At 43.5% G+C, this 207,114-nt stretch overlaps 3 protein-coding genes across 4 annotated transcripts; 1 reads left to right on the forward strand and 2 right to left on the reverse strand.

Annotated features, from left to right (window-relative positions):
• Positions 1-980: 980 nt before the first annotated feature.
• Positions 981-62,333, reverse strand: RNF214 (ring finger protein 214). 2 transcript variants are annotated; one of them, XM_068240899.1, is made up of 15 exons: positions 62,227-62,333; positions 52,973-53,115; positions 50,884-50,940; positions 50,665-50,805; positions 41,726-41,865; positions 36,815-36,883; positions 36,585-36,681; positions 35,720-35,808; positions 32,731-32,821; positions 31,592-31,690; positions 19,082-19,380; positions 14,567-14,717; positions 3,626-3,715; positions 3,469-3,546; positions 981-1,181 (listed from the first exon to the last, which is right to left on the reverse strand). In XM_068240899.1, exons 2-15 carry the CDS (start codon positions 53,084-53,086, stop codon positions 1,116-1,118), a joined length of 1,581 nt encoding a protein of 526 aa, XP_068097000.1. In that variant the 5' UTR covers positions 53,087-53,115; positions 62,227-62,333; the 3' UTR covers positions 981-1,115. The 2 variants fall into 2 exon arrangements, with proteins under 2 accessions (XP_068097000.1, XP_068097001.1); XM_068240900.1 differs by having other exon boundaries at positions 62,241-62,314.
• On the forward strand, positions 62,158-128,788 carry PCSK7 (proprotein convertase subtilisin/kexin type 7). The gene is made up of 16 exons (XM_068240898.1): positions 62,158-62,399; positions 64,218-64,696; positions 75,273-75,407; positions 75,525-75,690; positions 81,003-81,093; positions 83,686-83,740; positions 83,866-84,004; positions 86,563-86,663; positions 92,527-92,694; positions 94,337-94,444; positions 102,845-102,947; positions 118,097-118,253; positions 118,382-118,476; positions 120,062-120,155; positions 123,365-123,482; positions 124,945-128,788. Exons 2-16 carry the CDS (start codon positions 64,265-64,267, stop codon positions 125,335-125,337), a joined length of 2,355 nt encoding a protein of 784 aa, XP_068096999.1. The 5' UTR covers positions 62,158-62,399; positions 64,218-64,264; the 3' UTR covers positions 125,338-128,788.
• A 6,655-nt stretch (positions 128,789-135,443) lies between these two features.
• Positions 135,444-183,677, reverse strand: TAGLN (transgelin). Its single transcript, XM_068240901.1, has 5 exons — positions 183,570-183,677; positions 175,867-176,061; positions 147,536-147,713; positions 136,415-136,517; positions 135,444-136,297 (listed from the first exon to the last, which is right to left on the reverse strand). The coding sequence occupies exons 2-5, from the start codon at positions 176,047-176,049 to the stop codon at positions 136,153-136,155; spliced, it is 609 nt and encodes a 202-aa protein (XP_068097002.1). The 5' UTR covers positions 176,050-176,061; positions 183,570-183,677; the 3' UTR covers positions 135,444-136,152.
• Between the last annotated feature and the right edge of the window lie 23,437 nt (positions 183,678-207,114).

Genomic DNA, 207,114 nt, shown 5'->3' on the forward strand with positions numbered 1-207,114 from the left:
GACAAACACCTGCTCTGCATATGCTTGTTCAGGGTCTATGGCTAAAAGTATTAGAGGATGAGGGTCAGCAGGATAGCTAGGCAACTGGTATTGCTTAAAACAGAAATAAATATAGCCGCCTCCACATCACTCTTGCTTCAGTTGTCCTTTAAGGCAAATAAGGATACACTACTTATTGAAAATGACTGTCTTTCACAGACTACACTTTTTCATAGACTTCAGAGCTTTCCATAAATCCTACTTCCTCAGCTGCTGTAAGGGTTCATTTTAGTTTTCCCTCACATTTTGCACATAGTCAAATATATGTGCATATTTATATTTGTAAGATAATTTATGATGCCTATATTGTGTCTATGATTACTGACTAGTTCGCCAGCCACACTTCTTTTATGGAAAAAATAAAATCTATACACCATGTACAATTTGGGACTGTGCCTCCAGTAGTTCCTGTCCCGTGACTACTACACTACCTTGCAAAAAAGGTCACAGCTTAAATTTAAACAACTAAATATTTAAAGGGAACCTGAAGTGAGAGAGATGTCAGCAGACATATTGATTTGATTTTAAACAGTGTATGTTGCCTGGTTGTCCTGCTGATCCTCTGCCTCTAATACTTTCAGCCACAGATCCTGAACAAGCATGCAGCAGATCAGGTGTTTCTGACATTATTGTCAGATCTGACAAGATTAGCTGCATGATTGTTTCTGGTGTGTTATTCAGACACTACTCCTGCCAAATAGATCAGCAGGGCTGCCAGGCAACTGGTATTGTTTAAAAGGAAATAAATATGGCAGCCTCCATATTCCTCTTGGTTCAAGTTCTAATTAAGAGATTGGATCATATTTGCAGTAACAAATGTTTTATAGAGATCAGATTAAGTTAATAGTCAGTTTTTTTTCCAACCAAACTAGGACAGTCCTAGCAGACATAACATAAGCTGACCCTTTGAAATTAGACACAAAAGGAAAAAAAGGGCAAGATTTTGGAATCACTGTTTATAACATATAAGCCTTTAAACAATCTAATTCAAAACATGTCTATTGTAAAACAAAGGCATTTGTCGTACGGTGTCCTGTGTGGCACCATCAGCAAACCTTCCTTCTTATTGGGCTCCATCATCTTTGGTTTGGGCAGAACGGGCAGGAATTGTTTTTGTTGGTTAAAGCCCAGACTTTAATGCACTGCAGAGCAAAGAGTAAGAATCAGAGACAGAAATCTTACTTTTTTAACAAAACTTCAGGCAACTGTTTTTAATATGCTCTAGATTCTAGAACATATTTCACAACAAATATTATGCAGTGAGTGCTTAAACGATTGTTTGGTAAACAAAACATCAATTAGAAATTGACATGAGAAAGCAGCACTCTACATCATATACAAGCAGTCGCCACCACCAAACTTCATGTATTTGCTGGACTAAAGTCCTTGTCAAAAGAGCCATATCCTATAGACACACCAGGCTGTGATCCACCACCTGATCCTACGCCCCCTGACCTTCACTTGAGGCCACTACATGTAGGACTGACAGGTAAAAAGGCCTAGACATCCTTGTGTGCCCAAAAGCCAATACACAGGCTGCACCATGGTTACATTTGACTGGAGGGTGTGTCAAGACTGTTCTCCTGGTCAGATCATGCAATTCTCAGATACCTGTTAGCATTTGCTGGAATGTGTTAGATGTAAATCTTACCACAAGATTTGAACAGCATAATTAGAGAGACATTTCTTTATGGGAAACTACAACACAGAGGTGTGCAAAACATGAGGGGTTCCAGGCGCAGTTAGCTTCCAAGGCACAAATTAGAAGGTAGGACCCCTTTCGGAGTTAGAGGGACCTCAGCATTGGTGAAATGGTCTAGTGCAGAATGCCTTTGCATGCAAACCATTTTGGAAGCGAACATTCTTCATTAGTGCAACTGAATGCTTATTTTATGCAAATTAGTGCATTTGAATGCAAATTTCTTGCATGCCTGCCATAATCTATGGCAGAGGCTTTAATTGCTGTTATTCCCAAACTAGGGAAATACCCCGCCAAAGGCACCTCTTATTCCCCTCTTTTTCTGATAAATGTGGGTACCAAGAAATTAGCTCAGATTGGTGAATAAGATGATGACCTGCTTGATACATTTAGATCACACCAGGTTTATGATTGTCTAAGGCAGGGTTTCTCAAACCTGTCCTCGTGACTCCCCAGCAGTGCATGTTTTGCAGGCAGCCTCACCTATGCACAGGTGGGGTAATTAGGGTCACAGCTAGGTGGATTCCATGTAACTGGGACAACAATTACCCCACCTGTGCATAGGTGTGGCTGCCTGCAAAACATCCACCTTTGGTTAGTCATGAGGACAGGTTTGAGAAACACTGATCTAAGGCCATTAATATCAAATACCTATATATATGAATCCTTTTCACTTGCCATGATAATTTAGGAATCAGGATGAGGGCTTCACTAGATTAAGAAAAACATTTAACTCTACAAAAAAAAAGCGTAATAATTATGAGACGTCCTACAAACATTTTGAATAGAGGAAAAATAATTCCTCTGAATTAGGTTATTATATGAAAAATGTAAAGTTGGGGTTAAAACAGGCACGGTCATTTCTCCACCCTATACTTTGGGGTGTGGGCTGAGACAGGTGCGCTCTCTCTAGCCTGAGCTGGCAAACAGATCTAGATGGTCTACATGAAAATGTATGCCTATATACGGACTTGTGTTTGTACTTGAATGGCCCTGTGCCTTGATTTAAGGAATTGTTCTTAAAGCATACTTCTATTGAAAAAGTTTGAGCCTGCTATGTAAGGCTCTTGCTTAACGCTGCCAGGATTGGTGGGCTTCAGTGTTAATACCTCACCCACTGGCGTGCAATTCATTAGACAAGTGAAGTCCCTCCCCGTACATCGATAAAACAGTTGTGGACAATTTTTTCTTAAGTATTCAAAAGCTCTGGCCACTCCCACTTGCATTGCTGCAACCTGCCCCCAGCTCAGCAGCCACCAATTCGGCTGCCGAGCTGGGGGCAGGCCACGGCTAGGTGGGGTGGCCAGAGCTTCAGTAGAAAGGAAAACCACCACGGTGGCTTTGCCGAGGGTGCGTGCAGAATTTCTGGCATAAATGAATTACGTGTCTGTTAATAACCCTGAGACCCACCAATTCTGGCAGGATTACCCTAGGACAGAGCCTTACATAACTCGTTCTGTCTTTTCCACTGGAAGTACTCTTAATTGAGGTCTTTGTCCGCTTCACTGGTTTGCTCATAACCCGGGATAAATCTATGCTGCACACAGGCAACCTCAATATTAAAAAATGCAGGAGCAGGCATGCAAACAAGTAAACATATGAAGACAAGTAAACATATGAAGCTCAAACTGTGATGGTGGCCCTAATATAACTAAAACCTCATTTATCACACTGGCAGTGCTCATTCAAAGCAGGTCCAGTAAACTCCCCTTCACCTCTGCTGTACTTACATCTTGGTGCATAATGTGAGAGCATGGCATAGACTGCAGTTCATGAGGCTGCACAATCTTCTGACACATGAGGCAAGGCTGGAAAAAGAGGAACAAAATTCAATTGTTCTATCCAACAAATAAATATCTGTATCAGAGTGCATGGCACGGTACTTACCTGTGGTCTTCCAGTATGCAACACTTTAGCCGAGGGCAAAAATGGTGAAATTCGAGTGGACTGATATTGGTGTCTTCCATGTCCAATGGGCTGCACAAGAAAATAAAAAACCTTTTATGGCACCTATGCTTTTAAACTGCATTGACTACATTTTACCTTTCAAAAATGTATTTTACAATAGAGACTTTAAAGCGGAGTTGTCACCATAAAAATCAAATTTCAACAGCAACTAGTCTTAGTGTATTAAGTGATAAAGATGCTAATCCTGCATTTAAAACTTTCAAAAAAAATTTCTGCTGTTATGGTTTGGAGTTATCACATACTTTAGGAGCACTGGCCCTAGTGCCAAACAGTGCCAAAGAGTTGAATGCTGGGAGTTCTTTTTATCTATAATATATTCCTCCTCTTCCATTTATTTCCCTATTTAGCTGCTCAGCAGAGACACCCTCTGATTACTTGTGTTTACAAGCAAGGCTGAGGTGACTCAGTGATTGGATGTGTAAATAAAAATAAAAAATAAAAAAAAGGACTGCAGTTGTTAGTATATACCTCAGTGGGAGTGTCTGAAGACTCTGGGAGGAGGGCAGCTAATGAATACACAATGAGCAAGAGAAAGGGGGGGGGACAAGAGTCAGGGAGGATATGATGTCAGCATTAGCTTGGCAAGATGGCCACTGCCTAGAATAGGATTTTCTGCTTTTCCTTTATAAAATTCACAGGAATCAGTACATGGATAGCATTATACATCTATTATGTAAGTAGAGGTAGTGTATATCTACTTAAATATATGTTTTTTATTTCTAGGTTAGCATGGGGGTCGCTTGTTCTTTAAAGGACTTTTCTTCTGATATAAAAATGAAGTATTATATAAAATCATACAAATTGAAATAAAACCAGTGTTGCAAAACCTTATGCTGGATACACACGGTGTGTTCCCGCACTCGATTTCCGGCTCAATTCTCATCGACTCGATTATTTCCGACATGTCCGATTTGCATTTCGATGGATCGTTAGGTAGATTTGCATGTAAAGTATGCCAAATCGACCTAACGATCCATCGAAACGCCAATCAGACATGTTGGAAATAATCGAGTCAATGGGAATCGAGCGGGAAAACGAGTGCGGGAATGCATCGTGTGTATCCAGCTTTAGTCAGATATAAATGAACAATGGCACAATTCACTTAACTAATCTCTTGTCTTTAATAATGATTCTGTGCTGTTTTTACTGTTATCACCATGGTGATAAAGCATGCAATATTCACTAAGAAATTAATCCCAGGCAAACACTAAGATAAGGATTCTGTCTTTAAGTTAAAGAGTGATTTTTAAAGTGAAGGTTTCAATCCTTAAAATAATGACAGAATTCTAAAGTGCCTGGCTCTTCTACTGACCTCATATGCTATTGCTCCGTTGTTATTGCCTGATGAGGCGGGATCAAACCTGCGAAACGCGTTGCATATTTGGAGTTCATAAATAAAATATATTGACTGTGTTTACTACAGTCGTTGTGTGTCTACTTGGAGGAGGTAAGTCCACCACTACCTCCTCTATTTACCAAGAATTTGGTTTTAAGCTCATTTAGCTTCCTTTTATTCTCTTGGCGCCTCTGTTCTCCTGCATAATATTGAGTCCACCCTGGGTGGAGGGTTGAACCCCCTTTTTCTCATCTACAGAGAGCGACTTCTTATTCCTGAGTGGGGTCAGGAAAATCTCCCCAACTGCCTTTACAGTGGTTGCCTAATGGTAACCCTGGTTTGTGAGTATTAATATTTACTCTATCTAGTAACCATTTACCAGTACATATTACACTATTGGGGCTCTTGGTGTTCCTTGTTTTTAAAGTTAAAGAAAGGATGATATACACTGGCGGACCTACCGCCCCTGCAATGGTTGCAGGGGGGCTCGGAGAGAAAGAAGCCTTAGAGGGGGCCCGCAGCTGTGGGACCCACTGCCCACCTGTATGCATGGAGCGGGCGGATGCGACAAAAAGTTTTTGTTTTGTGCAGCAGCTTAGTTTAGAGTGCGTCAGCGGGCACTAGGACCTGTGGGCATATGTATTTACTGTCTCCTGCCTGGATGATTACTCGGCCCTGGTCCCCGCCCCCTCAAGCAGCCGGAGACACGCAGGGGAACATAATCCCTTTCAAAACCAGAACCTTGATGCAGGCCAGGAGGCATGAGAGAGGATGTCACACTGCCGCAGCTGCTTGTGGTAAGAAAGTGTGTGTGTGTGTGTGTGTGTGTGTGTGTGTGTCTCAGAGTGCTGTGTGTGTGTGTGTGTGTCTCAGAGTGCTGTGTGTGCGTGTGTGTGTCTCAGAGTGCTGTGTGTGTGTGTGTCTCAGGGTGCTGTGTGTGTGTGTGTCTCAGGGTGCTGTGTGTGTGTGTGTCTCAGGGTGCTGTGTGTGTGTGTGTCTCAGAGTGCTGTGTGTGTGTGTGTCTCAGGGTGCTGTGTGTGTGTGTGTCTCAGGGTGCTGTGTGTGTGTGTGTGTGTGTGTCTCAGGGTGCTGTGTGTGTGTGTGTGTGTGTGTCTCAGGGTGCTGTGTGTGTGTGTGTGTGTGTGTGTGTGTGTGTGTGTGTGTGTGTGTGTGTGTCTCAGGGTGCTGTGTGTGTGTGTGTGTCTCAGGGTGCTGTGTGTGTCTCAGGGTGCTGTGTGTGTGTGTGTGTGTGTGTGTCTCAGGGTGCTGTGTGTGTGTGTGTGTCTCAGGGTGCTGTGTGTGTGTGTGTGTGTCTCAGGGTGCTGTGTGTGTGTGTGTGTCTCAGGGTGCTGTGTGTGTCTCAGGGTGCTGTGTGTGTCTCAGGGTGCTGTGTGTGTGTGTGTGTGTCTCAGGGTGCTGTGTGTGTGTGTGTCTCAGGGTGCTGTGTGTGTGTCTATTGTGTGTGTGTGTGTGTGTGTGTGTGTCAGGGTTCTGGGATTGTGTGTGTGTGTATGAGTGTGTCTCAGTGTGCTGTATGTGCACAGTGTGTGTGTGTAGGCTAGTTGTTGTGTGTCTGGACTGGGACTGAGCCTGAAGCTGTGCTGTTTACCCACTTGGTGATTTTCGCAACGATTTTTCGAATGACCGGCGATTTTTTTTGAGAAGTCATTTTATGCAGCGTGGGTACAGGCACACGATTATGCAACCGTTGCTTAGCGTCGCACTGTGATAAAAGACCGTCACGGCAGATCAGATGTTTAAGATCCCCGATGACACTGCGCAAAGTATTGCGAACGCTGGAAGTCTCGTTCATGCCGTCATGTAACGTCACTTGACCCACCAGGAAGATGAATCGCCGGGCGCTCGTCGGGAGGAGGGGGTTTTGGATTTGTCCCATCCAAAGTTTAGCAGGGGGCCCAGTGGTTTCAAGTTACGCCCCTGATGATTGATAGATTGAGATATATATATATATATATACAGTATATATAGATAGATAGATATATCCTATACAATAAAACCTAACTGTCCCTGCGTCATCCACTTTCCGTCTGTCCGCCCGTGTTTTTTTTGTACTGCGCATGTGCAGTACAGTCAACCACTGGGGCGGGAGGACAGGCCAGGGCGGCCGTGTGCGCGAGCGCGCACTGATTGGCGGCGGTGGTGTGGTATAACTACCTAGAGCCCGTTTTTAAACGGGCTTAGGTTGACATGTTGAGATATAGATATACAGTGGGTTGCAAAAGTATTCGGCCCCCTTGAAGTTTTCCACATTTTGTCATATTACTGCCACAAACATGAATCAATTTTATTGGAATTCCACATGAAAGACCAACACAAAGTGGTGTACACATGAGAAGTGGAACGAAAATCATACATGATTCCAAACATTTTTTACAAATAAATAACTGCAAAGTGGTGTGTGCATAATTATTCGTCCCCCTTTGATCTGAGTGCAGTCAGTTGCCTACAGACATTGCCTGATGAGTGTTAATGACTAAATAGAGTGCACCTGTGCGTAATCTAATGTCAGTACAAATACAGTTGCTCTGTGAGGGCCTCAGATGTTGTCTAAGAGAATATTGGGAGCAACAACACCGTGAAGTCCAAAGAACACACAAGACAGGTCAGGGATAAAGTTATTCAGAAATTTAAAGCAGGCTTAGGCTACAAAAAGATTTACAAAGCCTTGAACATCCCACGGAGCACTGTTCAAGCGATCATTCAAAAATGGAAGGAATATGGCACAACTGTAAACCTACCAAGACAAGGCCATCCACCTAAACTCACAGGCCGAACAAGGAGAGCGCTGATCAGAAATGCAGTCAAGAGGCCCATGGTGACTCTGGACGAGCTGCAGAGATCTACAGCTCAGGTGGGAGACTCTATCCATAGGACAACTATTAGTCATGCACTGTACAAAGTTGGCCTTTAAGAAAGAGTGGCAAGAAGAAAGGCATTGTTAACAGAAAGCATAAGAAGTCCCGTTTGCAGTTTGCCACAAGCCATGTGGGGGACATAGCAACCATTTGGAAGAAGGTGCTCTGGTCAGATGAGACCAAAATGGAACTTTTTAGCCAAAATGCAAAACGCTATGTGTGGCGGAAAACTAACACTGTACATCACTCTGAACACACCATCCCCACTGTCAAATATGGTGGTGGCAGCATCATGCTCGGGCGGTGCATCTCTTCAGTGGGGACAGGGAAGCTGGTCAGAGTTGATGGGAAGATGGATGGAGCCAAATACAGGGCAAACTTGGAAGAAAACCTCTTGGAGACTGCAAAAGACTTGAGACTGGGGCGGAGGTTCACCTTCTAGCAGGACAATGACCCTAAACATAAAGCCAGGGCAACAATGGAATGGTTTAAAACAAAACATATCTATGTGTTAGAATGGCCCAGCCAAAGTCCAGATCTAAATCCAATCGAGAATCTGTGGCATGATCTGAAAACTGCTGTTCACAAACGCTGTCCACCTAATCTGACTGAGCTGGGGCTGTTTTGCAAAGAATAATGGGCAAGGATTTCAGTCTCTAGATGTGAAAAGCTGGTAGAGACATACCCTAAAAGTCTGACAGCTGTAATTGCAGCAAAAGGTGGTTCTACAAAGTATTGACTCAGGGGGCCGAATAATTACGCACGCCCCACTTTGCAGGTATTTATTTGTAAAAAATGTTTGGAATGATGTATGATTTTCGATCCACTTCTCACATGTACACCACTTTGTATTGGTCTTTCAGGTGGAATTCCAATAAAATTGATGCATGTTTGTGGCAGTAATGTGACAAAATGTGGAAAACTTCAAGGGGGCCGAATACTTTTGCAACCCAGTGTGTGTGTGTGTGTGTGTGTGTGTGTGTGTGTGTGTGTGTGTGTGTGTGTATATATATTATATATTTTCGATCAACATAACATATATATATATATATATATATATATATATATATATATATATATATATATATATATATATATATATATAGTATATTCTGGCATATAAGATTGGCATATACTTTTTAACCCTTGAAAATCTTCTAAAAAGTCGGGTCGCCCTATACGCCGGGTGATACACGATGCTGATACTTGATGCGCATACACGACACGCTGATGATTAATTACCAGGTGCTGGAGATTCGGCGGTCACCGCATATGCTGGGGGAGGGAGCTCATCGCTCACACTGCAAGGTCTGGGCGCTCAGGGTATGGAAGAAAGATTGTGCTGTGCCCATAAAACACGCCTCTTCCACCCGTCTGGCCCGCCCTATCCTGTTACCGCCTCTCAGATCTCACTGCTGAGGACTGTAGTGAAGCGGTACAGGCGAGCATGTGCGAGAGCCGGAGAAGGAGGTAAATAGGATACAAGGGCGGGCCAGACGGGTGAAAGAGGCGTGTTCTATGGGCACCGTGTAATCTATTCTTCCATACCGCTCTGATAAAAAGGTAAAGTCAATCACCTGAATACTGTTATATACTGGGTACCACATACAGTACAGCACCAGTATCTATTCATCCATAGCACCAGTATGACGCCTTTTAAATTTTTATTTGGTGTGCATTGGAAGAGGGGTAGTGTTATACGGCGAGTATATCTCAAACCATATTTTAACAGGAAAAGCTGGGGGTCGTGTTATATATATATATATATATATATATATATATATATATATATATATATATATACAGGATCTTCTCAAACAATTAGCATATTATGATAAAGTTCATTATTTTCTGTAATGTACTGATAAACATTAGACTTTCATATATTTTAGATTCAAATACACACAACTGAAGTAGTTCAAGCCTTTTATTGTTTTAATATTGATGATTTTGGCATACAGCTCATGAAAACCCAAATTTCCTATCTCAAAAAATTAGCATATTTTATCCGACCAATAAAAGAAAAGTGTTTTTAAAACAAAAAAAGTCAACCTTCAAATAATTATGTTCAGTTATGCACTCAATACTTGGTCGGGAATCCTTTTGCAGAAATGACTGCTTCAATGCGGCGTGGCATGGAGGCAATCAGCCTGTGGCACTGCTCAGGTGTTATGGAGGCCCAGGATGCTTCGATAACGGCCTTAAGCTCATCCAGAGTGTTGGGTCTTGCGTCTCTCAACTTTCTCTTCACAATATCCCACAGATTCTCTATGGGGTTCAGGTCAGGAGAGTTGGCAGGCCAATTGAGCACAGTAATACCATGGTCAGTAAACCATTTACCAGTTGTTGTGGCACTGTGAGCAGGTGCCAGGTCGTGCTGAAAAATGAAATCTTCATCTCCATAAAGCTTTTCAGCAGATGGAAGCATGAAGTGCTCCAAAATCTCCTGATAGCTAGCTGCATTGACCTTTCCCTTGATAAAACACAGTGGACCAACACCAGCAGCTGACATGGCACCCCAGACCATCACTGACTGTAGGTATTTGACACTGGACTTTAGGCATTTTAGCATTTCCCTCTCCCTAGTCTTCCTCCAGACTCTGGCACCTTGATTTACGAATGACATGCAAAAGTTGCTTTCATCCGAAAAAAAAAGTACTTTGGACCACTGAGCAACAGTCCAGTGCTGCTTCTCTGTAGCCCAGGTCAGGCGCTTCTGCCGCTGTTTCTGGTTCAAAAGTGGGTTCATGCTTTCATCTGCTGAAAAGCTTTATGGAGATGAAGATTTCATTTTTCAGCACGACCTGGCACCTGCTCACAGTGCCAAAACCACTGGTAAATGGTTTACTGCCCATGGTATTACTCTGCTCAATTGGCCTGCCAACTCTCCTGACCTGAACCCCATAGAGAATCTGTGGGATATTGTGGGTTTTTATGAGCTGTATGCCAAAATCATCAATATTAAAACAATAAAAGGCTTGAACTACTTCAGTTGTGTGTATTTTAATCTAAAATATATGAAAGTCTAATGTGTATCAGTACATTACAGAAAATAATGAACTCTATCACAATATGCTAATTTTTTGAGAAGATCCTGTATATATATATATATATATATAGATAGATATATATATATAGAGATATATATATATATATATATATATATATATATATATATATATATATATATATATATATATATATATATATATATATATATATATATATATAGTGTGTGTGTGTGTGTATATATATTTACACACACACACACACACACACACACACACGTCCATAAATATTGGGACATCGACACAATTCTAACATTTTTGCCTCTATACACAACCACTATGGATTTGACATGAAACAAACATGATGTGCTACTGCAGACTGTCAGCTTTATTTGAGGGTATTTACATGTATATCAGGTGAACGGTGTAGGAATAACAACAGTTTGCGTATGTGCCTCCCACCTGTTAGGGGAGCACACACACACACACGTACACACACAGGCCACACAGGGTGGAGCTACATCCTGCCTGCATGTGCTCCTCACCTCCCTACTGCATGTGTGAATGAGTACAAAGGTGGTAACTTAAAGAGAGACTGAAATCTCATCAAATTCAAGTTTTTATTTGAAAAATGTGTTAACATCATAGCCCTACCTAAAACGCTGCATCCCCGCAGCTGTAATCTAGCTAAATCCACCCAAACTCCCCGGGGGGCAAACCGGGCAGCACTTCCGTGAGAGGCAGAGCTATGAGCCGCAGCTCTGCCTCTCCACGCGTCTATCAGCGCCGGATCACCTCCTCCGCCCGCCCCTCAGAGATACGCTGCTGATTGACGTGTAAGGAGGCAGAGCTGCGGCTGAAAGCTCTGCCTCCTCCAGTAGCAAAATCCACGACCAAGAAAGTTGTGGATTTTGCGGGGGAGAGGGAGGGGGGAGTTTGGGGGGATTTAGTTAGATTACAGCCGCTGGGATGCAGCGTTTTAGGTAGGGCTATGATGTTAAACACATTTTTAAAATAAAAACGTGAATTTTATGAGACTTCAGAGTCTCTTTAAGGACTGGAGTGATATTAGTGAATTGTGGCCAATAATCGTAGGGCCTGTTTCCACTACACGCAGATTAAAGTTGAAGAGAAATCGAGAGCCCAATATGGTGTAGTATGTCAAAATTGATTGGATAAATGAAACAGTGAGATGGTAATACTCACAAACACGGGTTACCACCTAGGTAACCACTCATTAGGCAGGTGAGAAGATTAGACCTGTCCTCACTCAGGATTAAGAAGTCGCTCTCTGTAGATAGGAAGAAAGGGGGTAGATCACCCCTCCACCTGGGGGATAAACAACAGCAATTCAGTTGTAGCAAGCAGAGCACCTCTGTCACTCTCACAGAGGTGCTCTGCTTGCTACAACTGAATTGCTGTTGTTTATCCCCTGCTTATTGCCTGAGGAAGTGGGCTGTGCCCGCAAAACGCGTTGCATCTTTGGGGTATTTTCAATAAATGTGTATATCTATATATTTACAGTCCTTGGTGTCTGCTTTAACGGAGGCGAGTCCAGTACTTCCTCCCAGCAATTTTTTAAAAATTTTATGTACTTTTATCCTTCTGGCGCCTCTGTTCACCTACCACTACACGCAGATTGGATGCAGAATGGATGCAGAAAAACTGGCTCCAATTAATGTCTATGGGCCTGTTAACACTAAACACGATTTTTCTGATGCAGATTTTCCCATAGGTATTCATTGGAGTCAGTTTCTGCATCCAATCTGCGTGTAGTGGAAACAGGCCCCAAAAATTACACTGCATTTTTTAAGGGTGTTGTGTGACTGAAGCACTTGCAAGAAACATTGCCTTCATTCATCACTCTCACAGAAACGCACAAACTGAACACTTTATCAGGAAAATTAGCTTAATATTGGGTATGACCTCCTTATACCCTTAAAGCGGTATTGTCACCATAAAAATCAAATTTCAACAGCAACTGGTCTGAGTGTATTAAGTGATAAAGATGCTAATCCTGCATCCAAAACTTGCAAAACTTTTTCTGCTGTTATGGTTTGGAGTTATCACATACTTTAGGAGCACTGGCCCTAGTGCCAAACAGTGCCAAACAGTTGAATGCTGGGAGTTCTTTTTATCTATAATATATTTCTCATCTTCCACTTATTTCGCTGCCTAGCTGATTACTTGTGTTTACAAGCAAGGCTGAGGTGACTCAGTGATTGGATGTGTAAATAAAAAAAAAGACAGTGCAGTTGTTAGTATACACCTCAGGGGGAGTGTCTGAAGACTCTGGGGGGAGGGCAGCTAATGAATACACAATGAGCAAGAGAAGGGAGGGGGGAAAACAAGAGTCAAGGAGGATATGATGTCAGCATTAGCTTGGCAAGATGGCCACTGCCTAGAATAGGATTTTCTGCTTTTCCTTTATAAAATTCACAGGAATCATTATGTGGATAGCACAATACATCTGTTATGTAAGTAGAAGTAGTATTTATCTACTTATATATGTTTTTTTATTTTTAGGATAGCATGGGTGTCACTTGTTCTTTAAAACAGCCTCAGATCTTCCCATCATAAAACCCTCAAGACATTGGACATATTCCTTTGGGATGCTGGTCTGATGCTGGGCATACACGTACCGTTTTTGCGGCTCGATTAGCCGCCGGATCGACTCCCGCTGCATCCCCTCGCGCGCCTGGATCGATTCCCGCTCATCCCTGTGGGTGCTTCCTTATCTTCCACTAGTTTTCTGCTATTGTCCGCCCGCGGGGATCGAGCGCGGAATCGATCCGCCGGGTCATCGGACACGTCGGATATTATCAATCGAGCCATCAGCGGCTCGATTGATAACAAAAAAACGACCCGTGTATGCCCAGCATTAGGCCTCAGAACCCCTGGTGGCACATTGCGACGAATCACATTTCTGGCAATTTCCAAAATATTTTACAGCAACCCCGGGAGCGATGGAGATTTGACCATGCATCCCTTCAATGGGGTTGCTCCAAAAATGCTGCAGCCCAATTGCTGCAGTGGAACCACCCTCGTAGGGTTCCACTGCCTTAGCACTTTGCTGATCTGCATAAAAATGCAAAGTGCTGCTAGTGGGTTCCAGGCTTCACACAATTCAAGCTACTACAGCCTTTCTGTTATCTCAAACCAGTCTGGCCATTCTGCTGGAGTCTCCCTCACTAACAAGGTGTATACATCTGCAAAAAATACAATGTGTTGGGAAAAATATAATGTATTTTTGCAAAAAATGTCTCCAAATCGAAAATGCCATTTTCGATGCGAAAATGACTTTGGCAGAAATTTGTGAGCAACACTTGTTGCTAGCGATTTGGGTGCAGGGAGAGCTGAGGGACGGCTCTCTCCACCCAAGCTAATCTCGGGTGATTATGTGAAATACATTCCTCTACTGATTATCCAGTTTCACCCTCAGATGCACAATTCCAGGTCCGGCTATTGCCGTCACCTGAATTGGCGCAACACTGGCGCAACACGTACGTGGCTCCATATCCGGCACTGCACGGCAGCCAGCGAGCGCCAAATTTACCTGCTACAGTACAAGTGTTCCTAATAAAGTGTTCAGTAAGCCGAGTAAAAATGTGCAGAATTTCCAGTCTCACATAAAGCTCACCTGTGTCAGTTTTAAAGCTGCATTAGGAGGTTCTTTTAAGAACTGTTCTTGCAGCTGTGTGGCTACCAGATGACATAACTCGTCCACTGTCAGGCCAGAAAGTGTTCCACGTTTCCCCTTAATCTGATGCAGGATACCAGTCAACTGCTCTCTAAAAACACACAAAGAAAGAAAAAAAAATACACATCAGATGCTTCGGTGTCAAGGTTCATTTCACCTGTTGAGCAGCACAGCTGTTATATCTGCACTGTTTATAATACTGCACAATACAGGAATGCCACATCTGATCTATTTCTATTCTACATAATCAACCAGACAGCTGTTACAGCAAAGAGAATAAGGGTTCAAACCCAATAACAGCCTTTTCTAAGTACTAGTGATTTGAAAAGCTATGGGCGATTTTTACAAAATCACATTGCTCAAGTGGGATCGCACCCATAGCATTACATTAGCAAGAGCTTTTCAAATCACGAAGCGCTCAGAAAGCTCCTTAGCAAAGCGTACACCAAATAACCATGTCGCAATTATTATGATGTGTAGCATGCAATAACTCAATGACCTGACAACAAAACTAGATACAAAATATGTAGATGATTCTATTTTTTCATGCAGTTGTTCCATGTATAAAGCGTAATCTGCAGATACATGATGAATGTCTGTAACTGTAAAACCTATTTGGCTACATTGGTTGTAATGGCGATAGCCCTTTCCAAGAAACACCCCAGCTCACATGTGCATGTCAGTAACAAGTGGTGGCTCCTCCCACTTACAAGTTTCATTGGCTCATTGAAAACTTACTTTGATGATGAGTTTGATGCTAGAGTAGGTAGCTACTAGGGATGATCAATAAGATGCAAATATTTGCAAGTTTATGCAAATATTTGCAGTTTGAACATGGTCCAGTCAATTTAAACCCAGCTTTAAACGTGATTGGTCCATTTTTAAACTGCTTATAGTTGCATAAATTTGCATACACTTGGAAAGATTTGCATCTCATTGATTATCCTTAGTAGCTACAAACATTCACTCTTATGTGTATGAAAACTAACAGTACCAGCTATAGAACAGGGTACACATTATAGAAGCGTACACATGTATGTGGAATATCGCCTGCAGGAATCAGGACTTCATCCCTTGCAGCACATGACTGAGCAGTTTCCAGTGGGAGGGGTAAGAAGGGGAAAAATGAGCTCGGCTGAGACAATCTGGCACTCCAGATCTCTCATGCCTAACTTGCAGCTTCAGGTGAGAACCCTCTAGCGTGTGCATGAGACTTAACCACTTAGCAACTTCTGCTATGTTTTTCTACATCCCTGTTTATAAACACATGTAAACACTTGGTTCTGTTTTCTATTTTAAAAAAACAGAGTTAGTATAGCACCATCCTGTGGCCAAAAAGTAAAACGACTTCCAAATACACCATTATACATTTACCATAGAAAAAATTAAATACATTTTCATTATTTTTTTTTTAAACTCCACCCATAACCAAAAATAAAATTTTATCGCCATACATTGTACTAGGGACACAATTTAAACATTTTAATGACCGGGACAAATGGGCAAATAAAATGTGTCTGTTTTATCTACAATAGCACATTTTATTTTTAAACTACAATGGCTGAAAGCCGAGAAATTGTGTTTTTCTTCTTCCCTGTCAAATGCATATAAAATAAATATACTTCTTAGCATGAAGTACTGCACAAAGAAAGCCTAGTTTGTAATGCAAAAAATAATATACAGATCATTTCAGTGTGATAATTAGCAATAAAGTTATTAACGAATGAATGGGAAGAGCTTTTGAAGGAAAAAAAAACGGTACTTATCCGTTAGCCGGGCGCATCCGGCAGGTGGCGCTGTTGATGTTAATTCCAATCATAATTACTTCACGTCAACCTGTGAATGTAAACGCCGGATGCGCCCGGCTTAAACAGATCAAGCCGCCGGCTTGCTTCGTGAGTGTCTCGCTCTCCTCCCCCTCTTGCCCTCTCTCGTATGAGCCTTGGGAAGGGGACATGCGTGTCCCCCCAGAGTCGTTCGTCGCGGCATTGCAACGAACGACTCTGGGGGGACACGCATGTCCCCTCCCCAGTGTTCTATAGGAGAGAGGGCAAGAGGGGGAGAAGAGCGAGACACGAAGCAAGCCGGCGGCTTGATCTGTTTAAGCTGGGCGCATCCGGCGTTTACATTCACAGGTTGACGTGAAGTAATTATGATTGGTATTAAGATCAACAGCGCCACCTGGCGGATGCGCCCGGCTAACGGATAAGTACCAAAAAAAACTGTGGTAGAGAAGTGGCTGAGGGCTGGTGCACACCGAGCGTCTTTTTCAGCGTTTCTGCAGCCGCTTGCGGCTGCGGATTCGCTTGGTCAATGTATCTCAATGGGGTGGTGCACACCAGAGCGGGAGGCGTTTTGCAGAAACGAAAAATGCCGGGGTGAGGCATTTTTTGGATTTCGGATGAGTTTCTGCCTCAATGTTAAGTATAGGAAAAACGCAAACCGCTCTGAAAAACGCCTGTTCAGAGCGGTTTTGCCGGCGTTTTTGTTACAGAAGCTGTTCAGTAACAGCTTTACTGTAACAATATATGAAATGTACTATACTGAAATCCGCTGCAGCAATCCGCAAAACGCTAGCAAAGCGCCATAGAAAAATAAGGAAAAGCGTTTCAAAATCTGCTAGCATTTTGCGGATCTGCTAGCGGTTTTTGGTGTGCACCAGGCCTAAGTCTCAATTTTACAAAGAATAGAGGGAACCATATCAAATATTAAAGACACCAACAATTTACAGGTACATATTTGTAATTAGAAACAAGGGTGCAAATGTGCTATGTTTATTGATTAGAATTAGCTTATGTATTTCTTTATCACATGATGACTTTGAATTGTCTAGGTTTGTGACAGGAATACATGAAAATACACTTGAAATGAGAGGCATATGGAGGCTGCCAAATTTGTGTGTTTTAAACAATACCAGTTGCCTGGCAGTCCTGCTGATCTTCCTGGCTCCAGTAGTGTCTGGATCGCACACCTGAAACAAGCATGCGGCTAATCAAGTCAGACTTCAGTCAGAAACACCCGATCTGTAAATCCTTGTTCAGGGTATAGCTAAAAAAAAAAAAAAAAAAAATCAGAGGCAGCGTATCAGCAGGGCAGCCAGGCAATTTGCATTGCTTTAAGGAAAATATGTCAGCCTTCATATCCCTCTAACTTCAGGTGTGCATTAAGAATTAGATTGTATATTCTGCTGTCTGTCTCTAGTTGGTGGGGCTTGTGGGATGCATTTAGACTAACCACTGGTAGAAACGCCTTAAAGGATATTTGAACTAAGAGGGATATTGAGACTTGACATATTTATTTCCTTTTAAACAATACAAATTACGTGTCCTGCTGATCATCTGCCTCTAATGCTTTTGGCCATAGGCCATGAACAAGCATGCAGATCAGGTGCTCTGACTGAAATCAGACTAGATGACCTGCATGCTTATCTCAGGTGTGTGATTCAGACTGCCAAGCAACTGATATCTCTCTCACTTCAGATATGCTTGAATACCTCCCATCTAATGCTAAATACACACGGTTCGTTCCCGCATCGAATGCGCCGCTCGGTTCCCGACTAATGGATTATTCCCGAACATTTCCGAGCACATTTTGATGATGTTTAGGTCGATTGGCATGTAAAGTATGGCAAATCGACCTAACGATCCATCGAACCGCGAATCGGACATGTTGGAAATAAACGAATTGACGGGAATCGAGCGGCGCAACGACGGGAATCGAGCGTGGGAACGAACCGTGTGTATCCAGCATAAGGCCCAGAAGCTATGTTAGGTTTACAGTTGCTGTACCCTGTGTGGGATAGTGTGTGTGCACATCTGCAGTCAGTTTACCTCATGAAGTGTTTCAGGCACATTTTCTGTTTATGGACTGTACGGTGCACAACTACTGACTGGGGACAATGAGGGATAACCTCCTGCTATCAAATGACTTTGTGAGTGTGCAGTCAATGGATAGTTTAGTGCCATTATATTGTAAAGCACAACTATTTTATTTCTATCCTAAGTGTGTACAAAGTAATGTGCTATACGCTGGGCAATATTTTACAATCTTGGCATGCATGGCGCTCATTTGGGAATATAGCAGGAGGGTTCCCAAGTCTGTTAAACTCAAGTCTAGATAGGCTTCAAGAGAACCGGATGCAAGAAGGATATGGAGGCTACCATATTTATTTCCTTTTAAACAATACCAGTTGCCTGGTAGTCCTGCTGATCTCTTTGGCTGCAGTAGTGTCTGAATCACACACCTGACACAAGCATGCATCTAATCCAGTCTGATTTTTGTCGGAAACATTTGATCTGCATGCTCGTTCTGGGTCTATGGCTAAAAGTATCATAGGCAGAGGATCAGCAGGACTGCCAGGCAACTGGTATTGTTGCTAAGGAAATACTGTAAATATGGCAGCCTCCATATCCCTCTCACTTCAGGTTCTCTTTCAGCAGCACAGCAATGACTCACTTGTTGCATTGTGGGAATCTGGCTTGCAGTTTCTCCAGTATTTTGTTTAGCTTGTCTGTATTTGGCGGCGCTGGCGCACTGGGCAGAGCCTGAGGCTGGGCAGCACTGGGTAGTCTTGAAACTGCTTGTCCGGTGCTGGCGAGGTTTCCTGGAAGAAGAGCAGCAGGAGGCGGACGCTGATGAGGGAAAGATGTGGAATTCATCAGCTGTTGCGGTACAGAATCTCTGGGCTGAACACATGATGCTAAGGATCCGCCTTGAAGAGGTCCTAAGGCAATTCTTTGCAGCATGAGAGTGGGCTGGAGGCAGAAATACAGAAAATAAACTTAATATCCACAAACAACATTGATCATATAACGCAAACATAATTTTCCTACAGCATTTATGAAAAATGATGATCAGGCTGAAAGTAACTGAGACCTTCCCTTGTTACCACAGAAGCCATACCCTATCCTAAATTAGAGATAACTTACTGTATGGAGCCTGTTTATTTGTAGTAACTAGAGATGAATTTTGCCCGGCAGGAAACTAATGCAGGGAACACACGTTACGTTTTTTCACACGATTTCCTGTGCGATCGATAATACAAATCAAATCTTAACCAAAACTCTACAGTAAGTTTATCGTCCACCTGCTACACACGTGTACGTTTTCTGTTCCATTTTTACTATGATCTTGACTAATTACGCCTACTATTGATGATACTGCACTCTGATACGGTCCCCTGAACGCCTCTATATAGTACATATAATCGAGCCGCTTCATCAATTGCACCAACACACGATAAGAACGTAGCCATTTTGACCGTTTATTTTCAACATGTCCATTACTATTTCGATTGAGAACACACTCGATTCTGCCCATTCAATTCGTACCATTGATCGCACAGAAAATCGAGTTAAAAAACATAACGTGTGTTCCCAGCATTACATTCATTGCGGCTGTCCACTGCTATCAAGACAACTATGCCCAATAATCACTTTTTTCGGCACGGTTATTTAATTTTCAAAGTTACCAGAGCGTAATTCCCCCAGTAGTAAACTGGCACTAACTGGGCTTTTGCTGTCATAGTAACAATAGTTAATCTCAATTACACATAACTCAATGAGGTCTCATTAAAAGCGGACCTAAACATTGCACAGCAGACAAGGAAAAAACATATAGTTGCTGAGAAACACACTCCGTGTGACTTTAGAGAGATGAGCCTGTTTAATTACATGTGTAAATCAGGGCTGTTAGCTGTGACTGAACTGTGCCAAGGTGTTCTGTGCTAATATGTAAACACCAGGGCTGTGGAGTCGGTACAAAAATCCACCGACTCAGACTTCTCAGGTTAGGATGCCACTGATTTAGACTCCTCGACTCCGACTCCTCTAATTTGCATATTACAATCTTGTGGATTGAAAGTATGTAACATGAAATGCATCTCTAAACTGCCAATGCTTAGGAATTTTAAAAAGACAACTTAAAGAGGAACTCCAGTGAAAATAATGTAATAAAAAAGTGCTTCATTTTTACAATAATTATGTATAAATGATTTAGTCAGCGTTTGCCCATTGTAAAATCTTTTAACTCCCTGATTTACATTCTGACATTACATGGTGACATTTTTACTGTTGGCAGGTGATATAGCTGCTGCAGTTGGGAACAGGAGTAAACAGCCATTTCCCACAATGCAACAAGGTTCACAGACAGGAAACTTCCAGGAGTACCACGGTCCTCAGAGTTTCTTGTGGGAGGGGTTTCACCACAATATCAGCCATACAGCGCCCCCTGATGGTCTGTTTGTGAAAAGTTACACAGTAGTACTAAAAGTATTAGAGGTGCTGATACCCCCTTTTACATGAGATTTCTCATGTAAAAGGGGGTATCAGCTACTGATTGGGATAAAGTTCAATTCTTGGTCGGAGTTTCTCTTTAAGTGAGAGGGATATGGAGGCTGCCATATTTATTCCCCTTTAAACAGTACCAGTTACCTGGATATTCGGCGGATCTTCTGCCTCTAATACTTTTAGTCATAGACTAAAACTAGTCCTTGGTAAGAGTACTTGTAGAAGGTACAGACAGGAACAAATCTATCAGGCCCTAGGCAATGTAACTGTGGGTACATGTAAGAGCGATGTGCAGGTACTCTGCAAGAGAATGAGGGGTTTTTCCTCTATTACACATTCTTCATGCACTATCTGAACATGGATCAGGCCTTAGGCAATGTAACTGTGGGTACATGTAAGTGGGTACATGTAAGAGCGATGTGCAGGTACTCTGCAGGAGAATGAGGGGCTTCTTCCTCTATTACACATTCTTCATATACAATCTGAACCAGGTTTATGGGTGATCGACAACACCTCTGTGTTCAATGTGCACAACATTCTCATTGGATTCCCTGCAGCTCTGTGGGGAGTGCATATGTAGAGTATAGTACTACTGTGTAACAAAGCAAACCTGAGACAAATGAAATTAAAGTTTTATACATACCTAGGGCTTCCTCCAGCCCCCTTCAGGCTAATCAGTCCCTCGCTGTCCTCCTCCACCACCTGGATCTTCTGCTATGGGTCCAGGTACTTAAACCAGTCGGGCGTAGTGCGCATACACACACTCCACAGCTGGGAGCGTACTACAACTGCGCAGCACTTTAGCGCAGGTGCAGAATACTCCTGGCTGTGGGAGCGGCACGCGGCCGGACTGCGCTGACTGGCTGAATTACCGGGACTCATAGCAGAAGATCCAGGTGGAGGAGGAGGACAGCGAGGGACTGATTGACCTGAAGGGGCTGGAGGAAGCTCCAGGTATGTATAAAACTTTTATTTTCATCCTTCTCAGGTACCCTTTAATCCGTAGTCGCCAAATAAAATTTTAACAACATATGAAATTATTTGATTTAATGAGCAAAGGGAATGCATACATTTGCATAAACCAGCATCAGCGCAGAATTATTTCCATCTCATTGACCATCTCTATTAGTGACACAGCTACACATCAGGCTTTATTCTTACAGCATAGGTGTTATTTAGTATATATAGGAGACTCCTGTGTACACATCATATATATATATATACTGTACAGTCACAATCAGTTATGTATATCTGACCTTAAAGAGAACCCGAGGTGTGTTTAAAGAATGTTATCTGCATACAGAGGCTGGATCTGCCTATACAGCCCAGCCTCTGTTGCTATCTCAAACCCCACTAAGGTCCCCCTGCACTCTGCAATCCCTCATAAATCACAGCCGTGCTGTGAGGCTGTGTTTACATCTGTAGTGTTAGTCTCAGCTGCTCCCCCGCCTCCTGCATAGCTCCGGTCCCTGCCCCTGTCCCTTCCCTCCAATCAGCAGGGAGGGAAGGGATGCAGGCGGGGACTGGAGTTCTGCAGGAGGCGGGGAGAGCAGCAGACTGACACTATAGAGATAAACACAGCCAGCTCTGACAAGCTGTTTGTCAGCAGCGTGGCTGTGATTTATGAGGGATTGCAGAGTGCAGGGGGACCTTAGGGGGGTTTGGGATAGCAACATAGGCTGGGATGTACAGGCAGATCCATCCTCTGTATGCAGATAATATTCTTCAAACCCACCTCGGGTTATCTTTAAAAATACAGGGACTGCTTTATTGAAGCAGCACAAGTAACAATTTTTTTGATTGGTTTATTTCATTTTTGTGGACTAAGCACAGCTATTACTGTATATGTAAATTATTTATGATGACTATTATCTGAGAAATAGAACATTTTATCATATTCTCTATTTTAATTACAGTTTAAATTCATTAGGAGTCAGTGCATTTTTTTTCGTAACAAAGAAATATTTTTCTTTAAACTTTATTATGCTGTTTTTTTTCCCCGTTTTTTTTAGAAGAGAAGGGAATTTTTGAGTTTAGGTCCACTTTAATGGTAAAGGCAGTGGACACCAGTTTGCACACAAGCATGCAAGGTATTTATGTATCATTTTACCCTGGTGCCTACACCACTTCCTGCGACCGGTGATGAGCACAGGCCCGTGCTTGCACAGACTAGTATTCACATTGCACATACAGTTCTGGAGTGGCACACCTTTGGTGTATATCGGGTGCTGAACCTGGGTGTTGGACCAAATAACCCCGAAGATAATAGTATCAAACTAAGTCTGGTTCGCACACCTTCAATCCAAAGCAGTTACACGTTTATTGCTTAAGTCAGCACACGCATGACAATTGTTTTGGGGCCAAGGGGTCCCCTTCTTCAGAAAAGTGTCCCCTTTGGGACCCCTGGGCCCCGAAACAATTGTCATGCGTATGCTGACTTAAGCAATAAATGTGTAACTGCTTTGGATTGACGTCTGCACAGGATGTCTGCAGGGGTCCGGTAGAAGCCCCAGGTAAGTTAAAGTACCCCTGACCTGGTCTTAAATACTTTTAAAATTGTTTTATTACTGGTGCTGTGACTTTGTTACAGCACACAGCCCAATCTTCCCCCCTCCAGTGCCCCCTGTGGCCCTGTTCTGGCAACAATTATGAGCGGTGAGGAAGTGACCGTTCTTCCTCCTCTCTGCGCGCCCTTAACTCCGCCCCTCCACTCCTGGCTATAGGTCTGTATATGTTTCACTGCACACAGTGCACAGGGTAGCTGTGCTGTGTGTGCGGGCTTGTGTTAATTGAGGTCGGAAGGATATCCCTGTGTGCTGTGTAACATAAAGCAGAATTAAAGCGGTAGGTGGAGGGGGCGGAATTATGGACGCGCAGAGGGGAGGAAGAACTGCCACTTCCTTCCCACTCATATTCGACGTTCTGCTCAGTCAAAGACTACGACTCTCAGTTTTACCAATTCCAGTTTGAAAATAAAAAGTGCTACTGTAGATAAAAAACACAAATTTTGTTTGGCTATTCTTACCGCTTATCACAAAACTTAGATTATGTTCCTGTCACAATTTATGGTGAAGATATTTGATTCGACTTCCGGCTCGGAGGGAACTAAAAGATTCTCCATTCAGGCCCCGTCTACCAAAGCAGCAAGCAGCCGTACAAACACCGGGAGGCAATCCCCTGGTGGATCACAAGCCCCAGCAGCATAGGAAGCGCCCATGGAGAAGTACCTCACTAGATCGTCCAAAAAAAACATGCGGCAAAGAAGCCGGAAAGATAAGCGGGCTCCCAAGATGGCGCCGGAGCATATGCAAGAAAGCCCAGAGTGGCACTCCCCTACTAGAACATGGGACACAGACAGCGTTGAAGACGAGGGCTCCCAGAGGGCACTTCACAGCAAGGACTACAGGGCGATAGCCAAAGAAGTAGCAATGCTTATTTCCCCGGATCTCCAGGCAATAGTAGAAGGGGCAGTGAAGAAGTCCCTAGGCCACGTGTCCCGCCAGCTACAAGGACATGCTGGAAGACTGGGAGAAGCGGAGAAACGCATTGTGTCTCTGGAGGCTTTACGTAGTTTTCCACGATCACCTTCTCCCTCTCAGTATCCTACACCAGAAGATGATGAAAATGAAAGTTAAGTGGCAGAACCGTAAGTTTGGGTGCTTCTTACTGTGATTGAGTGACATATACTGCAAAATAAGCAGGCTGCGTAGTTACTATAGCACATCAGAACTTTGATGGCAGTCAAGGAACGTAGGAGCAAATGGCTGCATGGGGGACTCCTGGCCTGATGAACATTGCAGGGAAGAAGTGGAGTCTGATAGAGGGTTTTGTGAGGGATCAAGTTCAGGCCGCATGGTAGGAATAGCAGTTTGGCTCCTACTAGTACTTTTGGGAGGAATGAGGGGGGGGTGGGGGGTAAGGCTTTTGGGGGTCACTCCTTGCTGTGGGTTGCTATGTAATGCCTTTGAAGTATATGTGCACAGTGTGAGCTTGGTGTTTTGTATGATAAAGTGCCAAAAGTTGGGTAACCGAAATGTTATGCTGACCAGTATAGAGAGATTCGCAACGACTTATATACCGTCAAAATCTGAATGACCATTAAAATTATTACATGGAACGTAAAGGGCCTGCAGTCTCCGATAAAGAGAGCGCAGGTCCTACGCCATCTAAAAAAGTTGCGGGCGGATGTGGCCCTGCTTCAAGAGACACATCTTAAAGCAGGAGAAGCAAAGTTTCTGCATAAGGGCTGGGTCTCATAGAGTTACGAATCACCGGCTATGGATCGAAAAGCAGGGGTAATTACATTGGTCAGCAAAACATTGAGGGCTAAATCAGAGTTACTCTGGTCTGATACTGCTGGAAGAGTACTGTGAATCTGACTCCATCTACCAGGGGACTCATTTACAATCTATAATGTTTATGGTCCTAATACAAATACAGGCCAATTTCTACTAGACCTAAAATGGAGAATTGCAAAGGAGCCGATTGAAAGCCTGGTAATGGGAGGGGATTGGAATGACGTAATGCATTCTTTAGAAGATAAATCGGGGAAACAGGCACCGATTCAGAGAAAGAGTGTGAGAAACACGTGTCTGTCCCAGTTCCAATCAGAGTTACAGCTCATGGACTCCTGGCGTTATATATGCACCCTTATGACAGGGAATATTCTTTTTATTCCTCGTCACGATACTTTTCCTCGCTTGGACTATATATTCACAGGTGAGTGCCTTGCAGGGAGAATACAGGGTGCAGAGATCGAAGAGTTAGTCATTTCTGACCATTCCCCGGTAACGCTAGAACTCCATGAGAAGACTCAGAGGGTCAGATATTTTATGTAGATACCCCCCACACCTTTATGGGGATGAGGGCTTTCACTTGCTCCTAAAAAACTGGTGGATGGAATATAAAGGGGATAATATCGGGCATGAATCAATTCCTCATCTATTTTGGGATACAGCTAAGGCTGTATTACGCAGAAGGATTATAGCATACGTAGCCACGAAAAAAAAAAGGAAACTGAAAAAAATATATAATGAAGTGGTCTTGCTTGTAAGACTGGCTTTTAGAAAATATAAGCAATCCCCTGACCCTTCCACAAAGAGTGAATGGCTGAAAGCTAAGGCATGTTCGGATAGATGGTTCAAGGATAGAGAAATGTTACTTAGGTCTTATATGGAATTGAAGTATTATAAATACGGGCAGTAAGGCAGGCCGTCTTTTGGCCCTGATGGCACGCGGACATTATGCTCCCATGGAAATTCATTCCCTAAAAAATGATCAGGGAAATGTAGTTTTGCCAATATTATGAATCCCTGTATTCTGACCCAGAATTGGAAGACGAGAAGGCCATGGAAAATATATTACAACGATTACGATTGCTGCGTTTATCCCAGGAGGAACTAGACAGGCTGAACTCTTATGTTACAGAGCAGGAGGTCAAGGCCACAATCAAAGTTTTACACAATCACAAAGCCCCAGGACCAGACGGCATGCCAGGGGAATTTTTACAAAATCCTAAGAGGACATAGCCCCCACGCTCAGTAAGATGTACAACAAAACTCTAAATGGGGATGGATTACTCGGTACAGGAAATTAAGCCTATATTAAGTTGATTTTGAGCCAAGGAAAGACCCACAGAATCCAGGCTCATACCGCCCGGTATCACGGTTAAACCAGGACACGAAGCTATTCTCGAAAATCATAGCAGACAGATTAGCGGAATACCTGCCCAAATTAATTTGTGAGGAGCAGGTGGGATTTGTCAGAGGCAGGGCGGCGGTAACCAATATTAGGAAAGTTTTATTGGTACTCGAACAGGTAAAAGCTTATCCGAAGACATATAAGAACAGTGCCCTGATTACGTTTGACGCAGAGAAAGCGTTTGACGCAGTAAGGTGGTGCTGGATAGAGGGAGTACTCTTTAAGATGGGGTTTCAAGGGCCATTTATCAATATATTCAAGCTAATCTATAGATCCCCACAAGTTAGAATATTTACACTAGGATATCTATCAAAACCGATACAATTGAAGAGGGGAACGCGCCAGGGTTGTCCCCTGTCGCCTCTCTTATTCAATCTAGCCTTAGAGCCACTGGCAAGACTCCTGCATCAGGAACTAGAGGGAATAAAGATAGGGGAGGATAAACTGGTACAAGCCTTATTTGCAGATGATTTAATGCTATTCTTATCAAACCCCAGACAGCAATTGCCAAGAGCCTTAGAAATAATTCGGGAAGTGGGTCGGCACTCCGGCTTCAGGATCAACGCAGGTAAAACTGAAATGCTGCCACTTTCTAGGTACGCTGACACAATGGATGCATGAACTATCGGAGTACAAATAGCCAAAGATAAAATTAGGTATCTAGGATTGGACATTGGTAAGGACCCTAGCTCTCTGTACTCGAGAAACTTCTCACCACTTATAAAATCTATAATAACCCAACTCCAGGGGTGGCAGGGGATTCCTCTAGGGGTAGCGGGGCGGGCAGCATTAGCCAAGATGGTCAGATTTGGGAGACTACAGTACCCGATGCAGGTTATTCCTCTGCTTTTAAAACATGCTGATGTGAAAACCTTGAATGCAGCCTTTACCAGGGAAAGCGAGCACAAATCAAATTAACGAGACTCCAATAACCCAAAGAGATGGGAGGGTTAGGATTTCCCAACATTAGGGAATATAATTTGGCCTGCATGTTCAGACATGTACGCGACTGGTTGGCTAACACAGCGTAATTCTCCAATACCTCCTTGGAAATAAAAAGGTGGCGGAACCCTGGCAGTTGACAGGATTGCTACATGCGGGCTGGGCCTTTCTACCTATCTGACTAAAACAGAACGTAATTTATAGAGATACTTTAATAACGTGGCGAGAAATACGCAAGATATTTCGCCTCCCGTGGAAAATTTCAAAATATATGCCTTTGGAAGGCAACCCAGGTGTCCACTGGGGAATTGCACACCACCTCAGAGGTGCTGGATTAGCATATTCGTACAAAGAAGATCCAGAGAATCCGCACACTCTTGATGAACCTAGTTCAATGTTTTAATTCCAAAAAAGTGACACATGCCATTCCATAAACCAACGATTCGTTTCGGGGCCCCGTGGGGTCCCCTTTGTCAAGGTAACAAAACACAGAATGGTGTCACCATTCTGTGTTTTGTTACCTTGACAAAGGGGACCCCACGGGGCCCCAAAACGAATCGTTGGTTTATGGAATGGCATGTGTCACTTTTTTGGAATTAAAACATTGAACTAGGTTCATCAAGAGTGTGCGGATTCTCTGGATCTTCTTTGCAGGTTTTAAACCTGGCTTGTGGCACAGAGAATATCCTAAATGGGCAGAGAGGGGTATTGAAAAGTTGGGGAATCTATTGGACCTGGGGGGGCCACAGATTTCTAACTTTCCAGGAAATTAGGCAAAAATGTGGGGTCCCAAGGGCTGACTTTGATTCATGGTCAAATTCAATCATTTGTTAGAGAGGGAGAGAGAATGTCTCTGTCGGATATTCAGAGAGGCCTGTCTGCTATAGGAATGGAGTATATGGCAACACAAAACATGAAGAGCTGGAACAAATATTTTCAGATTCCCCAACTAGAAAAAAATATATTGGATGGCAACAATGTAGTTCGACAAACAATAGTTAACGAAACATGGAGAGAATCTCACCTATTAATGATATACCAGGCCAAATATTCATTTAATGTAAGTACAAAACACGAAGACAAGGGGATTTGGATGACGGTCCAAAGTGTCACTTAATGCACGCAAATATGATACATTGCCTGTGGGAATGCTCTGTGACTCAGAAATTTTGGGATGAGGTATTAATTTTTGCAGGTAAATATGGGAAAGCCACGCTACTAAAAGACTTAGTGCTACTTTTATTCAATACTGCCCAAAAGGGCTCATCAGATAAACCACAAATAATTAAGGACATTGTTCATGTAACGCTAATTGCGGCAAGGAAGAACATATACCATAAGTGGATAGGGGGAGGGGAAACTGGGGGGTGGGTAGGGGTTGTTCTTGCTGAAAAATGTAAAACAGTTCAGTTATTTGCCTGAATGTATGATTGTTATGTATGGTTTAAAGAACAAAATTAACCACCCTGGCGTTCTGATTAAATCGCCAGGGTGGCTGCGGGAGGGTTTTTTTTAAATAAAAAAAAAACTATTTCATGCAGCCAACTGAAAGTTGGCTGCATGAAAGCCCACTAGAGGGCGCTCCGGAGGCGTTCTTCCGATCGCCTCCGGCGGCCAGAAGTAACACGGAAGGCAGCAATAAGCGGCCTTCCGTGTTTCGCTTACCTTGTCGCCATGGCGACGAGCGGAGTGACGTCATGGACGTCAGCCGACGTCCTGACGTCAGCCGCCTCCGATCCAGCCCTTAGCGCTGGCCGGAACTGTTTGTTCCGGCTACGCTGGGCTCGGGCGGCTGGGGGGACCCTCTTTCGCCGCTGCACGCGGCGGATCGCCGCGCTGCAGCGGCGATCAGGCAGCACACGCGGCTGGCAAAGTGCCGGCTGCGTGTGCTGCTTTTTATTTCATTAAAATCGGCCCAGCAGGGCCTGAGCGGCAGCCTCTGGCAGTGTTGGACGAGCTGAGCTCGTCCAGACCGCTCAGCAGGTTAATAAAACATAAAAAAAAAAAAAAAAAAAAGATATTTGATTCTGAAATAATGCCACAGAGTGTATTTTTTCACTATGAATTGAGAAAATAAAAGTATTTTTAATGATAAAAAATAATCTCATTAGCTCAGGAAACACACATTCCTGTTCACCAATTAGTGCTGCATCAGATAGTGCCAGAAATGTGCACAGGAGCAAGCCCAATCCTGCACAGCACTGCTTCTGCTACAAGATGTACAGGATCTTCTCAAAAAATTAGCATATTGTGATAAAGTTCATTATTTTCTGTAATGTACTGATAAACATTAGGCTTTCATATATTTTAGATTCATTACACACAACTGAAGTAGTTCAAGCCTTTTATTGTTTTAATATGAATGATTTTGGCATACAGCTCATGAAAACCCAACATTCCGATCTCAAAAAATTAGCAAATTTCATCCGACCAATAAAAGAAAAAAAGTGTTTTTAAAACAAAAAAAGTCAACCTTCAAATAATTATGTTCAGTTATGCACTCAATACTTCGTCGGGAATCCTTTTGCAGAAATGACTGCTTCAATGCGGCGTGGCATGGAGGCAGTCAGCCTGTGGCACTGCTCAGGGGTTATGGAGGCCCAGGATGCTTCGATAGCGGCCTTAAAGGAGTTATCCGGGCTAAATACAGAAAATAAACGCTACTTACCGAGAGCTTCCTCCAGCCCCAAGCTCCCAGGACCTCCCTCGCCGCACCTCTGCGCACAGCCGTTCGCCGGAGCTCCGTCCCGGTCCCTGGCGATGATGTCAGAGCGACTTCCAGGTCGCTCTGTACTGCGCCTGCATGAGCGGCGCTGTCAATCACCGCCACGTGGGCCGGAGCGGACTGTGCAGGTGCAGTAGTTCTGCGCAGGCGCAGTAGTTCTGCGCCTGCGCAGTCCGCTCCGGCCCACGTGGCGGTGATTGACAGCGCCGCTCACGCAGGCGCAGTACAGAGCGACCTGGAAGTTGCTCTGACATCATCGCCAGGGACCGGGACGGAGCTCCGGCGAACGGCTGCGCGCAGAGGTGCGGCGTGGGAGGTCCTGGGAGCTTGGGGCTGGAGGGAGCCCCCGGTAAGTAGCGTTTATTTTCTGTATTTAGCCCAGATAACTCCTTTAAGGCCGCTATCGAAGCATCCTGGGCCTCCATAACCCCTGAGCAGTGCCACATGCTGATTGCCTCCATGCCACACCGCATTGAAGCAGTCATTTCTGCAAAAGGATTCCCGATCAAGTATTGAGTGCATAATTGAACATATTTGAAGGTTGACTTTTTTTGTTTGTTTTAAAAACACTTTTCTTTTATTGGTCGGATGAAATATGCTAATTTTTTTGAGATAGGAAATTTGGGTTTTCATGAGCTGTATGCCAAAATCATCAATATTAAAACAATAAAAGGCTTGAACTACTTCAGTTGTGTGTATTTGAATCTAAAATATATGAAAGTCTAATGTTTATCAGTACATTACAGAAAATAATGAACTCTATCACAATATGCTAATTTTTTGAGAAGTTCCTGTATATCTACTGACTTGTGGCTTAGATGTAACAGAGGATGTACAGTAGATATACTGTAGTGGTGGATAAAGTGGTTAAACTTTTTTTTTCCTCTTTACAGGTTTCCTTTAAAAAGAAATAAGTATGGCAGCCTCCATATCCACTCTCATTTTAGGTGTTCTTTAAAGCAAACAGATACTCACCTATGGAGAGGGAAGGCTCTGGATGCTATAGAGACTTTCCTCTCCTAGTCCTCTCCTTTCAGTGCTGTGCCCCCCCTCCCCCCCCCCCCCCTTAGTCTCAGACCCATGTGCTGCCACAGGAGGTTTCAAAAGTCTTCGGAAGCCTGGTTGGCACCATACTGTGCCCGTGGAGCACTCGGACTCAGGAATGCTCTAAAGGATCCAGAGCCTTCCCACTCTTTAGGTGAGTATCTGGTTTTCTGTTTGTTTGTTTTTTGTAATTTTGCTTCAGGTTTGCTTTAAAAGGGACACAATCTGTGAATAGTGCACTAAATAAAAAGAAGTAGTAATACTTACATCAGAAGGAGGAGGGGGCAGATCTGGAGCCAGTATTGAAGGAAGGCTACTCAACTTAGTCCCACTTTTGACCTTCTTAATCTGCTCATCAAACTGTTCCTGAAAAGACACAGACTGTTTTCTTTAATGTTTGTTTCTGACTGCACACTTTGGTGACTGCTGAAAATCACATATATAAAGGATAAACAGGAACATAACCAGAGATGGTACTACATGTTGTTACTACACCTCTAAAAAGGAATTATCCAAACTACATCCAATCTATAGTGACAAGAATGTGTGTGTGTGTGTGTGCGTGTATACACACACACACACACACATATTATTTTTATATATATATATATATATATATATATATATACATATATGTATACATATACGCACACACAAGCCTGCCCCTTCTGGCTCTGTTATAATGACTCAGCTATAATGATTCCTGAGCAAAGCCAGACTGAAAGTGGTCTAACACCCAGCATTTCAACTTTGCTTTAAAAGATTGCTTACAGCTTATAAACTATTATGCCAGATTTATTTTTTAGCAGAAATTCACTGAATGGATTAAACATGACATTTTAGTGCTGCATTTAGCTAGAAATCCTCCACTGTGCTTAGGTTTAGTTACAAATGTATCTATTTACAATGTAATAAACAAACACTGCTCTGAGAGAACAAAGAGGGCTTCCCCAGCAGGCTTTTCAAAGGTCTATTTGTATTCCAAATAAAGATACATTTGTAACTAAAGATAAGAACGGATTCGGATTCCTAGTTAAATCCAACACTAAAATGTCATGTTTAACCCATTCAGTGAATTTCTGCTTAAAAAAAAAAATCTGGCATAATAGTTTGTAAGCTGTAAGCAATCTTTTAAAGCAAAGTTGTAATGCTGGGTGTTAAACCGCTTGAATGCTCAGTCTGGGATTTTATCAGGGCTGCTAACAGGCAAGCTGAGCAGTGTAGGATGAAACCGAGAGCAGGGTAGGTGTTTTCGCTAATGTTCCCACTGATACATATGGTAAAATACATGAGGGTGCTTCATCTCTGGTTCACTTTAAGCTACATTTAAATTATTGGGTAATACAGTAATAAATGCAAGTGAAAAGAAAACTAACATCTACTAGATCATCAAAACCAAAACTTACCTGAATATTTGTTTTCATTCGCTGGATTCCTGCTAGCCTTGACTCCCATCTCTGTTTTAACTGCATCCATTCAGTATGAGATGGAGCAACTCTGAAGTACAACACATTGCAAATAGTATAAATACACGTAAAAGCAGCAAGAAGAACCATATTAAAGAGGATCCAGGTGAGGATACAAAGTCTTCAAAAAAGTACCAAATTAATCAATAGCTAAATAAATGCATACTGTATATAAACTTATTACTGCATTTGTAGACGATATCTCAATGAAAACCTTTGCCTGTGAAGAGGAAAGGTGTAAATGTAGCCAAACATGGGTCAGGTATAGCCCGATTATACAATTGATTCCACCCAATCAAAAAAAGTGATTTGCTAAAAAAGGCTTCAAAGCAATTAATAATTAAATGGCAAACTGCAGCATTCAATTTTAAGGGAATCTGGAGTATATGGAGGCCGCCATATTAATTTCCTTTTAAACAATTCTGTTGTCTGGCAGTCATGCTGATCATCCTGGCTTCAGTAGTGTCTGGGTCACACACCTGGAACAAGCATGCAGGTAATCTTGTCAGGTTTTCAGAAATTCCTGATCTGTATTCTTGATCAGGGTCTATAGCTAAAAGCATTAGAGGCAGAGGATCAGCAGGACAGCCAGGCAACTGGTATTGTATAAAAGAAAAATGGTAGCCTCCATATCCCTCTCACTTTAGGTTCCCTTTAAGGATATCTCTGTGTAATTCTGATAAAACTCAATTGAAGCTTCCTACTGCTCAATGCAGTACAGACTTGGCAACTGTTCATTAATTTGCTGCTTGAGCGAGACATTAACGACTGCTCCCCAACCTTAACCTATCTACAACTGATCAGATAGTAAAGGACACCTGAAGTGAGAGGGATATGGAGGCTGCCATATTTATTTCCTTTTAAATAAGGCAAATTGCCTGGCTGTCCTGCTGATACTCTGCCTCTAATACTTTGAGTCATAGACCGTGAACAAGCAAGGAGATCAGGCGTTTCTGGTTGAAGTTTGACTGGATTAGCCGCAATGCTAGTTCCAGGTGTGTGATTGAAACAATACTGAAGCATCAAAGATCAGCAGGCAACTGACATTGTTTAACAGTTAAAAAAAAAATGACAGCAGCCTCCATAGGGTCAGTGAAAAGTTTACTTGCAGATTTGATCTAAGTGATCAGATCTGTAGGAACAACTGATCCTTATTTGGCGACCACAAGTTTCTCAGCCCATGCCCAGCAGTGCCTTTACTACGCACATATGAGACAGTCTTGACTACCACAAGATGGTGATGCTAAAAGTTAAACTGCTCAATCAGCACTATATACATCTTACCCCATCTTCCAGCAGTGACCTCTTCTGGTAGCCATGATCACAATAAGACCATTGTGTAAACAAGCGTTATAAAGCTGAAGGGAATGAAGCTTTTGCTCTTTACAGGGTATTCTATTGACAATTTTCATCCAGAGCAGAAAAATGCAATTGAGGGTACAATAAATCGAAACACTGTGCCATCTTTGTCCCCTGTACCTCTTCTGTTCCCCCTGTGCTTTCAGCATCCCCCTCTGTTCCCCTGTGCATTCAGTGCCCCACCCCAACTGTGTCAACCCCGTTCCCTAGTGCCCTCAGTTTACCACAGCAAAATGTAATTTTTGCAGGTTAAAAAACATTTTTACTTTAACCAGTTCACCCCCAAGGGTTTTTACCCTAACGGACCAGAGCAATTTTCACCTGTCAGTGCTCCTCCTTTTTATTCCCTAATAACTTTATTACTACTTATCACAAGAAATGATCTATACCTCGTTTTTTTTTCGCCACCAATTAGGCTTTCTGTGTGTAGTACATTTTGCTAAGAATTTTTTTATTCTAAATGCATTTTATGGGAAAAATACAGAAATAATGGGAAAAAAAATTATTTCTCAGTTTTTAGCCATTATAGTTTTAAAATTAAACATTCTCCTGTGGATAAAACCAACACTTTTTATTTGCCCAGTTGTCCCGATTATTAAACCGTTTAAATTTTGTCCCTATCACAATGTATGGCGACAATATATTTTAAAATATAGGTGTTACTTTTCTGTTTGTTTTTTTTTTTGTTTGTTTTAGCCATAATTTAATTCCTATGTAATAAAATTAATTTTCCCTCAGTCAACTATTTATTAATTGATTTTAAGCTGATTTTTTTTGTACAAGTGTTTTTTTAAAGGGGTGGGGGGGGGGGGGGGTGGAAGTGTAATTTATTTATTTTATTAATATTGTGTATTTTACATAGTATGTTTGTGCTTGTGTGTAATATACTTTTTGGCCACAAGATGGCGCTAGTGAACACTTTCCCGTTAAGGAAGTGATCACTTTTTTTTTTTTTTTTTTTGTACACTTTAACTTAAACAGTTTCCTATTTTATGAATGGAGGTGGCCGCTGTTCGCGGTCACGTCCATTCACTTCAGGCATTGCGATTGGGTAGAGGACCGCTCGGTCCTCTTCCCCAATCACTTAACGAGGGATCCCAACGTAAACAGCGGCGGTAGCGGCGCGGACACGTGCGGAGCGGCGGCGGGAATGCGCGACGTATTAAAACGTCATGTTGCCGTTAATAGGCTAAAGCATGACGTTTTAATACGTTACATTGTCATTAAATGGTTAATGTTTTTTAAATAGATTTTCTCAAAAACTACAAGATCTTTTTGGATTTTTTTGACTTGTTACGAAAAATTTTACATTTTCAGGCTGCTGATATCAGCGGGTCATTCGTAAGTTAAGGACTACCTGTATATAGGAAAGTGCCAAATAATTTTGCAGGAAGCCTAGACGTTCTTCCAAGGTGTTCTATGGTTAAATGGTTCCTCCTAATGTCTATATGGAATTAATCTTTTACTTCCATGCAGTTGCAGTGTATCGTCTCTCTCGCACATCTTCCATGCTAGTAAACTGACTGAGCTGCTCACCACTAATATTTTCGATAGGATAGAGATTATTTACCTAAGGTAGGAAAGGGTCACCTCTGCTTCCTTCTCTGCTTCTTCCAATGAAATAAGCAAAAAGTCTCTCCGGCTCTCAAGTGCCAGGACCTATAGAAGAGGGATTTAAGGTCAAACAGAGCAAAGAACCATAACAAGCACTGTTGTAGCTATCCTTTTGGGATATCCATGGACAATATAGTATAAACTTGGGTATAGTAAACATTCGGGTATAGTAAACTACCTCTCGAGGTCCTGGACATTCTCCATTATAAGTCAATAGGAGCTACACCTGGTATAGTAAACCCGCAAATAATAGACCTTCTTATTATAGTAAACAGGTTTTTGGACCCCTACGTGATGTTGACTCTGGATATAGTAACTAGTGGGCGGTGCATACGCCATATTGTCAGTGTGAAATCCATGGTCTGCTGCGCTCTTCAGGCTGGTTGCAGTGAGTTAATTCCTGATAACATTTGTAAGACAAAAAGAATGGCACGGGCGCTGGATATACAGTACTGTACAAATAAGCAGCCTGGGGAAAATGAGGAATAATGTAAACATAAACAAGAGGATGCACCGTTACCACTTCCACTTTGCAATCACAAAGATTTGGATGCGAGATCTAGCTAGGAGAATGGAGAACTCTTCAGATCAGGATTCCCACTTCATGAGGTGCCAAGAGAACCTACCTCCACCACAAGCACTAGCTTGCTAAAGGGAGACATTTGAAAAGATCAGGAATGTTTCCTTGGCCTTTCTTAACAAATATTTAACTCACATACATATTAACTTTTTATTATGATGCACATGAACACAATAGTTTTTTTTCCTGGGAACATTCATAATAGTGTCACAGAAAACAACAAGATCACCTAAGTTCATACCTCCGCATTCTTTGCTTGGTCAAGTTCCTTCAAAGCATTTTGCATCACCTCACTGTCCTTCCTCTTCAGTGTAGTCAGCTCAGCATCCCATTCCGCCCTAAAAATGGTAGAGAAAAAGAAAAAAGGAACACAGCCTGGTTCTGAGTTGGCTTGGGACTCTCGTGTGTCTCAACATGTCACGTGTCAGTTCAGGTCATAGAAAAAGACAAACCGTAATAACATTAACTTACCTCTCTATGGCTTGTTCAGCAAGCAGCTCTTCAATCTTATTTTCAAGTTCCTCATGCTCCTTGTGAATACTGAAAAAATGTCATATGAATACAGATCTCAAATTACTGTTATAATTAGCAGTATTCATGTATTTATTATAACATTTTAATTTATAAGGCCTCAGCATATAACACATTTCTTACATTTACACAGTCTATTCTGCACCTAAACACACGCAAACTATATTCTACATACTGCAGGAAAGCTGTACAGGTATATTTTCTTATAGAATTGGAAAAAATAAACTAAACATAATCTGCCTTGAAAATCTGTCTTGTTAGTTGTTAGTCACCTGACTGGCTAAAAGGTTATAATAGATTCTCTGAGCAATAAAGAAAAACAACATTTGCATTACCAATTTTAGCTCTGTTTAACCCTTAAGGCTCATACACACATCAGACTATAGTCTTTTGAAAATGAAAGATCACAGACCAATCTTACCACCCTTCATGTAGTATGAGAGCCATACTCTACAAGGTCTTTTCTATGGAGCTGAACTCCACATCAGAAAAAAATATTTGCAAGATGCTGCACACACAGATGCTGTACAGACACAAAAGATCAGTATCTGCAAAAGATCTGTTCCTGCCAAAAATCCATTCCTGCAAATTGCAATGATAGTCTATGAGATCTGCAGATCATCATACACACATGATTTAACTGACATTCATCTGCAGATCAAGCAATCATCTGCAGATCTGAAATTCCATCCTGGTGGATCTGATCTGCAGATGAATGTCAGTTAAATCATGTGTGTATGATGATCTGCAAGTCTCATAGACTATCATTGCAATTTGCAGGAATGGATTTTTGGTAGGAACAGATCTTTTCTGTCTGTACAGCATCTGTGTGTGCAGCATCTTGCAAAGATTTTTTTCTGATGTGGAGTTCAGCTCCATAGAAAAGACTGTGTAGAGTATGGCTCTCATACTACATGAAGGGTGGTAAGATTGGTCTGTGATCTTTCATTTTCAAAAGACTATAGTCTGATGTGTGTATGTGGCCTTTGACTGCCAGCTTTTTTTTTTTTTTCAAGCCACATGCCAGTGCCAGCTATGCTTGTATTGTGCTTATTAAATGTGCTGCCCAGATATACATGTACCACATCAGTCTGTAGGGATTGTCACTGAGGTGCAAATAAATTTGAGATGTTGAGAATTATGCTAATTATTATGATACAGAATTATGCTAATTCATATTTAAAATCTATTGTAAAACAGACTAATCAAATCTTGCAGTGAAAGCGTTTAATTGCTGCATTTTCAAGCTTTGTACTAAACAGCACGGTGGCATAGTGGTTAGCTCTCTTGCCTTGCAGCACTGGGTCCCTGGTTCGAATCCCAGCCAGGGCACTATCTGCAAAGAGTTAGTATGTTCTCTCCGTGACTGCGTGGGTTTCCTCCGGGCACTCCGGTTTCCTCACACATTCCAAAAACATACGGATAAGTTAATTGGCTCCCCCTAAAAAAAAAAAATTGGCCCTAGACTACAGTACTTACACTACATAATATAGACATATGGTAATGGTAGGGATTAGATTGTGAGCTCCTCTGAGGGACAGTTAGTGACAAGATATATATATATATATATATATATATATATATATATATATATATATATAGATATATATAGATATATATATATATATATATATATACACTGTACAGCGCTGCGTAATATGTCGGTGCTATATAAATACTAAATAATAATAATAAACACCTTTTAGACATGTGTGGCAAAGGAATATGGGGACACAAAAATGCCTATAAATGTCCACTGCAGGCAGTAGCAGTTTTGTATTAAAATGCCCTTAGATGTCCATGGCATATAGATGGAAAAACACAGAACACCTATGGATATTTATCAAAGGTGGCCATACACTCAGATTTGCAGCAGCTTCGACCATCAGATAGATTTCTGTCAGATGCCAGTCAGGTGGAATCTGATGAGTGCCACATCATAGGAACAGATTTCCAATAGATTTCAGAATAAATCTATTGAAAAATCGATCAAAATGCAGTGCTGCACCATTCTATCCAATGCAACTCAATGGGCCATCGATGTGCTGCCAGCAGCCGATCGACCCAGATTTTCCGTCCGGACCGAAATCGGCCAGCAATCGATCAATTTGGCAATTGATCATGCCTTCTGCTGTATCAATCAGAACGGTCGAATCGGCCGTCGATCGATGGCTAAAATCGACCAGTGTATGGGCCCCTTAAGAGCTAAAATACTGTCAAAGTACTAGCATGTGTCTCGTAGGTGGTCACACACTAAGGGCTTGTTCACACTAAGCGCACTTTTGGTTTTTTTTTTTTTTTAAGCGCCTGCGATTTTCAAAATCGCCCTAAAAGCGATTGTGCAATGATTCCTTATGAGAGAGTGTTGATATCAGCGCGTTCCGACTACTTTCCACTCACCAAAGTGCTGCCTGTACCATTTTCTGAGCTTTTTGTCTCAATGGAAGGTATAGGGAAATCACTAAGTACTTGAAAAAGCGCTTTTTATAGCGATTTCGCTTTACATTGTATTTATTCTATTCTGGGTCAAAGAGTTCTCTGACTGATGTCAGGAAGTGGAAAAACGAATCGCTCAGCAAAAGCACCAAGAAAAGCTCCCGCCTAAAATCCCTAATGCGCAGGTAAGTGCCGAGAGTTGCTTAAAAAAATAGTGTACAAAAACGCAAAATGCAAGCGCTTGCGATTTATGTGAACAAGGCCTATCTGAATGCTTTTAACAGATTAGATTTGATAAAGGCATAACCCTGGCATCTCATAAGAGCTGCAGCTTAACACAAAGCACAGTGTATGGTGGAGGATTTTTAATTCAGGGCTCGTTTCCACTATAGCGAATCCGCATGCAGGCACCGCATGCGGATTCGCATAGGCAATACAAGTGGATGGGATTGTTTCCACTTGTGCGTTGTGCAGGTGCGTTTTGGCGTGCGGGGGAAATCTGCACGGCAGAGCCGTCAGATTTCGCGTGCGGCAGGAATGCGGGTGAATCGCCCGCAATGCTTTTAATAGGGAAATCGCATGCGGCTTTGTCATGCGGATTTCCCCGCGATTTCGCGTGCGATTTTGCATGTAAAGCTATGGAGCTTTACACAGGCAGTGACATGGTTAAATTCGCCTGGTTCCTTGCCATGCGAAATCGCGGGGAAATCTGCATGCGGAAACGCATCCGCATGCGATTTTGCCCGCGGTGGAATCCAGGCGATTCCGCACCGCAATAGTGGAAACGAGCCCTAAAAAGGACCTGTTCCATTACAGTGCACAAGACACTGCTAAATCCAATTTGCCAGTATTTCACCATGTGTTGCTCTGCGCCAGCATACCATTTGTGTCCTGAAAGCGCTATCTTGGGAACAATACAGTATTTATAACCATTTCAATGAAGTTTGGATCTTAAATAACGCTTGTCTGCCATCAAGACATTTACTCTATCCAGTGTCCTCCGAAAGGGACCAGGCACATTCCGACAAGGGCAGCACGGTGTATCAGGGGTTAGCACTCTCGCCTTACAGCACTGGGTCCCCGCTTCAAGTCCCAGCCAGGGCACTATCTGCATGAAGTTTGTATGTTCTCCCTGTGTCTGCATGGGTTTTCTCCCACATCCCAAAAACATACAGATAAGTGAATTGGCTTCCCCCTAAAATTGGCCCTAAACGACGATACATACTCTAAACAATTCATACATAGACATATGACTATGGTAGGTATTAGATTGTGAGCTCCTCTGAGGGACAGTTAGTGACAAGACAATATACTCTGTACAGTGCTGCGGAAGATGTTGGTGCTATATCAATACTAAATACTGTAATAATAAATAATAATATTATTATTAGTGTGGTCTCTTGAAGAAGAAAAAAAAAACAAAAAAGCAACCATTTTTGTAGACAATGAATATGCGACCATTCATCACAATGACCCGTCCACATGTCCACTGCAAAATGAAATGCAATGCCATGTCTAATGCACACAGACTACATAGACTGTTGCCTACAGTAAGGATCTGAATGCCAGCAGAAACAGCCACAACTTCGCAGGGCTATTCTATGAAGGTGGCAGCCATAAAATAGAGAAAGAGTGGATTGTATGAAACAGGCATTCTGATTGGTTGGTCTAGGCAGCTGCTCCAATTTTGCACCTGGATTGACAAATGAGCTTATGTGTGAAGATTTTGGCAAGTTACAGATAGATACATATAGATCATACGCCTTTGGCAGGGTCCTCCCTTCCCTAGTGTATTCTACATGATCGTGTGCTCCTTTCCTATAACTGCTTCAGACTTGTTTGACTGGCCCTACCTAACCAGTCCATGATCATGGGCTCGATTCACAAAGCGGTGCTAACCCAGTTAGAGACTTTAGGCATGATAACCATTGCACCACACTGGTGAAAAGCCAGTTTAGGCGTGATAAGTTTAGGTGTGATAAGTTTAGGCATGCTAAGTTTAGATAAGTTTAGATCGCGTGCAAAGTCCCGCACGCAAAGCAGCGCCATTAAACTCTATGCGAAGTGCATCAGACTTTGCTAGCGCAAAACTTTTGATCAGCTCTGCACTGCGGTGCTAACCCAGTTGGTGCCTAAACTTATCACACCTAAACTAATCATGCCTAAACTAAGTTTAGGCGTGATGAAGGGCTTTTCACCAGCGTGCTAACTGTTAGCACCGCTTTGTGAATCAGGCCCCATGTATCTTGTACCGTTTGCCTTATATAGCATTACACTATGTTGTATAACCTTGTTACGTTGCGTCTGTTATCCTTTGAATCATTGTATGCATTTATTGTCCAGCGCTGCGTAATATGTTGGCGCTTTATAAATACAATAAATAATAGTAATACATGCTGACATATAACCAAATACCTTTCACTCTTGCTTTGCAACTTTGCAAGTTCAGTGCACAGATCTTGTTCTTTATGAGCCAGCTCTTTTCTTTCCTTCTCCACCTTCTTCCTAGTTTCTTCCTTCTTAGACGTCAGATCTTGAATGGACTTCAGATTTTCCTACAACAGATTTAGGATATGATGTAACACATGCTTATACAGTATTTTGCATACTTAAAGCCCTAGCTCAGTTAACCCTCCTACATATCAAAAGCACATGATAGTAAATTTGCATTGAGTAACATATCTGTCTTGTAGCTTACATTTCCTGTTCAGATACGAAGTACAATTTTACTGCACAAAAACTGTCTAAACTACACATCCGAGCCCATCATTACACATCCAGAGCTTCAAATGTGCATCATTGTAAGCAGTAAAGCAACGACAGCACACTGCCTTCCCATCCAGAGGAGCATGCCAGTGACAGTTTCTGGTTGAAACACTGTCAGTTTGAGGTGGGGTGCAGCAACAACCCATGGGACCCTCAGCAGACAAACCAGCAAACCCCTGAAGCTATCTAATGTCCCATACCCCCGAAGGCCCACATCATTTACAAACCTCGTTTGGAATATGTGCTCAGATCCCATTAAATGGGGCCATACACCTAACAATTTTCACGCCGATATACAGCAGATTCTTTCACCGTGATCGAATCTGCTGTGAAATCGTTGCGCAAACGCTGACCAAACGATCAATTTCTGTCCAAAATCGATCGTTACCATCGATCCGTCCGTGCGGAAGATTTCGCTCGATCGCTGGCGGGGCAGGAGTGCGTCCATAGCGGCGTTCGAATGTCCGATGACCGACGCTAGCGGCAATACATTACCTGATCCGGCCGACGCGTATTCCCCGCTGTCACCGCTGCTCTTTCTCCGCTGGGCTCCGGCAGGCTTTACTTCTTCCTGTCCAGACAGGAAGTTTAAACAGTAGAGCGCCCTCTATTGTTTAAACTTCCCCGGACAAGAAGTACAGTGAAGCTGCAGCCCTGGAGCCCAGAGCGGAGAAGAAGACAGCGGAGTCCGGGGGACTCGCGCCGGTCGGATCAGGTAATGTATGGGGCGGCAGCTTCACAGATGGTGAATCGATTTCATGCTGAAATCGATTCACAATCTGTTTGCAGTAAAGGCAGCCATATGATACTTTCTGATCAGATTTGATCAGAGAGGGATCTATCTGTTGCTCGATCTAATGGCAAATCGACCAGTGTATGGCCACCTTAAGCAAAATTTTGTGCAGTCTCTCTTTTACTCATTGCATAATTGTGTTTCTTTCATATAGTTTATACGGCATTCCTCAAGCCAAATACTTTTGTGTTTATACTCTAACAAGCCTCGCCCACAGCTTTTCAAAGTGCCTTGGCATTTTCAGACAGTAGCAAGGGCATATGGGAGCTCAGTCTGGGCAGGAAGAGAAGGAGGTGTTACTAGCCAGAGATTTCAGAGGCAGGGGGGAGGAGGGGGAATTAGGTTTTCACAGGCTGAGGGCTGGAGATGCAGATCAGCTTACCTGTGTGTAATTTTTACAAACAGAACATGGCTGCTGTCGTATCACAGGAAGAAATAATCATATTCTATTGAAGCTGTTTGCAGCTAGATTTGCTGTGTAAATTATCTAAACTTTAGATAAGATATATAGACAAGTTACTTGTTATAGTTAGTTTTTCATATCGGATCTCGGCTTTAAACAATACCAGTTGCCTGGCAGCCCTGCTGATTCTCTGCCTCTAATACAATTAACCATATATCCTGTAAAAGCATGCAGCAGATGAGGTGTTTCTAATATTATTGTCAGATCTGATAAGATTAGCTGCATGCTTGTTTCTGGTGTGATTCAGACACTACTGAAGGCAGATAGATCATCAGGGCTGCCAGGCAACTGGTATTGTTTAACAGGAAATAAATATATCAGCCTCCCTGTCACTCTCACTTCAGTTGTCCTTTAGGGATCAATGCTTTTACCTAAATACCCTACAGCTACAATTCACTTTAAACAGAGTAATGGATCGCTAACCGCACAGATTACTTCTTTCATGAAAAGTAGGCATACAAAGCTGCGGCTGCATATAGCTACTCATAAAGTAGTGATCTGAGGCAAACTGGTGAACAGGGTGTTTGAAACCAACATGAATTGGTGATATACAAACTGTCGATTGGGCTGACAGCCACTTTAGAAATAGGACGTCTGGCTACAGTATTTTTAATTAGTACTTGTCAATTTCACAGAGTGTGTCAATAGCCATAAAAATGGTGATCATAGCCAAACAAGCTGATGAACAAAAACAATAAATCCCCATATACAGTGGCTTGCAAAAGTATTCGGCCCCCTTGAAGTTTTCCACATTTTGTCACATTACTGCCACAAACATGAATCAATTTTATTGGAATTCCACGTGAAAGACCAATACAAAGTGGTGTACATGTGAGAAGTGGACCGAAAATCATACATGATTCCAAACATTTTTTTACAAATCAATAACTGCAAAGTGGGGTGTGCGTAATTATTCAGCCCCGAGTCAACACTTTGTAGAACCACCTTTTGCTGCAATTACAGCTGCCAGTCTTTTAGGGTATGTCTCTACCAGCTTTGCACATCTAGAGACTGAAATCTTTGCCCATTCTTCTTTGCAAAAGATCCCCAGCTCAGTCAGATTAGATGGACAGAGTTTGTGAACAGCAGTTTTCAGATCTTGCCACAGATTCTCGATTGGATTTAGATCTGGACTTTGACTGGGCCATTCTAACACATGAATGTTTTGTTTTAAACCATTCCATTGTTGCCCTGGCTTTATGTTTAGGGCCGTTGTCCTGCTGGAAGGTGAACCTCCGCCCCAGTCTCAAGTCTTTTGCAGACTCCAAGAGGTTTTCTTCCAAGATTGCCCTGTATTTGGCTCCATCCACCTTCCCATCAACTCTGACCAGCTTCCCTGTCCCTGCTGAAGAGAAGCACCCCCAGAGCGTGATGCTGCCACCACCATATTTGACAGTGGAGATGGTGCATTCTGAGTGATGTGCAGTGTTAGGTTTCAGCCACACATTGGGCCAGATTCACAAAGCTCTGATAACTCAGTTATCACACCTAAAAGACTTTAGGCGTGATAAACTTTGCACCGCTGGTTAGCACCGCTTTGTGCTGGTTATCGCGCGCAAAGTCCCGCGCGAAGAGTTTTGCGCGCACAATCCCGCACGCAGCAGCCATAGGGTTTAATGCGCGCTTTCGCGCGCACCGCGCTGTGCGCCTGCAAAACTGTGCGCGCCGGAATTTCACGCGAGTTTCTTCTCATCACTCCTAAACTGAGTTTAGGCGTGATAAAGGGCTTTTCACTGGCGTGCAAAGTGTTTACACCGCTTTGTGAATCAGGCCCATAGTGTTTTGCATTTTGGCCAAAAAGTTCCATTCTGGTCTCATCAGACCAGAGCACCTTCTTCCACATGTTTGCTGTGTCCCCCACATGGCTTGTGGCAAACTGCAAACGGGACTTCTTATGCCTTTCTGTTAACAATGGATTTCTTCTTGCCACTCTTCCATAAAGGCCAACTTTGTGCAGTGCATGACTAATAGTTGTCCTATGGACAGATTCCCCCACCTGAGCTGTAGATCTCTGCAGCTCATCCAGAGTCACCATGGGCCTCTTGACTGCATTTCTGATCAGCGCTCTCCTTGTTCGGCCTATGAGTTTAGGTGGACGGCCTTGTCTTGGTAGGTTTACAGTTGTGCCATACTCCTTCCATTTCTGAATGATCGCTTGAACAGTACTCCGTGGGATGTTCAAGGCTTTGGAAATCTTTTTGTAGCCTATCCCTGACCTGTCTGGTGGGTTCTTTGGACTTCATGGTGTTGTTGCTCCCAATATTCTCTTAGACAACCTTGGAGGCCGTCAGAGACCAGCTGTATTTGTACTGACATTAGATTACACACAGGTGCACTCTATTTAGTCATTAGCACTCATCAGGCAATGTCTGTGGGCAACTGACTGCACTCAGACCAAAGGGGGCTGAATAATTACGCACCCCCCCCCCCCCCCTTTGCAGTTATTGATTTGTAAAAATGTTTAGAATCATGTATGATTTTCGTTCCACTTCTCACGTGTACACCACTTTGTATTGGTCTTTCATGTGGAATTCCAATAAAATTGATTCACGTTTGTAGCAGTAGTATGACAAAATGTGGAAAACTTCAAGGGGGTCGAATACTTTTGCAAGCCACTGCATCTGGGATTCTGAAAAATGCTGTTACTTTAAAGCAGATCCGAGATGAAAAACCAACTATAAATAATCAATCTCTCTCTCTCTCTCTGTGTATGTGTATGTGTATGTGTATGTGTATGTGTATGTGTATGTGTATGTGTATGTGTATGTGTATGTGTATGTGTATGTGTATGTGTATGTGTATGTGTATGTGTATGTGTATGTGTATGTGTATGTGTATGTATATATATATATATATATATATATATATATATATATATATATATATATATATATATATATATATATATATATATATATATATATATATATATATATATATATACACACATACACACACACACACACAGGATCTTCTCAAAAAATTAGCATATTGTGATAAAGTTCATTATTTTCTGTAATGTACTGATAAACATTAGACTTTCATATATTTTAGATTCAAATACACACAACTGAAGGAGTTCAAGCCTTTTATTGTTTTAATATTGATGATTTTGGCATACAGCTCATGAAAACCCAAATTTCCTATCTCAAAAAATTAGCATATTTCATCCGACCAATAAAAGAAAAGTGTTTTTAAAACAAAAAAAGTTAACCTTCAAATAATTATGTTCAGTTATGCACTCAATACTTGGTCGGGAATCCTTTTGCAGAAATGACTGCTTCAATGCGTCGTGGCATGGAGGCAATCAGCCTGTGGCACTGCTCAGGTGTTATGGAGGCCCAGGATGCTTCGATGGCGGCCTTAAGCTTATCCAGAGTGTTGGGTCTTGCATTTCTCAACTTTCTCTTCACAATATCCCACAGATTCTCTATGGGGTTCAGGTCAGGAGAGTTGGCAGGCCAATTGAGCACAGTAATACCATGGTCAATAAACCATTTACCAGTGGTTTTGGCAATGTGAGCAGGTGCCAGGTCGTGCTGAAAAATGAAATCTTCATATCCATAAAGCTTTTCAGCAGATGGAAGCATGAAGTGCTCCAAAATCTCCTGATAGCTAGCTGCATTGACCCTGCCCTTGATAAAACACAGTGGACCAACACCAGCAGCTGAAATGGCACTCCAGACCATCACTGACTGTGAGTACTTGACACTGGACTTCAGGCATTTTGGCATTTCCCTCTCCCCAGTCTTCTTCCAGACTCTGGCACCTTGATTTTTCCGAATGACATGTAAAAGTTGCTTTCATCCGAAAAAAGTACTTTGGACCACTGAGCAACAGTCCATTGCTGCTTCTCTGCAGCCCAGGTCAGGCGCTTCTGCCGCTGTTTCTGGTTCAAAAGTGGGTTCATGCTTCCATCTGCTAAAAAGCTTTATGGGGATGAAGATTTCATTTTTCAGCACGACCTGGCACCTGCTCACAGTGCCAAAACCACTGGTAAATGGTTTACTGACCATGGTATTACTGTGCTCGAGTGGCCTGCCAACTCTCCTGACCTTAACTCCATAGAGAATCTGTGGGATATTGTGAAGAGAAAGTTGAGAAATGCAAGACCCAACACTCTGGATGAGCTTAAGGCCGCTATCGAAGCATCCTGGGCCTCCATAACACCTGAGCAGTGCCACAGGCTGATTGCCTCCATGCCAAGCCGCATTGAAGCAGTCATTTCTGCAAAAGGATTCCCGACCAAGTATTGAGTGCATCACTGAACATAATTATTTGAAGGTTGACTTTTTTTGTTTTAAAAACACTTTTCTTTTATTGGTCGGATGAAATATGCTAATTTTTTGAGATAGGAAATTTGGGTTTTCATGAGCTGTATGCCAAAATCATCAATATTAAAACAATAAAAGGCTTGAACTCCTTCAGTTGTGTGTATTTGAATCTAAAATATATGAAAGTCTAATGTTTATCAGTACATTACAGAAAATAATGAACTTTATCACAATATGCTAATTTTTTGAGAAGATCCTGTATATATATATATATATATATATATATATATATATATATATATATATATATATATATATTTTAGTTATATAGCGCCAACATATTCCGCAGCGCTTTACAAAGCACAATAAGATGACAAGGGGAACATAGATATACTAACAAATTGTACAACAGAGTTCCAAGCAGCACAAATATTGTGACAAAAACAGTAAACATTAGGAGGAGGACCCTGCCCTTGCGAGCTTACAATCTAGTGGGTAGTGGGGGACACATTAGGTAAGGGGGTGGAGGATGGATGAGGCAGTGACCCTTTGCCTCTGATTACATTGTGTCAAATAAGTAAATAAGGGCTATAGAATGTTATAAGCTTGTCTGAAAAGGTGTGTTTTAAGAGTGCGTTTGAAGATGTCCAGGTTTGGAGCATGACGTACAGGCTGTGGAAGAAAGTTCCAGATAAGAGATGATGCTCGTGTAAAGTCCTGGATGCGAGCATGAGAGGAGGTGATCAGCTTAGAGGCCAGGAGAATTTCTTGGGAGGAGCGGAGGTTGCGGGAGGGACAATATCTTGAGATTAGTGATGAGATGTATGGAGGGCACAACTCATGGAGGGCTTTGTACGTTAGAGTCAGAAGTTTAAACTGGATCCTCTGGGTAATAGTTAACCAGTGGAGAGAACGGCACAGTGGGGCTGCATCAGAAGAGCGTGTGGAGAGGTGAATGAGGCGGGCCGCTGAATTTAGAAGGGATTGGAGAGGCGCTAGCCTTTTTTGTGGTAGCCCACAGAGCAGGGTGTTGCAGTAGTCTAGGCGGGAAATGATTAAGGCATGTACAAGCATCTAGGTGGCCTCTTGTGTGAGGAAGGGACGGATACGGAATATATTTTTGAGCTGGAAATAGCAGGTGGTGGTTAATGAGGCAATGTGAGGTTTAAAGAAGAGCTCTGAGTCAAATATAACCCCCAACCAGCGGGCCTTAGTGGTTGAGGTTATTGGGGTGTTGTCTACCATTATGGTTGCAATTGGTGGGGGTGTAGATAGCGATGGTGGAAAAACCACAATTTCCGTTTTACTCATGTTGAGTTTGAGGAAGTGGGAGGACATAAATACAGAAACGGCACGTTGACAGTCGGGGACTTTAGATAGTAGTGATGACAGATCAGGAGCTGAGAGATAGATTTGGGTGTCATCCGCATAGAGGTGATACTGGAAGCCAAAAGAGTTAATTATTTGTCCCAGGCCATGAGTGTAGACTGAGAAAAGAAGTGGCCCAAGAACAGAGCCTTGAGGAACACCAACAGACAGTGGGCGTGGGGAGGAATTGGTGTTAGAGAAGGACACAGTGTAAGAGCGTCCAGAGAGATCAGAGGAGATCCAGGAATGTGCTTGTCCCTTGATTCCTAAAGATGACAGTGTCTGCAGAAGCAGAGCATGATCAACCGTGTCAAAGGCAGAGGAAAGGTCAAGGAGTGTTAGAATGGAGAACTGGCCTTTGGATTTAGCTACCAGTAGGTGACGTCATTAGCAACTTTCGTGAGGACAGTTTCGGTGGAATGGCGTGTGCGGAATCCAGATTGAAAGGGGTCAAGTAAGGAGTTGGTAAAGAGAAAGGCAGACAATTCTGAATGGATGTGACGTTCCAGCAGTTTAGAAGCAAAGGGGAGGAGCGAGACAGGCCGGTAATTGGATAGAGAAGCTGGATCAAGAGAGGGTTTTTTGATAAGTGGTGTGTGTATATATATATATATATATATATATATATATATATATATATATATATATATATATATATATATATATATATATATATATATATATATATATATATATATATATATATATATATATATATATATATATATCTTATCTAAAGTTTAGATGGTTTACACAGCAAATCTAGCTGCAAACAGCTTTTTGCTTACCCAGGGCTTCCCCCAGCCCCATAAGCATGGATGCGTCCCTTGCCGTCCTCCTTAGCGCCTCTGTTCAGCCACAATCTTCCCCAGTAAGCAGCCCAGTGACGTCAGCTGCGGACCTTGTGTGCAATCGCAGAAGGCCCCGGCTGACATCACTCAGTCAGACTGAGCGTACAGCGGCTGAACGGAGGACTGCGGTAGGATGGCAAAGGACAAATCCATGCTTATGTGGCTGGAAGGTAAGTAAAAAACAGCAGGATGACTGATCTCTGAGTTTCTTTAAAGAAAACCTGAACTGAAAATAAAAAGTAAAAATAACCATACACAGGTCATACTTACCTCCTGTGTAGTCTACTCCTTAATCGCTTTCTCCTCTCCTGCGTCCAATTTGTCCACTGTGATCAATGGAATTCTCTGTCCTCCATTTCAAAAATGGCCATTACCCCATAACAGCTTCCTGGTCAGCACACTGTTAAACTGTAATATCACCCACTTGAGCCATAGGGAAACATGGACATTACCTTGCACATTCAGTTGTAACTGACAGCTGCTGATATATAACTGACAGCAACTGGTATATTTCAGTTCTGACAAAATATTGTCAGAACTGGAAGGCATCACTGTAAGAAGAAAATGGTGAGCTTCTGAGAGGAACTGACGGTGAGGTAAGTATGTAATATTCATTTGCAGCTACGTCATGTGTTTATTTTAAACCATTTTACTCGCTTTAGGTTCCCTTTAAGGAGAGAATCCTTATTTTAAGGTTTGCCTGAGGTAAATTGCTTAGTGAATACTAAATGCTTTATCATCATGTTGATAACAGACCACTGTTCTGTGAAATAGTGTGAGAACATCATAACCTCGGGTGAGCTACTATGCTTATGTAAAACTGTGACATAAGTCCACACCTTGTGCTTGTGCAGTTCCTCGTCTCTCTTCTGCTTTAGCTGCTTGATCTGGACTTGGAGTTGTTTCTCTGCTTGGGTCTGTCTGTCCAGCACCTCCTGATAACTATCCTTGAGTTGCTCTCTGCGACTGATAAGCTGCTTCTGTAAAGACATTAACACTGAGCAACAACGCTGCACAGCAACATAAAACAAATGTACACAGGAATGCTGCGCACTTACCAGGGCTACCTCTGTGTCATCTGTGATGGTTTGCGCATCCTGTTTTCTGTATTCTGTCTGAGAATAGATTAAAAATACAGGAAATACAAAATGTAACTAACCGTATCTTCAAAAGCAAGACTTTGCATATGTACAGAAATGTTTTGTTTTTTTTATCTGAAATATTTCTTAAAATGTATTTGGTCAGTACACTCAAGGGAAGATTTAACAATACCAATGGCAGGAGACCTGGATTTGCTGGTTAAAGAGTATCTGAAAGTAACAAAAAAAAAAAAAGTTAGATGTTTACCTCAGTGTAGGGAAGCCTCTAGATATCCCAGGGGCTCACTCCATCCACCGTAACCCCACTCATCCACCGCTGAGACCCACTGAACATATTTGAAAATAGCTTGTCGAATATGTTCTTGTGGTCGTGAGCCAGTCCACAGACATAGGGCTGATTCACACTACGAGAGCTACGAGAGCTTTTTAAATGCCAGAAATTTTAAAAGCTCTTGCTCATGCAATGCTATGGGGGATTTTTATAAAATCACATCACTCAAGTGGGATCACACCCAAAGCATTACATTAGCAAGAGCTTTTTAAAACCACAAGCGCTTAGAAAAGCTCTTGTAACGTGAACAAGCCCATACTGCGTATGCACAAGAACTGTCCCCGCCTGTACAGCAACACAAAGTCACTTGTGTACGGCCTTCTCCTCTGTGCACGAGCAGCTATGTGCTACTGTGCAGGTGTGGACCATACTGGCACATGCATAGTACAGTCCTGCATGGACAGGAGCATGGTCAGCCAGCAGTGGTGTTTAGGGGGACCTGGGAAGCCTCTAGATCAGTGTTTCTCATTTTATTAATATGTACCCCTTCTAAAACCCAGTACTCACCAAGTACCCCCTAGCATAGTAAACATTATCACAAGTACCCCTTGACTAATATATATTTAAACAATTGTCAAGCATTTACTATTGCCTTTAACTAGCTAAAGCACTCATTTGGTGTTGTATAAGATTTATTATTTTCTAAATTTCTAAATTTGTTATTCTTGGTTAAATATATCAAGCTCGAATACCCCCTGGGACCATCAGAAGTACCCCCTGGGGTACGCGTACCACACGTTGAGAACCTATGCTCTAGATCATCCAGAGGCTTCCCACTACAGAGGTAAGTATCTAACTTTTATTTATTTTTTTATCGCAGGTTTTCTTTAAAGAGAGGGATATGGAGGCTATTATATTTTTTCCTTTTAAACAATGCAAGTTCCCTGGCTGTCCCCCGAGCCAGTGTCTCTATACTTTTAGCCATAGACCCTGAATAGGTGGGCAGATCAGGTGCTCTGGTCCAAGTCTGTCTGGATCAGCTACATGCTTGTTTCAGGGTTGTGACTCAGACACTACTAAATCCAGAAGATCAACAGGACAGCCAGGCAACTGGTATTGTTAAGAAAAGACCTATGTTAACGGGCTCACTTTAAAGTGGAACTGAAAGGAAAGGGTGGTCTTGGGACTCAGCAGTTCACTTTACCTAGACTTTGATTTCAGAATTTCAGACACCTCATATCTTTGTAACTAAAGGTAGTAGAAGGGACGGGAACATTTTATCATGTACTTTTTTTTAGTTTCTACAATTATTTGACACGCTGTGACTCGGTCCTTCATGAGGCAGTGCTAAATAACTAAAAAAAAAAAAAACCACAAACAGAAAACCCCACACAAACTAGACATGGAAACAGAAGACGCAGACTATAATATGAATTGTGTAAAATCAGAGCAACTAATGCAGCAACACGAAACACAGCTCGTCGCTAGACTACTTTAGGGGACCCGTGAGGAAAACCCGTAGGGAAAAATCAGCTAACGTGATTGGGCATCTCAGACTGCTAGGTGTCAGATAGGCTACCCCCACACATTTTGCCCAATCACAACGCTTTGTGCTGTAGGATGGTGCTGTGATTGGAGGACTGCTCCCTTTGAGGTTTCCTGCTGGGTGCCCTAAACTAGACTAGCGCCCACAGCTTTTTATACATTGTTAATGCATTAATCAATGATCCTAAGGTTAATTTACCTTTAACCCAGTGTTGATGTGCTGCTGCTCACCTGCACAGAGACACACTTATGCTCCGCATGACTTTCACCATTCTGCGTTGCCATTCCCTCAGTATCCTGCTGGGCTCCAGCTTCTCCTTCTGCTGGGCTGCGGCTTTCTATCATTTCAATGCCTCTGGAGAGATCCTCTATTTCTGCAGTCACAAATAAACATATTTATAGATCTAAAGTTCACATGCTTTATGTCCTCTCCCCAAACATACTTATGCTTGTTAAAGGAATGCTTAAGGAAGAGGAATATGCCATTGTTATCCCCTTTCACTAAATGCCAGTACTGCCAAATACTGATCTATTAGCTTCAGGGAATTCTAAGTTAAATCAGGAACAAGCATTTTAAAATATAAAACTGGATTGCTGCTCTGAACCCACTGTCGTATACATGGCCTTGGGCAGACAAAAATATGATATAGGGAAACAATAGATCTTAACCAATTAGGGACCGACGCGGTACAATTCTACGTCAGACAGGGGGCACTGCAGTTCTGACTGGACATAAACTCTATTCACCGTGTGCCCCCGCCCTTTCCCCCCCCCCCCCTGCTCTGTCCCCGCCGTCTCTATGACGGCAGAGCACTGCGAGCCAGACAGGAGCCGTTTTTCATTGGCTCCTGGCCCTGTCATTACTGTAAGCCAATCCCATTGGCTTACATTGAGTGACAGGGTCAGGAGCCAATGAAAGCGGCTCCTGACCGGCGCACAGCGCTCTGTCGTCATAGAGACGGCAGAGAGAGCAGCCTGCGGCGGGGACAGAGTGGCGTGACCGGCGGGAGTAACGATTATTGCGGCGATTCGTTGGTATGCGGCGTTTTAGCGTACTAGCAGCCTCTGGTCCTTAAGGGGGCAGAGGCTGCTGGTACCGAAGTGGTTAAAGTCACATCAAAAAAATGTAATCAAAGCAGGCTTATGTTGGGAATACACGGCTCGATTCTGAGCTGATAAGATGGTTAGATAGATCATTTCCGACATGTCTGATCACCGTTCGATCGTTTTGCCGCTCGATTTCTCATTGAAGTGAATTGAAAAAAAAAAGATAAGAAAAGCGAGCGGAAGACAAGAGAATCGAGAGGGCAAAGCAAACGGGCGCAGAATCGAGCGCCAGAATCGACCCGTGTATTCCCAACATTACATACAGATCTGAGGCTCCATTTATGAAAACTCTTGTAAACTCCAGTGGACCTCAACTCCCCCATTGTATATTACTGTACAGGCGGTGATGTAGAAAGAGTGAAGAGGGGCATGGTTGCAAAATGTATAATACCTGAAGGACCAACTCCTGCGACTGAATGTGATCCACTGAGATGTCTCCCACAGATATATGTGGATATATGCAGTCACATATGATGTAAAATGAATAAAACCTTTTTAGCCATAAATGTATACTGTAGTTGCCACCCATAGATACACAGATGCAGAGCCTGCAGTAAACTTGTGCTGAACTGCTTGGCTCTCAAATATGAGATATTCCAATAACTCTTCTACAGGGACTCGTTACAAAAGGTTGTCATTTCCTGCAGGGCTGTAACTACACCATATTCAGTAAGAGTATTCAGGTGACGTGCTGCAACATAACACAACTTCCCTGCAAGCTCTGTGTCTGTGCATGCCAACTGATTTCTAAAACCCTCACAAACCCTGTGCTGCCTCCCTGAGCTATGCTGCTCAATTTAACTCCTAGTTTCCACATGCTTCCATGGCAGCATACATATGGGTTAAAGCCCCACCGCTACCAATTAACAGGACCTTAGCTATAAAAGAAAGTGACCCCAAGCGAGCAGCTTTCTCATTTTTGTCCTCACCTCCGAACAGGTTCCTTAGTGTTTCATCGCTATTTATTTTTATTTTACTCTTACCTCGCCGACATTCCTGCGGCGTTCCGGCCAGGTTCAGCCTCTCCTGGTCGCAGCCCTGTTGTCATGACTAAATGTCAAATTATTCAGGAACCTTATATCTGGGGTGATGGTGGGAGCTTGATCTAAATGATCTTTTCCCCCCTTTATGGCTGCTCTGCATGACTTAAATACGATTGCAGAGCACAGTGTGATCCTTCTCACCTTTTTTTCTTCCTGTCTGCTGTCTGCAGTTGCACAGGTTAGTGGTGCATAGTTCAGCCTCTCCTGGTGTGTTCAGTGTAATCCCTCTCACCTGTTTCTCTTCCTCTGTCTGCTGACTGCTCAGGCTCCATTAAGTGAGGCATACTTCAGCCTCTCCAGGTCCTGCAGCGTCTCCCTGCTTCCCCTGTCTCACACTGAAAGGCTCTGAAGCACATGGCTTAGCGTGCACTCCAGCTTGGAACGCACAGCCATCAGACCAGGAAGTGCTTGCAGTGACTGCTCTCCAATCCCTGCTCTGGACACAGCAGAGATCACAGCTGAGCTCTCCTACCCTCCTCACAAGCAGGCTGGATACACACAGGACTCTGCTGGCTGCAACACTACCTCCTCTCTGCCTTAAAGGTAAAGGCACTGTTATTTGCTGATGTAATGATGTAATGCTTCTCAAGCTGCAGGAGGAGGTAAGTTATTCCAAGTATCTTGGTAGCACTATGTACTATATTTTATCATCTGCCATTCTAATTATAAACAGTTATATGAACAGTATTGTGTACTATGTGCAATATAAATGACATAGCATTCCTTGCATGAAAGTATTATCTGATTTCTTATTCTTCTACTGCGTTTCATGTACCTCTTATCTTACTTATTTCATCTCTTGCGGTCCGTTGGACTGCATTCTGGATCACACTGTGCCAGAAACAGATAATTCTAAGGTCAATAGGTAAGAGTCATACAGGTAAGTGACCCCGCTTTTCTACAAAAAAGAGCGCACACCTTCCATAAGTGGGCTGTACTTTTTTTATATACAGTACAAGCCCAGGAAGAAGAGAACAAAGGAGGGCAAGTTCCCACCACAGTTCTAGGACATTAGTTTTTTATGTCATCATTTGAGATCCTGCTTTAGATCTTTATGTCATCAGTCAGGATCCTGCTCAAGGAGCAGGTAAATAATCTGCCTGGGAACTGGAGGATAAGGTCCCAGTTAAAGGCACCAAAGCCCCCCAGATTGCTGGGCTTGTGGCGACAGAACCATGCCAGGGAAATCAGTAAAGTAGATCTGTTTCCACCAGATTGGAAAAGAGCCAGAGTTCCATCAGATGCACACATCCAAGATGATAGAGCAGGTTGTCCAGGAATCAATAGACTCCTATGTAGGCTCTTTGGTCCCCAAGCATCATCCCAGCAAATCAATGAAGATGCTGAATATCCTCAATCATCTATGGTTTAGCATGAATCCAGTGAGAGTGAGCATACAGATATTTGGTTTCTATTTCTCCTTTATCCAAACCATCTGTGAAGCCATTCACTGGGAAGAGGAAACCCTTCTCCAGGCTAAAAGAAAAATCTGAAATAATTATCATTCTCCTTTCCTGTCTTGAAAGAGATCAAACAAATAACGATGAATGGGAAAAGGTAATGAGAAAGTCCTTCCTGGAAAAACAGACTTTCCAAACATCATCCTTTTTCTTCAAGAAAATTCTCCAGTCCTAGGATTCGCTTCCATGGTGGACATGTCAGTCATGTGACTTGCATGCCATGTAAGGTTTAAAGTCTTGATTACTTTTTAAGATGTCCTAGACCTAGACCATAAACTTGATATAGATTTAAAGCTGGTGTATACCACTACTGGAGGGCATGTAAACCAGCCCTGGCTCTATCTTCAGTTGCCACGGAAGTGGACAAGGATTCTGATTCTATCCTGGCAGCTTAGAGAACTTTCATAATGTCTCTAAGTTTATTAGGGAAGCGTCTATAGATTTTGTCCAGTCCACTTAACATGCCAGGCTTTTTGCCATGACAGTAAATTGAGCCTGTTAAAAAAGAAAAAATCTAGTCTGCTGATCCCAGCTTCCAACAAAATGCGTTTAAAATTCTGTGTGATGGAAGAAATCTTTTTAGTAACAAGTTGGATTTGGCAACCAACAGTCACCAGGGCAAGGCTGGTATTATACCAAAGGAGAGAAGACATTGCGGAAGGAAAGACCAGACCATAGGAATTGGCAAACTTCACATGCTAATCTCCTTAAGCTCACAAAGCAGTCAGCGCAGAGTCCTATTGACAATTCTGAAGTCCAGATAGTAGCTGCAAGACTTCAGCAGTTCCATATTATCTGGACAAAACCAATAATGGTCGAGTGGGTCACAGATACAGAGTGGTTTGGTTTTTCTTGGATGTGCAAGTTCACTCCACCACTCAGTCACTTTGTCTTTACAGAGACCTGCTCTTTTACATTCATGACTCATTGCAGAAAATGGCTGTTATGTTGGTTCCAGAAGAGTAGCGCTTTCAGGAAGTCTACTCTCCTCTCTTCATTGTAAAGAAGTCAGGTGATCTGCGTTCAGTACTGGATCTGAAATTCCTAAATCTTCATCTTTCTGAAAACATTCAAGATGGAGTTACAACAAATGAATGGACTAGCCATTCCCTTATAGAACTGGATATATTCAATAGACTTGGCAGATACATTCATTATTTCAAACTTCTTTCCACCATGCAGTTGGTAACATTCTTCTCCAGTAACCATCCTCCTTCTTGACATCATCACAGCCATGACAACCTTTTTTGGTACTAGTGTGTCCGGTGGCTCAGTTGAGAAAGCAAAGTTAGGACTTTATCACTATTTAGACAATCTTTTGTTGCTAGCCTCGGATCCCAAGGCTCTACTGTGTTAGCAACAGATTCTTCTTCAAACACTGTCTGTCTTTGGCTGGTTAACAAACAAGGAGGAAAGCCACCTCACTCCTGAGGACCTAATCTTTCCGGGAGCAAGATTCAAATCTATATCCAATGCAGTAACCAGAGGAGAAAATTGCTGTCATAAGGTCGCGAGTGCTGATTATCATACTACATTCATTAATCAAGGTGTTGAATACACCTCCTGGGCACTTCGTCATCTACAATCCAGATGGTAAAATGGGTTCACTGGTACATCTGCCCATTGCAACTAGGGTTTCTCCATCAATGAAACCACCAGAGTTACTCTCAGACCATCCTTCTCACTCCCACAATGAGAGACTGTCTGCGGTGGTGGTTAAACACAAGCTGAACAACTATTAACCAATCATTCACCCATAACTCGTAAAGATGAACCATGGTTTGACATGTCTACAGGTCATATTAGCCTAGGTAAAATAGTCACAACAAAGCTGCTCGGTCCCTGCAAATATACTCAAACACAGGGTGGCTTATATGGTGCTTCAGACCTTTAGCCATCACTGGGATGAGACGTCAGTCTTTGATATCAGGTAGCAGAGGGACACAAGGAGTCTGTTCCTCATGTTAGAGGTCAGCAATATTATCTCCATTCCAGAGAGCAATCTCTGCAGCATCATGGCAGTTTATCTCATAGGGCCTCAGAACTCTGTGGCAGATTTTCTCAATCAAGGGGACGGAGGCAATAGCTTGTGGCCACTCAATAAAAGATATCCAGAGTGATCTGTGACCATTGGGTAGGTGGACCTGATGGCAACCTACATCAACTAAATGCCAGCTCAAGGAGATTTGCCCCCACATTGAAGAGCTCAGGGTGCTCTGGCAACACCTGAAATTTCTGAACGGTCTCTGATTTTTTCCTCCAACTCCACTTATCTTCAAAATTCTGAGGAGACTCCTCCTAGAACAAGTGGTACTCCTGGAAGTGGGTCCATTTTGGCCATGGCAGCCATCAGTCCCTCTAATTTGGAGCCTGAAGTTGGAACCATCCTATTCCTCTTCCAGTCAAAACCAAACCCCTTGTCCCAGGACTCAATTTATCATCCGTCTCCTCAATCCCTTAATGTAATGGCTTAAGGATTGTGGGAGGAAGCACGGTGGCGTAGTGGTTACCGCTCTCGCCTCGGTGGCGTAGTGGTTAGCGCTCTCGCCTTGCAGCGCTGGGTCCCCGGTTCGAATCCCAGCCAGGGCACTATCTGCAAAGAGTTTGTATGTTCTCTCCGTATCTGTGTGGGTTTCCTCCGGGCACTCCGGTTTCCTCCCACATTCCAAAAACATACGGATAAGTTAATTGGCTCCCCCTAAAAATTGGCCCTAGACTACAGTACTTACACTACATAATATAGACATATGGCAATGGTAGGGACTAGATTGTGAGCTCCTTTGAGGGACAGTTAGTGACAAGACAATAAATATATATATATATATATATATATATATATATATATATATATATATATATATATATATATATATATATATATACATACACACTAAATAATAATAATAATAATAATAATAAAGGAAGCTTAGAGAACTGGGAAACTCAGAATCATTGATAAACACTGCTAAAAGCAGGGAAAACTACCACAAACTGGAAAATATTTTTTCTCAATTGCTCTGGTAAATAATTTTGATCCAATGGCTCCATCAACACAACATATTCTTAGCTTCCTCCAGATTGGCCTAGAAAAACAATTGGCTCGCACTCTCAAAGTGCAGGTTTCTGTTATCTCTGCTTTGACGGATCACTGCTGGGTCTCTCACCCTCTAATAGTGCAATTTATGAAGGCTGCCACCAAAAACAAGCATCCAAATTGCAACCTTTTTCCAAAGTGGGAACTGCGCAGGTTCTCAATTACCTAGCAAAACCTCTTTTTGACCCAGTGGAAGACTGCAGGAGATTAAACCTTAAGAACCATGCCTCTAGTCGCCATCTCTTCAGACAGAAGAGTTTCTGAGCTCCAGGATCTAGGGGCTCATTCTTGACATTCTACTCAGTAGTTTGAAACCACTACAGCACTTCACTTCCGGGCTTCCCTTTAATCCGGATCGGACAGTGCCATCTTTTATGGATACAAATTCCTCTGATCTGCATGTTCTAGATGTTGCAAGGACACTAGGAGCCTATGTGAATGTAACAAGGGAGCTTCAGGAAATCAGAACAGCTCTTCATAATTCCATCAGGTCTGAGAAAGAGCCAGCTAACATCAAACTCACAAGATCTCTTCATAGCTCAAATGAATCAACAAAGCCTCTTATTAAGGCTAGCCTATTATCAGAATTTTTTGACCTTGTCCCTCTGGGTGGCATCACAGTGCGCTCTTCTCAGAGCACAGCTGTCCCTGTGCCACCTTCGCTATCCGGGCAAAGATTCAGCATGCTGCCAACTGGTCCTCTGTCCATACTTTCAATGCCCATTTCAGAGTCAATCCAGCTGCCTCCGCTTCAGTTTAATTTAGAAAGAAAGTTATTTCTGAATCTGTTAAAGCCTTAATTGAAATGATTTTTGGTCAGCAAGTCTTGTCCCACCCTTACCTTTTTCTGCTAGTTAAATCCCATATGTATGCTGCCATGGAGGCATATGGAAAACGGAAAATGGTATACTCAACTAACGGTAATTTTCCTTTCCATGTGCAACCATGGAAGCATAGGGATTTCCCTCCCTTTCCTTTTGTTGACTTTTTGCTGTTCTCCGGTTTGGCTAGTCAATGAGAATGCTGCTCGCTAGGGGTCACTTTCTTTTATAGCTAAGGTCCTGTTAATTGGTAGGGGTGGGGCTTAACCCATATGTATGCTGCTATGGATGCACATGGAAAGGAAAATTATCGTTAGGTGAGTATACAATTTTCCGTTATTTTGTAGTCACAGGGTATGCTATGGGGGATAAAAAAAAAAAATCACATCACTCAAGTGAGAACACACACATTGCATTACATTAAAAAGAAATTACTGGTGCCTAGAAAGGTGCCGGTACTGTGAACCAGCCCTTAGGGCCTGTTCACACTGGGGCGCTTTTCTGCAGCATTACAATGTTTTGCTGATTGCTGGAGATCACCAAAGTGCTGTGTACAACATATCTATGTATGGGATCATTCACACTGCAGCACTTGAGATGTGCGGAAACTGCACACACGCTGCATGCAGCACAATCGCCACAAAGTCACAATCACTAGGCAGTTTGCAATGGCAAGTGTTAATGGGCCCTCGGGTTTGGTCACATTTCATTTCATACCTGCCATGTATGTTGACAACGCAAGCACTGTCAAACCCCACGACACAGAACCCTTGTTCCCAGCGTCTGTGTTGTATTGGACATAGCACGCTACATATGACGTGTCCAGGAATGATCGTGTCCTGCACAATGGTGTTGTCTGCTGACCGCAATAGAGACATTGGAAGCGTTCAGACGTAAATGGTTGCATGCCTCACATCCAATCGGACATGCCTTTAAAGGGAAGGTTCGAGGTAAAAAAACAAAACAAAAACAGATCTACTTATCTGGGGCTTCCTCCAGCCTCTAGAAGGCTACGTGTGCCTTGCCGCAGCTCCGGTGTCTCAGGATACCCTCTGTTACAGATGTCTGCTGCGCCTGCACGAACGCGTGACCGCACCTCTCGAGGTCACATGGCTTGGAGTGTCCTGCGCAGCCACGAGCTGGCGCAGAAGATGTGGACCTGGTGATATTTGGAGACACCAGAGCTGCGGCAAGAGACACATAGCTTTCCAAGGGTTGGAGTAAGCCCCAGGTAAGTAGATTTTTTTTTCCCTCGAAAATTTCCTATAAGAATTCATGAGCAAAGACATGTAAGTTTCCAAAGCCAGTGGTCTGCTATTCCTTCTTCAATCCACCTTTACATACCTCCCAACTTTTTTGAGATGAGAAAGAGGGACACTTAAGCCCCACCCCTGCCACACCCCTAATCACACCCCAGTCACGCATACGATAAAGATTTCATAAGAAAAATGTGTTTTATCAATCAAAACAAACTGGTCCTTTTGATCCTGCTTCATTTTCTTTTATTTTAACATTTTAAAATTAAATAATATATCAATTTAAAGGAAGGGAATAAAGTTTAGAGTAAAACACATTTTTAGTAGATAAATACATATATTTACATAGAAAGAGGGACAAATAATGAGGAAACAGGTACAGAGGGACAGGTGTCCCAAAAAGGGACTGTCTGAAAGAGGGAGCAGTTGGAACTGTTGGAACAGTTGGGAGCAATGCCTTTATACTAAACTTGAATTGACTAAACTTGGATTGGGGATGAGCAAAACAATTATTCAATTACCAGACAAAATACAGTAATTACTTTTCTATGCCCCTATCGTACAAATGCGGATGCTCTGCGATACACCCTCATACATTGCTGTCCAAATACATTTTATCCTAACAGTGACAATAAACACCCCTTTCTGCACCACAATCAAATATCCAACAGATAATGACAAATTATGACTTATTCATTACGTACAAACTTATCTACACCTCGCCAGTCGCCTCCTGATGATACAGCCACTTTGTGCCCTGCAGCTTATTTCCGCTCTGTGCGTTCCACTCGGCCGCTCCCCGGAAGTTGCGCATAGTTAGCATAAGCGATGACGTCAATGCGGAAGTGTTAGGCAAGGAAGCAGCAGGGGGTTTCAGGTAAGTGCTTACAGGTGAGACTTTGTCCGGAGCTGGAGCCCAGACAGAGTGATCAGCTGATCACATACAGATATTATATATTATATGTGCGTCAATTCTGTATGAGGGTTGTTAGATCAGAGAGTTCTAGTGATCATTTCCTTATTCCACTTAGCTGCTGTCACTGATCAGAGCTGGGGCAGACTGGGTGTTTTTATGTCTCCAGTGTCCTCTTTGTATTTCAGTGCTACAAGCAGTACCTAGCTGCTTTTACTACTCTCTACGTACAGCTTTTCAGATGCATCCTAGGTTTTAAAAACTTCACCTTGTATTTACCAGTGTACCTGCATTTATTGGAAGGAACTGAATATAAACACTTCTCTCCTAAAGTAGCCTAATGCCAGTGTTTGACCAATGTCAACCAATAGGTTATATTGATTAGAATACAACAAGAAGTCTATCACAATGTAGCAACTCAGTCGAGGAATTTCACTGATAGTTGATTGGTAAAAAATAAGTTACAGTGCTTTTTCCCATGGCATAGCTTTAGAAATGGGTTTCACTGAAGATAACCTTTGATTATTTATGTTGCCATATGCTCACTTCTTATTGCTCCAGCATACTTTAGAGTCCTTTTTTAGGTGAAATTAAAAAAAGCAAGATTTTAATTATGTTGTGTATGTCCCTGAAGATTACATGAATTGCAATGTTATAAAAAAAATGGGTATCTGTGGAATGTATACATATACAGTTTTCTGTTCAATGTCTGTGATGTTCAGAAGGTGTAAGTGGCACTTATAATTAAACTAGACCTGAACTCTTGCACAGGACAAAGGGAAAACATAGAGAAATGCACATTGTATTTATTTAGAGAGTTTAGCCTGTTTGATTCCCCCTCAACTGTGTCTAATCACAAGTTGTAATTTGATCCCTCATTTGTGTCAGCTGACTGCCACGGCAGATAAGCTAATTTGAAAGCACAGGATGCTAACAATATGTCTGCTTCCGTAAAAGCAGGAAGTAGACAAACTGCAGATTTATTGCAGGAGCTGTAACAAAGAAATGTTTTTCTTTAATGGTTATTATTCTGTTGCGTATAATTTAGAGCAGAGAAGTAGTTCTGAGTTCAGGTCTGCATTAAGCAAAAATTATGGAGAAATCCTTAGCAGTTGTGCAATGAGCATTCTTCTGTGCTTTTTTCTCATGTAAATATCTGTCTGTTTTCCTCTCTGTCAGTTTTGGTCTGTGAGATATGTTCTGGCACTGTAGCTTTAGTCTTTAAAGGGAACCTGAGGTAACATGTGACATGAGACAGACGTGTGTGTATGTATGTATAGTGCCAAACACACAAATAACTATGCTGTGTTCCTTTTTTTCTTTGTCTGTTTGAAATAGTTAAAAATTAGGTATGAAAGTGGCAGTTTCTGATGGGTTGGGATCAGGTCCAGACTGGGTCAGACTATAGCATAACCCTCAATGATTAGTAATTACAGTCATAAAACACTTAACTGTCAGTAAATGGCTTCTGAGAGCAGGAAATTGAAAAAAAAGCGTCAATAATTCATTGATTTGAGCTCTGACATACTTCAGCGAAGGTGCCATTGAGCAGAAACAATTTAAAAACTAGATTTAAATATAAAATAAAACTGTGGGATATCTAAAAAAAAAGGTCATTTTTAGAAGGAGGAGGATGGATACAATTGTTTTTCTCAATAGTCTATTTTCACCTCGGATGGCCTATAATATAGGGTTTACTCCACGAAGTTGTATATTACCATGCTTTTTTTGTTATATTATTTTTATATTTCACTATTAATGTTGGTGTACTGTTCTCCACAGGTCCCGATGCCCTCATTGGGTTGCTTTTCTTGGAATGGGCCATCGCGATGTTCCAGTTTTCCATTAGCTATATGTGCCTTTGTCGTCTTTTTGCCTGGTCTCTCTTCCTCACAACTGCCACACATGCTGCCTGCCCTCCTTTCAGTGATGATGCCTCACAGCCACGGGAAGAGCTGACCTGGGCTGTCCGTCTGGACCCCTCTCATGGCTCTGGACGGAGAGAGGAGTTGGATGCACTTGCTGATGAACTTTCAGATGCTGCTGGCCTGCAGAATCGCGGGGTTATTGGAGAACTAAAAGACCATTACCTGTTTGCTTATGTGGGTGGCGGACAGTGTCAGGAGGACGTTCGTAGGAATGCCCAGGACTTTTTCACACAGCATGACAGTGTCACGTGGTTCTCAGAACAAAAGCTACTGAAAAGATCCAAAAGAAGTTTGCACTTTAATGATCCTAAATACCCCCTGCAGTGGCATTTGGTAAGACATTCTCTGTAGTTTTAGTTTTCCATGTGATTTATTCTTCATTACTTGCCATTTACTGCTTCATGTGATATCATGATTTGTTTAGTATTTATTTTATTGTATTCATAAAGCGCCAATATATTACGCAGCACTGTACATTAGTTAGGATTACAGACAATATTTAGGGTTGATATACAGCAATTAGACAATACAGGAATACATGCAAACCAGATCACGCAGCACAGTATGAGTACAAGGTAATGCTTAGTCAGTCACTGGATGGGAGCATAGAGATTTGGTAAGTTGAGTTCACTCAAAGCCATAGCATGGGTGCACAGTAATGGAGGTGCATGATCAGGTAGGACACAAAAGGAGGACCCTGCCCGAAGGCTTACAATCTAGAAGGAGAGGTAGGGACACGAAAGGTAAGGGGACCAGAGTTCAGCTGTGTGTTTAGAGCACTTGTGAGGGGTGGTAGGCCAGAGTGAAAAGGTGAGTTTTGAGGGCCTTCTTGAAGATGTTGTAGGAGGGTGGAGGTAGGAAGTTCCCTAGTGTTGGAGCAGCTCTTGAGAAGTCCTGGAGGCGTGCATGGGACTGGGTGATGCGTGGGGTGGTCAGGCGGAGTTCATTGGAGGAGCGGAGTGAGCGGCTAGGTGTGTACCTCCTGAGTAAGATCGGAAATGTAGCTTGGACAGGTTTTCTGGACAGATATGTAGGTCAGACACAGTATCTTGAATCTCAGAGGGATTCACGGAGGGGAGCCGCCATGGTGGAGCGATGGGAGGAGTGGATAATTCTGGCTGTCGCATTCATGATGGACTGCAGCGGGGCTATTCGGGTCATAGGGAGACCAGACAGAAGCGCATTGCATTAGTCAAGGCGGGAAATTGAGAGAATGAATGAGGAGTTTGGTGGTGGCAGAGCTCAGGAAAGGGCAGATCTTGCAGATGTTATGAAGGTGGAAGTTGCAGGACTTTGTGAGGTTTTGGATGTAGAGAGTGAAGGAGAGTGCTGAGTCCAGGGTGACACCCAGACAGCCGGCTTGAGAGGTAGGGCGAATGGTATTGTGGTTAACAGTGACATGCACATCTGTGAGGTTCAGAGATGGTCGGGTGGGAAGGTCATAAATTCCGTTTTGTCTAGATTTAGTTTCAGGAACCTAGTGGACATCCAGGAGGAGACCTTGTCCATGGTAGTGGTGGATATGTCAGGGATGCGAAGGTAGATCTGGGTGTCATCTGCATACAGATGATAGTTAAAACCCATGGAGGAGATAACCTTGCCAATGGAGGATGTATATAGGGAGAACAGTAGGAGGCCAAGGACCGAGCTTTAAGTTACCTCTTTAATCCTTAAAATAACTCCAGCGTTAAAGGGATACTGTAGGGGGGTCGGGGGAAAATGAGCTGAACTTACCCGGGGCTTCTAATGGTCCCCCACAGACATTCTGTGTTGGTGCAGCCACTCCCCAATGCTCCGACCCCGCCTCCGGTTCACTTCTGGAATTTCTGACTTTAAAGTCAGAAAACCACTGCGCCTGCGTTGCCGTGTCCTCGCTCCCGCTGATGTCACCAGGAGTGTACTGCGCAGACACAGACCATACTGGGCCTGCGCTGTGCGCTCTTGATGACATCTGCGGGATCGAGGACACGGCAACGCAGGCGCAGTGGTTTTCTGACTTTAAAGTCAGAAATTCCAGAAGTGAACCGGAGGCGGGGCCGGAGCATCGGCGAGCGGCTGCGTGGGCACAGGATGTCTGCGGGGGACCATTAGAAGCCCCGGGTAAGTTCAGCTCATTTTCCCCCGACCCCCTACAGTATCCCCTTAAAGACAGGCTATTCATTAACTGCATGTGAAAATAACTACAGAGGAGGTAAATTAACTACAGAAGAGGTAACGTAAGGAATGAAGAGATAAGATAACTCTCTTACTAGTGGAGGTAAGTTTTCTCTTGCCTTATTATCTCCAGCATGATCTTAGTGAATTGAGGCCATTGTCATTTACAGAGATATTTCTCCCACTCAGCATGGGTATGTGTAAAAATACACCCCAAAACACATTATACTACTTCTCCTGAGTACGGAAATACCACATGTGTGGCACTTTTTTGCAGCCTAACTGCGCTAAGGGGCCCAAAGTCCAATGAGCACCTTTAGGCTTTACAGGGGTGCTTACAATTTAGCACCCCCCAAAATGTCAGGACAGTAAACACACCCCACAAATGACCCCATTTTGGAAAGAAGACACTTCAAGGTATTCAGAGGAGCATAGTGAGTCCGTGGCAGATTTCATTATTTTTTTTATTATTATTTTTTTGTCGCAAGTTAGAAGAAATGGAAACTTTTTTTTTTCTTTTTGTCACAAAGTGTCATTTTCCGCTAACTAACCCGTGTATGCCCAGCATAATAGTTTTAGCCATAGACCCTGAACAAGCATATCCAAATCAGGCGTTTCCAACAATATTGTCAGATCTGATAAGATTAGTTACATGCTAGTTTCTGGAGTTATTCAGATACTACTGCAGCCAAATGGATCAGCAGGGCTGCCAGGCAACTGGTATTGTTTAAATGGAAATATGCATCCACCATATTCTTCTCCTTTAAGATCATGCCACCTTTTTTGTTATATTTACATTTATGAGATAGTGACTGTTCAGTCTAAACTGTTAGGCTGGATTCACAGTGCTGCGTTGCATAGTGCACACATTATGAGTGTGAACTGCAGTGTGAAGTGCAATGGTGCAAAGCCTGCATGCAGTGAGTTAGAATAATGTGATCAGTTACAATGCAGTACTGTGAACAGGCCCATTCAGCTGACAGGCAGAATTGTTCTGCAGCAACTGATCACTGTGAATGAGGCCTGAAAGTTTAGCATGTACTCTGGGTAGCTGCTGTGTTTTGTTGAGCATGACATTGCATGTGCTGATAACAAGGATATTTGTACTATGGCCGGTAGTTTAGTTTACATAGATCTGCTTGTGCACATGAGAAATATTTACAGAGCTCAGTCCTGCTTTCTGTAGTCTGTAGGGCCTGTTTATAGGAGACCAGACAATCCTCCCAGATCCACATTTAAAGGCATCCTTTATTTATTTGAGATAAAGACTAAAGTTGCTTTGTGCAAATTGCAGTACTTGTGAATGACCCTATGCTATGAGTTCTTTCTTTACATTAATGTTGCAGACATACAGTATGTCTGGTGACTGTTTTGACAGTAATGGCGTTCTGCTTCACAACTTTACAAAATTTAGATGAGTGCTTTCAAGATGTCTGGCAGCTCTGTTTGGAAGTCGTGAATTTAATTGTGCAAAGGCTTTAGAAATAGGAAAAATGTTCCAGTTAAGAGCGATATAAATAATTAGTAAATAGTGAGCAATTTTCACCGTTTATGCAAAAACACTTCTGTGTGTAATCAGTCCAGTACATGGATATGTATTATTACTAATATATATAGAGAGCTCTGTTGGTGGGGGGAAAAGGGGGGGGGTCACTTGTGTGCTGTGTTGTGCGGCCCTGCAGCTATGCCTTAAAGCTGCAGTGGCCCAATCTGAATCTAAAAATGGCCTGGTCACTGGGGGGGTTTAACACTGCGGTCTTCAAGTGGTTAAAGTGTATGTGAGACAAGTTCTTGGCAGAAAGGATTAGGGCAGTGTTGAGTTGATGTAGGCCTCCTTGAAGAAGTGAGTTTTGAGTGCTTTTTTGAAGGTGGGAGCGAGCCTGATGGGCAGTGGGAGAGAGTTCCACAGGATGGGGGCAGCTCTAGTGAAGTCCTGCAGTCGTGCATGGGAGTGCGAGATGCGTGGGGTGGTTAAGAGGAGGTTGTTGGAGGAGCGAAGTGGGCAGCCAGGTATATATCTGCTGACCAGGTCAGAGATGTAGGTTGGGCAGGACTTGTGTAGGGATTTGTATGCCAAAAATAGGATCTTGAAGCCGATTCTAAAGCGAATTGGAAGCCAATGAAGGGATTTGCGTAGGGGAGTCGTGGAGACAGAGCGGTGGGAGGAGTAGATGAGTCTGGCTGCTGCGTTCATGATGGATTGTAGGGGAGCGGTGCGGTTTTGAGGAAGGCCTGACAGGAGGGAGTTGCAGTAGTCCAGGCGGGAGATGAGGGCATGGGCAAGGAGTTTAGCAGTGTCTGAGGTCAGGAAAGGCCGGATATTGGAAATGTTGCGTAAATGGAAATAGCAGGCCCTAGCTACGGTTTGGATGTGGGGGGTGAAGGAGAGGGCTGAGTCCAGGGTGACACCCAGGCAGGGGGCTTGTGTGGTTGGACGAATGATTGTGCCATTGACAGTGGCGTAGAGGTCTGTGGGGGGTGAAACAGCACGGGCGGGAAGATTAGGAGTTCAGTCTTATCCAGGTTTAATTTTAGGAACCTGGCAGACATCCAGGATAAAATAACCGAGAGGCCAGAGGACACCTGCTCTATGGTGGTGGTGGAGAGGTCAGTGGTATGGAGGTAAATCTGGGTGTCATCTGCATATAGGTGATAGTTGAATCCCAGAGCAGTGATGAGTTTTCCGATGAAGGTGGTGTAAATGGAGAACAGCAGGGGGCCAAGAACAGAGCCTTGGGGGACCCCAACTGAAAGTGGGATGGAGGTTGAGGAGGAACCATTAAAGGAGGTCTTGAAGGAGCGATTTGAGAGGTAGGAGGAGAACTAAGCTAGGGCAAGGTCTTGGATACCCACAGATTGCAGGGACTGGAGAAGCAGGGAGTAATCAACAGTGTTGAATGCTGATGAAAGGTCTAGGAGGAGAAGGATAGTGTATTTTCCTTCTGCTTTGGCAAGCGTGAGGTAATTAACGACCTTGATGAGGGCAGTCTCAGTGGAGTGGGCTGGCCGGAATCATGATTGTAGGGGGTCAAACAGGGAGTTTGAGTCAAGGTAATGGGTCATGAGTTGGTGGACTAGACACTCCAGGAGTTTAGATGCAAAAGGGAGTAAGGAGATGGATGGATGGAAGTAAGGGGTCTAGTGAGGGTTTTTTAAAGTAAGGGAAGTACAGTGGCCTGTTTGAAGTCAGAAGGGAAGGTGTCCATGGAGAGGGAGAGGTTAAACAGAGAGGTGAGGACGGAGGCAGTTGGATGGCACAGGGTCTAGGGGGCTGGAGGTGGCAGGAGAAGTGGCTAGGAGACGGCTGACTTCATCCTCTGTGATAGGAGTAAAGGTAGTGAGTGGTGGGTGGGGTGGGGGAGAGGTATTGGTGGGAGAGGAAGTGATGGTGGAGTGGAGGCATGAGATTTCCCGTCGGATGCTGGCTATTTTGTCGGTAAAGTGGGTGAACAGATCAGTGGTTTAGAGGGCGGAGGTGGGGGGAGGAGTGGTGGGGTTAAGGAGGGAATTGAAGGTGGCGAAGAGGCGCCGAGGGTTGGAGGCTTGGGATCCAATCAGGGCAGCAAAGTATTTTTGTTTAGCATCAGTTAATGCAGAATAGAACAGCTGCAGGTTGGCCTTGTACTCCAAGAAGTCGGAGTTGAGGCAGGATTTCCTCCATTTGTATTCATAGGCGCGTGTCTGTTTTTGGAGGTTGTGAGTGTGTGCATTGTGCCAGGGCTGGTGGTTGATGGGATGGCTGGGGCAGAATGTGGGGGGTGCAGCAATGTCTAGGGCTGCTGAAAGGGCCTGGTTGTATTTAACAATAGCTTGGTTTGGTCAGGTAACGTTGGGGAGGGTAGATGTGAGGGAGTGGAGGGGGTTGGCTAGTGCAGTTGGGTCTAGGTTACGCAGATCTCTCTGCCAACGACCTGAGGGTGGTGGAGGGTGGCGGGAGCATGGTGGGGAGATCGAGAAAGTGATGGTCTGAGAGGGGGAAGGGTGTGATGCCCAGGTTGGGGAGGGTGGCGGATTTTGAGAGAATCCGGTCGAGAGTGTGGCCAGCGTGGTGGGTGCGGGAATTGGTGTGTTGGGTGAGGCCAAGGGAAGTAGTGAGGGAGAGCAGTTGAGAGGCTTCGGGGGAGTAAGGACTGTTCATAGGGATGTTGAAGTCCCCAAGTATGATAGTGGGAAGGTCAGAGGAGAGGATGTGTGGGAGCCAAGAGGCCAGGTTATCCAGTTAAACAATTGTTTAGTGGAGGTGGATGGGGGGCGGTAAAGGACTGCGATGACTGCCGGAAGGGGATGGTAGAGGTGGATAACGTGTCTCAAAGGAGGTAAAGTTTAAGGAAGGGGGTGGCGTGAGGACACGGAAAGTGCAGGATGGGGAGAAGAGCAGACCCACCCCTCCCCCGGGCCTGTTTTCTGGGGGTGTGACTGAGGTGAAGCCCCCCATAGGAGAGGGCCGCTGCTGCAGCAGAGTCAGAGGGGGTGACCAATGTCTCTGTGAAAGCAAAGAAGGTGAGGGAGTTGGAGAGCAAAAGGTCATGGATTTCAGTGAGTTTATTACGGACTGATCTAGCATTCCAGAGGGTGCAGGAGAAGAGGGGTGGTGAGCTTGTGAGAGGTCTGGATAGGAATGAGGGAGGAGAGGGAGTGAATGTGGGTGTGGGAAGGAACTGTGAGGGGGCTGGAGATGTGTTTAGACTGGGGTGTGCAGGGAGTCAGTGATGGGGTGGTATGGGAGTTGCGTGGGGGTGGAGGGCAAAATGGGAGGCTAGCGTTAGATAAGGTGACCTTAGTGAGGACCAGGTGGTGAAGGACCAGGTGGAGGAAGAGCATGTTGTAATATGGAGGTAGTGAAGGAAGAAGAGGAAAGGGCGTGCAGAAAGATGGAGGAGTCATTTGAGAGTAGGGAGGGATTGTTTGTGTAGGCCAAGATGTTTTAGCAGTGTTTAAAGTTATAAATAATGCAAATACCTCAGTGACTGCTTAATGCTGCTGAATTCTGGTAAATTCGATATAGTAAATCCTTAAAACGATCCTTCAAACGTGAGCCGACAATCGTCAAAGCCGACTACACAGCATCCTTATGTACATCCACACAGCCTTAGTGTTTGGATAAGCTTGATCTAGATAGCATTAGCCTCCGCTACAATCAGCTGTGAACTGGACAGGAAGTTGACCAGCATGGGGGTGGACTATGCAAATACTTAGAGCTGGGTGGATGAAAAGGTGTGAATCAAGCAGACAGTAGGATAACAATGGGTGGGTACAGGTAAATGCAAGCAACTTATATATAGATAGTATGGTAAAGGCAGATCAAAAGAAATAATCAAATCACATACACAGGTAGCTGCAATTCGAGAATCGTGTGTAGATGGAGACTTATGTGCTGATTCTCTGACTTATGTGCTGATACTCTGACTTATGTGCTGATACTCTGACTTATGTGCTGATACTCTGACTTATGTGCTGATAGTCAAGCATGGAGATCAGATACTTTGACTCTGGACTGACTCTGCTGACTGCATGCCTGCTGCAGGTGTGCCACTCAAAACCAACTGAAACCTAAAACCCAGCATGACAGCCAGGATGACTATCCTGGGTTACATTTGAGTAAGGCAGGAAACACACTTGTCTTTCAGTTTTCAGCGTACTTTTTCTGCACACGAGGTGTGTTTCTATGCAGGAAAACGCGAACGTCTTTTATCACAGCAGCTGATGTAATTGATAGTGAAAACTGACAAAATGTGCAGAGTCATCATGCAGAAATGTCAGGGTTTTTTTTCTGTGAGCGAAAAACATATTAAGTGTGAACTAGCCCGTTGATTAACACGAGTTCTCAGTTTTTCTGTGCAGAAAACGCGCACGAAAACAGTCAACTGTATTCTTTCCCTGCCTAAAATGCACTGTAAATTGGCTCTTCCTGTTACACCATCACTCACTGTGGTCAGTATTCTACAGCTTTAGGCCTCTTGCACACTACATGCGATTCCGGAATCGCATGTAGTGTGCAAAAAGCCTAAAACCTCTTGTCGGTAGGTTTCGGGTCTTTTCCATCTTCTCAACACAACAATGCAAGAATAGTATGCACACAATATGAAGATAAAGAACTATAACCAAAAAGTCAATGCGATATAGCCCACTAGGACAATGTGGCTTTACAAAATTGCTGTGATAAGACCAATCTCAATGTCCTAAAGTGTTTCATGGTCAGTGAACTACTTTATTAGAGGTGAATAAGAAGTTACCCATCAAGAAGAATAATTCTGTTATAAAACCCACGGCTATACTGAAATTATAGAAAATAAAGTCTGTAAAGAAGTGAAAACAAAGATGAGGAAAGGAGACTGATTGGAGTGCTGGTCGAATGTGGGATTGTCTTAATGAAAGAGGAGCTGGAAAGCAGGGGGTTGTAAGGAGTTGAGGCAAATGATAGATAGGAGGTTGGGGATGAAGGGAAGGGGGCTGTGGTAAGGAAGGAAGATGAGAGAAATAAAATGGGGGAGGTGAAAAAAGGAGATTGAGAGGGGAGAAGTGCATCGGGAAGGGGAAGAAGGGAGAGCAGAGAAGCACAAAGAGGAAGGAAGAGGAAGAAGCACTTCAGGAGGGGGAGGAAATAAGGGGAAAGAAGTGCAATGAGAGGGGAGGAGCCTTATGGGAAATTTGGTATATAATAGAAACATAAATAATAGAAACCATAAATACAAAAAAAAATAAAAAAAGTGCCAAGTCAGCAGACAACATGATGAGCACATTGGCAAGCGACATTAGAGAACCAGAAAATAAGTGATAATGACATACTTGGTGAGAAGTGTCCCTTCAAAGAATGTGAAACATGCAAGCAATGTAAATCGGGCTAATTTGGAGGCCTTTGCTCTGACATTTACCATTCAGAGAGCATTCATGCAGGAATCTGGGTGAGACAGATCAGCACCCTACGTAAGTTCAGAGGGTTTCATGCTACAATTAGGTTTAACGAAAGCAATGCTGAATATTAATGCGCAGTTAAATTTCAGCTGAAACTAAATGAGTAGTGTTGTCTCATTTCTGTGGCTGGAGTTTTACATTAATGCTGAATGAGAGTGTGCATTATGTACACTGAGAAGCAAATGCTCCAATAATGGAGGAGGATGTGGAATCTCAGTGGCCATTTGTAGAAAGAGCAGGTATTACTTAAGCTAAGGAGACTAGATGGGTCGCAGGAACTTTTAACTTCTTACAGAAGTATTAACCACTTGGCAACCTATGCCACGCTTATCTACGCCCCTTTAAAATTCACCTGAGTCATATGGGCGTAGATAAACAACTCCTGTTTATTTTCCTGCTGTGCATGATCGCGTCCACGTGCATGCAGATGCGCGTACCCGTCGGGCACCCGCTGGTCCGTGATTGGCTAATGTGAACATTGTCAGGAACCGGCCTGCGGCACGCCTGCGTATACGGTCCCCGACTGCGGGTTTGACCAGATCAAGCGGGGTGCAGCCTTATTCAAGCTAACAACAAGGCTGTGACCCCTCAAACGCTTCTTACTGCCACCACTAGCTGTTGCTAGACACGTCCACTCGGCTGTCGAGTGCTCAGCGTGCAATCCGCGTTTTCGTATTCACGTCAGCTTTGCGCTTTAGGCCGAATATGAGAAACACACACACACACACACACACACACACACACACACACACACACACACACACACACACACACACACACACACACACACACACACACACACACACACACACACACACACACACACACACACACACACACACACACACACACACACACAGTACAGTTGTACAGTAACACGGCACAATCAGGCTCTGACTTGTAATGCAAGTTACACTGTAGTGCAGCAAAACCACTAAGTCATTCCGAACGATACTGTTAGCCACTCTGCTGTCGAGCGCAAAAGTGCCCCATACACACAATGCAATTACAATCTCATACAGTAGTGTTGCTCAAACGTACAATCAGGCATGGACTTATACACAGTTACACTTCAGTCTCTTCTAGGCTATGAGTGTTAGTTTAGTACAGCAGAAGTCAAACTTATTAAATAACGATTTAATATTTCAGGAAAAAGTGGAACAACGCAGAAAATAATATATACAAAAGATGTACAAAAAAGAAAGTAAAAGTATTACAAAATAAAAGTTTACAAGGATACACAACAAGACAAGTTGCAAATAACGTTACCGCGTAGGTGAGAACGTGGTTGGCGGGAGAACGCCGTTCCGATTAGCTCGGGATCCCTCTAGCTATGAGCTACCTCCAAGAGAAGATGATTTGTGACTGTCCCAGGCTGATTCTTATAGTCCCAAGTGTTGCCTGGGGCATTGAATGTTCCATCCCCAAACTAACGCAATTTCCCCGTTTGTGACATCACGGTCTGCCGAGCCCCTTGTCACATCTGGGCTAGCTGTGACATGCGAATGTCAAGGCTTTTCCTGTCCATTTTGAACTTGGCAGACTCAGTTAGTCTGATAGTGTTTTGACCAACAGGCAGCTGTTTACCTTAATACAAAAGATCAAAGCAATGCACCACATTTGCAGGATGTGAAAATTGCTTTGGTTTTTAGGTGAAAAACCCAGTGGTTGAGAAGTGGTTAAAGTAAACTTAAGATGATTTAATAAAGAGATTTGATGCTTACCTGGAGCTCCCTCCAGCCCCATGAGCAATGATGTGTCCCTCGCTGTCCTCCCCCAAGTGCCTATTTTAGAACATTTTTACTATATGAAGTCTATGGTGATCTGTATTGTTTCTCCACAGAATAATAGCCGTTACCCTGGAATGGACATAAATGTCACTGGAGTATGGGAAAGGAATGTGACTGGCCAAGGGGTCACTGTGGTGGTTGTGGATGATGGTGTTCAGCACACCAACCAAGACATACAGTTAAATTACGTAAGTACTGTCTGAACACAGTTTGTAGATATGAATTGTGATTGCTCCGTAAGAAATAAAAAATAAGAAAAGTGCAAGACATATAATTCTCTCTCCCTCTCTCCCTCCCTCCCACAGAGCCCAGAAGGTAGCTATGACCTCAACTCCAATGACCCAGACCCTATGCCACATCTGGACAAATACAGTGACAACCACCATGGCACACGGTGTGCTGGGGAAATTGCTGCAGTGCCTAACAATAACTTTTGTGCTGTTGGCGTGGCCTATGGAAGCAAAGTTGCAGGTCTGTATCTGGGGGACGAGGGATAAAGTTTTGGAAAATGAGCCTAAATGTTCCTGTAAACAATGGCAATCACTTTGGTACAAAGTCATGACTGCAGTCATTTGCTCCTATATTGGTTTTACTGCACATCATAGGCCTTTCCAGAAACAGCAGTGAGTCGTGTATGATTTGCCCAATCATGTTGACTAACTGGTGAAAAGAACATAGAGCCAGGAGGTTTAAAGTAGAATACCAAAATTCTATAACAATAGGATTCCATAGCAAAAGTAAAGTAGATCCTTGTTTCAGCCCTCCTGAAGCTAGTGGACAATACATGACCCCCCCAACATCTGCAGAGGCTTCCCATTCCATGGACTTGACTCACTAAACCAGGATAACTCCAATCACGGCTGCGTTAGCTTTTTGCATGCGTTATAACGCGCGTAATGGTTTTAGGTGCACAAACGCAAAATTACGCGTGCAAATGTGAATTTTCGTACACGTTTGCCCACCAAAATTCGCGTTTGTGCATGAAAACGTTGCGTTTGTGTCGGTGAACTGTTACACAAAAAACGCTAGCGCGGCCGTGATATGAGTTACCATGGTTTAGTGAATCAAGCCCTATATATCCATGAATATAGGGGGAAGCTTCACAGTCAGCATCAAGGGCAGTATGATTCTGGGCTCCCCCCTTCTAATGATGTGGCATACTGCGCAAACTAGGATTGCATCTGCGTTGGGTCACATACATGGACACACAGCACTTGAGTGAACTTACACCTTCCTAGATGCAGCTGATGCTCTCCTGCATTAGTGTAACCATTAAGCTAAACGGTAAAGAAAAATAGAACTAATAAGTTTCTGTTATTGTTGAGCTGCAAATGTTTGTGTCTGTTTGTCAATTTTATGCTAACTGCTCACAATTCTTGCAGTGCCTGCTGCAAAGACTCAGTCCGCCAACATAATGCTTCCACCATAATTTTCCATATGGGTGATGGCATGGTTTCCATATCCAAAGACTGGCTTCTGCCAAACACTGATTTGTTCTCAAAGGGAGAGACCGATGGAGTCTGACATGTTCATTGCCTTTTAAATAATGCACATTGCCTGGATGTCCTGTTGATCCCCTGCTTCTTATACTTTAAAGAGGAACTCCAGTGAAAATAATGTAATAAAAAAAGTGCTTTATTTTTACAATAATTATGTATACATGATTTAGTCAGTGTTTGCTCATTGTAAAATCTTTCCTCTCCCAGATTCACATTCTGACATTTATTACATGGTGACATTGTTACTGTGGGCAGATTATGTAGCTGTTTCTAGCTGGTCTGGCTTTAACAGACAGCTATAAGCAGCTATTTCCTGTCTGTGAACATTGTTACATTGTGGCAGTTTGCCCAGAGTACCGCAGTATTCTGAGCCTCTTGTGGGAGGGGTTTCAGCACAAAATCAGTCATACAGCGCCCCCTGATGGTCTGTTTGTGAAAATCATTATTTTTCTCATGTAAAAGTGGGTATCCGCTACTGATTGGAATAAAGTTCAATTCTTGGTCGGAGTTTCTCTTTAAGCCAGTGGTCCTCAAACTAAGGCCTGCGGGCCGAATGTGGCCCCCTGGGGCTTTTTCACTGACTCCCACTCTCAAAATGTATTACACTTAGATGCGGTCCTCTGCATCTTTAAATATTGGCAACCTGCATATAGAATAGTAGTGCTGGCACCACCCGTCCACACAGCAAGTGCAGATAGTATATTTAGATTACCCACACAGCCAGTCATCACGGAGGTGGTAAGAGTGACTCTCAAGTTGCCAATTATCCTATATCCCTGTGGAGAATATTGTTTATCTCATTGAATATCGCTGCTGTGCAGGTGGACTCTTATAGCCCCTATGGGAGCAGCCCTCCAAGCAGTACGCACAGCAATGGAGTTTAGCAACGCTTAGGAGTGAGTGGGCGCCATTTGCTTGGTTGTATGAATGGACGTATGATGCCGGCTTAGATTAGTCTAGTTGCAGTCAAGGCAGAGCATCTCTCAGTGGTTGCCTAGTTGCTCCGCAAGTTTTTATTGGGTATTTTTATGAAGCTGATTTTTGCATGCAATCAAGCTATGTAATTGTGTCTTTTTGTATTATCAATAAATTTTCTACTATTTGAATTACATATCCTGAACCCTAGCCAAAAATTTCTTATAGTAAGTGCAGATAGTATACCCTGCAACACAGCAAGTGCAGATAGTATGCCCTGCAACACAGCAAGGGCAGATAGTATGCCCTGCAACACAGCAAGGGCAGATAGTACGCCCTGCAACACAGCAAGTGCAGATAGTATGCCCTGCAACACAGCAAGGGCAGATAGTACGCCCTGCAACACAGCAAGTGCAGATAGTACGCCCTGCAACACAGCAAGTGCAGATAGTACGCCCTGCAACACAGCAAGTGCAGATAGTACGCCCTGCAACACAGCAAGTGCAGATAGTACGCCCTGCAACACAGCAAGTGCAGATAGTACGCCCTGCAACACAGCAAGTGCAGATAGTACGCCCTGCAACACAGCAAGTGCAGATAGTACGCCCTGCAACACAGCAAGTGCAGATAGTACGCCCTGCAACACAGCATGTGCAGATAGTACGCCCTGCGACACAGCATGTGCAGATAGTACGCCCTGCGACACAGCATGTGCAGATAGTACGCCCTGCGACACAGCGAGTGCAGATAGTACGCCCTGCGACACAGCGAGTGCAGATAGTACGCCCTGCGACACGGCGAGTGCAGATAGTACGCCCTGCGACACGGCGAGTGCAGATAGTACGCCCTGCGACACGGCGAGTGCAGATAGTACGCCCTGCGACACGGCGAGTGCAGATAGTACGCCCTAGTAATGAGCGAAAATGGCAATATTCTTTTTGCATTAATTTTCACGAAAATGTTAAATTCGATTTTTAAGTGAAAATTCCAGCAAAAATGTGTAATGTTCTCACATTTCGTAAATTTTTGCAGCAAAAATATCTAATTTTTGCGGTTAAAATTGTTACGGTTAAAGATATTCTTTTTCTGCGTTGAAGTACAAATATACGTTTTGTTTTTGTTTTTTGCTGTAAAAATATTGATTTTCCATGTTTTTGCAGAAACCACAAAAATAAAAGCCTGTTTTTCGTGAAATTAAAAATAGCATTTTCAAAGCAAAAATGACTTTCAAAAATTTGCAAGCAACACTGTTAACAAGTAATAGTTTATACTACCTAGGCTCAATGTAATGTTTTCTACTTAATTTCATGTATACACTGGCCCCCCAGCAGTCTGAAGTATGTTGGCCCGGGCCTTGACCGAAAAAGTTTGGGGATCCCTGCTTTAAGCCATAGGCCCTGAACAAGCATGCAGATCAGATGTCTGACAAATCTGACAAGATTAGCTGCATGCTTGTTTCAGGTGTGTGATTTAGATGAGAAATATCAGCAGGACTGCCAGGGAACTGGTATTGTTTAAAAGGAAAAACATATGGCAGTTTCCATAGGTCTCACACCTAGGGTTCCTTTTAAGGGCGGGAAAAAAAATTGCTCTTGTTTGTTTATAGAACCTTTCCCAGTCTTGCGTGTGTTTTCTGGCCAGTTGTAGGCTAGATGTTATGCTACTTAACAGATGCTTTATTTTTGGCACAGTACAATAAAGCTTTGATTGTAGGCATAGTTTTAGCCTCTAAACAACACATATTGTTCTGCTGTCGGTGCCCCCCATTGTACCATTCTTTTGTTTTTACACAACTATCTATAACTAGCCACTATTGACAGGAATGGGAATGTTGGGAAGGCGCCCAATATATAATAAGGTGAATGGACTTGTATGCTATAAAGTATAAAAAGAGAGGTATCTTACCTCTAATGAAGACTCGCATAGGTGGGAAAAAGGAGTCTTTATTGTAAAAATGGTTTTGTTGTAGACAACGCGTTTCACGGGTCTCAGCCCGATTCCTCAGGTAAAGTACAAACACAAAACCTTAACTATGAGCCGTGTGGTGCGAGGGTGCCTTGACAAAGGCCTTTCTTATTATACTTTTATAGAATACAAGTCCATTTACCATGTTGTATATTGGGCACCTCTTCAGCATTCCCATTCCTGTTATTACTCCGCACCTCCAGCTGAGGTGTTAAAGAGGAACTCCGGGGAAAATAATGTAATAAAGTGCTTCATTTTGACAATAATTATGTATTCTACATGATTTAGTCAGTGTTTGCCCATTGTAAAATATTTTAAATCCTTGATTTATATTCTGACATTTATTACATGGTTACATTTTTACTGCTGGTAAGTGATGTAGCTGCTGCTTGCTGTTTTAGCAGTTGGAAACAGCTGTAAACAGCTATTTCCCACAATGCAACAGGGTTCACAGACAGGAAACTGCCAGGAGTACGTACTCAGAGTTTCTTGTGGAAAGGGTTTCACCACAATATCAGTCATACAGAGCCCCCTGATGATCCGTTTGTGAAAAGGAATAGATTTCTCATGTAAAAGGGGGTATCAGCTACTGATTGGGATAAAGTTCAATTCTTGGTCGGAGTTTCTCTTTAATCCCTTAATACTGTTTGACTTAGTCCAACAGTAAAAAGGACCAGAGGAGGAGAGTGACCGCCCGGTTCCAGATGGATCGGGGACACAGAGTGGAAACTGTTTTATATCCGCATGCACATATGGTGGTTGCAGGATTGCAACCCATCCATGTGAGTATTCACTACCTACAACATTCTGTAATATACTGTACCTGACGATACTGCGCCATTGGGCTCTTGGTCTCCTCTTCTTTATAGACCAAGGGATCTCCACTCCTTCGAGAATATACAGAAGATGCACATTTTATAGCTATTTTGGGATGTATATGGCACAGGTGCTGCTTTTCCCTGTTCTGTAGAGTGGGGGGAAGATAAGTAGGTAGCTCCCTGCTGCATTTAAAAGGCATTCCTGCAGGAACAGTAGTAGCCTGGGGTGAACAATACATCCTGCTCTAAGTGAGGGAGGCCAGTGATGTTGGATAGGGGAAGGAATTGGAGCAGCATATGTCCATCCCATAATACCCAGCATGACCTTTGACCTGAAGTCAGCTGACCAGTAAGGATAGAGTTCACCGTGGTGGTAGTCTTTGACAAGACATGTCCATTTGAGTTTTGCATGTTAACAGAAAAATGTATTTACCGTTTAATATGAAAACCAATGCTCTGGCATGTTTTTTAATAAGCCATTATGACTCCTGCTTATGTAGCTGTAATTGTTTGTTTTTTTGTTTTTCTTTCATTTTTTCAAGTTTGTGGAGAGTTCTAAGATGCATTTCTTTCACTTTTCTTTCAGGAATCAGAGTTCTTGATGGACCTTTAACAGATAGTATGGAGGCAATTGCTTTCAACAAACACTATCAGATCAATGACATCTACAGCTGCAGGTAATCTAGACTTTAAGCTGGCCAAATGCTGTACAACCTTGATTCAAATTCGATAAACTAGGGCACCCTCAGTCAGTATTCAATCAAATTATTGAATATATGTTTGAATATTGTCCGCTCTTTTTACATTTAAAATGTGGGGGTTTAGAGGGCATAGTTTTGAACTTCACCGGACAGTACAATGCCGTCAGACAAGGTTCCCGTTATGCTTATGAAAGGACAATCTCAACCTTTCACCAGATTTACTTTTTTCTAGTTCTTACCACTTTCTGTTCTGATAACTTTTATCTTGTGTATTTTGTCACTTACCATTTTTACTGGTGACCATGGCCATGCAGCTTTAACAAAAATAGCTTATTTACTCAATTAATTGCAGTTCTTTGTAGAAATTGGAGAATCTGACAAGCTCTTGTCTGATATGTTCAGAGAGTCCGTGTATGGCAACAGTGGGGTTGAGGAGGAGATGCAAAGCCTCTGGACTATCCAGGGGGTTCCCCTCTACTTAACTCACTTTTTTATTTTATTTTATTTTTTTACACCGCTTTGGGTTTGCTGAGCCAAATCTCAGGTTCAGAATCGCATACTTACCCTGAATTAGAGGGAAGCCTCAGGATCCTATTGAGGCTTCCCTCGCTTGTCTGAAGCCTCTCACTGCAGAACGTGCCCCCCCCCTCCATATCAGAGACTCGTAGCTCCTCTTCCTTAATCATGGCTGTGGGAGCCCGTTGACGGAGCCTGCGGCTCTGGCTTACTGTGCATGCGTGGGCGGGCTTTGAAGGCTATTGCGTGGCCATGATCCAGAAAGAGGAGCTGCGTGGCCCCGATGTGATTAGCGACGATGCTAATCTTCCGGGGGGCACGCTCAGTGACCGGGGACAACTGAAAAGCGAGGGAAGCCTCAATAGTATCCTGAGACTTCCCTCTTTTAAGGTAAGTATCTGATTTTGTACTCGAGCTTAAGGTTAAATATGAAAGCACATTAGTATTTGCATTATACTACAGTATAGATCATATTTTGTGAAACTGTAAGGGTATAATAGTTAAGGAGTGGGGCTGTTTGTGGGTATCATTGTGGACTTCCTGAGACCAGTGTGCATGCCAGCGGTTTGATCGGGAGGTAGTGTGCCAGATGCTATGATGATCAGTAAAGACGCTGTAAGACACAGGATTCTGAACTTACCCAATTGGCATATGTCCCTGGCTGTTGCGGCGGCCTATGGACTGTTCCCGAATGGATATGTCAGTCATGTGGTTTACGAGAAGGCTATATCACTGTATTGCCTTGGCTTATACATCCTTATGTCTCCCCCGCTCCGAAGAGGCTGGCCAGTGTGATTGGTACCGGTACCTGCGAGTGTGTGTGTGTTATGAGGCATGTAGCTAGCTACTTGGAGCTCTCAGTTTTTAATTGGTTTTACCGTAGTTATTTAGTGCACATTTTGTAAAAGTATTTTGAATAAAGTTGCTCTTTACTATTTTCCCAATCCTATCCTTTTTACACTTTTATTTATTCAGAGTGCTGTTTGCGGGTAAGACATGAGTTAGGTGGGGAGGAACATTCAGAAGGACACATAGGATTAAATTTATCAAGCATTACCGCATTCGGTAATGCTGAGAACAGCTGATATTTCGGAGCATTTTGTAAAATGTCAATTTTCAAGGCTGTTACTGCATGATAAGCTGAAATTACAGAGCAGTGAGTTAAATTACTGACTTGTGTGGTAAACGCCTCAACAAATCCCAGCAAATGTTGGTTCATCAAGATTACTGGATGCACTAAAGCCCAGTATCATGTTCGATGATTACCGGCAGCTGTGGTATGTCAAAAACAGTGTGGAGACTGTGTGGTTAGCCAAAGCCGAGAGGGTTTACCTATGATGGGCAGGAGCACAGAGCTAATAGCAACAGCCTCTGTCTCCTGCAAGTCCAAGTGGTAGGATGCAATGCCTTGTTGAGAGGGTCGAGCTTTTCGACCCACCCAGACAGCGGAGGAGAGAGATCCCGAACAAGAGGTTTCCCCTGTGGCCCTTTGGATGTTTAACCTCTGGGGTTCCTGTTTGAAGATGCCGAGGAGCTAGTGGGAAAATCACCTAAGCATGACATGTGTAATGTCTCCTGGAAGTTCATCTAAGCTGTGGCAATTAAATAAAATGTTAAGAAAGACTAATAGATTTAGAGGGAGCAGAGGCAGTATAACAAACATGTACATTCTAAAGGGATGTCTGGGACTATTGCAATCTCGTCACTGCATGAACAGCATGTAACGAAACAGAGACAACTCCACACTTCTACTGTTACCGAACAGGTTTTTGTAAATTGAAGTCATGGGTTTCGGTAAATTACCGAACTTCTACCGCATCTGTGAAAATCTTTGATGAATTGAAGCTATAGTGCATAACTGAGGTGGGGTGGAGATCACACAGGAGGGGTAGGTGGTAGTACAGGTGACTGTTATAGGAGTGTAAACAAGCTTGTTACCTATTTTACTCATAATACATTACTAAATCAAGCAGCCTTGTGTAAAATTGCTCTGCTCATTTCATACAATCCAGCTGATTTTTCCCCCCTTGTGTTTTTCTTTCCCCCCTTTAGCTGGGGCCCTGATGATGATGGGAAGACAGTTGATGGACCACACCAGCTTGGCCAGGTACTGTACTACCAACATTGGCCATTAATGCCATTTTCCCTGTGATCTGTTATATTCTCATTCTCATGTTTAAATTGCTGCATGCTTTTGACTGTAGTATAATTACATATTTTTCTGACCTACAGGCTGCCCTTCAGCATGGAGTCATTGCTGGACGGAAAGGCTTTGGCAGTATCTTTGTAGTTGCCAGTGGCAATGGAGGCCAGTTTAATGATAACTGCAACTATGATGGATATGCCAACTCTATTTATACAGTCACTATAGGTAAATATACTCTTTACTTTGAGGATTTGTATGTATCACAGTTAATATGAGCCATTTTTTCTCCATTTAATGGGGAGTTGCCATCTAGTATAGCACACCTATATTTTTTCCCCTACATTTTATCTTCCATTCAGCGACTATTTTACACCGATAACAGATAACATTACTTGTGCACAAAAGCAAGTCCTCACAGCTCACGGAACAGCATTGCTAGTAGCTGTCATTACCGTTTTGGCTGGGAGCAGATGGCGAGGGTGGGCAGCAACACATATTACTCTGGCAGGGGGCACATGGGGAGGGGGGGGGAGGGCAGACACCACAACTCCATTGTAACAAAAGAGAGAAACTAACGTACTGGTACATTGAAAAAAAATTAGATATGCCTCTTTATTATATTACTATAAATGCAGATGAAAGGGAGACATATCCCCCTGAGCAACTATTAATGAGGGTAGGAACACACTAGGCAGAATCGCATATGCGTTTTCCACTATGTGCTATGTGGCAAACTCATGCGATTCTGCCTAGTGTGTTCCTTCCCTGATTCAAACAGATATAATAAACAGCATGAAAGTACATTTTAAAACTGCATGTAAGGAGTTCCCTCCAAAAGAATATCTGTTCATTGGGTTGATCACAACAACTACATAATGTGAAACAACAAATCTAATGAACATCCAGTATATCAGAATCATTTTATTTGGCCAAATAGATTTTTGCACAAGGAATTGCACTTGCATAACAGATATAGACAATATGATACGAGGACAGACAATATAGACAATTGCAAGTCAAGGACAGTAGATGGAGTAGTAGTAAATGGAAAACAGGATGCAGCATTATTTTTCCAGTTCCACTTCTGGACAATAATGTTTTCAAGTCCTACCAGTTTCACAATTGGTATGGTTCTGCATTAAGCAGCACTACTGCCTAAAGGAAGAGACTGTTCCTGTGCCCAGGTAGGTAGTTAGTGAATATGGACCCAAGGAATTTGTATGACTCTATTTGGGTCACAGCAAATCAATTTTTGTGCTGTGAAATCTGCTATCCTCTCCATGGTCTTAAGAACATTAAATGACAACTGAAGTAGGATGAATATGGAGGCTGCCCTATTTATTTCCTTTTACACAATACCAGTTACCTGGCAGCCCTGCTAGTCTATCTGGCTGCAGTAGTGTCTTAATCATACCAGAAACAAGCATGCAGCTAATCTTGTCAGATCTGACAGTAATTTCAGAAACACCTGGTCTGCATGCTTGTTGAGGGGCTGTGGCTAAAAGTATTAGAGACAAAGGATCAGCAGGACAGCCAGGCAACTGGTATTGCTTAAAAGGAAATATGGTGGCCTCCTTTTAGGGCCCGTTTCCACTAGAGCGAATCTGTATGCGTTTCCTGCATGCAGATTCGCTCAACCAATACAAGTGGATGGACCTGTTTCCACTTGTGCGTTGTGCACTCCGTTTTTGTGTGCGGGGAAAATCTGCAGAATTAGTTCCCCGCGCACTGCTATGCGAATCGCACGCCATGTATTTAATAGGAAAATCGCATGCCATCGCATGCCTTTTTGGCATGCGTTTTTCCCTGCGATTACGCGTCCGATTCTGCATAGGGACACGTTAATTTAAACAGGCAGTGACATGGTTAAATTTGCATATACCCTTACCTATGCGGAATCGCGGAAAAAAAACGCATGCGGAATCGCACCCGCATGCGATTTCCCCGTGTTGATTTCCAGACGATTCCGCAACGCACTAGTGGAAACGGGCCCTTATTGTTTAAATATGTCAGCCTCTATATCCCTCTCGCTTCAGGTTCCCTTTATAAGTTCCAAGTTGTTGCTTTTTGATCATTTTGTTGCAGATCTTGGTCACTATATTTCTAGGTGCTGTTTACTGTTGCCTGTATTACTGGAAATTGTTTACATTGTTTACACTCAACACTACTTGTATAGAATTTAGCTGCTTAGCACTTTGCACTTCAGTTTATGATAAATATTTCACAAATTTGCTGTGACTTGTTATGCACTGGTTGTGATCATCCCCATGAGTAGATGTGCTTATGGAGGGGGCACCTTATACATGGTCTTTAATTGTTTTTTGAGTTTTTTCTTTTTTTTATGTACATGCTTGCGTTTTTGCTCCTTTGTTCTTCCTTTGTTTTGTCTTAGCGGAATGTTGTTGTGTTTTTGTTTTGTTTTTTGCTTTGCTTTTTTGTATTTACTAATAATATAACAGAGATGTATATCATTTTGTTACAATGTAGCAGAACTTTGTTTTTTCTCTTTTTTTTTTTTTTTTTCCTTTTTTTTTTTTTTTTTTTTTTTTTTCTTAGTTATTGGTGGTTGTTTTTTGTTTTTTTTTTGGTTAGTATTTGAAACTGCTCTGGTTCTTTTTTTCTATACTTCTCTTTGTACAATATTTACAGAACAATATTAAAGAGTAGCAATGACTCAACAATGAAAAATAATTTAATGACTTTATCTAGAAGTCTGTTCCCACCTAGGCACTTTACAGTGTATAGCTGTATTGCCATTCCCTCAACAGTGTGTATTTTTGCAGGTGCCGTTAATGAAGCTGGTAGAATGCCTTTTTATTCAGAGGAGTGTGCTTCTATGTTGGCTGTGACCTTCAGCAGTGGAGACCGACAGATGAGGAGTATTGTAAGTTGCAATTCATATTATTGTATTTTTAAAGCGCCAACATATTATGCAGCGCTGGACAACAAATGGGGTTACAGGCATGATTAAAAAAGCATGACCGCACAAGTTAATCCAAGAAAGCCAGGTACTTGCAGGGCTGTGGAGTCAGTACAAAAATCACCCGACTCCTCAATTTATGAAACCTCCGACTCCTAAGTCTAATTTTTACAAAGGCTATGGATGTCAGGGAGGTGAGTAATGTGCAGGGCTGCAGGAAATCTTCCTGCACTTTATTTTCCTGCTTTTAGTTTTGAAACAAGACTCCTTTTTCCATTAACCTCCAGGACAGGTCCACCACGAGAATGACAGGCTCCTCCCAGGAACAGGAAACGTCCAGATAGAGTACTCTATAAATCTTTGTCCAACCCCTTGATCCTCAGTTGACGTTTCCTGTTCCAGGGAACAAGGAGTGCTCTTGTCGCTCGCCGGTCCTTCAGACCAGGTGTGTTTGGGACCCGGTTGGCGGCGGATGGTGGACCTGCCTAGAGAGGTATTGGGGTCTGGTGGGGAGAAAGCGATGGTTACCTTCTCCCATGGCTGTCCTGGCTGCCCGAGTTGCGGTGGATCCGGAGGACACGCGCGGCGTCCATGATTCCCCTGGAGCGGAGGCTAATGGCGCGCCGGAAGTGATGTGGATAGTCATGCGGGCCTCCAGAAGTCGGAAGAGCTGATTGCCCTCAATGGCGGCGTACGCGTGACGTACTTCCGCCCTTACGCAGCGTCACTTCCGGGCGCGTGGGGAAGAGACGCCGGAAGCCTGCATGGTTCGGCAGTTCGTGTGCTGAACGGAGCGGGATGGACGCTAAGCAGGAGCCAGGAAAGGTAAGCGTGGCGGAGGCTTGGTGACCTATATGGTATGAGCTGTACGCCCTATGCCGCGTCTGTACTGAGGTCTGTTATTAATTTTGAGACTATGCAGTATAACATAACAGCCTGCTTAGCGTCTGATCTGAGGTCTGTATAACTATGCATAGAATAAAATGCTGGTGCAGATTATTCGGGGAGATATACGGAGATGTGTATATATATATGGTTGGATATTAATGCCTCATAGATATATATGGGTATATATGTGTAAATCATTAGTGTATGGGCAGCATAACAGTTATATGATTGGCCTGTATGATATACTCCCTTGACAACTATATGTAAAGAAAATATATATTATAGATATCAGATGGATAATATGTATATGATGTGTCTATACATGTTCCTTCCTTCCTGGTCTCAGGGTTGCTATCACTCTTGATATTTGTGCACCAGGGTGTTTTCCCTTTTGTTGGAGAAAGAGGGATGACATTAATTTTGTTGTTTGATTATGTTATAGGGCCCGGAGTCTACTAAGCCGACAAAGCCAAGAAGGCGGTGCCCGCTCTGTGGTGCAAAGATGGCCCATAATTATAATGTGCAGTTTTGCCAACCTTGTTTAGTAAAGCTAATACAGGGACAATCAGGGGGTTTAAAGGAAGAATTAATGTCAGCTATTAAAAGGGAAATGGCTGACACAATTAAATCATTAAAGAAAGTATTTGCCTCTACTATCCCCCCTGCAATAAAGGCAGTAATTCCAGGTACGAGTACGACCATGCCGGCCGTGGAGATACCAAATGCTGGGTCTCAGCCTATTAAACATAAAATGAAAAGAGAAATATTGTATCTTCCTCTGAGGAAGAAGATATGGAGGGTGAAGAGGAAGATAATGATGAATCAGACTCTTCTACTAAAAATACGGACAGCCAGACTAAGATTAAGAAGATATCCAGGTTTAGATTCCGGCTGATGAGACTTAGCAGCTTATCTTGGCTATTAATAAAACTTTAGATATTGAATCCAAGAAGTCGGAAGAGGTATCTATGCATGATATGTTATATCAGGGAAGGAAGCCAAAAGAATCTTTGATTTTCCCTATACACAGATCTACAAAGAATACTATATTAAGTCAGTGGAAATACCCGGACAGAAAGTTGTTTATGTCAAAGGGATTTATGATAGGGTTTCCGTTTACAGAGGAAGATGTTAAGACTTGGGATTGATGTCCTAAACTTGATACAGCATTCTCACAGGTTAATAAAGACAACGAATTAGCTTTTGAGGATCTGTGGTATGTGAAAGATCAACAAGATAAGAAAGTAGAATCTGCCCTTAGAGGCCTGAACAGCAGCAGGTGCAAATTTTAGACCAGCAGCAGCTACAACATGTGTAGCAAGAGTTCTATCCCTATAGTTTTTAAAAAAAGTAGAAGAAAAAGTGGTTAAGGGAGCTTCTAAGGAAAAAGATTCTAGAATCATTAGAAGTAGTTTCCAAAGCCACAGACTATATAACTGACGCAGCAGCCGAGAACATCAGAGTAAACGCAAATCGGTAAGGGGGTACAAGGTCAAGGAAGCTGATGGACCTGGCCATGGACATATTAACAATAGCAGAGAAAAACTTCCTTTCATTGTCAGCAATACATCTGAAGAGGTCATTGAACACGATGGCAGACTTTCTGAGCAGACACAGAATGTCAAAAAACACAAATGGAGATATCTAAGAGGATGTTCAGAAAATTTACCAAGCAGTGGGGTCGGCCACGTTTAGACATGTTTGCAAACAAGGAAGACACAGAGTGCAGGAGGTTTTACTCCTTGAATCCAAACGAGGTATGGTAAATAGGAAAGTTCCCAGTTGGGATTTATCCTTAGTTTTGAAGGTATTGAAAAGAGAGCCCTTTGAACCCATATCAGAAATTCCCTTCAGATTCCTAACAAGGAAGATTGTATTTCTCATAACTATTACCTCGGCTAGACGGGTGAGTGAGTTAGAGGCCCTATGTTGCGACGAACCTTTTTGTATAAAGGATGAAGTAATACTGAAGACCTGTGATGATTTTCTACCTAAAGTAGCTACAAATTTTCATAGATTTCAAGACATTGTATTACCGTCATTTGAAGAAGAGCCGGGATTAGATGTCAGAAGAGGTCTTCTATGCTATTTAGAGAGAGGGTAGCGGAGTTTAGGAGTTCTAGAGCCTTGCTAGTCAACACTTCAGGTGCTACAAGATGCGGAAAGATGTCAAAAAATATCTATAGCTAAATGGTTAAAACTATGCATAGAGGAAGCCTATAGGATTACAGGAAATACTGTGTTAGATACAGTTAGAGCCCATTCAGCCAGAGCAGCAGCCACTTCGTGGGCTTACAGAGCGGGTGCTACGCCAGAAGAAATCTGCAGAGCGGCTACGTGGTCAGGTCTAAGCACCTTCTCTATACACTACAGAATGAACCTGATGTCTGCAAGGCAGCAATCATTTGGAAGGAAAGTCCTGCAGGCAGTCAGCCCACCCTAAATTGGTAAGATTCTTGCTCATCTTCTCGTGGTGGACCTGTCCTGGAGGTTAATGGAAAAACCAATGTTAGTTACCTGGTAACATCCTTTTTAGTAACCTCCAGGACAGGTCCGTAACCCACCCGAGTAAAGGATTTATATGGGTATATAAGTACAGGAAAAGTATATGTATATGCAGTATGAATATTAAAACCCCTTTGTTTTTAGGAACAGTACTTGGAATTGACTGAGGATCAAGGGGTTGGACAAAGATTTATAGAGTACTCTATCTGGACGTTTCCTGTTCCTGGGAGGAGCCTGTCGTTCTCGTGGTGGACCTGTCCTGGAGGTTACTAAAAAGGATGTTACCAGGTAACTAACATTGGTTTCAGTGCTATTTACTTTAAACATGTTTTAGCAAGTTTTACTTCGTTATTTGATCTAAAGCCCAAATTCTTCTCCAACATACAAACAATCAAAACCGTATTTCTTTGAAAGATCGCAGTAAGAATACAGTTGGTATAGAAAAGGATTAACTCCTTCATAATAATCACATTTGGTTGCGTTGGAGCCTGCAATGAAAATGCACACAAAATATGTTTTCCAGTGGTATTTCCTCAATGCAGCTTATACCAGCCTAGTGAAAACTACAACAGCTACTGTTCAGAAAAGAAACAAACCTAAGCAGAATCACTGAGATGGGTAAAATCTCAGTCCTCCATGTCAGCACTTTGTGGAACCAACTTTTGCCTTCATTATAGCCTCGAGTCTAATGGGATACTGCCGTACCAACTTTTCACATCTAGGCCCATATGCAATTAACTTTTTCTCCTGAGTTTTCTCCTAGGCGATATTTTTAAACTTGTCAATAAAATGCATTTTAAGCCACCAGAAAAGCAAGGAAGTACTCAAAATAATTTGATAGTTCTTATTCACCTACTTTTCAGTACCTTTTCAGTTGAAATGTACTGGAAAATGATTTCAAATAGAAGATAAAAAAATGATCTGCTTGGAGAAAACTCGGGTGAAAAAGTAAATTGCATATGGGCCCTAGACTGTATATTTGCTTATTCTTCTTTCCAGAATTGTTCATACTTAGTCAAATGGGATGTTGACTATTGGTGGAATGCATTCCACAAGTTACTTCACATATTTTAACCACGTCATGACATGGGCTGAAGGGAGCAAATGGGCACGTGCATGAGTGCTCCATCGACACAAGTGCACACGGACATGTATACAGAGCCAGTACTACCATAGAGGCCCCATGGCCCTTGAGCTCTGCTGGGCTCCCCAGGTCTCCTCTTGATGTGCTCCTCAGGACTCCCGCAAAATTTCATCAGCAAAGCAACTCGTCTGTCCCGGCATGCTGCTCTGTCTGTCTTCATCACCACTGGCTGCCTTCTCTCCATGACCCATCGCACGTCCTTACACAATATACCATGTGCCGGGTCACTGAGAAGAGGTGCCCATGTGAGAAAGAAGCAATGCCAGGGCAGTTGAGTTGCTGAACTGTCAAAAAAGGGTGAAGAGGAAGATTTCCGGGGGGGGGGGGGGGGGGTGTTGGAGTGTGCAGGAGCTGGCTTGTGGTCCCTGAGGGGGTGAATATGCTGGGAGGAAAAAACCCAGGTTAATTTTGCCCTTGGGTCCCTTGTGGCTTGAACAGGCCGTGTGTGTGTGTGTGTGTGTGTGTGTGTGTATGTATATGTATGTGTAAAATACATACATGCATGCATGCATGCATGCATGCATGCATGCATGCATGCATGCATACACACATACATGCATACACACATACATGCATACACACATACATGCATACATACACACATGCATACATACACACATGCATACATACACACATGCATACATACATACACACATACATACATACACACATACATACATACACACATACATACATACATACACACATACATACATACACACATACATACATACACACATACATACATACACACATACATACATACACACATACATACATACATACACACATACATACATACACACACACATACATACATACACACACACACACACACACACACACACACACACACACACACACACACACACACACACACACACATACACATACACATACACACACACACACACACACACACACACACACACATACACATACACACATACACACACACATATACACACACATACACATATACACACACACACGCACATGCACATGCACATGCACGCACACGCACATGCACATGCACACACACAACATCCACTGAAGTGTTGAAAGTCTCTTCAGTTTTGATACTTACCTAAGAAAGCTCTGGATAATATGGAGCTTTCCCATTCCTCCATCCGGCTCATTGCTCCTCCGTTGTAAGTCGGTAAAGATGTTCGTCTGAACAGCTTTAATAACAGCAGGGGCATACTGGAGTGTTAAAAAATACAGTAAAAAGTACACTGAAAAGTTCTTCTTTCACGATGTACCCACCGACTCATCTGCCTATTCTTTCAGGTGACTTCAGACTGGGATATGCAGAAAGGGACTGGATGTACAGAAGGCCACACAGGAACCTCTGCTGCAGCTCCTATTGCTGCGGGAATGATTGCACTAATGCTGCAGGTCCGGCCTTGCCTGACATGGAGGGATGTCCAGCATATCATTGTATTTACTGCTACAAAGGTATAGTAAGGAATGGTTATTTTGTGTTTTTTTCTCTCCCTGAAGCAAATTTCTCCCAAATCAGTAGAAATTATAGTGGGAGCCCTTACTCCCTGTAGTTCATGCAGATGAGAGAATGATTTCAAGGCTGAAGCCATATTATCCAGATGTTAGATTAGCATGACTACAGTCCTGTCATTCCTGACTGGTGGCCACTTACTGATCAGCTGTTTCAAAATACTGGGGCCCATATGCAATTAACATTTTTCTACCAATTTTTCTCCTAGGTGATATTTTCAAAAATGCCTTTTATTTGGAGAAAACACTCCAAATCATTTTTTTGTACTTTTTTATTTATTTATTTTTTTTGTACCTTCTTTTGGTGTTTTTTTCAGTTGCAAAGAGCTGAAAAAAAATTTAAATTGAAGATGAAAAATGATCTCCTAGGAGAAAACGCAGGAGAAATACTTCATTGCATATAGGCCTGTGGCTCTTAAGGTGGCCACTAACAATACAGTTTGACGACCGATCATTTACAAACTATTATTTGTATGAACAATCGGTTATTAATTAATTGGTTATCCCAATGAATAATTTAACAGTTATTAATTGGGACCACTAACTGACAGAAATCTCCTAGCCAATCCAGTCAGATTACTGAAATCTATTTGATTTTCAGATCGATCCCATTAATCTGATAGGAGTAGTTAGGAGATTTTTGTCAGTTAGTGGTCCCAAATGATCATTTCCGATCATCTATAAATGATCGTTTGTTAAACGGTATGGTTAGTGGTCACCTTTATTTAATTAGCGTTTTGTCCTAGTAGAGAGTTTTTCATGTTATTTTCTAAACTAACCTTTTAGCACTTTGCAGTTGAAAAAGTAATACAAAGGACGTGAGAAAGTACTTTCAAAATTAGTAAAAGTATTTTCCTGCTTGCTGGTGGCTTCACCACTTGAGGACTGCAATGTTAAATACCCCTAGTGACCAGGACATATTTTACTAAAAATGGCTACTGCAGCTTTAAGGCCTAGCTGCAGGGCTGCACAACTCGGCACATAAGTGATTTCCCCCCCATTTTCTCCCCATCAACAGAGCTGTCTGGAGGGATCTGATTTCCCCCCCAACAGAGTTAAAATGTCGCTCTGTAGAAGTGACAAAAATAGAAGGTAACACCCTTCCACCAAGGGTGTAGTTAGGAATACTTAAGTATTTTGTAACAGAGGCCAAAGCAGATTAAAATAATTAAAAAGCTTAAAAAGGGAGGCAGAGGTGAACTTTCCTCCCCAAATAGACTCAGATAGTCAGCATCCAGGCATTTACCAGCTTCATCAGGCAATAAGTAGGAGCAACTGATTTGTAACTCTAAGCAGGCAAAAGCGCCTCCGACAGCTTAGAGTTACAAATCAGTTGCTCTTACTTATTGCCTGATGAAGCTGATAAATGCCCGCGAAGCGTATTGCATTTTCTGAAGTATATGATTAATAAAGACATTTCCTACTGGATACTGACTGTCTATTTGGGGAGGTAAGTCCACCGATGTATCTGCTTTGGTTCCTCTGTTCCAAAATAATCAAGTATGATACAAACTTAATTTAACGTATATATATTTTTTTTTACCTTTTTGAATCTTTTTTTTATTTATTTTTTATTTCTCTGCAGTACGAAGACCGTTTAGCAGCATGGGAAACCAATGGAGCTGGGTTCAGTCACAGTCATCAGCATGGATTTGGCCTTTTAAATGCCTGGCGTCTTACAAATGCTGCTAAGGTGAATCTAAGAAATCAAGTAGTTGAAGTCTGTGGCTTTTTTAAGCACTGTAACTGTTTACAAGATCATTTTTTTCAGTATTAAGATGCTCAAGTCATTTTACTAGATAATTGGGGGGGAGGGGGTAATAAGTCAGATAAAGTAAGGTCAGTTTGATGCAAGTCCAATACCTTTTAGCCATGGAAGAACAGATAGTGTTTGTTTTGAAAAAAACAAGGATTCTAAGAAATGTTTAAAATAAATCTAATAGTGCAAGTGTCACTTGAAAAAAAAAATGCTGTGCAAGTACTTTTATATTTATCTCTATCACTGAAGCGCATACTCCCCCGGCTCCAGGAAGAAGCCAGCAGTCACATGGTTACTAAAAGCAGGATATCCTTTCCAAACGTTAGGTTTCATTCATTAATTTCTCCTGCAGATGTACACAGGGTAGGGTGTGACCACTATGTCTTTAGGACTCTGCAGGGGCCCAAAACGGCGTCTCGTTCAGGATGGAAGAGCTACTAAAAGCAGGATCAGAGCGGGAGCTCAGCGAGACACAGCCGCTCACATCGCCGTCAGGCCACGCCCCAACCGACCCGTCGTTCGCAAAAAACGGACGTGTGTATGGGCCTTTTGATTGGTTGCCTGGCATCCAGTTTAGTCATTTTAAGATACCTGGGCTGCGGCATCCTGCTGATCTATTTTGAGTGATGCTCAAGTGCTGTTTTCACCATTACAATCACTTTTTCTGTCATGTATATTCTGTAGCAATAAGGAAAAGACTTTGTATATACATATAGAATAATGTTTAGTAATCCCCCAGGCTTTGCCCGGGAGGCTTTGATTTCCCATCCTGACTAAAGGTGGCCATACACTTGTTAGATTAGCAGCAGATAGATTTCTGATTTATCTGATGTGTTTAGGAACATTTTTTTACTAGGAACAGATTTCCAATAGATTTCAGTTTGAAATTATTGAAAATCGATCTGATGGCATTTTTTTGCCATCAGATTTTCATTAGGGCCAATGCAAAATGATAAGCAATTTCAACAGATCGACCTAGATTTTCCAGCCTGCCAGATTGATTGAAATCGATCGAAATCGGCCGCAAATCGGTCGATTGGTCAATCTATTTGCAATTGCCCAATCATTCGATTGATTTTAATCGATCGGACAAAAATTGTCTGAGTGTATGGGCCCCTTAAAGAGGAACTGAACTCTCAGTATTAAAATGTACCAACTAAATCCTTGTTAAAAAATCATAGTAAAAAAAAGTGTACAATATAAGATTAAAAACCTGTAAATATGATTTATGTGAGTAATCTTTAAACAAACCCCACCCCCTGTGACTTAGCCTGTCGGCAACTGCCCGGCAAGCTCCAAAGAACATTGGGAGAGCTTCCTGTGAGTCAAATGCTGCGAGAGTTCCTGCGTCATCAGGCAGCGCTTGAAGGATGAGAGCAGAGAGCGGAGATAGCAGCCGAGGGGGGAGAAAGGGGGGCAGAGCAGAGAAGTGGTGAGAAGGGAGAGAGACAAGACATGGTTGGTAGAGATGGGAAGTTCGGCTCTTTTCAATGATCCGGATGATTCGAACCGGATCATTGAAAAGATCCGAATCTCGGATCATTTTACTAGGAAGCATTCGGGGGGTGAAATGAACAGCAGGACAGGTCTTTCCCTGCTGTGGACAGGAGAAGGGGAGGGGGGTGGACATACAGAGAAGGGGAGAAGATGGACAGAGGGCAGGGAGTGGACAGAGGAGGGACGAGCAGAGAGCAGAAAGGTTTGTTTGCACACATTACCCACATGCTGCAATCATATGCTTTACATGTATTTCACCTATATACTCATCTGTGTACTTTGAATGCAAATGTCGCACAGTGAAAGAAAGCATTCCCCCAAACATTCCTAGAAGTAAAGTGCAGCTGTTTAGATCAGTGCAGGAGGATCATATTGTGCTGCAATCACAGTGCCTGCAAAGTTACTGAGCTGTGCTGAGCTGAGCCAAAAGCTTCCAATGTGTTCACTGCGCACAACTACGGAACAGACAGCCTATAATCAGCAGCACATTTCAGCCAGTATGTGTGCTCTACACATATCTGGCAGTGGCACCGATGTCCCCTCTCTCTCCTCTACCGGTCTCCCTGCAAGGCTGGCTCCCTATCCAACAGAGCGATCCATCTCAGCTCTGCTTCCAGGACCCTGCTGCCCGCTGAGAGGGGGCGTGTCGCTCCTGGCCCCGCCCCCTTTGCAATCCGAATCACTCATTTTAATGATTCGGATGATTCGACTCACAAAATAGATTCGGATCAAAGATCCGAATCGTTCATGATCCGGACAACACTAATGGAGGGAAGGAGGCGTTAGGGCAGAGTACACTTTGGTGTATAACGACAGCCCAGCAGACGGACCTGAGTGGTGATAGATCTGCATGACTAAGCACAGACAAACACCCTCCCTGCACAGAGAGAGCCCAGCAAAGTGGAAGGGGGAGAGAATCAGAGAACACAGACAAGCAGACAGCACTACAGGGAGCCTAACAGATGTGAGAGGACAGGAGTGAGGCCAGCAAAAGAAATGTGTGTGTGTGTGTGTCTGTCTGTCTGTCTGTCTGTCTGTCGGGGTGTGTGTGTGTGTGTGCGCGCGTGTCTGTTGGGATGTGTGTGTGCGTGTGTCTGTGTGTCTGTGTGCATGTGTGTGTCTGTTGGGGTGTCTGTGAGCGTGTGTCTGTGTGTGTGTGTGTGTGTGTGTGTGTGTGTGTGCGCGTGTGTCTGTGCGCATGTGTGTGTCTGTTGGGGTGTGTGCCTGTTGGGGTGTGTGTGCGTGTGTCTGTGCGTGTGTGTATATGTCTGTTGGGGCGTGCGTGCGTGTGTGTGCGTGCGTGCGTGTGTGCGTCTGTGTGTGTGTGTGTATGTGTATACACACACCTGCACAAATCTAGCCTAATTCAACACCTCAGACAATACCAACAAACAATAACCAAGAAAAAATCAGACTTTATCTCGCACAAAATATCTACAGCCAACAACAGAGCTGGTCAACTCTTCCACACAGTGGAATCACTCTGCAATCCTTTCTGCCTAAAAGCCCCAACCACATTCTCCAGGGAAAGGTGTGAAGAATTCTCTGCCTTCTTCACAAACAAGGTGTCTACCATCCGTGCCAGCATTACACCAACATCAATTGACCACTGGACTTTGCATCTGCCTACTACCGTACCACCAGTGAAGAAGATTTTGGAATTCTCATTCAAAGTCTCCGCCCCACTACCTGCAACCTGGATCCTGGCCCAACTGGATCCTTAATGCAGTGCCCAGAGCTGATCAGGCCAGCACTTCACAAAATCACTTAGTGCTCCTTGCAAAGTGGACTTTTCCCAGAAGAACTAAAGAAAGCAATCATAAAACCCCTCTTGAAGAAACCATCACTAGATCCTGATTCTGTAACCAACTACAGACCTGTTACGAACTTACCATTCCTATCAAAAGTTATCGAGAAAGTAGTCGCCAACCAGCTGGAAGCCAGGCTTACAGATAACAACATCTTTGATACTTTTCAGTCAGGATTCAGGAAAAGGCACAGCACTGAAACAGCATTAGTCCGAGTAATGAATGATCTACTTACTGCAAGGGACAAGGGTGATTGCTCAATTTTGATTCTTCTTGACTTGTCTGCAGCATTTGATACTGTGGATCATGAAATACTAATCCAGCGACTGAAGAATTACTGTGGCCTAAGGGGTACTGTTCTTAGCTGGTTTCAGACCTTCCTATCTGGCAGGACACAGCAAGTATGTCTGGGCACACACTACTCTAATCCAGTGCCACTTCCCTATGGAGTTCCACAGGGTTCTGTACTATCACCATTACTCTTTGAAGTCTACATGCTCCCACTGGGCAAAATAATCCAGAACTATGGCCTAGGATACCATTGTTATGCAGATGACACACAACTGTATCTGTCCTTCAAGCCTGGCACCCAAGACCCGTCAGCATCCATAAATGCGTGTCTAGTGGATTTACAAAATTGGATGAACACCAGCTGGCTGAGGCTGAACTCTGACAAAACAGAGGTGTTGGTGGTAGGTGGTCCACACATGATGGATAAAGTTCAAAACGCTCACCACCTCAAACTAGCAATTGGGGGAGATACTGTACAGTATAAAGACTCTGTGCGAAACCTTGGGGTGATCCTGGCTGGAAATCTAAAACTCAAACAGCAGATATCAGCTGTCGTCAAGTCTTCCTTCTTCCATCTAAGAAATATAGCGAAAATCAAACACCTTATCCCAGCTGAAGACCTACCTGCCCTGGTTCATGCATTTGTATCCTCCCGCCTAGACTACTGCAACGCCCTGTTCATCGGATCTACAGAAAAGGTTCTGCGCCCCTTACAGCTAGTACAGAATGCTGCAGCCAGACTCCTAGCCAATGCCCCCCGCAGCTCACACATCACCCCAGTACTGCAAACTCTTCACTGGTTGCCAGTAAAATGGAGAATCAATTTTAAGATCTGCCTGCTGACATTCAAGGCTCTACACCACATGGGACCCAAATACATAGCGGATCTATTGGAACTTGGAACTTTATGCCCCTCCACGCACCCTCCGCTCTGCCAACAAGATGAAGCTGATTATTCCCAGGATGCACTTAACATTTGGTGCTCGGGCCTTTTCCTACGCAGCCCCTACTCTATGGAACTCACTTCCACAATCAGTACGAGAGGCTCCCTCTCTGGACAGCTTTAAAAAAAGGCTAAAAACTCACCTCTTTTCCCTAGCCTTTGAGAATGCATAATGCAGGGTCACAGCGCTTTGAGTCCCCAGGGAGAAAAGCGCTATATAAATATTATTGTTATTGTTGTTATTGTTATTTCTTTTGCGGGCCTCCACTCCTGTCCTCTCACATCTGCTGTTTTGTGCATCTTGTCCCCTACCTTTCAGCTATTAAGGTGGGCATACATCAGCTGACCAACCAATCGAGCATCCAATTCGATTATTATAATCGAATTGGATGAAAACTGGTGCTGCCAAGTGCATGCCTGGCCGACAAAGCGACCAATTTCGGGATGGAAATTGGCCGCATGGTCGATCGCGCATGCTGCAAGATCTTGGGCCGAAGTTGGTTGGTCGAGTACGATGGTCAATATGTGAACGAACGACGAGACAACGAAACAACTGCCACTGTAGTATATAAAGGTATGTAGTGTGTGCATCTGTACATTACCTGTACGGTTTCAGCCTCCACGCGGTTTCCGTACATCTCGCCGGGTTCTGCATACACGCCGGCAGCGCATAGTGTCTGACATCAGATGCTATGTGCCGCTAGCGTGTATGCGGCTGTTACCCGGCGAGATGGACGGACACCTGGGAGGCTGCGACAGGACAGGTGAGGTATAAACGCACACACACAATATACATTTTGGGGGCAGCGGCTGGGCGAACGCGGAGGCTCAGCCGATTCCCTGATGATTTCATGCTGAAATCAGACGGGAATCGGCCTGTAGTGTATGGGCAGCTTCCACCAAGAGACAAATTTATCTCTAATCCGATTCGATCAAGAGACACATTTATCTCTAATCAATTCTGATTAGGGATAAATTTGTCTCTTGGTCGAATCTGCCCATAATCCTCTGATGTATGGCCACCTTTAGTAATTCTTTGTGGTGTGTACACTGCTTAGCATAAGTGGGTTTATGTCTGTGTTTTGTGTCTAAAGGTGGCCATACACCTAGCAATGTATGGGCAGATTCGACCAACAGACAAATCTCTCTCTTATCAGACAAACCTCTCTCTTATCTGTCAGCTGCCCATACACCACCACCACCATAAATCACACTGACAGCAGAGCATACACAAAAGCTGAAAAACGACAGGCTGGAAAACACAGGCAGACATTACATACACAGGCGCAGCCAGATGACATCACTGTAACTGACACTGTACACTACCACAGGCTAATTTGCATACTGCACAGTGATTGGAGAGAGGAGCTGCTTGAGGAAGGAGGGGTGGAGGAAGTAGAAATCAGCTGTATGGAACTGTAAACTTGCCAACCAATATATGGCTGCACACTGCAGTGTGAATGCAGTAACAGAAATAAGGACATCTGATACTTATATTACAGCAAACATACATTTTTATTTATTAAAGAGAACCCGAGGTGTGTTTAAAGGGACTCCGAGCTCAGAAAAAAAGGAAAGTTGTACTCACCAGGGGCTTTTTCCAGCCCAGTGCTGGTCGGGAGGTCCCACGCCGGCGTCCTGGCTCCTCTCCTTCTCCCCGCTCCGGAATGGCTGGCAGGCCGCAGCCCGGGCGACACTCTCCCGAGTGTCGGGCTGCTTCTTCCGCATATGACGCGGATTACATCAGACGCCGGCCGCCTCGCGTCATCACGGCGGCCGGCGTGAAAGTACTGCGCATGCGCGAACAAAGCGCGCATGCGCAGTACTTTCACGCCGGCCGCCGTGATGACGCGAGGCGGCCGGCGTGTGACGTAATCCGCGTCATATGCGGAAGAAGCAGCCCGACACTCGGGAGAGTGTCGCCCGGGCTGCGGCCTGCCAGCCATTCCGGAGCGGGGAGAAGGAGAGGAGCCAGGACGCCGGCGTGGGACCTCCCGACCAGCACTGGGCTGGAAAAAGCCCCTGGTGAGTACAACTTTCCTTTTTTTTCTGAGCTCGGAGTCCCTTTAAGGAATGTTATCTGCATACAGAGGCTGGATCTGCCTATACAGCCCAGCCTCTGTTGCTATCCCAAACCCCCCTAAGGTCCCCCTGCACTCTGCAATCCCTCATAAATCACAGCCATGCTGTGAGGCTGTGTTTATATCTGTAGTGTCAGTCTCAGCTCCTCCCCCGCCTCCTGCATAGCTCCGGTCCCTGCCCCCGTCCCTTCCCTCCAATCAGCAGGGAGGGAAGGGATGCAGGCGGGGACTGGAGTTCTGCAGGAGGTGGGGAGAGCAGCAGACTGACACTATAGAGATAAACACAGCCAGCTCTGACAAGCTGTTTGTCAGCAGCTTGGCTGTGATTTATGGGGGATTGCAGAGTGCAGGGGGACCTTAGGGGGGTTTGGGATAGCAACAGAGGCTGGGCCGTATAGGCAGATCCAGCCTCTGTATGCAGATAATCTTTAAACCCACCTCGGGTTCTCTTTAAAGCAGTATTAAGCAACACATCATATATTTTTATAGTATCAAATTTTAAGGTCAGTTCCACTTTAAGACTACAGGAGCTGTGAGGACTGAATCTGATGGACAAGTTCCTGTTTGAACCTAATTAGCTGGGTCATTAGGTTAATGGATAGGGAAGGTACACTCTGATTGGATTAATGGAAGGTTTGTCAGACATTACAAATTACAGGGTCCCAAAGTACAGTTTATCTGTTCTGAAAGTTGACATTGCATTTTGTTGCAGAGCTGCTGTATTTATATATTAAAATCTATCTAGTGATCACTTCTCAGTTTCACAGTTACCAGCAGCAGAGAGAGCTCAGTTTATCCACTTTGCTAATGTTTACTAAATGCATCTGACAAAGGAATGTAAACAAAAGATTATCACCTCTTCTTCAAATGCTGCCAGAAGCTTTCCACTGAAGCAAGGAACTTTCCATTGAAGAACAAAGTGCTGTGTTTAGCTATTTGAATGCTATTCTACTACATTTTGTGTGGTATATTTTATGCTGTAAATAATTTTTTAGAGCAAAGAGGAAATGCTGAGTTTCATACCACTTAAAGAGAATCTGTACTCTAAAATTCTTACAATAAAAAGCATACCATTCTATTCATTATGTTCTCCTGGGCCCCTCTGTGCTGTTTCTGCCACTCCCTGCTGCAATCCTGGCTTGTAATTGCCAGTTTAAGGCAGTGTTTACAAACAAAAGACATGGCTGCTAACCAGAGTGTGATAGGCTGAGAGGAGCTCAGTCTGTGACTCACACAGAGCCTGCAGGGGGCGTGGAGAGGGTGTGTATAGCTTCTATCCTATCACAGCAGAGCAGCACATTCCTGCCTGAGTGCCTGAGCCCTACAAAGCCATCAGAGGAAAGAAGATTAGATTATATAACAGAGATAATATAGCCACTGTGCAACTAGGAAAGGCTGCTGAAAGTCAGACCACATTAGAACAGGTATAGGAACTTCTAGGATAGAAGAAATAAGGCTGAATATTTTGTTAGTCTCTTTAAAGGAGGGCTAAGAAGTTAGATAGATAGATAGATAGATAGATAGATAGATAGATAGATAGATAGATAGATAGATAGATAGATAGATGCTCTGCAGCAGGGTTCCTTTCTTGGGCTTATAGCACTGCAGCTCACAACCTAAAAAGACACTTTCTAAATGCCCTACAACTAAAAATTTACACTTTTTGTTCTGACTGCAGTTGTCTTTAAATTTGTACGTATTTTCTTTTCCTCAGATATGGGAGACCGTTCCTTATTTAGCGTCTTACGTCAGTCCATTGCTCAAAGAACATAAGAACATTCCTGTATTGTCCAACAGTCTGGAATTAAGTTGGAATGGTAAGTTGAGAACAAATCAGCTGTCACAATTTATAATCATTGCAGCATGTCACTGTGTGACTTTCCTTTACAACATATAAAGCAAATACTCATTAGCGGCTCTAATATAGTTACTGATCGCAGTTTCATAGTGATTAATAACAAGCAGGACATCTCAAGGTTAGGCACTGACTTTAGCTTCTGAGTTGCTAAAAAAAAAATAAAAAAAAAAATGCTATAATTCAGATGCACTGAGTGGCCGAGTGAGGAGATGCCAGAAAAAAAGACTCCCAGAATGCCCTAATAAAATGTCGTAGCTTTAAAAAAATTTACTATTGTTTCAATAGTTTTATTGACTTTTTAATTTGTTTTATTTTTTTTTAATCCAAGAACATTACAAAAGTGATGTATGAGTTGGTTGTACACTTTACATGATGGGCCATTTTTAATGGAGGGTGTTCGGCAGGATCCACACTTATTATTGCAAAAAACGGAATTTTTTTTTTTTTGTATGTGTTTTTTCACCTCAAAATTCGTAGTAGTCTTAGTGCAAATTTTAGTGTGTTTTTTTTCTGAGTGGCTTATTAAAGTCAATAGGAAATTGCATGCCATGTGCAAATTTATGCTGCAAGAGGTACATTTTTTGGGCAGACTACTCTGGTCATTTATTTTATTTATGTAAGTATTTATATAGCGCCAACATATTACGCAGCGCTGTACAGAGTATATTGTCTTGTCAGTAACTGTCCCTCAGAGGGCTCACCATCTAGTCCTTACCATAGTCCTAGGTCTATGTATGTATCGTGTAGTGCATGTATTATAGTCTATGGGCAATTTAGGGGGAAGCCAATTAACTTAGCTGTGTTTTTTTGGGATGTGTGAGGAAACCAGAGTGCCCAGAGGAAACAGACACGGGGAGAATATGTAAGAAGGTTGTTCTTATTGAGAATATAATTATCACAACCTATCAAATGATCATGACATCAATGCATGTTTTAGGTGTTTGGGGAGAGTAAATGCACCAATAAGAATTTATGAAACATTCATACTGTAGGAAGGATAGCAGTGTATGTACAAACATGAACACATTATATGATTTCTGAGGCTTAGACAAAAAAAGAAAAAAATACAAAAAGTGATCAACAAAATAAAACTCCTTGCTATTAGATCTTTTTGCAGGTAAAATACCTAAGGATTTATTATTCAATGTTCAGACCACAAAATGAGAGACTGTTAGCAGTGGGGTCCCACAGGGGTCTGTACTGGGTCCAGTGCTCTTCAATTTATTTATTAATGACCTAGTAGATGCAGTAGTGAGCAATGTTGCTATTTTTGCAGATGATACAAAATTTGTGCAGAATCATCAACTCTCAGGAAGATAGTGACATACATATTGCAACAGGATCTGGATAGGATGGCTATATGGGCACATAAATGGCAGATGAAATTCAATGTTGAAAAATGTAAAGTCATGCATTTTGGTCATACAATTGTCTAGCACCATACAAAATAAATGGGATACAGTTGGGGACATCAAACTAGGAGAAGGACTTAGGAGTACTCATCGACAACAAGTTAAATAATCGTATTCAATGCCAAGCCGCTGCAGCTAAAGCTAATACAATTTTGGGATGCATTAAAAGGGAAATAAAAACTCGAGAAGCTAGTATAATATTGCCCCTGTTTAACTCTCTAGTAAGGCCACATCTGGAATATGGAATTCAGTTCTGGGCACCACATTACAGGAAAGATATTGCAGTTTTAGAGCAGGTGCAGAGACGAGCAACAAAATTGATACGTGGGATGGAAGGTCCCGCTTACCAAGAAACGTTAGATAAACTGGGTTTATTTTATTCTTTAAAGTCAAAATTTATTGAATTTTGCATTTTAATGTACAACACAGGTCGGAACAGTCGACCTGAACAATCACAAACACATATAATCACAACTAAACAGCTGCAGCAGAACAAAGATACCCCCCCCCCCCCCCTTTCAGGATATTATCTAGGATTAATTAACTGAGAATTACAGATACCCTGGATACTATTATTTACTTAACTAAGATCTAGATCTGTTGCGTTCAGCCAGCGGAACCAAATTTTTTCAAACTTTTTGTTGGCCCCTCGCCTTTCGTAAACCTGCTTAAGAATGCGAACCTCTTTTGGATATATATGAGACCCATTCCGAGATTTTAGGTGGGCTGGACTGGTTCCAGCGTAAGGTAATTTCCTTCTTTAGCATAAAATAAGAGGTTGCGAAATAGGAGTTGCTTGGGGGATGCCAGGATTTGGGTGTTTATAACACAGAGAAGATAGTACTTAGGGAGACGTGGAATAGAGGCTCTTGGGAATAGTTTAAGGATCCATTTCTCAATCTCTGCCCAGTATATTGAGAGGTGTGGGCAGCTCCACAATATATGTAAAAATCCGGCGTCTTGCTGTCCACATCTATTACAAGAACTAGAGGTTTGTAAGTTAAAGTGGTGTAATTTGGCTGGGGTGAGGTAGGCCCTATGTAGTAGTTTAAGAGCCATCATCTTATTTCTAGCTGAGATATATGAGGCATAGTTATATTGTAAGGCTTCTTCCCAGTCTGAGGGTTCTAAATCTGGGATATCAGCTTTCCATTTATCATAAAGTTTTGACATAGATGGAGTAGTAACAGGAAGGATTGTTTTATACAGCGATGAGAGGGCTTTAGGAAGGTCTTTAAGGGCTGTTTTGGATTCTATAGGGAAGATAGCTACCTTGAGAGAGAAACTGGGTTTATTTAGTCTAGAGAAAAGACGCCTTAGAGGAGATCTAATTAATATGTATAAATACATTAGAGGGCAATATAATAGCTTGGCGGATGAGCTTTTTGTCCCTAGGTCTTCTCAAAGGACTAGAGGACATGATCTGCGCATGGGGGAAAAAAGTTTTAGCCATTTATTTAGGAAAGGGTTCTTTACAGTAAGAGTGATTAAGATGTGGAATGCATTGCCACAGGAAGTCGTTATGGCAAACTCTATACCTGCATTTAAAGGGGGCTTAGATGCTTTCCTTGCGTTGAACGACATCCATGGCTACAATTACTAGGTAATGCCTAATGATGTTGATCCAGGGATTTTATCTGATTGCCATCTGGAGTCGGGAAGGAATTTTTCCCTTTTGGGGCTAATTGGACCATGCCTTGTAAGGGTTTTTTCGCCTTCCTCTGGATCAACAGGGATATGTGAGGGAGCAGGCTGGAGTTGTACTTTGTACTGGTTGAACTCAATGGACGTATGTCTTTTTTCAACCTAAATAACTATGTAACTATTTTATCATTTCTTTTGGTATGCTCACTCTACCATGTTTACCCCTTTGAATGCCAAAATCAAAAGACCCTTTACCATCTTGAGCTAAGTATTTTGTTTCAGTTGATTCCATACAGTTTGCACATGTCACTTCCTTCTCTTTGGAGTCCTTCTGATTGGTTGAAAGTATGCTTTAGATTTCTTTTTGGCAAACACCACCCTTTTTGTTTTGGTTTACCCTTTTTCTTCCTAAAAGCCAGGTGATATCAGGAAGTGATACCTAAATCCCATGCTTATTATTTAGGCCTTGTGTTCAGAAGTAAAGTAGCCAAAAGAGTTGTGAATGGACAGCACTCCTGCTCTTCAATAGTTGAAGGCACCATCAAGTAATTTATAAGCTCTTTTATTTATTCAAGACACTTTATTGCAACAGCATCAAGCAATGTTTCGGAGGAGACTCCTCCTTTTTCAAGCCTATGTCAGTGTTTGGCTTTACCAGCACCTTATATACGGTAGTGTTCGTACACAAATATGGACCAATCACATGACGGAGACACCTGTAGCGACTAATCCCCAATGTCCTACACAAATAAGACCTGATGGGGAACTATTGGTATTTCCGCACATGCGTGCAGGTATTGGATATCTTACCTAGTTGTGTGAAGTCTGAGGAGAGCAGCGCTGCCCACCTGGCCACCGAGCACACTACCGACCATTGAGTCGAGAGGCGATGTCAGTGTCACCACGGACATACCCCCCACAGAGAAGCGGACCTGATGGGAGCCAGCTAGACCAACAGAGCGGCACATAGTACCACCCTGTAATGTACGGCTGTCAGCGGAACGCATGAGCGGGATTTTCTCTTCGATTTGTACTCTTTGCTCTAGCTCTGCTCAACACCTGCTGGGGACAATGTCTCTGCAAAAAAAAACGCTTTTCCATCCCATGCAATCTCTGTTGTCTTAGATTCTGATCTCCAACAATCCTCCCAACCCTCTGGAATTGACTACCCGGAATAGATAACTTTTTACTAGGTGGGTGGAAGCTCTCGAAACACAGTGGAATTGGTGTCTGTGGGTTTAATGTATAAGTCTGTGTTCAACCCACCATTGGACACCCTCACCACTGTGTCCAGAAAGCTAACCTCCTTCTTATCACTGTGTATGGTTAACTGTATGGCTAGACATTGCTGATGTAGATCCTACATAAACTGAACAAGGCTACAATGTGCCCCACCCACACGCAAAAAAAAATCAATGTTAATGGCCTGTTTTAGATAATAATGACCTACAGTAGATAATGGTGCCATTGGTGCTACTCACAACACCACCACATGCATCTTCTTAACAGTGTTCCCAAGACTTGGGCAAATGGTGTATTATACATATGCCAAGCAGATACCCAAGGAAGCCCTCGTAAAATCCACACAGCACCTACATTGGCTTCCCCCAAAATTGGCCCTAGACTCCGATACATACATAGACATTAGATTGTGAGCTCCTCCGAGGGACAGTTAAGTGACTAGACCATATACTCTGTACATGGAAGATGTTGGCACTATATAAATACTAAATATTAATAAAACCCTAATTACAAGCCTGATTATTAGGGATAGTCCAGTCCATATTATATGGCCAATGGTATGTCTACCCACCAATCGGCAAGCAATAGAGTTTAAGCTGAGAACATGCCTGTTAAGCCAGTTAGTCTAAGTAAATAACACAACATACTTGTCCATGTTCAGCTGAGGTTAATGCAGTCAGTCAACCAAACTGAACATGGACAACCCAGATTGTCTGTTGAGACTCCATGAATTCACATTCCACAAAATCCATAATTGGGTACATTTTTGGACGTACAAATCTAACTTCTCTAGTGGTCTGTTTACAGTGGGTCAGCTGATGGACTAATTCAGTGAGTGTAGCTTCAACATATCCAGTCTGTGTTTCCAAGTGCTGAAAATTAGTAACACGAGTTTCTTCTACACTATGCCGCTAATTATTCCTGCCAGATGGTGGGAACTCTCCAGCAATAATGCAGGTGGTCGAGGAGGTTGGGGAAGCCTCTGGAGCATTTGTTTTTAAACTACAGATTCAATATAAATCTGTTATTCCGTAAATATGTGAACTTAATATGAACTTAATGTTATCTGATCTGACCAAATACAGCCAACTTGAATGCCGTTGGCATTGCCAGAAAAGCATTTAATCTAATAGAACTCCTACAGTAAAGCTGTCTCTGAGGATTTGCATGTTGGCAGTCATCCTGAATAACGAACTTAATATTGAAAAGTGCCTGACGCAATAGTCATTGTTGACAAACCATACAGAGTTGTCAAAAATACACGCTTATTAACCATGCAGGAAGTTTGGATGTTGGATGTATTTTAGAACTAGCATCATAACAGTACGTTGTTTAAAAGACCAAGTAACCAAGGAATGTTATTGTTTCCTATTGCACATTGTAGTCCTTGAACACATGCAGAATCCTTAAAGTATTCACCAGGCAAACCTTGAGTAAGAAAACAGATCTTTACCTAAAAATAAAGGGGTTCTGTGGAGGGGTTAAAAAAACAAAAACCAACACTTACCTGGTGCTTCTATCGGCCCCCTGCAGCTGTCATGTCCTGCGCCGTCGGTCCCAGTCTAATATTCGTCTAACTAGACGAATAGTGCTCACTCCCACGCTCGTGTCATCGGGAGCTTACTGCGCATGCACAGTACGAAGTTTTCTTTTACTGCATCTGTGCAGTAAGTTCCCAATGACGGACGCGGGAGTGCAGCCGCAGTCTAGTTAGACGAATAATTAGACCAGAACCAGCGGCGGGGAGCGGAGGATCATAGGAGGACGGCGCGGGACATGTCAGCTGCAGGGACAAATAGAAGCCCCAGGTAAGTGTCAGTTCTTGCTTTTTTTTTTTTTTTTTTAACCCCTCCACAGAACCCCTTTAAGGCTTTAGAGGCTTCCCACGCCGTCCTCTGGTCCCCTGTCGTGGAGCGTGCCCCTCCCTCCTTCTGAAGAACTGCGACAAATACTTGTCAGAAAGTAACATCGGGGCTGCACCTGCGCAGTAAACAAAGCTGCCCATGCACAAGCGTCTCTGTGCTTATGTGCAGGCGCAGCTGTGCTTTTACAGGCACAGCACTTGTGCCAGAAGAGCCCTGGTGTTCCTGATGTACTGGGCTTTGACTCTGACACAGGAGAGCAGGGTTCGAATGTCGGCTCTTCCTGTTCAGTAAGCCAGGGCAAGACCCCCTAATAGGGCTACTGACTATAGAGCGTTCCCTAATGGCTGCAGCTCTCTGGCACATTGAGGCCCCCAGGAGAAAAGTGTGATATAAATGTTCTGTACCTTGTCTTTCTTACAAGCCCTTGTTAGAATTCTTTGGAGGGTCTACGCTCCGCAACAGGGGACCAGAGGACTAGAAAGCCTCTATAGGAACCAGAGAATTTCCTCTTCTTTGGTAAGGATGTATTTGTTCACCTGAGCTTCAATTCAGGTACTTTTCAAGCACTTTTTTTTATTTTATAATGATGTATATTTCAACTTCAGTCTGCAGCTGCTCTAGCTTTTTTTTTTTCTTCTAAACTTGTTGAAACTATGGTAGCCGTGTACAGCTTTGTATAAAAGCTACCTAGAAGTCTTCTCTCGGTTTGTCTCATTCTTTCATAAGTTTGCCCAAAGCAGGTGATAAAGTGTGCTGGGCCCTTTGCACTCTAGTTCCTTTTCCACTTGCTTTCTGCTTTCCGCTTTCCACTTGCATACGCTTAAAAAAAAAAAAAAAAAAAAAACATAGTGGCCGTTTTTCTGATTGCTGCAGCACCGTGATTTACATGTAAATCTCAGTGCCTGTTTTCCATTAGCGCATTTCAATTTTTTGTGAATCGCAATTGTCAGGCTGCACAGTTATTGGTGTGATTGCACTTAATTCCCGGTGGTTCACAGCGCAATCGCAGCGAGTGCTGCACATCACACTGATGGAATGCACTGCACTGCATCACTAACGCGCAGATGTGAGCGTAGCATTGCAATGTAATTACATTGTGATGCAATGTAATTATATTGTCCCTTGCACCACAATGTAATGTATAGAGAGGCAAAGAGAGTTTGAGAAAAATTGGGCACCGATTTATACTGACAGTAGGATATCAGTAATACTTAACACTTGGTGGTCAGAGTGGTCTGTACATGCAGCTAGGCACCCGGTATAACAAGTTAGAATTTTTTACTGAAGAGAAACATGCAGAGATATACCCTACACCACCATAAGGAAATGCAGCTTACTTAGAACAGAGAGGAACATAGAGGGTTAATACAGGAAATAACAATCCCCTGAAGATCACCATCACATTTTACACACAATGACATCTTGTGGATGTTTATACTGCAGTTAAAAGGTAATAATGTTGTTAAATCTCTAACAACTCTGACCACCACCACCCCCCCTCAAAACATTAAAGTATCCTACCTGACGAGCGCTGGAGATTTGGGCACAGCCAGCGCCACCATAGGCCGTAATAGGAATTACAGCTATAGCGGCACACACTGGGTAACTTCGGCGCCGTCAGAGGACTGAGCAGAAGTTACATTTAAAACTCTGTAATTCAGCCTCCAGCAATAGCTGGAAGGCTAATTGTATCATTCCCCACCATCTATGGCGGCCTGGAGGGGGAATAGTAATTAACATCACCGGGAACTTGTGCAGTAGCAAGATAAGTCCTATATCGGCTGTCTCCTGCGCCCAAGTCTCCCGGTGGCCAATTCATATGTATGCCTACCTGTGTCCAGCAATAAGTTAGAGCAGATGTGGGGTTTAGTGACATAATAGCACCTGGCACCACTGACAGACCATCGCCGCTATTTAGAGTTTGGCTACATAGCTGAACTCAGTGATGGTGTAAATAGCGGTAGTTGTTCACATTGTCCCCTCCAACGATAACTGGAATTCAGCTATATAATGTCTGAACTCCAGCTCCCAATTTGTCCAGTCGGTGCCGCCATGGACACAATTTACAATGCGGTGTATGGCGGCGCCCAAGTTTACAGGCGTGCTAAGTGCCTAAATTTCCTGCTCCCCCTTAGAGACTGGAATCAAATGCATTCTTCCCAGTTGACAAACCTTACTATATAGGCGGCCACTCATCCATGATGCAGGATTAGGTTTGGGATTAATTGGACAGAGGGCTGGGCTGATGCAGGTTTTTATGTAGACTTTGTTATGAATTTAAAGTTACAAAAAATCTTTTACATTCTTCAAGCTAAAGTATTTCAAATAACAAACCCTAAAATGGAATGTGTTGAAAAATAACATTTGCAAAACCCGTCTGAAAAGTTTTAAGACTTGTAAGAACATTCTTCATGCGGCTCCAAAGAGTTTTTTTTTCCAGTTCAGAAACATCCCATAATAAGAGGCAGAATTTGCAGCCAAGTTTATCTATTTGTTAGGGAGATGTGAGCTTGGAATGTATATTTTACACATACATAAATCAGAGTGTGATTACACAGGGGGTGTCTTTGTAGACATCACCTCTGCCTAATTTATGTCATGAAAGTTAACATGCAAAAGGACAACTTCTAGTCTTTATTGGAGCCTGCTTATTAACCCCTTAATGCAAGTTTATCCTTTACTCTGTTCCCTCTGTGAGATCTGAGAGTGGCGCAGCTGGCACATCCACCTCGCCTGGGCATCTGCCAAGCTGCATTCACAATTTCTTTCTCTCTGTCCTTTTTAGGCAATGTTTATGGCTTCTGACTTGGCCTCCAGAAATATGAGGAGTGCTTGAAGAAGAGAGAGGAAAGGAGGAGGGGAGCAGAAATGTCAGCTCTAGGAGAGGATAGAGAGAGCTGAAATAGGGAGACGTGAGCAGGCAGGTGAAACCATAGAGTCAAATGTTTTCTTCTGGAGAGGATAGTTCAAAGATGTCACCGATGATCAATCAACCTGCCCCATTACGTCACATACAAGCTTCTAGTTAATTATACAGTGATTCACAATGAGCTCATGTTTAACAGTGTTTAAAGTGGTGGTTAACTTTTGCTTAATGTGAACCTCCAGACTAAAAATCTACTCAGCAGCTCTGAAAAGGCTTAGTGTTTCTTTAAAATTCTCACAGCATCAGATCTTTGGTCTTCTTACCCAAGCCTCATTTTTAGCTCCACAGAAGAAAACTGCCCGGGCATTTTTCCCCTGATGCTGTGCAAAGCATGATGGGATTTCTGATGTTGTTGTTCTCCTTCTGCTGTTTTGGAGCAAATTTTTTTTTTTTTTTTTTTGTAAATTTTGAATTTGAGATTTGAAGCCTAGGGTCCGCATCTGGGAGGGGTGATCAGGACACAGGCCAGTTGGAACTGTGTCTCATGCTCCCTGTCACCTCCTTTCAACCAAAAAGATGGCTACCCCCATGACAAAGATGGCTGCCCCCATGAAATCACAACCATTTGCCTGTTCTTTTAAACAGGGTGGGTAAGAGATTATATTGCCTATCTATTTTAATTAACATAACTAATGTAACTTAAAGACAGTATGTTTGTTTAGGCTGAAGTTCCCCTTTAAAGGACAACTGTAACGAGAGGGATATAGAGGCTGCCATATTTATTTCCTTTTAAGCAGTACCAGTTGCCTGGTTATCCTGCTGATTATCTGCCTCTAATACATTTAGCCATAAGCCCTGAACAAGCATGCAGCATATCAGGTGTTTCTGACATTATTGTCAGATCTGACAAGATTGTCTGTATGCTTGTTTTCTGGTGAGATTTAGACACTACTGCAGCCAAACAGATCAGCAGGGCAGCCAGGCAGTGTGCATTGTTCAAAGGGAAATAAATATTGTTCTAATTTCAATTGTTCTTTTATGTTAGGGTGAAATGTGTTGAAATGATCATTAATGAAATACACTCACATTTCTGATTCTATGTTTTGAAACACTGGCATGTGGCTCACACTATTTACATTCTGAATTGACAAACTTCTCACTAGTGGATGCTTCATTATGCGCTGAAGTGCTGAGCTAAGCCGTGCAGACTAAGCTAGCCATACACTTATCAAATGATGTGTGCGTGTGCCCATGCTTGATCGGCCTTTACATTTGATTCTGAAATTGAATCCAGGGAAGATCGAATACATTTGGCTGTTGAAATCCCAACTTAAGGTACCTCTCAGTAGAACATCTCGTTAGCCTGAAACAATTGAACAATACCAGTTGTCTGGCAGGCCTGCTGGTCTTTCAGGTATCAGTAGTGTTTGAATTACCCACCTGAAACAAGCATGCAGCTAATCCAGTCAAATTTCTTATCTGCATGCTTGTTCAGGGTCTATAACTAAATGTATTCGAGACAGGTGATGAGCAGGTCAGCCAGGCAATTTGCATTTTTTAAAAGGAAATAAATATAGCAGTCTCCATATCCGTCTCTCTTCAAATGTGCTTTAAAGTGACACTCAGATGGGGAATTAGGAATAAAATATACATACCTGGGGCTTCCTCCTGCCCCCTCCGGCCTTATCGCTCCCCCGGCGTCCTCTTCTCCCACCCTGTTCTTCCGCAATTCACCCCAGAAAGTCCTCTGGTCGAGGAGCCAACTGCGCATGCGCAGCCCAGCCATGAGCGCGCTCCCATCACGTTCATGTCACCTGGAGCGTTCTGTGCCTGCGCAGTACTACTGCACAGATGCAGATCAAGACAGGGGAGCGCGCCTGGCCGGACTGCGCATGAGCCAACTGACCCCGACTGGCGGATTTCCTGAGGCCAGTACCAGCAGACCGGAGAGGGAGAAGAGGACGGCGAGGGAGCGATAAGGCTGGAGGAAGCCCCAGGTATGTATATTTTATTGGGGGGTTATTTAAGGAGCATTTTGAAGAAAATCAAATCATATGAGCTGCATATATTTCACATGTGCGAAATGTGTAAATATTTTCCTATTTTGTTTGGGGCTATCAATAGGCGCACTCATTCTGTTTGCCCTGGGAAAGGAGTGATAAAAATAGGTAGCAGTTTATTGAGATGATACCACAGATTCAGCAATGTAAAACAAATGGTACATCCGTGGAGTTCCTCTTTAATGCATGCAGAAGATGCTATCCAGACACTCATTACTGATTACACTCTAAAAACAATAAGGTACTAAAGTAAACACTTACTGTTCAGCTGTGATTCACAGTGACCCGATCACTATGCTTTCTCTTTGTTATGGTTACTGCTTGAAGCACCGCTAAACAGTTTACTGATGTTGGGGAGTGTAGAGAAGAGCAAAAGTGTAACAAAGGTGCAGCACGTTACCGTATGATCCATGCCTACCTCCCGGATTATACTTGAAAGGTTGTAATAATGTGCTGCTTGAACCACCCTGATATTAAACGATATACAGCACATCAAATTTTCATTTTGTCTTCTGTCTGGCCAGAAACACATTATTGTGCCATACAGGAGACAAACCTGTATTTGAATACCCACTTGGTATATTACCATACAAGCCACTGTGACAGAGATCTGAAGACTCAGACCTATTCATGCATTGTTGTTAAGAACCTGGTCTATTGAAAATTAACACATGTAACAAAGTCTACCTCTGCCAGTTGTTTACAGAATAACAAATCCTATTGTCTCTGCTGTCTGTACCATGTCTATGCTATTGTTTCAAATACTTTCTATGGGCACTCCGGTCTAATCTGGTTTTTCCCCAACATCAGTGGGTATATAGGATTGACCTGTAAATAAAGATTTCAGATGCTGTTCCACCAACTTAAGTGTTCGTGGTCCGTGTCTCCCAGCTGGAGAGAGGGTATTCACTTGGATTGGGGGAGAACTTTAACCTGGGTTGAAGATTATTCTGCTAAGTCATCTTGTAGCTGCCTCCGATGAAATTGAGCTAACAATACAGTAATTATGTCAGTTGGGGACGCAGCGAGTGTGAAAGTCAGGAGCGTGGTGCAGCGCACGTGTGTGGACTGACTGGAATTCCAGTGACCTGCCCAGCAGGGAGTACATCAGTACCTTGGGGGAAGCTCCTAGTCATATGACCCAGTTGCTGCTCTGTGACATGGGGTCATATGAAGGCTGATTTGTGGCTGGGCACCACGAATAGTATGTCTAAAACTGGCCTTAAAAATCCCCTTTCACCTCATGTTCTGGTCATGCTATATATGTATATGCTCTTGATTGAAAAATGGGGGGGGGGGGGGGGGGGGGCATTTTGAATTCTTTCTAAAACAAATGGCCATTTTTGAATTCTTGCTAAAGCAAAAGTTGGGGTGTGCTTATCTGGGGGTTATAATATATTTCAGATTTTTGATAAAAGGATGTGTTTTGGTTTGTCTGAGAAAACAAATGGTAAATGTGGGAAACCATAAAAAGCAACCAGTAGAATACAGAGAAATTAAAAACTTTTCTTACATTAAAAATGCATTTATTTACTGTTGTGTGAGCCAAAACTGTGCCATGTGAGGTAGCAGGACAAAATTCCTCCACAGTGACGTGAGACTACTATACTAAGAGAGGCTTTAATTGCCTAATTCATACATATCTTTGAGACTTTATGTCCATTCAGTGGACATAAAGTCCATTATGTGGACTTTGCCTATTATTATGGGCCCCTTTATCTCTATCTCCAAGACTGTCTCCTTCCTTCCAAGGTACCCCAGGTGCGTATCATGCATGCATTATGCCAGTGAATACAACATACATACAGACTGGTGACCGCGCTCATGGATGCATCCGTTTGCAAACCTACAGAGGCAATGCAAAGCCCCTCTGGACTAAATACACGCCCTGAATGCAAAGCAGATGCAAATTGTGTGCTAATTCTAATCTAATGCTTTGTAGAATAATTATGGATCAGTGAATGCAGCTAGCCACTAGTATACACACATTCAATTCATACAGCAAAAGGAATGGCAGCGCTTTCAAAAACTCATACCTGAATGTTTTAATAGCATAAGATGTGCAGAGCTCCAATAATTACTGGACTATAATACACACACCAACACTCATTGCAGGCACAAAAAGTGGGGGAACATGACCTCAGTGAGGGGTAAATACATACCTGAATGAATTATCTGCCATAATGTACAGAGCTCCAATTACTACTGGACTAAAATACACACCTAGCTTCACTTCAGGCAAAGGGGGGTGTTAGCAGTTGTAGTTCTCTATATATAGTTAATAATTTGAGAGGCCTCTGTATCAGTCCGGTTGTATGAATGTTATGTGTGGATGAGAATTAGTTTTAATAAACACTTTGTCGATCATCAGATTTAAATTTCTGTATTTAAATTTTAATGTTTAAAGTGTAACTGTCGGGCATAAAATCAAAAATCAATACTTTATTTTATCTGGTAAACAAGTAATAAGGATGATAACCAGGCAATCCAAAAGTTAAAATCACTATTACTTTTCTTGCTGATAAATGATCATTCCCCAGTTTACATGACTCTTATTTGGTACGTTGCCGCACAAAGGAAGTTGCAGGGCATGCTGGGTTGTCCTTTTTTGCTTCTGTACATTAGTTTAGTCTGAGGGGAAATAAAGAAACAAAAAAAGACAACCCAGCATGCCCTGCAACTTCCTTTTCGCGGCAACGTACCAAATAAGAGTCAGGTAAACTGGGGAATGATCATTTTATAAACAAGAAAAGTAATAGATTTTAACTTTTGGATTGCCTGGTTAGCATCCTTATTACTTGATTACCAGATAAAAATAAAGAATTGATTTTTGATTTTATGCCCGACAGTTACTCTTTAATAACGACTTTTCTACTTTTGCAATCCATGTTCTTTATACCAGATTTTTCCCGAAATAATTTCATAACATGAAAATTCTCATCAGCAGGGTGTGAAGTGGTAGATGTACCCTTTTCACTACTGTGATTAAATGCTCTCTATCTCTGGGGACCATAGTGCCATTAAAAATATTGCTGTGTTTTTCTTTCCTTCTGGGTCCCATTTAGATAGAGGTAGAAATAACAAAGAGCTCTCATCAAGTTTGACATAGGAACTTCAAAAGCAGGCGCATACAAGTCTTATTGCGTGCGTGCGTGCGTGCGTGCGTGTGTCTATGTGTGTATTCCAGTACAAAAGCAGGATTTCACATATTGTTGACTGTGTGTGTGCTTTTCCCCGATTAGTGTTGTTTAAGTTTAGCTTAAAGAGTTACTGTCAGGGATAAAATCAAAACTCAATTCTTTATTTTTATCTGGTAGACAAGTAATAAGGATGCTAACCAGGCAATCCAAAAGTTAAAAATCACTATTACTTTTCTTGTTAATGATTGATCATTCCCCAGTTTGCCTGACCCTTATTTTGTACATCGCCACACAAAGGAAGTTGCAGGGGATTCTGAGTTGTGTTTTTTTTTTTTTTCTTCTTCTTCTTCTTCTTTACTTCCCCTCAGACTTAACTAATGCAGTCTGATTGGCTGAAGCCTATTTCCCTCCTGTTTCCCCTTTCCACACCTCTGTTCCTCTCTGATTGGCCAATATTTGTCATGCTGAGACAATGCACTTTCTATCACAAAGCTGGGTGGGAGTGCCTGTAGACTTGGAGGGCAGGCAATGCATACACAATCAGGCAGAGGAAATGACATCAGGATTGACTTCAAGATATACACAGTTAAAATGGAGAATCCTAAGAAGGATTTTCTCGTTTTTACTGTAGAAAAACCGGTAAAATCAAAATGTTAACAGTGCAATACATATGTTATGTAAGTAGAGCAAGTATTTATCTAATTATATATGTGCTTTTTCCCTGAGATAGTATGGCTGACAGCTCCTGTTTAATAAGCATTATTATAGTCTTTTGATGCGGTTTATCTCAGGCTCTCTCTGGTCCTATTACAGCCCATTAAAGCACGGCTCCTTCGTTTTCTTATTTCTCGAGTGATGTTCCTGTTTGTCTATCCCTAGTGACTGTAGCTGACCTCCTGCTTTCTGGAATGAGGACACTGGAGCATGTGGCAGTAACTGTGACCATTACGCACCCACGGCGTGGAAACCTGCAGATTAAACTCTTCTGTCCCAGTGGAATTTCATCAGTCATAGGAGCTACAAGGAAGATAGACAAGTGAGTTGTGTGTTTTTCATGGAAGATAATGGTTTGAATGAATATCACAAATCGGGACAGTATAGAGCAATCACTCATTTGTTTGGCGCTTTGCCTGTCCATGTAACCTATATTTTTTTCTTTTAAAGCGACCCAAGTGGCTTCTCTGACTGGACATTTTCCACAGTTCGCTGCTGGGGAGAGGAAGCTGAGGGGATGTATAAACTGCTAGTGACTGACTTTGGTAAGCCTCCACTGGTGCACTGCTTCATAGACACATTAAATTTTTCTTATTCCTGACTGATTTTGATAGAAATCTACAGTGTGTAAAAGTGTCCCCTGATGTAGCAAGCCTTCCCTGTAGTAGGCCACCTGGCCGTTTGCGATTTCTTTTGTTATTTTCCTTCGTTATCCATTGAACCGCACCTACTGCTCGATCAGGCACTGAACATCGGTTTTATACAGCAATTGCGATCAAGTAGATCTAAACTCCAATCTTTCTCTCTGCTCTAAAACAATTGGGCACATCATGATAATCTTGAGGGGAAAAATGTCTTAATTACAATTTACAAAAACCCTAAAAAAATAAATAAAAAAAAAAAAACGAAAGTTTTTAACTGGATCAACATTGCAAGGAGCACAGAAAGGGTAGGGCCTATTTCCACTTGCACGGAATCCACAGCATTTCTCCATATGTTATTCAAGCGGGGAAATGCTGCCTATTCCTTCAATAGGCTTTCCTTTGGATGGCATGCTGCAGTTTACCACAGCACACATCCAAATCCCTATAGCGATTCGGCTCCGAGTTTGCAACAGCACGGGTGCCGTGTTCGATTTGAAAATGAATGCGGCACTCCAGTGGAAATAGGCACCTAGTCCTCCTTCTGTTTGTTTTTTTTTTTTTTTGTTTTTGTTTTTTTTACAGGCAGAGCCTTAGTGGTGAGAGTCACAGCTACTGATGATGCTTATGACATTCTGATGTAGCTAAACCAACACGCAGCTCCGAGTTGTGGATTTCTACTGCATTTATATGTGGATTTAAAACTATTCCTTGTGTGCTGTGCAAGAATTCGGGTCCGCTTTAAAACACAAAAGTAACACTTTAAGTTAATTTTAAGTGATAAAGATAAAAGTTTGTATGTACCTTTAGGAACAACCATGTCCAGCATTCTCCAGGATTTCAAAAATTAGCTCCCACTTACCATATGAATACAAGTTTAAAAATAATTGCTAGTTACTGTAATCTGGTTGTAAAATCCAGGTATTATGTGAATGCCGTTTTTGGACCTTCTTTAGTCCATATGTAACACCCCATTGCCTCCTTTGGAACATGCTGGGAATCATACTCTCCCTTAATCCATATTGGGAAAGGGTAAGACCAGGCTGTACGTCTCCCTCCATCCGCTATAATCCTTGGGTGGGACAGGGAGTCGCCCAAAGAGGGTCTGGCATCAGGACAGTGCGGGAACGAGCATAGAAGAATGCATTTTTACACAGATAATAGGCAGCTGCCTTTAAGACTGTGACTACTATTAATCTGTTGCACAGAGGAACTGGAAGCTGTAGGTGTTATGTTTTATTAAAAATTGCATAGTGAAAACTCTATAGACCTGGTGCAGCAACAGACTCACTCCTGTGACCTTCTCCTAATATACGGAAAAGATCATAGGGTAATAGTCAAAGAACACTTTTTTTTTTTTCTTGTATATATGGCCTACAGCATGTAGAAAGTAACTGCTGTATTCATAGAGGATATATATCATGCTGCTGTATTTATAGACAATATACAGTCCTGCTTTATGTAACGCTGAAATGTTTGCTTTCAACAGGAGACGACCCTCTTAAGAAAGGTGTTTTCCAGACTTGGCAGCTGACTCTTTATGGCTCTTCCTGGACGCTTGACGAGGTCGCAGAAAGAAGACGGTAAATGGATACAGACAATTGAAAGCCTGAATGATGGAGTCACAAGAGATGGAGATGTTTGCTTTCATTAAAAACCACTATGTTCAGTGTTCTGTCTGGCCAGATTATGTGGTAGCTGGAAAGTGTAATGGTTAAGGGCTCTGCATCTGACACAGGAAACCTGGGTTCAAATCTGGGCTCTTCCTGTTCAGTAAGCCAGCATCTAATCAGGAAGGAGACCTTGGGTGAGACTCCCTAACACTGCTACTGCCTACTGAGCATGCCCTGGTAGTGGCTGCACCTCAAGTGCTTTGAGTCTGTCAGGAGAAAAGCACAGTATACCGTATATACTCGCATACAAGCCGAATTTTTGACCCCCAAAAAGGGGGTCAAAAGTTGGGGGGTCGGCTTGTATGCGAGTCTTCCCTGGTGGTCCGAGGTCCGCGGCCCCCGCTACCCCCTCCGCGCTCCCTCCGCCGCCGCTGCTATTACTTGTTTCGGCAGCGGCTTCCTCGTCCCCGGCGGCGCTTCCTCTTCCCCGCTCTCATGCCTCTATGAAGAGATCACAGCAGCGCGCCCGGCGCTGCTGCTCTGATGATGCAGGGGGCAGGAAAGAGCGGTTCCCATGGTAACGGCGATACAGATTGCCGCTACAGGGAGCCGCGCTCTTTCCTGCCCCCTGCATCATCAGAGCAGCAGCGCCGGGCGCGCTGCTGTGATCTCTTCATAGAGGCATGAGAGCGGGGAAGAGGAAGCGCCGCCGGGGACGAGGAAGCCGCTGCAGATAATAGCAGCGGGGGGAGCAGGGCACTATACCGGCCACTACCTACCTACACTGGGTACTATACTAGCTAAACTGGGCACTATACTAGCTAAACTGGGCACTATACTAGCTATAATGGGGCACTATACTAGGTACTATACTACCTATACTGGGGCACTACCTACCTATACTGGGGCACTACCTACCTATACTGGGGCACTACCTACCTATACTGGGGCACTACCTACCTATACTGGGGCACTACCTACCTATACTGGGCACTATACTAGCTATACTGGGAACTATACTAGCTAAACTGGGCACTTTACTAGCTAAACTGGGCACTTTACTAGCTAAACTGGGCAACTATACTAGCTATACTGGGGCACTATACTAGCTATACTGGGACACTCTACTAGCTATACTGGGACACTCTACTAGCTATACTGGGACACTCTACTAGCTATACTGGGACACTCTACTAGCTATACTGGGACACTCTACTAGCTATACTGGGACACTCTACTAGCTATACTGGGCACTATACTAGCTATACTGGGGCACTATACTAGATATACTGGGGCACTATACTAGATATACTGGGGCACTACCTACCTAAACTGGGCACTATACTGGCTAAACTGGGCACTATACTAGCTATACTGGGGCACTACCTACCTATACTGGGCACTATACTGGCTAAACTGGGCACTATACTAGCTATACTGGGGCACTACCTACCCATACTGGGCACTATACTAGCTATACTGGGACACACTGGGGGGATTACGCGGCCTGCACCAATCCAGCATTTCCTATCCCCGACTTATATGGGGGTCAATCATTTTTCCCTGTTTTTCATGGAAAAGTTGGGGGGTCGGCTTATATGCGAGTATATACGGTAAATGTTTTATTTGTCTTGTCTTGTGTAATGAACTACTTAACTGAGAAGGAACCTGAATGACTCATTCATTTTGTTCATAGTTTATTTTCAAAATGAATGCAATTATTGTGCAGTAAAGCCTAAATATGTAATCAGCAGATTCATTTAAATGTGTTTTTTATCTGAATTCTGGTATTGGATCCATTGATTGATTCTCAAGCTTATAGGAAAAATTGATTTAGAAAGAAAAAAATCCATATGCATCATCACACATCATCTTTATGGGGTGAATTATAAATCTTCATTCTTACTGGTTAATGATTAGTGATCTAACAGCTAATACAGATAGGCAAAGCAAAGAAAGCACATCTGTAGTCTACTGATGAAATGTGATATGTGTTACTACATATTTATTATGCTTGTGCAAGGTTTTTATGTAAAACCCCATCCCACCCAGGTTAGTCAGTATGTGTCTGAACATGCATAGTACATACATGCTTAGTATTGCAGGCAAAAAGTGAAAGCTAAGAGGGGGTGGAAGGAGTCCATAAGGCCTCCTTCCACTCCCTCTTCCTTGTCTCCAGGTCCCTTTTTTCTCAGTCCGGCTGTAAAGTCAGCAACAAGCACCCCCATCTAGTGGTTCCTGCCTGTTCTCACTTTCTTGCTCTGGTGATTTGATTAGAGGCGTTGTCAATTAAAACTGATCCTTGGAGCTGACTTGCAGCCATCTTGGATTTAATTACAAAAAAAAATAAATTGGGGAGTGTGGGAGGTAAGTAGTTAATTTTTTGTGTAAAACTAAGTTATTTGTGTGTAAAAAATGTGTAGGGTGTAGTTTTACTATTTGGCCACAAGATGGCAACAGTAACTTTTTGTTTCATGCGACCTGCAAGCATCCTTCCGGACGCTTGCAGGAAGTAGAAAGAGGCTGGGACTTTGTTATTGCTCACAATGATCGCGCTGCTCGGCCGAGCGGCAGCAGATCATTGCGGGGCTTAGATCAACGAACGGGAATGGATTTTCTTGTTCGTTGATCTCTGGGCGAGCGGGCGGCGGCGTGTTTACTAGCGGCGGGCGGCGTGTTTACGAGCGGGAGCGCGGGCAGCGGCGGGAGCGCGGAAAGTACGGATTTCTCCGTCCCTGGGGGTTAAAGGATGGAAAAAGGGACGGAGAAATCCGTACGGGCGGGGGTAAAGTGGTTAAGAGGTACCAGTCAGATCCTCTCTGTTGTGACCGCAGCTCCAGGGGGACAAGTGACCTAAAAAAAGAAGAGGATTTACAGGAGCAAGAGGGTACACTCCTAGGGAAGTGACTGTCCTCTTTTTCTTCCCAAATCTGTTATTTGGGGGCCAGGTAGACTGTTTTGTCTTTAAGATTTTAAGACACTGGAGTGAAATGAACAGTTGATTACTCCGACCCGAACACCAGTACATGGTGGTATAAATTGGAAAGTATTAGAGTGCTTACCTTTATACTTTTCACTAATTTACATCACTTTGTACAGTTATTTTAATGATTACATGCCGAGCATATAAAATATATGAAATGGTGCCTAAACACATGTCCTTGGCTTCTGTTTGTCAGTTTGGTGGAAGATGCCCAAAGTGGTGAGTTTCTGAGTGAGAGTTTTTCCCTCCCCTGCCCACCTGGCCTGGAGATCTCTGAAAAGGAAGGCTACATTATTGCTAATAACACCCTGCGGGTAAGAACATTTTTGAACTTTTTCCATATTTTAACTTTGTGTCATGTGATTATGGACCAGCGCTGAACTTCTTAGCAATAGAGCTTGGATGTCAAGCTCCAGTCCTTGAGGGCCATATCCATGCCAGTGTTTAGGATGGACTGAGACATGGAGAAATGTGCTCTACTTAGTCAACCACACCTTTCCTTATTCAGGCCCATCAGTTAATTTGAGCTGAGCCAAAAACGTGTGACGACCTCCGCCCTTGAGGACTGGAGCTCGACATCCCTGCTATAGAGAGAAACACATTATGCTGGGAATACACAGTTTGTTTCTGGCGCTCGATTTTCTTCTCGATCGTTTTTGCCGCTCGATTCTGCAGTCGATTCTCTTATCTTCCGCTCATTTTTCTTATCTTTTTCCATTCACTTCTATCAGAAATCGAGCGGCGAAAGGATCGAAAGGGAGATCGGACACGTCGGAAATTATCTATCGAACCATCTAATCACCTCAAAAACGAACAGTGTATTCCCAGCATTAGAGTTGGGCAGAAGTGATATGAAGGTGCCTGCTATATGTGGGCCAATAACAAGCTAATCCAGTCTATATTATTGGTAATTGCCCAAATTAAATTTAAGTTTGGGAAGACTTAGTTGATGCACCACATTAATTCATCTTTCTGATTTCAATTGGGTTTCACCTGTTAGCGTGACCATCACACAAAGCCTAACCTCACATAATTAAAGAGAACTTGAGACCAAGTAATAGCATGTATTTATACTTACCTGAGGCTTCCTCCAGCCCCATGAGGCCCATGGCTTCCCTCGCCGTTCTCCTTGGCCATTCTGTTCAGCCGTGCACACGCCCCTTCGCACTCCCACGGTCAGAGGCGTTCTGCGTCTGCAGAGTCGATGCATAAAGCTCCTGGAAATGGGAGCTTGATTGGGGCACGTTGCCGCACTTGCGCTGAAGGGGCACGGCTGGCTGCGACTCCCCGGGGTACCAGGTCAGATAGCGGCAGAACAGAGCAGCCGAGGAGGACAAGGAGGGAAGCCACGAGCCTCATGGGGCTGGAGGAAGACCCAGGTAAGTATAAATACAGGCTATTACTTGGTCTCAGGTACCCTTTAAGTACTAGTAAATGATCAGGATGGTGTGGTCACTCCCCCTGCCCACACGCGCATTAAGCTGTAGTGAAGAAGTTGATGTTTGGTCACGTGGGAGCCTGGCTGTGGTTGCTGCCCACTACTATACTGAGCAGTATAGTCATCAAAAGACCAGTGAAGGCTTTCTATAGCTGCATAGAATGTAGCCTAACACTTAGTGGACACTGTTTAGAGGTTGACACAGGTTTGCTTTAAGATAATCTTTATAGCAGGGCTTCTTTAGTATTGCACAACCTACAAAACAGGCAAGCCAATTAAGTTGTTTTGGTGGAAATCTTACTGACTTGATATATTTACAGTACTTATTTATTTTTCAGACCCTTATGCTCTTGGGCTGCTTTGCCGTGTTTTGGTCCCTGTACTACACTGTAGAGCTGTACCTTTCTCGATTCTCAAGTAGCAAAGATCTGGATCTAAGCTGTGAAGTTTCTACTTGTATCTGGCCACAGCACCGACCTACCCTCAGGCAACTGGAAGCAGGCAGTGAGACTGAATCCTTGCCTCTGTGTGGTGTAAAAGATTCTATATTAGAGGAAGAGGAGGAGGAAGATGAAGATAACCATTCCCTTCACAGAAATAACTACTTGTCTGAACACAACAGTGGCCCCAGGCACAGTGTGACGACAGACTTACAGCTGCACAAAGGCATGATTAGACAGGATACTGGTCCTGGCAATACACACGATTTAAAAGATATTGTATACAAGTAAAAATGACATTTAGTTAAAGAATAAGATAGACGATGGTGAACAGACAACAAGGTGTTCTACACACGAATCTGCACTTGTCAGATTTTTGCCTTGCCTTATTACCCACGTGATATCCTGTTAAACGATGGTGATTTTACTAAGAAGAAATTCTTCCAGAGTCTCCTGTATGCACTCAGGCTGTCTTCATTGGAGTCTTGTACTGAGTGATGCGATGACGTCATGGACTCCAAAAGCATCTAGTAAAATGGGTACATCTTAATGCCACCAATGAATGTAGGGGGCTGCCCTCTACAGGCTGGAGGTGACATTCTTAGCACTTGTTATCCAGAAGCAGAAAGCTGGGTGCCCTATAATACACATACTGTATTGGAATTTTTTTTATACAGACTTAACTTGAAAGTACGGGTGATCATTTTCAGACATTTTAAAGGAACGCTGAACCTCAATTATTATTTTTTCATTTCTAAGGGTCTTTTTACAGTAACCTTTGATGTATTTTTATGGAGACTGGATTTCCTTTGGATACGTTCCATTGAAACACCTCTTCCTTCCAAACTTGGCATTTTCCAACTGTAAACAACCAGGGGCTGGACATGTTGCGATACAGTGTCATTCAGATCACAGATTTCTGTTGATTATAGGGGCAAGATGAACACATTTTTCAAAGGAGTTCACCCGAAAGTTCTTTAAAGTTTTTGTCAATATAATTTAATATTTTCTGCTTTATGAGATACTTTAAGGGTCCGTTTCCACTAGAGCGAATCTGCATGCGGGTCCTGCATGCAGGTTCACATAGACAATACAAGTGGATGGAACTGTTTCCACTTGTCAGGATTTCTGAGCGTTTTTCTGTGCAGAAAAAAATCTGCACGGCAGAACCATCAGAATTCGCATACCGCTATGAGATTCGCATACAATGTATTTAATAGGAAATTCGCATGCGGTTTTAGTATGCAAATTTTCATGCGAATTCGCATACGATTTCGCATAGAAACAATGGGAAAGCACACAGGCACTGCCATGGTTAAATTCGCATACATAGTCATCCATGTGAAATCGTATGCGAAGTCACATGAAAATTCGCATACAACTGCATGCGAAATTCGCATCCGCATGCAAATTTTTTCCACAGCGATTCCCAACGCACAAGTGGAAACGGGCCCTTAATTTTATAGTTCTTGTATCATCAGTAGTTTTATTTGTATATTTGGAATTCCTTAGTTAATATGTATTGGATTTAGTTATCTGGATTTATGAAATAGTGCAAATGTAGGGCTCAAGCAGTCAGAGTAAAACAAACCTGCAGCATATACTTAGTGATAAAGTTGTGGTGCACTTCTGACTTAGTGACACTGAACCAAAAAAAAAAAAAAAATTGATATAATGAACTGTATGTGTGGTAGGAATAATTAGTAGGTCATTAGTAGCAAAGAAAAGTCTCATATTTTTATTTTCAGAGCTATAGCTTTTTTTTTTATATCATTGAATAATTCTGTCATATTTGCAAACCACACTCTGTATTTAAGCTATAAAACAAAGCAGAGCTTTTGAACTTCCCTGCAGTCAAACCTTATGTACGTCTGTTTACAACTGTTTCTTTGCTTGAGAACACAGCACTGTAGCCGACCTAAGTTGGGTCTGAGAAATCAGAGAAGCTCTTTTGCATAGATAACGAATGAAGTTTCTTAATTCTTCCTGTAGTAGAAAACATGAGAATCATATTTTTGCTACTATTGGTCTATTTCTTAGCTGTGCTACATGTACAATTCATTATATCAAAAGTTTTTTTGCGTTAAAGAACCACTATCGCGAAAATTATACAATTTAAAATACATGTAAACATATACAAATAAGAAGTGCATTTCTCCCTGAGTAAAATGAGCTGTAAATTACATTTCTCTTATGTTGCGGTCACTTACACTAGGTAGTAGAAATCTGACAGAAGTGACAGGTTTTGGACTAGTCCATCTCCTCATGGGGGATTCTCAGGGATTTCTTTTTTTTAAAAAGCACTTAGCGAATAGCAGTTGTTCCGTCCAATTGCCAAAAAAGTGTCCAGCAAGCAGGGAGGTTGGCCAACATCACACTTGTATACGAAACGTATCTGTGGCTCTGTTTTTTTTGGGGGCTTGGACCAAAACCAGAGCCACGGATACCAATGTTAAAAATAGTGGCCGACTTCACACAATTTAAAAACTGATCCGTGGGCGATCTGGGAGATCCGGTTTACAAAACTGAACGGAGAGTCCGGATTTGCTGCTTTTTCAAGGACCCCGAATACACTCAGGGGCAATGAAAGGCAATACAAGTGGCGGAACGCAAGGAAGGAAGGTAATTACTTCCCCACTCACTGCATTACGATTACATTTGCGCAAATAGCTGGAGGAGGAGTGGGGACAGGGGGACCCAGGTGAGGGAGGGGGGCCAACCCTTCTCCCCGCCACTGTGCCCGCTGCCCCCCTTCCTGGCACCTAACCCCTGTATATGTTTACATGTATTTTACAATTTTACAATTTTTCGCGATAGTGGTCCTTTAAGAAAATCCCTTCCTCTGGCCCTTTTATGTAAAGACATATCCAGAAGCTATGGGAGCTTTCCTTCTTCTAAGCAGACTTTAAACTGACCTCTGCACCTTCTCCCACAGGATAAAGTAGCTTCACATTTTATTGTAACAAAATCTTTAGGTTTCTTTTAAATAGAAACTACTGCACATACAGGGTGTTACATTTAAAAGGATTCAACCTTAAGCAGCTTGTTTGTCTAAACAAACATTTGTCCTGTTTTTTTTTTTTTAATTTTTTTTTTATTAAGACTGTTAGGGTTTTGCAAATAAGTGGAGGGTGTATTTCAGGAAGGACACACTGATCTGAAAAGGGAAATGTGGCCACACTAATCGAAAATCTGGCTGCAGCCCAACGTGTCTGAAAAGTAAAAGGTATACAGACATTAGATGACATTTCCCTGAGTCAGTCCAGATTCAATATGCTGGGAATGAGAATAATTCATGTATTATGGGGAGAGGATGGTGACACAGGTGGGTGTTTCTGAGAGGAGGGTGCTTTGTAACGCCTTTATATAAATTGAGTCTGTACGCTGATATAAATGGGCTAGAAGTAGCAGTTGAATTGCAAAACCACTTTATTATAGCAGTTTTGCCCAGTCCTGTGTGCACAGGATCTCATTTGATTGGCTGTCCAATAGTTTCTAATTTCTGCAGCAGAGACTTTCAGTGCTTTTGGCTGCAACTTCAGTCTGTGGCAACACCGTAAGATTCTACCATCCTGGTGCTCAAGTGGGCTGCTTTATAACGTGTGATCAGAATTTTAAGACTTGATTTTTAGCTGTTAGAAGTCTTAATTAGTACAAAACAGATAAAATCGGACACTGATTATTACGTTATTAGATGGTTAATTCAGCTCTCTGCCTGGAGATGGACTTTAGATGCTACTTTTTTTTTTTTTTTTTTTTTTTTTTTTTTACCACACCTACAATGAGCTGTGCTGTGAATGGCAATGAAGTTTCACTGAAGTGTTAGTGTCCATTTCAGGTATTCAATCAGCACAGATAACAAAATAAGGATTTATTTGCCTCAATTGGATGTTTAAAGCAGACCGTGAAACATAACCATCTTTACTGCAGAAATCAATTCCCCCCCCCCCCCCCCCCCCATTGAGGGTTCCCTTATGAGTTTGCTTCTACATCATGCCAAAGGTAAATGCTCAGTTACAGAGCAGGATGGGATACATGCAAGAGGCAAATGGTTTTTATCTATGCTTTCGCTTAGAAATGCCAGTACTTCTACATTTTTGTATTATGTTTGGTGATTTAGTCATTGCTTTATATTGAACCGCATTAAAGCAAAGAGTGGGCATTGGAGACTGGGACTATGGACACGGCAAAGTAAACCTGTCCTTAAATTGTATTTATTATAAAAAGATGACTGTATACAGACAGTGTATGAATTTTAGGGGTTTATCTTGCCTCTATTACACCCTGTCTAATGACTACTTCCCTCGTTAGTCGTGATTTTGGAAGTTTAGTATTGCTGGAATCCTCTGTTGTGCAGCCAGGCATGCTATTCTAGGAATAATATCATAAATCTGGCCATTTTTCTGCTAAGCCGCACTTTATCTCAAGCTTTCCTTGATTTGCTGTCAGATCTTCCAGTAGAAGTCATAGTTGATGTTTCCCCACAGATTTGGCTACTGCAGGCCCAGCTTTATCTCGGGCTATAGATAGCAGGCTGCTTGTGCTGTGAGGGTCTTTCAGAGCTGCCCGGGCTGTGCTTGTTGGCAGATGTTTTCGGATCATCCATACCCGCCCAGATGGCACTTTCCAGTCCAGCAGTGCTGGGGAAATGCTAACAAGGGTAACATGTCACTTCATATGTGTCTGAGGCAGCTGTTAACAGTAAAAATGCTGGTCTGGCAGATCAGGTAACCTGACATTTTTTTCACACAATACTGAATATACTTTTTTAAATGTGTAGATAGTTAAGAAATGCAAGTAATACTAACATTGAAATCCATAACATGTAGTACAGTCCTGGGAGCTGTTTTTATTTCCAGGGCACTTCAAGGGCCTGTTTCCACTGTATCCTGAAATCTCACACAGAACAAATCTGGACAACAGTGCTAGTTTTTCGAATGCCGCATGGCGTTTTGCATGCATTTTTCACCTTAGAGTTTATGTGCGTTTTTGCTTGTCATTAGAGATGAAAGACAGAAAAAAAATCGAGTTTATTTGCCTGCAAAAACTGATGCAATTTGCGTCCAGAAAATATCTTGTGAGTTTGCGTGCTTGTAGTGGAAATGGACCCTGAATGAGTTAATATATGATAGTTCTCATTTAGGAAGTCCAAAGAGGAGGTCTAATGTGCAATAGCCCATTCCAGGCATTTACCTGACTAGTGATTGGTTGTTGTTTGATTCCACACTTTGCGCACTGCTCTTTGCATGTTAAATCCCAGTCTCACAGCTTAGCTGTACAATTGGCCATTGCTCTGAGCAGAGTGCCTGGCTCCTCCCCACAGAGACATCACCCTAGGCCACACCTCCCCACAAAGACATCACCCTAGGCCACACCTCCCTTTATAGGAAAAGTAAAACTCTATAATAATTTCCAAGCCGTCCGCTGTATATGTGTCCATCTGCCCCAGAAGTGCCCCTCTAAAGGTGGCCACTAATGATCCAATCTTTTTCATCCAATCTTACCATTTCTATGTAATATAAGGTAACCGCCTGAAGTATCCATTCAGTATTTTCACTCAATTTACCCTTATACTACATAGAATTGGTAAGATTGGATGAAAAAGATTGGATCATTAGTGGCCAGCTTAATAGTCCACCATGCTGATGCATGTTGTCCTGTCCTACGCAGCGTAGCATGCTTTACCAACTAGTATGTATATAAAATACCAGCAAAGAGGGGTATGAAAAAAAAAGGGATATAGAGGCTGCCATAGTACGGTAATTCCATTTTAAGCAATACCAGTCGCCTGGTTTAAAACGAAACAAAAATATGGCAGCCTCCGTATCCTTCTCACTTCAGGTTCCCTTTAAGTGCCCCTGAGTTGTTTTACTTGTTGCAGTTACAGTTTGAATACCTTTTACCAGCTTCCAAAGATCTCTTGAAATGTTTGCAGTGCACTTGTAGTTGTGTTAGCAACGATATACAGAGAGCTCGTGGATTTAAATGGGCCATTCCGGTACAGCCAGAGCACCTGTCAGAGGCCTGACTAGAGAATTTTCACAGCTGATTACCTTTTTATTATTTTTTTTAATGTATAAATTGCAGATCTTTTTAATGCTGAATTCATAGAATTCATCATTAAATCAGCTTACTGGTTAAAATACCTAGGTGTTTAACGGTATGTAGAGTTTGTGCGCTTTGGCAGGCTAATGCACAAAAGTCAGCACTTCAGACGCCTAATCCCTTGATAAAGGGGTTCTTTTAGTTCAGAAACCTGTTCAGTGTATTAAGCAACATCTGCGTCTGGAGGACTGGTATTTGTGTGCCATTACATGGATCTAGCTGAGCACTTACTTGATCCCTACAGGAGGTATATGTGTGTATTATTTAACCCTGTTTGCTTTGGCAGGCTATCTGCAGAAATGTATTTGCACTACTTGCTTAGATTTGGGGATCTTTTTGTGTGGATGTGGTGACGAAACATATATAAGGAAAAAAAAATATTGAGATTGTTTTTATTATCAGTGATTATTGCAAAACATTGCTCCAGTAACCTATATTATGCTATACAAAGATCTGTAGTTCTGGTCTAGGATCTACATTTCCAAACCTCCGGTTATGAAATGCAAATAAAAACTCTGGAGTATTTCTGCTGATGAATGTTGATGCTGATGACCTCATATGTTCCTTGCTTTTTTAATGGTCAGTTTGTTGTATGTAAATTCCCCTTAAGCCATTCCTCTTAATTTGTAAGGAACTGAATGGCTGTTCCCAATCATGTGATCATGTCTGTTTGCTCGCTCGTTTTAGCCTACACAGGAAGTAGAAGTGAGATATTATTTTATGACCAGCCAATCAGACACTTACAAATCAGTCACCTAAGTAAATGGATTGCATGTCCCTATATAAATTTGTGTTGGGAAGAATTTCTGTAAAATAAACTGATTATTTATGTTCATAAAAGGCCATTTTGATCTAAATTATTTCCACTTCCTATCCCTCAATCGTCCTTCCAGTAGTACGATGACATCAGCCACTTCTCTCAGTTTATTAGTGTAATCATGTGTTTTGCTGCACTGAGTCCCCCTATTCTCCTTGAGTGGTTGAGTGTTGCCTGCTGAAAGGGGAGGGATGCAACGGGGGAGCATGGTTGACCTAACACTCGGCCCCTCTCCCATTCATGCTTGGTGGTGATGAGGGGATAGCTACTAGGGTGTGTGAAGGGGATCTTTCTAATTGGTTAACTCAGAGAACAGTTCAGATCACATGACTGCTCTACTAACCTGTAATATGGTATTTCACAATGGGCTTCAGTTCCCAAAGCCTCACTGCATTCGGTAAAGCAGAAAGCTGGTAATTTACCAAACATTTTGTGACATGTCAATTTACTAAGGCTGATATCACATGAAAAATAAAATGACTGACTTGTGAGGTAAATACCTCATAAATGTCAATTCACAAAGATTAGCGCATGCAGTAAAACAAGTCAGATGTTCAGTATTTATCTCCAGCCTGGATCTGTCTGTAACTAACAGCCATTTGGAAGTTTAAAGAATGGAGGAAAAGGAGCAAAGAAAAGGTGAACATGATTTTTTTTCAGGAAAATGAGTTAATAGAAACATATTTTCCTAATTTTACAATATTATGAAGCAATTAAAAATGGTTAATAACACACCGTACTAACGGTTTTGAGCCAATATAAATTTTAAGTTGATTTTATGCGGCTTGGACTTAGCTTAATAAAAAAAAATGCTATCTGTATCACAGCTTTCATCCATTTTCCATGCACTGCAATAATCTATGAATTACCAAATGAAATACTGCATGATTCCTTAGAATATCAAATGAAATACTGCACGAGATAACATTCTTAGTGAATTGTCATGTAGTCTAATTACCGAAAAACTGCATGACCATTCACTGGGAATTTTTACTGCATGTGTGAAAATCTTAGTGAATTTGTAAATAAAGTCTAAAATACCAACTGAGGTAAATTACCGAACATGACATTTTTACCGAGCATGTCTCAGTGAATCGAAGCCAATGTGTTATACAACTCCTGGCATATATTATTGAACTATTGTGGGAATGAGTGAGGTGATGTTAGGGGGCGAAACAGTTTAGGTAGAAAAGGGCTTTCATGTAACTGGCGCATTGACCCCCATTAAAAGATAACCTCTTACCTAGAAAGTATGAATTGGGGAGAAGCAGGATTAGACACTGGACCTTCTTCTTTCACTGTGACTTTAATAGTAAAATACATTGGATTACAAAAGAAGAGAATACCAACAACCCCATTTGACAGCTTTACACAGATAATTTTATTTAATTTGTGTGAGAGGAATTCATGGATGTTTTTGTTTGATTATTGATTTGCAGAATTTATTTTACAAGCAATAAAATGTTTTCCATACACCCCTTTAGTCTTGTTTTCTGTACAACAAAGCCCAGCAGAATGTGATCTGAGTGATGCCTTTACAGAGCCCTGCTGAGCCAGGTATATGCTGCTGTTTGCCGGGGATAAGCACTTTTCTGAAGTAAAGACGTGTGACATTTTGGTACATAAATGTGTACAGATAGAAATCCCATGTATGCTGCTGAATACTCAAGGAAGATTTCCATGGTGCTTTGCGCTGCATGGAAACGAGCCCTGAGCCCACAGTTGTGTTTGCTTTTCAGCATCTGTAAGGCCTCGTTCACACTAGGCAATGCAGATGCAACACGCACGATTGCACTGCCATCTGCATGTTGTGTGCTGCTGATCCCATTTATTTTAGTGAATGGAATTAGTGCTGCACTTTGACAAAAATGCATGCAACAGTAAGTGCATCTCACTGCTGCACAGCGCATATAATTTCAGCACAAATAAATCTCTTTATGTCAAACTTGATCGTAGCAAAAAAGTTTCTGTACCGTGTTAGCCAAACAAATTATATAGGTAGAAAAAACAATGTTTTGTAAAAAAATAAATAAATACCTTTTTAATGACAGTTAAATGATGCAAGCTTTCTGGGATCTAGTCCCCTTCTTCAGGCATATTTCCAGATGTTAGCTGAAGTAAAACACTGATTTACCTGCATAAGTGTTTTACTTAAAGAGAACCAGAGATGAAGCAACCTCATGTATTTTACCTTATAAATCAGTGGGAACATGACAGTAAACACCTAATCTGCTCTTTGTTACATTGTTCTCTGTTTAATTTGCCTGTTATCACCTCTAAGATAAGAATCCCGACTAAGCAGTCGGTCTGGCTTTGCTACAGAATAATTATAGCTGAGACTGTGTTCTTTGCTGTCTTCAAGTCCAAGCCTGCCCCCTGCTGGCTTTGCTCAGAAATCATTATAGCTGAGTCATTATAGCAAAGCCAGAATCAATGCTCAGTCCGGGATTCTTATCTCAGCTAGATAACAGACACTTTTAGCAGTGAGGATGGAACAGAGAGCATGGTAAATGTTTTCTCTAATGTTCCCACTGATTTCTATGGTAAAATACACAAGGGTGCTTCGTCTCTGGTTCACTTTAAAGAGAATCTGTATTGTTAAAATCGCACAAAAGTAAACATACCAGTGCGTTAGGGGACATCTCCTATTACCCTCTGTCACAATTTCGCCGCTCCCCGCCGCATTAAAAGTGGTTAAAAACTGTTTTAAAAAGTTTGTTTATAAACAAACAAAATGGCCACCAAAACAGGAAGTAGGTTGATGTACAGTATGTCCACACATAGAAAATACATCCATACACAAGCAGGCTGTATACACCCTTCCTTTTGAATCTCAAGAGATCATTTGTGTGTTTCTTTCCCCTGCATCTCTCATGCACTTAAGTTTCAGGCTGCTCTTTTCTTCCTGCAAACAGCTTTGCCCTTGTCTGAATTTCCTCAGTATGTGAAAGCCCAGCCAGCTCAGAGGACGATTTATCCAGCTTGTAAAAGATAAGAGAGCAGAGAGAAGCTGCACTATTCTAAATATCACACAGGCAGTGTGCAGAGAGGGGCCTGAAAGGGGGAGTTCATAGCAGAACCACAACACTAAGGAACTTGGCAGCGTTCCAGACACAGGCTGACAAGTCTGACAGGGGAAAGATACATTGATTTATTACAGAGACTGTGATAGCAGAAAGTGCTACAGTAAGCCAGAACACATTAGAATAGCTTTTGGAACTTGTAGGATGATAAAAAACAGGATGCAATTTTTGTTACGGCGTCTCTTTAAGCTAACATCTGGAAATATGCCTTAAGAAGGAGACTAGATCCCAGAAAGCTTGCATCATTTAACTCTGTTAGCCATTAAAAGGTATTGTTTTTACAAAACATTGTTTTTTCTACCCATGTCAAACTTGCAAGTCCACACAACTCTTCAAGTGCACACTAAACCAGAGTAGACAGTAAAATGCATTTAAAAAATAACTCAAGACCGTTAATGGTTTAAATGTTTTTATTTCGACCAAAAATAGTAAAAAATAGATCTTCGTAATAAACATGGATTTTATTGGGTGGAGCATTTTATGATTTAAGATGCAAGTGAGAGTTAACCTCTGCAGCGGGTGGATGAATCATATGCATAAGATGTGAAGATCTTATTATATGAAGGGGAGAGGCTGTGTGTGGACTGAAGGCAGGGAATAAGGAATAGAAAAGCCTTAAATGCATGTGGGCAGTGTTGGGGCATTCTCTGTCTCAGAATGGTATCACTAATGGTTGCTGGGGAATGTCTTAAAGATGTTTTTTCTGTTATTACTGTATTGGTGCTTTCTAGAATGAATTCCTTGGCAAGCCCAAAGAGGAGAGTGAGAAGTGTTATGATAGGTGAGCAATTGGCTCTCAAACAGCCACCACTAATCCTGTTTCACAGGACCCCATGTCAAGTCACACTTCACTGTGTCAGAAAATATGAATAGTGTGTACTGACCACTTCTCTGAAAGGTGAATTAAAGTGATTTTCACCATGAATCCCTTGTTGCTGTTGATGCTTGAGATTGGAGTGGCTGTACTTGAGTCTCTTTTGCCATGAAAAAAGTAGCATAGCTAGAAGGACCAGATTTTTTTTAACCCTCTCACTGCTGCAGATTTGCTAGGGGGCTTTTAGGGCAGTGAAGAGTTCAGCAATTCTCTCCTCCTCAATGGGTTTAACTGATGATTTGTCTTGGGCGGCCATAGCCCGTCATGCCAGCCTGAGAGGCTCCTTGGTTGCTACCCATCTGCAGACCAATCACGTTCTTTCCTTGCTTCAGCTTATCGTCAGAGAAATCTCGTTTTTGTTCCTGGGCTTTTCTGGAGAAAGAGAAACAGTCACTGTCTTCGAATCCAACATAACAAAACTATGAAGGGTTAAGAAGAGAAAAAAAATCACACATGCAATGGCAATTTTTTGATGTTTTGACCACTTACTTCATGAACCACGAAGGGTCACCTTGATATTGGCCATCATCTTTTGTGACTGCTATACTTCCAAGAGCAATTATTGTCCTCTGCACAGCAGCCAGATCTTTACCTGTAAAGATATTACTATGGTTAACCAAAGACCCATAAAAAAAATCTAAATTACATGCTTTTACACTTTACATGGTTTTAGTGAAATTCTACCTTTGCCATAAGCAATCCCTTCATTTTGGCCCTACAAACCACTGTTATTACTGTATATGTCATACTTTATTTCAAACTGCGTACCTTGCTTCTGAGCACACAATTGCCCAGGCCCTCCATCAGCCACTCCGTCATGATCCTTGGCAGTAATGCCATATTGTTGATATCCAGCTGCCTACCACATCACACTATTAATGTTATTTCAACTGGTGGACTTACTAGAAGCAATAGGTTTTTAATCAAGATTATACCATTTTTTGGATAACTTAAAAAGAAAGTTTTAGCTATCGACCGATAAGCCTTCTTCAGCAGTCCCATATGCTGGCACTAGAGTTAGACACAAATGCTTCGAGAGTGAATTGCTTTCTACGAAGTTCAGAGAGGTAAATGCAAAACCTATTGTTTTACACTTGGACTGGGTACTATGGGCAGCAACAAAGAAAATAGTTTTGGAATTCTTGGCTGGCATTTTCTTCACTACTGTATTTTCATAAAAAAAAATTTTAACTAATATTTTATTTAAGTTTTGTTATTATTGACTACAACATGGGCTAAATAACACACAGCCCCATCTAATAGCCATAAGAGAACTGGAAATAAAAAAAGGAGATTGCAGGGCAATACATCGGGGGGGGAGGGGAGTGCAGTGTAGGGTGCCAGCTAATTGAGATCAGTAGCTCCCTCCTGCGTGATGCCACCACCCATAGCTGCTACAGTGCAACTGGCAGCATTCCAGAACTGCACATAAAGAGAAACTGTGACCAAGTATTGAACTTCATCCCAATCAGTAGCGGATTCCCCCTTTCCCATGAGAAATCTTTTCCTTTTCTCAAAGGGATCATCAGGGGGCTCTGTATGGCTGATAGTGTTGAAACCCCTCCCACAGTGTGATGTCAGGACCATGGTGCTGACATCACCCTGTGGGAGCCTTGTTGCATTGTGTGAAATAACAGCTGTTTCCAGCTGCCAAAAAAGCAAGTAGCAGCTACTTCCACTGACCTCACCTGCCAGCAGTGATAGATGTCAGAATATAAATCAGGGGGAGGAAAGATTTTACAATGTGCAAACACTGACTAAATCGTTTATACGTAATTATTGTAAAAATTAAGCTCTTTTGTTCATTATGTTATTTTCATTGGAGTTCCTCTTTAAGTCTTGGATCAGAGACCTACTACACATGACCTAGGACATTGATTCCACGCCAGCCCGGTCCCTGGCATTAAGAGGGTTGAATGTTCAATTAGCTGTTATATTAGCCCACCATATCAGGTGAGAACTGTGTATATGGCCAGAGGCCCTTCATACTTCCCACTGCGTACTCTTTTTCAATATAGAAGAGAGGGAAAGGGATGAGAGTAGGGAAATTACCACATGAGAGAACAGAGAAACAAAACATAGGTCAGGAGTGATCAAATACCCCATCTTAATTTACCGTAATTATTCAGCTTAGGCCTTTTGAGTATGCTGTGTATTACCTCCAATCACTTACTGAATTTTGGGGGAGCATCTATGGCTCATATAAGACAAGTGAGGGTTGCAACTATTTCCGTATAATGGCAATTCCTCATAAGTATGGTCCACGTTTACTGGATTACTTAGCTCTCCACTGTTCCCCAACCCAGAAGAACTTCAGCAATGCAACCCCATTATTCCACAGGATGATTTTATCATTGGTAAAAGGAAAATTTCTGGTTTAGTAAGGAAGCAGGAAATATCAAAAGGTAATTTAAAAAAAGCAATCCTTTGTTGTTGGGTACTACCTGCTGCTGTTATTAATCAACAAAATTCAATACATTTTGACTTTAAAAAAAAAAAAAAAAAAAAAACAATCCTTTGTGCGATAGATGAAAAGCTGTACAGTCAAATCAATCTTCATCTTTAGGGTAAAGATATTTATTTAATTGTTGCTGTACTGAAGCATTTTAGGAAACAATGCTGTTAGGTTTTACATTTTTGAGTCTTTTGGTAATTTGGTTTTAATAAAGTAACTATTGGAACTGATGCATTGAATTGAATGACTGCAAAAATTATATTTAACTCGTGAAAAATGTTAAAAAAAATGTTAAAATTTAACATACATGTAAATTCCAGAGTAAAATGAGCCATACATTACTTCTCTCCTATGTGGCTGTCACTTACAGTAAGTAGTAGAAATCTGATATTGCCATTAGATTTTGGACTAGCCCATCTACTCATGGGGGTTTCCCAGGGCTTTCTTTATTTTTCTAAGCATTTCGTGAATGGCAGTTGCTCCATCCAACTGCCAAAAAAGTTGGCAGCGAGCAGAGAGGCTGGCCAGCATCATTGTATAAGCCTTTTTCAGGGAATGTCTTTATAAAGAATAAAGGCCATGCTGTGAATCCCCCATGAAGAGATGGACTAACCCAAAACATGTTGGTAATATCAGATTTCTACTACCTACTGTAAGTGACAGCAACATAGGAGAAAAGTAATGTATGGCTCATTTTACTCTGGAAAAAATATACTTCTTATTGGTATGTGTTTTACATTTTAAGGTTTTCACGTCAGTTCCTCTTTAACCGATTCCGGCCCGACGCAGTACAAATCTACGGCGGGCGGGGGGGGGGCGCTGCGGTCCTGTCCGGACGTATCTTCTACGTCCCATTGACTGCACGCCCCCACCATTCCCGTCGCGTTCAACCCGCCGAAATTCGCATGCTCTGCCGCCTCTATGACGGCAGAGCACTGTGAGCCGGGCAGGAGCCGTTTTCATTGGTTCCTGGCCCTGTCTTTCATGTAAGCAGCTCCCATTGGCTTACATGGAAAAACAGGGTCAGGAGCCAATGAGAGCGGCTCCTGACCCGCTCATATGACTCCTCAGTCATAGAGACGGAACAGTCTGTATCCTGGAGGTCCCGGTGGTTGCGGCGGTAAGGTGCGGCGGTAAGGTGCGGTGATTCGTCGGAAATCCGCGGGGATTGGACCAGCGGTCTCTGGTCCTTAGGTGCCCAGAGACCGCTGGTCCGAAAGTGGTAACATTGTTGCTTTTTTGCAATCACATTGTTTTTGCTAATAATGCTTATGAAGCATACAGGGGAATAAAGCCATGCTAATTATTTTACTTACATAATTTACCGTAACGTATGCTGTGTACAAGCTTTGTTTAAAATCCAAGACTAAGCAATGTAAACCTTGTGATAGTAATTCTAATTAATTTACAAGTACCATATATGATCGAATATAAGTCAGCCCTGTGTATAAGTCACCCCTAAATTTAGCCCTCTTAAGCTGAGATTTTATAATGGCTCAAGTATAAGTCTACCCAACAAAGTTAATGGTGACACTTCAGGACCAGGAAAGGTTAATGGCACATGTGAGGATGAGGAGGGATTAACAGCTGTATTGCTAGTCCCCAATTACAACAACCCTCCTAGTCCCCAAATGCAGCCATTGTACCTGGAGGCCCCCCAAGTGCAGCCATTAACAGCAGAACAGGGTGGGCAAGATGCTTGGGGAATATGAGGGGTTAGTTTTATTATTCATATACGGTACACACTGCAATAGTAGATGGCCCTCAAGGGCCACCAGACAAATTTATATGATGAATGTATATGTGCAGTAGATTAAGGTAGCTTTACCAATAAGACAGGGGCTGGATATATATATTATATATATGCGTGTCTTGTTCGCTCAAATGCTATGACGGATTTCAACGAAACTTGTTATACAGATTCCTCTCTACTTGGGAAGATATGTTCTGGGGGTCTCATGCCTCCCCTTACCCCCTGCAAGCCTGAGCAAAACCACGAACAGCCAATCAGATTTCACCTATTCACATCAATGGGAAACATTTAAAAGGCTGCAATTCTCACAGCAATAAAGCCAGAGTCCCCAAACTTGGCACAGTTGGTCACTTGATAACCGAGGTTAAAAATTTAGGTAAAGTGGGCATAAATCAAATTACAGTCATTCAAAACAGACAATCAAATTGTTTGTTTGATTTCATGGAAAAATGTAAACTGCTTCCATTCTCACATTGATGCCAAGGACCTCAAAGCTCACAGACTTGGTCATTGAGTTACTGTGTGATGAGGTTAGAAAAAGTAGTTGGACCCAACAACAACCACATACATACCCAGGCAACGCCGAGTCTTCAGGTAGTTAAAGATAGAGTAGTTCTCAAGGGCACCTCTCTCTCCTCCTCATGCCTATATTACATTGCTACTGCAGCAGAATGTGCACACAGAATCACACCACTTCTTTTGTCATTTCCTCTCTTCAGTGTGGTCAGTGTGCATTAGCAGTTCTCCATCGGCTCCCAGTGACATCATCCGGAGCCAACAGAGAGACGATGTGCATATGAGCGGCACTGAGGAGGAGATGAAGGGCCCGGAATAAGTATGCGCATTTCGCTGCTGTAGCAATATAATATAGGCACAGGGGAGGAGAGAAGGGCGGGCACTCTTAGGAGACAGAGAGAGAGGCAGCCCCCCTCCCCCAATTACTAACATCTCGGCTATAAGTCACAAATTCAGGTGTGACTCCTAGATAAGGCAACCCCCAAACTTCCCTATTAAATCAGACCTAAATTTCTTGACTTGTAACCGAGTAAATCCGAGTAGTAGTTTTTAAAATATTAGATATCTGTAAAAAAAAAAAAAAGTAAAGTATTAAGAGTAAAACCTTCTTACCAGTGACAGCAATAAACATTGGATATATATACAGTGGAGGAAATAATTATTTGACCCCTCACTGATTTTGTAAGTTTGTCCAATGACAAAGAAATGAAAAGTCTCAGAACAGTATCATTTCAATGGTAGGTTTATTTTAACGGTGGCAGATAGCACATCAAAAGGAAAATCGAAAAAATAACCTTAAATAAAAGATAGCAACTGATTTGCATTTCATTGAGTGAAATAAGTTTTTGAACCCTCTAACAATAAAAGACTTAATACTTAGTGGAAAAACCCTTGTTTGCAAGCACAGAGGTCAAACGTTTCTTGTAATTGATGACCAAGTTTGCACACATTTTAGGAGGAATGTTGGTCCACTCCTCTTTGCAGATCATCTCTAAATCCCTAAGGTTTCGAGGCTGTCTCTGTGCAACTCTGAGCTTGAGCTCCCTCCATAGGTTTTCTATTGGATTAAGGTCCGGAGACTGACTAGGCCACTCCATGACCTTAATGTGCTTCTTCTTGAGCCACTCCTTTGTTGCCTTTGCTGTATGTTTTGGGTCATTGTCGTGCTGGAACACCCATCCACGACCCATTTTCAGTTTCCTGGCAGAGGGAAGGAGGTTGTCGTTCAGGATTTCACGATACATGGCTCCGTCCATTTTCCTGTTAATGCAATTAAGTTGTCCTGTGCCCTTAGCAAAAAAACACCCCAAAGCAAAATGTTTCCACCCCCATGCTTGACGGTGGGGACGGTGTTTTGGGGGTCATAGGCAGCATTTTTCTTCCTCCAAACACAGCAAGTTGAGTTAATGCCAAAGAGCTCTATTTTGGTCTCATCAGACCACAGCACCTTCTCCCAGTCACTCACAGAATCATTCAGGTGTTCATTTGCAAACTTCAGTCGGGCCTGCACTTGTGCCTTCTTGAGCAGGGGGACCTTGCGAGCCCTGCAGGATTTTAATCCATTGCGGTGTAATGTGTTTCCAATGGCTTTCTTGGTGACTGTGGTCCCTGCTAATTTGAAGTCATTCACTAACTCCTCTCGTGTAGTTCTAGGATGCTTTTTCACCTTTCTCAGAACCATTGACACCCCACGAGGTGAGATCTTGCATGGAGCCCCAGAGCGAGGTCGATTGATGGTCATTTTGTGCTCCTTCCATTTTCGAACAATCGCACCAACAGTTGTCACCTTCTCTCCCAGCTTCTTGCTAATGGTTTTGTAGCCCATTCCAGCCTTGTGCAGGTCTACAATTTTGTCTCTGACATCCTTGGACAGCTCTTTGCTCTTTCCCATGTTGGAGAGTTTGGAGTCTGCTTGATTGATTGATTCTGTGGACAGGTGTCTTTTATACAGGTGACTAGTTAAGACAGGTGTCCTTAATGAGGGTGACTAATTGAGTAGAAGTGTCTAACCACTCTGTGGGAGCCAGAACTCTTAATGGTTGGTAGGGGTTCAAAAACTTATTTCACTCAATGAAATGCAAATCAGTTGCTATCTTTTATTTAAGGTTATTTTTTCGATTTTCCTTTTGATGTGCTATCTGCCACTGTTAAAATAAACCTACCATTGAAATGATACTGTTCTGAGACTTTTCATTTCTTTGTCATTGGACAAACTTACAAAATCAGTGAGGGGTCAAATAATTATTTCCTCCACTATATATATATATATATTTTCTCAATCTAAATATGATTTTAAGAAAATGTATTTAATAAAACATTTTGTAACATAACTGGCTTCTGTTAAGCGGAGAGACAGTCTCGTGTGCCAAGTTAGATAAAATCAAGACTTGTTAAATTAGCAGGAAGCGGAATCGATATTGAAAGAGATTTTGTTTGAATATTCATGCCGGAAATCCAGGAGTACGTGGCATAAATTATTCAATATACTACATAAAGTGTGCTGTGGAAAACATCAGCACTATGTACTTATGAAGCTGGAAATCAGCTGATTGTTAGAAAGTAATTTCATAGTGATAAAGGCGTATGCTATAATAGAGAACAGAGGTGCTTGATTCACCTACTCACCAGTTTAAAGTGGTATTTTTCTGCAAACGGTACAGTATGTATTTGCAATAACAGTCTATGGGTCATATTTTGCTATCTTCTCTAGCAAGAAACATTGTTGTGGCTGGAGATTCATTGCTCCATTCAAGTTCATAGAACTTCAAGTTACCAATTTTGGGCAATTACAGTACATGTGATCAATCACTGATCAGCAGTGACCAATATATGATTGCTACTTTATAAATAGGGCATCATAATAGTGGCTTACCACTTTTTATAAATAGCCCCCCCCCCCCAATTGAAGTTCCTTAATTGTTTTACTGACAGCTGTGTGCTGTACACGTCATTCACAATACTGCCCTAACTTTTACATGTGGACTAAGACTCCGTCCACACTATATGTGGTTGCAGAACGCAATCTGCGGTCTGGGCTCTGGTTTTGAAAAACCAGAACGTTTTTGCACTTTTGCAGCACGTTTCCAGTACGTTTCCAGTCCGTTCAAAATCAGTGGCGGTGGGTGGGAGGGCCGTCATTCTGGAGGGGGTAGCAGGCAGGAAGGGGGACTGTGGGCACATCGGCAGGGATCCCCCTTCCCTGCTCCTCCTCCTCCTCCTCCTCCTCCAGCTAGTTTCTTTTAAAATGTATCAATATCAGCAAGCGGCAAACTTACTCACTTCCTTGCGTTCCACCGCTCAATATGTCACTTCCTGCATTGCCGCCCTCTGTACTTCAGTGGACGGCATTGCAGGAAGTGACGCGGCAAGCATTGGGATGCAAGGAAGAGAGTAAGTTCCCCGCTCGCTGATATTGAAACATTTTAAAAGAAATAAGCTGGAGGGGGAGCGGGGAAGGGGGGTCCCAGGTGAGGGAGGGTGGGGTCTGACCCTCCTTCCTGCCTGCTTCCTCCTCCAGCATACCTGGGGACACCATGTTATTGAGGGGAGGAGCAGGCAGTAGGCAATCCGGATCGCCCTCCGTTTCTGTGTCTGTAGAGGGAGATCGTTTTTGCATTGCATGCCACTACCCCTCCATGTATCCGGCTCTGTGAAGTTCCGACTAAGTCCAGACTCTCCGTTTTTCAAAATGGATCGCCGGATCTGTTTGTAAGTGAAGACGGCTGTTATTTTTAACATTGGTATCCGTTGCTCCGGTTTTGGTCCGGGCCCAAAAACAGAGCCACGGATATGTTTTAACAACAAGTCTGAACCGGCCCTAATGCTAGTGGATCACAGTTATCATTGTAACATTTCAAGCTAATCTACAAGAGGTAATTTTATGCAGGAGAATAATGTGACCTCTTGCTGACATAAACCTCTTTTCCACAAATTAGAATCTGTGGCAAAGTATTCCAAAGATCTAGATATGCAGAGCATCGGATAAGTTGTGTATTTTATTCACAATACATGGACATCAAACAGGCAGTAGAACTACAACTGTTAATCCAGTCAGAAGAAATGAAGGCTGCACTGCAGCAAGCAAGGCGTTTGGCAAACTGAGTGTCACAAGACATTGGGTTGAGAGTGAGGTGGTTGCCCAGTGATGATGCAGAGAAGATAACAGCTGTTTTGTGTTACAGGACGCTTGTTTACAAAGTTGGAGTGGCTATAAATAAGCAGGGCTGTGGAGTCGGGCAATTTTGGGTGCCTGGAGTCTGAGTCGGGAAAAAATGCACCGACTCCGACTCCTAATGAATTTGTAACTGTAATTAAAATAGAAAATATGATAAAATGTTCTATTTATCAGATAATAGTCATTCAAAATAATGTATATATAAAGTATATATACAGTAATAGCTGTGCTTAGTCCACAAAAATGAAATAAACCAATCAAAATTATTTACTTGTGCTGCTTCAATAAAGCAGTCCCCGTATTTTTAAAGTCAGATATACATATCTGATTGTGACTGTATATATGATGTGTACACAGGAATCTCTTATATATACTAAATAACATCTATGCTGTAAGAATAAAGCCTGGTGTGTAGCCGTGTCACTAATAGAGATGGTCAATGAGATGCAAATAATTCTGCACTGATGCTGATTTATGCAAATGTATGCACTCCCTTTGCTGATGAAATCAAATAATTTGATATGTTGTTAAATTTGGTTTGGTGACTACAAATTAAAGGGTACCTGAGACGGATGAAAAGTAAAGTTTTATACATACCTGGGGCTTCCTCCAGCCCCCTTCAGGCTAATCAGTCCCTCGCTGTCCTCCACCACCCGGATCTTCTGCTATGAGTCCTGGTAATTCAGCCAGTCAGCGCTGTCCGGCCGCATGCCGCTCCCACAGCCAGGAGCATTATGCACCTGCGCAATAGTGCTGCACAGGTGTAGTATGCTCCTGGCGGCGGAGTGTGTGCATGCGCACTACGCCCGACTGGCTCAAGTACCTGGACTCATAGCAGAAGATCCAGGTGGTGGAGGAGGACAACGAGAGACTGATTATTCTGAAGGCGGCTGGAGGAAGCCCCAGGTATGTATAAAACTTTAATTTCATCTGTCTCAGGTTTCCTTTGTTACACAGTAGTACTATACTCTACATATGCACTCCCCACAGAGCTGCAGGGAATCCACTGAGAATGTTGTGCACATTGAACACAGAGGTGTTGTCTGTCACCCATAAACCTTGTTCAGATTGTGCATGAAGAATGTGTAATAGAGGAAGAATCCCCTCATTCCCCTGCAGAGTACCTGCACATCACTCTTACATGTACCCACACTTACATTGCCTAGGGCCTGATAGATGTTCTTTGTTCCGGTTTGTACCTTTTACAAGTACTCTTACCAAGGACTAGTTTTAGTCTAAAGGGAATAAATATAGTAGTCTACATATCCTTCTCACTTCAGTTGTCTTGTAAAATTCCTAAACGTTGGCAGTTAAGAGACGAATTTCATGTTACATACTTTTAATCAACAAAATTGTAATATGCAAATTAAAGGAGTCGGAGTCGAGGAGTCGGAGTCGGTGGAATCCCAAACTGAGGAGTCGGAGTCGGTGGATTTTTGGACCAACTCCACAGCCCTGTAAATAAGCACCTTGTAACAGAAAACAGCTGTTCCTTATTTCTTCTGATTGGATTCCCGCTTCTACGCATAGTTGTGGCTTAGCACGCCATGGCAAGGGGGTTTGCCCCACAGTGGCTTGTGCAACAAGGGTGTTCATTTACCCATTCCCACCCTGTCGGTTTCACCTGAAGCCGTAAGTGTGCCAACTTTCTTTTTCTTTATTCCACACAACTACAATCACAGTGGCTAGTAATTGGGTTAAGTGAAGGCTAGCACATACCTAACTTAATCACCACCACCGTTGTAGTTATACCAACTATTTCATGTCCATGCTTTGGAAATAAAGGTACACCATTGCTCCAGTGTTCAGTATATCTGCATGTTTGGAATACTTTGCAGCTTCCTACTCTGTGTCAGCATGGAGGGAAGTACCCACCTATTATTAAAGGTAGATGGTAGACTCATATTTCCCTCATGATGTTCATGATATGAGTCTTTTTTTAGTTGTTTTATTTTGAAAATAATATCCATAATGTTTACCCCATTGGTAGAATGAATGTTGAAGTCTCTGAGCTGCTCTTTGTATTCTTATAGTTTCCCCATTACACAAGCTAGAAGCTGACGTACGAGGAATGTGGAGGCTACCATCTTAATTCCCTTATAAACAATGCACTTGCCTGGCTGTCCTGCTGTGCTTTTTGGCTTTAGTTGTGGCATGAGACCAGAGTCAAAGCTACCGATAAAATGGAGAATACTCTTCAAGATTGGACTGTTGACATTCAAATCTCTGCACAATTTGGGACCTGGCTACATGAAGGACTTGCTGAAAATGCACTACACCTCTCACCCTCAGATCAGCAGGTTTCATAAACTTGGTCACTACCAGAGTGCACCTCAAAACTCCCTGCCACACCCAATCCGGACATCTCTATTCATGGAAGCATAAAGTCACCGGTTTAGTCTAGCATTAATGAACACTTGACTATTTCCTCTGTAACACAGTCCAGCCTGCAACCCTGTATTGATCTGAGACATATCCATGCACTTTGAGTCCTATGAGAGAAAAGCGCTTTACAAATCTTATTGTATTGTATCTAATCTGCATGCTCATCTTGGGCCAGTGGCTTAAAGTATTCAAGGTGGAGTATTAACACAGAAGTAAAGCAAATGGCATTGTTTATTAGAGAATAAAGATGCCCCAGCCATTTTCCTCTCACTTCAGGTTCTCTTTAGGAACTGCTTGTTAGTATGACTGTGTATGGGCATGGCTTACCTTCATATAGGTCTACAGTTTGGAAGATGTCCGTTTTCACCACTCCATAATCTTCCGATGCCTTCAAAAATTGTGCCACTTGTTCCATTTGCTTGAAGGCCATGCTGGGAGGGGGATCTGGGATCCTAATTGGCTGTGAGCCCTTGGGGTATAGACTGTTTATCAACTTTGAAAGAACCTGAGAAAAAGGCAAAAGGCAATCTTAATTCTATGGAAAAACTTCAGACATTAACGTGTCACTCCATGCAAGAGTCAAAATATTACCAGTAGGAGGGAAAAAAAATGCCTTTCTATGAAAGGAAGAGCTGACCCCCATTCCACCCTGCTGTATTTTTCATATGTCTTTTCCTCCAACCCCTCCTGCCTTGCCTCGCTGAGCTGTTCAGTGAGTGTCTACTGCTTTTTCAGTGACCTATGCCGCTATATTTCCAGTCACTAGTTCTATGGGGAAGGGAAGGGTGCTGTGGTCCTGCCAATCAGAGATAGACCCCTTACTATCTCTCCTATAACACTTGAGAAACAGCGGAAGATGAGGTATATTCACCTCCGCACTTTCTAAAGCACAGATTTCCTACCGCTGGGGATTCTCATTTAATACTCACCCATTTAATACTCATTTTATACTCACAACGGGGTCACGTATGTGGTCCGTACACCTAAAGATGCCGGTAGATTGCTGCACAAGTTGAGATTACAACAGAACCTGCCCTCATCACAGAGAAAAATTCTCAGCGACCTCAATCTCCTATCCCCAAGAAGATCACAGAATGCCAGGTCCTCTCCACATTCCTCCGAACCGCCATGACTGTTCCTCTGATTGGGTGAGAATAGTTTATCTGTACTTTCTCTTCCAGGAATAATGTTGACATTAGCAGATGTCACTAAAGTTTATGATATGCTATACAGCAGTTGTTCTTGTGCTGGGCTCAGTGCTTTGTTATGCTTACCTGAGGAAAATGTATGTGTGCTCTAACACCAAGTTTTAACCCTAGCAAGTCTGGCTCTGCAAATCTGTCTCAATTGGCTATTCATGAGGCAATGCTCATGCAAATATGCATTTGCTTTCGCACGCCAAACTATGCAGGGTCAAAAAACGAATACCACAAAGCTCTGGTGGTGTGAGCCCTGGAGTGAGTTGTTTGCACCTGTCCTCCCCCCCCCCCCCCCCCTGGAGTGTTGTGTGTGAGCCAGCCCTGAGCTCTAAAGCTTGGGGCGACCCATGCTTCACTCCTTTCTCATGTGGTGCCCCCAAGTTAATGCGCATGTAGCAGAACGCAATGGACGTTAAGGTAAGTGCCTGTTTTTAATTTTGGGAGGTTGGAGCGGACGGCTCCCCCGGCGCTGGCCACGCTTGGGGGGGGGGGGGGGGGTCGCCTGCACCACCCAGCCTCCCCCTCCGGGGTGCTGCTGTGGTTCCCAGGCGGTGAGAGTGCCTGGGACCCCGCGGTCCCCCGGTTGTATGGGGGCATTGGGAAGCCTCCCCGTGGCGCTCCTGGATAGTGCTTATGTGGCATGAACTAATTCCGTTAGGGCGACTGCTTTGCGGTATTCGGTTTTTGACCCTGCATAGTTTGGTGTGCGAAAGCAAATGCATATTTGCATGAGCATTGCCTCATGAATAGCCAATTGAGCCAGATTTGCAGAGCCAGACTTGCTAGAGTTAAAACTTGGTGTTAGAGCACGCATACATTTTCCTCAGGTAAGCATTTTTTGTGGTTGTATCCTTTGGAGGTAGGTGGAAGATGGCTTGCTCTGGTGGTGTGAGCCCTGGAGTGAGTTGTTTGCACCTGTCCCCCCTCCTCTGGAGTGTTGTGTGTGAGCCAGCCCTGAGCTCTAAAGCTTAGGGTGACCCATGCTTCACTCCTTTCTCATGTGGTGCCCCCAAGTTAATGCGCATGTAGCAGAACGCAATGGACGTTAAGGTAAGTGCCTGTTTTTAATTTTGGGAGGTTGGAGCGGACGGCTCCCCCCGGCGCTGGCCACGCTTGGGGGGGTCGCCTGCGCCACCCAGCCTCCCCCTCCGGGGTGCTGCTGTGGTTCCCAGGCGGTGAGAGTGCCTGGGACCCCGCGGTCCCCCGGTTGTATGGGGGCATTGGGAAGCCTCCCCGTGGTGCTCCTGGATAGTGTTTATGTGGCATGAACTAATTCCCGCAGGGCGACCGGTTTGCGGTATTCGGTTTTTGACCCTGCATAGTTTGGTGTGCGAAAGCAAATGCATATTTGCATGAGCATTGCCTCATGAATAGCCAATTGAGCCAGATTTGCAGAGCCAGACTTGCTAGGGTTAAAACTTGGTGTTAGAGCACTCATACATTTTCTTCAGGTAAGCATATTCAGTGCTTTGTTATTCCTCCCCCCCCTCCCCTTCCCCCCCCCCCCCTCCCCTCCCTCTGGAGCAGTTGTACCTCAGGACTTTCCCCTCACCTTGGTGGGGATTACACATGCAGAACTTTTATTTTTATTCTTTGGAGACCCCCAAGCGGTAGTTATATTTTCTTTTTTCGCAATATTACTGAACTAATCCAGACTATGTTATTATCTTATTGCACTTTAGTTGCCTAGCTAATAGAAATGTGCATTATTGCTTTATCTACTGTACATTATAGTCGATTACTAGTTCTCTCTCTCTCTGGGCCAAATGCTCTGACGTGCTAAAGTGAGCATTATGTGCACGTTTATGGTGGCTGGCACCAGCTCTTGGTTGTTAGATTTTCCAATATGCTTTATCCTACAACTTAATTGTAATGGCGCTTCAAATTCTTAGCCACAGTCTACAGGGGTTTAATTCACCAAACAAAAAGAGAAAAACTTCAAAGCTGGTGTCCTGTTTTTTTCAGGAGACGCAATCTTTTCCACAGCTAATAGCCCTACATTTTTGACAATGCATTTGGCAGGGCCTTTTGCACAACTTATTCTAATAAAACACAAGGTGTTGCCATTGTCTTATGAAATCATGTGCAATTTGAAACCAAAAAAATATAAGGTCCCCAATAGTGGGTATAATTGAATGCAGATCACACTTTGTGGTAAAGAGATGACTTTTAGCAATATATATGTGCTTCACTCCTCACAGGTTCATTTTTTTTATTTACATTCAGGCTAGATTCACAGTAGGACGTTGCGTTATGATGCAACTTTAGGGTCGCAACGCAGATCGTAATGCAACATTAACCCATTCGCGTTCCGTCGTTTTCACGTGAGAAATGTTCACCTCCCATTCATTAGCCTATTACTTTATCACTACTTATCACAATGCACTGATCTATATCTTGTTTTTTCCGCCACCAATTAGGCTTTCTTTGGGGGGTACATTTTGCTAAGAGCCACTTTACTGTAAATGCATTTTAACAGGAAGAATAAGAAAAAAATGGAAAAATGCATTATTTCTCAGTTTTCAGCCATTATAGTTTTAATACATGCCTCCATAATTAAAACTCACATATTGTATTTGCCCATATGTCCTGGTTATTACACCGTTAAAATTATGTCCCTATCACAATGTATGGCGACAATATTTTATTTGGAAATAAAGGTGCATTTTTTTCCATTTTGCATCTATCACTATTTACAAGTTTAAAATAAAAAAAATAGAAATATTTCATCTTTACATTGATATTTAAAAAGTTTAGACCCTTGGGTAAATATTTACATGTTTTTTTTTTTTTTTATAGTAAACATTTTATTTGGGTAGTTTTGGGAGGGTGGGAGGTAAACAATAGATTTATAATGTAAATGTGTGTTAATTTTTTTTTTTTTTTCAGGTGTAGTATTACTTTTTGGCCACAAGATGAGTTTGTTTACATGACGTCACTCTAAGCGTAGCACACGCTTAGAGTGACACATCGGGAAGGAGACAGCCAGAAAAAGCACAGCTTCCGAGAGAAGCTGTCGCTTTTTCAGCGGGGGAGAGGAATCAGTGATCGGGCACCATAGCCCGATACATTGATTCCGTGGCTACCGAATCCACGGCCGGGAGTGCGCGTGCACGCTCGCGATCGGCCGCGGTAGCGCGCATGGTTCCTGGACGTAGAAACTACGTCCAGGAACCAAAATAGGTTAAGGAGCACATTGCATTGATACGTGTTAAGTCCTACTGCGTTATGCATAAATGTCATTTAAATGTGACTTTATGGTTGCATAATGATGATTATAAATGCCATCATGTCCTATTTACTCAGCACCTTTGAAAGTCAGTACTGAGCATGCGCAAACAGACTAACACAGCTCGTGTTGTGTATAACGCACTGCATGCAGTACTTTCTTTTAACGTGTTACGTTATACAACAACGCAACGTGTGCACTGTAAACGGCGTATTGATCTATTATTGCAGCGCGTTTCACTGCGTTATTTTTTTATAACGTGCGACTTTAACGTCCCACTGTGAACTTAGCTTCAAGAAGAGTTTTATAGCAAATAAAGTCATGAATACAAACATAGTTACATAGTTATTTGGGTTGAAAAAAGACATACATCCATCGAGTTCAACCAGAGAACAAAGTACAACACCAGCCTGCTCCCTCACGTATCCCTGTTGATCCAGAGGAAGGCGAAAAAACCCTTACAAGGCATGGCCCAATTAGCCCCAAAAGGGAAAAAATTCCTTCCCGGCTCCAGATGCCAATCAGATAAAATCCCTGGATCAATATCACTGGGCATTACCTAGTAATTGTAGCCATGGATGTCTTTCAATGCAGGGAGAGCATCTAAGCCCCCTTTAAATGCAGGTATAGAATTTGCCATAACTACTTCCTGTGGGAATGCATTCCACATCTTAATCACTCTTACTGTAAAAAACCCTTTTCTAAATAAATGGCTAAAACATTTTTCCTCCATCATGTGCAGATCATGTCCTCTAGTCCTTTGAGAAGGCCTAGGGACAAAAAGCTCATCCGCCAAGCTTTTATAATCGCCCTTTGATGTATTTATACATGTTAATTAGATCCCCTCTAAGGCGTCTTTTCTCTAGACTAAATAAACCCAGTTTATCTAACCTTTCTTGGTAAGCGAGACCTTCCATCCCACGTATCAATTTTGTTGCTCGTCTCTGCACCTGCTCTAAAACTGCAATATCTTCCCTGTAATGTGGTGCCCAGAACTGAATTCCATATTCCAGATGTGGCCTTACTAGAGAGTTAAACAGGGGCAATATTATGCTAGCATCTCGAGTTATTTCCCTTTTTAATGCATCCCAAAATTTTGTTAGCTTTAGCTGCAGCGGCTTGGCATTAAGTATGATTATTTAACTTGTTGTCGATGAGTACTCCTAAGTCCTTCTCCAAGTTTGATGTCCCCAACTGTATCCCATTTATTTTGTATGGTGCTAGATCATTGGTACGACCAAAATGCATGACTTTACATTTTTCAACAATGAATTTCATCTGCCATTTATGTGCCCATATAGCCATCCTATCCAGATCCTGTTGCAATATGTCCCTATCTTCCTGAGAGTTGATGATTCTGCACAATTTTGTATCATCTGCAAAAATACCGTATATACTCGCATACAAGCCGAATTTTTGACCCCCAAAAAGGGGGCCAAAAGTTGGGGGGTCGGCTTGTATGCGAGTCATGTTGGTCCGCGGGTCCCCCTTCCCTCCGCTGGTCCGCGGGTCCCCCGCTCCCCCCACGGCCGCCGCCTCTGCTATTACCTGCCCGCATCTGGTCAACGACCTTGCCTTAACTAAAGCTGAAGGTAAATACTCCATTCTCCTCCTCCTTGACCTGTCAGCAGCTTTTGACACAGTAGATCATCCCCTACTCCTCCAGTCCCTCCAGTCCTTGGGCATTCACGATCTCGCCCTGTCCTGGCTTTCATCCTACCTCTCCAACCGCTCCTTCACGACCACCTTCAATGAGTCCTCGTCCACCCCCAACCACCTCTCGGTGGGAGTCCCCCAAGGTTCGGTCCTTGGCCCCCTACTGTTCACATCCTCCATTGGCAAGGTTATCTCCTCCATGGGTTTTAACTATCATCTGTATGCAGATGACACCCAGATCTACCTCCACACCCCTGACATATCCACCACTACCATGGACATGGTCTCCTCCTGCCTATCCGCCATCTCCTCCTGGATGTCTGCTAGGTTCCTGAAACTAAATCTAGACAAAACTGAATTTATGATCTTCCCACCCCGGCCATCCACGAACCTCCCAGATGTGCATGTCACTGTTAACCACACTACCATTCGCCCTACCTCTCAAGCCCGCTGTCTGGGTGTCACCCTGGACTCCGCACTCTCCTTCACTTCCCACATCCAAAACCTCACAAAGTCCTGCAACTTCCACCTTCGTAACATCTGTAAGATTCGCCCTTTCCTGACCTCTGCCACCACCAAACTCCTCATCCATGCCCTCATAATTTCCCGCCTTGACTACTGCAATGCCCTGCTGTCTGGTCTCCCTATGACCCGAACAGCCCCACTGCAGTCCATCATGAATGCGGCAGCCAGAATTATCCACTGCTCCCATCGCTCCACCACGGCAGATCCCCTCCTAGAATCCCTCCACTGGCTTCCTATCCAGTCCAGAATCAGATTCAAGATACTGTGTCTGACCTACAAATCTGTCCACAAAACCTGTCCAACCTACATTTCCGATCTTACTCAGAGGTACACACCTAGCCGCTCACTCCGCTCTTCCAATGAACTTCGCCTAACCGCCCCCTGCATCACCCAGTCCCATGCACGCCTCCAGGACTTCTCAAGAGCTGCTCCAACACTATGGAACTCCCTACCTCCACCCATTAGGGCAGCCCCCTCCTTCAACATCTTCAAGAAAGCCCTCAAAACTCACCTTTTCACTCTGGCCTACTACCCCTCACAAGTGCTCTAAACCTACAGCTGAACTCTGGTCCCCTACCATTCGTGTCCTTACCTCTCCCTCTAGATTGTAAGCCTTTGGGCAGGGTCCTCCTCCTTTTGTGTCCTACCTGATCTGGCACCTCCATTACTGTGAACCCATGCTATGCATCTGAGTGAACATAACTTGCCTAATCTCCATGCTTCATCCAGTGACTGACTAAGCATTACCTTGTACTAATACTGTGCTGTGTGATCTGGTTTTCTTGTATTCCTGTATTGTCATATTGCTGTATGTCACCCCTAAATATTGTCTGTAACCTAAATTAATGTTCAGCGCTGCGTAATATGTTGGCGCTTTATAAATACAATAAATAAATAAATAAATAATCTTCTATTCCCCTCTCCGTGCTTGTAAACATTCACAGCAGCGCGCCTGGCGCTGCTACTGTGACGAGGCAGGAGGCAGGAAAGAGCGCGGCTTCCTGTTACTATGGGAACCGCTCTTTCCTGGCTCGCCGCTCGTCACAGTAGCAGCGCCGGGCGCGCTGCTGTGAATGTTTACAAGCACGGAGAGGGGAATAGAAGATGCGGGCAGGTAATAGCAGCAGCGGCAGCCGTGGGGGGAGCGGGGGACTCGCGGACCAGCTAGCTATACTGAGCACTATACTAGCTAAACTGGGGCACTTTACTAGATATACTGGGCACTATACTAGCTATACTGGGGCACTTTACTAGCTATACTGAGCACTATACTAACTATACTGAGCACTATACTAACTATACTGAGCACTATACTAGCTAAACTGGGGCGCTTTACTAGCTAAATTGGGGCACTTTACTAGTTATACTGAGCACTATACTAGCTATACTGAGCACTATACTAGCTAAACTGGGGCACTTTACTAGCTATACTGAGCACTATACTAGCTATACTGGGGCACTACCTACCTATACTGGGCACTTTACTAGCTATACTGGGCACTATACTAGCTATACTGAGCACTATACTAGCTATACTGGGACACTACCTACCCGTACTGGGCACTATACTAGCTATACTGGGGCACTACCTACCTATACTGGGCACTTTACTAGCTATACTGGGACACACTAGGGGAATAAGGCGGCATCCATTTCCTACCCCCGGCTTATATGGGGGTCAATCACTTTCCCCTGGGTTTTCAGGTAAAAGTTGGGGGGTCGGCTTATATGCGGGTCGGCTTGCTTACTACTGCATCTACTAGGTCATTCATAAATAAATTGAAGAGCAATGGACCCAGTACACCCAATGGACCCAGTACAGACTCACTGCTAACAGTCACATCACAAATGACAGTTATAATCCCATACCAGCAAGCAAGAAAATACTTAAAATAATTTTGATAGTACCGTACTATTAAATTTTTTCAAATGTAAAATGCTGAAAAGTTATTTTAGAGAGAAGATGAAAATGATCTCCTAGGAGATAACTGAGGAGAAAAATGTAATTGCATATGTGTGTAACTTATGTCAGAATAGTTAAAGGTACATCGGATCCACAGGCTCCATTTTTAAGGAATTTTTTAAACTATTGGAGGGATTTGTATCCAATCATTTGATAATAGCAGGGGATTTTAATGATTTTAATTTTTTCATGACATCAGCCACACAGACGTCCCCAATGATCTATTTGAGAAAAGGTAAAGATTTCTCATGGGAAAGGGGTTGTCAGCTACTGTTTGGGATGAAGTTCAATCTTTGGTTAAAGTTCCTTTTAAGAGTCAGTGGGCCCGGGCCCATATGCAATTAATTTTTTCTCCTGAACTATCTCCTAGGAGATACTTTTCATTTTCTCTTTAAAATAACTTTTCAGCATTTTACAATTTAAAAAGTACCCAAATGTTGATGAAAAAGCACTATCAAAATTATTTTGAGTATTTTCATACTTGCAGGTGGTGGTTTAACCTCCTTGGCGGTAACCCCGAACGTAGTTTGGGGTAAGCCACCGGAGGGTGCCGCTCAGGCCCTGCTGGGCCGATTTGTCTAATTTTTTTTTTGCTGGACGCAGCTAGCACTTTGCTAGCTGCGCCAGCACCCCGATCGCCGCCGCGCGCCCGATCGCCGCTATCCGGTGCGGTGCGCGCCCCCCCCAGACCCCGTGCGCTGCCTGGCCAATCAGTGCCAGGCAGCGCCGAGGGGTGGCCCGGGACTCCCAATGACGTCCCGACGTCGGTGACGTCATCCCGCCCGTCGCCATGGCGACGGGGGAAGCCCTCCAGGAAATCCCGTTCTTTGAACGGGATTTCCTGATCGGAGATCGCCTAAGGCGATCGAAGAGGGCGGGGGGATGCCGCTGAGCAGCGGCTATCATGTAGCGAGCCCTGGGCTCGCTACATGATATAGAAATTTTTTTTTAAAATAAACTGCTGCGCTCCCTCCTGGCGGATTTTTTTATACCGCCAGGAGGGTTAAAAGGCATTTTATGACATGACAAGGTGTGAAAATATTAGCTAGGTGAAAAGTCAGGAATTGCATATGGGCCAATATGCCTAAATCTCAAGCCCTACCTATTAACCTTCCACCTCAAGTGGTAAAATTATACAAGGCCAATTTTGACTTCAAGCGGATGTCATCGGAGCTCTCGTAAGTAGGAATAAAGCTTACATCTACATATGATTCTTTTGTAAAACTAATTATTAACCTTTACTATGATCAATAACAAATACTGTGGAAGAATGGTCAAGAAGTAGGATATCATGGTTGGCAATAGTGGTGCCATTGAAAATGGTAACTTTTCCCTGTATTAATCTATGCTATATGATGGCCCTACCATTGAATCCCACTCGTTTATTTGGAATAATAAACTTGCCCAATTTAAAAATGTCTACCTGTATAGGCGTACTACAGATGTGTATGTATAGGTACAGCTGAATTATGGCACTACCTCCTTGCAGTAAGGTTCTCACAAATGCTCTCCTGGTTTAATCTCATTCAGCTGACTCCCTGGATTAACTTTGAGGCGAATTCATGCTTACCTTATAATATTGCAACATTCTCCTCTCTTCCAGCCACTTCTGCATGGGGTTGTAAGGACCTTAATCTGATTGTAATGGATAATTTGCTATTGTGGGAAAAACATATAGGAACTTTTAAGCTTTGTTCGGCTAAACTTCCAAGATTATTGCTTATTGGCCATCCAGATTTTCCTCCTGTATTTCACTCTGAATTTGAGTGGTGGATTTCAAATTTTCTTACAACAGCAAATAATTTTGGATGGCTGACCAATTTCTCCCCTTATCACTTCTTCAATTTAACAGGAATATCTCTGTATCAGTATTGCCATTACCTTCAGATTAAGCACTTCTTTCTTTAAACTACAGGCCCGAATAGCTTACTAAATTGTACATTCTACGAGAACCTTTATCTTAATCCTACTACCAGGGCCGGTTCTAGACAGGCACATATAAGGGGGCAGCCAGAAATTTGCAGGGGGCATAAAAAACCCCTGCGCCGCGCGTAGCGCGGCGCGCCAAAAAATGGGCGTGGTCATGCAGCAGACCGTGGGTGTGGTCATGGGTGGGGCCAAATATACATGACTTTAGCAGTGGTGTTAAAGGTCTGCTGGGATAGTTTGAGCTCTGCTGTAGTGCATCCCCCAAAAATATATGTGATCTGACAGCATTTCACCAAAAATACACTGCCAAGTTGCTGATGTATGGCACCCTTAAAGGAAACCAAAGATGATTGATACTGTTTTATACATACCCAGGTCTTCCTCCAGCCCCATGCACACAGATCGCTCCCACGCCGCCGTCCTCTGCTGCCTGCTGCTGCGGTATTGGGTCCCGTTAGTTCAGCCAGTCTGCGCAAGAGGAACTGCGCTCTTTACGTATCTCTCCAGCGACCACCGAAGAGATACGTAGAGGGCGCACTTCCCTTGGGTAGACTGGCAGAACTAACGGGACCCAATACCGCAGCAGCAGGCAGCAAAGGACGGCGTCGTGGGAGTGATCTGTGCGCATGGGGCTGGAGGAAGCCCCAGGTATGTATACAACACTGTCAATCATCTCTGGTACACTTTAAGACATTCTTAATAGGAGACCAGCAGCAGCTACAAATGATTAAATTAGGATACACAAAGCTTAAGAAGCTAGGACAGGCAGTGAAAGGGTTAAAAGAAAATGCAGGCTGAAGTGAGCAGAGCAGATAGAAGAGCAGAGGGCAGGTCAGTCAGTGAGACTGAATAGTGAAAAGAAGGGGGGTGAGCCATTACACAGAGTATATCTGACCTCTGTGCAGATTGTTCCTGCTCCCTGAGCTGCAGATAGGAATCAGTTATTAATAAAAGAGTATCCCCCTGCCCACCAATCATCACAGTGATGTGGGCACAGGGTCCTCAGGTCAGTGTGGGAGGTCAGGGGACTCGTACATTATACACAACATAGCGCCGTCCATCAGCAGCACACAGGCAGTCTGACAGGCTGTGTCCTGTGTATGCAGAGAGCTGGGCGGCTGGGACTGGAGACATAAATCACTTGCCTTTTCCTCTCATGTCTCCCCAGCGCGCCCATCCTTCTCATTCAGATACAGAGATACTTGTGGCTGGCTGGCCGGGATCACATGGGGCGGGCAGCCAGTGAGAGAGCAGAGTGTCTCACTCCTCTCTCACTGGCTGCCTGGCCCCATGTGATACCCGACCAGGCTACTGAGTGTCTCTATCTCCGCCCTCTACACACAGCACAGCGGAGATAGAGGAAATGTGTCTGCGTTCCATGGACCAGGAAGCAGCAGCATATTTGAGGGGGCAAGAAGTCTATTTGAGGGGGCTCTGCCCCCTCTTGCCCCCCCCTAAAGCCGGCCCTGCCTACTACATGTAAAGGGGTTATTTCAATTATCTATTCCCATATGATAGGTATGTCGTATGAGCAAAAAACTAAGAACAATGTTGACTGGGAAGCTGACCTTCAAATGGACCTTGATGCAGGTCTAATGACTAGAAGGTATAGAACCCCCCTGAAATTGAGTAAAATCTTCCCCAATGTCTCCTCAGTATGTTTTCAGAGCTGGGCTTGCCAACCCAGCCCTCCACGTACGTACCACCAACCGTGCATGTTTGGCAGAAAACCACAAGCATTCACAGGTGAGGCAATTACTGTAATGTCTCAGCAGAGCTTATTAACTACCTCTGTGGATTTCCACACAACATGCACTGTTGGTGGTCTTGAGGACAGAGTTGGGAAGCCCTTTTTTAAAGGTCGTGAGCAACAAGGCCTTTACATATTTTCTGGGATTGCCAACATGTGAAATCACTTAGGGACAAACTTGTGAATGAGCTCAGTACTCTTTCCTCAGTCACAGTGATGATTGAAGCACAACACGCTCTTCTGCTTGCACCCAATGTTAGTGTCCCTAAAAGCTGGAAAAGAGTTTATTATGGTATAGCTATCTCAATCCAGTGGGCTATAGCAAGAAATTGGAAACAAACCACTATAACGCTTGGACAAATTTTACGCAGCATAGAAGTGGTGAGACTAATGGATTTCCTCCACCACATGTAGGACTCTTTACCTAAATTCCATGCTGATTGGGAAGAATTGTCAACTATAGTGTCTCATATTCAATAAACTGGGTGAGTTGGTCCAGAGGGAGATATAAATGAGGATGTTTTTGCTTTATATTATGATGTTTACTCTGTTCAACTGGATTTGATAGGCTAATCTTGTTTAGATTGTAACTTGTACACTGGTCCAAACCTTATCCATTTGAATAAAAGGATATAAAGTTATTGCTAAAGGACTAACTGAACGTGTTTCACATCTTTGTAGTTCCAGGACTGAATGTTCTGTTTATTTATGTTGCCGTCTTTTTATGCAATAGAGACCTAGTGAAAGAAAAGAGTCTTCTTTCTATCAGCACTCGTGGTCAACTCATTACAGACATCTGTTGCAATCTCCAATGTATTTTGATGTAAGGCTGCAGGGGTATTGCGCAGTTTTTCAGAAACTGTTTTATATTAACAATGATTTATTATGAATGTTTTCATGCTTCTCTGAATCCAGCCTGAAGCTGTAGAGATGAGTGGTTTATTTGAATATGGTTACAACTGCAGCTGTGCCATCAATAAAATGATTGCAATTAGGGATGGACCGAACAGTTCGCCCGAGAACTTATTCGCGCAAACTTCGGTGGTTCGCGGTGAACCGCTAACTATATGCGAGTTCGACCCGCCCCCTATACTACATCATTAGGGTCAACTTTGACCCTTTACATCACAGTCAGCAGGCACAGGGTAGCCAATGTTGTTCTTGTGATCTAGTGTGTGTGTGTGTGTGTGTGTGTGTGTGTGTGTGTGTGTGTGTGTGTGTGACACACACTTGTGTTGCATATACAGCCCGGTCAGTCAGTTGCAGCTGCTGCTGGGACCTTTGGCCCTTGGTAATTCCTACTGTGCCACTGCCAGGCCCAGCACATTCAGTGACTACCTGTGTGTGTGTGACAGCTGCACATTTCTAATACCAATCACTGCATACCCACCTGTGTTCAGTGCACCTACCTACCTACGTGAGTGCACGCAGTTTCACTGCACCCGTTGATGGTACCTGTGTGTGTGTGTGAGACAGCTGCACATTTGTAATACCAATCACTGCATACCCACCTGTGTTCAGTGCACCTACCTACCTACGTGACCATAACTATCACTTCATCTACCCCAATATGGGCAAAACAGGCAGAGGCAGGCCACCCGGCAGGTCTGTTTGAGGTCGTGCTGCCCTCGACCAAAGTACAGTGTTCAGAAGGCGCGTGCCATCAACTTCCAAGATTGTCAGGACGTAGTTGACTATTTAACACAGAACACCTCATCTTCCTCAGCTTCCGCACGGAACCGTGACATATCTTCCTCCTCCTGCTCTGATTCTGGCACCCCACTTAACACTCAGACGGCCGTCACCACCAAAGTGCCATCACCCCAGGGCTCAGCGGTGTGGACTTTTTTTGTGTGTCTGCCTCAGATGAGAGCAATGCCATCTGTACTCTCTGCCACCAAAAATTGAGTGTGGAAAGACCAAGACCCGCGTAGGGACAACTTCCTTACGAAGGCACATGATGACAAAGCACGCCCAATATAATAAGGTCGTTGCTTCATTGTGGACAGACCAAATTCAATCAGCTGGACAGTCACTGTCATTGAGCTACCTCAGCCCGGGCTAGAAAGCCGCCATCACCTGCACTCTCGTCATGGTGCGCACTAGTCCAGCACGGCCGTCACTACACAAACAGCTGTGTGCGGTGCGTTACACAGGGAGTTTGGTCTGTCAGTGTGAACCAGTACTCTAATTACACTCCCTGATTGATGTATACACATGCAAGATGTTTTAAAGCACTTTAGGCCTCCAATTTAGCATGCAATGTGATTTCTGTCCTTAAAACGCTGCTGTGTGTCAAATCCAGATTTTTCCCCGGAACTTTTGGCGTGTATCCCACTTCTCCATGCAAAAACTCAGATGTTAGACCCCTTGAAACATATTTTCCATCACTTTTGTGGCCAGCATAAATGTTTCTAATTTTCGAAGTTCGCCTCCCCATTGAAGTCTATTGCGGTTCGCGGAAGTTCACGCGAACCGAACTTTTTGCGGAGGTTCGCGAACCGAAAATCGGAGATTCAAGCCATCTCTAATTGCAATATGGAGAGACTCTGCCATGAGGGTGAGGGGGGATCCCAGACAGGTAGTGCGCAGTGAAGATGTGTTTATTCCAAGCAATGCAGTCACTGTCGGGCATAAAATCAAAAAATTATTATTTTTATCTGGTAAACAAGTAATAAGGATGCTAACTAGGCGATCCAAAAGTTAAAATCACTATTACTACTACTTTTCTTGTTGATAAATGATTATTCCCCAGTTTACTTGACTTTTATTTGGTATACACAAAATTTGGTACACAAAAAGGAAGTTGCAGGGCATGCTGGGTTGTCCTTTTTAGCTTCTCTATTTCCCCTCAGACTGAACTAATGCAGCCTGATTGTCTAAAGCCTCTTTCCCTCCTGTTTTCCCCTCCCACACCTATGTTCCTCTCTGATTGGCCAATATTTCTCATGCTGAGACAATGCACTTCCTACAGTGAAGGGTGGGCAAATCAGGCAGAGAGAGTAAGGGAGGAAATTACGTGTGTGTGTGTGTGTGTGTGTGTGTGTGTGTGTGTGTGTGTGTGTGTGTGTGTGTGTGTGTGTGTGTGTGTGTGTGTGTGTGTGTGTGTGTGTGTGTGTGTGTGTGTGTGTGTGTGTGTGTGTGTGTGTGTGTGTGTGTCTTGAAAAGGCATTGACCGATTTCAACAAAACTTGGTATACAGTTGGTCACTTACAAATCCAGGAAAAGTGGGTGGAGCATAAAACAGCCAATTTAATTTCAGCCATTAATTTTAAATGGGAAAATGCAAACTGCAGCCATTCTTACACTGTTAATGGCAGAGGCTTCAAACCTGCTACGGTCGGTCATTAAGTGACAGGGGTTCAAATTCTCTAAAGGGGCGGAGCCACAAACAGCCAATCAGATTTCTTTGCTGGATAAACTGCTTCGATTCACACAATTTTGATGCCAGGAACCCGAAAGCTCACAAACTTGGTCATTAAGTGACTGTGTGTCAAGGTTACAAACACTGGGTGGAGTCAAGAACAGATATCCTTGGGAAAATGTAAACTTCAGCGCTTCTTCACTGTTAATGGCAGTGTTCTCAAACTTTGCACAGTTGGTCACTGGGTGACTGGGATTAATATTCAGGAAAATCGGTGGAGCCTACAATAGCCAATCAAAATTCACCTATTGATTTTCAAGGTAAATATTTAAATTGCTGCCATTCTTGCACGGTTAATAGCAGATACCTCAAACCTAGTACAGTTGGTCACTTGGTGATTGGGGTTCAAATTCAGAAAGGGGGCGGAGCCACAAACAGCTAATTAGATTTGTTTAATTTCAATGGGAATATACAAATTATTGATACCAAGGACCCCAAAGCACACAAACTTGGTAATTGAATGACTGTATGTTAAGGTTAGAAAAAGTGGGCGGTGCCAACAACTAAATTTCTTACATGGGAAAATATAAACTGCAACCATTCTTACACTGTTAATGGCAGAGTTCTCAAACTTAACACAGTTGGTCACTGGATGACTGGAATTAATATTCAGAAAAGTGGGTGGAGCCTACAACAACCAAACAAAATTCACCTATTGATTTTCAAGGGGAATATTTACATTGCTGCTATTCTTACACTCTTAATGTCAGAGGCCTAAAATCTGGTACAGTTAGTTACTGGGAGACTGGGGTTTAAATTCTGAAAAGGGGGAGGCCACAAACAGCCAATCAGATTTGTTTAATTTCAATGGGAAAATGCAACTTATTGATGCCAAAGACCCCAAAACTCAAACTTGGTCAATGAGTGACTATATGTCAAGGTTAGAAATGGTAGGCGGAGCCAACAATAACTTTTTACATGGGACAATATAAACTGCAGCCATTCTTACACTGGTAATTGGCAGGTTTCTCAAACTTGACACAGTTGGTGACTGGGATTAATATTCAGAAAAGTAGGTCTAGCCAACAGCCAATCAAATTTCACTTATTGATTTTCAAGGGGAATATTAAAACTGCTGCCATTCTTACACTGTTAATGGCAGAGGCCTCAAACCTGCTACAGTCGGTAATTAAGTGACTCAAACTTTGCACAGTTGGTTACTGGATGAAAAGTGGGTGGAGCCTAAAAAGCCAATCAAAATTCACCTATTGATTTTCAAGGGGAATATTAAAATTGCTGCCATTCTTGCACTGTTAATGGCACAAGCCTTAAACCTGGTACAGTTGATCATTGGGTCACTGGAGTTTAAATTCAGAAAAGGGTGCAGAGCCACAAACAGCCAATCAGATTTATTTCATTTCCCTGGGAAAATACAAATTATTGATGCCAAGGACCCAAAGCTTACAAAGCCATGTAAAGGTCATTGTGTGACTGTGTGTCCAGGTTACAAAAAATGGGCGGAGTCAAAAACAAATTTCATTGGGACAATATAAACTATAGCCCTTCTTACACTGTTAATGGCAGGGATTTTTCAAGGGAAATATTTTAATTGCTGCCATTTTTACACTGTTAATAGGAGATGCCTCAAACTAGCTATAGTTGGTCATTGGGTGACTGGGTTCAAATGCTAGAGAAGGGCGGAGCCACAAACCGCCAATCTGATTTGTTTAAATTCTATGGGAATATACAAATAGAGATGGCCCGAACTGTTCGCCGGCGAACTGGTCCCGGCGAACTTCCGTGGTTCGCGTTCGCGGAGAACCGCAAACTTGCGGAAGTTTGATTCGCCCCCATAGTGCATCATTAGGGTCAACTTTGACCCTCTACATCACAGTCAGCAGCCACATTGTAGCCATTCAGGCTACACTCCCTCCTGGAGGCCCTCCCCCCCTTATAAAAGGTAAGCAGCATCAAGCATTGGACTCACTCATGTGCCCGCAGTAATTAGAGAAGGGAGAGCTGCTGCTGCTGCTGCAGAGAGAGATACAGGGAAAGCTTAGTTGGGCTCTTGTAGGCTTGTTAGCTTGCTCCTTGCTGATTCTTATTGCTAAAAAAAAAAATCACCCCTCATCAGCTCTTTTGAGAGCTAATGTTGTTCTTGTGATCTATTTTTTTTTTTTTTTGTGAGGCCCACTTGCATTATATACAGCCCTGTCAGTCAGTCGCAGCTAGCCTTTGGCACCTTAATTCCTACTGTGCCACTGCCAGGCCCAGCACATTCAGTGACTACCTGTGTGTGACAGGCAGCTGCGCATTTGTAATCCCAATCACTGCACCTGTTCTTTGTTCAGTGCTCCTACCTACCTATACTTAAATGAGCACACGCATTGTTAAAGCGGTATTGTCACCATAAAAATCTAATTTCCACAGCAACTGGTCTGAGTGTATTAAGTGATAAAGATGCTAATCCTGCATTCAAAACTTGCAAAACTTTTTCTGCTGTTATGGTTTGGAGTTATCACATACTTTAGGAGCACTGGCCCTAGTGCCAAACAGTGCCTAAAAAATGAATGCTGGGAGTTTTTTTTAATCTATAATATAGTCCTCCTCTTCCATTTATTTCCCTGCCTAGCTGATCACATGTGTTTACAAGCAAGGCTGAGGTGACTCAGTGATTGGATGTGTAAATAAAAAAAAGACTCTGGGAGGAGGGCAGCTAATAAATACACAATGAGCAAGAGAAGGGAGGGGGAAAAACAAGAGTCAGGGAGAATATGATGTCAGCATTAGCTTGGCAAGATGGCCACTGCCTAGAATAGGATTTTCTGCTTTTCCTTTGTAAAATTCACAGGAATCATTACGTGGATAGCACAATACATCTGTTATGTAAGTATAAGTAGTATTTATCTACTTATATATGTGTTCTTTATTTCTAGGTTAGCATGGGTGTCGCTTGTTCTTTAATACCACCTGTCATTGCAGTCCGTGTGTGTGTATGACAGGCAGCTGCACATTTGTAATCCCAATCACTGCACCTGTTCACTGTTCAATGCACCTACCTACCTATACCTACATGAGCGCACGCATTGTTAATACCACCAGTCATTGCACCTGTCATTGCTGTGTGTGTGTGTGTGTGTGTGTGTGTGTGTGTGTGTGTGTGTGTGTGTGTGTGTGTGTGTCAGGCAGCTGCACATTTGTAATACCAGTCACTGCAACCTGTTCACTGCACCTGTGTAACTGCACATTGTTGTACTAGCAGTCACTGCATACCTGTTCACTGCACCTGTGTAGCCGTACATTGTATTAGTCAAGTAGTGCATACCTTTCACTTCATCCCCCCCCCCCCCCCCAATATGGACAAAACAAAAGGCAGAGCCAAAGGCAGGCCACCTGGCAGGTCTGTTCGAGGTCGCGCTGTTGTGATTTCTTGCGGCCCTCGACCAAAGTACAGTGTTCAGAAGAAGACACGTGCCATCAACCCCCAATATTGTCAGGACGTAGCTGACTATTTAACACAGAACACCTCATCTTTCTCAGCTTCCGCACGGAAGCGTGACATATCTTCCTCCTCCTGCTCTGATTATGGCACCCCACTTAACGCTCAGTCAGGCGCCGCCACCAAAGTGCCATCACCCCAGAGCTCAGCGGTGTGGAATTTTTTGTGTGTGTCTGCCTCAGATGAGAGCAATGCCATCTGTACTCTCTGCCACCGAAAATTAAGCGGTGGAAAGACCAAGACCCGCGTAGGGACAACTACCTTTCAAAGGCACATGATTACAAAGTACAAACTGCAATGGGATGACCACCTGAGGAAAAGCAGCACACAAAAGCAAAGCCACACACCGCAGTGGAAGATACCAGGCCGAATTTTTTTCTCAAAAAAGGCGATACCTAAACTGTACCGTGATGTTGAAAGGAAAGTGGTGACATCTCTGGCACACAGCGTTGGGTCAAGGGTCCATCTGACCATGGATGCCTGGTCTGCAAAGCACGCTCAGGCCTGCCCGAAGACTAAGTCAGTCCCCACACACAGCATCTCTGCCTGCACGCCTTGTGACTGCCTGCCCCAAGACTAAGTCGGTCCCCACACGTAATCTCTGCCTGCAGGCCGCTTGACTGCCTTCTCCGCCACCACCAACAGGGTCCACTAGGACTCCAGGCAGATTCCTGAATTTTTAAGGCCGCTAGTAGCGGCCGCTATAATAATTTTTTCTGGTGCGTGTACATGCCTGCCTAATTTTTGTGGCTGCAATAACAAAACAAAAGGCATGTACATGTGTCAATTTCCCTTCGTGATCGTTACCTTGTCGCGGTGAAGGGGCCTGCGTATCACAATGAAGCAATGACCGCCGGTTATATGAGTGTCTCGGGGGGTGGCACAGATAGATAATAAGGTCGTTGCTTCATTGTGGACAGACCAAATTTGATCAGCTGGACAATCACTGGTGTTCTGTCATTGAGCTACCTCCGCCTGGCGACCATATGGGCTTGAAAACCGCTATCGCCTGCACTCTCGCCATGGTGCGCACCAGTCCAGCACGGCCGTCACAACAAACAGCTGTTTGCGGTGCGTTACACAGTGAGTTTGGTGTGTCAGTGTGAAGCAGTACTCTAATTACACTCCCTGATTGATGTATACACATGCAAGATGTTTTAAAGCACTTTAGGCCTCCAATTTAGCATGCAATGTGATTTCTGCCCTTAAAACACTGCTTTGCGTCAAATCCAGATTTTTCCCCGGGACCTTTGGCATCCATCCCACTCATCTTAATCGGAGGTTCGGGCCATCTCTATATACAAATTATTGATGCGACAGACCCTAAAGCTCACAAATTTGGTAATTGAGTGTTTCTGTGTTAGGGTTAGAAAAAGTGGGCAGAGCCAACACCAGTCAAATACATACCCGGCTAAAGCCGGGTCATCAGCTAGTGTTATATATTATTAATATTAAAGATGTTTCTAGTTTTTCACATGTACCCAAGAGCCAATCCTTTTTCATGTTGCAGCAATACCTGCACTCAGGCCTGACATTGCATCCAGTACTCACACCTGTACGCCTCCATGTCACCCACTATCTGCACCAAGCACCCACTTAACCAGTACCCGCATTTAAAACCCACTTGACACCCAATGCCCACCCATAGCCAGCGCCCAGTACATGCGTGGCACCAAGTATTCGCACCCATGTCACACCCCGTACCAGCACCCAGCACCCACATGACATCCAGTACACGCACCCAGATCTCACATGGCACTAAGTACGGGCAATCAACACCCACATGACACTCAATACCCACCCATAGTCAGAACCCACATGGCACCCAGCATCTGCATTCAGCACCCACATGACAACCAATACCCCCCTAGCCAGAAAAGAGGAGGGTGGAATGTGCGGCCATCGGTGACAGGCCCAACTGACTCCACACCATTGAATGCAGCCAGTGCTTCTGTGACTGAATGTATGTGTCAAGCGAAGGGGCTCAGGGGAATTGTTTGGGACAGTTGGAGAGCCGGGGGGAGGGGGGGAGGATGAAGGCCATGTGCAGGGGTGCTTCTAGCCATTTTGTCACTCTAGGCGAGAAAATCTGTGCCCCCCCCCCCCCCCCATGAAAATAATTGTAATGTGGCAGCATTTCACCCAAAAAATAATTGTAATGCGGCAGTGTTTCACCAGAAAACAATCGTAATGCAGAAGCATTTCACCAGAAAATAATCATAATGCGGCATAATTTCACCAGAAATAACACTTATTGCGGCAGCGTTTCACCAGAAAATACGCAATGCGGGCAACATTTCACCAGAAAATACACATATGCAGGGATCCACTTTCATGAGGCACAAAGGGGGACATAAGGAGTCACGGGGACTGAAGAAGGCACACAGGGAGACTTAGGGAGGCACAGGGGTACAGAAGGAGGCACACAGGGCTTGAAAACCGCTATCGCCTGCACTCTCGCCATGGTGCGCACCAGTCCAGCACGGCCGTCACAACAAACAGCTGTTTGCGGTGCGTTACACAGTGAGTTTGGTGTGTCAGTGTGAAGCAGTACTCTAATTACACTCCCTGATTGATGTATACACATGCAAGATGTTTTAAAGCACTTTAGGCCTCCAATTTAGCATGCAATGTGATTTCTGCCCTTAAAACACTGCTTTGCGTCAAATCCAGATTTTTCCCCGGGACCTTTGGCATCCATCCCACTCATCTTAATCGGAGGTTCGGGCCATCTCTATATACAAATTATTGATGCGACAGACCCTAAAGCTCACAAATTTGGTAATTGAGTGTTTCTGTGTTAGGGTTAGAAAAAGTGGGCAGAGCCAACACCAGTCAAATACATACCCGGCTAAAGCCGGGTCATCAGCTAGTGTTATATATTATTAATATTAAAGATGTTTCTAGTTTTTCACATGTACCCAAGAGCCAATCCTTTTTCATGTTGCAGCAATACCTGCACTCAGGCCTGACATTGCATCCAGTACTCACACCTGTACGCCTCCATGTCACCCACTATCTGCACCAAGCACCCACTTAACCAGTACCCGCATTTAAAACCCACTTGACACCCAATGCCCACCCATAGCCAGCGCCCAGTACATGCGTGGCACCAAGTATTCGCACCCATGTCACACCCCGTACCAGCACCCAGCACCCACATGACATCCAGTACACGCACCCAGATCTCACATGGCACTAAGTACGGGCAATCAACACCCACATGACACTCAATACCCACCCATAGTCAGAACCCACATGGCACCCAGCATCTGCATTCAGCACCCACATGACAACCAATACCCCCCTAGCCAGAAAAGAGGAGGGTGGAATGTGCGGCCATCGGTGACAGGCCCAACTGACTCCACACCATTGAATGCAGCCAGTGCTTCTGTGACTGAATGTATCTGTCAAGCGAAGGGGCTCAGGGGAATTGTTTGGGACAGTTGGAGAGCCGGGGGGAGGGGGGGAGGATGAAGGCCATGTGCAGGGGTGCTTCTAGCCATTTTGTCACTCTAGGCGAGAAAATCTGTGCCCCCCCCCCCATGAAAATAATTGTAATGTGGCAGCATTTCACCCAAAAAATAATTGTAATGCGGCAGTGTTTCACCAGAAAACAATCGTAATGCAGAAGCATTTCACCAGAAAATAATCATAATGCGGCATAATTTCACCAGAAATAACACTTATTGCGGCAGCGTTTCACCAGAAAATACGCAATGCGGGCAACATTTCACCAGAAAATACACATATGCAGGGATCCACTTTCATGAGGCACAAAGGGGGACATAAGGAGTCACGGGGACTGAAGAAGGCACACAGGGAGACTTAGGGAGGCACAGGGGTACAGAAGGAGGCACACAGGGGGACATAGGGAGGCACACAGGAGAGCAGAAAGAGGCACAATGGGGGACAAAAGGAGGCACAATGGGGGACAGAATGAGACACAAAGGAGGACAGAAGGAGGCACAGGAGGACAGAAGGAGGTATACAGAGGGGCAACGGGAGGTACAGGGGGACAGAAGAAGGCATGAGGGCCAGAAGGAGGCACAAAAGAGGACAGAAGGAGCCACAGGGGGACAGAAGGCACAAATTTGGGCAGAAGGATGGACATTGGGGGATAGATTGAGGCACAAAGGGGACACAGGAGGACTGAAGAAGGACCACAGGACTGAAGGAGGCACACAGGACAGAAGGAGGCACACGGGGCAGAAGGAGGCACAATGGGGGACAGAAAAAAAGTACAAAGGGGGCAGAAGGAGGCACTGGGAGACAGTAGGAGGCAAAAATGGTTACAGAAGGATGCACAAAGGGGGACAGAAGGAGCCACAAAAGGGGGGCAGAAGAAGGCAAAGAGGGATGTAAGGAGGCACAGGGAGACAGAAGGAGGCAGAGGGGGACAGGCAGAGCCACAGGGAGACAGAAGGAGGCACCGGAGGACAGAGGACGGTGCAGGGGACAGAGGTGGCACATGGAGACAGAATGAGGCACAAAGGGAGACATAAGGAGGCAGAGTGGGACTGAAGAAGGAACAGGGGGGCTGTGTGTCAGCCTCAAGGGGACAAAGAAAGGCACAAGGTGACATATGGAGGCAGAGGGGGACAGAAGGAGGCACAAAAGAGGACAGAAGGAGGCAGAGGTGGCACAGGGGAACTGAAGGAGGCACATGGAGACAGGAGGCACAAAGGGAGACAGAAGGAGGCATAAAGGGAGACAGAAGGACAAACAGGGGGTCAGACATGGCACAAGGAGACAGAAGGAGGCACAAAGGGGAAAAAAGGATGCACAAGGCACAGAGGGACACAATGGCAGCTGCCTGCAGCTTACACTAAGCAGATGCAGCAGAAGCAAGTAATAGAACACCCACGTGGCGGGGCTTAGTCATGGGGTGGGGCTTCATTTAGGGGTGGGGCTTAATCCAGCAACATGGCGCCCCCAGGACCAATGGCGCTCCAGGCAATGGCCTGTACTGCCTATGCCTAAAAGCGCCCCTGGCCATGTGTCACTGGGCAGTACCTACCACTTGTAGGGACTACTGTGCCTTTTTTTTTGGGGGGGGGGGGGAGATGGGCCCCTTTTTTCAAATTTCAACCCCCCCTCCCCCCCCCCCACACACACACACACACACATACACACTTAAGGACCCTCTGCATGGCCATGTAAATAAATACTAAATAATCATCAGTAATCTGCCAAGCTGGAGAATCGTGACTGTGGGTTCCAGCAGGACATTTCATATGTGTTTTTAAAGGGCGACTGAAGACGACAATTATCACATCCTTGACCCATCAAACCCAGAAATCATGGCCAGGCTTATCGAAGCAGCCACCAATTCACTGCTGACTGGGCAGTCACGGAATACTCAGCCTAGGGGTTAAATAATAATGATCTACTGTGTGACCAGCATCAGATGCAGCAACCCACTTCCTGAAAGAAGGGGCTAAGGCTGAGCAGCCACACGTGTCTGTGTGACATTGGAAGTGGTCAGATGGTGGTGGGACTTGTATTGGGTGTACAGTAATATTTGAGCTTGAGGGCAGTCCTATCAGAAGTGAACTGCATGAGTGTATATGTTCATGTTAAAACATTAGTTGTATTTATAGGTGATGAAAATATGATTTTTTTATTGTAACTGTGGTATTCAATTTTGTGAAAATGGTAAGTATATTCTTGGCCTAAAGCCTTATTTTGCCTTCTTTGGCAGAAACAACATCAAGTAAGCATTAAAGCATGAAACTAGACTTCCTCCAGAAGAAAGACTGAAGCAGGTGTAAAGTCATTTAAAAAAAAAAAGAAAAAAAGTTAGGACTGTGTTCATATGTCTTAGGGTCCTTCCACACTGAATCCATTGGGTGCCGTCACAATGGACAATATCATCACATCTCAATGCAATGCTGTGATATTTCTGTGGGGCGTACACATCAGGTGTGGTGCGGCGGGTACCTTCAGAGCACACTGTGAGTTTACCGGACAATGTGCATGTTTACAGTGGCAGTGAAGCATACTTTAATTGTACTGTATGCTTCACTGTATAGTCTCACAGCTAATGGGCAATGTGACTTTTTGGCACCGTTGCAATCCAGAAAACCTGTTCTAATTAGGTAGGACATAAAAGGAAACCAAAGTGATCCTGCAAACTTGGACTGCTTTGCTGCAACCCTTACCTGGGTCATATCAGAATTTGCAAACAAGCCAAAGGGTGGTACAGGTAATAATAATCAAACACATATGTCTGTCAAGACGTAATCTTGTATGTACCAAATTGCGATCAGATAAATGGCCTTGTGCTAGTCCCGTCACTGGTACTGTACCTTACTAGACACATGTACTCATACAAAAGTGCTGGGTGTGAATCTCAACACCATAAAACATAAGGTATCTACACATCAGATGAGCTACAGGGAATACCATATGCAGTGAGAGGTCTTTCAGATAAATTCTGGCTTAATACCACTTTAAGACCATGGCCTTGTGCTAGTCCGGTCACTGGTACTGTACCTCACTAGATACATGTTTTCTTGAATGTAGTAACCTGTAAGCAATAGGTACTAAGAATATGTCTAAAGGGAGATTCTGATTTATCATGGCATTGGAGTTATTGAGTAAATACTGAGGTTTATGATCAATCCAGCGCAGATGATTATATAAATGAAAATTTTGCAGCAGACGACAGTGAGCTGTTGAAGGTTGCCAGTTGGAGGCAGTGAGGTGGCCATATACCCCAGAAGCGATATCGGGCCGGTTCGGCCGCATCCTCTGGTGAGTTGCTCTGCGAAGGAGGGAGACCCCATGGTGTTTCTTGAAGTGGTATTAAGCCAGCATTTATCTGATGAACTGTTACTGAGCGCTGCTAGAACATTACAATATTGCTTTTGAAGATATACACATATCTCGCTAGAGAGCGATCCGCCCGTGGATTGGGCGTTAACAGTCATATTTGGACTTTGGTTACTTAATGTTTATGATAGCCACATAACATATTTGGGCATTGAGCGCTGCTTATTATTTTGTATAAAGTGAGAGGTCTTTGCTGATCCCCTCCAGCAAGATATACACCTATGATTGTTCAGTGTCTTGTGGAGTGTAGCTATCCCCACTGCAATGATGAGCTGAGGTGTGCTACAGGTAATTACCCAGGAGTGCAGCACGACAGGTAACATTAAGGGGTATATGCAGGTGTGAGAGCACACATTATAAGTCTGTGTGACTATAATGCCAGTGATGCCTCTCACACAGCCAGTCAGTTAAACCCCTAATGTAACACCTTCATAGAAAGTAAATTGGTTGCTGAAGTTAAGAAGACAAGGTGTGAAATGACCAGATAAATGCTGAGCTATATTCACATGTATACAGTGACATTTCACTAGTGCTAGTTTCACTCTTAAAACAGAGCTTCATCAGGAAAAGTGACATATATATATATATATATATATATATATATATATATATATATATATATATATATATATACAGGATCTTCTCAAAAAATTAGCATATTGTGATACAGTTCATTATTTTCTGTAATGTACTGATAAACATTAGACTTTCATATATTTTAGATTCAAATAGACACAACTGAAGTAGTTCAAGCCTTTGATTGTTTTAATATTGATGATTTTGGCATACAGCTCATGAAAACCCAAATTTCCTATCTCAAAAAATTAGCATATTTTATCCGACCAATAAAAGAAAAGTGTTTTTAAAACAAAAAAAGTCAACCTTCAAATGATCATGTTCAGTTATGTACTCAATACTTGGTCGGAAATCCTTCTGCAGAAATGACTGCTTCAATGCGGCGTGGCATGGAGGCAATCAGCCTGTGGCACTGCTCAGGTGTTATGGAGGCCCAGGATGCTTCGATAGCGGCCTTAAGCTCATCCAGAGTGTTGGGTCTTGCGTCTCTCAACTTTCTCTTCACAATATCCCACAGATTCTCTATGGGGTTCAGGTCAGGAGAGTTGGCAGGCCAATTAAGCACAGTAATACCATGGTCAATAAACCAGTGGTTTTAGTACTGTGAACAGGTGCCAGGTCATGCTGAAAACTGAAATCTTCATCTCCATAAAGCTTTTCAGCAGATGAAAGCTTGAAGTGCTCCAAAGTCTCCTGATAGCTAGCTGCATTGACTCTGCCCTTGATAAAAAACAGTGGACCAACACCAGCAGCTGACATGGCACCCCAGACCATCACTGACTGTGGGTACTTGACACTGGACTTCAGGCATTTTGGCATTTCCCTCTCCCCAGTCTTCCTCCAGACTCTGGCACCTTGATTTCCGAATGACATGTAAAAGTTGCTTTCATCCGAAAAAAGTACTTTGGACCACTGAGCAACAGTCTATTGCTGCTTCTCTGTAGCCCAGGTCAGGCGCTTCTGCTGCTGATTCTAGTTCAAAAGTGGGTTCATACATCCATCTGCTGAAAAGCTTTATGGAGATGAAGATTTCATTTTTCAGCACGACCTGGCACCTGCTCACAGTGCCAAAACCGCTGGTAAATGGTTTACTGACCATGGTATTACTGTGCTCAATTGGCCTGCCAGCTCTCCTGACCTGAACCCCATAGAGAATCTGTGGGATATTGTGAAGAGAAAGTTGAGAGACGCAAGACCCAACACTCTGGATGAGCTTAAGGCCGCTATCGAAGCATCCTGGGCCTCCATAACTCCTGAGCAGTGCCACAGGCTGATTGCCTCCATGCCTTCGCCGCATTGAAGTAGTCATTTCTGCAAAAGGATTCCCGACCAAGTATTGAGTGCATAACTGAACATAATTATTTGAAGGTTGACTTTTTTGTTTTAAAAAAGCTTTTCTTTTGTTGGTCGGATGAAATATGCTAATTTTTTGAGATAGGAAATTTGGGTTTTCATGAGCTGTATGTCAAAATCATCAATATTAAAACAATAAAAGGCTTGAACTACTTCAGTTGTGTGTATTTGAATCTAAAATATATGAAAGTCTAATGTTTATCAGTACATTACAAAAAATAATGAACTTTATCACAATATGCTAATTTTTTGAGAAGATCCTGTATATATATATATATATATATATATATATATATATATATATATATATATATATATATATATATAGTGATCGGACTAGCACAAGGCGATTTATCTGATCGCGATTTGGTACATACAAGGTTAAGTCTTGACAGACATATGTGTTTTATATCATATCAGAATTTAGCAAGGATGACTGAAAGGTTAGTGAATTAGATTTTTAATTGCACATGCCATAATAACATATCTTTAATGAGCCTGCATTCTAAGAGCCTCTAATTTACTAACCAGTCATTAAATGTTCTAATAGGGGCCCAGGTGAGATCTGTAGATGGATTTGCATTTGGATTTCCAGTCTATTAAGAAAACATGTGAGCAAAAGGGTGCTTCACTTTTGGCTATGCACGATGATTTCACGTAAGCCTGGCTTCTGTCCCTCATTGTTCTGAGCCTGCCTGAGTATAGATTACAATGGCTGACGTATAGAACCGCCTCTGTATGTTTACCCAAACTAAGAACTTAAAGTGACAGTACTCACCACTCCATTCTTCAGCCACTGCTGGAATCCATATCGTCCTTGCTCTGGGGGTTCTCCTGCTTCAGCACCACACTGCATCTTAATCCACTGCACTAGACGTGGCTCCAGATCGTCATCGTACTTCTTCTCTATGCGGGACAGGACATCCCGGCTCATGCCGTATGAGGGACCTTTATTAGCCATGGCTGTCTGCTCCTGTGTGCATGAAAAACATCAGATCAACGGCATGTTCTACAAAGGACATAAGATGGTGATGAAGAGCTGCGTCATCAAACGTATAACCTAGGCAACTGCCCAGGGCCTGGTAAGTGTTCAGGGGCATGACACCCCCTTCTACACTCCTCTTCTCATAAACAAAACCCTTGTACCCCCTGTAGGGACCCATATCACTTTATCAATTTCTGGCAATTACTAAAAGCAATTCCTTAAACATACTTGTCATAATTCAGAAAAACTGAAGGTAAACATGTAAATGCCATGTATAATCAAAAGTTACTTTCAAGGAAAATAACATGTATGATCAGTAGTTCCAACATTATAAGGTATTAAGAAATACGCAGATTTTAGCCTGCTTTTTTCTTCATGTTGTAAAACAGAAACATTTTGCTGGACCTCCACACTTTACAGAGCTGGTGGCCACCATCTTTCCTGCTAGGTACACAGTATGAGATTTTCTGGCAGATTTACTGTCACATCGATTATTTCCAACATGTCCGATCACTTCTATCGGAAATTGATCAGAAAGCAGAATGGAAAACAGTCGGAAATTGATCGTAAATCAGTTCGGACATGTTGGAAATCATCGAACGGACAGTAAATCTGCCAGATAATCTCATAGTGTGTACCTAGCATTAGACTGTATACATGCTATCACCAGCATTCTGGATGGGAAGATGTACAGAAGAATGTCTTACATGGCTCCACCCACTATTGCTAAATCAGACTTGAAGCGAAACCTGAAGGTCTTTGACATTAGCAATGTCACACCTTAGCACAAAGTGCTATCATCCAAATATATCCAAATGTAAAAACTTCAAAATGTACCTCTTCATAGTTTTCCTTGCAGGAATGCAGGATGAGAAGTTCCTGCTCCTACAAGTAGCCTAGGCTATGGAGAAAAGAAGTGGATCTTCACAGCTTCTTTTGGGAAAGGCATCATAATCAGAGAGATCTCCAGCATGCATATCTAATATTTCTTACCCAAAAGACCAGCCTTACTCAACCTTTTTACCCTCCAATACTTTTTGGATCTCAAGGAACCCCTGAAATTATTTTTTGGTTCTCAAGGAACCTCTGGCAAGGTATTTAAAACCTGGTGTGGCTGTTTACGCCACTACTCCCTATTACAGTGCTCTTTACTAGAATGTCTCTTTATTTTAGTGCTTTTTATTAAAGGATACCAGAGGTGACATGTGACATGATGAGATAGACATGTGTATGTATAGTGCCTAGCACACAAATACCTATGCTGTGTTCCTTTTTTTTTTCCTTCTCTGTCTGAAAGAGTTAAATATCAGGTATGTAAGTAGCTAACCCAGTCCTGACTCAGACAGGAAGTGACTACAGTGTGACCCTCACTGATAAGAAATTCCAACTATAAACCACTTTCCTAGCAGAAAATGGCTACTGAGAGCAAGAAAGAGATAAAAGGGGAACACAGGATAGTTATTTGTGTGCTAGGCACTGTACATACACGTCTATCTCATCATGTCACATGTCACTTCGGGTATCCTTTAACCTCCTTGGCGGTAACCCCGTGTGTGACACGGGGTAAGCCGCCGGAGGGTGCCGCTCAGGCCCTGCTGGGCCGATTTACATAATTTTTTTTTTGCTGGACGCAGCTAGCACTTTGCCGCCGCCGCGCGCCCGATCGCCGCTATCCGGTGCGGCGCGCGGCCCCCCCCCCCCAGACCCCTGCGCTGCCTGGCCAATCAGTGCCAGGCAGCGCCAAGGGGTGGATCGAGTCTCCCAATGACGTCGCTGACGTCGGTGACGTCATTCCGCCCCGTCGCCATGGCGACGGGGGAAGCCCTCCAGGAAATCCCGTTCTTTGAACGGGATTTCCTGATCGCCTATCGCCGGAGGCGATCGGCGGGGCTGGGGGGATGCCGCTGAGCAGCGGCTATCATGTAGCGAGCCCCGGGCTCGCTACATGATTTAAAAAAAAATAAATTAAAAAAAAACTGCTGCGCTGCCCCCTGGCGGTATTTTTCATACCGCCAAGGGGGTTAATGTGCTCATTATTATTCTGACCCCCAATTTTGTTCTAGTTTTTACAGTACCCCCTATTATAATGTGCTCTGTTATACTTCCCCCACGATGGGGGCAAATGCCAAGGAACCCCTGCAGAGTACTCAAGTTAGCCTGAGGTTCCAGGGAACCCTGCTTGAGAAAGCCTGTTAGACACTTCTCCTCTGTACCTGCTAGGCTAGACACAGTATCAGACAAGTCCTGGGCACAAAAATCGACCTTTTTTAATAATTACACCTTGTGTTTTTGCTTCATATTTGTGGTGTAGTCCAAGGACAACTGAAGCGAGCGGTATATGAAGGCTGCCATATTGATGTCCTTATAAGCATTACCAGTTGCCTGGCTGTTCTGCTGCTCCTCTGCCTCCAATAAGTTTAGCCACAGGCCCTGAATAAGCATGCAGCAGATCAGGTGTTTCTGACACTATTGTTAGATCTGACTGGATTAGCTGCATGTTTGTTTCTGGTGTGATTCAGTCACTACTGCCGCCAAATAGATTAGCAGGACTGTCAGGCAACTGTTTAAGAGGAATTGGAGTTATTGTATAAGAGGAAATAAATATGGCAGCCTCCATATTCTTTTCACTAAAGTTGTCCTTTCTCTCCATATTCTTATCTTATCATAAGTTCACTTACGAATAAAGGGGTATTCACTGGAATTGATGGCGTAAATATATTCTGCATTAAAAATAAATATAGGACTGTATAATAAAAATAATATAGGACTGTACCTTAACACTGCAATGTATATGACAATATATGCCTATAAACTTCAACAGTTCTTGTTGGTGTTTCAGAGATCATAGTATGAACATACGGAACATACAACGCTCATGCGTACAATCCACGGCTTGGCATGGGAACGCTGGCCACATAGAGATGGCCTTTAACAGGATTGTTTTATGTGACTGATCTTAAAATATTTGTAAAAGAACCTCACATTAGAAAAGAAAAATCGATTAAGGGAATCAGTAAATTTGACAATTATTATTTTTTCTTCAGATTTGCTTCAAAGTGCTGAAAATGTTTGCATGTAGATATTTTCATCCTACTGGTTGGAAATAGATTGCAATTAATCCATCCTTCATGTTGGCCTTCAATTTTTAATTCATGGTGTGATCTCGTGTTAACATATGATCAGCATTACAGATGGGCAATGCAAATTCTATGCATCTTGGAACCGGGCCAATCAAAATCACCAGATAATCAGTACAAGAGACAATATTAAGTTGCCTACAGTCATTTCACATTGCATGCAGATAACCTGCTATAAACTCCCAGGCAACCTCTGCCACTCCAAGAGAATGCATTATACAATGTTATTTATATTCAAAGTGGCAATACAAAAAGTGCACAATGTTACAGAATGGTCATCCCATTTGTATTGTATTTAAGTAAAGCAGCACTGCTCTGCTGGGACCTGAACACAAACACTTCTATGCTGTATAGTAATCCCAGAGGTCCGGGCACTTATGCCATCTATGTCGGTCACCTGGGCATTGCTACTCTTGGAAACTATACATTACACCTTTTAGCTGCACCCAAGGTTTCTTTCTTCTGATCTTGTGCTTGGAGCCAAAGACTTGGTGAAATAGGTCCCTAGGCACCATAGCAACTTTGGTCCAACCCTGATGGCCGCCTTGCTTTTTTGGTAATTATTTTGTGGAAATTAGCGTCAACCGTCAACCAGGCCCCCAGGTTGTCTTCAGGTCCCAGGCATCCGCCTAAGTTGCTTTGCGGATAATCTAGCTCTGTTTGAAGCTCCTTCCAGTATTTGTATAGTAAACAAATAAATTGAGATCCGTATTTCCTATTTCTGCCAGTATAAACTGCACTCTTACTTGCGTTGGGTTTCCCATGGATCGAACAATGCTGCTTGTTCTGTTCTGCGGGGTATGTAATTTCCCCACGTAGTGAGTGAACATCCAACAACTCGTAGAGTCCAGTACATAGTACTGGTGAATGATTAAATAATTATATACACTTTATTGGATAAACTGATCGTCCATTGATGTGCAACTCCCCACAAACAACCATCGGAAATTGTGCAATGAGCGACATAGCCTCAGAACGAAGTGATCCTGCGTATGTGCTGGCCATGTTTCCTAGTCGGATGCCATCAGCTTCTGCACACATGGACTAGCGACACAGGATTACACCAAAACACATCCAAACTTTCTATTCCTGCCAGATACCTGAGGTCCACGATGGGTGATGGATCCAACTGGTCAGCAGCAGTTGTGAAACGTCAACAGCTGAATGATCGTACAGTTAAGCCGGATACACACTTTCAATTATGTTTGGCAAATCACTGACCAATTTTACCACCTCCATGTAGTATGAGGGTCAACAGATATTGAATATTATGAGCAGATTGGGTAAGTAAACCCTTATACTACATGGAGGTGGTAAAATTGCTCAGTGATTGGCCAAACATAATTGAATGTGTGTACCAGGCTTTAGGTGTGTCCACAGATATCTGTGTACACAGATTTTGAATGTTATGAACATACTACATGGAGGTGGTAACATTGGCCAATCATTAATAAATCATAATTGGATATGTGTACGCACCCTTAAAGGACATCTGAGGTGAAAATAAACTAAAGAGATAAACAATTGTATCTATCCTCCTTATTCTAAAAAATTACTTTTTTTTAGTTATCCCACAGTTTTATTTTAAATTTAAATCTAATTTTTAAGTTTTTACTGTTTTATGGCCTCTTTTCAATGGCACATGCATTGAAGTATGCCAGAGCTAAAATCTATGAACTATTGAACGTTTTTATCTCTTTCCAGCTCTCTGAAGCCATTTTCTGCTAGGAAAGTGTTTTTCGGGTGTAAATTCTTATCAGCGAGGGCTAGGCTGTTGTCCGACCCAGACAGAAACTGTCACTTGAATACCTGATTTTTAACTCGTTCAGGCAAATAAAGAAAAAAAGGAACACAGCCTAGTTATCCGTGTGCTTGGCTCTGTACATACACGTCTATCTCATCATGTCACATGTCACCTTGGATGTTAGGTTTGCCATACACAAATGAAACAAATTGATCAATTGTATAGAATTTTTTGATAAATATCTGATCAGTTGGATTGGAAGACTCAAAGAGAAATACAAAAAATGGTGTTTTTTTTTGTATTCTTTTCTTTCAATATTGTTGGAGAAAATGATCATACATGTATCAGTGTTCTCCCCAGGCTCTTTTAGCCAGGTGCTCCACCCAGCTGTTTTTGGTGTGCACCCGGCTGTCATCGGTTTGCCTCCCCACCCTCCTCCTATGCTGTAAGCAGAGTTACACTGGCCTTGCATTCCCCCCTCGCACCCCACCCGGCTATTAATTCATGCCACCCGGCTGGAAAAAGAAAAAACCCTGGGGAGAACACTGATGTATGGTATAATGGTGAGATTTTTTTGAACTAATATATCAAGTGCAAAAATCAATACATCAATCAAAAATCAATCAATTGTCATGTGTGTCACCCTCATCACTTGTCATTTCATCTACAATAATTTGTCATGTGTATTCCCTAATCACTCAACCCGTTTTCTAATCACTTTTAATGATTACCTTCATCACTTGTCATGCGTCATCTTACTCACTTGTCACATGTTCCCTAAAGACTTATTACCCATCTTTTAATAATTTATCTGCATGTTCCCAATCACTTTTCCTATGGGAAGTACAATCACCAATGACGTGTGCCCCCAATAACAGCCAGCTTTATCCCTAACCTGTCCATAGCTTATCTCCCTCTTCTCACCTCCGGCAACCTCACCCATTCACAGCAGATAAATATCACCACAAAACCTCGCTGACTTTTACCCCGCAAACTATTAAAGGACCATTACCCTGAAAAATGTCTAAAAATGTAAAATGCATGAAATATGTACATTTATCCAAGAGCAAAATACACTAGAAAAACTAATCTTCCTAGGTCACTGTCACTTACGCTAGGCAGTAAAATTCTGACAGGTTTTGACTAGTCCATGTCATCATGGGGGATTCTCAGGGTTTTATTAATTTCCAAAAGCACTTACTGAATGTCAGTTACTCAGTTCAGCTTTCAAAACAGGGTGCTAACAAGTAGGAGGGCTGGCTGTCATCTTTCCAGGGAGTGCTTTTGTTAAAGAATAAAGGAAATATTGAGATTTCTTCATGAGAAGATGAACTAGTCCAAAACCTGTCAGAGCTGTCAAGTTTTGATCACATGCTGTATGTGACCACATAGGAAAAAGTAATTTATAGTGCTGTTCCAATTCTCCCGATAGTGGTCCGTCATATACATAAGACAGTTCTTAAGCATCATCAATACATACTCCTATTATATTTGTGCAGCCTATTACATTATTATATATCCTCTGACAGGTGTCATATAACAAAGCTCTCTAAACAGCAATCATTGCAGTACAATGGAAGAGCACTGCACAGGGAATATACCACTTCACAAATAAGTTACTGTCACTACACTGGGGGAAAAAAAACAACCTCCACTTATTTATCTGCCAATAACTACAGCATTTGCTGCGACTTTAGATCCATCCACTTTACCAATTATTCCCATCAATTTCTGCCAGATTCAGTCATTCGTTTTAATCTGCTAGACATCGATGTCTCAACAAGCCGGCCTGATCAATCAGTAGTTACATTTTCATCCGATATTGATCAGATTGGTTGATCATACTGGATGGAAGATATCGATCAATTGGCGGCGGATAAGGAGCGGCGGAATATCGACGGCCCATAGCGTTGCCCTGCATTGAACAGTGCAATGCTGTGGTTCAATAGATTTTTAATAGATGATATGCCGAAATCTATTAAAATGCACGTGCAATGTGTGGAGGGATTCGATTGGATAAATCTACCCTTCGACCACACCGTGTAATGTATGACTAGCTTAAAGAACCACTCCAGAGGAAAAAAAAAGTAAGCAGTTAAAACCCGACAGAACCAACTAGTCCATCTCCTCATGGGGGATTCCCAGGGTTTTCTTTGTTTTCAAAAAGCATTTCCTGAACGACAGTTGCTCACTGACAAAAGGCAGTAGGGAGGCTGGCTGGTATATTACTATTTTGGCAGTTAAACTGCTGTTCAGGACATGTTTTTTGAAACAAAGAAAACCCTGAGAATCCCCCATGAGGTGAAGGATTAGTCCAAAATCTGTCAGTTCTGTCAGATTTTAACTGTTTACTTTTTTTGCTGGAGTGGTCCTTTAACTACACTTTGCACCTCTTACACTTATCAATAACTTTTCCACTGTCATGTCAGACCAGCCCTAGCTGACTAGAAATAACTACAAGGACCCACAAGCCATATTCTTCAGGAAAATCACACTGCCAGACTGATAGTCTCTCTACATACAGCTGTAGCTAGGAGATCTGGATTTGCATTATGCTATAGCTATGGAGCAGCCTATAGAGAGCCCCCTCCCCAGCCAGGATGCCCCCAACTCACAGGTTGCTAGCGGATGATAGTCTCTGCCTCCAGGTCGCGAGATACTGAGTGAGAGCTGAGAAGGAAGGATGGGGAGATAAAAGTATCGTCCTGGCTCTGCTTGCATGCTAGGGGAGTCTCAGCCCACCTTCTCCCCCCTCCAGACTTCCATCTTCCCAACTCCATATTAGGGGAAGGTCTGAACAAACACTGAAGGGTTTGGGGTCTGAACACATTCTCTGGATACCTAAAGGATGCGGAAAAGGGGCTGAGATTGTGACTCATTGGGAGGGGGGAAATCTCCCTCCAGCAGATCCTTTTATAGACTCAATTCGGGGGCATAAGCTCCCAAATAAACGTTTCACACGTTGGGGGGCTGCAGATGATCGCTGCCTGTGACGCAGTGCTAAAGTCAGTTTAACCTGTTCATTATTTCTGTGCAGCTTTGCACCATAGCTGTGCATTGCAGTTATACTGATCACTTCTGCTGTAGTCTGGGCATGGCTGGCATATAGCCTCACATTCTCACTTGTACCCCCCTGCCCCAGAATCTGCTTCCTTTATGCTGTTATTCTATTGTAATAAGCGTACACCAGGTCAGGACAAGTATATTATTCTTGTCTTCTTCAAATTACCTAGCTGCCCTCTGCCAAGTGGGCACAGCCCCAAACTTTGCAGTTTTCTGGCGATACTTGTTCCTGAGAATTTCTCTTTTTCTCCAAATGTATCTTCTTATGTTTCTACATAAGTAGAAACGTAACTTATGTAGAAATGTAAGTTTACATAAGTTTAACCATACATACAAGGACCACTGTTGCGAAAAAATGTAAAACAAATACATTTGTACACATATATATAAGAAGTGCATTTCTCCTCGAATAAAATGAGCTATGAATTATTTTTCTGCTATGTTGCTGTCATGTACAGAACTGACAGGTTTTGGACTTGTCCAGGGGCGTAGCAATAGGGGGTGCAGTGGTAGCGACCGCATCGGGGCCCTTGGGCCAGAGGGGCCCCGAAGGGCCCTCCCTCAACTACAGTATTAGCTCTCTATTGGTCCTGTGCGCCTAATAATCACTTCTATAGATACTTTGAATAGTGGTAATCATTAACAAGCTGTTCCCCATCCCCTTCTTGCCCCTCTGACACTGTAGTTGCCATTGGCAGGTTTTGGTGCGCCATAGCAATTGTTATGTATAGAGTGCTTGGGGGGGGCCCCATTGTAAAACTCGCATCGGGGCCCACAGCTCCTTAGCTACGCCACTGGACTTGTCCATTTCCTCAAGATGTCAGCCACCATCACACTCTTTTGGCTGTTTGACAGAGCAACTGCCACTAAGTGATCTTGAAAAGAAAGAAACCGCTGAGAATCCCCCGTGAGGAGATGGACTGGTCCAAAACCTGTCAGTTCTGTTATACTTTTAATATCTACTGTAAGTGACAGCAACATAGGAGAAAAGTAATTTATAGCCAATTTTACTCTGGGAGAAATTTACATTTTATACATATGCATACATACAAATTTTTTTATTTTTTTTCTCAGTAGTGGTCCTTTACTTGTTGACCTAATGTGTACCTTTTTGTACCAGTAGATATTAGACACATTTTCAGCAGACACCTTGGGCCTTATGCAATTGACGTTTTCATATATTCAGCTTACAACTCTGCAACATTCTATCTGAAGCACACCTGAAGATGCTAAGGACTAGATCCACAGCTTAAAAGGTTCCTGACCAAGATCAGGAAAATATATTTAAAATAAAGCCATGACGTACCTGAAAATTAATATTACATAGTTACTTCGCCATCAGTTCCTCTCAGAAACTCACCATATTATTCTAACAATCACTTCCATTTCTAACTAGATCTAATCAAACTTGTCTCTCTGGAAGCTGAAATATGATTTGTCTGACGATCAATTCATATGGTCTGTATGGTAGGCACTGCGCAGGCACAGTATGGTCTGTATGGTAGGCACTGCGCAGGCACAGTATGGTCTGTATGGTAGGCACTGCGCAGGCACAATATGGTCTGTGCCTGCGCAGTACGCACCTGGTGACATCAGCGGCAGCGAGGACACGGCAACGCAGGCGCAGTGGTTTTCAGGATTTAAAGTCTGAAATTCCAGAAGTGATCCGGAGGCGGGGCTGCGCGGGCACAGGATGTCTGCGGGGGACCATTAGAAGCCCCGGGTAAGTTCAACTCATTTTCTCCCTACCCCCCTACAGTATTCCTGTAACCACTTGCCGACCGCACACTCATACCATGCGGCGGCAAAGTGGTAGCTGGAGGACCAGCGACGCAGTTCTGCGTCGCCAGGTGCCTCCCTAATTAATCAGGAAAGGCCGCTCGCGCGAGCGGCCGTTTCCTCTCAGATCACGGAGCGGGTCTCCGTGAATAGCCTGCGAGCCGCTGATTGCGGCTCGCAGACTAAATGTAAACGTAGGAGACATGTCTCCTTTGTTTACATTGTACGGCACCGCTGCTGCGCCGTAAGGCAGATCGGCCAATCAGCGGCCGGGGATCGCCGCCATGTGACAGGGGACGTCCTGTCACAGGCTGCACAGGACGGATAGCGTCCTGTGCAGCCCCGATCACCAGGGGGCAAGGTAGGAGAGGGAGAAGTGGAATTTCGCCGCGGAGGGGGGCTTTGAGGTGCCCCCCCCCCCCCCGCAACAATACAGCCAGCAGGAGCGATCAGACCCCCCCTGCACATCATCCCCATAGGGGGGAGAAAAGGGGGGCAATCTGATCGCTCAGCATACACCCTGATCTGTGCTGGGGGCTGCAGAGCCCACCCAGCACAGTCACAGATCACAAAAAACAGCGCTGGTCCTTAAGGGGGGGTAAAGGGTGGGTCCTCAAGTGGTTAAGGCAATGGGCTACATTATCACATAGATCTAAGAAAACTATGGTGATTTAATGCTACCCAGTGGTAACATTACACAGGTGGAAATGATCATGATGCAGTAAGAGAAATCCTTCGAACACTTCTCTTGGAAACTACGTTATTTGACAAATCACATCATCACCTGAATGGAAGCCCTAGAGGAGTTCCCTTCACACTGTGCAGATTATGAGGTGTGACAAGAATTACATCTGCAGGGATTCAGCAGTGACCCTGCATTATAAGAAACTGAACTACTGAACCACTACTGTTTCTTGGTTTTACACTAGTCTATGGTGTTACAGACAGACCTGATATCTTGGACACCTGCCATCACAGACTGGGCATGTGGCCCGGGTTCCTGAGCTCAAAGACATCACTGCAGGCTATAGCAATGAGAAAAACAAAATCTGCATTAACATGTATGAAACTGAAAAGGCTCCATTATTTAGAGCCAGAAGACAAATTAGTGTTATACGTTAACAACCACATAGAATATGAGATGAGATCAACATTGAATATATTAACAACATGAAATAAAAGATGCATGCAACCTAACCTACTATAAGCATAAGGCAAAAAAATGGGTGTGGCCAGTGAGTGGGTGTGGCCATGGGTGGGGCCAAATGTACATGAACTTAGCAGCGGTGTAAGCTACAGATAACGGGCCTGCCCATCAAAATATTGGATGGAGCCTCCTGTCCTTTATTTAGATAATTTACAATCAGTATAGGCAAATATGAAAGATGTATATGCACATACAATTTTGATTGGTCAACCACTGAACAATTTTACCACCCCCATGCAGTAAGTGGGCCAACAGACAATGCATTTGATGAACAGAGCTAAAATTGGCTAATCAAAATTGTATGTGTGTACCAGGCTTTACAGCTAATACTTTACATACTGAAAGTAGCAGGGATCAGCATACAATACAGCTGGTTTACAATCAGTAAAGGCACAGAGTAACACCTTACACTGTACACACTGGAGGTAGATCAGCACACAGTGCAGGCACTAGAGAACAGCTTATACTGTACATACTGTAGGCAGCAGAGATCAGCACACTGATGCTAGCGCGCCTAAAAATGAGGGTTACGTTGTGCGGTGCGCTACGTGCGCCCGACGGAAAATGGATGTGGCCATGGACCAGAATGTGGGTGTGGTCACGGGTGGAGACAAATTTACATGAACTTAGCAATGGTGGGACATTAGATTATGACAGTGGTGGTGAACCTTTTGAAGGCCGAGTGCCCAAACTGCAACCCAAAAGTCACTTCTCTATTGCAAAGTGGCAACAGCAATTTAACCACCCTGGTGGTATTGACGAGCTCAGCTCGTCCAGGAAAAACTTGCTGAAAGCGGTATTGACGAGCTGAGCTCGTCAATACTACCAGGGAGATTTCTTGTTTCTCTGCCCCGCCGGCTGCACTTTTCCCTCATCAGAGGGATTCCCCAGGATGGCTGGATGCCTGTCAGCATGCTGTGGGTAGCGATCTGTGCTACCCACAGCATACAGAACTAGCATCCAGCCACCCTGGGGAATCCCTGTGCAGCCATCGGGGCAGAGAATGTGCTCAGCAGCGTGCGGGATTCCCCTTCTGTGCTGCGGGTGGCTGGTGCGGGGATCCCCTCTGTGGGGGGGGGGGGGTGTCCCCTTCTGTGCTGGCTGGTAGTGGCCGGCGGGGATCCTCTCCGTGGGGAGGGGGGGGGGGGATCCCCGTACTGTGCGTGTGGGTGACCCTGTAGTGTGTGTGTGGGTGGGCGGGTATCCCCCCTATGGGGCTGGTCTTGGCCGGTCGGGGACACCCCCTTCTGTGCGGGGGGGGGGGGGGGGGGAGGGGGGTGTCCCCTTCTATGAGAGCTGTGGGTGACCTCTCCCTCCTCCCTCTCTGTCCCCCGTGCCCCCCCTCACCCCCGATTCTGTCCCCCCCTCCCCGATCCCGTGTCTCCCCCGTCAGTCAGAAGCCCTGCTTTACTCACCTGAGGGCTTTCTCCTGCGCTGGCCGAGATGGACACCCTCCATCTCCACCGCGGAAGTCCCGGTCTCTGTAATTACAGTACGTGGCTTGGTGACGTCACCAAGCCGCGTACAGTAATTACAGAGAACACGAGACTTCGCGATGGAGGAGGAAGTGCGCCGCTTCCGCCGCAGGAGCAAGCCCTCAGGTGAGTAGATCAGGGCTTCTGACAGGGGGGAGACACGGGATTGGGGGGGGCACGGGGGATCGGAAGGGATGGGGGGAAGAGGAGGGAAAGGCCACCCACAGCCCTCATAGATGGGGACACCCACCTCCCCCCCACCACAGAAGGGGGTGTCCCCGACAGACCATGAGTAGCCCCCTTAGAAGGGGATCCCCCCCCACACACAGAAGGGCCACCCAGCCACCTGCATGCACAGTATGGGGATTCCCTCTCCCCCCCCCCCACAGAGGGGATCCCCACCGGCCACTACCAGCCAGCACAGAAGGGGAGCCCCCCCACAGAAGGGACACCCGGCCAGAGTCAGGGGGCATCGGGGCAATGGGGGGGGGGGGGCAGAGGCACCCGCAAACCTGGCTCCCTATACATATGACTCCCTACACCTGGCTGCACATCTGTCTCCTATACACCTGGCTGCACATCTGTCTTCTATACACCTGGCAAACATCTTGCTCCCTATATACCTAGCAAAACATCTGGCTAAACTATTCCTGGCTAATACATCTGGCTAACTACACCTGGCTGCACATCTGGCTAACTACACCTGGCTGCACATCTGGCTAACTATACCTGGCTATACATCTGGCTAACTATATCTGGCTATACATCTGGGTCTTATACTCACCATTGGCATGCTGATCCCTCGTCGCGTACCTCTGATAGCTTCCCCAGTGCCTTCTTCCATGTCCCTTGGCGGATTTTGCTTCTCCCTTGGAGATCACATGTCCCCCGTCGATCGGCGTTGAGGGAACCAGTGTCACACAGCATCATCAAAATCTCGCAGCAAACACTTTTTTAAAAAAATTTAATTCAATACAATAACCTGTATTGAATTCAATATAAAAAAAAAAAAAGATTGCAAAAAAAAAAAAATTGGTTGAAAATTATGGGAAATTAATTGAACCACTTTTTGCATGGAAATCCTGGGGAAATAGAACGCCAGGGTGGCTACACTAAATACTGTACAAATGTTTTAACTCATACATGAACATTATGGAAAATCCAAGTTGAAATACTGTGAAGATAAACAATTTCATCCATTCTACTCCTGAAAAATGTATTCATTTTTTTAGAACCTCCCAGTTTTATTTTCTGTTTTAAAAAGCTAAAAAAGTAGGTTTAATGCTATTGTCTCATATGATGATGATTCAGCTTTTCCCATAGTCTCGTAGCTAGCAATCATGTGACCTCCAACAAGACAAATTCAGCAATCATGAGGCCCCTATCAAGACAAATTCAGCAATCATGAGGCCCCCAACAAGACAAATTCAGCAATCGTGAGGCACCCAACAAGAAACATTTTCAGCAATCATGAGGCTCCCAACAAGACAAATTCAGCAATCATGAGGCTCCCAACATGACAAATTCAGCAATCATGAAGCCCCCAACAAATCATAAGGCCCCCAACAAGACAAATTCAGCAATATTGAGGCCCCCAACAAGACAAATTCAGCAGTCATGAGGCACATAAATAGACAGCATTTCACATAAATAGGCAGAATGCCCCCTTAATATGGTAGACACCTCTCACCTGGCTTTTGAATTCTCCTCTACTGGCTGCTGTGCCTGGCAATACTGTTTTTGTATGGATTGGGGATGATGTGTGGGCTAAAAAGGCCTGGCAGTGATGCTGTGGCCTGGCTGGCGATGATGCTGTGGCTGGGTTGGCTGGCGGTGATGCTGTGGCCGATGCTGTGGCTGGGTTGGCTGGCGGTGATGCTGAGACCTGGCTGGCGGTGATGCTGGGCTGTGCTTGGCTGGTTTAAGTAAATGCTGGCCTGACTGGTGGTGATGCTGTGGCCTTTTTGACAGTGATTCTGGGCTGGTTGGCTGGTGGTGATATGCTGGGCTGGCTGGCCTGGATAGTTTAGGTAGTGACAGGTGCCACCTAGTTAAGGTAGCGCCAGGAGTACCCCAGTTTAGGTAGTGACAGGAGCACCCCAGTTCAGGTAGTGACAGGAGCTGGGGGGCTCCTGTCACTACCTGAACTGGGGTGCTCCTGTCACTACCTAAACTGGGGTACTCCTGGCGCTACCTTAACTAGGTGGCACCTGTCACTACCTAAACTATCCAGGCCAGCCATCCCAGCATATCACCACCAGCCAACCAGCCCAGAATCACTGTCAAAAAGGCCACAGCATCACCACCAGTCAGGCCAGCATTTACTTAAACCAGCCAAGCACAGCCCAGCATCACCGCCAGCCAGGTCTCAGCATCACCGCCAGCCAACCCAGCCACAGCATCGGCCACAGCATCACCGCCAGCCAACCCAGCCACAGCATCACCGCCAGCTAGGCCACAGCATCACTGCCAGGCCTTTCAGCCCACACATCATCCCCAATCCAGCCAAAAACAGTATTGCCAGGCACAGCAGCCAGTAGAGGAGAATTCAGAAGCCAGGTGAGAGGTGTCTACCATATTAAGGGAAGTGACAGGAGCCCCCAAGCTCATTTAGTGACAGGAGCCCCCCAGTGTATGTAGTGACAGGTGCCCCCCCAGTGTATGTAGTGACAGGGACCCCCCAGAGTATGTAGTGACAGGAGCCCCCAGAGTATGTAGTGACAGGAGCCCCCCAGTTTAGGCAGTGAGTGACAGGGACTCCCCAGGTTAGGCAGTGAGTGACAGGGACTCCCCAGGTTAGGTAGTGAGTGACAGGGACCCACAGGTTAGGTAGTGAGTGACAGGAACCTCCCAGGTTAGGTAGTGAAAGGTGCCCCCTAGTTAAGGTAGCGCCAGGAGTCCCCCAGGTTAGGTAGTGAGTGACAGGGACCCCCCGGTTAGGTAGTGAGTGACAGGGACCCCCCAGGTTAGGTAGTGAGTGACAGGGACCCCCCAGGTTAGGTAGTGAGTGACAGGGACCCCCCAGGTTAGGTAGTGAGTGACAGGGACCCCCAGGTTAGGTAGTGAGTGACAGGGACCCCCAGGTTAGGTAGTGAGTGACAGGGACCCCCAGGTTAGGTGAGTGACAGGGACCCCCCAGGTTAGGTAGTGACAGGGACCCCCAGGTTAGGTAGTGAGTGACAGGCGCCCCCCAGGTTAGGTAGTGAGTGACAGGCGCCCTCCAGGTTAGGTAGTGAAAGGTGCCCCCTAGTTAAGGTAGCGCCAGGAGTCCCCCAGGTTAGGTAGTGAGTGACAGGGACCCCCCGGTTAGGTAGTGAGTGACAGGGACCCCCCAGGTTAGGTAGTGAGTGACAGGGACCCCCCAGGTTAGGTAGTGAGTGACAGGGACCCCCCAGGTTAGGTAGTGAGTGACAGGGACCCCCAGGTTAGGTAGTGAGTGACAGGGACCCCCAGGTTAGGTAGTGAGTGACAGGGACCCCCAGGTTAGGTGAGTGACAGGGACCCCCCAGGTTAGGTAGTGACAGGGACCCCCAGGTTAGGTAGTGAGTGACAGGCGCCCCCCAGGTTAGGTAGTGAGTGACAGGCGCCCTCCAGGTTAGGTAGTTAAAGGTGCCCCCTAGTTAAGGTAGCGCCAGGAGTCCCCCAGGATAGGTAGTGAGTGACAAGGACCCCCGGGTTAGGTAGTGAGTGACAGGGACCCCCCAGGATAGGTAGTGACAGGCGCCCCCCAGGCTAGGTAGTGAGTGACAGGGACCCACAGGTTAGGTAGTGAGTGACAGGGACCCCCAGGTTAGGTAGTGAGTGACAGGCACCCCCCAGGTTAGGTAGTGAGTGACAGGCGCCCCCTAGGTTAGGTAGTGACAGGGACCCCGAGTTAGGTAGTGACAGGCGCCCCCCTTACCTTGACAGCCAGCGTCAGACCCGGCCAGGGGCGTAACTAGGAATCGGCGCCCCCCCTTCAGAAATTCTGAGCAGGTAGAAGTATCAGAAGCATCCTCTATTTGTGGGGGTACCTCAAGGCTCTGTCCTTGTCCCCCTCCTATTTTCCATCTACATGCACTGTCTTGGCAACCTAATCAACTTATTTGGGTTTCAATAACACATATATGCGGATGATATGCAACTTTACCTCTCGACGTCAGACCATAATTCCCTCCACACACATGTTCCTGACTATTTGCTATATCCTCTTTCATGATCTCTCGCTCCTTAAAACTTAATATGAGTTAAATAGAACTACCTTATATACTTGCGTATAGGCCTATTTTTCAGCTCAAAAATGTGCCGAAAAGTTACCCCCTCGGCTTATATGTGAGTCAGTGAAGCAGAACAGATGGTGGAGCAGATTTTGTTACTGTCAACTTAAAGAGGAACTCCAGTGAAAATAATGTAATAAAAAAGTGCTTCATTTTTACAATAATTATGTATAAATGATTTAGTCAGTGTTTGCCCATTGTAAAATATTTTAAATCCCTGATTTATATTCTGACATTTATCACATGGTGACATTTTTACTGCTGGCAAGTATCTGCTGCTTGCGGTTTTGGCAGTTGGAAACAGCCGTAAACAGCTATTTCCCACAACGCAGCAGGGTTCACAGACAGGAAACTGCCAAGAGTATGTACTCAGAATTTCTTTGTGGGTGGGGTTTCACCACAATATCAGCCATACAACGCCCCCTGGTGGTCTGTTTGTGAAAAGGAATAGATTTCTCATGTAAAAGGGGGTATCAGCTACTGATTGGGATAAAGTTTAATTCTTGGTCGGAGTTTCTCTTTAATGATCATGCACTAGTGATCCTGCTCTTGCCAGTTGGCTTTCTACTGAGTCCGTTTCCGCCATCCACTGCAATATGGTGTGCAGAGTGTGCCGCTCAAGACTACCTGTGTCCCCTGGCTTGTGAAGTAGAGCGTGCAAGCAACGTGTCATCAGTGCAGTGATCGGGGATTCTTCCTGTGTGGCAATCGCTGTGTCTCATATCTATGACAACATCTAATGGCGACTTGCGACACAGCTGTATTATCCTTGGGGCGCATCTGGCTATGGGGAGGGGGGCTGACTTGTACTGGGGAAACATCTGGCTACTGTGGAGGGGGCTATACCGGGGAGGTGGCTTATATGCGAGTCAGTCACTTTTTCCCGGTTTCTGAGGGAAAAGTGGGTACCTTAGCTTACACGCGGGTCGGCTTATATGCGAGTATATACGGTAATCATTTTTCCACTGTCTCTGTCCATTTCTCTCCCTGATATAACAATACATTTTAATAACACCACTATAACTTCAGTTCCCAAAGCACAGTGCTTAGGGGTAATATTTGACTCCTCTTTCTCCTTTATTCCTCACATTAACCCCCTATCCAGCTCCTGTCTTCTCCAACTCAAAAACTTATCTCGCATCCGAACTTTTCTTACTCAGGACACAACAAAAATGGTAATACATGCTCTTATAATATTTGGCCTGGACTATTGTAACACTTTACTTTGTGGACTACCAACTAACAGACTGGCACTGCTCCAATCTGTACTGAACTCTGCTGCTCGTCTCATTCATCCTTATTCTTGCTCCATCTCTGCTGCTCCTCTCGGTCAATCTCTTCACTGGATACCAATTAACCACTTGAGGACCGCAGTGTTAAACCACCCTAAAGACCAGGCTATTTTTTGCTTAATTGGCCACTGCAGCTTTAAGGCCAAGGTGCACGAGTGATCCCCCCCCCCCTTTTCCCCCCACCAACAGAGCTCTCTGTTGGTGGGGTCTGATCGCTCCACAATTGTTTATTTTTTTTTTTAATAAATATTTTTTTTTTCCTGCTCCCTCCGTCCCACCCACCCACCGTCAGCCAATCAGGGTGATCGGTTGTCATAGGCTTCAGCCTATGACATCCGATCACTGCCCAGCCTATGGAGGGGACAGCCGTGTCACACGGCTGTCCCCAGTACAGCGCTGCTGCCGATTGCAGCCCTGAACATGTAAATAGTCGGTGATTACACCGTCTAACAGTCTTCAGACTAAAGGCGGGGCGGAGCTCTGCCCCCCAAGCAGGAGATGCGCACGCAGCCTGCACGCGATCTCCTGCAGTAGCCGGCTCCAGGACCTGACGCCAATTGGCGAAAGTCGCGGTCCTGGGGCTGCCGCCACGGCCACGCCCGTTGGCGTGGAGCAGTCGTAAGGTAGTTAACCAGAGGATCCAGTTCAAACTATTCACTCTAAAGGTGCATACACACACTACAGCAGCCAACGACGGGTCCGTCGGCACCTCCCGCTGGGCGGGTTTTCAGCAGACTGTAGTGCGTGTGGCATCAGTCCGCCGACAGTGCGTACACACGCACTACAGTCTTCTGAAAGTCCGCCCAGCGGGAGGGTCCGACGTTTGCTTCTGTAGTGCATGTGTACGCACCTTAACTTACAAAGCTAAGGAGTGGCTGGATAGTGTAATGGTTAAGGGCTCTGCCTCTGACATGGGAGACCAGGGTTCGAATCTCGGCTCTGCCTGTTCAGTAAGCCAGCACCCATTCAGCCGGAGACCTTAGGCAAGTCTCCCTAACACTGCTTCTGCCTATAGAGCGCGTCCTAGTGGCTGCAGCTCTGGCGCTTTGAGTCCGCCAGGAGAAAAGCGCAATATAATCGTTTGTCTTCACAATTTCTCTCCTTGTCAACCCAAGATACGAGATAACCTAAAACACACTCTCTCTAGGTATGAATAGTAGTTGCATACTACCCCAACTCTTGCCGCCCCCCCCCCCCCATTCCTTTAGATTCACAAAACTACAAGGCTGTGTCAGGGACCAGGCATAAGGTGGCTCTTTATATCTCTGCACAAGGCAGCAGTCCCCTGGTTTGCAGGAAAATGCAGCAGTTCTTGCAATACACGCCGCACTCAGCTATGCACAACTTTAGCAATCCTGAGAGTAAGAATGTTTATACTACACAGCCACACACACAATGTAGATTTATTTAAAGGATCACTATTACAATATAAATTCACATGTAAAATAAATATGTACACATAAATCGTACATTACCCACTAATGACATATTTTTGTAGTGGGAAATAGAAGGGTAAATGGAGTGAATATATTTTTGAATGACTTTTAATTAGTCCCTCATATAACATAGAAATGGTAAGTTTGTACAAAAAAAGATTGCATAATTAGTGGATATCTTAAGAGATACATTTCCCTCAGAGCAAAATGCACTACAAATTACTTTATTTTTTCCCCTATGTTGTCAGGTAGTTAAAATCTGACAAATCTAACAGGTTTGGGACTAGTGCATCTCCTCTTGGGGGATTTTCAGTATTTACTTTATTCTTTACAAAAGCATACTGTAGAAAGGAGATATACTGTATAAGAAGCTGCCAGCCTCACTAATAGGATTTGGGTGGATAGAAGAAAGGACGGGAGGGAAAACTGGGAGCCCAATCTGGTGTAGTATCATGAGTGGAGGTTAGAGATCTAAAGAGTAAACAGCTGTTATACTCGTAAGAGAGGGTTGCAGTTACAGCAACCACTAGGATCGCGTTTGAGGAAGTACCATCCCCACTCTGCCTTGCCGGCTCCTTCAAAAAGTCCACTAAAAAAGTGGTACCCCCAGTTCAGGGGTCTGTAGAAGGGTTGAGGAGGCGCCCAATGTATTTGCAGTTTTAGTGTTTTTAAAATGCTAAAAAGCGATATTCTCAAAGGTAGAAAATGGAAGGTCCTACCTTGAAAAAGCAGTCCATCAGATAATTTGTATAAAAGGTAAAATACTTTATTGGGCACTTAACTGTCATTTGCAGTTGGACCTCTTTTTCTTCCTACATTTTTCCCATTTTCTTCCACCTTTCCACTTACCTGGTTCTCTTTTTTTTTTTTGTAATCTTTTTGCCTTCCTCATTCTTGAAGGAAACACAAGGTGAAAATAAGCTGATAAGTTTAAACAATTGTACCTATCCTCCTCTTAAAAATGACTTTTCTTTACGGTTGTAATTCCTTATCAGTGTGGGTTATGCTATAATCTGACCCAGTCTGAAACTGTCACTTGCATACCTGATTTTTAACTCTTTCAGGCAGAAAAAAGGAACACAGTGCAGTTAATTGTGTGCTTGGCACTGTACATACACGTCTATCATTATGTCACATGTCACCTCATATATCCTTTAAGTTGAACACTCACCGAAGCGACGAGGAAGATGGATCCAGCGACATTTCCCTGACGAGCATCTCACGATCCATCTTCCGGCCAGTGGGTATGCGCGACAGCACAGGACAGGTGCAAATGAGACTTTGCAATACTTGGCCCGGGAATCATAAGGGGTCTTAAAGGTCCAATCCACCGTGACGGTCATTATCATCACGTGACACTCAACGTTTGTGTGACCGTGTGCCTGTAACTACGTTGCGAAATTGTGGAAATGACTGCTCGTCGATCAAAAAATAAATAAATAATCGCCAGTCATCAGGAAAATTGGCAGAAAAATTGCGAGGTGTGTACGAGCTTTCACAGTTACACTTAGCTTCTTATTTCTTCCACCTTCCTATTTACTGCTTTTTTTTGTTCATTTCATCTCTTATATTTTTACATACATTCTCCTTCTTTTAAAGTTCTGTCTTTCATATTACCCTTTCATATACTGGGCCATTTTCAGCAGTTTTTTTTTTTCTACCTTTTTTTCTATTTGGTGATTCTTCTTGCTTCTTTCTTCCGTCTTCCTTCGTACATTTTCTGTTTTTACTGTGTTCATTGTTCTTATTTAACCCTTCCTTTGTTTTTTCTTCTGTCCTCTATCTTCCAGTGGACCTCTTACCATTTATTTTTTCTATCTTGTTTTTCTATTCTTTTTGTCCACAACCTTTCTTACACCTTCACACATACCCCCAACCTCTCTTTTCTTTACATTTTCTATGTCCTTTCCTTTTTTTTACTCACAGTTTCTTCAATTTTTTTCTTCCGTTCTTATGCTGGGTACACACTATGAGATTGTATGGTCGATTTACTGTCAGATCGATTATTTCCAACATGTCCGATTTGCTTTCTGATCGATTTCCGAGCATTTTCCGATCTATCTCCTTTTAGAGTTAACAGAAATCGATTGGAAAATACGCGGAAATCTATCAGAAAGCAAATTGGACATGTTGGAAATAATCGATCTGACAGTAAATCGACCATAAAATCTCATAGTGTGTACCCAGCATCATATGTATTTTTCTTTTGTTCAATCTTCTCTCACGTAGCTTTTTTCCTTTCATATTCAAGTTTACCCCATCCCTTTTTCAGTTCACCTCTTTCTTCTTAATTCCATCTTCTACTTTTTTTCTTCAATCTTTTCATTTATATTTTCCCTCTTTTTTCTTTCTCCTATTTTACATGTTGTTTCTTCCATTTTTCTATTTACTGGTACCTGTTTTTCCCCCATCGCTGTATCTATATAGGCCCAACACTTCCACTGTCTTTCATGTGATTTCTTACCCATCATTTCCTTTTTATTCTTGCTTCCTTTTCCTTTTATATGGCTATTGGTTTCTTTTTCTTCCTTATTCCATCATCCTACTAACTATTTTCATTTTTTTATATATATTTTCTTTTATTATACTTCCACCTACAACCCCTTTATTTGCCTCCTTTTTTTCTACAATTCTACTAGTTTTTTTTTCATAGAATTTTTGTTTACTTCTATTCTCCTATATTTCTCCCCATGTTTGTTCTTTCATATTATCCCCCCCCCCCCCCCCTCCTTCTTTCAGTTTTATACTAAGTTCTTTTATTTTGATTCTTCTTTTTTCCCTCTACTTTCTTTCCTTTTTGGTCTTCCATCCTCTCATTGAGCCCTTCAATAATTTTTTTTTCCTTTTATCTCCTTCCACCTTTATACTTTCGAGTTTTCTTCATTCTCTAAACTTCTTTCCTTTACCTTCTCATTTACATTGTTGTTTATTCCACTTTCTTGTATATTTATGCTTTATCTTCTAACTTGTATCTTCTGATAGGCTGCTATCCTATTGATCTTTTCCTGATATTTTTTTAGCTTCTTTTTCCATATACCTCCTTTCTTCAGTCTTCCAATTTGCCTCTTTTCCTTCATACTTATCTTCTTACTATTTTTTTTTCCATGTTCATTTTCCAAATTTCCTGTTCAATCTTTTTCTTTCACTTTTCTCTTACGCCTGACTTTTTCCTTCTTTATTCTTCTTGGTTTGTTCCCACTTACCTGTTCATCATTAACTGTGATCTGTTACTGCCTCCATTCCCTTCTTTTGTCTTCCTTCTTGCCGGTTATTCCTTCTTATGTTATTTCTTCCAATTCTTTACTTAGGGCTGGTTCACGCTCGGGCGATTCTTAAGCGCTTCTTGATCGTCGGCGATCAGCAAAGCGCTGCTACAATGTATCCCTATGGATACATTCACACTGCAGCGGTTCGATTAATCGCAAACGCGCTGCATGCAGCGTTTTGGGGGCTATTGCTCTGATTCTAGTTCTATTGAATGGGAATCACAAGCGCAAATCGCGGGATTTTAGTTACAATCGCGGAGCCAAACCTGATCATGGGCTAGTGGCGCTCAGAGCGCCAAATGTGAACTAGCCATCACCCTTCCCTTGAGTTTTCCCAGCTTTTATGATGTACATACTATACCCCTTCCCACTTTCATTTTGTTCCATATCCTTATTTGCTGCTTGTTCTTTTTTACTTCATTACAGTTCCTGATTCTTTCCAGGTTCTATCTTCTAACTTACACTTTCCTTTATCTTTCTCCTACCTTACCATGGACCTATTTCTCCATTACTATTTACTTTTATTACCTCCCATGGCTTGTCTTCTATTTATTTTTTTAGATTGAGAATTTAATTTTATATTTTTTATAAAAATCTGATCGGATGGGTTTTCTTGCTTGATGGTGGCTTAAAAGGCATTTAACTGACAGGTTGTTAAAGAGTAGCGGTCAACCATACTATCTCAGGGAAAAAAACACATATATAAGTAGATAAATACTTGCTCTATTTACATATGTATTTCACTGTCCAGGTTTTGATGTTTGTGATTTTCTACAGTACAACAAGAGAAAATCCTTCTTAGCATTTCCCATATTAACTGTGGCTATTTTGAAGCTAATCCTGAGTAAGTTCCTCCCTTACTCTCCTCTGCCTGATTTGCCCGCCTTTCACTAAAGAAAACGCATCGTCTCAGCATGAAAAATATTGGCCAATCAGAGAGGAACATAGGTGTGGGAGGGGAAAACAGGAGGGAAAAAGGCTTCAGCCAATCAGGCTGCATTAGTTAAGTGTGAGGGGTAGTAGAGCAGCAAAAAAGGACAACCCAGCACGCCCTGCAACTTCCTTTTTGTGCACCAAATATTGTGTGTACCAAATAAAAGTCAGGTAAATTGGGGAATGATTATTTATAGATTAAGTATAGTAATAGTGATTTTAACTTTTGGATTGCCTGGTTAGCAGCCTTATTACTTGTTTACCAGTTAAAAATAAAGGATTTTTGATTTTATGCCCGACAGTTAAGGCCCATACACACGTCTGACTTTTGCGGACAGGTCGTTTGACCGTCCCGTCGTTCAGTCGTCCACATGCGAAATCGGGCGTGTGTACAGACTGTCGTTCGGTTTATAAGACTGAGTTTGAGCGATCCGCCCGGCGGATCACTCAAACTCAGTCTTATCACCCGAACAACAGTCTGTACACACGCCTGATTTCGCGTGCGGACGACTGAACGATGGGACGTTCAAACGACCTGTCGTTCGCAAAAGTCTGACGTGTGTATGGGCCTTTACACTTTAAAATATCACCTAGACTTCCGGTTCCGGCGCCTACATGGAAGGTTGCGAAGAGCGGAGCTCCGCCGAACCCAACACCTACGCAGCAGGCAAATCTGCATCAAGCTACCTGGTACTTACCCCCCCACGTGTCCTGGGGCCCCCCCAAACCTCAAAGGAAGCATATGGATTGCTACCTGACGCGGGAGTCCGCCAAACAGGGAGAAGTGGAGAGCGGACAAACACGAGACAAGATGGCGCTCCCTGAGGCCTACGTTATGGAGGATTCCTCACAGCAAGAATGGGAGGAAGACTCAGGCAGAGAGGAGAGACGCCTTAGGAAGACACCTACAGCGAACCGCTATAAACAAATGGCGAAAGAAGTGGCCAAATGTCTTATGCCAGACCTACATAACGCCATAGAGACAGCGATTACAAAAATCTCTGGCGGCCATTACTAACGAGGTACGCACGCACTCGATACAGCTTGCAGAGGCCGAAAAACGTATCTCAAAGTGTGAAGATGATCTCGCTGCCACCTCCAAAGATCTCTCAGAAGCGTTAAGACAAAACGAAACGTACCACTCGAGAATAGAAGATCTAGAGAACCGCTCTCGTCGTAGCAATCTACGGATTGTTGGCCTACCGGAGAGCATCAAGCCTGAAGTATTGAAGGAATTTAGCGAAGATATCCTCCCGAATCTTCTATCCGTACAAAGTACATGTAAAACAGAAAGAGCTCACAGAGTCGGAGTACTAAAGCAAACCAACAAAACCAAGGCCCTACCGAGGATGGGGATGGTAAAATATCTAGATTGCACAGATAAAGCCAGACTCCTCAGAGCCTACAAAGCTATGGAAGATGGATTGGAATACCAAGGAGCCAAGATACGCATCTTCAATGACTATTCCATGGAGGTATCACGTAAACGGCAGACTTTCACTCCGGTATGCTCTGCCTTGGTGAAGAGGGGAGTGAGATTCGCACTACTATACCCAGCGTTACTCAAAATTACAGATGCGGAAGACCAAATCCTTACCTTCAAAACCCCACAAGAAGCGGGCAAATTTCTTCAGTCGCTCTCCAGGTCTCCCGAGGCAGGAAGGAGAAACCCACCCGCTACACCCCAAAGCTCACCAAGGGAAAACCCAGGATCTCCTATTCTGCCTTCGTCTCAGCAATCTGGGGACACTTGAGTATATAATCTGATTTTTGCAAATACAATAATTTTCATACTGCTGCGTATGTTAATATGGGTTAAGGGGCGAGGATGCTATTTTTTGACGTATGTGGGGAAGAAGTGAAGTCCATACACTATTTGTGAGGCCCTTCACCTATTCTCTAAAGCGACTGTCTCCACCGATCGTGCTGTTCACAGCACTTTTGCTATTTATTCAGATCGGTGGTAAGACACTCTTTCTTTTAATGTTGAGGGTTTTTGGTTTGAATCTCATCTCTCTGCTTTACAGACCGTACGTGATATATGTGATTGCATGCAATATTGTCTTGTGCTCGGGTGCATGGAAGATGTACGCGCAATAGCTGCATTTATAATTTTTATGCCACTAAATGACACTTAAAATATGTTCATGGAACATCAAAGGCCTGAGGTCCCCTGTTAAACGAGGCCAGATCCTGAGACATCTTAAAAAACTCCATATAGACATAGCCTTATTGCAAGAGACTCATTTGAGTATCGAGGACCATAAGTACATGAAGAAGGGGTGGGTGGCGAGCTGCTTAGGGTCACCATCAGTGCAGAAAAAAGCAGGGGTCATGATCTTGATAAGTAAAACGCTTAAGGGAAAAATTGAACACCTATATTCAGATGCCCATGGCCGCTGTGTGGCGATCCGCGTACATCTTCCAGGCGAATATTTAAATATATATAATGTATATGGTCCTAATGATGGTAAGGCTAAATTCTATGCTGCACTGCTCGAGAGACTGCAGACTGAGGACTTACCGTAAGCAAAACAATATTGGGTGGTGACTGGAAGGAGGTGATGGATATAACTGAGGATACAAAACTGGAGGGAGGAGGGCATAGAAAAGGAAGGAGTAACGTAACTCCTCTAGCTAACCATGCTCAAAACCTCAAACTCATCGACTCATGGAGATACCTACATTCATACGACAGGGAATATACCTTTTTCTCCCCACCTCGTTCCTCTTTTTCACGCATTGACCTATTTCTCTTAGGGCAAAGGTTAATTCTAAAACTGATAGAATCTACAATACATGATATCCTAATCTCAGATCACGCGCCAGTAACGATTGAACTACGAGAACAAATCCCCAGGGGTTCAGACATAATATGGAAATTTCCATCGTATCTTTATGGGGATGATGAATTCCATGCATTAGCTCAAACCTGGTGGGAGGAATATGCCTCCGATAATTCATCTCATTCCAGCACCCCATTTCTATACTGGGACACAGCAAAAGCAGTTCTCAGAGGGAGAATAATAGCTCACGTCTCTCTTAACCAGCCTGGCGGTATGGACGAGCTCAGCTCGTCCATCACCGCCGGAGGCTGCCGCTCAGGCCCTGCTGGGCCGATTTTCATCAAATAAAGAGCAGCACACGCAGCCGGCACTTTGCCAGCCGCGTGTGCTGCCTGATCGCCGCCGCTCTGCGGCGATCCGCCGCGAGCAGCGGCAAAAGAGGGTCCCCCCAGCCGCCTGAGCCCAGCGTAGCCGGAACAAAAAGTTCCGGCCAGCGCTAAGGGCTGGATCGGAGGCGGCTGACGTCAGGACGTTGGCTGACGTCCATGACGTCACTCCGCTAGTCGCTATGGCGACGATCTAAGCAAAACAAGGAAGGCCGCTTATTGCGGCCTTCCTTGTTTATTCTGGGCGCCGGAGGCGATCGGAAGAACGCCTCCGGAGCGCCCTCTAGTGGGCTTTCATGCAGCCAACTTTCAGTTGGCTGCATGAAATCGTTTTTTTTTAATTTAAAAAAAACCCTCCCGCAGCTGCCCTGGCGATCTTAATAGAACGCCAGGGTGGTTAAAAAAAACAGGCTCACTCCTCATATATAGAAGCGGTCTCTCGAGTCAGATCAGCATATCAACAGTATCGGGTGTCCCCAAGTCCTCTCACGAGAATGGAATGGCTTAAATGCAAACTGGAAGTAGATAAATGGCTTAAAATCAAAGAAATGCAAACACAAACCTCCAAACAACACTTTTTCTTTAAATATGGGAATAAATCTGGAAAGTTGATAGCCGCCATAGCCAAGGGGAACACACCGCAAGAACCAATACTACAAATCTGTAATAAAGCAGGAATCATAACTAGACACCCAAAAGACATTATTAATACCTTCCGGGAATATTATGAACAGTTATACGCTAAACCCCAATATATTGATACCCAAACTTCTGAGGAGTGGTTAAATAAAGCTAGGCTAAACAAACTATCTGCACAGGATCTTGAAGAACTAAATAGCGAAATAACGCAGGCCGAAATCATTAATACCATCAAAACCCTTTCCAACCATAAAGCACCTGGCCCTGATGGTCTCCCAGCAGAATTTTTTAAAACCCTAAAAGACCAAATTACACCCACCCTCTGTAAGCTTTTCAATAAAATATTAAGAGGAGAAGGTTACCCACAATTAGGACAAACAACTCATATCAAACTAATACCCAAAAAAGGAAAGGACCTGCTATCACCAAACTCTTATAGACCAATATCGCTGATTAATCAGGATATGAAAATTCTAACTAAAATTATGGCCACGAGATTGTCATATATTATCCCTAAAATAATACATCCTAACCAAGTTGGCTTTATAAAAGGGCGCTCTGCGGTTGCCAATATCAGGAAGGTTCTAGCTGTCTTGGAACATGTAAAGGCCTACCCTCAGTGCTTTAAACACTCAGCCCTGTTGACATTGGATGCCGAAAAAGCATTTGATGCTGTTCATTGGGACTGGATGGACCTGACACTTTGTAGGAGGGGATTTTCCGGAGCCTTCCTGAACTTGACAAGGCAAATGTACTCTAAGCCACAAGCAAGGATACACATGCCAGGATTTCTTTCAGAATCCTTTCAAATTTATAGGGGCACCCGCCAGGGATGCCCACTCCCCCCCCCCCCCTGCTATTTGACATCTCACTAGAACCCCTGGCCCGATTGTTAATGCAAATTAACTCAGGTATTACCATAGGAACAAACACAATTGCTAACTTCCAGTCAGAGCAATATCCTGCCTCTATCTGGCCAGCAGACGCTTGTCAGCCAATCAGGTGCACTGTCATACACCCTTTGCCTGCTGTACCATACCTAGCAGGAATTACATAGATTAGCATTCAGGTGGGAGGCTTCGGTTGGACGCAATCGTGAATTGCGTCGTTTAACAGGGACGCCCCGTGTAGGCACATCTCCCACACGGTCCCCTCCCTAACCACTCACCTGTCAACCGCATCGTAGAAGCTGCAAAAAATAAAATTTAAAATCACAAACACTGGTCCACATGACAGCCCAGGGGCCCCAGGTCTCTCTCACTCACTGGGGCCCCCAAACCACCATGCGACACCCAGAGGGAAGTGCGGGCAATCCCCGCACCTCTCACCTCCAGGGAACTCACCCCACCACCTCCAAACTGAATGCCAACTGCAACAAACACAATTGCTAACTTCCAGTCAGAGCAATATCCTGCCTCTATCTGGCCAGCAGACGCTTGTCAGCCAATCAGGTGCACTGTCATACACCCTTTGCCTGCTGTACCATACCTAGCAGGAATTACATAGATTAGCATTCAGGTGGGAGGCTTCGGTTGGACGCAATCGTGAATTGCGTCGTTTAACAGGGACGCCCCGTGTAGGCACATCTCCCACACGGTCCCCTCCCTAACCACTCACCTGTCAACCGCATCGTAGAAGCTGCAAAAAATAAAATTTAAAATCACAAACACTGGTCCACATGACAGCCCAGGGGCCCCAGGTCTCTCTCACTCACTGGGGCCCCCAAACCACCATGCGACACCCAGAGGGAAGTGCGGGCAAGCCCCGGACCTCTCACCTCCAGGGAACTCACCCCACCACCTCCAAACTGAATGCCAACTGCAACAAACACAATTGCTAACTTCCAGTCAGAGCAATATCCTGCCTCTATCTGGCCAGCAGACGCTTGTCAGCCAATCCCTCTGGGTGTCGCATGGTGGTTTGGGGGCCCCAGTGAGTGAGAGAGACCTGGGGCCCCTGGGCTGTCATGTGGACCAGTGTTTGTGATTTTAAATTTTATTTTTTGCAGCTTCTACGATGCGGTTGACAGGTGAGTGGTTAGGGAGGGGACCGTGTGGGAGATGTGCCTACACGGGGCGTCCCTGTTAAACGACGCAATTCACGATTGCGTCCAACCGAAGCCTCCCACCTGAATGCTAATCTATGTAATTCCTGCTGGGTATGGTACAGCAGGCAAAGGGTGTATGACAGTGCACCTGATTGGCTGACAAGCGTCTGCTGGCCAGATAGAGGCAGGATATTGCTCTGACTGGAAGTTAGCAATTGTGTTTGTTGCAGTTGGCATTCAGTTTGGAGGTGGTGGGGTGAGTTCCCTGGAGGTGAGAGGTCCAGGGCTTGCCCGCACTTCCCTCTGGGTGTCGCATGGTGGTTTGGGGGCCCCAGTGAGTGAGAGAGACCTGGGGCCCCTGGGCTGTCATGTGGACCAGTGTTTGTGGTATTACCATAGGAGACAGGAGTGTGTCTCAGGCGCTTTTTGCTGATGACATACTCCTGTTTCTAAAGGACCCTGTTACACAAGTCCCAGATATATTGCACCTGATACATCAAATAGGAACGATCTCCGGATTTAAAGTAAATAGCACCAAAAGCGAACTCATGCCATTAACACACATGGGAATTAGCACCTCCAACACTAATCTAAATGTACACGTCACCAAAGGACCTATTACATATCTAGGTATCCAGATTCTCCCTGACCCGCACTCACTATACACCTTAAATATCACTCCGCTGATTAAAAAGGTGACCCAACAAATTAAGGGATGGATTAATCTGCCACTTAACCTGATGGGGCGGGCTGCTCTTCTTAAGATGGTAAGCTTTGGCAAATTACTCTATCCTATGCAGGTCCTACCACTACTATTTAAGCACCAAGATATACAAATAATCAACAAAACCTTTGTGTCCTTTCTTTGGAAAAATAAAAAAGCCAGAATATCACTAAAAAAATTATTCTTGCCTAAAGATGTGGGGGGACTGGGGATACCCGATATCCGACGCTACAACATAGCCTGCCTGACAAGACATGTAAGGGACTGGCTATTTTCTACCTCCATCTTCTCAAACTATAAATTAGAAGCTGCTATATCTGAACCGTGGACGCCAGTAGGTTTGCTACATACCCCCTGGCCCCACTTACCATTACGTCTCAAAAGTAGCATCCTAATGAGAGACACGATACTTGCTTGGAGGGAGACAAGTAAAATCCACAATCTACCATGGAGAATATCAAAATTTCTGACCTTGTGGGGCACTCCAACTTTTACAGCAGGCATGCAACATGAAACCTCCTTAAAATGGGAGAAAGTGGGACTATGTAAATTAGGCCAACTATTCAATTTAACTAATCATACTTGGAGAACTTTTACTGAAATTCGACAACTATATCAAATTCCTCGAAGTGACTTTCTCTTTTATGCACAAATCAGATCCTTTGTAAGAGCACAACTAACAGATATCCGGCCTATAGCAACTATTACTTCTTTTGACACCTTCATTAATGCTCAAGGAGACAAGGCATCCTTATCCGCCACACATCAAGCCCTCCTGAACACTCAAAAAAGACAGCTACTGACTAATAATTATAAAGCATGGAGCAAACACTTCACTGATCCTATCCTTGGGGATAAAATACTAGAAGGC

Source organism: Hyperolius riggenbachi, chromosome 6 (genome assembly GCF_040937935.1).
Source record: "Hyperolius riggenbachi isolate aHypRig1 chromosome 6, aHypRig1.pri, whole genome shotgun sequence".
Lineage (NCBI taxonomy): Eukaryota > Metazoa > Chordata > Amphibia > Anura > Hyperoliidae > Hyperolius > Hyperolius riggenbachi.

Coding starts and splice junctions, on each gene's coding strand:
- RNF214 (XM_068240899.1), bottom strand. CDS start 53,086: ATGATAGAAAGCCGCAGCCCAGCAGAAGGAGAAGCTGGAGCCCAGCAG. Junction 35,809..36,584: donor ACCAAGCAAAGAATGCGGAG/GTATGAACTTAG, acceptor CCTCTTCTATAG/GTCCTGGCACTTGAGAGCCG. Junction 3,547..3,625: donor TGCATACTGGAAGACCACAG/GTAAGTACCGTG, acceptor CTCTTTTTCCAG/CCTTGCCTCATGTGTCAGAA.
- PCSK7 (XM_068240898.1), top strand. CDS start 64,265: ATGTTCCAGTTTTCCATTAGCTATATGTGCCTTTGTCGTCTTTTTGCC. Junction 81,094..83,685: donor AATGACATCTACAGCTGCAG/GTAATCTAGACT, acceptor TCCCCCCTTTAG/CTGGGGCCCTGATGATGATG. Junction 118,477..120,061: donor ACTGCTAGTGACTGACTTTG/GTAAGCCTCCAC, acceptor TGCTTTCAACAG/GAGACGACCCTCTTAAGAAA.
- TAGLN (XM_068240901.1), bottom strand. CDS start 176,049: ATGGCTAATAAAGGTCCCTCATACGGCATGAGCCGGGATGTCCTGTCC. Junction 147,714..175,866: donor AGTGGCTGAAGAATGGAGTG/GTGAGTACTGTC, acceptor CCTTTTTCTCAG/GTTCTTTCAAAGTTGATAAA. Junction 136,298..136,414: donor GACCCTTCGTGGTTCATGAA/GTAAGTGGTCAA, acceptor CTCTTTCTCCAG/AAAAGCCCAGGAACAAAAAC.